Here is a 288,358-nt window from a genome sequence, read left to right as displayed (position 1 = left end):
TGTTGAAAAGAAAGTTTCCAAGTGCTAACAATGGACTACTGAGGTTAGATCTGGAAAAAGGAGTTAAAAACTTCATGCATGGAGTTGAATATAACTTAACGCGGAGTGCTGTGGAACCGGATTTTGGATGGGTGGATGTGTGCTTTGGCCGCCTTGGACATGCCTATTGAAAAATTAGAAGAAAATCTGAAATTTGCTTTAAACACAATTGAAAAGCATAAACCAGTTGGAACTGCACATTTGCTTTTTATACTGCGTACATTATTGTTTTGTGAGAAATCGAGAGACAGACTAAAAATTCCTCATTGGAAGTATTTATCACATTATCCAGAAAATGGTATTCTTCTTGAAGTAGATAGTGATGATGAAGAATTAGGGGTGAACTAATAAAATTTTAATCAATGATTTTAGCATTGTTATTGCACTATAGACCTTTGAAAGAGTTTCTCAGCATAAAATCCCCCCCACCCCCTGACTCGAATCTGATTCGAGTTTTATAGTTTTATTTTTCATCTGTTTTTTTTTCATGAACTTGATCATAAACTGGTGGAAATGTTTCTGAGTGATAATGTAAACGAGATATTAAGATAAATAAAATCATCTAATCAACTTTTTTTTTCATTTTATTTGTATATAATGCTAAATGTTACTTGTGCTCTAGATTTTTTCACTTGCGTAAATATCCTTTATTAAAAATTCTGAAATTTCCTTTGCCGTGCTAAGCACAGATGTGGTATCTGCACATTTTATCAAAATTGGGTTATTATCACCAGGTGGTTGTTAGTAATTTAATTTACCTAAATCTCAAGTTTTTTGGCGATTTGTAAACGTGGAATATTAAAAAAAGCTTTAAGAAAAAAATCGTAACTGCAAATTTGCTTATTTTGCTACAAGGCAACTTGAATGTAAGTGACAAATACTAAGCCTTTAAAGTGATATCTGCGCATTTACAATTTTTTTCCTTAGTAGTTTGTAGATACGACTTTTATACCTTAGTAAAGCAGCATATTTAATAGCGTAGCAGTTTATTGTAACAAAGTACTAAAATTAATTTATCGTTAAATAGTTGATATAGATCAAAAATAAAAACTAATACTAATTTAGGTGAATGTTCAAGTAAATGTTCAGCTTTTTCTACTCGAATTTTTATTTAAAATGCAAATTCTTAAAAATGAAATGCATTCCATTCAAAATATTCGTATCCAATTCTTTCATGAAAAAAAAAAACGCATTTCATTTCTACGGCCAAATGTATTTTTATTTAAGTATCGTCTGCTGTCAAAATCATCTTCATGCTGAGTAAAAATGAATCTAGAAAATAAAACATTATAAATGATAACATCAATGCATTCTTTAAATACTAAAAACAGAAAATTATTATGATTTATATACATTTTTAAATGTCCAAAATTTTGAAAAATGGTATTTTTCAGAAGGTAGATTCTGTTAGATTTGTATTATTAACGAAATAAAGCGGAAGCTAAATCCAAGTAAAGCAGAGCATAAGCATTTAAAGATACACTAAGATGCGCTTTACTAAGCTATTTTTGTCGTATCTGTGCAGATACCCCTAAAAATGCTTGTAATAGTCGCTTACGGTGAAATTAACCTAGCATATGAAAAGGCTTTGAAGAGAAAATTTATCGTAACTGCATTCATTAATTTTAAATTAAGACTTACAAAAATGGGCTCTTATGTAGGTTAGATAAGTTATTTGCTCGAACAACTACCTCGAGTTGAACGTTTAATTAAGTCACAAATCAAAGAAATGTGTTGTAAAACTTTAATCATGAATTTCTCATTTTGAGCTCCACTGCAGATACCACTTTTGCGCTTAGCACGGCAGTATTGGTTATTTCAGTATCATTGTGATAGAAGTTTAAACAAAATTCTATTTGAACCCTAAGAGTTCACTGATCTACTTTATGTCTCATCTTTCTATATTTTATCTATGTGATCATTCAAATTGTGGAACTACTTTGATATACCCCTCAAATCGAAAGTTTGGCGACTTTTTTTTTCTCACTCATGGTACAAAGTACAAGAAAATACTAAATTTGGAAACAGCAAAATCCTAAAAGCTGAAAAAACCTTAATTGGCAACACAAAAATAAGAAACAGCAACCCTAAAATGTCCGTAGGGAGTGCCAGATTTGGCGCGTAATTGTTTGGGGAGTATATCAAAGTTATACCCAAGTTGTCTATCACGTTAAAAAAGGATACATCAAATATTCAGTTGGGCTAAATACTTTAACATTCAGCAATCAAATAGGAAACTAATTTAAATATTTGAGTATTAGTAAAGGCACATATTTTTTCATTTTCATAATGCATGACAGTCATAGGCTATAGTTGGGGCAAACCTGACCTAACAGCGTTGTAATGCTGTGATGAGGATAAGTGCAACTTTCACATTGCTGCCAGGTTAGATCTACTGAAACTATAGTACCATACAGGGCTCTCAAAATAAGATTGCCTTTGGCAACCAATATATTTAAACAAAAAACAATTTGTTGTTTAAGAAAAAATCTCAAGGGTTGTTCTTTTCTCTATCTCCCGGTAAGTCTACGTCTTTATGAGGATCTATGCGGTAGCAATCTATACTAATAATATGAGGCTGTAGAGTTTGTGTAAACGCTCTAATCACAGAAAATACTGGTTCAAATTTAAAAATTCTTTTTGTGTTGAATAGTCCTTTTATTGAGGAAGGCTTATAGTCTATATAACGTCACCCTATGACTAATAGGAGTGGAGTAGCAATAAAAAAGGGAAAATTTATATATTCACGATCCAGTGGGCCTAGGTTCGAGTCAGCGTGGAGGCAAATCTCGAGGGTACTTTTCAGAGAAAATCCTAAACGATGCTAAAAATGATTTGCAAAAAAAAAATATATATATATATATACAGTAAAGCACCGTTTATACGTTTTGCTTTTATACGTTTTCCAAATTGGTCCCTGCAGATTCTAATACACATTAATGCATGCTCTACTGTACGGTTTTTCATTTATGCGCTCTTTTCATACAGTCCCTTCAAAAACGCATAAACGGTGCTTCACTGTATATACACAGACTTCGATAAAATGGAAAGCTTTCTGCGACCTAATTGGCAAATTTTCTGCAAATAATTATTTTGCCTAACTCACAGTTGAATAAAGAATTAAATTTATATTCAACTATAAAAGAGGCCAAAAAAAAAAAACTTTAAATCATTTAAATTTTTTTTTATAATAACATAGTTTGTGTTTATTTTTCACAAACTGAAGAAAACTGCCAAGACCATTATTTTTTTCACACATGTGCTTTAAAAGGCTTTAACGGAAATAAACTGGGATTTTTAAAAAAATTCCCTTTAAAAAAAATAATAAAATTTTTTTTTTTATTAACGTTAGCAGTTTGAAAAAAATTTCTGCAGAGCCAAAAATTTTCTGCGAACACTTTTCGCGCGTTTGTCTATATTAAAAATAACCAACTGTAAAGGGTTATGTAGGACAATTACTTTGTCACATATGTAACATTGACTTGAAAAACTAATATGTTAGCTTTTGAGGATTTTTGCAACAAGATCAAAACCAAAAAAGGACTTTCTAAAAAAAGTCCTTGTCAATGAAACTTATATATAAATATTGTCCAACACCTATTTTACTTCCTTTTACAACTATTGAATTCGCAAAAAAATTTTCACTCAAAAATCGACCTTAATTTCCATTTTACTCACCTCCGAATGAATGATGAGGGTTTTTTCAATTCGACCACACGTGGATGAGTGCCTAAGAACGTATAGACACACGAAACATCCATTTTGACGATCCCCGAGTTAATTACAACGAATTTTCTCGTGAAGTCTGTATGTACGTATGTATATACCTTTTATATGTTGCATAACTCAAGAATGGTATGTCCTAGAAAGTTGAAATTTGGTACGTAGACTCCTAGTGGGGTCTAGTTGTGCACCTCCCCTTTTGGTTGCAATCGGGTGTTTCTAAAGGGGTCTCTTGCCCCGTTTGGGGGAAAATCATTGTTAATTTCGATGTAAACTGAAGTGGTGTTATAATTTGGCGGACACTTGGCGATATATCGCCAGTCTTTTGGTCACTAAAAGTTTTGTCACCAACTTTGCGACAAATTTGGCGATTTTTTTTTGGTTTCAATTTGGCCACTGTTGGCGATATTTAGAGAGTAAACTATTGAATCACATTAAAATTGCCAGTAATGGTTAAATGACATTAAATTGGGGTAAAAGGAAGTCATGTGATGCACACATCAGTTTGTTTATTCTTCAAAGTATTTCTTCTTACTGAGGCTACTTGTCAGCATTAACATGCAAGAAGTAAAATTTTTAAAGTTATCTGCTTGCGTCATTTATTTTAGGCCTGATTATTAAATAGGCCAACTAGGCCGTAGGGGCGCCAAAATGGCTTTAAAGAATTTAGCCAATGGGAAAAATTGTAAAGTTTGACTACTGAGGGCCCTCGAAAAAGTGTTTGGCCTAGAGCCTAGATATCTTAATCGGCGAAGCATTTTACCCTTTTGAATATTCAGGACGCTGGGGAGGGGGAGGGGAATCCGACGTTCTGGTTGAACATTTCAGAAATCTGGCAAACCTAGTCAAGAGAAGAAAAACTGCACCAAAGCTGTAAAAGTTTGAAATGTAATTTATTTTTCTTCAGTTAAAAATTTTTCTGTCATGTTGCAGTTAGGTTAATTATTGCACATATTTTTACACCCCCATTTGCACATGTGCATAGATATGTAGGAAAATTTGGAAACTATTATAAAAATTCAAAAAACATAGTTACACTCATACATAGGGAAAAGGGGGGCACATGTGAACGTGGTATGCAGACCTGGATCTGTGTACCCACAGACCCTGCAGTGCACAGAGCCCAATAACCCAAGAAATCGAAAAGACTTTTTTAAAACTAATATACTTCAACTGTGTATTAGTGACAGGGTTGAGTTTAAGACGGGACAGCTGGTTTTTACTGTCTGAAAGTGTCTTAAACTGTCCAAAAGTATGCTAAAGCTAAAGGTATGTAATCTAATCAATTTGTATTTACTGCAGTATTGGTAATGCATAAATATAAAGAAGTTTTAGCAATGAGTATTTGATAATATTTTTCTCCAAACTGATCATTTAAAAAATATTTTACTTGAATAAATTGCCAATAACTACTACAAACAAATTTCCTTATTTAACAGTTGGTAGAGTTTTGAAAGGAAATTCACAACACTATCAAGACAACTAATTTGTTCCATTTGTAACTCAAAGAAATGCTAAATAAATGTGTAATATTTAGGTGTAAAAAAAAGTTTAATTTTTGAAATTGATTTTGCATATAAGTTTTACATGATGTTTTAACAAAAATTCTTTTTTAAATCATAGATTAAAAAATAACTAGCTGCGTCGCCCGGCTTTGCACAATCCGCCTCGATAATAAAAGTTATGTCAAGTGACACAAGTTCAACACTCAGGCTTGAACCAAAAAAAAAAGTCAGTGAAATTTTGCGGCAGTTTGCGGAAAACCCCCAAAAAGTAAACATTTTAAATCCCCTGATTACAGGAAAAGCCTCAAAACAAAAACAAGAATTTTACCTGTTCATATTCGAGAAAAAAAAATGGCAAAAGATCTTTCATCTCAATGATTTTCTTCACGCTATACATTTTAATAAAAGCATTGTTGCGGAAAGTTGAGATGAAGCACTGAATAATAATTTGAATGAAGAAAAGCCTTTGAAAAATAGGGATTTTATGTCAAAATCCAAGCTTCATAATTAATAGTATATCTCCGCTAATTATTATCGGAGGATTATGTTAAATAGCCAAACATGAAGACGGGAAGATAACGAATCCATCAATACCTGATTCGATGGTCAGTTCACTGTTGTTTGGGAGAAGAAGCTCGGACATACATAGATATGCTCAGTTTTTAATTATATAAGAGATAAATTGATGATTAAATATATACACTGAAATTTTTTAACTTGTGCAATTTCTCTTTTTAATTCATATTTTTACATCCTTTTACAAAAAAGGAAGTATTGTATTCGCAAAAAAAAATTCACTCAAAATTCGGCCTTAATTTCCATTTTGCTTATCCCCGAATTAATGTTAAGCTTTTTTCAACCCAACCAAGCGCGGATAACTGCTTAAGAACATATAGACACCTCAAATATCCATTTTGACATTCCCCGAGTTAATTAAATACTTTTCTCATGATGTTCGTATGTATGTATGTGCGTATGTATGTAGCATAATTCAAGAATGGTATGTCGTAGAAAGTTGAAATTTGGTACGTAGACTCCTAGTGGAGTCTAGTTGTGCACCTCCCTTTTTGATTGCATTTGGATGTTCCAAAGGGGGTCTTTTACACCTTTTTTGGGGGAAATCAATGTTAATTTCAATGCAAACTCAAGTGGTGTTATAATTTATGCAAACACTTGGCAATATATTGCCAAGCTTTTGGTCGCTAAGTTTTGTCGCCAACTTGGCGACAAATTTGGCGATTTTTTTTTTTTAAATCTGGTTTCAATTTGGCCATTGTTGGTGATATTTAGAGAGTTAACTATTGAATCACATTAAAATTGCCAATAATGGGGAAATAGCTTTAAATTGGTGTAAAAGGAAGTCATGTGATGCACACATCAGCTCGTTAATATATGTATCTACAAAAAATTTTCATTCATTGCATTTTAAGTCGATTATTGCACTATATTTTGAACACTTTCCTTTGAACACATGCATAAATGTTGAAAAATTTGGTCACTATTATGGAAAAAAAACCTCATGCATACAAATTGAAATTTTTAATGAACAATTCAACTTCTAGGTAACTAGATGAGAATCAGCTGTATAAATAGGTTACATATACAGTAAAACCCCTCTAATGCAGACACTAACGGGACACAAAAAAATTTCCACAATGCCGGATTAAAAACGTCATTTGCCTTGGAATTGGGGAACTAAAAATTGTCCGCTTAAGAAGGGTGTCCGTTAAGAGGAATTTTACTGTATATTTATACTTGAATGTTCAAATTGAATGAATATTGTATATAAAACATAACTTTGATATATTTTGTTCTGTTTTTGAAAGTTCTCACAAAATAGTTTCTCTAAAAATATAGTTTCGACACGAGGGTTTTGGAGAGGATGGTAAAAACCACGGTTTTTACTGTAGTGTCCAAAACCTTGCCAGCCCTGATTAGTGATGCTTTCGTAAAACTTAAGCTGAATCAGAAATTTAAAAATATTATTTGGGAACGTCAGCATTAAATGTTAAAATTATCTCATTAGGAGCTACCAAAATGTGCATTTCAGATAAATCTTTTAACCTGTCTTGAAACTCTGTCTTTAAAATTGTATTACCTGCCCCCCCCCCCTTTTTTACAGATTTTCCATGCTTCTTTGTATAAGTGACAGGAAAAAAAACACCTTTATCAAAAAAAGCGAACAACAATATTTAAAAGCTGCTGTTTTTAGCTTCAAGCATAATTTTAAGAATTTTTCAAAGATGAATCACTTTTTTTTTCACATGTTTCAAAGTAAAAACAAACTTAAAACCAAACAAACAAATTATTGCTTCCAAAATCATAATAATTTGAATTTCTGAAACTTCTTAAAGAAATAGACAAACATTTTTACCATCATGCAAAGTAAGAAAATTTGAAGAATTATTTTTAATTAGTTTGTACATTGTACCTTGGCGAGTTCTTGGCTAGTCCAGAATCTTAATTAGCATTCCCCCACCTCCAGCAGACCTTCCAAAGATGTGTATTTAATTTGATTCAATTGAGATTTCTTGAAGAAATGGTAGGTATTATTTATGTTACTTTAATTTGTTAATTTAGCTTTTTTTACTTTCTTCTATATCTAATATATAGAAGAAAGTATTGGATTCGTGCAAATTTTCGAATTTCGAATTTTGACGGATTCGAACGTTTTGAGGTGTGCTGAGTCCATTTCGACTATTTTTGGAAAATGTCTGTCTGTCTGTGTGTGTGTATGTATGTGTGTATGTGTGTGTGTCACGTCTGTGTGTGACCAGTTTTTTGTGGCCGCTCTACAGCAAAAACTACCGCATGAAATTGACCGAAATTTGGTACACATATGTGCCCCTATGTGAACTTGTGCCCATTAGTTTTTGGCGCGAATTCCTCCAAGGGGGGTGGAGCAATGGGACGTTTTTTGAGTTACGCGTGCTTGCTATTCCTCAGGAAGTAACTGGCGGAATCAAACAAAATTTGGTCCATATGTTGCCCCTAACAGGAGCAGGTGCTGATTCAATTTTGGTGTCAATAGCTCAAACGGGGGTTGAGTTATAGAACGTTTTTTATCGTCAATTGTGACTGCTGTATCTCAAGAAATAACGAACGGAATCAAACAAAATTTTTTTGACAAGTAGCCCTTAGTGGATATAAGAGCTGATTTTATTTTGGTGTCAACAGCTAAAAGGGGGGTAGCGCAATCGCTCGTTCTTTTTTTCCATTGTGAGTGCCCTATCTCAAGAAGTAATGCTACGTTCTGGTTGAAATTTGGAATATATGTGAATCCATACGTAAACAGGCTTTGGTTCAATTTTGACTCCAATCGCTCCAAGAGGTGTTGATTTTTTTTTTTTTGAATAAAAATAGTTTTATTAATGCAACAATAAGAAAGATAAATCGTAATAGATTGTCGTCTGCGTATTTCTCGTGATTTTAATTGTATGGAAATGATCGGAAATATTATCTCAATGATTTAAAATTTTTAACTGTTTCCATCTTATGTTTGTTAATAAATAAAATATTTGTAAATAATTGAAGTAAGGCTTTTAAAGTAACTTTCAATTTTCGCTCTTTGTTTTGTTATTACAAAAATTCAGACATTGGGATGGTCGTCAAGTTTTTGCATGTGTAATTTTGTTTTTGTTAGGAATATTGCTCCCTCGTCAAGCATGAGGAGGGATCAGAAAAAGGAAAAATATAGAAGAAAGTTTCGTGATGGCCACAACATACTAGTTTAAATTTTTCATTTTATAAGAAAAATTAAATTTTTATCTTGAAAAGGTAAACACACCAGTAGTGGCCAGTGCTTCAGTGTAGTGGCCACTTTAAGATTTATATTCCAGCAGCAGCCAAATGTTAGATGGGATTTTGTTGCATAAGAGAAAAATAGATTTAAAAGTCTAAATTCATTAAAAAGGTCAAAAAATTAAGTTAACCTGAGAGCGATGTCTTAAGCATGTCTGTTACTGGTTCCATTACCCTATAAGGATTATTTTTAATTTGATTTTTTGTGCCGAATAAATGTATTTTTTATATGAAAAATAATTGATTCATAATATTTTAGCTGCAGTAGAAGATGGATGTAATCATGCAGAATAAGGAAGAACAGTTAATTGAATACTTGAGAAATATTCTGAAGTATCAAGTTGCACCCAAAGGTATTACAGAGCTTAGAAATCTGGTCAAAGATGCACCCAAGAAGCTTAAGCTATGGAACTATATAGAGGAAAACTTGCCTACTGAAAAAGAATTCTCTGAACTGCTGGAGAAATTTCCCCAATACTTCAGTTTCAATCCTGATAGAACTATTACTATTACTGGTCCCAACTACTGTACTTTACCACACTCAAACTCTAGTGCTGTTTCTGAGAAACCATGTGATGATGTTGATGGGATAAGTCGTCAGTCCGACCTGGAGAGCGATTCTGATTCCTCTGAGGATTATTTTTCTTCTGAAATGGTATTAACAAGTGATTCTTTCCATAGTAGTTTGAGCTCTGACAGCTCCTCAGAAGCATAACCAATCTCTTATTATTATCTCATAGAGCACTGGATTGATGTTATTTGTTTGTTTTGCTGTAGAGGGGGGCTGTGGTTCGTCTTTCATTGTAACCAGGGTTCAGTTTTTGATATGACAAGATTATAGTATTAGTTTAAACTGTCACCCCCCCCCCCCAGTGTCAAAAACCCTAAGGGGAAAATGAGAGCTTGCTTAAGAAATGTCTGAAGTATGAACTAGTAATAGTTACACATAATGATAAAATTTAACTATTTTATGTAATTAGCAAGCATTTAAATTTATAAAAATTAAAGCAAATGATAAGATTTAAATCTCAAAGAGTTATGTTAAATGCAAATTCACAAGCATTTTGTGGTTTCTTTTCTCCCTTAATATTTAAAAACTCAAATAAGTTAGCCAGGCCCATCATTTGGATTAGCTGGGGCCCCCATAAATTTTAGAAACAAAAGGAAATTAGGCATTTTTGTTCATATTTTCTTGCTTTTTCCCCTATCAAATGTACGGAATGCAGATCCCCCCTCCCATCTCAGAAGCACGTAAGAGAAAATAATTGTTCAGCAGCTGAATCACAAAAAATTTTGTGATTTTACTGTTTTATCCAAAAATATCCCTCTGCATTTCTAGAATTCTTAGCAAGTTTTCGTGTAATTTACAAACCTATAAGTAAATTTTCTTTTACCAAACTGAAGGACCCAATCCAACCACTCGATCATTTGGGCATCTATCATATTAATTGCCAATGTAAAATTGGATACATTGGACAGACAAGGCGATCACTTAAGTTTTGTTTAAAGAAGCATGAAAACCACGTTGAAAAACAAACTGAACAAATCTTTGATTGCCAAACATTGTTTGGACACAGGGCAACATTTTGTTTTTTTGGAAGCCAAGATTATTTGCAGACCTACAAATGTAGGGGAATTAGATTTTCTGGAAGCCTTTTATGTTCACAAAAATTTAAATAATATTTGCAATGAGTCTTTTGCGGTTCCGCATATCTCTCCAATCTTAATCAATGGGTTCAAATCTACATATTCTGATACATCAAATCATGCCTCAACACTCGCTGAGATCTGATTGGTCCCCTTTTGTATTTAAACTCTCCCTTGACCGTGTTCCATCCGATTTGCTTGCTTTGCACTGAGGAAGGAGGCTATTGCTTCTGAAACATGTTTGCATTTTAAACTTTTCGATCTTAAACTTTTATTTGTGCTTTTAAACGTTGTTACCGACTTTTATCTATTTCTTGCACAAAGCTCATGCTTTTTAATTTAAATAGCTACGTATTTAAAGAATTTCGCTATGATCATAGTAAAAAGGTTTATTATGGCTCTTCTTTTGATTATTGAACTAAAGCACTTTGGACAAACAGTTTATTTTATTGGGCTTTATGTTCAGGTCCATTATTTGAGCGATCAAGAGGGGGGACTATTGCTTGCTCCTCCACTTTTTGAAAAATTGATACACATACAGTGAAGCACCATTTATACGTTTCTCTTTTATACGTTTTTATCAATCAAATATTTTTTAAATTGGTCCCTGCAGAGTCTAATGCACATTAACGTACACCTATTATACGTTTTTTCATATGGTCCCTTCAAAAAGTATAAACAGTGCTTCACTGTATGTATTTTGTTGTTTTCTCTCTAGTATTGAATGTCCTTTGTTCCCCTGACATTTTTTTACCCGCACAAAGCATGGAATACACCTCAACAAGTGCACAGAAATGGCAACATTACATTAATCAGTTTAACAAACCACTATCATGATTTATTTATTTGCATGACTGCTATGGTTGAAAGAAATGATTTGCCAGAAAGAGGGAAAAGTTTTTATTTATGTTGGGGTGAACAGTTTCAACATAACATTTGATCTTCCTAAGCTGATTGATAGAGATACACTTAAACTTCAATTTGTTGTATTTTCTTTTCTTTTTAAAAAAAAATTTCTTTATTTTAAGAGGCAATGTCTCTCATGTGTGTGCAATATCCAAACTTTGATCATTGTTATTTTTTAGTTAACAATTATTTTAGTTTGCCTTACTATAAAAAAATTGCTTATTTTTTCAAACAACTTTTAATTCAGTTTTTTTTTTTTTAAATTTTAATCTCATTTAACTTTAAGGCATTTTTTTAATGAACCAAAATAATTTTACTTTATTTCATTATATTTTCCCCCAATTTTATTTTGTTGGCTTCGATTTTCGTTACTTGAACCCCATTTTTTGTTGAACTAAATTTATTTACCATATTAGTTAATGATCTCTTGTTGTATTTTCTTATTTCATTTTATTATGATAGATTTCTTTTATATTTTATGTGTATGCACAAATTCACACATATTTATTTATGATTTACAAATAAAGTAGCTCATTTAAAACCTTGTACTCGAGTCTTGTATAAAAGTTAAATTCTGTTTATGTGTTTATTCAGTGTGCCTTTGGTATTTAGTTATCCTTCATTTTCTCACTCTGTTTTAATTAGTATTTGGGGTGGTTGAAAAAAGCCTATTTGTACATATGCATGTTTACATATATCTCTGTGTGTGTGTGTGTGTGATGACAGTGTCGGTTTATTTATAAAACCAAACATTTTCACTTTTATATTTTTATTTAAAAAAAAATAATTGTAATTTTATTTCCATGCTCAGTTTTAGATCTAATGCAAAAATTTTACCGCTCTCACTTGATAAAAAAATTTTTGAATTATTTTTGCTATGGCATTTTTCTTAAATATCATAATCTTCTAATTAAAGATTTGTCTTGAAATTCAAGTTTTATACAGAGAGTAATTCATTATACTGTTTAAATTTTTGTTGCAATGTCAATATTTTAAAAGTTTTTAGACAGTAGTGGAAATTATAATTCGTTATTATTGTTTGGAAATGTTACTTGATGTTTCATTAAATTACATTTTCTGAATGTGTTTTCAATTTAATTTAATAAGCTATATCTGGATGGTATAGTTTAGCAATCACAGTAACTTCATTAAAAATTAATTACATTTGTCATTTGAGGCTTTTACCAGGCCCGGATCTATAAAGGCCAACAGTGTATATTTCAATGTTAATTAGTCTTAGTGCTAGTTTTTTTTTTCTTTTTTCAATTTCTTGGGCTGTTGCCCCCCCCCCTCCCCCCGCTCTTCGGTGTCTGTGAGTACGTAAATCCAGGCCTGTTTATTACAAACTACTTACAATTAAAGCAAGGTTAACCTGGCAGCATATAAAATGATGTGATCTTGCTTTCTCTGCCCTGACAATGCTGCCAAGTTGGCTTTGGCAAAACTAGTTTGCATGTAGAACTTTTGCTAAATACAGTGAAGCACTTTTTGTAAGTTTTTAAAGGGACTGTATGAAAAAGCATATAAATGAAAAAACGTATAATAAGTACACAGTAGACTCCTGATTATCCATGGTTCAGATAATCCACAGATCTTTTCACATTTTTTTTATTGTTATGTACTAATATCATAGTCATTAAATTTTTTTTAAAACGAATGATTGTGCTGTTGTTCGCTTTTAGCTTTTACATATATTTTTTACATTCAAAGTTATCATTTTTAGCTATAATTTAAAGGTATGTGTGAGAGTTATTTATATTTCTTAGCTATTGTATACACTAGTATCATTTTACCAATTATTCGGATTATCCATGGTTTTCTCTTTTGGGGTTACCGTGCCACCCTATTCGGCGGATAATACAGAGTTTACTTTTAATATGTTTTAGACTCTGTATGGACCAATTTTTAAAAATGTATAATTGATGAAAAAAAATAAGAAACGTATAAACAGTGCTTCACTGTATTAGTATTTTTTTTATCTGAATGAAAATTGTATAAGCTAGTCTAAGTAAACAAAATGGATATCGAAAAGAAGTTTTAAAAATTGTAACTTCATCTGTGTTTTAACTAACATTTACTTTATTTATTTATTTTTTTTTAATGACTGATGAAGCTTGATATCCTTATTTACACATAATGCAAAACAATTTTTAATAAAGAAGATCAGTGTATCAAAAACCTTTAGAATTCTTTTTTTTTTTTTTTTTTCAAATATGTGTTCAACTTGTATATGCATGTATTTTCATTTCTTTCTAATAAACTCTGTTGCTATCTATTTCTTTGGCTTGTACTGTTAAATTTTCTAATGCTTATGTAATGCTTATTTTTCATCAATGAACATGAACAATTGTTTGAGTTTTAACTTGACAAATGTATTGCTTTGTTCAACTAACATTTCTTCATTTTAATCGATTCTTCACTTTCCTTTTTGCTATCTGTAACTTCTATGTTACTTTCTTGACTCGTATATTGTTGAATTTTCTAATGCCTATTTAATTGTAACACTTTACACTCTTCAATGGAAAAGACTATTGTAATAAAAATAAAAGGGAAATAAGGTTTTGTATTTCTGCTAACAAAAAAAGTGCTCAACTAACATTTTATTTCATTTAACTCACTAACAATGACTTTGTCTCCGTAAGTTATTTCTGTGTTTTTAAAGTTTTGTTGAATTTCAAATTCTTATGCAAGAATGATACAGTTATCCTTTTGCAATTGTGGGTTTTAGGTGAGAATCTTAAGCGTATGTGAATATATTTTTTTTTTCTTCCCCTCTTTAAGTTTAACTTCTTCTAGTATCAAACACTCGATCATGCTAGCCAATATTTTCTTCTCTTGACCAAATAATGTTTCTCCTTACAAGCAAAATTTTTATTAAATTGTACTTCCAGTGCTTTTTGGGGGTGGGGGGAGGAAGGGACTTGTTCCAAAAAATATATGCATATATATTTCTGTCTATTTTTAAAAATATGTGCTGAAAAATTGCAGACAAATTTGTAAACTGCAGCAATACCAAAACAATGAAGTAGGTAATGATTCTTTATCAGAAGGAAGTCTCAAGTTAAAATGTGAAATAGCACTTCTCCTTAGTTTGCGATTTTTAAAATGCAATTCTGCCGAGTAATCAAATTCAAAAGATGTTTTTAATTCAAGGACAGATATAAGGGAGGGGCGTTCGCCGGCAATTTTTCAAAATGGAAGTTCTAAAGCACAAGTGCATGCCATTTTTGATGACGTTTTGGAAAGGAATGGAGTTTGAATCTTCCTCTGGGAAACTTTTTTGAATCAAAGTTCAAAAAGGGCAATTTCAGACGATCTTTGAGGATGTTTGGAAGAGGATTTAGAGGCCTTCCCTCAATCATTTTGCAAAATTTGAGATTTAAAGACATTATTGTAAACATCTCGGGTAGCAGTATGGGAAGTAATGGGTTAGTGACTTTCTTCCAGTAATTTTTCAAATTCTTTGAAACCAAAAAAGCTCAGTTTTAGATGACCCTCGATCGTGTCGGGAGGTGGGTTTCGAAAGATTCTCCCGGAATCACTACGAAATTGAAGTTCTAAAACGCAAGTTTAGAGTACCTCTTTCAACGGGAAAGGAAAGGAATAGGCTCGGGAACCTCCTTGAGTAAATCTCTTTGTTTTATTTGTGATAGATGAAAATGATGTGGCAAGCCTCCCCCCCCCCTCTCTCCAAGCATGTGTGAGTCAGATATGAGGTAACTTAAAAAATCAACTGCCCCCTCTTGAACAATTTCTAGATTCGTCCTTGTTTTAATTTTATTTTAACTAGTAAATTTTTTTAATGTTTAATACATATTTTTGTATTTTTGCATATTATTATTATTTTTTTTTGGCACTGTTGATATATTTTAACTTTTCCGAATACTAACTCCTTTTTTTGCTATAAGAAAAAAAAATCTTAGCTCTGATGCAATTGACATTTGAGGCAGTGAGAAGCAAAGGAATGTAAGTGGCAAAATTAAAAATTTGGAGATAACTTGTACAAATGGTAGGTGAACCCCTCCTCTGTCTTGGGGCAAGAGGCAATACTAGTAGCCCTGGTAGGTGCTGCTATACAGCATGATTTAGAAAAACTTTTCAATTAAAGTCTACCTAGGAGCCAATCTTTAAGCGTATTTTACTCAAAACTTGAAAATGTCCACTTACATCCCTTTGCTTCTCACTTCCTCATTTGTACATTGAAATTATCCTCACAAATGTCAAAGGATTACTGTATTTAATCTTCTTCACTGTAAAAGACTCATGCAATAAAAGTTCTTAAATTGTAACTTCACATAATGTGTTCATCTAACATTCTACTTCTCTTCATTCCTTACTGGCTTTGGAAAAACATATTATTTTTACTTTATTTTTGTGTTGTTGAATTTTAAAATGCATGTTTAAACATAATTCTTAATGTTTTGTAGCACAAGTGCCAAATTGATGAAAAATCACTGGACTATGAAAAGCAGTTAATTGAGTATGTGCAAAACTTTTTGAAGTATCAATTTTCTCCGATGAATATTTCAATGCTTAGAATACTGGTGAAGGACACTCTAAAAAACAAGCCCCAACTTTCTCAATATTTTGAAACACATTGTCCTACTGATGACAAGTTTTGTGAATTTTTCAAGGAATATCCTTGTTTTAATTTTGATGTTCATGGAAACATGACAGTTGCTGGTTCTTGTTATAGCACTGTTTCGGAATCGAGCTCTGCTAATACTTTGCCGGAAACGTATGACGAAGTTGATAGTTTTAAAACTAGAGAGGAATATGAATCTGATCCAGAATCAGATTGTGAAATTGTATCAAGTTGATGAACTTGCTCAATTGTAGCTGTTGATGATTAGGTTTCTGTATTAGAGCTTTTTACTGCATGAGAGAAAAGTATTAAAATTAAGTAAAATTTAAGAATGTAGTCTTCACAAATGCTTATGGAACTTCTACAATCCTAACTCTTTTGGTGCTTTTTGAGAATCTGAAGACTAATTTTCTTCTAAAGCCCAACTGTTCATTAATATTCTTTCCTTAGAAAAAAAAGCATAAGACATGGTCAAAAAAGTTATTTTATTATTATTTTTTTTCGAGGAAAATTTTTATTTTATTGACATGTGTTATGTCTCATTGCCAAATTCTGAAAATCAAATTATAAAACTTACGTTTGCTGTGGATGTTTCTGCAATTTTTTTCATTCCTTTTTACTCCTTTATGCAAATGAATGAATTGTAAAACCTTTTTAGACACAGTGTCTCACCAAAAAAAAAAAAAAAAAAATTTTACTTCCTTAAATATTAAATTTATACTAATGACTTTGAATTACTATTATTGTTTGAGGCATTGTCTGGAAAAAAAATTGCATGATGTAATTTTAAGTGGTTTCATAATTGCAAACATATCTGAGATAAGATAAGTAAATACCTTTGCGCTGAATAGTAAAGTCAGACCAAACAACGTAAGTAGAAGCACAAATTTTTAAATTACAGCAGACACGTGTTTCGGCGTTACAGGGAACGCCTTTTTCAATGCAAAAAATAATGAGCTTATGGATGAAAAGACATCCGACAAAAGCTTTTGTCGGATGTCTTTTCATCCATAAGCTCATTATTTATCTGCTGTAATTTACAAATTTGTGCTTCTACTTACGTTGTTTGGTCTGACTTTAATATCTGAGATACTCTATCACATTTTTTTTTTCCTTTTTTTTTTTTTTTTTGCATTTTCAGGTATTTTTGTTTTATTTCTTGTTTGTTATTTTTATTATTTTGTTATAAAATTCTACAATTACTAAATTTTCATGAAATATTTTTATTTTATATGTATAAAATTTCAGTGAAAAAATGGCTTTTTATGGAAAAAGTTTGTTATTGTAACTACAACAGTATCATAGAAATTCATAACTATTTGCATTTTTATGGAATAGTTTCAATATTTTCAAAAAATGTTGAAATTATAAATTTTAGTTAATGGTTATTATAACTATTTTCATTAAATGTTCCCTTTAAAAATAATAATAATTCTAATTGATTAATTATCGGTAATTGTCTTATCTAATAAGCAATTGAAAACGTTTAAAACTACACATCTTTTCACAAGGTTGAAATCAGGATGACATTAATCAGGTGTATTTTAATACTTCTGCATTTTTTGGTTACTCCACTTGAAGTTGCAAAGCAATATTTCTCTTTTTTACTAATTTTGATGATGTTTAGTATTAAAATGTTATAGTTATTGGGATAAATTTTATTATTTATTTGTTATTAATATTATGTTGTTAAATTTATTATATATTTATATATCTTTGGTCTGCATCAATTTTAATTACAGACTAATTATGTTGTGCTTTATTCACAATGTTTTATAACTTGGTCTTGAGTCTATGCGTAGGCGAATTGATCACTGATCTAAATGTTGGTCCTCTATTTTGAAAGGTTTCTTATAAAAAGCATATTATGTATTGTTATGATATTTGTTTAAACTATGTTGGTCAGTATTTGCAACGTTTCTGTTCAAAGTATGAAAATAATTTCAATAGTCGTGTCCTATTGTTGATAAAAAAAGATATTGGATTTTTTGGTTCCAAAACTGCTGCTAAAGTAGATGAAGATGTCATCAGGTGTAAAATTATAAAGCAAGTAAATAAAATAAAAGTTAAAAGTTATGCATTTGTGAAAAAAATATTGCTATCTCATATGAATAATATGAATAAAGTTTCATTCGGTATTAATATTACCTTTCATTGTTTTAGATCACTTGTACTAAGCACTTATTGCAATACTATCACAGGGGGGGAGGGGGACTGAGATAGCAGATGTTACCGTCTTGTAACACATTTTTCAACTTTGTGAGCCGAATTATCTACACTATATTAAAGTTCATGAGGTTCTTGAAAGAAAAAGCTTGTATTTAAAAAACATTTATTTGAGACTATTTACATTATTTACATCCATCCAATTAAATTTCTATCAATAAAAAATGGCAAAATTCTTAACATGTCAACTTCATCTTAATATTCAAAAATCCTATTCTATTTTTACGCTGTTGCCACAAATAAACTTTTGTTGCATGAAATACACCACCAGCCAGCTCAGTCAAATCCAGCGGAGGACTGCAGTTTCATGCTTATTAGCACTCATCAGCCCGGCATAGGAAGTGACTGAGCTGGAGGTGGAAAACCTCTTAAGGAACCTAAGAGTGCCAAACAAACTGGTAGCTAATATAGAATAGAACTGGTAGCTAATAAATTTGTAAAAATATGTATCGAAAAAAATCAATTTTTTGAAGAAAATTATAAGTTTTAGATCAAGCGTGGGATACCTAAATGTTTTTTAATTTGAATAAATAGTCTTGTGGCGCATGTGAGGAATAAAGGAAAAATTAACAGAAATTTAGAGTTTCTAAAAACTAAAAAGTTATTTGGCCTATCGTTACAAGTGCTGGTTCGCACTTTCAGACAGATGTCGGCACTGGTTGCCCTTATTCAAATCATAAGAAACTTTTTTAATTTTACCATTGTTTTGGCGCAAAAGGAAAAATATAACAGGGCGTGCGACTTAAAAAATTAACTTTTGATTTTTTTGCGACCCCCCTCCCTAATACACACACACCACACACTGTAAGAGATTGAAGGAAAAAAGGTTTAGATTGAGAAATTAGCTCATCTGAACATGGAAAATTACAAAGAGTTATATTTTATTTATTTTTTCTTTTTTTCTCTCCAAAAATGTCCTTTTTCATACTCTTATATAAAATGCTCGTATTTATTGTAAACCGCCAATATCATCCTCTTCTATAACATTTACAGTAGTTTCTTAATTTGGTGAATAGTGTAAAAGCATTTATATTCCCGAGAGTTTAATTTTTGCGATATTTGCGTGCCCGTCGTAATCGCGAAAATTTAATCCTTGTAAAAAATTTTCGTTTTTCAACTCGCTAAATCACCGATATTTTCATTTTTGTGAAATTAATTGCTTTTACAGTAATCTCTTTGAAATATATATAACTTTCATCCACGGAACATTTTCGGCAGCCAGAAAAACCAACTGAGTCACTTAATTGGCGGTTATCGCTTATTCATATACTTTTCTTTTTAAGTCAAGCTCTATTCAATGCAAATATTGGCAAAAAATGAAAATTAAGATGGCAAACAAAGTAATGGCGTCAAACAGATAGAACGTATGGTGTCAAAATGATATGCCTGAGGTCAGCTCGTCTTTTTGTGAATCATATTTCTCATTGCATTCGATGGTGTACTTGAGTAAAATTTGCGCGAGTCATGCCAGTCAAATTCATTTGAACCTAGATTCTCTTTTTTTTTTAAATTAATTTTTTTTTTTGTTAATAAAAAAGTAGTTTCCAGAAATCGCTACAAACTTTTTTTTTGTATTGAACTACTCGCTACACTACTTTTTTAAAAAGTAATGTGCTACACTACAAACTACTAAAAAATGTAGCTACTACAGTAACGACGCTGCTTGTAGCGCTCTACTTCCAACCACTGATTTCAACCAATAACTAAGTCCACTATTTTATCGGGAACATGATATTCTTCCTCGGCAAAGTCTTTTTCAGCTCCATTTCTTTGCTGCTGTATACCTGGACCAAAAACTGACACTGTTTTCTTTATAACTATATAGTCCCATTATTTAATCTATTCGTGTTGTCTTCTAAAAGCGTTTTTTGAATCGGAAGTTACACCATTGCTGCCATTTCCTGTAGCATGCATCTTTGCGGCAAGCTCGTAATTTTGAAGTCCTTTTATTATCCCTTCTTGAATCCATTTGTCAGAAACTTCATTATATTTTTCTCAAAATCCTATTTTTTCTGATTTCCTACAAGCAGATTCAAGTTTTTTCAGCAATAAATTATAATTATCCCGTAGAATGGCATTATCCATCTTCCACATGGGACCTTTTAGTCTGATCCTTTCTAAATCCCACAACTTGAATACATTCCATTTTGTGACAGCATAGATGTAACACTCATAGTTAAATTTCTTCTACAATTACTTTGTGGAAATTTCCCTCACAAAGTCCATCCTAGTTAAGTGTGCAGAGCAACTAAACCGGAAGCCAATTCTTCATGTCTGGCTGTGATAAGTTTTCCTGCAACGTCTGCACCTAAAAGAACATGTTTACTTACATTCAAAGCACACCTTTGGAATTCATACTGAATTATGTCTTTCTTTATGCAAATAAAAGTAAAGAAAAATGTTTTAAAGATAAAAGGGGAACTTGAACAAACATAGAGCTACAAAAATGATAAGTTAGAGGCAGGGCCTGATCAGTGGCGCAGCCAGAAAATTTTTCTGGAAGGGGTTTTCAAAATCGAAAATTTTTGCTTTCTTTCCCATTCATTTACAGTGTGTAATTATTCAATATCAAAGAATTTCTATAGATTAATAATTATTCATTCAAAGTACTTGCCTAAAAATAATTAATAATTCGTATTGATATCACTATGAAACAAAGAAAGTGGGAAAAAGCACAGAATATTTATCATTAGTTTTACTTTAACCTTATTCATTGTTTGTGTTTTTTTTCTTTTTTGCGAGATCATTTAAAACCTCCTCCTCAAATACATTCATGTCTTTATGAATGTCAAATGGTAGCTAATAACAGTTTCCATCTTTCGATGAGAATTGGTAAAGAACCTCAGAAAATCCGGTGTGGTAGGCTGTAGGTTTCCTCTCTCTAGAGATCCCTTAAAACGATTTGTGCAGTGATGGAAGTGCTGAGGGACCATGATACCCTGTAGAGCTTTATTGACACCATTTTAGCTATCTTATACCAGTGGAGAGTGGGCAATATAGTGGATGAAATAGAACTTTAAAATTTAAGAATTGAAAAGTTATTTCTGACTGCTTTTCGATCATTAAAAGCAATAAGATATTTTGTTGAAACTATTCCGCTTGGAAAAGCTCAAATACTCTCTTTCTTAGTTTTAACAGAGAAAATGAATATGCTTGTGTTCTGGAAGGGGTTTTAACCCCAAAACCCATTCCGCGGCTGTGGAAAAAGTTTTGCGTGATCAGGCCCAGTGTCGCAGCCACTGGGCCTGACTACTGTTATCAGTGGCCACTACTGTTATCCTTACCAATTCAAGGTGGAAAAAAAACAAATAATAAGAGAAATAACAAAAAAGTGGAAGCATTAAAAAAATCGAGACAAGAAACATCTTCTATGTTAAATATTTTTGTGCATGTATGTATCTATGTAAAAATATATGTGTGTTAGGGCAATGTGCGAATCCGGGTCCCTCCTGAAAAAAATTTCTGGATTGGGCCTTGCTTACACCTTCTATTGTTTATACCCGAAAATTACATTTATGAAAACTGCCTTACCAGAAATGGCTCCCTCTCATTAGCGCAGCTAGAAAAACTTTCTGGAGGGGGTTTTTGAACAAAAATACCTCATGAAGGGTTTTTTTTAATCAAAAATAGTTTCTGGAGAGGGTTTTTTGGTCAAAAATATCTTTTGAAGACGTTTTTTGATCAAAGCAGCCCTTTCATATGCATAAACTACTGTATTAGAAGTTACATTTATGTTAAAACCAATACCTCTGGGGGGGTGTTTTCACCCCGGAAACCTCCCTTCCTGCACCACTGCTTCCTCCAAAACCAGATGCTAGATCCGCCCTAGCTCCCTATTGTATTCTGTAAGTAAGGAACTTGAATTTGATTGTACTTTGTGGCTGCGGTGCCCATTCCCCCCAAGAGCAAGGGCTCACCCCCTCAAATACCCCCCCCCCCCCCCGCCAAAAAAGAAAAAGAGAATGTGCTCATTAAAAATTTCAATGCCCAGGGCTCGGAGTTGTTCTGGAGTTGCCCCGGAGTTCCTGAGTTTTTATTTTATGTCCTAGAATTCCCGAAATTTCAAGGTTGTTTTTTTTTTGAAGGAATGAAAAAAAAGCTTTCTCTTGAAAAAAAAAAGGGGGGGGGGGAATTGGCAAGGGGAGTGTTCGTGTTTTCTCATGGCCACTCTCATTCATGCAACATGCAGTTAACCTGTCCAGAGGAGCCGATGACCAGTGTATTTTTCTGACATTTTTATGGGAAGAATTCAGTCTGTATTTAGTTAGATGCTGAAAGAAATATTGGAAATCACATCAGCAGTAATTCATTAATCTGTTAAATGCTAGTTACTCATATAAATTAAAGTTTTTCATAAATGAAAGAAAAAGGAGTGATAATTTAATCAAAAAAGAAAAAAAAGTTTTTTTCTTCTAAAATAACTAAATTTAATTGAAATAATTGGGATCAGTAATTTCAATTTCTATGGATTATATTTATAATATTTAAATCCTACCTGTAAAATAGATGGGATTTTTACTTTATTTTGATTTTTACATCTTTAATTTCTGTTCTATTTATAAATAATATTGTATGAGATAACTTTTTCTGTTTTTTAATCCCTGTTTGCAAATTATCAAAAAAAAAAAAAAAAAAAAAAATCTTTAGAACATTTACAAGAAATTTTATTGGAAACAAGTGTTTTGAGTGCTAAGCGTTAATGCACAAAAAATATGGGTGTATGGGAGGGGGAGGGGGGTTAGGTTTGCGGCACTACTAAAGCTGACTTTTTATGAAAGAATGAGCAATTGTCATTTAATTTGTTAATTGAAATTTAGCAATTGTCATTAATGTCATTTTAATTAAAGGAAATAATTTAAATCGTAGACCTAAATCATGATTTTTAAAAATTAAATTTTAAAAGTTTGAACATGGTCACTATCTTCTTGCTGTTTTGTTATAACCTGTTTCACTTATTTTTCTGAAACTAGATGGCGACACTACATTATTCCGACTTGTATCGAAATATGCATCCAGTGCTTGGAAAAACTACTTTTTTTTTTGTAGCAAACTATAACCATGGGCGTCGCTGCCGGAGGGGGGGGGGGGGGGTCCAAGGGGTCCGGACCCCCCCCCCCCCCCCCATTTTTGAGGACCGGAACCCCTCAATATTTGAAAATCGGATCCCCTCGATAATTGTCAAGATGAAATTCATTATTTTGGGGAAATTATTTTTGCTTTGAAATTTTAAACACTTGCATAATACATAATTTACCATGTTTAATTCACATCAAATAAAACGAAATGAACATCGAAAAAAAATGAACTAAAAAAAACAAAATAGGTGATGTGTATAGTGAACCAGGCTCGGACTGGCCCGCCTGCCAACCTGCCCGAGGGCAGGTGCGCCCTTCCTGCTCTTTAAGATGAAATGCAATACAAACGCCTTCACTGAAAAAAAAAATTGTCTTGCAAATTCAGAACGAAGTTTTCTAATTGATTCGAAAGCTCCCATACCTTCTCCTCATTTTGAAGTTTCGAAAATTTTCCTCCGAGCCCGGTTTCCCTAATGTTATCGTCTAAAATTTTCCGTCTTTTGAGTTTCAATTTCGAAAAATTGCCGGGAAAAGTTCCTTCTATCCCATCTCCCCTACCTTTCCGTAATTTTTCCAAAGATGACCAACAAGAGCATTTTTAAGACTCTTATTTCAAAAAAAAAGTAAAGGGAGAGATCTTCAATCAAAATGACTGCCTATTCTAGAACTTCGATTTCAAAAACGTTCTGGAAGAAAGTTTCGAATCGCATTTTTTCCCCTAATGTCATTAAAGATGGACGGCAATAGCGTTTTAAGATTGAAATTAAAAACAATTTCTGGAGATAAGGCCACTAGACATTCTCTCTTTATCTTCTAACATCATCGAAGTTAGTCTAAAACTGCATTTTTGAATTACATGAACAAGTTTATTATTGTTGGTAGAGTCGGTAGGGGTTGCCGTTTGAATGCAGTTGTCTAGGCGTTTGTCGGTGAGTTTTTCTACACTTAGTTTTAATGAATTTCATAGTGGAAAAGTTGACGTATAGATATATAGCAGTGCATTTTATAACATGACCACTTGACATCAATGTCGCCTAGTGAAAAAAAAATCTCTCTCAGAAGATGCGAAATCAAACCACTGGGCGACTTCAGAAATTCGGAATGTACTTATTCATTATTTTTTCTAAATTGCCGTTTTTGGCACATGATTGAAAAAAACTAGTGAAACGTGCTTTCCCCTAAAAGTTAACTACAATCAAGTTTTTACAATTTCAATGCGAAGTCCACAAAATCTCTCCTCTCCCAAATAAACAAAAATCGTCTAAAATTGTGCTGAAAAAATTCCGGAAAAAGGTCACCAATCTCTCTCTCTCTCTCCTCCCCCCAACACATCACAAAAAATCGTCTACAACTGTATTTTTATGACTTTAATTCCGAAAATTTTGCAGGGGAAAGTTCCTCACTCCCCTGTCTCCTATGCCATCAAAGATTGTCAAAACTTTTGAATTTTTGGATCTTAAATTTCGAAAAAATCGCCGGAATCGAAAACGTTTTCGAAAGTGTCGTTAATGAGGGCTTTCAATTACGTTTTTAGAACTTCAGTTCCGAAAACATTCCAGGGGAGAGCCCTCAATCCTTCTCCTAACGTCAATGAAGACCCACTAACTTATGTTTTTGAAGTTTCAATATTGAAAATTTGAGGGTTTACTCCGGACTCAATCCCTTCCCTTTACGCTACCAAAGATGGCTAACCATCGTATTTCAAAGCTCCAATTTCCAACAATTTCCGATGGAAAGTTCCAAACCCCGTTCCTTTCCCCTACGTCATAAAAATTGGCTTACAACTGCGTTTTTGAGACTTCAATTTCAAAACATTTCCAGAGAGGAGCCCCCATGTCTTTCTTTCCTCATCTTTCAACATCATTCAAAGATTGTGTAAAACAACGTTTTTGGAACTCCTAACATCAAAAAGTTTCTGTTGAAAAGTTCTGAACCCCATGTCTTCTGCTACGTCATCAAAAATGGTCTACAATTGCGTTTTTAGGAGTTCAATTACAAAAAAAATTTCCGGGGGTAAGCCCCCGAACCCCCTGGTTTTTAGCAACACTTAAATTGCGTTTTTGAAGACATCATAAAACAACTGGGGAGAACTCATGTCTCTCATCTTTTCCTTCAAGAACACAAAGATAACAAATAATTGTGTTTTCGAAAATATACTCGTAAATTAAAAACAAATTCCGGAACGGGACCCCCAAACTTCCCGTTTACTTGTTAATTTCCAAATAGTCTAAAAATGCGTTCTGAACAAAAATTTTCGGGAGAAAGCCTGCAAACACTCTTTCCTTTGCGCGAATATTAAACAAAACTCAATCAACAAACAAATCCAAAACTATCTTCAAATTTTATTTACAAATGCAATTTTAGTATTTCATTATGTTCGGTACGTAAACTGGTAAAAAGAGATGCCCTTTTGTTGCTGCAACCTTTCTTTTATAAGGAAAAAAAAAAACAATTGAGGACTTGAATAACAACTAAAAAAACTTCACGAGTTTTCAAACGAATCAAAAGTTAAAGGGTTTAATTTAGATAATAGATCCAGAATATTAGTAGAAACTCTTTTTTCAGTTTTTTTATTCTTGTGTGTGTGATACTCGAAACACTTATAACTTTCATTCAAACTCTTTGAACGAAGCACATTACACATTATTCGGGGGAAAAAAAACATGCTACAAATTTTTAACTTTTTAAAAAAATTTATTTTCATTAGTCCCCCCTCCCCCCTTAATGAATTAAGCAAACGCCCCTCTCAACAGGATCGTCTGGATCCGCCACTGATCGCTCCTCTAAAATGATCGTCTATATACTTTCCGCGATCCCCCCCCCCCCCCCATTGGCATGCGCCTTGAGAAAAAATGGGGTATGCGCCTTTTTGAGGACCCAGTCCGACCCTGTAGTGAACGGAAAGTCGGAAAGTGAACTCCAATGACAAACCATTGCTCTGCTCTCCGCGCACATTAGCCTCAGTGGAGCCTGGAGGATGCTAGAAAGGGCCCTAGTGCTAATAAGTCAACAGAAGTCAGACGGGGATCTAAATTTCTTCCCCTTTCTTTCTTATCTCGTTTCTCAGCGCTTCCAGGTTTCTGTTTCGAGTTTTGCAGTGTTTGTTTCTCCGATTCAATTTATAGCGACCCCGATGTTACCCAAACAAAATGAGACACCAGACCTCTTTGGCGGTTTTTTGCAGCTGGCAACAACACCCTGGCCAAAGGATGCACAAAAATTTAGAAGACCACTTAGCTGGTCAAAGGTTAAGTTTGGGGTAGAAAGGGAAAGGACGTGTCATGTGTTTGACATTATTCAACACGTGGCTTCCAAGTGCCTTACCGAAGCGCAATTTCTCAAATGTGTTTGCGGCATTTCAAATTTGACCAAAAAAGCGTTACGTTATAGAAAACAAAGAGGAGGAGTCTAAAAATTAACGTGCAATATCAAAAGCAAATCGTAAGCCGGCATAACGATGGATACTGTGATGTCACTTCCAATAGACCAACGAAAAAAGAAGCGCAAGATGACCAGAAAAAAAAAAAAAACACAAATAAAAGGAGCTTCCCTATTGGGAAACGTTCCGACAAAAATAAAGATAATTTCATGTGGTCTTTTGGTCTCCTTGAGAGTAGGTGACCTAAAGAACCAGGGGCGGACTGGCCATGTGGGAGGTGTGGAAAATTCCACATGGGCCGCACCTAACTTGGGCCGTTTTCTTTTTTTCAACGTGTACGTATTGTTTTCCTTAATTTTACTTCGAAATATATATATATATATATATATATATATATATATATATATATATATATATATATATATATATATATATATATATATATATATATATATATATATTAGCTGGGCCGGCCGTTCTAAGACCCTGGGCCGTTCTCGTGTTTCTAGAGTCAGTCATTACTGTAATTGGGGGAAGAGAATGTTGATAGATGGTTTTCCTCGTCCAGTGGTCACTCTTTTCTTGCCGAACTATTGCCGTATCTTGTTACAAAGGGAGGAAACAATGACTTTGTGGGGTGCAGGGGTGGACTGGCTATGTAGGCATTAGGGCAAATGCCAGATGGGCCGGTTCCCCCGAAAAGAAATCAGAGCAGCAGGAGCGAAATTTTCGGACTACGGCCCCAAAGGGATACCGATAGCTCAGGGGAAGGTTTTAAAGTATTGTGGTGTACCAAAAAACTTTTCATGGGGGTCGGGGTCAGTGCTGACGAGAGGCCATTTTAGCCTAGTCGGAAACAGGGCCGACGAGAGCCAAGGCGGGCTCCTTGACAGTCTGGTCACCGGGCCCACTCTCACAGAAAACTTATCAAACTTATGCTACTCCAATTCCGATCCAGGCCCGTTCAATTGCCGGGTGCCTAGTTTACAACTGCCTGGTAGGCTGGCTAACATGGCCTCTTGTTGGTCCAAGCAGTATACATTTTACGAATTCCGCATCAACTCTCGGCGGCCGTGGCCCCCTTATAAAACATCTTCATAATAAAATATGCGTGTGTCTGTGTTTGTATAACGTATAATAGTTTTGTGATTTTTTTAATGAGTGTTTTGACCCCCTCTCATTCTTTTTGCTGCACTGCGAATAAAGGTTGTGTATGGGGGGGAGGGGGGTGTATGTCATTTCCTCTGGGGCCTTTTTCAGGTAATTTTATTATTAAAGGCTATTTTTAATTTTACTTTCTTTGTCATAAATCCGGCGTTTTACTTCCAGTTTTTAATTGTTGTTAAGAACAATGAAAAATATTTATCATACTTCTGCTTTTTGATCTTTGCCAAAAAATAATGAATGAATGAAATATTAATAAATTTGTCAAATTAATATCAAAGCTGAACTTAAGAAACAATATATTTGTGGGTGTTTTTAAAAGCGCTTTTTTTCACTACTTGTTCAAAATGCTTTTAAATTCGAGCATACAAATCAACAATATTGAAAATATAGATGAATAGTAAATATTAGCTATTCTTACTTTATGAGCAATTCATTTATATTCAAACGGAAGTCAATACCGTTTTTTTTTTTTTTTTTTTTTTTTTCAAAGAATGATAGGTAACTATTAAATAGGTTTTTAATTTCAAAAAGGCACACCTCAAATAAATTTCAAAACGTAAAAATAAAATAAATATTTTTTTTTTCTTTTTTCTTTCGCACTAAAAAGTATGAAACAAAATAAGTGTGATTTCTTGATTAAAACACTAAAAAATTACAGGTGATCATAATAGTTTTTGTTTAAAGAAATCCTGAAGCGGTCAATGAAATTCAACTTGAAAATTTAAGAGAAAAAGAAATAGGCAGTACGCAGATTTTTATGAATAACTTTTATATAATACCGCCTCTATTTCTTCTTCTCTGAATTTTTAATTTAAATTTTATTGGATGCCTTATAGAATAACCCTAAACTAAAGATAGTAAGATAAACTGCAGATTTTCAGTGTTGCAATTAAGAAACCATATACTTATTTTATTTTATACCTTTTAGTACGAATCAAGCTTTTAGATATAGTCTTTGCAATTGAAAACGTTTTTTACATTTTATCACAGGTCTTAAACTTGAACATTTTTTCGGTATTTTTGATGCATATTTATAATTAAATGCAAATATAACCTGGGAAAAAGTGCTGCTTTTCTTTCAATTATTCATTTTTTAAAGTTTAACAACGAGTTTGGATATCAAGCAGATTATTGCATGTTTTCTAGTTGCATACAAAAGTAAAATAATGCAAAAAAGAATGTTATTTAACCAGAGGCGTCTGATGAGAGGGCAGAGGAGGTCGCTGTGACTGCCCAAAAAAATTGTTCAGCAAATTTTGTCTGAAAATTTCCGAAATTTCGAGATATAATTGCAGCTTGTAGTCCCGAAACGTGTTTTTTTCCCCTGCAAATACTGTTGTATGCTGAATACAAAAACCTTTTTTCTCATTATTATAAAAAGCAGGAATTAATATGTATAGAACTAAAAGCTTATAAGTGAGGTCTATCCATTTAAGCTTCTAATTAAAATTTTAAATTAATTTTATATTCGAGCCGATACAACATAATTCTCATACAGATAAACAGAAATTATTGATAGACATTTTTACTATTTAAATACACCATTTGCTTCATTATTCAAATTTGAGAGTGTTGTAGCGTAAATTTAAAAAACAAGTTTAATTTTCTGTTTGTTATTTCCATTGAAAAATTAAAATATTTATTTTAGAAAAATACGTGATGTAAAAATTCGAATTGAAAGGGTTAGAGTTGTTGAATCTTAATGTTTTATGTTGAAATTATCATTTTTGAGACCGAAAACAAAAATGATTAGACTTTTAAACAAAATTATTAGATCTCGTGACTTTCTGACCTTAGTCTAAAACTACACCACATAGAGTCTAGAATCCTTGAAAATAACTAGATAAGTCTTTGAAACTCCTAAGCAAAGTGTGCTGCATTTTATTTCTCATCAAGTGTTTGAATTATGAACAGTAAAAATGGGTAATATGTAACCCTCTCGTTCCCCATTTTTGAAATCTGTACAGTACACCATTTCTTTTAAAGCATTTTTCACTATTGATCGGTTTGTATTTAATTCATTGTTGTATTTGTTGGTGTATTTGAGGGGTGACCAAACACTTATTGTACCGTAACCCGTTGGAGCAAGTAACAGTGCGTTATCTTTTCTCCTTCCTCACTCTTTCTGACTGTCGACTGCTGTTACTGATTTGTCGAACAAAAAGCAAGTTTTATTATCTTAATTAGTGAAATAAACTTAAAAAAAAGTTTTGCTCTGCTCTTTTTGTCCTGCTATTTTTTCGTTCCAATTACCCCTTATAAGGCTTCAAAATGCAAAATTTTACACCTTTTTTCGAAATTTAATCCGGGGTAGAAACCCCCGGACCCCCTAAAATTGGGATATTCCATACCCAGGGGCAACACACATTAAAAACGAACAAAAAAGTAAAGCATGACTTTAAACAAACTAATATGGTCTTTTTTACCAGCCAGAGAAAAGTTGTCCATACTACAAGACGGGGGGGGGGGGGGTAAAAAGACATTTTGTCTTCGAAAAAACTTGTTATTTTCTTTTTAACCCCACTAGAAACTTTTTGGGTTCGGAAAAATACCACCAAAAATTTTTTTTTGGGGGGGGGGGGGGAGGCCGGCAAAAAGTATTTTTCCACATAAAATTTTTTGGGCCAGTCCGCCCCTGTGAAGAACGCTCCTATTTTGGTAAAAATATTTTTTTTACATATTCGATTACGGCTATGGAGAGATGGCTTGAAACGGTAAAATGTAGCAAACCTTCTACATCAAATGAACCTGAGCAATTTTTAACTACTGAATCATCATCAACATCCACGGAACCGTCTTCAAAAAGTCAAAAGACCGTGATAGGTAAGTACCATTCTGTTTAGTGTAATACATGCAGGGGCTCCCCGATTTTATACTATTCAGATGGGTTTACTTCTCGATTTTCCGAATGAAATTCCTAATTACCCACATCACTACATCTAATGAGGATATCTTTTTGATGCATCATTTCACAAAAAACTACTCGAAATTTGAAGACTCGTCAGACAAAATTTTCTGGGAAAGGAAAGTTTATGAAAGTTCAGTGACCTCTTATCGAGTAGCCCCTGAATGCCTGCTAATCAGGTATGCTTTACAGTCAATATTTTGACATTATGAGTCCTATCAGAGCTATTGCGTTCAACTTTCTCTTCTTTTTTTTTGAAATGTTTCATCTTTTATAAATTTTAATGGAATAAATAATACTCCTTTTAGTAATTAAAGCTTAACAGAAAATTATCCATTAATAATCCTGCTTTATTGAACAAATTTTATTGAGCAACCATTTTAAAACTTATTGTCACGTGTCAGAAAAAAACAGTTAATTTCTCTATCTCTTTCCCATTGTCCGCTGATCAGAATTCAATTATACACCAAATGCTGTTTGTTCTCATTGTAGGCCAGTACTTTTCAATCTGTGGGGTGTGCCTCTCAAGGCAGGCCTGTCACTTAAAGAGGATCAGGAGGGGCCGTTTCCCTGCTGACTTTGAGAAATAAGAAATTAATGTATTTACATGGGCATGGTTTTTGCTGTTTTTTGGTTTCATATGCATTGAGTGTATGGAGGATTCAACAAAAAAGCAAAATTTTGGTGCATTTGTTACAAAAACCTGAAGCATTAATTTTCCAAAGTCAGGGACGGGAGAAATAGACCCCACTGACCCCCATAAATGATGTGCTTGAAACAAAAATTAATGTTAAATGCTAAAAATACATAACATAATACAAACCCTTTAGTTTGCGTATTTCGTTATTTATTTAGTTTAATATAAATTTTATGTTCCATATTTAACAACAACTTTATTTTAATTCTGCATTTTCAGTTCTTTTTCCTTTTTTTTTTTTCTTTTTGAGCAATCACGATTGCTTATTGTTCTCACTTGACTGTTTTGATGTGCTATCATTTTATTTTCCCGCCAGCACCCTCTGCAGCATCACTTGTCGACCGGTTCCTCACGATGCTGCTCCTATAGCGAAAACTGTCTCCAGGTTGCGTCAATATCCTACACTTACACGCATACATACACGCACGTACACACACAAACACACACATACGCCAACACACACAAACACACACATACGCCTACACACACAAACATACAGACACATACACATACACACACACCTGCTCACAACTACCCACACACACACTCAAACACATACATACACACACACGCGTACATACAGACACCTACACATACATACAGACACCTACATATACACACACAACTACCCACACACTCATGCCTGCACACACAACTACCCACACACTCATGCCTGCACACAGACACAAACACATATGCCTACACACACATACACATTCCCTACCGCACACAAACACTCATACACACAACTACCCACGCACTCATCCTTGCACACAGACACAAAAACACATGCCTACACACACACACATACCCCTACACACAAACACACATACCCCCCCCCACACACACATAAACACACATGCCTACATACACACACACACTCGTGATGGCGAAAAACATAATTTGAATTCTAGAGGTCAAAATTCAAATTTTTTTCTATTTTTTTTCAAATTCAAACGTCTGCTCCTATTTATGCGAGAATTCATGTCAGCTGCTGATTATTTTTAACTAAAACTAATTTAATATTTGCTTTGCTTTTCGTATCATAGTTTATGACAACAGGAGCTGAAAGTGTTAGTATTTTGAAATGATAAATGAATGCTCTCGAAGGAATGTTTTCGTTTTTGACAAAACAAATCTTCAACAAAAATGGTTTTATTGCACAAAAATATGAGTTTTATTAAAATTATTATTATTATTGTTTTTTTTTCCTATCGCACTCTTTATCATTTTATTCTGTCACACTTAAAAATTTTATTACTGTGTTGTTGAAAGGTGTTTCTTTGGATTTTATTTTCATATTTTTGTAATTAATATCTTTGTTTCCACCAGTTTTTTTTTTTTTTTTTTCATACTGATGATTTTCTGCTTATTTCGTTTTGTTTTTGCAACTCTGTCTTTCATTAAATTCTTTTAATACTTCAAAAGTACTGTTGGTTTATTTTTGAGACAGTTTTAAATCAATAATACTGTTAGTTTATTTTACATTAAAAATAAAATTTACGCTGAATTTGTTTCCTCTTGACGTGAGTGTAGTCCTATCTCTTCCTATTTTTTCCTACTTTTTAAAGTGATTTTTTTCCTACTTTTCCTACGTTTTCAATTTTTGATTCCTTATTTCCTACTTTTCCCCCCCAAAAAACCACTTCGGGGTCTGAATGTATGTTTATATATATATATATATATATATATATATATATATATATATATATAGAGAGAGAGAGAGAGAGAGAGAGAGAGATATGCGCGTTGTGAAGAACTAAGGAATATTTTTTAATGAAATGTTTACTAAACATGTATAATGTTTTGTTTTTCCAAATAACCCACAATTTATGTGTAATTTCGTATCTGAAAAATAACGTAGGAGATAAAAAAGATGAAATTTTGACTATTTTTTGACGCTTTAATTTAAATTTCTATATGAAATAGAAATTACAGTTAAACGTAAAGAAATTATTGTTCAATTTCACTGACAGTTTGGATTATCTGGAGATCCGAAATATTCTGTTTTGACTAATATTGTTTCTGTAATCATGGGCGCAAGGTAACTTACCAAATTTCTATCAACAATTTATGCTTTCATTTATTGCTCACTCAAATAAATGCTTACCAATATTTGGAGTTTTAAAAAATACATGCAGTAAAAAAAAAGTTTTTTTTTCTAGAAAAAAAATAAGTAGTAACTCAAATGTATTCTTTCAGACATGTCGAATTCGACTGTTTTTTCCCCATTTCCGCAAGGTTAACGGTCGTATTTCACCTTCAATCCCGACTCAATAATGTTAGGAAGGCGGCTTGTTTTCTCTGCATTATCACTGTATTAGCAGCAAAACTACTTTTACAGAATTCCTTTGCTTTCACCGGGAATCAACATGCAAGGGATTTCGCGAGGGTGCGATATTAGGCGCAAAGCCTTAGTTCTTCTAGAGTTAAAGATGGATTAATCTAGAATTCTCCTAGCCCGAAATACAGCAGTGTAGTCTGAAATTCTTTCTAAGTTTTGATTTCAAGAGCGAAGTACGAGAGTTTTCTGGCACATCAGATGAGATAGAGAAACAATTAGCTAACGTTTGACTGCGGCACGCGTCCAGGATGGGGTGGGGAAAGGGGATATTTTACCAAGGGTGACTACGAAGGGGGGGGGGGGTTCTATGGCGCAGGTTGCGCTAGGTTTTTTTGTGGGGGGATTTGAGAGGATTTTTCATCTCAATGGGGGGTGGGGGGGAATGCCATCGCCCTTGAGAGTTACCCCTGATTTTATTGTGTTATTGTTTAGTACTGCACGCACCTGTGTGTAGATGACTCAGTCTCTTCATTATTGTTATTTTAAGGGTTGTGGTAAATAGTGTTTTTATAATTAATGGGGTTTTTTTTTTTTTTAATTGTTCAAGCTCTAACTGTGATCACAATTTTTGTGACAGCTTGTCCAAGGAATCGATCTTAGTACAAAGATAGACCCGTAGATAGGAAAGCTTCGGGAGATGGCCAATACCCGACTAACTAAAAGTGAGGCGCAGGGCCCACAATAATTTGAAGACCCCTGAAGGTTCTATAGCGGAATGCAGTGGTTGATTTGCAGGTTTTGGACACGTGGGAATGTATTTTGGGGGCTCCTTTGGCTATCACAGTACTATGTTACATCATTTATCATATGTAGTTATGAATCTTCTTCGGGGTCTCTCTTAATTATGACACGTCAAATTGATTAAAATTCTAGTTTAAGCGAGTTATTTTTTTCCAATTGACAAGTCAATATTTTTAACTATTATATTTTAAAAATGCGTGTATTTTTCGTATAATTGTAATATTATGCATAATTATTTGAGTAATTTGGGTCCCCTTAGGAAGAGGAGGCCCCAGGCCCAAGCCTAGCCGGCCTGTGCGGTAATCAGGCCCTGGGGATGGGATGGTCACCCCTGGTTTGTTGATTATGATCCTATGATTTACCATTTCTATAAGCTCAAGTTTCGTTTAATCGTGCTATTTAGAAAGATGCACATCACTCTCCTTCCTTTTTGCAACATCTTGGTTGCTATTTCGTTAACTACTAATGAAGAAATGGCAATTACAGTGTATCCGCGTTCTCTCGGCTCGCCACCACCACCAGTAGCAGAGGGATTTTGAAGCGTATCGATCTTTCGCGCTCTTCTGAATGTGGAGCAATCTGTTTCCCGCCGGCTTTTCCCTCGACCAATCGATCGTTGGGAAAGAGAAGAGAGGGTTCCGCGTGCTGGGTTATGAGTTGTCAGAGAAATTGGTTCGAATCTTTCAGATTTAGCGGGAATCCGAATGGAATGCGATTTCGAAAAATAAGCTGCGTCTGAACTTCTTTCGAGCAGGGTCTGATTACCGCATAGGCCGACTAGGTCTAGGCCTGGGGCCCATCTTTCTAAGAAGCCCCAAATTTCTTAAAGAATTAGGCATAGTATTGCAACTATGAAACACATGTATTTTTAAGATACATGTATTTTTAAAATAATAAAAAAATATGATTTATTAATTGGAAAAAAAAACTTCCTTAAAGGAAAATTTTTAATCAATCTGCCAGTAACGAATTTACTTTGTCACACTTATGAGGGGTCCCAAAGGGGATTCATAAATGCACATAATAAATGATTTATACCTTTTTTTCTGTGATTAGACAAAGAGGCCCCCAAAAGTGCATTCCGACGTGACCTAAACCTAAACCTGTAAATAAATGAACCACTGCATAGTCTTCAGAGGGCCTCCAAATTGATGTGGGCCTAGGTCCTCACTTTTAGTTACTCGGGCCCTGCTTTCGAGAGCTTTTTTTTTTTTTTTAACACGCTTTTATTAGCTTCAACTGTATGCATATATGTATCTTGTAACGGATTCTTGCAACTCAAATTTCGCCCACTTCCTGTGATCGGATTCTTTTGAAGTTTGGCATGTGACCTCAGATCGAATGACACATGACAAAGCAATATTCTACAGTCAAATTAGTTAATTAACTATTAATTATTAGTTTATTCGTATTTTAATCAATGTTGTGTCATAAATCCAGTTATGTGAAGAAGAAAAATTTCAAAAATATACATTGAAAAATGCTCACAAAAATTATTGAAAAATATCTATAAAAACATTGGATTTTTCTGCATCAGACAAAATTTGTTTCTTTTGAGCTCCAAACTTTACTTGAAATTCGAGAAAATTCGTCTTTTTAAAAAAATACTGTAATTATCGGAGCTTACAGTTTTTTTTTTTCCAGGATGAAAAAAGGGTTGGGGGGGGGGGGGGGTGATTTTCAAAAAATGCTTATTTTGTCACTCTCTCTCTCTCTTTGAATTTATTCCACATTATCAGGGACAGAATGAAGATTTAACTATAAGTCTCATATTTAGTTTAAATAGATGTTGAAAAACTTCAATCAGGGCTTAATTTCTAATGAAAGAAGAGTGGACGCTCAGTAGTCTGCAGTACTCATTTTAATGCAGTGGTTTCCAATCTGTGGGGCGCCTCGAACTCCTGTGTGTGGGTCACAGGAGATCACTGCGACCTCCCAAAAAGTTCCGTATTTGGCACATTTTGTCTGAGGATTCGGCAAATTGAAAAATGCTAGTCCAGAATTTTTTTTTCCCCCACGTCTATAATATATTTTTTCCTTAGATGCAGGCCTGCATGATTGTATTTTATCATTCGGTAAAATTTGAAGTTTTTCATTCGGTAAATTAGGAATTCTTTTCCTCTCAAAAATTCAAGTTCAGGGCGCACCTCTCTAGGGAGCCAAACAATTATTGTAAGGTGGACACGCAGCTGTTACCGAAATATTGAACGAAAAAAAAATCGGTGTTGGAAAAATAGAATCAGCAAAACGTTATTCGCAACTCCAATAAACTATAGGGTGCGCTGCAGTCAGTCTAATGGCGAATGCAAAAGGTAAAACAAACAAATGCGGTAACTTATAATTTGTTTTGACGCTCAGTGAATGACAATAATATTTCATCGTGTTTGTCGGAAGCTTTCTTTACTATTCTTCTGAAATTACACTATACCACAAACTGTCTGAAGCCTGTAATTTACCCCCCCCCCCCAAAAAAAAAAAACACGTGGAATGGAATGTTTATCCTTTTTCTGTAGTATTGTTAATCACCGCAAGGTAGCGTATTCGAGCTCTGGAGTTGCAAATCGCTATAACATTTTTGGGTTTGAGCGCCTAACACGGAAAATACCGATATAATTTCAATGACATTACGATTGGAGAAAATTTGCCTTCAAAAGCACGTCTATCATCGCATTAATATTATGTTAATACTCATAAATTGCAATATAATACTGACTAAGTATGTTTTGGTGCCTGAAAATTATATTAAAAATGATATTGTTTTTCTAACCCATTAAATAGTAAAACCAAGATAGCATTTTTGAAATCAGATTACTACGAAAATTGGAGGGAGGCAATATAATTTTTGCATTAAAAGAGAGGGGGGTGTAGGTATGAAAAGTTTGGAGACTTCTGTTTTGATGCGTAAATACCCTGAATTCCGCCGATAATAAGAAAATTTACTTAAATTTGAAAAGGAGTGCGGGATCTGATATGAACATACATTTCCCATAATATCAGCTAATTTTTCTCTCAATCGCTTTAGTTTGCAAATTATTTCTAATTCTGTCATCACCACTTACTTTCGAAAAGAATATAAAAAAAAAGGCAGAAAAATTCTTATTTGAAATTTATTTCTGAAAACAGAATGTGTCTATTAAAAAGACGTAGCCTAAAAACGAAATTAAATTTATTCTCTTAAAGTGTTAGGCGTTATGTTTCAACAAATAACTACTGTTAATGAACATTTTCAATTTTAGATAATATTATTTAAGCTTGCAAATTGCAAGTGAAACAAGTTGTTGAACTTTAGTCGCAAACTAAAATCTTGAAACTAATTTCTTGGCAATCTAAAAATTTCGAAACTGAGTAAGGAAAAGAATATACAAGATAAATAAACAAATAAGAAAACGTATAAATAAACAAATAAAGTAAGAAATATTTTTGTGCAATACTATACAAAAGCTCCTAATTTAAAGTTTTCTGTATGCTTTTTTTTTAACTTTTTATTTAGAAAAATTACAATACAAAGTACAATGGTTAAAACTTAGAATTAAAAAAATAAGATAAAAAAACTCTCAATAAATCATCTCAATCTCTATCTCTTCTCTACTAATAATAAAGCTGAAAGTCTGTCTGGATTTCTATCTGGATCACCGTGACACGCATAGCGCCTAGACCGTTAGGCCGATTTTCATGAAATTTGGTACAAAGTTAGTTTGTAGCTTGGGGGTGTGCACCTCGAAGCGATTTTTCGAAAATTCGATTTTGTTCTTTTTCTATTTCCATTTTAAGAACATTTTCCGGAGCAAAATTATCATAAGATGGACGAGTAAATTACGAAATTATCATGACGTGGAATCGTAACATGGGAAGAGCGAATGAACATAGCCAATTGGCGAGAGAGTCATCATCCATTATTTGTAAATATACAGGCGAACCAAGACCTTTTGATTTTCTACTACGGGCAAAGCCGTGCGGGTACCACTAGTTGAAAATAAAATTGTTTATCATTGTTTTCATTTTATGTAGATGTTGATTTTCATCGTACAAAAAAAAAAAAAAAAAAAGTGTAGCTGCGAGAAAATCGTTTGCAGCGTTCTTTAGAGTGAAAATGAAACGTTTCGAATGTCCGAATCCAATGACAGACCTTCAATTTTTCCGAGGCGAGAAACAATTTAAAATTGCCGTCATTTCCAATTTTCTTTCTAGTTTTTGTACTCCGTTTCAACGAAAATGATACAGTGGGTACAACAAGTACACAACAGTATACAAATGATACAGTGAGTGGCCACCTGGGGCAAGCTTCCCCAGATCCGTTACTGTCTGATTCATACTCAATCCATTCAGGGCCTGATTACTGAATAGGCCAACTAGGCCGTGGCCTAGGACCACCAAAAGGCCTTTTTTTTAACCAATAGCTAAAACTGTTTTCGCCAATGGCTAAAATTGTGAGAGTCAACTACGCAGGGGCCCCGAAAAAACATATGGCCTAGGGCCCTCTGATATCTTAATCAGGCCCTGATATCCATTCGCTCGGAAGTGACATTTTTACGCATATATTTACTTTATTCCCGGAATTTTAAAATTTGGCTTTTTATTGTGAAACTAGTGGTACCCGCACGGCTTTGCCCATAGCTGAAAATAAAAAGACATTTGGTCCGCCTGTACATTTACAAATAATGGATGATGAATTTCTCGCCAATTTGCTAGCTCCTGTTACCGTTCCACGTTATGATAATTTGGTAATTTACTCGTCCACGTTGTGAGAATTTGCTCGGAAAAATGTTCTTAAAATTGAAATTTAAAAAGAACAAAATCAAATTTTCGAAAAATCACTTTGAGGTGCACACTTCCATGCTACAAACTAATTCTGTGCCAAATTTCGTGAAAATCGGCCGAACGGTCTTGGCGCTATGTGCGTCACAGAGATCCTGACAGAGAGAGATTCAGACAGAGAGACTTTCAGCTTCATTATTAGTGAAGATACAGATAGTATTCGAATTTTATAAACCATAATGTAACAAATGAAAAGTTTGTTTCATTTTTTTTTTTTTTTTTGAAAAATAAGGATTATGTGTCGCGGTTGAATGCCAAATTGGAATTTGGTATCGTTTATTTGGCAGGACAAGTATTTTGTTCCTTTTCGAATTATTTCGTTTTGGCGAGGCAAAACTAGACCCAAACAATACAAAAACAAACCATTGATGATTGATCCGAGAATCAAATCAAATAAAATTAATAAATGAAGTACAATATTTTTTTTTTTCTTAAAATGTTACTGTGAAAACAAATAAATAAAGTAAAATAAATAAGTGAAATGATCGAAATTTTGTCTAACAAAAGGTAAAATTCTTTCGCTGTGTCATGGAGAGTAAGAATTCAATATTTTGGAAGTTGTTCTGCAACATTTCATTTCCCGGTTACCGTTTCCCGCCATGATTCTTCCCCCATGGAATGTTTTGACTTTTCCCGGCGGGAAAATTCGGACGCTTGGAGAAGAGCGTGCGTCCGAGGAGGGTGACGTCATGCCACGTGTGGGGTGTAGAGGGAGACCCCAAGCGTAGGAGGAGTAGAGAGACGGGTGGAAACGCCCTTCAGAGAGCCCCTTTTCGGGGTACTCCGCCCCCTCTCCTCGACACCCATAAGGGGGTGGGGGTTTGCCGTAAGGAATCTCAGTCGATAATCCCCGCACAGGCGTGTCTCCGCCAGAGGAAATTTTGCTTTTGCTTTTTTCTCTTCTTTCTCTTTCAGGGGAGAATAGATGACAAGACAACCCGATTGTTGACTTGCCTGTTTTGAAAAAGCTTGAATGCTATTTTTAGGACAGCGCGTATATTTTCTTCTAAACTATTTAGTGAAATAAATGCTGTTTGTCCAACACTAACGTACAAAACATTACGCATGATATGTGTAATATTGATAGAAAAAGCGTGCAGCAATAATGCACTATTACGATATAATATTTTTTACACAAGTTTGCATCAGGGGCGCCCCAATTGGAAGTCACCGTCAACTCCCAATAAATGTCTAAATTCGCAAATTTTATCAGATATTTCGGCATATTTTTAAACTGCATTGCAACACAGCAATTTTTATTTTTTTTTAGTTCCTTATTACTCTCATATAAGACCCCCCCCCCCCCCCGCCAGGCCTAATTTGCATGAAAGCTCCGATAGTCAGCTCCTGTTTTTTTTTTTTTTCTTTTTTACCTGAATTTTTACATATTAGGTGGAATTCCGAGTGCAGGCTTTTGTAACAGGATTTTGTCGAACACTACGCAAGTTAAGCCCTTATCTGGCCTGAATTTGCAAGGGTGCTTAGCTTCTGTACTTCTTTTCTTTGTCGGCGAAATTTTACGTCCTTGCTAAAAGTGTTTCATCTATGTACTTTTTATACATTTTGAATGATGTCTACTTTTTGCTTTCAACAAACATTCAGGCGATTTTTTTCTTGTTAGTAATTGTTCAATAAATAATTTTTGGTAGCCATCTTGTACACCAATGTTTGGCTAACAAATAATGGATCGCTAGGGTCGAATATCTTACACTGGAAAAAATATACATATCGAAACGTATCTGAATACTATATTTGACAGACGCAGGGCCGTCGAGAGAGGGGGGCAAGCCTATGCATTGCACAGGGGCCCGTGAGAGATTGAGGGGCCTGCGAAGCGGGCCTAAGATAAAGATAAGTCCCACCCCCTAAAAAAAAAACTTTTTAGTTTGATGGAAGTCTTTCTCCTAGAGTTAAGATTATTAGTTTTCAATCGAAGTGAATTCAGTGAAAGTGATCAGGCTCGAAGTGAGAAACTCTACTTGTCTCTATCTTCATAGCCCACTATCAACGCCTTGAACCAAAAATAAATGTGATTTTTTTTTGCGTGAATTCCAAGGCTAAAAAAAATTGCTTCCTTTAGAAAGCTAAACAGAATTTTAGTGAACTATTATCCCGTATAAAGCCTCAAAATGCAAAATTTTTTAGTGTATTTTTCAAAAATCTTCCCGGGGGGAAAACCCACCCGGACCCCCTAAAGTTGGAGATATTCTACCCTCAACCCAACGGGGATACCTGCATCACTCTCCTGGTATCCCGCCTCCTCTAAGGAGGTAAAAAAAGGCAGACAGCAGAAAGGTTTTTTATTTATTTATTTATTCATTTCTATTAAGTACACACACAAACATACGGTCGCGTAGGAAAAGACACATCGTGAGGAAAATAATATATAATGGCCTGTTTTGCTGTCGACATAAAGTTGTCCGAGCTACAAAAAGGGTCCCCCATACCTGAAATCGCAAATCAATTTTAAATATTTATGTGAAAACGGAGCATAGAAAGAGGAAGTTAAAGATTAAGTAAAAAGTTAGGGGCCCTGAAGAAAGTTGCATAGGGGCTCATAAATCCTGTCGACGGCCCTGGACAGACGGTGCGATTCAAGAATGGTTTTAAGTATTTTCTGAATTCCGAAATACTCCAGGGAATGCGCCCTCCTACCTATGCGTCCTCAAACGCCTTTTGCGCGCTTTCGGCTTTTTTTTTTTGCGGCCTCAAACCTGTGCGACTTTGTTGTTCTTTCTTTCTTTCTTTCTTTCTTTTTTTTTTTTTTTGGACCCTTGAACCTGTGCGCATCCCCTCCCGCCCTTGATCCTGAACGCCTTCGATTTTTACGCCCCTGTGCACCGGTTTTTTTCTTTCTTTGCGCCCTCGAACATTTTCATTTTTGTTTTATTTTATTTGCACCCTTGAACGTGTGCGCCTTAGTTTTTTTTCTTTTTTTTGCTCCTTCAAACTTGAGAGACTTCGTTTTTTTTTTTCTTTGTTTCTTTTTTATTTATTTATTTATTTATTATTATTTTTTTTCCCTCCCTTAAACCTGAGCTTTTTTTTTTTTTTTTTTTTTTTTTTTTTTTTTGTACCTGCACACACCTGTGCGATCCTTTTCTCTTTTGCACCTTAAAACCTGAGCTGCTTCGGTTTTTCTTTTGCGTCCTCGAGCATCGACAGTGTGCACCTTGTCCCCCCCCCCCCCCGCTTTCGATTATTTTTTAATTCCTATTTTATTTTACTTCGTAGCGTCCTCGAACGTGTACCTCTCCGTTTTTCTTATTATCCCTCAAACCTGTGTGCCTTCGTGTTTTTTTTTTTTTTTTTCGTTATGCGCTCTCAAACTTTTGCGCTATCTTTTTTTTTTGTGGTTTCGGTTTTTTTATTTCTTTATTTTATTTTATATATTTACTCTTTTTTTTGCGCTAAAAGCCCCCCCCCCCAAAAAAAAGGTTGGTGCCCTTTAGGGGGACCCAATCTGCCCCTGAAAGACTCGAAAACGTTTTTGGAAATTATGTGCACCGTAGCTGCCACTTTTAATCAGTATTTGTTTATTTTTTAGCGGAGAGACTGGCTACAGAAAGCTGGAGACCTCTGCGTTTAATATATATTTGCTTTTTATTCTCTGATGCTGAGCATTAAAAAACAGAAAAAAAAATGCGTATGAGAGAGAAAGATAGTTGTATTTGCAAAGGAAATTTATTGTTTTGGAAGCGAGAAGTGTTAAAATGTAAATTTAAACTTAAAAAAATTTCCGGGATTGGGTGGTACGAAAGTCAAAAAGGCGTAGTTGGAAATTTAATTTTGCTGAAGCTCGCTTGAACTGCTCTGACTGGTGTTTCTTCGGGATTTTCTATGGTTTTAATAACAAGCAAATATTTTTCCATTTGATTTAAGCCGTTAATATGCGATCTTGGTTGTTTTGTGTCTTCAGGTGCTTGGTTTATAAAATCGTTATGTACGTATGCTATGCTCAATATTTATTAAATTAAACTAAGAAATAACAACGTCAAATAACGCTAAATGCAAATTACTGCAGACACGTCTTTCGGCGTTGCAAGTACAAATTTTTTCAATACAGAAGAAAAGAGCTTATATGGATGAAAAGACACCTGACAATGTGACAATAGCCTAAGCTCTTTTCGAATGTCTTTTCATCCATTAGCTCATTTCTTTTGTATTGAAAAAGGCGTTCCCTGTAACGCCGAAACACGTCTCTGCAGTAATCTGCAATTTGTGCTATTTGACGTTCTTATTTCTTTTTTTTACTTTTTATGCAGAAAAGAATTAATTCAACTTACTTATTAAATTGTTTTTAAGTGTGTAAAAATATATTTTCAGTATTTTAGTTCGCATCCACGAATAATTAAAATCTTTAACAACAAAAATATAATACCTGTAGTCACCAAAACGCGCATTTTAACTAAATTTAAAAAAATAATAATAATTTGAATTTCGACATCTGGAATTTAAATTATGTTTTTCGCAATCACGTGTGTGTTTGTGCCTGTGTGTGTATGTGTGTATGTGTACGTATGAGCATGTGTGCAGGATATGGACGCAACCTGGAGACTTTTCGCTAGAGGAGCAGCATCGCGAGGCCGGTCGACGGTGGTGCTGCAGAGGGAGGCGGGGGGAAAATAAAATCAAAGGAATTCAAAACAGTTGAATGAGAACAATAAGCAATATGATTACTCAAAAAAAAAAAGTTCTAAACACATTACAGAAAGCTGTAGGGATCCCCAAAGCTTAAAAACAATAGCCATTAAATAAGTTCATACAATAGTTTCAAGTTTACCCCCTCTTTCGCCGACATTTCAAATTTCCTCCCCCCTTTCATATATCAAATGGTATGATTGAAACTGAAAAACAGGAGGGGGGGATGTTGGCGAAACTGGGACACTACACACTATAGTTTCATAAAGGCTGTCAAAAAATTGAAACATTATCATCACAAAAACCACTGCAATATTAAATGTAAAAATATATAATTAGCCGAAATTTAAATTCCTATTGAGGAACACCTAAGGGAAAGGATCTGGGCGACCCCCCCCCTTACTGCACCTCAAGCACAGTCCAGTCATTTTAGGTTGTCAGGGGTCAGTTGCCCCCTCTCTCTGGCTTTGAAAAGTTAATGTTTTACATGATATAAGTATAACAGCTACTTTTGGTGATCTGTTTGGTTACCTCTTACAACCATCATCAATTGATTACTTCTCTCATAAAACAGATGTGTTTTTTAAATTCTCAAACTATAGGTGAGTTTTGCTTTTTGAATTTAGTATACCTATACATACGAGGTAGGATCCAAAAACCGAGATAGGATCCCAAGGTAAAAAAAGTAATCATACGAGGTAGGATTCAAAAACTCTGGGACAACATTCACCAATGACAACCAAAGCACGAAATTAAAATTAATTGTTTTAAATGCATTGTACTGTTCTTCCCTTTGATGGTTTCCCCTGTCATGTAATTGAGTTGCGCGTTGTAATTGAAAGAGAAAAAAATGTGGTTGTTGCGATATATGAAAGTAACGGTGAATGAACAGCTTTGGAGACAAAATAAACTTATATTGAAACAAGAAAAAGGAAAACTTTTAGCTGTTACTTATAAAGTACATCATTATCGCAGCTATTAGGTATTAATACAATCAGAGTTTCAGTGACTGAAATTATTAGACATTTTTATTTTACATGCATGCCATGGGCGATAAGGTCACTTTCAAAAAATCATAAAACATTTTATAAGATAAAATACAGGATGCAGTGTATATCCACTCGTTAAGCATTAGATGGGGTTCAAACGAGCCAATTTTTAGATTTAAAAAAATGGGTTTTTTTCAGTAATCTCACTTCAAAAATCACTAAGTTTTGAAAATTTTCAAAATTTCAAAATTTTTTTCCCGAAGCTGTATGCATCTAAGCATTATAATAAAATATGTTATGAAACTACTATGTAAGGGCTTTAGATTTCCATCTCCGTTTAGTAAAAAAAAAAAATTTTTTTTCATAGAGGGAAAAAAAATCATAAAATCGGTAAAAGTGCAGTTTTTCGCCACAAAAATATTTTTTTTTCCTTTATCAAAAAACGTAACTAAATTTTCAACAACGATGAATAGAGGATATATGGGTTCTTATTTATTTTTAGAAAAAGGAATTATTAAAATAAGTTGAATACTTTTGAATTAGTGTCCATTTCAAATGGAGTGTTTTGCTGCTTTTTTCCAAAATGGCGGATTTTGTGCAAAATTTTAGTAGGCTGTAACTAAGGAATAAAAAAAATCTTGTAAAATCCTTTTGAGATACTTCATATGTCCCTTAATTTTAACGATTGCAATTTTTTCAAAAAAATCGGTGATGGTTATATGACAGGCCCTTCTTGATCTGAAATGGAATGGCTCTTATGTCAAGTTTTGGGAGCATGAAAAGAGCCCTCACGCGTTCCTTTCAATCCAGTGGTTTTCAACCGCTGGTCCGGCACCGGAAAAAAGACCGTTCCTCAGCCCGAGATTTTCGGCGGTCCGCATAAAAAAAGGGGGGAAAAAATCTTAGTAAAAATAAATGGATAATTAAATAATAAATTTGAAACAATAAATTCATAATTTAAACTTTAGACGATATATTTAGTCAATTTTATGACAAACTTTCAGGTACTTTCAATGATGTCTCTAAAAGGCTTATTTACTAATGCATAATTTTTAAAACTATTACTTGTCCACGAAAATACTTTTTGTAACAGTTCTTTAAACACACACAGAAAAAAAAAAAAAAAAGTCTGCTTTCTTTATTAATTAAAAAGTTCTCACTGGACTTTTTTCCTCTAGTTTCCTCTGACCAAATGCTTTTCCTGTTTTTTTTTTAATTATTATTATTATTTTTATTTTTTTATTTATTTTTTTTTAAAATTTACAAATAAAGGAAAAAATCCTCGCCGTTCTGTTTTTTTTTTTTTTTTTTTAAATTTTTTGCCAATCCGCTGGTCAAAAAAGGTTTTGATCATGGGCACCCATATAGGGGGTCAAGTCCGTGTAAGTGGGACCTCAAGTCCCCCTGCCCCTTAGAAATTAGAACTTCCTTGCCTTTAGTACTTTTTCTTTGCAAAAATGTAAAAACATTTCTTCTCCAGTCATTAAATAATAAGTTATTAAAAGTGGGAAACTTTAACAACTCCAATCTGAACTCAAACTGGTTTCCATGGGGAAAATATCTGAGCCCCCCCCCCCTCCCCTTAAGATTTTGCGCGCTTTGGTTGAGGACGCGCTTTGGTTGAGGTTGAGAAACGCTATTTATACGAACACCGGCCGCCCAGTGAGCATTTAACTAAAAAGGGAGGGAAACTTTCGATCCCGATAAACCGTCCGCTCCTACGTAATGAGTCCAAATTTAATAAGAGCGAGGCGGAAGTAAAAAATGATTCGAGGAGTGCAGCCGATTGCCGCCCACGTCTTTCGTATCTCCACGCGCACTCAACCAAGACGAGCGCGGCGCGCAGCTGATTTTCTGGTTGGAAAAGCGCGGCGGCCGCTGACCTTGGCAAGAAGAGGAAGTGCTTGACACAAAAATGGCGCGCTGAAAATACTGCTGGAGAGCCCGCCACTGGTTATTCGCTTGTGGCCTGGAATCTAAATACAGCTAGTTCCTGCCAGAGGGTAGAAAAGCCACGTTCGGCAAAGAGAGAACAAAAACCAATTAAGCTTGTTCAAATGATTTTAAAAAAAAAGAAAAAAAGAAAAATAATACATTTTATTAAAATAACAGTAAAATTAAATGAAATAATACTAAAATAAAATAAAACACCAATGAAATAAAATGATGTGTTATATCCTTGAGAAATGAATTTGTTTCTGATTAATTAAAGTTTTCGCAATCAAAATTTTCAGTTTAAAAACTTTTTTTTTTTTTTTTTTGAGTGATCACGAATTGCTTATTGTTTTCACTTGACTGTTGAGTGACTTCGTTCGCGTCCGTTGATTTTTGAACGCACTGTCCACCGGAATTCACTCCTCCTGGCGGTCACGTTTATAGTCTACACACACACACATGCCTACACAGGGGCGAACAGGATCCCCCAAGCGGGTGCCAACATTGTGCAAAAAAAAATAAATAAATAAATAAATAAAAATAAAAAATAATAATAATAAAATTAATTTAAATTGTGAAATCTTGAATTCAAATTATGTTTTTCGCAATCACGAGTGTGTGTATGTAGGCGTGTGTGTTTGTGTATGTGTGCAGGCATGAGTGTGTGGGTATGTGTATGTGTGTGCGTTTGTGTAGGATATGGACGCAACCTGGAGACGATTTTCGCTAGAGGAGCAGTATCGGGAAGTCGGTCGACGGTGGTGCTGCAGAGGGAGGCGGGGGGTAAATAAAATCACATAGGAATTCAAAACAGTCAAAGAAACAATAAGCAATGTGATTGCTCCAAAAAAAAAAAAAAAAAAAAAGGAGCTCATGTTAGAGAGCGCAAGAAACAAAAAGAAAACGAAATTGCTCAGGTTTAAATGCGCAAAGGAAAAGGAAAAAGAACTGAAGGCTTGAGGGAACAAAAAACAAAACCCCCGAAGGCCCAAATAAAATAAAACGGGGGGGGGGGGAATGGAGGGGAGAGGGCGAAAAAGAAAAGAAAAAAACCCCCCGAAGGCGTTTGAGGGTGTACAGGCGGGAGGGCGCTTTGGCCGGCGGGCCAGTCCGCCCCTGTGCCTACACACGAGCCTACACACACAGGGGCTGGGGATAATGCGCCCTACAACCTGTGCGCCTTCGTTTTTTTTTTGTTTTTTTTTTTGTGCCTTTGAACTTGCGTTCCATCGGTTTTTTAGGGGAGTGGGGGGCTGAAAATGTGCAACTTCAGTTTTTTTCGTCTCTTCTAACCCTGTGCTCCTTCGTTTTTTTTTCTTGCGCCATTTAACCTGTGCGATTTCGTTTTTTTTTTTTACCCTCGAACCTATGCGACTCTTTCTTTTTTTTTGCTCCTTTGAACCTGTACTCCTTCAAATCTGCGACTTCGTTTTTTTCCTTTATATTTATTTTTTTCGCCCTCAAGACTGCAATTTTGTATTTTCCCCCCGCCCTCGAACCTTTGCAACTTATTATTATTTTTTTTGGTGCCCTGAAACCTGTGTTCCTTCGTTACCCCCCTCTCCCCCCCCCCAGCCTTCAGACGCGTGTGACTTCGGGTTATTTTCCCCGCCCTTTAACCTAAGCGACATTTTTTTTTTTTTTTTTTTCCCGCCACTGAAGCTGTGTGCCTTCGGTTTTCTTTTCTGCGCCCTCGAACATGTGCGACTTTTCTTTCTTTCTTACTTTTTTAGAAAATGTAGAACAGAGGAGAGGGGATGCTAGCTGAGGCATTTATGGGCAACTATTGAATATTTTAATTTAAATATTTCTATTGAAAGATATTTTCTCAACTTTTTTTTAGATTAAATAAATTTTTTCGTTTTCATAAAACGGCTGCTACTCTCTCTCTCTCTCAGAACTCTTACACTCTTTTCTTACTGTTTTCAGAAAGAAAGAATGTCTTTGAATAAGTGTACATACATCCATAGATTCACATATTAGGTTAGGCAATGTGCATCGGCGCCGCAGAATTATATTTAGGGGGGGGGGGGGGGACCCGCATGCTAATCAAAAAAATAATTTTTTTACAAGTGTTTAAAAATTTATTTTAAAGAATTATTTTATTTTCATGAAAATCTTTTAATGTGTTTATAATTTAGTTACTTATTTATTTATAATTCATTTATTTATTTATAATTTATTATTTAATTATTTATAACTAGTGGTACCCTCACGGCTTTGCCCGTAGTAGAAAATTAAAAGATAATTTGGTTCGCCTGTATATTTACAAATAATGGATGATAAATTTCTCGCCAATTTGCTGTGTTCATTTGCTTGCCTATGTTACGGTTCCACGTTATGATAATTTGGTAATTTGCTTGTCCTCGTTGTGATAATTGCTCGGTAAAATTTTCTTAAAATTGGAAAAAAATAGAACAGAATCGAATTTTTGAAAAATTTCTTCGAGGTGCACACCCTCATGCTATGCACTAATTTTGTGCCAAATTTCATGAAAATCGGCCGAACGGTCTAGGCACTATGAGCGTTACAGACATCCAGACGGAGAGACTTTTAGCTTTATTATTAGTAAAGATTTAGTTTTTATTATTTAGCTCATCCTGTTTTAATTAATTAAATTTTATTTTAGAATGTCAGGGAGATGAAAGTGGTCCGGAGTTAAGAAATAACATTTATTAAATGCCAGCCTTCATGGATATAAAGATGAGATTAATACTTTTCCTGATATACCCTGCATTTCACGTATTTTGTCCTTTGTTTGAAATAAACTTAATTTTGTTAATGAAAAAAAAAAAAATAATAATAATAATTCTTTTAATTATTTCTTTTTTTCAAAAGCCGGGGGGGGGGAGGGGAGGGGGCGGCAAGTTCACCCTCTTGCCGACGCTCAATGGCAATATGGCTTTAATGTGAATTGAAACAATGGTTATAGGGTGAGGGGCTGACCCCTAATTTTTAAAGCAGCATAACATAAGTTTTTTTTTTAATTCTTGATTTCTTTGTGAGAGTATGTCTTTTTTTTTTGGTATAAAGTTCACTTTAATTAAAAATCAATGAAAACTGCAGCTCTATTTTTGAAAAGAGAAGTTCCGTTTTATTTATTATTTTATGCAATTTCTTAACCCGAAAAAAAAAAAAGCATACTTATAAAATTATTGTTATAAAAGGAACAAAAATTACAAGTCTTTTATTGTTTATAAATTCTAGAAAAAAGTTTCAATTCTTGTCTCTTAATATGGAAATATAATTAAAAAAAAACAAATAAAAATAAAACTATAGAAAGTTATAAAATATTCCATTTTTAATCGCGCGCATGACGTAAAATAAACGCGTACATTTAGTCGTGGACTAACTACAAATTATAAAGAAATGCCACTTCTCAAATACCCTCAGTCGCTCCAAGGCATGGAGAAAGCTCTTTTACATAGCTGTCCAACCGGTTCCACTAACACAGATAGCACTTAATCTTGCGAACAATACAAAACGTGCAATAAAAAGAACAAAATATAAAAATAATCATTTAGTTGTGGTACCTATGCGATCTAATGAAGAGCGAGAATGTTTCTCCCCCAGAAGAGAGAAACGCACATGTGTAATGAGATATACCCTGATAAACAAACAAATAAAATAAAAGTCGCCTACATCATCTCTCTACGAAAACACGCGCTGCAAACCATTTAAGCAGTTTGAAACAAATATGATAGGGAAGTAAAATACAACTCGAAAACTTGTAAAATTATCCGTGCATCCTATAAAATCAAATAATTTTAGAATTTTTATTACTTTTTTCATTATTTGGAATTTGGCTGGGCGGCGTTGTTTGTGTTAGAAATTCTTTGTGACCCGCCTGTACGTCCACGCCTACTGCATTGGCGGTCCCCGATATTGTACACGTACCTCCCTGAAAATTCCCACGTTCCCATTTTTTAAATAAGATAGATCTCTGTTCAAAAGACTCATATTTGAAATAATTGAAACGATTAATAGAAAATTGCAGACTTTAATTTGCTTTGAAAGGCTGAAATAAGAAAGAAATTCAAAATTTATCACAGAACTCTTTTTGATCGCGGACTCGTTTCCTCCCCAAGGGCAGAACTACTTGACACGTCTCTTTCGCTCATATCACTCCGCCGGTAGGTAGTCGTCGCCATTGCTGCTCGATGCCTGCCGATGCGAATCTCGAATTTCAGATGTTTTAAAGTGAAATGACAAGTTTGGCGTCGCGTAAGCAACAGCAAGAATACGTTGTGCCGACTAGCAATTCGCAGGTAAGTGATTTTCAAATTTAAAGTTGACCGTGTACGTTCCACTTATATGAATGCAAACCAAGATGGCGATTGTTATGCCATCCCATTTTCACACCCCTTTCTCTTTTTGACCCCGCCTATGTAGGACATCCAACCGTCCCCGTTGGCGCTCCTGGCCGCTACTTGCAGCAAGATCGGGTCACCAACGGACGAGGGAGTTTCCCAGGGTGCGTCCCCTGTCAAAGTAGTAGGTCCCAATCAAGTAATTCAGTCCGGAGAAATCATAGCCACGGCTTCCGGAGCCCAGCTTGTGCCCTTCCAGCCCCAGACTGTCGGAGTCCTGAATCCTGACGGAACTGTCACACAGGTCACGGGTGTCAACCAGCAAACTGCTGCAGCCAACAATGTCCATGTCTCGGGCAACGTGGGTTCTCTTAAAGGCCTTCCCTCCGTAGCCACCGCGCAAAATGTTGCCTCAGTCAATGGTCAAGTCTTCCCCCAAGGCGCCCAGATCGTGACCGGAGGTCCGGGCAACATCACCTACAATGTTATTCCTGCGCAGCAAATACAGAACATTCAGATTGATGGCCAGGATGCTATTTACATTCCTGCTGTCCCACAGACTTTCCAACTCGCAGGAAATCAAACAATTTTGACTCCTGGTGGTCAAACCTTCTTGCGAACTCAAGTGCCTACATCCGTCCAAAATGGGGCCCAAACCGTTCTCCATGGCATGGCAGGTGCTGTTGCCCAACTCGGAGGACAAAATGTCACCATTCGACAAGGCAATGTGGTTCAAGCTCTGCAATTACCCATGCCCATACAACAGACTATACCAGTTCAAGTGCCTATTTCAGCTGCTGGTGGACATACTGTTTTACAGACAATTCATGTACCCATTCAAACAGTTCAGGGTATTCCAGGAGGTAATGTCTTGCAATCACAAGGACAACCTATTACAGTCAATGTCCCTGCTCATATGTTGTCGCAGTTAACTTCACAGATGGGGCCAATTGCACAGGTGAGTGATCGTTTATATTATGCTCATTTGCTAAAATGACTTAACTTCTAGTTTGAATGTTATTGAGGTAATTTTTATCATTTGAAAGATTGTTTCATATTCATCATCAAGATTGGTTGGTAGAATTGCAGTTAGTCGTAGATCTAGGGGAGTGGTCCTGGGATTCATGCTCCCCCCCGCCACATTACTGCTACTTCAGATAGCCTAAAATAGACTTTCGAGGACATCAATTTCAAAATTTCCAGGGTGTGTCGGGTATTAAGCTTATAACATGCCTTCTGATTTGTTTGTTCATATTTAATAACGACCCTCAAAAACTGGAAGCTGGATCTGTCTGCATAATGTACATTTTTGGGGGCCACTTTGTCTGTTATAGAATTTGTGTTTATAGAAATTCATCATATGGGTTTTTGTATCCTTTTTGGACCCATTTATTGTAACTTCGACACTGAATTTCAAACTGTATTCTTGACCCAAATACAGTGATGACCATTTTTTTTTTCACCCGAAAAAAAACCCTGCCCCAGACAAAATATCATTTTGTCCACTTTCTTCGATTATTAACAAATTTTAGACTAAAAATGAATAACTCAATAATAACAAATATATTGATTCTTCTCATTGAAAGAAACTTTTTACATCTATCAGAATTAACGTTTGACGAGTTGAAAATACAATACTTTCAATTCAGCTTTTTTTTCCAACGTTTTTTCAATGCTACCCACAATTTATTTGCAAATAAGTTTTTTGCTGTAATTTTGCAGCAATCTATTTAGGAGAGAAGTAATGAATGAGCCAATTTTTGGTTTTTAATTTTTGTAATTTTTTCTAATACTTTTTAAACTCAGAATTGGCTCTTTAGTTACTTTACCTTTTAGGTTATTTAACAAAGTCATAAAAGTTGGATTAGAAAATGTCTATAATAAATGATAATATGAAATAAAAATATCAAAATTTGGCCCATTCATCCCCAACCTATGCGGCTGATAGGCCATTGAAGGTAATGAATCGGAATCACTAAATAGAATTCAATGAGAACATGTGGAATTTTGATCTTTTTAAACATTCATAAAAATACAAGCAAAAATGTTTATAATTTTCATTACAATTACTTTTAAATTATATATTTTTTAATAATTAAAAGTTTAATTGCTTTTAGTAAAATTCAATAATTATCATTGACAGTGTTAATAACAAATAAGAATTATGATTTAGATTTTCAAATAGACATGTAATTAAAAAAAAGTATCATTTAAATATACACCAGTCTACAAAAGCAAACAATAAGACATTTTCAAAAAATCATATAAACTCAATAAAGCAAAAGCACACTTTTCTACTACTCTAACCTATTTCTTAAATGCTGGATGGAATCACTTGTATCTAATCCAAATGGTGAAATGCTGATGGCTGTCGTTAATAACTGGAAATTTCATCTTAATCATTTATAGAATTTCATTTTTGATTCTAATAAAAAGCTAATATATCTTTGGATTAAAATGTGCAAATTTTAGAAATTACAATGAACCTATTCTAATAGGACAGTAATCTAAATCTATGACAGCCAGATTTGTTTAATGTTAAAGAGAAAGTGAGGAAAAGGGGAAGAAAAACCATATTTTGGTGGCCCATCCATAACCATGATATAGTGGCCCATTCAGCCCCACCTATACTTCAGGAATATATTCAGGCTTTTTTAATACATAAAATTCAAATAACATCAAAATGCATCTTAAAATTAGTTTACGGATGTGGAAAGACTTGCTAATACACATATATGCAGTGAAATAATAGATACTTTTTAGCTAGCATTAATTTTATTAAAAATGGAAAAAATTACTTTTCAATCAGATTCTGGACCGTCCTACTTTGGTGGGAAAATGACTTCTCTCAAACAGTTGAAAATTGGATGAGGAGTCTAGTAGAACAAACAGCTTCATCTGTTAGTGGTATCTAAAATAATTTTATGCAAATACTTTTTCATATTTTGTTAGGGGCCCATTCATTACCACTCTCCCCTACATCTACTTTCGGTTCACAATATATATTTTTTCTTCTCATAAGTATGCAATACAATGTCTATTGTATTGATTGGCACATTCCATAATATTAAAAAGCAACATTTGCCGACTTTACGCTGCTACAAACTATCTGAGACTGTTGTTTTAGGGTAATGCTGTACACTTACATCATATTTGAAACAAACATGGGTGAAAACAGGAAAAACTTTGCCGCAAGTCATGAGAGTTTTCACTATTTTTCGGGTCAATCCAAAATCCGGAAAGGTTGTAGTCCCGAGAATTTTGGATCTAATCATACTCTATTAAGATATGTGTTCCGAAGCATATATAATTTTTTTACTTGAAATGTTTATTTTATAAGCAATTTTAAGTTAAACACTTCATTACATGCAAAAACAGAAATCTTTATTTTTTGACAAAATGTATTGGATTGAGATTTGCTTCATGAAAAAAAAAAAAAAAAAAACTTGGCAGGCAAGGCAAGGCAAAAAAGGTGGCAGGCGAAAAGTGCTGCCCAAGAAAATTTTTACATGCAAATCTGAGGCTTAAAAGTGCCAGCTTAACTAAAAAGAAAAACTTTTTTAAACTGTTGACTGTGAGTTGCAACTTATGAAATTCAGAGAAGTGTTCAGCTTATTTTATCTTTTTTTAATGCAAAATATTGTTTACAATATTATTCAATTTACCCATGGGCGGATTTATGGGGGGAGGGGGGCAATGCCCCCCCCCCCAGTTTTGGGAAGACTTTATGTATTAACAACACATCTTCCAAAAGTTAGAAAAAAAAGAAAATATTATTTTTTCTTTTTTGAATAGTTCAGAAGGGCATGGGTGGATTTATGGGTGGGGCAATGCCCCCCCCCCCCAGTTTTTGGAGGACTTTATACAGTAACAACACATCTACCAAAATCTTAAAACAAAAAAATCATGACATTTTCTTTTTTGAATAGTTCACTGAAAATGAAAAGTAAAGCGAATGTCCTTTTCTGATAGAAGAAAAGAAAATGAAAAAAACGAACATTAAATACAAATAGTACATCTGTCACTGGGGTGCTGAAAATGTGTCTAAATTCACTATTTTGGATTGAAAACCATTTGGGCAAGTATATGAATGATTATATAGGCTAAACGAGCTATACATTAAGCTGCAACACTTAAAATAATTGATGATTATTTTAACAAATTAGAACCTAAAGCAAAGGGGAAAAAACTCCCCTCCTCCCCATTTGCGCTAACAGAACGATCTACTCTTTATGATTTGTGTCCACATTTCAAGTATATTTGTGCATAATATTTATGTTCTTGGTAGATTAATTGGCCTTTTGAGAAATTCTAAAAAACCTAGTTTTTTTTCCTTCTCTCTCTCTCTTTTAAGAGAGAGAGAGAAAATAAATACTATCACAAACTGAATAAATTTCAGTTATCTGAGTGTTCTGATTAAATGAATCTTTTTACTTAGAGGGAGAGTAAAATTTTACTTACTTTATAAATACTGTTTAAAAAGTAAGGTAAGTCATAATCATCTAAGTGAGTCAGTCCTTGTCATTATTGAAATCTAAATAATTGAGTCATCAAATGTTTTGAAAAAATTTGCTGCAATTTTATAAAAGTCTATAAAAACCTAACAGAGTTTGGTAAAATCATAAAAATCCTTTAACCATAAAAACTGACGAAATTTCGTAAAAATGACAAAAAATCAAGCAAAAATTTACAGGTAAGAGTGAATTACAAATAGGGCCGAATTGGCCTATAAGATAAACAAGCTATTGCTTAGGGCCCGGCTTTGAAGTGGGTCCCTAACTCTCAAAAAAAAATCATGATTCGTTCCTTAAAATATAGAAATTTGCTTGAAAAAACTAATTTCATTTTTAAGTGCTTGAAAACCTTGAATATTTGGAAACGTATGGCTACAAACCTTAAATTTAAAAATTTCTAACAAATGGTAGAGGGGGAGGAATGCCAAAATATGTCAAATTCAGCTCCTTGCCACATCCTGTATTAAAAATATAAAAATCATGGTTCTTACTGTAACATATTATTTGAAATAAATTTTTGTGACTCACATGTTTCATATCTTGCTATTTATTCAATACCGAATGCAGTATTTTGGAAATTCTTTTGTATTGATTCCTTTTATCTTACTTCTTCTGCATATTGTCTATCTGTTTATCACGGAAACAAATACACACTACTTCTATTTCTTTTCATTTTCTGCCCCACTTGCAACTGAAGAAAAGTTGTTGTCATGAGAAATCTATGGTTTCTTTTTTCTTTTAAATTTAAAATAGCTATTTCTCACAAAGTTAGAACAGGACTGTAAAAATTTACAATCAAGTACTAAAATATCAGACATTGGAAAGTACAAATGAATTGTGTTAAATAATTTTATTTATTCTAGAGTCCTTGAAAATAATTAGATAAGTCTTTGAAAATCCTAAGCAAAGTGAGCTCTACTTACTTCTACTGCATATTGTTAATCTGTAATCCAGAAAAAAAAATGATACACTACCTCTATTTCTTTTCGTTTTCTACACTACTTATAATTTAAAAAAAAGGTTGTTGTAATGAGAAATCTATAGTTTATTTTTTTTTTTCAAGCTTAAAATGGCTGTTTCTTACAAAATTTGTACAATACTGTACAATTGTATAATCTAGTTATCACTTTCTGTGTCTATCCAATTAACCTTTATAAGGCTTCAAAATGCAGAAGTTCATATCCACATTTTAAAAAATTTCCTCCGGGAGAGAAACCTCTGACCCCCTAAAATTGGAGATATTCTGTTTCCCACTTAAAAGAGAGCCCTGCGTCACTCTCCTAATACCAGCTCCCTCTCTTAAGGTCAATTCAAAAAGGACAGCATGAAAACACACATCAATGAAAACGACACACAAAAAGTAAAGCATGGACTTATGCATCACAGGAAACAGACAAAAACATGGGAGTGAAGGGGGGGGGGGGCAATAAAAATGTTGCTAAAAAAAAAAAAAAAATCCTGCCCCCCAGGAACTCAGTCCTAAATCCGCCTATGAATTTGCCTTCCTTCAATATTATAATGCAAATGATTTTCAACATCTGTATATCATTTTGTTAAATTTAATTAATTTAACAGTAAAAAATTGTTGCATGGAAGTACAAAAACTAGTCATAAGTAGAGATGCACTGGATACCATATTTTGCTAAATACCGAATATTTGTTTAAAACAGAAAATAATTTATTTTTGAAAAAGTAAATGCATTTCCATTTAACAAATAAATTTATCCAACATCAAGTATAATTATTAGTTTAAAATATAATCATTCCAAAAGCAAAAACAAATATTGTAAATAATGGGTAATTTGGTTAACATTTATCTGAAATTCTGCATAAATGGATTAATTCTTTCTTTCCTGAAAAAAAATTTGATAACTTTTAATCATGGCAACATGTTATTTCATAAGAATCTTGCATTTTTTTTAACATACAAATACAAACCCCAAGTTGCTAAAAATATCATTACAATTATGAATTACAATTTTTTCAAGTGATTTCTTGTTATGTTAATCTTTTTGGTGATAAATCGTATTATCATTAAAATAGAGGAATAAAATTAAAAAATTGCCGAATATTTTTATTTTGACTCTTTAAGTGCAAAGGATTAAACTTTGATTAGAATAATTAATTTTTATTAGGTTATTTTTAAACAATATTTAACATTTTATGATGTAACACTTTACAAAGTAAAGTATTGCAAACATTTAATGTCCAAGTGTTTCCCTTTTTTTAGCTGCATATTTTTTATAAAGATTCAGTAGAAAATTAAGTACAGAAGAGAACCAATTACCTGTGATGTTCAGGATCATCAATAATCCTGGATATCTGATTTTTCTGGATCTTTAAAAAATACTATTTGCTGATTGTTTACGAAACCCAAATTACTATATAATAAATAGTGATGTATCTTAAAATATAAATATGCAAATAGTTCAAAAATGCTTATAAATTTCAAAATATGAAAAAATATTTAATGAAAAACCATTTAGAAGACTAAAATGTTAAAACATTCACAAGACCCACAAAAAATGAATAAAAAAAAAGCAAATTAAACCATTGCAGGGTTCAATAGTATCTAAGAAAAAGGAAGAAAATGAAGGGTAGGAAGCAGGTTTATGAATTGCAATTTTTTGTAGTTTAGTGTATGAAAAGACTCGTGAATGTAAAGGCTTCTTTTTTGTGTGCTTATGATAGTTATTTGTTGCTTTTGCATTGCACTGATATTAATAGAATCTTGCTTTTTAAAGACTTGTAGCCTTATTAGTCTTTCTTTTAACGATCTCTTCACTCCGTAATATCTAAGTTCTGTAAAATTCGTGAGCCTGGAGTTCGGTGTTTCCTGCACTTTTTCCGTAATCGCTTTTGCGGCTTTAATTAATGACCATTCAAAAAGAAATTGCGTTACAATGTGTCAGTACTTATTTCTTTTTCAGTTCAAATAAAATAGGAAAAATATCGGCTTTTCGAGAGTCCTTTTTAAATTTTGTCTGGGAAAATATTTTGGAAAATTTGCCTCCGGTGTAGGATGGCTCTTTCTTTCAACATTGAAGTTTGTTTTCATACTAAATTTTACCAATTATAATATTGTATTTATGAAGAAACTGTTTATATTCTTTTAGGTATTTTGAAACAATGCTAACTTTTTAAAAAAATTGCCAAAAATGCATAGTTTTAAAAAATTGAGGGGAAAATCAAGTAAAAAGTTCTTGATTTTCTGGATCCCGGATAAGAGTTTCTGTACTGTATTAATGAATTAACTTAATATATTTTTTCTATTTAACATTTATTTTCTCACTTTCTACTATGTCACATTAAAATGAGTTTGAAATAATAATGAAAAGTGTCCTAAAATTAGAAGAAAAATTGGAAACCAACAAAATTTAAATTTAACATCTGAGTGTTTTCTCTTGCATTAAAATTACTTTGAATGTGTGATAAAACTAATAGTAACAATTTGAATTAATTTTGTACTGACACTATATTGTAACTTTTATTCAATCCTCCAACTGAAATTAAATAGGGAACAATTAATATTTGTTATACAGTCAACTCCTGATTATCTACAAGCATATTACTCGCAGGGCAAATTATCAACAAACCACGAGTCAATCAACAAAGCAAATACCAATGTCTTTTTTTGTCAAAAAATTTTAAATTTAAACTCGGTTGTTTTTTATATATTTTTATTGTGCTTTCTTCATCATACATAGTTATTCTTTATTGATGTTAAGTTCTGTTGTGCAAAATACGAAGCATTTTTACTGCACTGTATGTATTTTCACAGTTTAAAGAAAGTATTATGCATCAGTACAGCAAGTTTTTGAGGAAGGACAATTTTTACCTTATTTGTCCCTCATTTTAATCTTTTTGTGGTTTATCCGTGGCACTTGTGCCGCCCAATTTCAAAGATAATGGGGAGTTTACTAGGCTTAATAGAATTTTGTTACAGCAAAAAAAAAAATTCCATTATGCCTTGCAGTTTGTTAAAATGGGATTCCACCGGGGCGGACTGGGTCCCACAAGAGGGCGCCATCCTTGGCCTCCAAAGGGTGCAAAAAAAAAAAAAAAAAAAAAAAAAAAAGAAAAGTGCAGTAAAAAAAGAAAATAAAAGGAGAAAAAAAGGCCATTTACACAGGTTTAAAGTAAAGAAAAAAAAAGCGAAGCGAAATCTCACTCGCACAGGTTTGTTTGCGTTAAAAAAAATTAATAAATAAAAAAAAAGGAAGTTGCACCAAAATTAAAATAAATTATTATTATTTTAAGAATAAAATAAGGCGTTCAGACTTGAGGGCACATCGGTCCACGGGCCAGTCCGTTCCTAGATTCCACTCTACTTTTATTAAGATATGGTACTGTAAATAAGATACCATTCGAAGAAGGATGCAAAAAAAAAAGAAAAAAAAAAAAAAAAAATCCAGCAATTTTTTTCTCTACTTTGATGTTTTTACTGTTGAAGTAAAACAATATAAACTTTTAACAGCAGCCTTAAAATAGAAATAAGAAATCAAATTATAAAAATGTTTTTAGATTCTGTTTTTTTTTTCAAGGGCTTAATGTAGGACAATAGACACATGCTGTATCATTGTCTAGTTTTGATAATTTTTTCACTTCTAAAAAAATTATCCTACTACTATCGAAAAAAAAAAGTATTTGAATCATTATTATTTTTTTCTCTTTAACATGGAACCACATAAAAGGGCTCTTGATCTTTTTGAAATTAATGTTTCAGAATCTCTAAATTCTTTGGACAAAATTAAGACATATTTTTTCTTGTTTATTTTTATGGTATTAAAAAATGTTAAATTGTTGTTACTCTCTTTGTTTCATGTCTGTAGTTACTTGGTGTTCATGTTTTTTTTATTTATTTTTTTAAATAACTACTTCATATTAATTTAAAGATATATGTTTTTTACTTCTGAAAAATTAAAGTGAAACTTCCCTCTACTCACAGTATAGTAAAAAAAGTATAAAATTTATTATATAATTTATGGTTAAAGCTTAGTCCTAGCTGTATTGTTTTGCATTTTAATTTCATTTTGTAGAATTTCGTTGTTATATACTGTTGTAACCAAACATTTTAGTTCATATTATGAAAGCAATGTTAAATTTTAATGTTTGTAAATTTGATTTGCTGAAAAACTGTTACTGATAAACCAATGGACAAAAGTTACAGCAGCAATTTTTTATTTTGAGATATATTTTATTGGAGCAACAAAATGCATATGTTTGTGAAATTTAGAGAAAAAGAATTCTTGAATTTGATATCTTGTATTTAAAATTATTAAATTTAAGAAATTTTTCTAGCAAATATAAATACAAAAAAAAAAAAAAAAAAATAAATAATAATAAAAAAAAAACTGCTGTTTTTTCTTCTTAATTTGAATTTTGATCTGCTAAATGTAAAAATACTCTGTTTCTTAAAGATTTCTACATTATTAATTTTAATTATTTTATATGCTTTTACTTTACCTCATTTGTAAGTTTTGATATCTGTTTCAAATAAAAATTTTAAGCTCATTAAATTAATGACTTTTTATTTGCAAAATTTTCAGCTTTTAGGTTTTTCTTTTGAAAAATATTTTATTACTTTAAAATTCGGGCCCTCATTGTGCGCTAGAGCTGAACCCACCATAATGATCAGCATAACTATTTTACACAGGCATAGATGGAAATTCTTGGGCATTGGGCATGTAAGCACTTCAGAAAATTCTATTAAGAAGCATCTTTGAAAGAAAAAAAGAAATATCATTATAATTGAAAACAAATACCTTTGAAAATAGTCGGTTAACCATTGTTTAATCTGAATATCAAGTTTTAGTTGCGCAAAATGTGATCATTATCCAAATTGGATATTTCATGCATCTAACATGAAGAATTTCTATGCTTGAACATGAAAGGCAAAATTTGGCTACTATATATATATGCAATGAACTCTCATTCAATTTCCCAGCATAGATTAAAAGAACTGAACTGAGTTGTGGAAGTTTCACTTTAAGTTCATAGCTCAATGAATTGATATAATTAAGATAGGGTTGGCAAGTTTCTGCCGAGGCGGTTAAAACCACTGGTAGAAACCGGTTAAAACCGGCATGGCAAAAACCACTTTCTGCCACATTTGCGGCAGAAACTGGCAAAAACTCACAAAATGAAAAAAAAAATTAAATTGACATGAAATAGGAAGTGCATGGAAAAAAAAAATTAACCAAAGCACAATTTAATTATGATATTACCACAATTTAAAATCAAATGTTACATTGTTTGGAACCTGCAGTTGCTTCTTAGAAAAGGTGGTTTCTATAATCTAAACAGTTTCTCAATCTAATATGTTAAAATGATAAACTTTAGAATATCCCTGCAACAGAAGAGCTAGCAGGTAATGCATGAAGGAACAAGCAATGTTCGTGAAACTTTCATCTATTGTATTTTTTTTTAACTGGTCTACCATGTAGTAACTGGGGTAGTGGGAGAAATTCGACTGGAAAAATAAGTTTCGAGAAATAGGGCCAATTTGTTTTGCAAAGCTGTGACATTAGGTACAAAATCTAAGTTCATATTGGCAAGTGAAATTCTGGCACTTTCTTCTTGAAGCACGTGATAATTTCGATCAAAAACCATTTAGATGAAGCATATAAATGAGCAAATTAAAATCAGAAATGCCTTTTAAATCTGTATGTCACTCCTTTTTTCTGAGCACCTATATGATTTTTCTTTGTTAGATTTTAATCCAAATATTACGAGCATCTGCAATTGAAAAGTTCCCTTTTCGAACTAAATCAAGTGCAGGGATTTTATTTTTTAAAATGATGAAATGAAGTTTAGTATTTTAGTTTACTTAAACGAATATCATTTAGCAATCACTTCAGTAATTAAAGATGCTTTTAAGTTTTTGCCAGTTTCTGCTGGTTTTTACCGGTTATAACCAGTTTCTGCCACTGGTACGGAAAAAACTAGTTTCTGCCGGCAGAAAGCCAACCCCAAATTAAGAAAAAGTTAGTTTGTTTCGTGCTAAGATGCGCTACAGAAAGCTTTCCAAATCTTATGTTTAAAGTGAGAGTAATTGATTTTAATATTTTGCGACAGATGGATTCCACGCAAGAGCTTCGGCTATGTGATTCTACTATAGTAAAGACTGAAGCAGTTGAAAGTTCAGAAAATATAGTTCAAGATTATATTCCAGAATGTCAAACATCAAAATATGCTAAGCAAATCAAAACAGGCAAAAAAGAAAAGAAAATAGTTCGAACCAGCAGTAAACATTCAAATAAAGCTAAACCACAAAATGATTTATGTGGGTACAAGTCTCAAGAAGAATTGCAGGCAGCTGTTCTTGAACATGTAAATAAACTATTGGAAATAATGGCAAATCAAAATTTGGTAAATAATTTCATCTTAAATTCATTTCTACTTTGATTGAATGATTTTGTACGTTGAAAGAAATTTTAAGTGTCCACATTTTCTTACAACAATGAGTAAGCTTCTTAAATTTAATGGAAGGGAAAAAATATATAAAGTTTCTACAATGTTTGGTTACAACAATGGATAATAATTATGCAAACCAGGGTTCGTTTTTTTTAAGATATGTAATTTAATATAATAATTTAATTTTATGAAAGGGTATTTTTAATTGCAGTATACCTTAATAAGCTTAGCTTCTAATAATTTATAGCATTAAAAATTATTTATTTAATGGTGATAAATTTATTTAATTATTTATTATGATCTTAAATATAGGCTTGATCTTTTCTTTTGTATAATCATCAATTGACTAAATCTCTTGTAATATACTAATTTGTTTAAATTTTTTGTTCCTGAAATTCAGGTACTAATATATTATTATTTTTGTAATTTGCTAGTAGTTTAATAATTTTAGGTCACTAAACATTCTAAGAGATATAAATTTGTTAATATCTTTTTCCGTTTCAAACTACTTTTTCCTAAAAGTAGTTTGAATGTATTTCTGTGTACCCTCTTCTTTATGGGGTTAGAAAAAATGTTTATTTGTTTTATGATGATGACATAAAGATTCTAAATTTTAAACTTTTTTCATTTAGTTGTTTCATTATTATCAATATTTTAAAATAGATTGCTGGCCAAGCACAAGGGCAAGTTCAACAAATCCAAGTTGCAGCTCCTGTTCACATGTCCCAAGCAAATTCACAGCCAACAACTTCAACTACTTGGACAACTTCTAGCGGAACATCGGTTATTTCTTCTTCTGAAGTTTCTAACACAAATCAAGCTCAATCAGCTGCTGTCACCACTGCTGCATCTCAATCAAATGGAGCTCAACAACAACAACAACAGCAGCAGCAACAACAACAACAGCAGCAACAGCAGCAACAACAGCAGCAGATGGCACTAACAAACTTTCAATTGCCTAATGGGCAAGTTGTTCAAGGACAAGTTAGTCAAATTATAACTGGTGGAGGAGGTGCAGCATGGTGGCCTGCCTCACCAATAAGCGTTCAAAGTCTTGCTGGGCTCAGGCCTGCTAATGTAATTCAGGTACAAGGATTATCTGTAGCTGGATTACAAGGGGTCCAAGTGCAGGGAGGTCAAGCGCAACAAATAATTGCAAATGCCCAAACTCTTCAAAGCTTAGGTTTGGGACCAAATGTTATAACTGCTAATGCAGTATCTGCTACTGCAGCACACCAGCAACAAATTCCACCCTTGAGTCCTATACAAACTGTTCATCCGCAGATAATAAGTAAGCATCTTGTTTCATATTTTTTATGTTACATTTTCTGAAATTTTTGACCTGTTAATAGCTTCTTCAAAAATAATCCTCCTGTTAAAAAATTCCTTTCCTTTGGTTTTCGATGGCCTTCCTTTTGGCAGTGGCGCTCAACTTTTTTTCATTAGAGTGCCCCAACTCATACTAAAATGATTCCTGTTCGCCAGGACACAATAAAATTTCAAAATTAAAAATTTTCCTATACAACTGAGGAAAATGTAGAAATAAAAAGAGAATTAAAAACCAAGAATTGTTGTTATCATTACTTATTGCTTAATTCAGTAAATGTATGTTTTCCAAATGCCAATTTCTGATTATTTGGCTCCAAATTTGACATTGTATAATTTTTGTTTTCAATTTCCAACGTTGAGAAACACAACAGGCCACACTGGCTAGCTTTAAATCGCCCACGGGTCGTAGGTTGTGCAGCAGTGCATCATTAACCCCTTCACTGTAGCATATATTTCAGAAAAATGGACCAAAAGTGGGAAATTTTTTTGACTGTAATTTGGTTCTTTACATTATAAAAGTAGAAAATGGATTTTTATTAAAAAAAAATTCTAAACGGAATTACTACAGTCGGCTCCCGTTACAATGGAATTCGACTTGCTTAAAATGGTTATAACGCGAGTTTTTCCAGAGTAACGAATTTTAAAGCTAACGCTAATTCCTCACCCACAACGGAAAATTTTTGGCAGAATAATTTCGGCAGAAAGTAGAAAATTAATTCATCATTCTTTCTTGTTATTCCTGTTCTTCTGATGAGTTTCTTAAAGTCCATGTGGTGTCAATTACTATATCTATTGTACCGTACATTTTATAGTGCTGCATTTATTATTTACTACATGCTTTACATACCGTACTTTTTTTGTATTTTTTGTCTCTTCCTCCCACTAATCATTGGTTTTGTGCATCATAACAATATTTTAAGTTGAATAATTCATTTTTTTTAAATACAGGAAAACTTCTTTTCTTTATGTAATAAATGGTAATATATAGTTTAAAAATGATATATAGGAGTTTGTGAGGTGTTTACAAATGCCAAAAATAACTAGGTATGTTTACAAAAAGTTCGTATATATACCCTTTTCCACAACATGAAATTTCGACTTACGCGAGTGGTCTTGAAACTCATCCCACACATAATTCGAGACTCGACTGTATATTTAGTTTATACTTAGATAAAGGGTAATGGATTACACACATCTTATTCAATTAGAGCAATTTAAACAAAATTTTAAAGCTAAATATAACATAACTAGTAAATTATAATGTAAAAGCATAACTGAAAACAAGGTACTATAAAATTTGCACTCTTTGAAGTCATAATGGACGTAAAAACTAAATCATCTAATTGGAAAATAAAGAATTAAGTGTCCTGAAGTCAAAACAAACTCCACTCGAACTTCAAATAGAAAATCAGGCTTCACAAAAATGTCCGCTATTTGGGAGTGTTTGTTAAAGGAGGTTTTTTACTGTATTCAGCATCATTCTTCAAGTTCAGTGCGATGGTAATGAAGCAGAAATAGTAGCATTGAACATTTAAAAAATTGATAGTGAAAATATCTGTAGCTTATCTTTCAAAATATATGCGCCAAATTTTTCTTTATTTTCCATTCAGTTCTACAGTATATTTGCTGATGCATCGAAGTTTCTCCTACAGTCTCATTTTGTGCAAGATTTTAAAGGAGTATATACGTCGTGATAATGAAACAATATGTCTTTTAGTTTTTTTCTACAGCTAAACATTATTTAAATTAGAAAAAAAAAGCTTTTGTTAAAAAAAGAGGAAAATATCCTGATAATAAACCCAACATCAGATAAAGATCAAGTTACTTTCTTATAAAATCATTAAAGTTATGTCTTATAAAATCCTTGCAAATAGCATTCAATATTAATACCCCTGATCAGTACCTTAATATCTTTGAATTAAACTTATATTTCCTCAATGACAAGTACCTATATTTATTAATCATTTATTTCAAATTTCAAAAATTTCTTCTGTTACATTAATTATTCTTTATAGATTCTATTGCTGAATATTAAAGCTTTGAGATGAAAAATGAAACACATTGAAAAATTTTGAGTTAACATTTTGAACTTGGTTAAGTTCTAGCGCTTTACCCAAGTGTTTTTTTCCAATTTCAGCTTTTTTGCTAAAAAGCTCTTGATCTGAACTTATCTTAAACTTTTACAGCACAGAAAATGAAATTAATAATTCATAAAAAACTGTTGATATATCAGCAAGTGATTTAATTATTTATGTTAAGTTAAAGTTTACTTCACTGAATTTGTCCTAAGCATGATTTTCTTAGAAAAAAGACTACTCAATGGCTATGAAAATTTCGGTGAAACTCGTGGATAACTCGGGTGTTTGAGATCTGAAAATTCTGTACATTTTGGGTTGCCGTTTCCGAAAATTTTGGGCTGACACCACATGCTAAATCTGAAAAACAATTAAAAAAAAAAAAAATTTTGGATGTTTTTTTCAATGAGTTTTATATGCATATTTGAAGAGTTTTTACCAGAGAGGGTTTCTCATAGTTTCCAAAGATTTCACACTTTTCTTCAGAAAAGTTTACTCGAGTCCACTATCACCTCTGGGTTAACTAGTTGGGACAAACATAACCTGGCAGCGTCATGATGCTGCTACTAATGTTACCGAGTTATTGATACGAATTATTATTAAGCAAAAGCTAATAGTGTTACTGAGTTATTCATAAGAATTATCATTAAACAAACATAAAATCATTAAAATGAATTTTGTTACTTTTGCAGCACAACAACTTCAGCAAGATCCTAATGATCCAACAAAGTGGCAAGTTGTTGCAACAGCAACAAACCCTACTTTAAATACTGCTCAACAGCAGGCACAAAGTAGTGCATCAAACCCTGCTGCTACTTCCACCACTTCTACTTCAACTGAGTCACCATCATCTAATTCAGATATAGGTTCTGGTAGAAGAATGCGCAGGGTTGCATGTACATGTCCTAACTGTCGAGATTCTGATGGAAGGTAATTGGGAGTTTTTAACAAAATCATCACTCATCAGCAAATGTTGAATCTTTATTTCAATATATTATATTGTATAAATTCATAAAAATATGCTTTTATTTAGCAAGGAATCATATTTTTGTTTATGATCTTGTTTGAATCGATATTTTTTCGTTAAAAGTTAAACTTTTTTTTTTTTTTTGGTTTATGTTTTCATGCACAGCACCACCAGTGCTTAGACTTTTTATTGGAATTGATTATTTCTATAACTATTGTTACAACCATACTGTACATCCAGTTCAATATCACCATAAGTGCAAATTTTTGATTTTATGGCAAAATTGCAATGCTAACAAAATTAAGACTTTGAAATGAAATACAATTAAAGTTAATAATTATTTAAAAAAATTAATTAACCACGTGTGGCTGTATTGCATTTCAATGTCAAACATGTTGTCACTGCAATACCGCCTTAAAATAACAATGAAACATTTGCACACATGGCGGTATTGAGCTAAATTCACGAAATTTCCAATCAAGGGGAAAATAAACTATAATGGGACAGCAGCCAGTGCTGAAATAACATGCAGGTTGAAAGCGAAGGAAATTACATGACTGCTGAACAGGCCAGTTTCTTGACGTCCAGAATTGTAGGTATATTATAAATAATTTTTTGGAACAGTCAATTATGAATCAGTTGATAATAAGATTTCAAATTGCCTCAATGGGAATTTTTTGTAGTTTTGCACTTTGATGGAATAAGATGGTGAAGTCGGACACAACAGCTAAAATTCATTCCATATTTTTAGATGGAGGGGGGAGGATTTATCATTTGTTTCTTTTAAATATTTTAACAGTGTTGGGGGGAGGGGGAGGAGTATTTTTTTTGCAACTCAAATATAAACTTAAGGAATGTAAATAAAAAAAATGTATATATATATTTCAAATTCTTTTAAGTTCATGTCAGTGAAAATCTGCATTTTAAAAGCAAATAACTAGTCTATAAAAATATATAGTCTGTAGAACAGGAACTCTAATTATTATTTTTCATTTCCGTTACACATACATTAACATTAAAAATCTCTGCTTGAAATAACTTATGAAAATCGTGAAATTGTTTTTGATTTCAATAATGATATGTGTCCCCTCCCTCCCCTATAACCCACTAGATAACTGAATCGGCTTTAATTTCATGCTCCTAGAAGAGTCGGGTTTTTTCTTTAATTTCTGTGTGAAGTAAACAATGTTGTTACTAACTAGTTCCGCTCCCCCCCCCCCCCCAAAGATTTTGGAAAACAAGTACCATTCTCTAAATGTAACTGAGTTATTAAAGGGCAAAAATGTGATTTCAGAATGAAATTTTAATATAGGATGCAATTGGAAACTTTTGAGGTTAATTAAAAAGTAGACTCAAGTTTCACTTCAAAGTAGCACACGGTATTGAAAAAAATTATGCATCATATTTATATTTTGTATGTTTGAAAATAATTGTAGGCTTTTATAAATAGCATCAATACTTCACCACAATGATCTGCTCTGCCGTGGGCAGTTAAACAACAGTAACTGCAGAAATGAGTTTGAGATATTTCAAGAAACTCGTTTTGTATTCAGTACTACCATATAAAGAAATGTTGGAATTAGATGTTTTTTCCGCCCTTTTTTCTTTGCGGAAACCAAATAAACATAATAGTTTAATTTAAATTTATTTTTTAAATCATGTATACTTCAGTGATGATTTTTAAAGCATTGGATTCCAAGAAGCAGCTCTTTAAACAAAAGTGCAACCCAATTTTAAGGCTAGCATTTATTTGTCTGTATGTATGTATGTTAGTTTATTAGTATAATTAATGTAATGTTTAAAATTTATTTACCATTGTAACAGGAACAACGAGTCAAAGAAGAAACAACATATCTGTCATGTACCAGGATGCAACAAAGTTTACGGTAAAACATCCCACTTACGAGCCCATCTGAGGTGGCACACTGGCGAGAGACCTTTTGTTTGCAGTTGGATGTTTTGTGGCAAAAGATTTACTCGTTCAGATGAGCTTCAACGTCATAGAAGGACTCACACAGGTTAGAAACTTTACACTAAGGTTCACAAATGGCGACTGTGTCAATATTTAAAAAGTATGTATAAAAGACATACTTGCCAACTGTACTGTTTTTAACGGGAGACTCCCGTTTTTTGCTTCCATCTCCCAATTTCCCGTTTTTTATTATTGTCTCCTGTTTTTTCAGTCAATCATTAAAAAGTTTCACTTTCTTCTCAGTAGATGGCGCTCTTTTCTAGTCTACCAATGTCAGGGAAAAAGAACTTTTCCAATTAACTCATTTATAAAAAATTTTTTTTGGAAGCTTTCCACATTGCATGTTCAACAAAGCACGTGCTTGCCGAAAATCGCAGCAGGTTTCAATCTTTTTGCATCTTCAAAATATTTCAATTATTTTGAAAGTTTGAAGTTATTTTAACATGTGCTACCCTATACCTACTTATTTTATATTTTATTTTCATTATATATTGATTTTTTTTCCGGATTTTAGTAATTAAATTTTTTCTATCTACTTTTTTCGTAAAGACTGGAGAATGTACGAAATTTTAAGCAAATTCACTCATTATTTGGTTTCTCCTTTGCAGTATATTTTTCTTGCTGTTACCAATTAGCTTACATCTGCAAAAAATTGCCATTTCATTTTAAATTTAGTATTCATGTTATTTAAAAGCATAATTTAATAATTCTGTTGTGAATATGTGTCGATGGTGAATCACCTATCTACCTCTAGGGGAATCTCCTGTTTTTTGTTTCTTTGAAGGTTGGCAAGTATGAAAAGAGGATCTGTTTAAAGAGAAGTTGGGTCCCAGATTATTTTTTTTTTGTTAAAATGGACTCTCACAAACCGTTTTTATAAAAACAGACATGTCACAAACCATTTTTATAAAAACTAAATTGTATTTTTTGTTTTAGAATACTCTTCTCTAAACTCTCCTTCTGAAAACCTAACCTTTCCTCAACCTAAGGAAAGCATAACATGCCTGTAAAATTTTACATTGTAGCTGTATCTTATGAGCTATCCTGTTTTTACACTTCACAACTGATTACATCTGCTCCTCTAAAACTTGTTCATCTTGATTCACTATGTGATTTCACCACTTCAACATCAATAGTTTTATTATTAAACCTTTTTTTTTAAAAACCCTGCTGATAGTTTATCTCCTCTTATCATTTTAAACCGGTGCATTCCCAGAAATATAATCACACACATAATATTTTATGTATTTCTTAATAAGGTTTTTTAGGTATTAATAATGAGTTTCTTTTACCTTCTGTGCAAAACTAATTTGTTTACTTTAGACAATATAAACTAAAAAAACACTAATTTTGAAGTTTTAATTAAGCAGATTGATATTAAATACAAATCAGAGGTATATGAAAATAAAAATGAAAGAAGCTTGTTGAAATTTGAAAAAATATGATACTGAACAAAAGAATGATTAAATCATAGAAAATTGTCTCACCAGGAACATTTCATGAACTTAAATCTTGTACAGAAATTGCAATGGTTAACCTATAACAAAATTACAAAAAAAAAAAAAAAAAGTCAAATGTAGGTGGGCAAGTTTGAAACAACCCAGACTTGTACCAATTATATCATATCATGTCTGAGTATTGTGATGAACTTAACTGGAAGTGAATAAGTGATTGTCGTTTGATTGAAGCATAACTTGTAAAAGTTATTCCAGTATTTTAAAAAATAATTAATGAAATTTTTTCTTTAAATGTACCATGTTTTTAAAGTGAACTAAAACGTATAAAATAGTTTCTTTACGCTCCATGTAGATTTAAAGCCCCATACAGTTTCAGAATTCCTTACAGATTGTCTGGACAGTTTGTAGTTGTGAGTTTTTAATAGCTATAAAAATACTTGTGAGCTTTGAAGTGAAAAAATATTGGGCGCAGGCAATAAACAATTCATGCATTTATAATTTAACTAACAATTTTATTGCTCTGCAAATACTACAAACTAAGATGTAAGTTTTTTATTGATAGCTTTTCTTTATACTTATAGTTATGTAGTACATGCACCTCATGTTTTTCCTTTTGAAGCTCACAAGTATTTTGACAGTTATTAAAAACTCACAGTCACTAATTTTCCGGACACTCTGTAAGAAATTTTGAATCTATGTGGCTTTAAATCTGTATTAAGCTTAGAGAAATTATTTTATACTTTTTAGTTCATTTTAAAAACATGATACATCAAAACTCAGTTTAATTACTAGCTGTATCTGCACCAGTGGCGGATCCAGCCGATTGTTTTGGGAGGGGCCCTCCGAAATTTTTGAACAAACTTCGAACTCCCTAGAAATTTTATTAAAATGAAGTTTTAAAAACTCGACTTTCGGGGCACGGAGACACTAGGTTTGTGGTGGATTTAGGAATCTCTCTCAAAAATGCTTTCAAAATTTAAATTTCCGAATAATTTTTGAAAATTAGGAAATTAAAAACGCATTTTGTCTATTTTTGATGATGTACGGAGAAAGGTCAGGTTTCGGGCTCTGGCTCCAAAATACTTTTTGAAAATAAAGCTTAGAAATTAAAATATTCTGTCATTATACATTGAGAAGTTAGGAGAGGAGGGGTGCTCTTCTCTAGCTCTTCAGCTGTCCAGCCTAAAAATGCACCTTTAGGTAATGTTTGCTAACATTAAAGATGGTGTAAAGGTGCTTACAATCCTTCCTTCCTGGAAATATTTTGCCTTTGAGGCTCTAAAAACTCGATTTTTAACTATATTTATACATATTTTAGAAAGGGATGGAAGATTCGTGAGCTCCTCTAAAAACCTACTTTTAAAACTATCATCACGATATAAACTAGGGAGCTAGGGGGTCTTCTCAAAAATCGTTTGTAATTGAAGTCCCAAAAAATTTAATTTAAGTTGCTTTTAAGCAAGTTAAGTGATAAGGGCTGGATAAGCTAGTTTCCGTTGACATTTTTTCCAAATAAAAGACTTAAAATGCAACTTTTTGCTACATATCAAGGCATTTGTGAAAGGGCATGGAAAAAGGGGGTTCTCTCCCTAGTTTCGTAATTAAAGCCATAAAAACGAAAATTTAGACTCTCTTTGGTCTTGTGAACAATAGGTATACTCTGAGAACAGCAGCATTTAGAGATCGTCCAAGTGTCTGTAGTTGGAATCAAGAAAAGATGTAAAAGATGGATAAAAATATTGGAAATAAAAGTTTTGTTTTGAAGATAGGGATATCATTTATCTCCGAATTAAGGCCTATACTTCTTTTTTAGTAAAACACATGTGTTAAATTTTGTTATCTTCTCATAATATTTTTTTTCCTTAAAAAAAATTCCTACAACACAAGGCTTTGGGAGGGGCCATGGCCCCCCTCTAGATCCGCCCCTGATCCGCACCGCGATACCCATGCTAAGAATTTAAAATAAGTCTGTTGAATAAAAAAATCCACACCCCTCCTCCCTGTTTTTCCGCCAAGTTTGACGCCTACGGCGGCTGTTTAAATAAATTTGGTAACAGTATTAATTAATCAATGTCTATCTTTTTCACATTTTCTATACCTATTTCCAGTTGCTTTTTGTGCCGTTCACCTTTTTATGCCAATTAATTTAAGTACGCAAATATGTAACATAAAATAGATACAGCGAAATGTCCGGCGGAAGTTACCGCACTGCAGAAACCCACTCAATTAGCGAGCAAAACGAACTCTGGCCGATAAGCAATTGTGATTAAAAATCACGGTACATCTAGGACAGAAACGAAATCCTGTATCTCATACGAAAAAGGATTCAACTTCCCAGCAGAAAAACAACACAATTAAAAAACTCTGTACATCTAGGACAAAAAGGAAATCCCTCACCCCGTATAGAAAATTCAGCTATACAAAAGCTATTGTCAGAGAAAAAGGGAAACCCCCCCCCCTCTAGAATTAAAAAAAATACCTCCCTCCCCCCGTCCCTCTGATGTCAAATAATCAGTAATCATATTTTTTAACTAAAATGCGAGAACACCCTTTGCAAACCTAAATGCAATCTTTTGAAATCTAATATTTTGCGAAATAAACAAATAATCCGTAACTACATTGTTTATTGCCAAATTCGACAAACAACTTTCAAATTAGAAAGAAAATCAATTAACATTCGCACAATGAATTTAACAAAATTGACAACAGCGCAATAACCAAATCAAGAATTCACCGGTTCTACTATTTGAACGCAACCGTATACTGAAGATAACGTCACTGCAAGCACATTTAATCCGTATACCAAAGATGACTGCACTGTAGAAACAAAAATCAAGTTTAGCCTTGAAAATCGGCTCAATTAGGATCGCTTATATCTCTTCTTCTAATTAATCGAAAGAAATGGAACAAACATCATCTTGTTTGGAAAAGGAAGCTCTTTCCAACGACATATAATGTTATGAACAAACTAATTAGAAATTTAGAATTTGGGCTTCGAGGTGCAGACTCCCCGGGTTACGTTCGAATTTTGTGCCAAGTTTCAGGGCTGTAGGTGCTATGGGTCTTCTGGCCATCAGGTACAAAGAAACACTGTCACCTTTATGTATAGATTTTCTACTTTTTTCAGTACAGTGTGTCTGAAGATCAGATGGTTAAATTGATGATGACAGAGTTTAGTAAATTGATTCAGTCAATAAAATAAGATGAAACAATAAACATCACCATAAATAACATTGTAACCCTACAAAACATTTAACTTCATTTAAATTTATATGTAGTCATAGAAAAAAAAAACGAAACACTTTTACTTATTCGGCCATTATACAATATACATGCTAGAAAGGAAAGAAAGGTGTCATACAACTTGGTTTAAAGTCTTCTTTAAAATTGCGTTGGTAAAATTTTTGATAAAGGACCATATACGAAGCAAAATTAGCAAACTCTTGATTTTCAAATAGGAAACCCTATTATTTGCTATATAATTATGTTTAGACAGCAAAATGCAGCCAGGGTACGAAATTCCATTGCATTCCGTGCATCAGAACAGAAGTTATTAACAAAAACGTTTTAGGGACCGTCACCACATTGAAAATGCTTCTTTCAAGGTCACGGCTTATCAAGTAACGGGAATGTAAACAAAGAAAAGATGGAGGTTATCTAACTCAATTCATGATTTCTTAAAGGCCTCTTTTTTTCCGTAATTCGATACTTTTTGGCCAATAACGTTGCGCCACAAAGTGATTTACGGTCAAAAAAAATTTTTTTTTTGAAAAAAAATTCAAATATTTACTGATTTTTGTCTATCTGGATTAACCTAAAAAGGAGGTTCTTTTTCTAAAATATCCGTTCTGGTCGCTCCTCATAAAAAAAACAGATGTTCGCCCACGTTTAAATTCGTTGAAACAATATCTGTGGTCATAGATAGCCAAGTGTCACAGCATCCAACTCTGCTTTTATCTCCTCGCATTTTTCCCCCATCCAAAAACAAAAAGTGAATTATCGAAAGATACTGCTCTTTTTCCACTTTAGCGGAAATTACGAATGGTTGCTAAATCCAAACTAACCTATCCAGCAGTCTGCCTTTTGTTTTGCCATTGTTTGATAGATTGCAGCACACGATAACACCAACTTCCCTCAGGAATGCCCTCTGTCGTCAAAAATGGGTACTTATTGAACCGCCCTCGTATATAGCTGTAATAACCTAAGAATTATAATTTTTGGAGTTACGTTAGTCTGGCTCTGAGGTACCGATTTTAGATCGAAGTTGTAATGATTATTTCCAAAGAACTTGAACCTTTTTCACTCTATATTGAAATATTTTAAGTTAGTAGAGAAAGTGGCAGCTAATTACCTAGCATTCAGCTTAAAGAGCTCAATTTCTTTGCATTTACTTCTGCTTTATTGCTATTAGATTTCAGTCGGCTGAATTGCTTTAACGTCTTATTTCCTTTCTAGGGGAGAAGAGATTTCAGTGTGCTGAATGTCTAAAAAGATTCATGCGCAGTGATCATCTCTCTAAACATCTAAAAACTCATCAGACTAAGAAAAGTATGACGCCCAGTGAAATGATGGAAGGTGAAATGACAGACGACATGGCTCCAGATAGTTGCGATTTAAATATGACTGTAGATATTGAAGAACCAGATCTTTCCATAAATGAAAATGTTGTTGAAAGTTCACAGAGCATGAACTAAGATGTTTTTATACTAGGATTATGAGTATCAAGCTTTTAAAGCGTAAATGTGTAAAAAGAAATTGTTCAAGTATTTGGGCAACTCTCGAAAAAATGTCCTGTGTGTAATGCAAAGTTTATTTTATTCACAGGGGTCTGGCCAGAGGATTTTTGGGTCCGTTAACGGACCCTTCACAAAAATCCGATCAACCAAAACGGACCTTTCACAAAATCCCGATCAAACAAAACGGACCCTTCACAAAATTCTGATAAACAAGATCGGATCTTTCACAAATTGTTTATTGAAAGAGCAAATCTGAAAGCAAAATAACGCATATTTCTGTGTATAAACCGATAATTTTTGGAACCTTTTTCGAAGTCAAATTAGAGGGATCAGCTTATGTAAAATCGGCTAATTTTGAAAGAAAAAAAATCGGTACTCTTGCGATGCTCCTGCAAGCGATAAATAATTGCTACTGCCAAATAAATATAATGGTTGTTTGTTTGTTTTATCACAGCTAATTAGCAGCGGTGTGTTGTTGTAAACTTTTCTGAAAAGGCATTGGTAAGCACTTTTCTCCCCCCCCCCCCCCCGCTCATGATTTAATAAACAATAATAATATATATCTGCGAAATGAACTTAGAACTGCAAAAGGATAGTAAGGGTGGGGAAAAATATGATCGCTTCAGATAGGGTTATAAATTTCAAAATTATCACCACTTAGCGTCTGGTGTTGAACCTTTATAATGACTTGATTAGAAAATATTCTCATCATTTTACTAGCTTGTCAATATTTGCGTTTTTACGATGATGCGGTGCGATATTAAATTGTTATTTTGGGAGAAAATTATATGGGTTTTGATTTTTCGATGCTAACAAGGATGATTAACTTTAAATAAACTCTTTTAATTAACTTTTTTTTTTTTTTAGATGTCTACATTTTGAAAAATGCAATCTTTTAACATCCGATAGGAGAATCATATTTTGTTCTTTTTTCGAGCTAACTTCGCTTTATTAGGATGCAAATAAATGAAATTCTCTTTTTCTGTTAGAACTCTCATTTCAAGTTTTTAAAGCAAAATTCCATTTTCTGTTAATGGTCAAAAAATAAAATGCTGAATAGGTGGTTTATTTTATTTTATCTATTTATGTATTTTATTTATTTATTTATTTTTTTTGCTTCAACTGTGTCCACAGATGTTAATGAAATGTTTATCATAGGACTTAAAATGCAATTTTAAAATAATTTAATCAAAAATATTTCTTTTGCAAGTCGTTTTTATACTTTTGATGCCTTCACTTTGAGAATTGCGATCTCTTTGCATCCGCTATCGGAATCCGATTTTTCGAATTTTTGATGTTTATTACGCTTTGTTAAGAGGTAAACAATTAAAATATTTTCGTTAAAATCACGGAATTTATAAGTTTTAAACGAAATTCTGTGCTTTTTAAGAGTGTCTTGGGTCACAAAATTGAATGCTGAACCCTATTCTGAATTTTTTGTTATTTATTTATTTTTTTTGTTATAATTATTTTAAATACTGGACAGAAATATTTGTAGTATAATTTAACATAATGTACAATGGTAGATAAATATTGATACTTGAGAGAGCGATGCCCCCCCCCCCCCAAATATCAGAAAAACACTCCAAAATGATATTCTCGACATAGAAGAGGAAAGCACTCAAAATTAAGTTTAATTGATGCAGTTTGTGCCATCTCTAAATTATAAAATTTCGTTTTAACAAAAAAAAAAAAAAAAAAATTCGAAATTATTTGATTTTTCACAAAATTTATTCATTTTTCACAAAATTATTTAATTTTTCACAAAAAAAGGACCCTGTGAAAAATCCTGGACAGACCCCTGATTCAAGTAACTATTAATTAAGTATGGGATCAACTGTTGTGCTTTGATAATATATTAAAGCATGTATTATTCTTCAGCAACATTATTTTTTAAAGGCTTTGGTTAACTGAAAAAATAAAAAAACTTAGTGTTACGCACAAGACATTTTTTCAAGAATTGCCCATTTGGAGTTTAAGAATTGCTTTTTCAATGTAAGAAGTTGTGAGCTTGAAATAAGAGTAATCCAAATGAAATCAACTTGGATTATTTATAGCTGGAAGAGCTCGCAATAAATGTGTTCCCAATAGCTGCCTAAAATTCTTTTTGCACATTTGTGCTTTAAGACTGTATAATAATAATGTTTTCAGCACAAAGTGTAACATTTTCTACTTGCTTTTAATTGTTGAAACTCGCATCATTGAACTATTTGTTTCAAAATATTTACAACTTGTTTGCATGTCCCTTTTATAATAAGAATCATGCTATAATTAATCAAATTAAAGAAGCTAAAACAATAGAGCTTTCCGAACTGTGAATGGACATTTTGTTTTATGCTGTTTTCATCAGGGTATCATCTAAGAGGTGGGGGGGGGGGGGATCAGTTGATACTGAGTCTATGAAGGTCAGTCAAGAAAATAGCAAAACAGAGGCTATAAAACCGATTTTATTCGACATTCTTCAAAAATTCTCACCGAAATTGTTTAAACACTTTTCCCACTTGGAAATTAGTCCTATAATTCCATGCTCATAAAAGTCCTTTGGCTGCTGTTGGCACCAATTACGCATGCACTCCTTTACTTCATTGTCCACATGAAATCGTTGTCCTCAAAGTGCGTTCTAGCGTTCTACAAAGGTGTGAGATCACATGGGGATAGATCTGAACTATAATGGGGGAGGTTCAAGATTTCCCACTTAAATTTCCGTAAAAGTTCTTTATTTGCATTGACAGTGCATTTGCATTGTCCCAGTGAACTTTCACGTGCTGTCATTCTGTTGCACACCACAGACAGCCAATGTGAACCACCCCCGTTGTAGTTCAGATCTATCCCCGTGTGAACCCACATCTTTTGGGAACTCAAGAAGGCACTTAGGGAACAATGATTTCATTGGGAGGATGAAGTAAAGGAATGCGTGCATAATTGGTGCCAGCAGCAGCCAAAAGATTTTTATGAGCACATAATTATGTGACTAATTTCAGATAAGTGTTTAAACTATTTTGGCCAGTATTTTTGAAGAATGTTGAATAAAATCTTTTATAGCCTCTATCTCGTTATTTGACAGACCCTAATAAATCAGTGCTGTATTCAGACGCTCTTTATTTTGTCCCATTTTTAGAAGAATGACTTTTCAAATGACAGCTAAATGATAAATTTAGCTTTCATTAATCTTATTAACAGTAAAAAGGGGTTCCAAAATAAATAAATCAGATAACCTATAAGCATTTCTACAAAATCCAGTATCCTACATGTCATTTCAATGGATGTCTTACTACATTGCATGATTGTCATTTTTGATTTATGTATATTTATGTTAAAAAATACTTAGTTTTTATAAAATGAAAATTGATAGATGCTTTTATTTTTCAGAGCTGGTCTTTCTTTACTATAAATATACATGTTGATAAGATAAAATATTATTTGAAACAAATGATGTAATATAATGTAAAATTCTGTTATATTTTCTAGTAGAAAAATTTTCAAAATTAAAATACCATAATGATCATATCTTATTGAATCTTAGTAGATTTAATACTTGTTACTTTGCAGATTGTACAGAATAGATTTATATATATATATATATTCATTATGTAAATAAGTCATATGTCATATGTAAACATTGTCAATTATTGTATTGGGATGTTTAATGAACAAAACTGTTTCTATAAATTATATTTGCTTAATAAAGTCATAAAAGTTATTTTCTTATTAGTATGCTTTTTAAAAATTACCAGCAGTGGGCTAACAATGCTTTAATGAGTTCTGTATTTTGGTCATGGATGCATTAATACCATACTAAGAACTACAGAGATATATAAATAATTGGCTGCCAAAATACTATCATTCATGAAATAAACATTTATTATTATAAACACATTAAACTTATTATATATTTATCAATCACTAGAGAGAATTTTGTTTTTTTCATCTATGGAACTTAAGGCTTAATTTATGCAGCATTTTCGTGGAACGTAACCCCCTACATAAAACAAAGTTCTACTCTTTTATTTCTTCCGGGGGAGGGGGGGAGGGTATTTACCTGTTCACCTCCTTCCCACTTCACTACATGCCACTGCTTAAAGCACACACTAAAATAGAGTAATGTATTTTTTAAAATAAAGGTACAATGGGGACACCTTGAGTTTTGTTAGGCGGTAAGTTGCCTATTTTTCACAATCGTGCACAGATGGGTCATCCCGTGTCAACAAGCACTCGACCTAACCATCTCGTACTTTCATGAAACTTTTAGAATCCTTACTGTTTGTTAGCTTGAATTTACATATAATTTAAAAACATGAGTTTTAGAAAGTTAACACCTTAAAAAAAAAAAAACTTGCTGCCAATGCTTTAAAATGTTCAAATTCTAATTCTATGAGAGTAACAGAGTTATATGACTCATTTTAAAGACAATTTCATGCACTTTAATGAAATGTATGAGTTGACTAATTTGAGATTTTTTTTTCACTGAAAACATTTTTACAAACAAAAAATGTACAATTTATTTGGACAATTATGTTTTGAATAATACTTTAAAATTATACTCTAAGCACTCTTAGAATTAATTGATTTTCAAAGGAAATTAAATACTACGGTTAGAGCTGAAAAAATTAACCTATTTAAACTGATATTTCATCAGTGTCATTTGTGCAACACACATTTAGTTTTCTTCAACGTAAAAGGCTCTGCACATTGCACATGCTTTTTTTTTCAGTCCGTCCACCTTTGTGCGGCATCAAATTCGAACTATCCTAACAGCCAAAATTTGTAGATATTTTTGGAAGACTGGGAGAAAACAACAAATAGTATAGTACAAAAGATTGGCTCAGAAGGATTAATGTTGTCCAAAAAGTAACCATTTTAAAATAATGAAACAATGAATAAATAAGGGCATTTATTAAATGCAAATAACAGACATACATTATTTCTTTTTAGCTTGCAAACCTGCTCCTGCATTAAATTTAAAAAATATTATATCACCATCTTCAACAGTGTAATTCCTTCCTTGTTGCCTATATTTTCCAGCAGCCTATAGAAGAAAGATAAGAAAAAAGTAGAAATCTGATAATATAAACTACTTGCAATTTATGAAATAATGCTTAAGTTCTAACTTAGTGCATATTCGTGAAGAACAGGGATGTGCCAGCTGCGGCAATTGTGCCAAACTGCGCCAATCGCCGATCCTGCGCCAAACTGCTTCAAAAGACCGCCAAATGGACTTCTGCGCCATAACTGCAATTTTGCATTTAATGTTGCACTTCCTTTAGCATGTTTAGCAGTTTTGGATGAATATCATCAAGTTTATGCATTTGGAACTTGTTTTTACGATTTTTTGGCTTTGTCCCGATTTTTTGCGCATTTCAAGATCCGATTGCATCCACTTTTGAAAAATTCGATCGTATTAATTTTTTATGTGATTCTGTTCTTTTGACTAGAAAAATTTTGCACTGATCATTATTTTCAACCTCTTATCTTTTGTTTTCAGTATATGATGACCTGTAAATTTGTCTTCTTGCCACGCCCACTCGAAAATGTCAATCCAGTTGCATCCAGATTGATTTAAGCGAATGCCATCTGTAAAAATTAATACTGTTCACCAGTTTTTAACCTTGGGGTTTCTTACTATTTTACAGGGTTTCCACGGTCCTTAAAAGTCCTTAGAAACTTCTTACTTTTCATTTTCAAAAATAAGGGCCCGTAAAAGTACTTAGTTTTTGCTCAAGGTTCTTAAAACCATTTGAAAGTCCTTATTTTTCACTACTGCTGGCAACTTTCTAAACAGGGGCACTTTCTAAAGAAAAAATTCAAAAATGTCTGTAATTGTTCGAGAACGAGGTTGTGTAAATGTAATTACAGGCAATTTTTGAAGTTTGGAGAATTAAGAGTCCTTAGGAATGTTTGAACCCTTGGAATGTTTTGAAAGATACTGAAGTCGAAAAAAACTTTAGGCTGTCTTTAGTGACGTAAAAATATTGGAGAGAGTTTTTTTTTTTTTGAAAAAATTACAAAACTGGAGTCTTGAAAATGCTGAAGTATTAAAAGCTATGTTTTTTAGGCTATCTTTGGGTGAATTAGGGAGAGGGGATTCTGAGGCTCTCTCCTGAAAAACTTTTGCAACTGAAGTCTTAAAACTTTTAAGCTGTCTTTTGTCTTGAGTAATACCAAGGTAAAGGGCAGAGGCGTTCTTTGTAAAAAAAAAATGAAAATCAGGAGCCTTAAAAACTCATCTTTCATGAGTATAGAGGAGGGTTTCGGGGCTTGCCCCTCCTCCGACAAATTTTGAATGAATTGGATGGTCTTTGGTAGAGTAAAAATAGAGCGGGTGCTCTCTTCAGAAAAAAATCTGAAACTGAACCGTTAAAAAACGCAAATTTAAGCCATCTTCTGGTGAATTTATCACAAGGGTTTAGGGGGCTCTCTTTCAAAAAAATTTTGAAGCTAGTATATTTAGAACTCGGCACCAAGCTATCTTTAGTGATTCAAGGGTGAGGAAAGTTTTGGGCTCTCGTCCAAAAAACTTGAAATCTTAAAACTTTTAGGTTGTCTTTGGTGATGTAAGTATGGGAGGACTTGAAAGAAATTCTGAAACTGCAGTCTTAAAAACGCAAATTTAGGCCTTTGATAAATGTAGGGGTAGGTGTTTGGTGATTCTCTTCCAGTCTCTGGAAATGTTTCAGAATTGATGATTTATCCGCCCAATTTTAAGCTGCTGTCTTTTGTTGTTAAGTTAGGGGTTGGTGAGATTCTCCACGAAAAATTTCCAAAGCTGACCTATATGTAAAGAACACTACTTCAGGAAATTTTTAAGTGACTTATAGGGGGAGAATTAGAAGCCACTCTGCCAAAAATAGTTTTAGTATTGAAGTCTTAAAACTTTTAGGCTGTGTTTGGTGAGATAAAAGTAAGGTTCTCCTTTGAAAGTTTTTGAAACTGGAGTGGTAAAAACGCAAATTTAGACAATTTTTTGTGAAGTTTGGAGGGATCTCCCTCAAAAATTGTTTGTAGCTGAAGTTTTAAAAACACTATTTTAAGCCATCTTTAGATGATTTAAGGCTAAGGGGATTCAGGCGCTATTCTGTAATTTTTTTGAAATGGAAATCTTGAAAGCCCAACTTAAAGCTATCTTTTGTGAAGTTCAAGGAAGGGGAACTGTAGGGGATGTTCTTCAAAAGCTTTTAAAAACTGAAGTTTAAAAAACTAGTAGGATCTCTTTGGATATATAGGGAGAGTAGTAAACAAATTTTAAATGGAAAAAACATTCGTTTTGTTAATGAAGTTTTTACATTTTTATTAAATGTTTCCGAACAAATTAGCAGTCTCAATACATTTTGTGTTATTTTTGCTCATTTTGCATAGAAAAAATTAGTCCCTGAAATAGTATTATTGGCTAGATGCATTCAAATAACAAGGAGGAGTAGAAATATGATCTTATGAAAATGAAAAATTGGCTATACGAGAAATTGGACCAATTTAGTTGGACGGGGAGAAATCAGGGAACATGATTTTGTTCCTCCTGTGGTCACCTTGTGTATATCAAGGGCTAAAATTCAATTTCTTCAGTATGCCAATATTGTAAAAGTTTGTGCTTGGAGTGCTGTGCTTATCTCAAAAATTATACTAATTGTTAACAAGCAATTATTTTTAATATAAGATAATGAAACTTCTCTGGGCAGGAATTTCCTGTCCGGACTATTTTCGAGGAAGGGATTTGAGAAAGCTCTGTATGTGTCATCCTGTCCTGAATTTTAGCCCTTGAATAAATGAGTCGAGGTAGTGATTTATTAATTTCTGTGTAAATATTTAATCATGCTAAAAACTAAACTATTAAAATAAGTACTATTAAATTAGTTCTCCTTCTCGTGGACATCCATTTAAGAATGTTTTTTGGAAAAAATTAAGAATTGAGCCTTTTTTTTTCTTACATCCACTATTTTTAGTCTGACTTTGCAATGTTAAAAGTGTTATTTTTCTGAGGAAAAATGCTTAAAAACTAATGCATATTTGTATGATACATATATATGGATTTAATAATAAATAAGTTGATGAGTAGTTGATATTTTGAGGTCCCTAATTTATTTTAAAAAAAGCCTTAAAAGTCCTTACTTTTTGTTTTTGTAAAGGAGTGGGAACCCTGTTTTAGGACAGAAAATTGATCTCTAGTTTTTGTTTAGAGACACTTAAGATAGCAAAAATCTGAGAATTCTAATGCTCTAGTAATGAATATGCAGACATTTCAAGTTTCTCAGATTCAGGCATTTTTTTTTCCATATTCTTAGTCTGACTTAAAATTTTTATTTATTTATTTTTTTCATTTTCCGATTTTTCAAATTTTTGATGTCTAGTATGCTTTTTTAAGATTTAAACAAATAAAATATTTTTTTATTTTTGTAAAAATCACGGAGTTTATAAGTTTCCAACGAAATTCTGTGTTCTTTAACAGTGTCTTGGTTCAAAAAGTTAAATGCTGATTTCCTGCCTGAATTTCTTTGTTACAATAATTTTAAATACTTTACATATAACATTTCTAGTATAATTTAACATAATGTAGAATGGTAAATAAATATTGATACTTGAAGGGTACCCATCTCCCAGAGAACGATGCCGCCTCCCCCCCCCACCTGAATACTGGAAAAACACTCAAGAATGAACTTCTCAACTGAAAAGAAGGAAAACACTCAACTTTAAGTATCAATATGCAGTTTGCGCCAGCTCAAAATTCTAAAATTTCCTTTTTACAAAAAAAAAATGCAAAATTACTTGATTTTTCACAAAAAACGGACCATGTGAAAAATCCTGGACAGACCAGTTTTAAGCAATTTTTGGACATATTAGGGAGAAGAAGGTTTTTCGGGTTATCTCCCAGAATGTTTCCGAAATTGAGGTTTAAAAACACAATAGGCTATCTTTGGTGAAGCAATAGGAAACTGTTTAGTTTTAGGATCCCTTCTTTCTCACTTTCTTGGCTAAGTCCCTATTTTTTATTTGTTTTGGAAAAAAAAATATGTAAAAAAACTTAGTAGGTAAAAAATTAGCAATTGTTCCCCCTCCCCCCATGAAAAAAAAAGTTTCAATTAGCTGTTGCATTTCCTTTTTTTTTAATTGGGAGGTATGGACTTGGGGTCTATTCCCTTGCCTAAAGTCAGGGCCTGTTTACTGAATAGGCCGTGGCCTAGAGACCCTGCTATTTGGGGGTCCCCAAATGGCGAAAACTGTTTTAGTAAACAGCAAAAATTGTAATATTTGGCTACAAGAGGGCCCCGAAAAAGTGTTACAACCTACTACCTACGACCTCCTAGAGGCCTACGACCTCTGATATCTCAATCGGAGGCCCTAGAGAAAAAAACCCCACAGGGTTGCCACTCAATTTTGGGAAAAAAATTCTCTGTGTTTTCCCTGTATGAAAATAAAACATTAGAAACAAGCGAGCACTGATTATTTGGAAAAGAATATTAATATCTTGATAATTTCATCACGGTAAAAAAACGAAACACAAATTTCTAAATAAATAAGGGAAAATAAATACGAATTCATAATAACTGAAATAATAGCATGGTGGTTGAATATATTCAACTTTTTATTTAAAAAAAAAAACTTCTCTTAGCCATGGACCTAAAAGTGTATAAGTGACCCAGAACAATGATTATTGACGACTAATTTCACACTCTAAATTATCATGAAATTCAAGATTCTATTTTTATGATAAATATTTTAATATTTACTTAAAAAAAAAAACTTTCCAGAAAAATTACCATTTTTTATTTTACTTTATTTCTGAACTTTATTAATATTCTCATTATAATTATTACTATTTATTTAATTTTTGGTAGTTTATATATTTGGGAATTGATTTTTGTAACTTTAATTTAAGAAGGAAAAAAAATTCCCTGTATTTTCCAGGTTTTTGAGGAAATTTTCGAAATTCCCTGGATTTTCCCTCTTTTTTTGTTGATTTTTGAATTCCATGTGTTTTCCCTGTTTCTTCAGGTTTCCCTGTGGCGTGGCAACCCTGCTCCAGAATAAAAACAAACATTACGGAAAAATTAAATGAAAACAAAGCTAAAAAAATCTCGGGCTCCTTCCGATTTCTCCCCCTTCTCCCCCCTCCCCAATCCAGATCCTACTCAAAAACTTCTTTTGACTGTTTTTTTCCGGGCTCCGGTACGGTCAGGACTTTTTCCTTTTCTTTCAGGAATTTTCCCTTCTTTTCATGGAAGGTGGCCTACGCTGGGCAATATGATACCTTTTGCACCCAGCCAAGGTTTGGTTTCGCGTAGGAAAGTTGGGCTATGGGCCCCCTTCTCCCTACTCAGGGGCTGTTCACTGAATAGGCCAACTAGGTTGTGACCTAGAGCCCCTGCTATTTGGGGGCCCCAAATGGCTAAATCTGTTTTAGCAAATAGCAAAAATTGTAACGTTTGGCTACATGAAGGGACTGAAAAGGTGTTTGGCCTAGGGCCCCCGATTAGTTAATCAAGGGCCCTAGGTCAATCAGTTCTGCGGTTCTAGGGGGCCCCCAGAGCCAAAACACAAGCTTTTAAAATTAATTTGAATTTTGGAGAAATTTAATCAAATTGAATGAAAAAAGTTCAAAAAATTTCGGGCCCCTTCCTACTCTGGGCCCCCTCCCTCGCATTGCAGGGTCTTGCGGTATGTAGTTATGCCACTGAGTAATGCTAAAAAGCAGGGGTTTTGGGGGTTTCCCTCCAAAAATTTTTTTGGAACTGAAGTCTTAAAAATGCAATTGTAGGATATCTTTGATGATGTAGCAGAAGACAATTTGTTCAGAATTATTTTCCAGAAACTTTTCAATGTAAGAATTCCAAAAACGCTGTTTTACACAATCTTTGAATGATGTTGAAAGATGAGGAAAGAAGGACATGGGCTCTTCTCTCCGGCAAATTTTCAAAATTGAAGTCTGAAAAACACAGTTGTATGCTATCTTTTATGACGTAGGAGGAAGGAACGGGGTTTGGAATTCCCCATCAGAAATTGTTCGAAATTGGAGCCTTGAAATGCGATGGTTAACCATCATTGGCAGTGTTAAGGGAAGGGATGCAGTCAGGAGTTATCATCCCTCAACTTTTCAATGCTGAAACTTTAAGAACATAATGTAAGTGGGTCTTCATTGACGTTAGGGGAAGGACTCGAGATCGAGGGCTCTCCCCCGGAATTTTTTCGGAATTGAAGTTCTAAAAACGTAATTGAAGGCCCTCATTAACGACATTTTCTAAAAAAATTTCGATTCTGGCCATTTTTTCGAAATTGAATCTCCAATAATTCAAAAGTTTTGACCATCTTCCATGACATTGGAGAGAGGGGTTGAGGAACTCTCCTCTAAAATATTTTTGGAATTAAAGTCGTAAAAATACTTTTGTAGACGATTTTCGTGATGTGTTAGGGGAAGGGGGAGTGTGGTGACCTTTTCCCAGATTTTTTTTAAAACTTACAAACCTTTTTTTTAGGGGGGGGGGGGGCGATTCCCCCCCCCCCCCGTTGGATCCACCACTGCCCACAGGCTATCTGCTATGAAAGTGTAAAATTAATGATGCACCGATTATCTGCTTTTTTCCCCTCAAAGTTAAAACTATGGAACCTCAATTTACAGTTAAAAAAAGGACTGCTCCTGTGCCTGTAAGGTTGTTTTTTTTAACACAGATTTCCTTTTACTCTATTTATTGAAGCTATGTAAATGAAACAACTTTACAGATAAAAGAAAAATCTGTCTCAGTTTGCCCCACCCCCCAATAGTACAGTAAAACTAAGCGAAACAACTCAAAACACAAACATCCCCCCCTCAAAAAAAAAAGTAAAATATGTTGCAAATAACTTTTTACCCTTCAAACAAGGAGGTAAAAAGTTCCACCATTTTGTGCGTCGGGTTTGGGGGGAAAGGGGGGACAAAAAATTCCCCTCTTTTAAAAATTCTATTACTTAAAAAATTACTCAAAAACTGCAGAAACCACGCTATAATAGTAAAATAAGAAACTCTAACAAAAATACTAATTAACTGGAGTGCCCTGGCGGGGAAGGGGGGGGGGGAAGAGTTCTATGCTGCAAATTGCACCATGGGAATTTTTAAGGAAGATTTTTTTTATTTTTAGGGCTTTTATTCCGGAAGGATATTTCTGTTACGCTTGAGGGGTTCTCCATCGCTTTTTTTTTTGGGGGGGGCTGTAATTTGCATTCTAAAATCAATGATTACAGTGAAGTTCATGGACAAACTTCACTGAAACTTTTTCAAAACAGGTTTAAATGCCTCACAAGCCCAATAATATAGACAGTGACGTAGCTAGTTTCTGCCGGATGATTCCCCTGTTTGCCACCCTTTCATTAAGACATATCTAATACATTAAACTGTCAAAATTTATTGAACTGAAAATTGAAAACTTCATGTAAGGAAGTAAAGGGGAACTAATTTAATCCATATTCTTCCCCTACCAGAAAAAGGGGGGAGGGGGTGTCAGGTGTCAATCTTGAAGAAATATTCTAAATTTGCTTCAAAAATTGCAGTTAAGAGTAACATTTGGGGGGGATGGGGTTCTCTCCCAAATCTTCATCAAAACTGAAGTCGGTTTTAGCCTTTGGTGACATTAGGAAGTCAGGGTCTTTTCTTAAATATTTTCCGAAATTTAAGTTTTAAAAATAAAATTTAAGTCTGTCTTAGGGAACGAAAAGAGAATGAGAAAGGTTTAGAGGTTTATGAAAATATTTAAACTTTGAACACTGAAAAGTGCAATTGTATAGCCTTACCAAAACCTTACATTTCGAAGGGTTTTTTTTTTCTTTGCTTCCAATATAGATTTAAAGTATGATTCCCTTATTTAATTTTTTTTCACATTAAAGGTGCTGAATTGCCGACCCTCAAAAGTATGCCCCCTGGGGCGGACTGTCCCCTCCTAGCTACACCACTAGATATAGAAATGTCAGAAGGCTCATTCTAAAATGATCTAAGTAAACTCAGAAAACAATTTAGTTGCGACTGGAGTTATTTAACTGTTTAGAGTGTTGAAATGATATCAAAAACTAAATCCCTGTGAAGCCCCAAAAAAAGTTCAAATTGACTGAAATTTCCTTTGTCCTTCTTAACTAATTTACTTCAACCTTTGGATTGAACAAATTTGGATCTACTAGTTTTAACCCTTAATTCCCACATTACAATCTAAATCATAGCATTGTCTTATCATACCAGTATAGTATAGTGATGGAAGAAAAATTTAGAAAGACACTTACATATACAAATATAAAAATTATTGTAGTTTAGTAAAAGGAGGAAAGGGCGAGCTTGGGTGAAACTTAAAAAATAGGTAACATAGTCCATCCTTGACAGGGTTTCCGCTACGGTCGCATTTTTCGCATAATGCGAAAACACTATCTGAATTGCGAAAATAAAGCAATGCATTTTCGCTCTTTTGCTCAAATAAAAAATAAATTAATTTTTAAAAAAAGTAGAAATATTTGATCCTAGAGAGGAAACATGCATGGCGATAATCAACTTAACCTTTTTTAAATCTTAGCTAAGATGTTTAAACTATAATTAAGTTCAATAACTGTTAGTCTTATCCAGCATTATGTCCCCCCAATAACTGCTTTATTAGGAGGAGGGGACTGCAACGTTCTAAACAACAATCATGTTTTCTTTTTTTATTTTATGTTTTAAAAAAATCGCTGTTGTACTTATTTCTTCAAAGATATCACAGATGAAATGTGAATTTTATTTTCAACTTTAGATGAAACACACTGAGGCATATATAAATATATGAGAATGTGTAACATTTTAGCATTTTGCTAACATTTTTTCCTCAATTTTAGCTTTTATGCTAAAGAACTTTTGAACCCAGCTTAAACCCTGATCCTTGACTACACTACTATCAAAAACTAATTTAAATCAAAATTTATGGAATTTACTTGATTAAAATAGTAGCAATTGCAAGTAATTTCTTTAATTCCATATCATTGGTTTCAGAAAATAACGGTCACAGACACAATGAAGGTCACTTCGCCCCCACCGTCCCCTAGTAAATCCCCCACTGAAGCCTTTTGCTAATAGTTAGTTGAAATATATAAGTAAAATGTCTTTTAAGAAAAACAATTTCCTAGTATTTTTATCTTGAATAAAATTTCTAATTGTTTTCATTAATTGTGATATGTTTAATAAACATGGAACAGCTTTCTAGCTCTTTTTTCATAGTTAAATTTGTAATTATGATATTTTATCTGTATATATAGTTGCAATTTTCTTCCTTTTTTTAAAGCATAACTTTCCTATTTTTTCCTATTTATGAAATTTTTGCTCCTATTTCTCCTACTTTTTTTTCTTCAAAAAACTGTCTGCAGAGCCTGAACAACTTTACACTTTTGAATTTGTAAAAGCAATTCTTCAACCTGAACTTTTCAGGAAAAATTGTATTCGCTCAATAAATCTCTAAATTACAAAAACGTTTTTATTTCAAAAGTGTATTTTCAATTGATTTTAGAAAACAACATCTACATTTTTGATAACATTTCAAAATAGTTGAAGAAAAGTAGAAACATATGTTCTCAGCTTTTAAATGACGTAATGCTTGTCTATGTAGAAGTTTTTATTTATGCCCCCCCCCCTACCCTTAAACGCGCATTTTGCAAGTATTTCCAACTACGAACATGTTTCAGTCACAAGTATTGTAATCACTAGCTATAAGTAATAAAAATAAATAGTATTTATATATACACATACCTTAAGAGCTGCTTCAGATCCCTCTTCTTTAAAATCATCAAATTTCATCACTTCGGCCATAATGAACCCTTTTTCGAAATCAGTATGGATTCTCCCAGCAGCCTGAGGTGCCTTAGTTCCTTTCTGAAATACCAAATAGATATTGAAAAACGTAATGCAAAATTGGATCTCATTGGATTCTATTAAAAACAACACATCTGGGAAAAACTTGTATCCATTTTAAAACAAATTATTATCCAATAAAGCACATTACTTCTTCAGCAGTGTCCATCATACAAAGAATTTATACATTAAGTAATGTTATACATCGAGTAATGTTAATAGATAATAAGCTAATTCATAGAAAGATGTAATGTTAATTGTTTCCAATGTTACAGAAAAATAAGTCACCATGAGATGATTTTTTGTATAGTAATTATGTTTCAAAAATATCTTCTTAGTATATTTTGATTCATTTTTCACAAACATCAGCAGAAAGAAGTCTCAGACAGTTATGTTATAGAACATCAGCCATAAGAAAGATTCATCAAGTTTTACATACGAAAATGCTCTTCTTCAACCTGAAATTTGTAGAGACGATAAGTATCACAAAAAAGGGGGGAGGGGGGATATTTTACTTTTAAAATTTGGTATTAAATTGTTCACGCTAATCTTAATATATAAAAATCTTCTGTGCGGACGTTTGTCACCATAAGGCTTTTAAACGGCTGGACCGATTTTGATCAAATTTTTTGTGTGTAATTAAGTTGTGGCAAGCATGGTTTTGAAGCGCGATAGATCGAAACGGAAACCATTTTGTTAATTAATTAATTTAAAAATTGGATGGCTATATCTTCCAAATGATTAATATTTATTTTGACCTATTGTTGAGCGAGAACTGAAATAAATATTTAACCTGTTGCCAAAGGACAATAAGAAAGCCAGTTCTTTTGTAATGAAATTTCCTACTGTGATATGTCCATGGCCGAACTTGAGTGGGACCATGGATATGTCAATGGAGAATAGATAAAATGTAGAGAGAGAGAGTGAAGCCTTCATTTCTTGAAAGCAGCGATTTTAGGTCCTGAGATACATTTTAAAGTAAAGAACTGGTAAAGTAAAGTTCACGCAAAACGTGTGTTTTGTCGTCGTAGTTGAACATTGAACCATGTGACCGGATCGGTGCTTTAGGTTTTCCTAACCAAATGATCAGAAAGTACCGTCCCCAGCAACATTTGTTTCTCCGCTCAAATCCATCTGAGTTTTGGCACCAATGTTAAGAATATTTTATACTAAACTGATTAGTTTTAAAAACCTTAAAGGAAAATATGATGGGATTTAAAGACGAAACAAATTTTATTTTCGTCCAGATAAATTACAACAGGGTAGTTCTGTACACAAAAGAGTGCAGTGGAAGATCTTGATCTTTGGTGGTACAGGGTGGCGACAGGAACGGCGAAAAAAAGGTCCCTGACTTTTCCCTGATTACGTTCACTGAATTTCCCTGATTTATGTTATCATGGATAATAGTTTTCTTCCTTTACCCTACCTGAAAACCATTGCATATTAAATAAAATGCAGTGTTTAAAATGTTTTAAGCTGTTAATTAAAAAATATTTTGAAAATAAGCTTTTTTTTTAGTAAAAATAGCATATTAAAATATCTACGGAGAAATATTACAGGAAATCTAAAATAAATACTTTACTTCCAGTAACCTGTTAACATAAGAATTCTAAGAAATTATTGAAACCACTCTTAAAGACATATCTAATCATGATAAAACTAAAAAACTTTATTTGGAAATAATTTTGAACTGAATTTTCAAGCAGCATAATTATTGCTGCAAGAATAACAAGTGATTGTGAAAGTATAGAAGTAATGCAGTTTTACTTATGTAAACAATGGACATATTTATGTAAAACAAATTGAAACCTTTTAAACAACCAGTTATATTGAGCTATTCTCTAATCAAGAACTTAGGTTTTAATGACGGAATACAGCATTTTAACTATTAAAAAATAGTAAAAATATTCACTTATGTACACAACTCAACTGCAAACGATTTTATTATTAGTTGAAAAAATATCTTTTGTAACAAACAACATTAAAATGTAAAAAGCAATAATTAATTTCAAAATCTATAGTGTATAACTTGGTTTTAAAATAAAAGAATTTTAAAGTCTGAAAAAAAAAAAAAAAAAAATCCTTCGTATAATCTAAAGTGACATGGCAAAAAACAAAGTTGATTTTCATTTAACATTCAATTTTAGCAATTAAATCGAAAATGCCAAGTGAAGTACCTTTTAAGCTCTTAGCAGTATCAATTTAAAAAAAAAAAGTTTTTTTCTTGAAATTGTGATTACAGGACGCTAGCTACTTCAAGACAATGAGTAAAGGCAATGGAGCAAAGTCTTTAATTGCGGCTTCCTCTTTACATGTAGGGTTTTATTTTGCGTAGCATGGAACGCCTGGCAGAAAAATTCAAACTACGTAAAGTAAACAACTTTACAGACACAGAAGCTTAGGAAGTTTATCCTGTGGTTAATAACTCAAGATTCACTACTTTGACCTTAAGGGGAAAAAATGCGCAAACATGTGTCAGTGTATAATCGCACCTCAATAATTTTACTTTTTTTTAACAAATATTTGGTGGAAAATGCATAAGAAACAAAGGTATTTAATTTTGCAATGCAAAAAAAAAAATTGTCTTCATTTGATCAATTTTCCCTGAATTTCTATTATTTTTCCGAAATTCCCTGATATTTCCCTGATCAATAAAGTTCCCTGACTTTTCCCTGATTTCCCTGATCTGTCGCCACCCTGTGGAAAGAACAAATTAGGCAATATTTGAAGTTTTAAAAGTCTTCGTTCAAAAGATCGGACCGCCAATCGGTCGGAGTTAGCTTCGCTCACTGATCCGCTGGATTACAGTAACGTGGTGGTTTGGCGACTTTGGCTTTAAACAATAGAGTTGTGTGATCATTTGTTTACATTTTAAAGCTACTGTTAATGTAATTTATTTTATTTTTTGTTTATTTGGCGAAACATTTCGAATTGCAAAGAATTGTTTTTTGTTTTTAAATAGTGTTTCGTCACTTTGATTGAAGAATGTTAATTTTACATCGGGGGGGGGGGGGGGGTGATTTTCGCTTATTCAGAGAACTGTTTTTCCCTTTATCATTTTTTTTAAACGATATCCTTTAAATTGTTTTATTCTTTTTCATATGGGGGATGTTGCAGCGGGATTTTCCGTTTCTTCTAGATGGATAGTTAGTTTTTTACACTTAATATCTGAGGACGCTTCTTATCCTTTGAGCATGGCTAAGAGAACAAACCATCAAGTTCGGGAAAAAAAAATAGTTAATAAAACGCCCAGTGAGCATTAGATAAATCAATTTGTAATAAATGTAAGCATTCTGACACCAAGCAGCTTAAAACATTTTCTTTTTACTTATTTTTTTCAACAAAACGGTTCAAACACTTGATAGTTTATTGAAGTTTTTTAACTTTTCAATTTACAAAGTTTGTACGGAACAACGTCTGTCGGGTCCTCTAGTGTATTACTGAAAAGGAAAACTTGTCCCTCACATTTCTAATACTATTATTTTTTTTAATCATGCTCGTAATTAAGCATTTTTTTTTTTTGGATCATCATTAATGTGGACCCAGTCACAGGGAAATTGTTACCTGCATTTAATGTATTCCGAAACTGCATAAAACGTACATCCGAGAATCATTTAAAGTATGTTGGAAAAAAAAGAGTTTTTTAAAATATTAGGAAACTCAGCAAAGGTTAAGGCAGTGCATACATACAGATACATCTAGGTGTTTTTTTTTTTTTTCAAAGCATAAAAATATGCCTTAATATTTTCGAGGAGTAAGATTCATTTTTGAAGAGATCAATATATGAAAACTGAAAACCATAATAGTGATCAATTCTATGAACTTTCTAAGAATGAAATGGAAGCAGGCAAGAAAGGAAGAGATGTGTAATATTTCAAATTTTTAACATTTAGAATGTTTGTCACATTAAAATTTAAGAAAAAAAAAACATTCAAATGTAATAACTTGAAAAATTTCCATTGCTTTCCTCATTTATCATTGACAAATGAAAATAGTCTTGACTACATTTTAGAGATATTTCTGCAATTTTCATTGCATGAAACACACTTGTAGGGCTGCTAAGGTATAGTAAAGAAAAATGTCTTTGAATACAACATATACTCAAGTCCTCTACTCAAAGCATTATAATTCGAATATTTCTTGATCCTAAAATTTTCACTGGTCCTAACCTCTTGAGAAGGCTGTGGGAGCTTCCCATAGCTCGAACTACTAATAATTCAAAGGTTTTAAGTTAGAACATTGAGTTATCGTGAAATGACTGCATATTGGTTAGGGTAAAAGATATTAGTAAAATGGTGCCATAAAACACATTAAAAAATCCTCACTGAAAACAGACAAGTTACCACATTGTTGGTGGTGAGAGGACATTTTATAGGTTTTTTTTTTTTTAATTTTAGCCAGAATGCAGATTCAGGGGGTGTGTTAGGTGATCATGCCCCCTTTAAGGCATAAAAGATAACCTAAAACTGTTTTTCGCGGGGGTTTCTACTCAAAGAAATTACTGGGAGAGTCTAAAGTCTCCTATTTGTGTTTAATTAATTATTTTTTTTAAGTTGGCAGAATGCAACTTCAAAGGGTGTGCCAGGTGAGATAGACCTTTTTAAGAGACCAAAGAATACCTAAAACTGTTTTTGGGGGGTTTCTACCTCAAGGTGTTACAAAGAGAAAGTCTGCTATATGTGTTTATAGTTGGGGTGTAATCTGTCAGCATTGTGAAGGCTACACAGGTACTAATCACAGCATCCCAATACTGCTAGGTTAGGTTTGCCCCAACTATAAATACAAGGGCTGTTTTTAAAGTACGTATCGTTTTGAAATAAAAAAGGAAAAAGTACAGATACAGTAAAGAAATTTATTGCACAAAAATATACCAGCTTTGGGCTATTTTTTACCATTGCTCCCGTGATTTACAAGCATTTTTCACAGCGTGGTACAGGTTTTTGTATACCTATTTGTAGAAAGTTTCCACCAGTGTAGTCAACCATGGGGTAACATGTTCTCTGAGCTTATCATTGATGTTGTGCCATCGACCACCAAGGAAAGACTTTAGAGGCCAAAACAAATGAAAGTTGCTGCGAGCAAGGTTGGGACAGTTCAGAGAATGTTCAAAAATGTCCCAGTCCTCATGGTTGAGTACACAGGTGGAAACTTTTTACGAACGGGTATACGAAAACTTGTACCTTGCTATGACAAATGCTTGGAAAATCACGGGAGCAATGTCCAAAAATAGCGTAAGGGTGATAGATTTTTGTGCAATAAATTTCTTTGCTTTATCTGTACTTCTTTTTTTATTTCAAAACGGTTCATACTTTAAAAACAGCACTGATTTACAGAATTTTCTTTCTTTCTTTTTTTGGGGGGCTAACTTGTGTTTTTCTCTTCATTACATTTTGTTATTCATAAAAACCAGACACTTTTGTTATAGTAATAAATTCATCAAACCTGTATAGTCCAAGCCTTTACTTCATCTTTCCCTGCAGTGAAAAAATAGCTCAATTGAAGAGACTTATAACCAGTCACTATGATTTTTTCCAAATTACTGAAAAATAGAGAGAAGTATGAAAATATCTACAAAATAAAAATATGCCTTAAAAAAAAGAAAAATACTTATGGTTTTTTGACTATTTATTCCTTCTCCCTTTATCAGCCAGCCCCACTTAATTGGGTAATGGATACCCCCCCCCCCCGATTATAAGAATAAAACAATCTCAACCGCTTCTAATACACATAGATGAGTTAACTCAGGGATTCTCAAAGTGGGTGAAACAGAAAAAGTCGAGGGGGGGGGGGGGGCATAAGGTGTCACAGCATCAATATATATGAATAAAAAAAAGATGGACTAGGGGGAGGGGATAAAATCGGATCAAAGGAAGCCACAAATCGGAAAAGTTAGATCCTCTGAGTTAACTTTATATTGCCAGTTAATTTTTGAATTCTGCTAGAATGAATAAATTTTGGTAAATGTTATCAGTATGGACATTAAAATATACATACAGAAGAACCTCGATTAATCAAGCTTTGATTAACCAATGTTTCTGTTAACCGATCTGTTAAGTAAGTCTATTTTTCAAAGAAAATAACGTATATTTTATGAAATGATGAATTTTCTATTTGAATATAAAAATATTTTTTGGAAATTTGTGATTTTTTTTAATGCATCTTTTAATATCTAACTTGGCATTGTACAAAAATTCAATTTAAAAAAAAATCTTATTACAAGTTATTTTTCTATTTTAGATTTTTAACTGTAAAATATTACTTTTTATGTGTTCATTTTCATCTTTTAAAAATATTCTATTGTATTTTTAATTAATACATTTTAAAAGTTTGCTACTCTGACCAGATTTTCTACAAAGTTTCTATTAACCGAAATTTCCGACATCCGAGACACTAGCAGTTCCAATTAACTTGGATAATCGAGGTTCCTACCGTATATACATATATACATGTGAGCCAAAACAACTACCAATCGCTACATCTATTTCTTTTAAATTTTAATCATTAGCAACGCTGTGGAGAGAACTACTAGTTATGTAAGAGAAATGTATATATAAATAGGGTTTTAGCAGACACAGTAAGAATTAACTATTTGTAATAAAGATAAGTACAATACTTGTCAAAGTTAAACACAGGAGTAATGTTTTTTTTTTAATTAAAATTATGGGGGAAGGGGAGGGGAGAAGCAGATAAAAAGAAGTCCATTTTTCTTCAAATAGCAGTTAAACAAAATACAGTCTATTCGCGATAGCTTGAATATTGCTATAACTCACAGTTTTTATCAAGACCACATCCGTTTGTCTTTAATTCCATGCTAATTATTCTCAGTATCTCAAAGTTAACTTCCTTTAACTCAAAGTTGTCTCAAAGATGACTTGAAATTTATTTCGGAAGCATGGAAAAAAAAAAAGAAAGAAAGAAAGAAAGAAACAAGTGATAGAAAAATTCATTCACCTTCACTTGTAATTCCTGCATACTGGACCTCTAAAGCAAGGAGAACACCTGTTGAGCCAATGTGTGATAAATGAGAATAGCTTGTTTTCTTTTGTTGTACTATTTTGTTTACACTTAGACATGTTTGGACTATGAATCTGCTTTTAAGCTGTCAAGTTGTCACTCAACTGATTGTACCTTTATTTAAAAGCTGACCTAAGTTAGATGGGTTCCCCTTCATTCTTTAGTTCGATCATTTGCTCATAAGTTCCAGAGAGATGGACAGAGAAGGATTTGTCTTTACTATTAAACATGCCTGAGCAAAAGCTAAAAATCTTAGATTTAGAAAGAAAAGTAAATCTTATTTATGACATTGAAAGGAATCTAACAATCAAAAAGAAAGATTCTTCAAAAGTGGTATGGATCCATGAATCCGAATTTGAAACGAATAAAGATGTGCACCTTTCCAGAAGTAGATTCAGCTCTATTCAAGTGGTTCCAGCAGTATTGAATTTAAGACAATGCCATTCCTATAAGTGGATCTTTGCTGCAAGAGAAAGCAACAAATTTTGCTATATTACTGAACATTACAAACTTCCACGACAGTGTTGGATGTCTAGAGAAGTTCGAGGCCAGACACAACTTCCTCTTCTGAACTCTTCACGGAGAAACTACATACTGTGCGAAAAAACTTTTAATTTCTGTAGATTTATCAGTTATATGTTCATATTAATTAAAATATTTGATTGTTTTTGATATTAAAATGTAAAAAACCAAAACTAGCGATAAGTCAAACTTCCGATAAGTCGAAGTTTTTCGTTGGTCCCTTTAGATGAGAGTTATCGCAAATTGACTGTAATAATATAAAAATTTCAAAAAGGCATTCCATTTCATTTCAACTAACTACATATCAATCCCTTAAATCCGATCAAAGTTTAAGAATAATGCATTTTTGGTATTCCACGTTAAACAAAAGCAAAATCTATATTTATCAAATTAAAATACATACCTAGAAATATTGAAAATCTAAACTAAAGGAAATTATCTGCGTAGTTGCCAACACTGAAAGACGAAAATTCGGGAGACTTTGCATAAATAAAATTAAAATGACAAAAGTTTGAGCGAAAAAGGGATTTTTAAAATATAAGTAGGAATTTCTTAAATTAGAAAAACCTGAAAAGGACCTGAAATTTGGCATTCAGAAATCAAGCAAAATTCAGAAATTGGGATTACTATTATCGTTTTTAAAGTAAAAAACGAATCAATTTTTAGGTTAAAAAAGTATTTTAAAAGAGGTATTGTTTTCTCTTCCTCCCAGCAGGTAAAGATTTAGGAAATTCAGAGAAATATCAGGAACACCGCATTATTTAGGAAATACAAACTCAAAGAGAAGGAAAATGAAACAAACAAGCATAAAAAAGAAACTTTGTTTTTGCAATTGTAATAGCTTTACTGTAGGGATTTTTCCGTGATATTGCAATCACTAAAAAATCCCCTTTTTTTTAAAGAAAATTTTGTTGCTTTGAGGAAAATCCAGGACATAGTTTACTTCCTTAGATAGTTCAGGAAAAGGTATCAAAATTTGGAAGCCTTCCGAACGAATCAGGAGAGTTGGCAGCTATCTGTAATAAGAATTAAATCAAAATAAATAATACCTGTTGGCCCCAACTTCAGTTAAATATTTATTTTTTTCTTCTGCTTCCATTTCTGAGATTTTAAGCTCAAAAGCTCCACTAAATGGGATTATAGCTGCTCTAGGATCATTTTTATCTACCCACTCTTTAATTTTTGGCAACCTATAAACAAAACAGGTTATTAACTGCATGCTAAATTTTAATATAAAAGAGGAGAATAATATGAACAGAGCTGTAGAGTTGGAGGGAAAATGACTGACTCCGGCTCCGATTCTGGGAATTTTAGAACTTGGCCTGGACTCCTTTTACATCCAAAACAGTAAGACTCTGACTTTGACTCCTAGAATTTAAAAGTTTTTAACTCCCAACCCCCGACTCCTTTATCCTAAAATCAGCCTGACTCGGATTTTGCAGCCCCTGGATATAACTGCAGTTTTTTTTTTAATGTTAAGCAATTACTACTTGGCGGAAGCTTGTTAGCGAATTAAAACAGCTAGCATTCAACTAGAAACATGAAGAAAGACATTTCTTTCCCATTATTACATTTAGCATACCATACTACTGAGAACATCGACTTGCATTGAATGCATAATACAATTCCCATAAAGTTTAATCCATAGAAGCATTTTCTCAGTTAAGAGAGTTATTATTTAGCTAAAAATAAACTAATGAAACCTAATAACAGGGTTCACTCTATTTGGATGAAAAAATTCCATGCCTTTTCCAAGACTTTTTTCATGACTTCATAAAAATTTTCATGACCTTGTTACAAGAAGAGAACAGTACTATTTAATATCAAAATCGCCAATTTTTGGAAATATGCATTACTTCTATGTGAATGCTACCACCTCATCAAAGCACTTACTTGTGATTGAAAAATGTAATAATATCAGTGTACACCAAAAAAAAACTAAGCTATTCTTATTTGTCTTCATCATATGAATTTAAGTAAAAGTACAATGAAAGGAATATAATGTTAATATCTAATACTTTTTTTTATTAGCAGGCAGAATGATATTGAATTGAACAAAGTTTGAATGAGTCACAATAAGTTTCAATAAATTTGCTTCAAAAGTTGCCTTTTTGTATCAACAATGCATTTAATCATTCACATAACTTGATACAGTATTTTAGTTCTTTAAATCACATTCTGTAGTAAATTCATAATTCCAAACCAGATATTTATTTAAGAAAAACATTCAATAGTGAATGAATCTTCTGATTTAGATGTACTTGTTTTCTTATTTGCACACTTTCAAATGGAAAGAAACTTATAGATTCAGAAATTTCAGAGCATAGCGTTTGAATCCTGACATTGAGTTTTGCGGGCCATGTGTTGGGCACTACTGTTTTAGAGTATTAGAATTTCCCTATTTCTGTATATGCTATCGCCTAACTAAAGATTTTTATTTTCTAAAACCATCAAAAAATTAAGATAAACTCTGATAAATTTAATAATAAAGTTTTTATGAGTGATGGAAACAAATTTGGATGCAATTGAATAGTGTTTTTGAGTGTGCCTGGCAAAAGCAAGAACATACAAGTTCATTACTACAGAATATAAAAGTGTTGAAAATAATGGTAAATTCAAAATGAATGATATACAAGCAATAAAATCACATTACAAAAAAAGACGAGCGGCTGCAACAGAAGTGGATGCAACGAGATTTCAAAATTCAGATTTGTTTTTGGGATTGCTCTTTTTTCCAGTTTTAATAGCTTTTATGTGCAATACTGTTAAATCATTCAAGATTTCTAATGCTCTTTTAGCTACTGTTACTTTCTCATTGCCCAGGACATTTTCGCATGACTTCAAATAAATTTCCATGACTTTGAATGAAAATTTCAATTTTCCATGACTTTTCCAGGTTTGAAAGTTGCTTATTTTTTTCCCATGACTTTCCAGGATTTCCATAATCCGTACGAATCCTGTAATAATCAGCTCTAATTTATATAATTTTTGTACAGGAGTGAAATTGTGGGCGGCTACTTTACTTTTACTATATTTTTAATTATCATAATACTAAATATACCAAAGCAATTTTTTTTTTATTTTTATTTTATTTTTTTACTAGAATAAATTATTAACAAGTCCTTTACATAACCCACTACATTAACACATCTTGTTTAGCTTGTTGGTCATGAACACAAAAAGTAAAAAGTTCTGCTGAACACTTAGCAACAGAAAATTACTTTCATCTGTGCAGTAAGAATTGAACTGTAGGGGGTAGAACTTAAAATTTCTTTTTAAAGTAAAATATAAAATTAAAAATAAATAAACAAACAAAAATGAAATGCTCAATTCTAAACACAGTTATACTTAATGCTAAAAATTTCAGAAGCAAAACGTTTACTTTAGAAGAAAAGATTAAGCCTTACCACTTGTTTTTCTTTTTAATATAGTCTTTTTCAGACAGATTGATTAAATAAATCATGGGCTTCGATGTCAAAAATAAATGTTTGTTTAAAACTTCAACCTAAAATAAGAAATAGTTTAACATATTGCTACAATAATAATATAATGCATATAATTATGTAGTGACACTTTTTTAAAAGAAAAACAAAAGTTTTTCATTAAATTAACTAAAAAAGCTTTTTTTAGTATACAAATAAAAATAGGGGATCATAGATAGGAAGGATTAAAATGACAATAAAGACAACTTGCACTTTAAAATATAATTCACAATATTTAAAGCATATTTTAAAATTAATTTAAATAAAGCTTGTTTGAGAACCAACAATTTGGATTACTAAAGCAGATTCTATCACACATGAGCATGTCAATAAATGTTTGCTAATGGTAATTTTGTAAATAAAACAAAGTTATAGAAAAGAGAAAGAAATAATTATACTTCTGCAGCATTCCAGTCTGAAAATCTTATATGCTTCTTTTCTTCCACAACTAAATGTTTAATTTTGCAGAGAATGTCCTGCAATTAAAAAAAAAAAAAAAAAAAAAATAAATAATAATAAAAAAAAAAATAATAAAAAAAAAAAAAATTGAATAACTTTTCAAAATCAAAACAATGTATACAAAAACTTATATACAAGAATTATAGACAGTACATAATAAATAATTTTTAATGAAATGCTAACCACAAAACATTCAATATTAATTAAATTTTTTGAACCAATTAATAACCAATATGTGATCTACAGTAACATTAAATTTTAAAGTAGAAGATATATACTTTAGACATATCCATCACTGGTGATAGTAGTGGTACATCTCAAAAATTCGTAAAAACGTATTAGTTATTGCTTTTAAATCTTCAACTTCTTCTCCTTCTTGCCACAAAACTCATTGCATAAAGTAATTTGCATAACTGGTGTGTGGTAGCAAATAAAAAATATAATCAAAAGCGTCAAATCATTAAAATTTCATAATTTAGAAGAGACATTTGATTGTACACTATTAATTTATAATAGACTAGCTGCGTTGCCTGGCTTTGCCCGGTCTACCTTGAAAAAAAACCATTGCGTCAAGTGAAGTATCTTCAATAACCAGGATTAAATGAAAGAAAAAAAAAAATAATGCAAAATTTTCTCGCCAAACAATGACAACAGATACTAAAATATTTTTAAGAAATTAAAATAAAATGAGAAAAATGGACTTAAAAGGCATAACCATGGAAACACAAAATAAAATAAGTTTAAGAATTGAAAATGAGAAAGATGGAAATAAATAATGTATTCAAAAAGCGTTACGGTGGAAAAGCAAAATAAAATGGTTAAAAACTTGAATAGAGAACAGATTTTTAAACCTTCATTTAATTCGCTTGTAACTTTTTTTCTAATGGAGATAGAGGGTTAAACTTTCGACCTTAGGTCGAGTTAGATCTGGAGCAAAAAAAAGCAGCTCTTTTCAATGCTGTCAAAAAGAAAACTGTGGGATAATTCCTTCACTTTTTACTGATGGATTTAATGAAGAAAGTAGCGCCTAAATTTCAGCTAAGCCTAAAAAAATCAAGCTAAAAATGTGAAAAACTCCCATCGCAATTAAGTTAGAGCATTGGAACAAATTGCATAGAACGCGGAAAATTCTTCCTTTCCAACGATACATAAATATTATTATTTACGAATAATTTTTCACCCCCATATTCGGGAATTTAAGTGAAAATTGGGCCTAAATTGGAATAAAAAAAGAACTATTCATCAAATTGCTTTCGAACTGGTCTGCAAACCTTCTCAGGACTCAAAGGAACAAACTGTGAAAATTTCAGCAAAATCGGCCGGGTAGTTCTCGAGTTTTGCGAGTTCAAACTTACAGACGCTTTTTGGAGACTTCATTTTATACTATGTAGAGATGACAAAACCCTAACCAGTCATAATGATATTATAAATGTTTTGTGAAAATTGTAGCATTTAAAAGTGAATCAGTAAAAAGTGCTATTGCGTAAAACGTTAACTTTCTCTAAAGCAGTTTCTTTTTTCGAGATGTGCCACCATTGTCGCATGTAAACGATATAATCCTAAATACTAACCTTGTTACTTTTATAACTGTTATTGATTAATATATAATTTCTAAAGGGCTAATTAATTCTTTGTATAGTGTAGGTCATAAAGTTAACGGAGATCCCTTGGTGATATTTACTAGCAAAAGGTATTATTATTAACAATTTAAACTAATTAAAATAAAAAAAACCGACTAAATGAACTTATCACAACTATTACTAAGTTATGCAACAATGTAAAACTTACACTAAATAAGACATGAATCACTTATTGAAACACCGGTAAGAACCAGTAATTAAAGGACACCATTGATAGAATAGTCATGCAATAAATTAAAGGATATGAAGGGTATTTGCTTTATTGCAAAGGTACGGTACATTTAGAAATATTATACGATCAAGGTCAAACCAATTTATTAATTCTGCTGAGTTATATTTTTTTAACAAAACATACAATTAAAACATAAATTGGATACACACAGTTGTGGATAGCTTATTACAAGCACGAGATTGCCGAACAGGAAGAAAAGAGGAAAATCATACCTATCCAGGGTTCTGGCCAGAGGATATTTGGGTCCGTTAACGGACCCTTCACAAAAATCCGATCAACCAAAACGGACCTTTCACAAAATCCTGATCAAACAAAACGGACCTTTCACAAAATCCCGATCAAACAAAACGGACCCTTCACAAAATTCTGATAAACAAGGTCGGATCTGTCAAATTGTTTATTGAAAGAGCAAATCTGAAAGCAAAATAACGCATATTTCTGTGTATAAACCGATAATTTTTGAAACCTTTTTTTAAGTCAAATTAGAGGGATCAGCTTATACAAAATCGGCTAATTTTGAAGAAAAAAAAAAATCGGCAGCAGTGTTTTTGTAAATTTTTCTGAAAAGGCATTGGTAAGCACTTTTCTCCGCTCATGATTTAATAAACAATAATAATATATATCTGCGAAATGAACTTAGAACTACAAAGGGATAGTAAGGGTGAGGAAAAAATATAATCCCTTCGGATAGTGTTACCAACTTCAAAATTATCACCACTTAGCGTCTTGCGTTGAACCTTAATAATGACTTGATTAGAAAATATTCTCATCATTTTGCCAGCTTGTTAATAATTGCGTTTTTAAGGTGCGGTGCGGTGCGATGTTTAATTGTTCTTTTGGGAGAAAATTATAGGGATTTTGATTTTTTGATGCTAACAAGGATGATTAACTTTAAATAAACTCTTTTAATTACCGTTTTTTTTTTTTTCCTTTAGATGTCTACATTTTGAAAAATGCAATCTTTTAACATCCGATATGAGAATCATATTTTGTTCTTTTTTCAAGCTAACTTCGCTTTTTTAGGATTCAAATAAATGAAAAGTCTCTTTATTTCTGTTAGAACTCTCATTTCAAGTTTTTAGAGCAAAATTCCATTTTCTGTTATGAGTCAAAAATTAAAATGCTAAATAGATGGTTTATTTTATTTTATTTTTTGGGTTAACTGTTCCACAGATATTAATGATATGTTTATCATAGGACTCTAAAATACAATTTTAAAATAATTTTATCAAAAATATTTCTTTTACAAGCCGTTTTTATACTTTTGATGCCTTCACTTTGAGAATTGCGATCTCTTTGCATCCGCTATGGGAATCCGATTTTTCGAATTTTTAAAGATTATTACGCTTTGTTAAGAGGTAAACAATTGAAATATCTTTTTATTTTTGTTAAAATCACGGAATTTAAAAGGTTTAAATGAAATTCTGTGCTTTTTAAGAGTGTCTTGGGTCAAAAAGTTGAATGCTGAACCCTATTCTGAATTTTATTTTATTTATTTATATTTTTGTTACAATTATTTTAAGTACTGTACAGAAATATATCTAGTATAGTTTAACATAATGTAGAATGGTAGATAAATATTGATACTTGAAAGAGCGATGCCCCCCCCCCCCCGCCAAATATCAGAAAAAAAAAATCAGAATGATTTTCTCGACGTAGAAGAGAAAAGCACTCAACTTTAAGTTTAATTGATGCAGTTTGTGCCATCTCTAAATTCTAAAATTTCGTTTTAACAGAAAAAAAAATTGCGAAATTTTTTGATTTTTCACAAAATTAATTCATTTTTCACAAAATTATTTGTTTTTTCACAAAAAACGGACCCTGTGAAAAATCCTGGACAGACCCCTGCTATAAGAAAACAGGACATATTTAATAGAATTTACATAAAAAAAGGCGAAAGGCTTTAGATTTATATCAGCTTTACCTTTTTACAGGAGACTAAACTGGCAATAGAACTCCAACTGTTTTGGAATCAAAGAGTGTTTGAAGAAAATAAGTAGTTTTCTGTAATTCTGCCCTTTCTCCTACTTTTATTCCTAGTTCTTCCAAGAATATTCAACTATTTTCGTTTGCAATACGTATAGCAGCCGAAACTGCAGATTTTTAGAGAAAGAGAGAAAATTCTAGTGTTGAAAGCGTCATCTTTGGTGTAGTTTAGCTTTAAAGATATTTTTACTTTGGCATCAAGATGAAGCAAGAAGGTGCACAGAGAAGACAGATTTTTCACCACTGAATAATTTTTTAAATCCTATAAAACTTACTATACAAATGCTGTAAGATAAAATTAAAAAAAAAAAAAAACATAACTATAGTTGGAACAAACCAACCTGGCAGCATCGCTGCGGTTGAAATCTGCATAGCCTTCACAATGCTGCCAGGTTAGGTTTGCCCCAACCACAGAGATCTGAATCTTATTTTTAGCTGAGTGATATTAAAGTTGCAAGGATTCCTGGTTTATAAAGAAAAAGAGTTTAAGTACTATTTTTCCTTTAACAACAAAAACTGCTTGTTCCTCCTGCACACATGAAACACTAGAAAATTTAGAATTAAATAAAAATAATATTAAACATTGTTCTTCCACACTCAAAAGATCAAGGCAGAATGCTCTGAAAGTAAAAATTTAAATCCTCATTGTGGATGCAGAAAGATTGAATTTCAACACATCATTGCTGAAAATACAACAGAGATACTGAAACCCTCAAAAGTAAAAAACAAATGATAGAAAACTAGCAGAAAAAGAAATTACAAAAACTACAGACTAAACGAGACAAATAGAGAAAAAAATGGGGGGGGGGGGAGCAAAAAGTGATCAACTATAAAGACTGCAACATGTTTCTTTTTTTTTCTTTCTTGATCTTTATTTCTGTCTCAATAATTTTATGCATTGAAAATCCTCTTTCAACATCAGCCTGCTATAAAACAGGATAAGTAATTTCAGTCACACACACAAAAAAAGGGGTGGGGGAGGGGGGGGGAGACTTTTTTTTCATTTCTGTGCAAATTATTATTATTTTTTTTTTTAATTGCAATTAATACAAAATGTGCAAACACTACAAAATAAAATCATATATCTTGTGTTATTCAAGGGAAAATCATTCTTTAATGTCAATTAGCTATATTATGATCATACAGATGACTAAAAAGTTATAAATGTGCTACTAACAATTTTGCAAAGATTTATAAATGGTTAAAAATAGTGATGATTTCATTATGTCATTCAAATTCAAATAAAATAAGAATAACAATTCTATTCTAAAAATTTGAATTGTTGTAATGAAATTAAAAAGTTAATTAAATATTTCTCTTTAAACATTCTTACATATTCTGGTTTGGATTTTTTGTCTGAACCTCTTATAACAGTCCTTTCAAGTTTATCAACAATATTAACTAAGTATTCTTCATCTTTAAGTCTCAGTTCTTCATTGATAATATCAATATCACGAACAGGGTTGATATCACCTTCTACATGAGATACGTCCTCATCTTCAAAGCAACCTGAAATAAAAAATGTGCATAAAAGTTTGAACTAAAATAAGCCAATTTTGAGATAACTTAAAATACTATATGAATAAAATATACTACCCAATGATAATCCTTTTTCCAAATGTGATAATCGCAGGGGTCATAGCGCATTTTGACGGTCAAAAAGTAGGAAAAGTAGGATATTTTTGCAAAAAAGTAGGAAAAGTAGGACACTTTTACCAAAAAGTAGGAAAATGTAGGACCAGTATTTTAATGCAAAAATAGGAAATTTTCAAAACAATTAAAAAGTAATTGAACAATATTTTTCATGAAATACTTTTCATATTTTTAACTTGCGAGTACATATCTTACATGCAAAATATATAAATAAATGAACAAACAAACAAAATACAAACATAATTATACTTAACTGGAGTACGATATACACTTTTTTTTAGGTAAACTCAACTTTTTATTCGAGTTATTAAAAATTACATTTCTTTGATTTTTTTTTTCAAAATATCATTCGTAAGCATGAAATCAAGAAATGTGTACAATACTGATGTAGAAGCAATATTAGATTGTTGACTGCAAAAACTTCAAATTATAAGTAAAACGTACAACTTTTTAAGAGCTGTTGGTGCATAAAGCTTTGTTAATTTAATTTTACCATTTTTTAAAATTCTAATAAAACATCATTCATAAACATGGAATCAAAAGACATATACAATACGTATGTTGAACAATATTAGATTGTTGACCCCTGAACCTTGTAACGTTTTAGAACTGTTAGTACATAAGGCTTTGCTATTTTAATTTACTGTTTTTAAAGGCTACATCCTTAGTTAAATGCCTTATCCTAGAGCTCAGTTACATTTCCTCTAAAATTATTCTTTTAAGTAAAAATTTTATTAATTTTAAATTGTAAATTTTCTTTTTTAAATACTAATATGTAAATTTAACTAAATACTTCTAAAATGCTAGCTAAAAGTATGCAAGGAATTTATTTAAAAAAAAAGAAGAAGAAGAAACATAATGTTTGACCACTGTAATAGGAAATTTGAGTTAATTGTTTCAAAGCAGTTTATGTATCACCGGTAGAATTTGATATGAAAAGCATTATTATCCAGTATTGCAGGTTGACAGGCAGCATCTTGAACATAATACGAACAAATATGTAAAGTTATATCACTGAGCAAGAACAAATAAGACATGGGTGCCCCCATGCAAAATTAAGGGCGCGCCACCCTAAATATCACAAAAACCTACATAGGAAGCCCCCCCAAAACAAATACCCCTTAAAACACCCCCCCCCCCCCCCCCAAAAAAAAATCAACGGCACAATCTGCGCCATGACTCCTCTTGGTGGACACCCCTGATTAAGAATAAATACTTGAACCAAATGCTATTCTATTTCTCAGAACCCACTCCCTCCCCTTTTTTCTTTTCTTTCTTTCTTTTTCTTCTTTTTTTTTGAGACTTTGTTCAATACACTAGTAGCAACATTAAATCAAACATACAGTTTTTGCTGCACCACTTCTAGAAAAGTCTTTTAAGTCAACAAGAATTTTTTCACTCAAGAATTTGTGGGTCATTCGATATAAAATGAATACAATTTTCTACTAAAATTTATGTTGCCATTTAGGGTTTCAATGAAATTGGTGCAGGGGTGACATTCAAAGAAAGCTTTTTTTTTACATTTAAATATGAACCCCATTATGATCCATGCCATTTCAACACATATATTTTTTTTTTAAATTTCTGAAGAGTTGCATTTTGGAAAAAAAAAAAAAGACTTTATTTTAAATTTTAATTTGAAGAAAAGTTTGTATACTAAGCCTTCAAAGTCTATTGAATTTTTTGGATTTTTACATTGCTGTATTTTCAAAATGGATGAATACTTTGAGATGTTTTTAAAGACTTTTTACGCGTTATCGATATCATCCTCTATAATTAATTTAATCAAAAAATGCTATTGTGCAGCTAAGCCAAGAATGCCCCAGTGGGAGGTCACTGTGGTTTTCCAAAAATTTCTTTATCCAGCAAATTTGAGACATAACTGAAATTTTTTGATACTCAAATGTCTCTTTTTATTAACACACTTTTATTAACTTGATGTGTATGTATGTATCTTGTAACAGAATCTTGCAACTGAAATTTCGCCCACTTCTTGCGATCATATTCTTTTGAAATTCGGCATGCGACCTCAGACCCGATTACAATGCAATATTCTATAATCAAATTAATTAACTATTAATAGTTAGTTTATTCCAATTTTAATCAATATTTCGGCATAAATCCAACAATGTGAAGAAGAAAAATTAACCTCTTTACTGTGAGAACTTCTTCGCCAAAAAAGGTCATTTTATGCGTAAACATTCTGAAGAAAAATGTTCACTTCCCAGCAATGCATTTGGTTCCGGGACCTCCTGGGTTGCTACTCCTTTCGTTTTACAAAGGAGCTTCTGCTTGATCAATCTCGCCATTATGGGGATCCAGCGTACGATAGTTTCTAAAGAGTGGGAGGGAACGCAGTCCCTGAGGTGCAAGGGGTAGGTTGAGGATGACAGCTGGAATGTATTCATTTGGCTTTCTCTTTTCTTAGGTTTGTTCTGAAAACCATTTTGAAGTTCTCCTAGCTTCAAAAGGACCTCTAAGCATTTTACTACGAAATTTCGAAATATTTACTTATGTTCAGACAGACGTTATATTTTTTGTAAATGCTAGTCAACTAGTTTAGTTATTTAAATTTGCTGTTCAACTTTTAAAACTGCGCAATTAAATCAATTTAATTTAAAAATTAAAAAAATAAGATTTTAAAAAAGAAACAAAAATTGATGGAAGTTGAAATAACTTTCCCTTACCACAAACTTTAACATGAAGTTCTTTATAATCTATGGACAATTAGATTGCTTATTAAAAGTGCGAAGCTTAGTATTTGCTACATGATTATACTATGATAAGCAATGTTATTTTATTTTTTTACAAACTAACGGTTTGTAGTTTTGCTGCATAAATTTTAATATGGTAGCCAAAAGCTGGGGCATTAACTTTCATTACGAATGGCTTGAGTCAAACCCATTTACTTGGGTGTGCTAGTGTTTCCTTGGCTCCAACCAACTTAAAACCAAAGTTTTCTAGCAATGAAATTTAGACTGAAAAATTTATAATTTATCCGGTTCTATATTAATAATTTCAAGCCGGTAAAAAATTCAATAGCAATTTTATTTTTTTTAAACGATAAACTTGAATGCTTCGTATATGTTATATTGTCATTCGGAACCGACGTCTACAACAAACTTACAATTGAAGAAGAGTCTGTTTACAAAATGTAACTGTAGATGGGGCAAACCTAACCTGGCAGCATTTTGAAGGCTGAGCAGATCCTAATGTCATCACGACGCTGTCAGGTTAGGTTTACCTCAACTGTAACTGAAAGCAAAATCATATGCAGGATCCGACTAAAATATGGGGAGAGAAGCGTAGATAGACCTTGATGCTCTCCCCCCCCCCGCAAGATTTTTTAATAATTTCAACATAGAGCTTATTTTTCTGAACGTACTCCCTCATACCCCACCTCACCACGGGGTTGCGGGGGTGCCATGTGCGCCACTGGGTTTAGCCATTGGCTAAATCAAAATCGTAGCCACTTGGGAGCATTTCAAAAGCAGGAGCCGTAGGCTCCCCAGATTGTAATTCTGATTACACCAGTGACTACTATAATACCTAAGCACCAAATTGATTTTTCTTTCAACCTCTTTTGACCCGCGGGCCGGCAACATCTTTTTAAAAGAACTCCCGGGCCGGTCAGTTTTTTTTCTTCTCTTCTTTCTTTATTTTTTTTTAATATGAAAAAAAAAAGAAATTAACTCGCAGAACCTGAAAAATCTGCTAAAAAATCTTTCGGACCGGAGAATCCTCTCCCCCCCCCCCCCTTTCCCTCCTCCATCTTTTCTTCTTATTTTTTGTTTTTTTCTCAAAAAAAAGTGTAAATATTTGACTCGCGGATTGTTGTGGAAAAGTTAGTGGGCAGCTAAGTTTTTTTTTTTTACTACATATTAAAGATTTGTTGCAAAACATTTTATAGCAAAGGTTGTAGATCCCTAATTGTTGTAACAACTATCCATAAGTAAGTGAACATTTGAGAAAAATCAGGCAATTTTGAAAATAAATCACAAAATTCATGCAGAAACCGTTACATAGGATATTATTAGACTTTTATATTTATTTCTTTATTTGTTTTTGAATAAAGTATTTTTAATTTGTTTATTTCATAGCTGCGTCGCCCGGGCTTCACTCGGTCTACTTTGAAAATAAAAGTTATGTCAAACGATCAGGCTAAAAAATATAAAAAATCTGCAAAATTTCCTGATGAAGCGAGGAAAAGTTACCAAAATAGAATATTTTTTAAATCCCCCAATTATTGAAAAAGCCACAAAACAAAAGGCAGAATTTTATTTGTTCATATTCGAGAAAAAAAACGACAAGAGATATCTCTTCTCAATGATTTTCTTCACGCTACTAATTTTAATAAAATCATTGTTCAACAATGACCGTTAGCAGCAATGAATTTCAAATTGAAGGCTTACCTACATTTTAAGATTGAAATTAGTTAAAAACAGTTGTACGCTCACGTTCTAATCACCTTGGGACATTGGAACAAATGATGCAGAAAAATCAGAGGTTTCCATGGATATTTTATTCTAATTTTTGTGAGCATTATTTTGCCCTCATATTTTAGAAAAAAAGCCATTTTTGGATCTTATTATTAGGATTCAAACGGTTCGGTTCTTTTTTTGGCATTCGAAAACCACCTTACGTTCTTTCGTGGGTGCTCAAGTACCTCCCTGCCAAATTGTTCGATATCCGACGTAAACAGTGGATTTGTATAGGGAGCCATACACACACACACACACACATATATATATATATATATATATATATATATATATATATATATATTGAATGTTTTATTTATATAGATTTTAAATCGAGGACGAGCAAAAACCCCTGAGGACCGGCAAATTTTCCTTCGGGCGGGGCGGTACCGGTCTACACAACCACCAAGAGAGAATCGCTGTTCTAAACTTATAAACAATATAAGCAGGGGAGGGCCTCCAAATAAAGATGGTGACTAGCGACTCAAGTATCGTTGTTGGGTCGTGGTAGTACGTATTCTTTCGGCGGAGATGGGGGCGGGGGGGGGGGGGGGGGGGGGGGGGTTTGCTATTGCGATACAACCTATTACAAAAAAAAGGAGAAATCCCGTTGGGCATTAACTCTAAACCCTCTTGCTATCTCTCTAGGTACTGTCATGTTTTTTGATACACAACTTTTCTACAATGATACGATTTTTAAACTGTTAATAAAATGCTTGGAAATAATGATGATTAATAGCAAATCCGGGAACATAAATGTGCTTGATTTGTGACAGAGGACTTTGACCTGGGTTCCGTGGAGGGTTTCCACAAGTGAGAAAGAAATTGGAATGTCTAAAAATAGATTTTTGTTCCGTTCAAATGTGTTCATTTATCTTCATTCAGTTGATCATCGCTAAAGAAAAAATGTAATTAAATAACTTTTTTTTTTTTGTGAAAGGCCGCAGATAATCCACCCACGAATAATCGGAGTTTACTGTACTGAAACATATTGGGCTCGCAGTATTTATCAGGTTGCAGACTTGTGGATTTCAACTATTATTCCTGACGTAAAAAAATGCTTTGGAAAAACCAAAAAAAAAAAAAAAAACAGTTACAGGAGATCAGAAGATTCTTCGTCATCAGAATAAATACTATAATCAGAGCTGTCGTTGCTCGAATAATCTGCGTCTGACATTATGAAGCATATAAGTATTCTCTAGGAAGTAAATGTTCTAAATGCATCGAGAATGTTCAACAAAGAATGAAGTCCTTCTCGTTGTAGATACAACAATGTAGCTACTGTGAAGTGCGCATGCTCCGCCAGTATACACCTTATCACTCAGACATTGCACCCATGAAAAGCAAGAGCAAAGAATTATCCCCTTTCAAAAGAAAACCTGAACTATTGTAGAAGAATCAGCATAGGAATTCGTGCTTGAACGAGCATTAAAATCTAGTTTCTGTGGTTAGAATTAGTACTCGAAAAAGCTCTGGGTTGTGTTTGTATATGTTTAAACTAATGCATATATAATATACGTGTATATATAAGCAGAGCCCGATCATTCTGATATTGGACATGGGGCACATTTCTATTTCAGGGTCCCCCTAGAGCTCGACTAAGATTTTTGAAGACACTGGGCATGAAAGTCATTTCGGGCCCCCTCCCCCTATTTCCGCTTATTCTGAAGCTACTAAATATTTCAATACTTGCATATTAACACAAGCATGATAAATTTGGTGGTACCTCATATCACAACATTTAAAAAGTAAAAGAGATATAGTATACGATAATTAGATAAGATGTGGTTAAACTTTGCCTGTTACAGTTTACCGTAAATATCAAAGTTATATATGATATAACTTTTACTAGTTAATACAGATCAAGCTGGGAGTGGTTTTGGGATTTGTAAAGAGATCAAAATTTTAAGAGGAATTTTTATAAGATATTTTTTCTTTGTCTTGGCATTTGCAAAAATATCGATGATGTACTCTAGATTCTTAGTGAAATCATTATCTGCTTTTAATTTAGCGTAATAAATTAAGGGGATTTTGGGCCCCCTGAAATCTAAGAGGAGGGGCCTGTGCCCCGCATGCCCCTGTGGTAATCAGGCTCTGTATATAAGTAAGAGGGGAAAGCATACATTTTAGTAATTTTATCCTTTCTTCTTTCAAACTATTGAAATTTGTTCTTATTTCTTAATTTTTCATATTCATGGCTGATCATGATAAAAACTAAATTGCTTGGAATCGGTTGAAGTCTTTTATTCGCATCGCATTCTAAGCCTTTCTGAATAAATATCTTTTTGGGGTGCAAACAGCTGGCACACGCGTGTTGTATTTTCTACCTTGTCACTCTATAATGGTAAAAGTGACGCGATGTGATAACTTACTTTTTAAACCTTATTTTTTTCTAAGGAAAAACACGAAGAACATATTGATTAGAAGGAAAACTACTAGCCTCAACGTGGGTTTTGGGACCACAAAAAACAACAGCATAAGTAAAGGTGGTTTTGAACGAGTTTACATTACAATATGCATTATTTTTGCAATAGAAATCCAAATACTTCGGGGGGGGGGGGGGGGGGAGGCAGCATCCCTTTCCCTTCGTTCCCCTAAACTACATCATTGCAAATTGATACATTTAATTAATTCACGTTTCACCGCGATTTTTTATTTTATTTTATTTTATTTTTTGCACTACGTTTAGTTTACACAAACTAAAACGCCGCACAAATTTAGATTCAGGTGACTCTTTGTAATAAAATAAAAACGTCCTACTAGATTCTTTCTCTGTTTAAATATTTTTATAATCGACTAGTATGGGGGACAACTGCCCCCTTTTCTTTCAAAAGAAAAGTTTCTTATTATTTTATAAAAATTAAAAAATGTAGCATCGAATTGAAAGAAGTACCATATGACCCGGACATTTTAAGAGAAGGTCAGTTAGTCAATAATGACGTTAAAATTAAATTTTAGAAAAGGTCCAGCTGTGAGGCACCACCTACCTACCCCCCCCCCCCACCTCATGTAACTCCAACTTTGTGCACCAGCTGCTTATGTTCTCTCTAATTATATCTTTATCTCTTGCACTCCTGCAAGGAAAGTGACACAACTCAAAATTGGAGAAAAACGTACTAGATATTTATTTTACATCTAAATTTATTGCTCTTTTTTTGCCAACAAAACTCGCACAATACTTCTGGCATATGTCGAATTTCTCGGGTAGAGAAATAATTTTCGACCCCTCAATGCGATATAATTTCAAGTCGTCAGGATGCATCTCACCCCTCCTAGGAGCTCTGAAACATTTAACTGAGACACCCTGCATATATAATAATTCATCATGTTTCTCTGCAGTTTTTTCCGGTCGAGCTTTACCTAGGTGTATGAGAAGCGTTTCGCAATTTCACCTTAAAATAATTAATATTTTCCTTTGAAAACATTTGCATAAAAGGTGCAATATGTATTTTTTTTTTTTTTTGAATAAAAACTTGAAGCACTTGGTGATTTAACAACGTCTTGGTGTCTAACAACGTTTAAAACAGCACTAATTTGCAAAAAAAGCGGTAGACAGAAGTGGATTGCAGTTAAGAGGAGGAGTGCAATAAGAAACTTGTAATATAAGAAGATGTGAGCTTTGAATGTTATGAGGTAATTAGGACATCCAATAAAGTCCATACCTAAGTTTAAAAAATTTTTGCTATGAAAAAGGTCTTTCTTGCCCCCCCCCCCCTTTCCCGAAACGTGTGACTGAAGTTTTTGGTAAACTTGTGCTGTTTCCAAAGTTGTTGATTTTTTCCCCATTTACTTTTTATTCAGATATTTATTTATTTCATACTAGGAAATTTATCAAAAACTTGACGGAAAGGCATTCTGTAGAGAAAAGAAAAGTGCAAAACAGATATCCGTATAACAAGTTAGAATTTTATATTGAGAGGGGTTTGTCGTAACAGTTCGTAAATAAATATATTTCAGAAGACTTGAATTGCAAAAATTAGTCCAAGTTCAGGATTAATTTTAAGTGATAAGTATTGTAGATACCTCGAATGTTTAAGGGAGTACTCTGAACACATTGAATTTGTTCTAAAAAACCCTTCATTCTTCGTTTTCAAGAGTTGATAAAGCGTAAGGTTTTCGTGATGGTATTACATACTTCATAAAAAATAATTTAATTAATGGAAAAGTATGCATTTTATACCAATAAGCTCGTACCTTTTTGCTTTGAAAAACGGGCTTGTAACTCCAAAACAGATGTCAGCATTTTTTTTTTTTTTTGGGGGGGGGGGGGACTTTGGATTTTTTTAAAACCAAAATGGTGCTTATATTTCATTATTTTAAACCGCTTCTAAACATGTTCTTTTTTTTTGCAAATATTAAAATTTCATTTTACGGAACTGTGTTGTGTGACAAGAAATTTTTCGTGTCAATTCCGGATTTAGCGCAAAAAATCGAAAAGAACTAATCATCAAAAAATAAGATACATGACATAACCCACATTATTAGATAAAGTTCTTATTCATCGGACAATAGTGTCACTTAGAGTTCCTATAGGGACGCTAGTGCCATGAACTTTTATTTTATAAGAGAGATTAAATTTATGATATTTTTGATAAAGTATCATTGACAGGTTATTTATATTTGAACAGATTAATTAAGATTTTATGCTGGCACGCTAGTTATACTTTTATACTTATTTCAGACTAAGATTTCTAATCAAGATCTTTTTGTATTTGATAATTAATTATAATGAAAACTTCATTTTCAGCATTTTGCGAGAACATTCATTTTTAGTATGTAATTTTAATCTAAAAATACACAATTAATTTCTGAGTACACATCCATTTCAAGCAGCGTTAGGATGAACTTACTCATAGCTCTCGTACACGTGCGCCTGTCCAGTGAGCGGAAATAAATTAGATCGACAACTGACTCTACACCTACTCGCGGTTGCTCCTTTTTCGGAATTTATCTTAAGACACCCGCGGTTAGTTGCTTCGAGTACTGCAGGAAAGTCCACTGCCCCTACTCAAGGGGCTCGGGCTACACAGTTAAAGGCACATAAACCTCACCCCGAGCTCAGCTCGGGCTACGCAGTTAAGAGGTTAAAAATATATATATTTGAAAATATCTATAAAAACCTTGGATTTTTCTGCATCAGAAAATGTTTGTTCCAATGTTCTAAGGTAATTAGAACCTGAGTTATAATTGTTCTTAAGTAATTTCATGCCAAAATTTAGACGAGCCTCCAATTGGCATTTCATTTTTAAACAAGCCATTGTCGAACAATACTTTTATTAAAATATGTCTCAAATTTTCAAAGTAATATAAATATGATTTCCGCACACATACATTGATGACTGAGATGGATTAGCTGGATTAGACAATTACTCCAGAGGCAATTTATCAGCACAACTGAATGTTTTTAGAGCTCGACTATTACGCTTTAAGGAGTATAATTATTCTTTTTGGAGTTTAAGAGACTGCGTTTCGAATGCTGCCCGAGACTATAGGCACTTTTTTTGGGCATATTTCATGAATATAAAAGGTTTTGAAAAATGTTGACATAAATAATTTTTTGTTAAACAAGTTAAACTAAAAAAAAGAAAAAAAAAAAAAGAAGAAGAAACAGAAAGAAAAAGAAAATAATACTTTGAAAAACTTTAAAAAAAAAAAGCAAGTCTAGCAAAATAGACTGAAAAGTAAAAAATAAACTTTAGACGATAAGGTTCATTTTGCTACAAAAGCGTGTTTTTTTGAAGTTTTTTAAACTACTATTTTACTATAAGTTATATTTATATGTTGATACCTGTAATTTATCATTCATCAAATTCAGAATTTCTGCCATTCAAAAATTAAAACTCGAGGTGCCCCTGAGCCAAGCTATTGTCAGCGGCAAGAGCGTTTAAAGAAATTATGATACAATTTTGATAAAATTTCAGAACATTTTTAGGACAATCAAAATAAAGTTCAAACAATATTGAATAATAAACATTGCAGAATTATTATCTTATTACAAAGCGCCAGCTTCAAAATCAATGTTGATTGAGGAAAGAGGAATTTTTTTTTTGGTTTCTGGCAAGAGAGGTACTGGGTACATGATAACCATTTAGCAGCATTTTATTGTGCTTTAAATGTTACTATATCTAAAGACCTATCTATTTAAAGAAAGCAAAAAGTTTGAGCTAATTGTGCTCAGTACTTTGTATGCAACAAAATATTTTAAGTCAGAAATAACATGAAATTTCTAATTTAAAACTTTTTGACATAAAAAGAAAGTTTTTTTTTCTCTGATTTAACTGAACTTCATTCTTCCATACAGAAAATTATATCTATTTTACAAAACTCTTGAATTTTACAAAAATGAGACAGAAAAAAAAAAGGTGGGGGAGGATTCAGTTTTTTTGACTATAGTTCAAACTGAAATTCAAATATAATAACTAAACATTACATGCCAGCAAAAAAAAAAAAAAAAAAAAAAAAGAATAACATACATAATCAAGTATAATTATCAAAAGTTTGTACTTATATAGATGGATTTTCTTTACTATATACTTCTTAAAAACTAAAGTTTTTTCTTAACATAAGCAGTAGAATTCAGAAGAAATTGAAAGCATGTATAACTTTGTGAAATAAATTCAATATTATATATAAACAATTTACAATTAACAAATTTTCATTTTCTGAGTGCAAATTTTTTGAAATCACATCAATTTCAAAGTCTTTTGAAGGAATTTCAAGTTAAATTCTAAAGGAAAATCATGCTAAAGTATAGGAGAAGTAAGAATTCTTTGCTGAAAAGTAGGAATTTTTGCTGAAAAGTAGGACAATTCCTACTTAAGTAGGAATAGTAGGAAAAGTAGGAGGAAAGTGAGCCCTGTAATCGTTTTTGATAAAGTTTACAATCTTGTTTAAGAATTTTTCTACACCATTATGCAGCGGGGGGGGGGGGGGGGGGGGCACTAAACCCCCACTTAGAAATTAGAACTTTCTTGCTTTTAGCGCTTTTTCTTTGCAGAAATGAAAAAACATTTTTTCTCCAGCCATTAATGAATAAGTTACTTAAAGTTATTCAAAATATTAAATTTTAATAACTCTAATCTGCACTGAAATCGGTTTCCATGGGGGGAAATATTCCCATGGAAAATTTTAAGGAAGAACTCAGCATGCAGAAGCCGAATGTGAATAATTTTGGACATTGAAAAAAGAAAAGCCCTAGCTATTGAAAATGAAAGAAACGCCAAGTGTTTTCAAAATGGCGCCGATTGTTAGTTTTTGTTTCCTTATGGTGGTGGTAAGTTCAAGAACAATTATTACGTTTGGATTTAAAAGCTTTTAAGTAAGAACTGAAAAAATTAGTTCTAATTACAAAGTTAATTGTAAATTTTCGATTGTCTAATGAAGTAGTTCATTAGTTATTTTAGATTTTACTGTTGTTATTTTTCCAATTAAAAAAAAAAGCCCCATAAAAGTTGACTTCCGGTAAAAGCAAATAAATTCTGTAAAACAAGTTTCTCTGTCGATACAGTGTTAATTCAGAGAAAACAAAATGCTTGCAAAACATTAATCGATTCGGGAGACAAATTAACCGTAAATGTCAAGTGAAGTTGAAGTTGTTGTTGTTGTCGCCGTGTGTCAGCGTATATTTACACACATTAATGAGTTGATTTTTAAAATTCCAAGATTTGATAAAACACTTAACGGTGAGGAAGAAACAAAATGCGCAAATACATAAATATTTTTTTTTTTTTTTTTTTTTGAATTCTGATAAAAGACAATTTTTGCAATCAAAAGGATTGACGTACGTTTTGAAGCATAATTTTGTTGTATTTTTTTTGAAGTATCCTCTTCTTGAATTTCTACGCTGTATAGTTAGACTATATTCATTAAATTTTGCACTGGTAAAGAAAATTTATTCAAAACAAAACTTCAAGATTTATACATAATTCTTTTAAGTTTTTATCTTTATTTCATCAAGCTTTTTTTTTTTTTTTTGCCCATTGATACAATATTAGATAAAAGCATGTAGGTGGCGCTAACATCAAAAACTGAAAATGTAAGAAATTCTCAGGGGCACCTCAAGGATCGTTTTGAGCTCCCCCCTTCCCGGAATCCTTGGTTTGACAACAATTATCGATTATGAAATGATAGTTTATTTCCATAAAGACTGTAATGATGAAACTTTCATACCCCCCCCCCCCATCCGAACGTAAATTCTATCTGCGCTAGTGCCTGTCGCGACGCACGAAGTTGAAATTCTTCTCAGAACTGGGAAAGGTGCTGACGTAGAAGTGTATTAACATTGTAAAAAAACTTTTTGAGGCAAGGATCAAAATTAAAAGAATAATAATTATGTTTAAACCAGAAGAAATTTTTTTAAATAAATAATAGATCGGGCAACTTTAAAAGTAATGCAACAATACAACACTTTAATTGAAAATTCAAACAAAAATTTTCAATAAAAACCAAACGTCCCCACCCCCCATTTGCAGTTACCTATAGTCACTTAACTGATAATGTAATAATAATGAATTATTAATGTTTTAATTAAGTAACAAAAAATTATAAATAACCTGTACCATTCCACGGAAAACAGTAATTATGTCCCGCACGTGACGCTTCATTTTTTTCATAAAAAATGATTATTTAAAAGGATGATGAACAAAATTTTGTTGCTTAAGATATCACAAACGCATGTTTGACTTCTTAAGCAAAAACTTTCTTCAAAAATTATTTCTTTTTTATGAACTATAGGAATCGTCAAGTGCGGGACAAAATAACCATTTCCAATGGAATGAGCATATACATATTTTTTTTTCTATGGTTTAAATAATTATTTCTGAACTAATGATGTTTCCTTTACGTTGATAACTTTCAATATCTACAATTTGTTTCGTCTTGGCTGTATTAATAGAGTAAAAATTTTAGCTTATTCATAAGCAAGTTACAAGATGTTTACTTTGGCTAACCCGCACGTGACGAATGTAAATAATTTTTTTTTAGACAACAAAACTGTTTAGTAAAAATATAATTGTGTCAAGAGTATCTTTGCATCAAATGTAAAGATTAAAAAAATTGCTTACCCTTGTTTCAATAAAATATTTAGAGATATGACGAAATGTTAATGAAATTTAAGCGTATTTTTGTCCTGCACATGACGGTGGAATGGCCCACCTATTTATCCCTTTGAACTATAGTCGTCGTTTCATCCAGAAATTTTATTTTTTATGAAAACAAGAATCTAGTCTTTCGATTTGCCGGCCGAAAACCTTTCTCTGCACGTCGCCTTTCAGCGCAGTGACAAAAGCTTCGTTTAGCGTAATGCCTTCTTGTTTCCACAAAAATAAAAATCCTGGAAATTAAGAATTAAAATGTGAATATATAACTAAGCTAAAAGTGTCTACTGGCCACTTGTTGCTAAACAAAATTTTGAATTTTCAAGTTTACCTCTGCATATAGAGTTGCAGAAAAACCCTCAATTTTTTCTAATGCTTCTATAGAACCTGTTTAATTCAAAATGGAAGCTCTCTTTTTCAGGGTATGTAGTACTCAATAATGCTGATAAACAGTGATTTTTTTTTAATTGGCGATTTTGAAAAAAACAAAAAAACAAAAATTGATTTTCAAATATTTCTTTTCAAAACACTGTTGCACGAAATATTAAACACATATTTCCAAGCGATGCAAGTCGTCTCTGAGGGAAATAACTATCTTTTAAATAATAATTATAAAAAAAAAAAAATTAAAAATTCGAGAACCATTTCGGAGATGAAGCAGTTCGAAGTTTTTGTCGAAAATCGCAAGTGAGAAATGGCGACCTGGTTGCCATTTTGGCGGGCTGTATCCCGGGTCAGGATTATTTTTTTTGGGGGGGGGGGAGAATACCTGTAACTTGCTTTTTTTTCTGTATTTTTTATAAGTTAAATTCAAAAACTTCCGATCCTAGGAAGGTAGCCCATGGTTTGATTGACACGGACTATATCTATTGTGATTTGAAATACGTGCTAATGAGTAACGACAGTGTGGTACATATTTAAAGTAAAATTATAATTTGAGAATTTAAACCATATTGGGGGAAAACTAAAACATAAGCTCCCATACTGTACCTAGGAGGCAAAAGCACTGTATCCGCTAGCTTTTTTCTTTAAACTGATATATATAACTTAAATAATAATAATAATATTAAAAACTTTTGTCATAAAATATTAAAAGTGAAAGTCCTAAGATAAAATAAACAATTTTTAATTTTACAACTTCATGAATGACAATCCAGTGTAACGAAAATAAATCTTTCCCCAAAGACTTGCTTTTGAGACTCTTTACTTCAAAGGTACAGATAGATATTTAGAAAAAATGTTAGTACCGCTTAATATTCGAGTTAACAGTGGGCTGGCAAAAAGGATTGCTAACTTTTCTCTCATATAATGAAGTAGTCATCAAAACACAGAATTGTATTTTTATAAAAATAATTTTTGACCATACTCCCTTTTTTATGATATTTTGGTTCAATTGTAAAAACATCGACACTGAACAAAACACGATGCTAGAAAAACATCTGACCTTAAAACGTCGATGGTTATATTAAAACATCAACATCGATGCTGCACCCCAACAACAAGTCCGAAAAATTGTGGGGTTTTAAAGGGGATTGAATATTTTGTTGCTCAAATTATTGCTTCAACTCCATGACAGCGCTGCTAATGACAACTAATGATCGAATGTAATGAATTACGCTGTTTCATGTGCTTCTTACGTTATTAAGAGATGGTTTTCCCTCTTAATTGCATAAGATCTATAACAGAACTCCCCCCCCCCCCTCGCCAGAAATACGTCAAATTTGTAATTCAATTATACAGTGCAGTAATAATTCAAAGAGGGGGGGGGGGGATACTAGGAATTATACTGTAATTAATACAATAAGTCATCGCATATGTTAGGCGAGGCGAAACATGGCATGAAAAATCCCGAATGGGCTACGACTTTACATTGAAAGAGGAGTCTAAAGCGCTCGTAACGAGCACGAAGGGACCGCGAAAACCGAGACCCAAGTGCTTGTAAAAAACGAGTTTGTGAAAAACATCATACAAATTCAATACTTGTTTCGCTTTCAAATATCTGTACAATACCAAAGAAATTAGTTAATTCGCTTTGAACTGTCTTGTATTAGTTCAGAATGTTAAAGGAATTTTTCCAAAAAAGAATAGGCTGAGCTTTAAGTCAAAATAAAGTTTATGAATGTTGCTTGCTTTACGCTGGGTTTGCTCGGTAAAAGTTAAAAGCAAGTTATGCCCCCATAGACTTAGCTTTGAGCGTGGCGACCTCCTGATTTTGTAGCTAAATTTGAGTTCTCATGAAATCAAAGCTCGTTATAAGCAAGTTGAACTGTACATAACTGGATTAAAACAACGTCCTCCTAGATTTTTAAGAATGTTGTCTCTTCAAACAAAAGCATTTCTGAACAACTCTTAATGCCAAACAAAATCACATACACCCCAATGAAACTGCACTGCTTAGGGAACATAAAACTATTTATTCTCTGATCATTGTCTTTTTTTTTTATTCGATCGCAGCGCTGGTTTACAAGAACACTCATTTTGAAAACACGATCCATTCTTCTACGCATTAATACACGCACGCACTTGACACCTCTGCTCAGAACGTGAGCTGCACCTAAAGGAGGGTTCTCAGAGCAATTAAATCCTGCCCAATATCTATCATGGGCTGTTCAGCTGTCACCCGAACAACACAAACCCTATAATCAAAGCCCTGACAGGTAACTACGTAGGGATAGCATATCCCAAGAAGACAGATAGCATAGTTTGTTGTTAATCAGCTAGTCCATAAACAAAGATGGCAAGACCTCATAAGCCACTGGTGTAAAAAAGTAAGCTGACACTTTAAATAGGTGGTTGCAAACCTAGTTATTATAGTTTTAGAAACTGCTATAATATTCAGTAAGTATTTTTTGCCCCCGCTTTATGTTCTTTTTGGAAGCTTCTTCACTGCTTATTACAAGTAGGCGGTCTGAGCGCCCATCCAAAGTTTGCGTTTCTAATTTGGAAATTACTACACTTTGATGATATGCACGCTTACCAATAACGATTTTTAGATTATATGTTTTAAAAAAGGATACATCGGTTAATAGGTTTTTATGCTAAGATGAGTCATTACTTAACACATAAATGTATTCTTAACTGCCAAGAGGGCAATTAACATTTAGTTGAGAATGAAAAATTCACATTTGCATAAATGAGCGCAAGAAAAAGACATTTAATTACAGCGGAATATTTATTTGTGTGAACATTTCAAAGGATAAAGAAATAAATAGAAATGATAAATTAAACATATATATATAACTGCTACCATCCCAAGAAAAATTTCACGATAAAACTATCATTACTAGTACCATTACTTTCACTTATTTACAACGTAGTAATTTTGTTTTTTGATGCTTAATCAAAAATCTTACTATTATTAATGAGCCCAGGGTGAGAAGAGAGTCTATGTGCCATCCCCAATCTATACTAAGGTAATTTCTGCAGTTATGAAAACTAACGAAAGTAAATTACAAAGCTTAATTTTGATGAATAAAAGGGGAAAAAATCTTTCGTTTTAGACACAGAATATAATTTAAGAAACGGAGCACGTTTTCTCTAACAGATTGACATACGAAGTTCTTAAATAGCTACTAATAGAATTTTTAACCTCACAGTCTACACAGCGTGTAGAACAGTAGAATTAAAAAAAACTAAACAGAAAATTACACTACTTGGGGCCCAGATGTAGTTTTTCTTTATAACTCAATGGAGTTTCTTCCCAAACTTGCAATTTTTTTTTCAATCAGTATTTAAAATTTTAATTTACATTTCAGTAAAATATTGTCGTTACTATTAATATATTTTTGAGAATAAAATACATGTTTCAGATTTTTAATTTTTTCAATTTTTTTTGAATCGCTTTAGTTCTAGTGCTTGGTAATTATTACAAACGTTAGAAAATACATTAAAAACATAAGGTTTCAGTTGGGACTGAGACTATTTAAAACATTTGCCACAACCGGTGGATAGTAACATCCAGGGTTCGGCTACAGCAGCATTTGATTGTATAAATTATTAAAATTAAAGGTAAAAGTATGAGGTGGATGAGAGATAAAATAAACAATAAAAGGGGAGACATTTTCTATTTTTTTTAAAAGTTCAAGCATTTTTTTTTTATGATGAGTGATCATTTTGTTTCTTACTTCTGGTACATATATATAAGCAGATTTGGGGGGGGGGGGGGGACTCTTTTACTGCAAATCCATCATCTATTTTTTTTTTACACTTATAAGATGATAAAAACTAAGTTTTCAACAATGATTTCACCTCGGAAAATCTGTAGTTGGGCTTTTAAACGTACACAATACCATTCTGTAGAGTTATTTTTGGTGCTTTTAAAAATTGTTGGTTTTAATTGTTTTGCTACAATGGGGTCGTTTCCAAAATTTCAAAAGTATTTTTTTTCTGAAAGAGCATGCTTAAAAACATAGGATCTGACCATTTTTTAAATAATTTGTTTAAGTTTAATATTTTTAAAAAATTTCTTAAATCGGTGAGCTTTTATTATTTAACGCTTCTGCCGGATGACATCACAAATGATGAAATGCCATTCAGTGTTGCCAAACACAGACCTAAATATTTAATTCTCATCTTTACTCACGTGTATTGGCAACGATATGGTTGATAGTAAGCGTAGAGTGCAATTTTAATTCGCTGCTTGATTATCGTAACGTGGAAACGTAGTAGAAAGATGCGCCACAAAAAGCATCATTTGTGACGTCATAAAGACCACGCCTTGTTTGAAAAATCGGACATTTAAAAAAAAAACTGCTGGGAAAACAAAAGTATTTTCTAGGCTCATGTATTTTTTTGGCTCATTCTATCCATTTCAATGACTAAAAGTAGTACTTTTGACTGAAGGAAACCATCCCATTGACCCTTTTCCGCACAGGAAATATGACACACAAAGTTTTTAAAAATATGAAAATTACATTTTTAGCGTACATTTCGACTTTTAAAATGGTGATTTAAATCAAGCGATTTTTAAAAAAAAATCATTGATTAAAATCAGTTGATTTCATTTTTATAAATTAATCTCGCATTTTTAGAAAGTGTTGCCCTAAATTTAACTACACTGCATTATACCATCTTAACTTTAACTGGTAAAATCACAAAGATCTCTCTTTCTGTGTGTAACAGATTTTCAGGCTCTTGCAATACTGTTTTTACTCCAAAATTACTATTCAGAACAAAATAAAAATTTGTAGTTTTTCTTATACACTGTGACTAATATCGTTAAGAATAGTAATTGTTCAACATATTATTTTGCACAAAAAACGTACATGAACATGGAAACCTTATCTTTTAGCAAAGCATAAAACAAAATCACATGCTATCTAAAAATGATTACATATTTATAAATCTTAAACAATTATTGAATATTTAGAGAACTTATCCTAATACTGAGAGTAAGCTGAATGGATCCATCCATCATATGAAATATATTATGTTTATAAATGTAAGGCAGTACCGGATTAAGCCAGCACGGAGCCCATAGCAAATGCTACCAAGGGGCCCATATTTTTGTATGATAATAAACAATAACGGACTTTTATTGAGACGGAATTTTCACGTACAATACATTCACGCATGTGGATATAATTTTAGAGCTTTTATGATTGTTATGAACAAACTCAATTCTTCCCCCCCCCCCCTCCCCTCCCTACGCATTTTTCGAGCTTTTCAATCCCAACACGCGATTTTCGACGATCTACGAGGAACGTAGTAATTCTAAAAGAAATGTTTAACAAGACGGGAAAAATGGTTCTAGTCGATATCTTAGTCACGGAAATTGTTTCCAAAGGTGGTTCAAGCTTCTTGTTTCCGATGCCCAAATGTTTTACAATGACAATAAGATCAATGCTCCCACCGAAAGATCGATTCTCCCAAATGTTTCTATATTAAAAATAAATTTTTTTAATTGAACCTGAATCTTTAAGTTTTCTGATAAAAGCTAGATCTGAAAAAGAGAAAGAGCAAGAAAAGAGTGTGAAACGTTAAGACGGTATTTTATTTTTCTGATTTTTTTTAAAATCAGGACACGGGGCCTCCAGAAGCGCGGGGCCCATACCATATGCTACTTCTGCTCTATGGCTAATCCAGCCCTGAGGAAAGGTAAATATTTTTTGGGGATTTACCCAAGGCCTGAGTAAATACCCAAAAACGGGGTATATTACAAAAAAAAAAAAAAAAAAAGAAATGCAAAACTGATACATACATATGTATTACACAGTTTATAATATTTTTTTATTGAAAGACTTGATGAAATTATGAAAGAAACATATCGTAAACCAAAGAATCTTTCTTTTCAATGTCATAATTGGAGAAGTATAAGCAATTCAATGATGAACTTCAGGATTTCAAAATTGCAATCTAGGTTAGTCAAGTCCAAAAAAAAAAAAAGGAAGCATGAAGGATGTTTGCAAGAATAAAGTGAGAAGTTATTAAGAGTATGATATTATTTATTTTATTGCTGTTTAAGTGATAACGTGGCAAATACAAAAACAGTTTTCACATTAATAAGCAAAAAAAAAAAAAAAAAAAATCAAAATATTGTTTTCTGTTGCCTTGCTCATTTGCATTTGCTCCCCAGTACCTCATGATGAAATTTTATTCAAACTATCTTTAAGGGTGCTCTTCACTGAGAGTCTGAAAGCTTCGGATCCAATGCTAACCTACGGGGAAAGTTGAATGTTATTTTACAAAATTCCTTTGAAGTTTTCGGGTCAATTTTTTTTCTGAGTATTTTTCAAGCCTATGTCTGTGTATTTTAGTTTTTACTTTTTTGATACGTCCATTCTTCGATTTTTTAAAATTCGAGAAAAAATGAATTTCTTCGAAAACGAGGTACTGTTGGACCTTTCGCTCTGTAAAAAAGCTGCAAATCGTGCTATCGAAATTTTAAGAACGCCCCAACACGCAAAATATTTCCAGCTCTCTTTTAAGACTAAGTTTGAAATGATGCGACCATTTCTAAAAAAATATCGGAGTTCCAATTATCTGAAATATTTTCGAAAAAACTCAATTTCTCTACTAAGCCACGCCTACCACCGATCCCTCCTTTCTTGAGGGGAAAAACCGGATGAGGTGTATAAGATTTACAATCATTAGCGCAAACGACCGTTTCCATTTACTACTCCCCTCTTTTCCGGAGGCATTTTTCAATGAAGGAATGAATGAGTGCTTTTGAAAGTGAATCCACATGCTTGGAAACATCTTCACGATTTCATTTGTGTTTAGAAAGGATATAGTTTTTAAAGAGTGCTTCTGAGATAATTCTTGTGAATTCTTGTGCTAAATGACCTCCTGAATCCAAATATGACCACCTTTTTCCATTCACACGTCCCGCTTTTTTGGAAATGTCGCCTGCAATTTTTTTTCAGTTTTTGACAGTTTCATAGCCTTTATTTTTATTTGGAGGGGAAGGGATCGTTATATTATACATTAATACTTTTCTGAAGGGCTAGAGAGGTGCTAAGTTTGTACGCAAGAACATATGGAGGAAATTGGTTAACTCATGGGGGGTATTATCACTTATTATATTTTTAAAATCATCAAAACCCATCCTTTTTTCTAGGGGTTTGTTTTACAATTTTTCCCTTATTTTTTGGCATGAAACCAGAGTATAGGACTCACGCCTATAAACCCTATATCCGAACAAAAAAAAAATTCACGTTGTAAATTTAAAAAAAAAGGAAGTATCGCATTTTGCGTAAAGTTGCATCGCAGACCTTCAGTGAAGAACCTTTCCGAGTTATTCAAATTAATTCACGGATATAATTAAGATTAAAATGATCTTAAGTATGCTTATAATATAGCATTAATGAATATTTCTATTTCTGGGGATGCACTACCCCCATTACTTTTCACTACATCAAGAAGGCATAAACAATGGAGCTGGTGCATCCAAAGAAAGATAAATATGTATATTAATGCTACTTTATAAGCAAATTTAAGGATGCTTTTCACTGAAAGTCTAAAAGCCGACGGATCCAATGTTAACCTGCGGGGAAAGTTGGATGAAGGTTTTACAAATTCCTTTGAAGTTTTCATGTAAATTTTTTTCCGAGTATTTTTCAAGCCTCTATCTGTGTCGTGTACTTTTTGCTTTTTTGAAATATCCATTCTTTGATTGTTTAAAATTCGAGAAAAAATGAATTTCGTTGAAAAAGGTGGTAGATACTGTTTGACATTTTGCTCCATAAAAAATCTGACAAAATATTTCCAGCACTCTTTTGAGACTTTGTTCGAAATAATGCGACCATTTCTAAAAAAAAAAACCCGGGGTCTAAAACCGTATTCCTCTATTTTTGTCTATATTATACTATGTTATTACAAATGTAAACGCATAAAATGCTTTCCACAGCTCAACAAACATTTTTGAAAATAATTTCTCGAGCCAAACTCGTAAAAAATTCTTTACAAGGTATGTACACATTGATCATGTAATTCATAATGCAGTGAAATTCAGTAACAATGAACTTCAAAATCGGGACTGAAAACTTATTTGGTTGAAACGGGTATTTGGTTATACTGATATACGTTGTAACAGGATTTCACTGAATTTTTCTTTTGAAAACTTTCTAAGGAGAAAAATGATACATACCTGCATTTCTTTAAAGCATGAATGAGTATAAAAAAATTGTTTTAAAGCAGGGGTGGGTTCCCAGGGTCGTGACCCCAAATGGGGTCGTGTAGCGTTTCTTATTCGGTCGAAACATTATTCCTACCACAGCATAGTTGGGAGTGGATCGAATCTAACATAGCAGTTTTGTAATGTAGGATCTAACGTAGCTTTCACAATGTTGCCAGGTTAGGTCCACACCTAGCGATACTTTACTGACATGTAGGCTACGGGATCACAGGTCCTTTACTTGGTCAAAAAAGGGTCGCAACGTGCAAAAGATTGGGAACCACTGGTTTAAATTTACAGATAATTAGGGAACTGATGGGGGAAGGGGGAGAACACTGACCATTTTGTTTTTAACTGGATGAATACACAATGTTCGAAGAATCTTTCGGTAGTCGTGTTACACTGAAATTTTCATAAGCTCAGACAAATAATTTGTCTGACGTCTAAAACATTTCCCTGAAACCTAAGGTTTTCCAATTTTAGCCGGTCTTTATCAATATATATTTGTGTGTATGCACTGTGCAGTCGCGCCTGTTCATAGTGAAGTCTAAGGAACCGAATAACAATTTCGTTTACAGCTTCAATTTCGCTATAAAAAGGTAAACAACAAGAAGGGAACTGAACCATAAATACAATATATTGGGCTTGAATATTAGTACGAAAAACCAAAATTTCTAGTTGAATTTTAATTCAAAGTGTCAAATGTCAAAGTTTTTTAATATCCTGGATTCAAAAACAAATACATAGCCACAAGTTTTCAATCAAGCAATGCATTTTCTACACTTATAATTTACATCTTTTACTTGTGCTTTTAAGACGTTGTTTTTGACTTTTATCTATTCCTTGCACAAAGCTCATGCTTTTTAAAGTGCATATTTTATTTACAATTTACACATTTAAAAATTGAAGATATTTTGGAACACCCGATTTAAAATGGTGTTAAAGCTTCATTGAAACATTATCATTACTTAATATTATTCATAAATTGGGGGGAAAAATTCAAAAAAAAAAAATTAATACCAAACAGAAAAGAAAGAAACATTTAGCATCTAGCCCATAAGCTTTCATTTGAATTTTGACGTCTTGAATTTACATTATGTTTTCCACAATCACGAATTGTGGTAGAACCCTACTCGTTGGATTTCTTATTTCTACAAATGGTTCCTATCCGAATTATATTTGTAAAAGTCATGATTTGAATACAAGACGTCTACATTCAAATGAATTCCAGGGGCTGGATGCTGGACGTTGTTGACTGAATGCTGTTTTTGTCTGAAAAGTATTGTGTAAAATCGAGAGGGTCGGGAATAAGTAAAGTCGATGCCGGGGGAAATGAACTTCACCACCCAGGAGGAGGGACATGCTCGCGAAAACACGTGGAACAGACGAGTTTGCATTAAAAGCATAGAAAAATAAAGTCGAAAGAACATCAAGAACATCTTTATCAATAGAGATAGATACATGTGTTTCTGTCTTTTACATCATTCAAAAAGTTTTTATTGGGCCTGACAGATTTCTCTTCCACGTTCTAGAGTTATTTGAGTGACCCTAATTTTGCTAACAGTTTAAAATTTCCCCGGGAAGTCGAGAAGATATCAAAAAAAGAAAAATTAGAAAAATTAAAGCAATAAATGTTAGTACACTCAACAATTTATAAATTCTGCTTCATGAATACTTTTATACAAAAAAAGAAAAATTGAAATATTTTTTAAATTTTAAGGATAGTATACTAATGTGTGTGATTTGCAAATGTCGGATTATATTTTCAATTCTGTTTTTTTTTCTGAATATAAATTACGTATGTAAGACATTGTTCACGTTCTTACGAGCAAACAATTGACGTAAGTAGGGAATATTCTACGTAATTGTTTGATTACGATTGTTTGATTGATTGCAATAATTTGCATCAATGAAAGCTTGATTGAGTGCAGCTATCAAGTTTAGGACTTCGTTTGCACGAAGCTGTCAACATTGTGTGGTAATAAAGAGGTTTCATTTAATTTCGAAATGCGAGCATGAATGAATTTTCTGAAAATTGTGCTTTTAGCCGTTGCTTTTCTCACCATAGTATCCGCAGAAAGAAAAGCATTTCTGATTATTGTTATTGTTATTATCACTATTTTGAATCGCAGAAAGCAATGCATAACTAATGTAACCAAAAATTGAAAACCATTAGAAAAAAAAAGACCTGAGAAGAGAAAAAAAAAAGTTTTAAAAAGTTATTCTATTCCTCCTAACATTTTGCATTTGAATAAGTCGAAGTACATTGTTCCAAGTGTACTGCAAGTAAACTGCAGCTTGTATTTTTAATTTAAGTACATTATTGCAAGTAATTCCCTGTTTCTCGTGTAATTCCACCCACGAAATGTATTTTCAAATGTTCTCAAACAGGGGCGGCATTTCAGCATTTCATTTGGGGGTCGAGTTTCTTAAATATGTATTATCACAGTGCGGTAACCAACACACATTAGCTAACAAGAAGTGGTCATAAAATCGGTTTAATATGAATAAAAATTAGTGCTTAGACGCAATTAAAATTCTGATTCATTTTCTAATAAGTTATCATACAAAACATCTCGATACTGAAGTTTTTATACCTTTTGGAAAAGTTTTAATGCATGTTTTTTGGAATTCGGAAGAGCAGGGAATCGTCTTACTATCAGTACCCAGTGTCGTGCTGTTTTGCCAGAACACAGCTAAATAGAAAAGGTTTTTTCTTTCTTTTTTTTTCTTTTGCTCATTGTGCTTCGAAAATATTTCTCTAACCTAACAAAAAAATTTCTCTACCAGCTGAGCTGATTGGAATAGTTAAAAAAATAATTGAAGTAACAAAGTTATGTATGAAAACACTTTTTATGTCTTGCACTTCAAAATCACACAGGCAACTTAAAAAATTGCAAGGAGCTTAATTTTCATCATTGAATAATCTAGTCTCGTGGGCACTCTCAGCTTCAATGAGATGTCATCTACCACCAGCTCTGTTATTCACTATTCCAGGCTGAAGAGTCCACAACAAGGACGGAACTGCAGTCTCTGGATGTGATAACTGGTCTGTCGGTATATTGCCTGTAATTTTTCTTGCCTAGTGCTAAAAATTTTACTCATAATTGAAACATTTTATTTTTCGTTTTCAAAAAATCCAATCCAGATAATATAGAGCCAACCATGCAGAAAAATAATTATCATCAAATCTTGTGTTAATTTTATTCGAAAAACAATCTATTACTTCATACAAAATATTAAAAAATCAGTGTTTGACTTCACATCATCATGTGGATTTTTCTTTTTTTAGCGCCTTTTTCAAATTGGCTCGGAGGAAGAATTTTTTTGAAAACGTTTCACCATTGATTGAAATATGCATCTATGTAAAATCTATTTTCAATTTCAATTGCAGATTTAACTATGGTAGTATGAACGCACAGATCAATTGTAGATTGAACTGTGGCTTGAATAGTCCGAAAATTAAGTGTGGCGGATTGAAGATGTTTTGATAGAGTAAAGCATTTTTAAAACACTTTCCGCAATAGAAACAAATTGAATAAAAATTCAAACGAAGTCATACATGCTTTGAAGGGCATGAGCTTTTGAAAGAATCGTTTTGCAATAATTCTCACAGTCCTCAAATCACTGCTTTGAAGTTATAGAGAAAGGTTTTTATGATTTTAACTCTTGAAGACCATCTTGTGTCACTTCGAGATTGCATAACTATAGAGTCCCATAAAAGGTATTTGTTGATATGTTTTTTTTTTTTTTTTAAATTCAATAAGCACATGCATTTTTAAGAAGTTTCTATGAAAGCAGATAATGCATTGAGCAGCTAAAACGTGTTTCTAGCAAAAGAAAGCGATGAACACTCATTAAATAAATATACACTTAAAAAATGAGCGTAAAAGTGAATGTAAAATATCAAGGAATTTTCTTGAGAAAACCATGCAGCCACACCACTTTGCACGAGCCTCTCATATTGGACATACCATCGTTACACTGGGCACACAAGTATGAAATATTTAGCCGAGAAAAGGCCGAAAAATACTTCTTGAATTTCTAAGTTATCATCCAAATAACGAAAAACACTTTTTCTAGTCTGGGAATGTGTCGAGCTTCATCAAATAGTTACTGAGAACCAGCGTGATTTTTTTTAATGAACATTGATTTCCGACTTACATAAATTGAATTCACCCATTTTCTATCATTCTGCTTAAAAAAATTTGGGGGTGCGACCGCCCCCTCTTGACCCCCCTATTTGCCGCCCCTGTTCTCAAACATCATGTAACTGCGTGCTTCGAAAATACACTTCAATAAAAGACTTACCAACTACTTATTATTATAGCCTGTTGCACTTTTCGTCTGATGCGTAAAATATTAATATTATTAATATTATCATTATTATTATTATTTTTGAAAAAGAGTTTCAATTTTAAGAAGTATATTAATCATTTAGTCTTGTGTATGCTGCTCTAGTCACCATGCTGATTATCTATGTTTTTGCGGGATGATTTGTTTACTGATAGTAAACAAATGCAGCCCAGCGCATGATGAATCACCGGAAAAATATAAATAAATATCTAAAATATTAATTGATTAATTAACAAAAATGTCAGTTCAGCGTTGCATATCCTCCATCGAATTGCAGAAGTATTCCTTTTTCGACCACACACACATATATATATATATATATATATATATATATATATATATATATATATATATATATATACACACTAAAAATAGCGGGATCCCCCCCCCCTCTTTGAAATGTAACCATATACTGATCAGAAATTGTTTTCTGATTACGCCATTTCTGCCGTCCTCCCAATAATTAAAAATAAAATCAGCATCGTTCCACCTCTTGACTGTAAATATCCGATAACCAATATGTAATCATCCCTCCTCACCCCTCACCCTTTTTTTCCGGGGACTACACCACAGTTTTACACTAAGCTTATACATCTTATGTTTTCCCTTATATATATATATATATATATATATATATATATATATATATATATATATATATATATATAATCCTATCCTAACGCAAAAAATTGCATTCTTTAATTAAACTTCAGACAAGAAACGAATTAGCTTTATGAACGAAATAAGATTCGGACGTGGTAATTGAGAACATCGTTTTAAAAAAAAAATAAGACAATCGTTTTTCCTGTTCAATTTATGATAAATTTTCATTTCATTCATCAATTTTTCATGAATATAAAATCTGGGAACGCATATCCAAAAAAAAAGAAACTTTGTTTCAAAAATTACCGCAGACCCTTTGGTACTGACTTTATTTTCTGTTCTGTTCAACCTTCGCGTCGGTACTGTTCAAGTGAGGTTTTGGCCGCCAGCTAATTTCCCTGATTGCTCTTGACGACGGGGGTCATTTAGGGGTTCCTTTCCCTCCAGAACAATGACAGCTGTGACAGGTCACGTGTTCCTGCCTTACATCGGTTACCGTCCACTCCATTGGCTGTTGAAGTGTCAATCACTTGATTCAGGTTCACTCCCGTCGTTCAAGGAAGAAAGTCATTTACACCCTAACTTCAATGTTTTCCCTCACTGAAGAGCAGTCTTAATACACGCAATTAGTGATGTAGGGTGGGAAGGTAAATATTTTTTTTTTTTTTTTGGGGGGGGGGGGTATTTTTACGAAGGCAAGGGTAAATCCCCTAGTAATTGCGCATTTTGCAAAAAAAAAAAAAAAAATGGTGGTATCAAAAGGTGATGATTTTCTTTTAAAAACATTTGAGACAATATCAAAATTCCTTCCTTGCCCGGGTAAAAACCCGTTTTGGTTTTGACCGTTTTGACCCGGGTTTACCCGGGTATATGCCCTGGGTATTTACCCCTAAAAATAAATTCTCGGGTAATTTACATCACTAGTCACATGTTATCCCATGATTCTATTTCGCTGTCTTCAGCAGAAGGCATATACGAATAATAGTATTTTGTCCTAAAAGCAGCAGTTTTTAAAATGTAAGAATAGCGAAAGTAGCAACAGACAAGTGAAGCAAGTGGTGTAAAGGACACTAAGACTTTTTTTTGCACATTAAAATGCATGCCTAAGTTAGGGTTGTCTAGTTGTCCCATTTAAAACACAAGGATATGTTTACCGATCACCCCCGCATAAAATTAAACTCAGCGTTTGAGAAGGAGGGTCGAAGTGCCCTCTCGCGAGGAAAACAGACAATAATATCTACAAACTTTGGAAAAATTTTAAAAAATCAAAAAATCTGATTAAAATTTAAAAAAAAAATCTGATTTAAATTTTAAAAAATCCGATTTTTTGAGTTAAAAAAAAATTACAAACCTTGCCAAATTTTGGGCATTTTGATAACCTGGGAACTTTGGGCACATGGGTAAAAAGGGAATCCAAGCTTTGCATTTCAAAAACAAAATGGTTAATATAGTGACTCAATCGTATACATTTTCTAAACTTTTTTTTTTTTTGAGAAAAATCGATTTTCATAATATTTAATGACTAACTAAAGCAGTCAAGTCAACCTAGCTTTTAACTATTTTGAAGGCTCCACGCTCTTTCTTATTTTAAAATCCACGTGACATTGTATACAAGATTGATTTAAGAAATGGCAAATGGAATTAGATGCTGCAACAAACTAAAATCACTTTACCTGCATGATGTAAGAACTGTTACACAATTAAATTGTTCCACACACGCTAATGAAACTTGCTTTACAATATTAGTAAGAAAAGGGGTTTTTTTTTTTTTGCCCTGAGCAGGTAAACTGCAGCAAATGCAAATTTTTCATTTGCTTGCATTTTTGTCATCTACTGTACATTAGCTTTATTGTACAAGTTTGCTTTCTTGGTTTCCGCTGAAAAAAAAATGCATCCTAACATTTCCCTATACTGTCAGTATTGAATTAAAAACGCGTTTCGTCAAACACATGTATTTTTGAAAACTCGTTTTTACAGATAATGTCGTTTATCTGCCCACGGCAGAATATTGCTCAAAAGTTAGATATGGCATTTAAATGATAAAAGCCTCAAATGTAGTAGTGTGATTTCTGGGCTGCTCACATCAGTGCAGGCTTTATACGACCACCTTCCAAATATTGTGCAGTGAAACCATGTTTGGCTATCTCTCTTCAATTCTCTGGAAAAGTAGCAGCTTTCTGTCTCCAGATCATTTCTAATTACGGGCAAATCATCACACAGCTGGGACTCATTACTGTCCGAGCTGGTGTCTTACACTTAACACTCTTTTTGAAACCTTACGTTTCACTTCAAGTTTTTTTGTAAGCACAATTACCTTTTGCAATGCTTGATTTTAATGCATAATAGTTGGAATAATAAAGCACTTCAAAAATAAATAAAAGCACGATCATACAGCTAAACAGATTTTTTATAAGTGTAACGAGTAAATTTCAATTTAAGAATATAAGTACTTACCTTCGTAAAAATAGTACTTAAGCACAACGTAAAAATAAAAATAGTACTTACCTTCTACTTAGATGTCATAGAGTTTTACAATGAAACAACTGCAAACTAATAATGTGAGGATGCTAAAACACTTTCTTTCTAACAATGACTGTATCCTTAACTGGTAACCAGTACCAAAGATAATTTTCAATTCCATTCTGCAAACAGATATCTGAGCATGTGGAATTGCCTTTTGAATGCCATTACTCCACTTTCCCCTACCAGAAGGTAAGTACCCTGTTAGGTATGATGTTAAGTGTTATTTTGCACTAAAAAGCTGTAAATTAATGCTTCCTAGTCACTTTTGCGAGACATACAAGCAAACACAAAAAATTTCATTATGGCTATCAGAGACAGCAGTTTCAGCGTTGTTAAGGATCATTAGTCTGAAACAGCCATTAAAGCACTAGAGGTAGTGAAGCTCTCATAGAAGACTGTCTGCTTTCTTTGACTGATACTTTTCATAGTAACTCATTTTAACTTTTATATATATTGACTATTTCATTTCCACAGTGATTCGCCATGATACTGAGTCATTTCCAAACAGATGATCCACAACAAGGATGAAATTTCAGGCTTTGTACACCATGACAAGCTGTTAGGTATTTCTTTGTAGTTCTGCCTAAGCTCAAACAAAGGAGTGAAGTTAGAGATTATTACTCACACAGAGAATGTTTTACTTATATATTCGAACTAACTACTAATAAAAGGTTCCAGTAGGGGATTTACTAGGGGGCGGTGGGGGCGAAGTGACCTTCATTGCATCCGTGACTAGTGTAGTCGAGGATGGATTATGTTACCTACTTTTTAAGTTTTACCCAAGCTCGCACTTCCCCCTTTTACTAAACTACAATATTTTTTATATTTGTATATGTAAGTGTCTTTCTAACTTTTTCTTCCATCACTATACTATACTGGTATGATAAGATGATGCTATGATTTAGATTGTAATGTGGAAATTCCTGGTTAAAACTAGTAGATCCAAATTCGTCCAATCAAAAAGTTGAAGTAAATTAATTAAGAAGGACAAATGAAATTTCAGTCAATTTGAACTTTTTTTGGGGCTTCACAGGGATTTAGTTTTTGATATCATTTCAACGCTTTTAACAGTTAAATAACTCCAGTCACAACTAAATTGGTTTCTGAGCTCACTTAGATCATTTTAGGATGAGCCTTCTGACATTTCTATATCTAGTGGCGTAGCTAGGGTGGGGCGGAGGGGGTGGTCGGCCCTGGGAGGCATACTTTTGGGGGGTCGGCAACTCAGCACCTTTAATGTAAAAAATTTAAATAAGGGAATCATACTTTAAATCTATTATTGAAAGCAAAGAAAAAAAACCCCTTCAAAATGTAAGGTTTTGGTAAGACTGTACAATTGCACTTTTCAGTGTTCAAAGCAGGGCCGGATTTAGGGGAGGGCAGGCGGGGCTACTGCCCCGGGGCCTCAACAATAAAGGGGCCCCCACAATAGAATTTTTACAAAATATCCTAACTTTCACGGGTCGAAAATATCAGATATATGCATATATATATCAAAATATTCGGATATATATCAAAGTGAATAAAATATGACAACGTATATAAAGTACAAATTCACAATGAAAAAAGGTTAAAAAACCAGCAAACAGCTGTTTCGGCACTCTAAAATACAAGTGCCATCATCAGTGCAATTAAAAACGAAGACAGGTTCAACCCGACTAAAACACAGTCGAGGCGAACAATGGAATGAGAGACGAGTTGTAAAAGATATGAGAGCAGTACCGAAAACGATGACGTCAAGGTTACGTCAGAACTACAGAGGACAGTTGCACTCAGGAGAAAACGTGGGCTGGACGGAAAAATGCTAATTTAATCGTCAATGATTTGTCTAGCACTCCCCCTTTTCCTAATGTTTGGAAGTCTGTTATTTGATTTATTTTTTGTTTGTGACGTTTGACTGGTTTTTTAACCTTTTTTCATTCTGAATTTGTACTTTATATACGTTGTCATATTTTATTCACTATGCAGTACAAAGTTTTCGACTACTTTTTATATATATCAAAGTATCGGATATTTTTCGAAATATGATGATCTTTTCGAACCCTGATTAGGGGCCTCCACTCCTTTGTTACCCCGGGGCCTCCACACTTCCAAATCCGGCCCGGGTTCAAAGTTTAAATATTTCCATAGTGAACCTTTAAAACTTTCTCACTCTCTTTTCTTTCCTCTAAGACAGACTTAAATTTTTTTTAAAAACTAAAATTTCGGAAATTATTTAAGAAAAGACCCTGACTTCCTAATGTCACCAAAGGCTAAAACTGACGTCAGTTTCGATGAAGATTCGGGAGAGAACCCCACCCCCCCAAACGTTACTTTTAACTGCAATTTTTGAAGCAAATTAGAGTATTTCTCCAAGATTGGCATCTGACAAGCCCCTCCCCCTGCCCTCACACCCACCTAGGGATTGCAATACCGGACCAAAAATTCAATACCGGTATTCGGTATTTTTGAAACGTGATACCGGAATACCGGTATTTGAAATTTTAAAAAAATTGCTTAAAAACATTGTTTCGTTGCCACATTTCTTAATTTTGTACCAAAATTGTATTATTATGAAAACGTATTGTGAACAAATATAAAATGAAGGAACAAATGTCAAAATAAAAAATCAATACTAGAAAAAAACAAAATGCATCTATTGAATTGTCTCTAAGCCATTTAAGTGCTCAACTTTCCTTCAGTTGAAACTACTCTTTCTGAATTCATGCAGGTTGGTGGTACTGTTAACAACGGTCTCGTATGCCCCTTGGTCTGACGAGATCGTGGTAGGCCCAGGAAGCGGTGGGGCGATCAAGAAGCCGGAACAGGCTATATGCCTAATCCTTGAGGAAGAAGAAGAAGATAAAATACTTTTACGCAATTAAATTAGTATCACGCATTGTTAACAGTACCACCAACCTGCATGAATTCAGAAAGAGTAGTTTCAACTATAGGAAAGTAGAGCACTTAAATGGCTTAGAAACAATTCAATAGACGTATTTTGTTCTTTTCTAGTATTGATTTTTTTATTATGACATTTGTTCCTTCATTATTTTATCTTCAAAAAAAAAAAAAAAAAAATCGGTCTGTTGCATTGCATTTTGCATAAACCCTTTTGTGTGTTTCTTTCGTATGTGTGTATTTCTACTATTTTTTAAATTTAAAGCTAGTTGAAATTTCTTTCCTGAGAAACGATACTTTTCCAATATTAACATCATTTTCTCTAGAACAGGAAGGGGGACAGGAGGGAATTTACTTTTTATTAGTGCTTTGGTTAGAAATTTACGATAAACTTGACTAAATTTGACCTTGTTGGTTTTTCTTATTCATTTTAGCTTTCTTTCAAAATTCTTTGCAATTATAATTATGTAAATATCTGAAAATATCTTTGAATTCGTGGAACATATTTATGCTTTTCCTCTATGCAAATTTTCTGGTCAATGTTTGATTTCTAAATATTATCTTACCAAGTATGAAGCCAAATAGCGAGACGACACAACAAACCAATACTGGTGCGAAAAAATTGCCAATTGTAATGCTAACAAAAAAAGTTTTTGTCAAAATTTAGTACAGTTGAGACAAATATTTAAGAAGAAAAAAATCCTAAAGCATTCCTGCAATTGATGGTTTTAATAAATTGTTCATTGGACAGGGGGGGGGAGCATTCAAAATTACACTTGAAATTAAATTTCCCAAAAGGGAAAATGAGCGATCAGGGAAATGGAAAAAATAAATACATGGTGCACAAAATACTTTTGTTTAATGATATTCTATTAGTTCACGCTTTTAAAGTTAAATTTTTACATCAATAGATTGATTTCAGTTCTGTATCATGGGAAAATAAATGTGCATTTAAAATATAAGTAGGTATTTAGTAAGTTAAACTGAAAATTTTTGAATTAAAATTATTTATTATTTTTAGCTAATACCGAAAATACCTGTATTACGAAATTGCTCAAAATACCGGTATTGCAATCCCTACCCCCATCCTTTTTCTGGTAGGAAGAATATGGATTAAATTAGTTCCCCTTTACTTCCTTAAATGCCATTGTCTATATAATTGGGCTTGTAAGGCATTTTAACCTGTTTCGGAAAAGTTAAAAATCAGTGAAGATTGTCCATGAACTTCACTGTAATTGTTGATTTTAGAATGAAAATTACACCCCCCCCCCCAAAAAAAGCGATGCATTTTTGTTTATTATTTTACTATTATAGAGTGTGGTTTCTGTGATTTGAGTATTTTTTTAAGTAACAAAAATTTTAAAAAGGGAGGATTTTTTTGTCCCCCCCCTTCCCCCAAAACCCGACGCACAAAATGGTGGGACTTTTTACCCACTTCTTGTTGGAAGGGTAAGAAGTTATTTGCAACACATTTAACATTTTTTTTGAGGGAGGGATTTTCGTGTTTTGCGTTTTTTTCACTAAGTTTTACTGTTCAATTGGGGGGGGGGGGGTCAAACAGAGACAGCTTTTTCTTTATCTGTAAGTTTGTTTAACTTACATAGCTACAATCAATAGAGTAAAAGGAAATGTGTGTAAAAAAACCTTATGGCACAGGAGCAATCCTTTTTTTTAACTGTACATTGAGGTTAAATATTTTTAACTTTGAGGGAAAAAAAAGCACAGATAATCGGTGCATCATTGATACTGCAACTCTGCCAATGTTTGCGGAGTAGGAGTCAGACTTGTTTTGGGATAAAGGAGTCAGAGTTGGAGTCGAATATCCAAGAATTGGAGTCAGTCATTTTTCCTCTGTGTATAAATTTTTGCCGAAATTACGAAGTCAGAGTCCAAGTCAGGGAGTCAGAGTCCGACTAATTTTCGGGCACAAGAGTCAGAGTCAGGTGCCCCAAAATTCTCGGAGTCAGAGTCAGGAGTTTGTCGTCAAGAGCTATTTCCAACAAAATTTGTTTAAAGTAAATCCACCTTCAAGTGCAGAATCTACATTGACTTTCAGTTTTCTTGTAGGCGCTTATGTTAAGGAATTTGAATAGTTCAAAATTGAAAGGAAAATTGTTTTGCAAATCAAAAATATATTTTATATACATGTTTTTCATCAAAAGCTTTTTCCTACAAGTTTGTTTGAAGGAAATTCGCCTCTAAATTCAGAATTGCCTTGACTTTCCCCATAGGCACCAATGTTAAGTTTTCTTGAACTGTTCAAAATTGAACGAAAAATTGTTCAAATCAAAAAGTGAAATATAGGAATGAGATGCCATCGGCGAGATCTTTGAAACAAAAAAAAATTAGTTCGAATCGGACTATTCACTGTAACATTATTGGGGGGGGGGACAGACTGACCAACAGACATTTTCCCCCATCTCAATATCTTACTTTCCAATTTTTAATTTTTCGATATTTAATTTTTTTTATTTTTGACCTTTTTTTTTATTTTTCGTGATATTTTCAAGATACATTAAGCCTTCTTTCATGCTTCTTTCTTCTTTCTTTGACTTATACTGGGAAAGAAGGCTGAAAAGCAGTTTTTGGACTATCTTTGGCAATGCTAATAAGAGGAGAGGTTTGAGGGCATTACCCTGGCAACTTTTTCAGACTGAAATTCCATAATCGCAACACTGTAGATGATCTTTGATGTTATAGGAGGACGGGATTTGGAATTTCTCCTTCCGAATTCCACCTCCCCCCCCAAAGGATTGAAGCCCAAAAAATGAAATTTTTGACTATCTTTGGTGATATTAAGGGTGGGAGAGGTTCGGGGAATGTCTGGAACTTTTATGACACTGAAGTTTAAAAGACGAAGTTCCTTATGATCTTTAATGATGGGAGGGGACATTTCTGGGTGGGTTATGGCGGTAACAATCTCATGGAAGTCCCAACTACGCAACTGCAGACCATCTTTAATGATATATAACGTCATTAAAGATCAGGGCCGCCGTTTGGAAGGGGACCTTAGACCTATAGTACTGGGGCCCAGAGCTTTGGGGGCCCTGTACGGTCATAAAACCGTTTTACCAATAGTAATGTTAATAATTTCATTGAAAAAATTAAGCTATTTCAGGAGAGATTTATTGAGTTTCGGAATTTCTCAGAAAAATCGGGAGTTGATAGTACTCCAGAATTGATGAATCTCCCTTAAAAGACACAAATTCCATTAGAAGATTGCAGAGGACAAGTGCTTGACAGTGGGTCAAACATGAAGGATATTGTGAAAAGTGTCAAATGCCGGATAAACGAAAATCCACTTGATCCATTTCCACCTTATGGGGCCCATTGATTCTATTTAATTGGACTTAATGCTTCAAAAAATTTTCTCTTATGGTATTACCAAAAACATGCTGGAGTTAATATATCACTTATCTCAAACATGACAAACTATACAATTTTTGCTGTATAAAGATACTGTATTTGAAAACATATTTTTGTGAAAACCTCAAATTAGTTTTTAAATTTACATTAAAATTTAAAAATTTAGTTATAAGCAACGAAACAATGCATCATCACATTCATTTTGAAGTTAGTAAGTGTATGAGTGAGAGGAAATGAAGTGATGGTATAAATATATGCAGTGCGGGGGTGGGAGGGGGGTCATGGGGAAGTGCCCAGAGTTAAAATCGGTACCGGGCCTCATTGCTGGTGGCGTTGGCGCTGTTAAAGATGCCCTACAGCAGCAAAAGAAATATGCAACTTAAAGAATTACGGTAATTTTTTAAAAAGAAAATTTTCAAAAATGCACTTCTTTGACAGCTTTGGTGACGTAAAAGGAAGGAATAAGCTTTGGAGATCCCCATCCATTCCTTCTTTTTGGCTATGTCCCTACCTTCTTTTATTAATTTTAATAATTGATTTAAAAAAATGTGGAAATACCTCCAACAGTTTGAGCTTAGAACTATTTGAGCTCAGCCTTTCCATAGAAAATTTTTCAATGTTCTACCCAATATTTTTATTTGCTTGAAATACAAGCCATCTATGGCCTCAGTAAAAGAACTTTTAACATTTTGAGCTGATATCACAGCTTTGCCATCTTCCCACTTTATTTTAATGTAACCATTATGTCTTCTGCATCTCTTGATAAACTTTTGTTTAATTTCGATCTTTACATTCAATTACTGTTATACTGGTTTGAATATTTATCTGGCTCAACAATCGTAAATTTTGAAATTAAATATATCAGCGCCTATAGCAGCTACACAATAAAAATAAAAACAAACATTTGAAAAACAAACATTCTGAACAGCACAAACTAAGTATTAACGACATATTTTATTCTGCATTGTTAAGAGCAAGGGCGCCCATATAGGGGGGCAAGGGGGGGGCTCAAGCCCCCCCCCTTTGAAATTAGAACTTCCTTGATTTTAGTACTTTTTCTTTGCAAAAATGTAAAAATATTTCTTCTCCAGCCATTAATGAATAAGTTATTAAAAATGTCAAATTTTAATGACTCTAATCTGTCCTGAAATTGGCTTTCATGGGGAAAATATCGTGCTAAACCATGGTTAAAATATCTGAGCCCTCTCTTACAATTTTGCATATGGGCGCCCATGGCTAAGAGTCTTAAATTCTATCTTTAATGTTAGCTATTGAAATCAGGGAAGGCTATTTCTTTGCTGAAGTCATCTCTATTTAGTAGGCAAGAGCAACAGAGATTAGCAGGCTAATCAGTGGTCACTTTAGATACCTTTCTTATCCCAACGGCAACAAGACCTTCCCAACTGGCACCAAGTTTGCGATGAGCAGGTAAAGATAGTATCTGGAGAAATGAGTTTTCGAGATATTTGAAGAAGCGTGTTTTGGATTCAATCCTAATAATAACAGGGAAATGTTGAATTTAGACGTATTTTCACACTTTTTCAGAGGAGACCAAATAAACAAGCTTGTACAATAAAGCTTATGTACAATAGACGAAAAAATGCAAAAAAAAGAAAAGAAAATTGTAAAGTTATTGTCCTTTACATGCTTACCACAGAAGTGTTGTACATACTTAGCTAGGCATCTCCTGGTCATATTCTTGATTATTTGGAACTCTCGAGACAAGTTTTTTGTTTTGGGTTATTGCCATGAATTTTATATAATATGTTAATATGCAGTTGAACTCTGTTAATACGACCACAGTTAATACGAAATTACGGCTAAAACGAAGATTTTGATAATTAAGTTTGGTTTACTATTGAACTTGAACTACAAGAAAAATGCCATGGATATTACGTAGAATAAAGTGAAAGTTTTGGTTAAGACAAACAAAACTTCTGACCTCTTCACGGAAAAATTTCCTGATTGAATAAATTTTTTTTCCTGATACTTGGTGTCATTGCAGAAAGCTCACCATATATTCCTAATCCTTTGAGTAACTTATCCATCTTTTAGTTATCAAGTGGTGACAGCTATTCTATGTTTTTCGCATGGCACAGAAAATTGTAACTGACAAAGAAAGTGCAGTCAATGCTAAACATTCTTTTTTCATTGTTCCTAAGTTCAAGCTTCTTAGCTCTCAAGGGGGTGGGAGAAGTGCTGGACTAAATTGAGCTGGGTTATTGTGAGAACCAAGGCATTTCTCCGCTTTTTGCTATTCTGAGAATGAAAGGGTTGAAGCTTGTTGCTTACCTTTGCATAGGTAGGTCTACTTGGGTCTACTTTGGAATAAAACCTACTATCTCTTAATTTGAGTATTATCACCTGTCCCTTTTCCTGCCCCATTATCACTTTTCTTTGAATAGGTTCTACAGCTATAACTAATGCAATTTAACACAATAAAAAATGCCTGCTCCACATATTTCATTCTCCCCTAGAACATTGATAAGGCAGGTTACTTCATGTTGTTACAGGTTATCTTTTCTGGTTCATAAAGGAAGAAAAATCTGTAGTATTTGTCCCGGCAGTCAATGTTTCTTATTAAATACATACAGCTTTTTCAGATAATCCTTAAAAACCAATGGTGGGTAGCATAAAAAGAAAAGCAATATCAGCTCATGAAAAATTAGTCTAATAAATGACTTGCAATGTATTAAGTTATGCAACAAATACATACATAATATATTATAAAAAGGCATTTTTTTTTATCTTCCTCATTTCACATATTCACGGTTGTTACGAATATCGGGTTATATGACCAAATTAGTGGATTTTTGACATTTTGTATCAACAGAGTTCAACTGCATTTGTAAAGATCATGGACAGGGGCGCCGACTTGCAAAAATTATTGAGGGGGCTAGACGTCACCGGTGATCCAAGGGTTATGTGATCCCACAGCGCCCCCCCCCCCTCCCCACTTTTCCAAAAAAAAAAAAGTTCAGATTTTTTTAACCTTGAAAATGCCAATTTACATATTTTCTGGTGTATATGATTTATACAAACAAACATGTGGCATGGCGTTTTGAAAGTCAATCGAAGAATTTGTATACAAATTTTCTGGTTCAATTAGATCATGTCACTTGTCTTCAGTGTGGGACATTTTTGGGGAAAGTCGTACAGTTCCGTGGCTAGGCATTGATATAAGGTAGGGCACTTGACTTGCATGGAAGGTCACTCCCAGTGCGTCTAAATACAAAAAATATTGGGAGGGTGGTGGGTATACCGCGGGTTTAACCCTGGGACATTTTTAAAATTGGAGAAGGAAAAAGTAAGTTTTACAGTTTTTTAATCATTTTAGAGTAATATATTACCAACATTAGAACCCCGAAAACTCGATTCTCGCTAACTCAACATGTTTTGGCTTTGAAAAACGGGAAAAAAAAAAAAAAAAACCCCACACGGTATTTTTAAAAAAAGTTAATTTAATTTATAGTATAATAATTTTGTTTTTAGACTATTACAGAATAGTGAATATATGTATAAAAAAATTGAAATTATATTTAAATAAATCTTAAACTATCATTAAAAAATAAAGCATAAGATATTGCTGTCGCACTTTGATTAATAAGAGAAATCGCTAATTTAAACTTGCTTTGAATAAGGCTCAGAGTTCATTAAACAAAAATAATATCCCACAGTTATTTTGTTTAATAAAGATAATATAGTAAATAGCGGGTTTTTATGGGGTCTTATACCCTAAAAATAGTTAAGTATTTGAAAATAACTAATGCAGTACTCTATAGTAATACGGTAATAAAACAGTACCAATATTTCAAAATTTTAAATCTAACATTCTGTATGTAGTTAATTCTCTATTTTACAGATATTTTTAAGATTGATTTATATACCAATATTAGGGCTGTCTTTAGAAAGGTGCAAATGTCGACCGCCTGACTAGATTACTGAATTTGAAGTCGTTGACGACTGGTCGAATATCCAATTCATCCAAAATATCTCGGTGGTTATGAAGAACAGCCAAGTTGTTCAATCGCTTCTGCCCCAACTATCTTCAAACAAAGAAAATAAAAAATACTGAGACAAATTTGTGAGTTTAGAAAGCATTAAATAACTAATAATTTTCTTCAATTATTGGGGGGGCTCGGGCCCCCTCAGGCCCCATGGAGTCGGCGCCACTGATCATGGATTTAATCTAGCTCTGTTGGTACATTAAAGATTTGCAACTACATCAACATTAATTCACACTTCACAATCTTTTATGACTGTTTCTTCTGTCATGGATTGCTTCTAATTTTCTGACTCAAGGGAATTTAAGTTGTAAGTAGCATGCATTTTATGTCGCATCCGCTGCAATTGAAGGAAACCAAAGGAGTTTAACCTCTTTGAGAACCTTTATCATTTCTTCATCTCGAAAACTAAACACTTAGTGCTAAGGGGAGATTTTACAACGTATTTATGCCATGGAATGTTCCTCACAGAAAGGTCATTTGATGATTTGTACAACTCAGTTTTTTTTTCTTAGCAAAAGACATTAGGGACGACTATGAGCTATGTTGGTTAACTTTATGCCACTTTAAGTATTTTTGTATAGCTGACTTTAAAAAAGAGAACTAGAAAGCCCTGTGCTGCAAAAGTATAATACAGTAAAACCTGTCTACAACAATACTGTTGGTACCTAAAAAAATATTGTAATAGACAGGTTATCGTTATAGACAGTTTGATTATTCATTTTGAACAAAAGCTTTTAAAACTTCATATATGGCCTAATTTGTTCTTTCCACCAAAGATAAAGATCTTCCACTGCACTGATCTTTTGTGTACAGAACTACCCTGTTGTAATTTATCTGGACGAAAATAAAATTTGTTTTGTCTTTAAATTCTATCATCTTTTCCTTTAATAATGTACTGATTAGTTTGATAATCCTTAAAGTATTCTTGACATTGGTGTCAAAACTCAGATGGATCTGAGCCAAGAAACAAATGTTGCTAGGTACAGTACTTTTTGATCATTTGGTTAGGAAAACCTAAAGCACCGATTTGGTCACATGGTTCAACTACGACGACAGAACACACATTTTGCGTGAACCTTCCAGTACTTTAAAATATATCTCGGGACTTAAAATTGTTGCTTTTAAGAAATTAAGGCTTCACTCTCTCTCTTTACGTTTTATCTATTCTCAATTGACATATCACAGTAGGAAATTTCATTACAAAAAGCAGAGCTCGCTTTCTTATTGTCCTTTGGCAACAGGTTAAATATTTATAATTAAGGATATATAACCATCCAATGTTTAAATTAATTAACTAATTAAAAAAAATTTCCGATTCGATCCATCTCGCTTCTAAACCATGCTCGCCACAACTTAATTACACACAAAAATTTGATCAAAATCGGTCCAGCCGTTTAGAAGACTTATGGTGACAAACGTCCGCACAGAAGATTTTTATATATCAAGACAAAACAGGAAAAATATTTGCGTTTAATATTATTTAATACTTGAAGAATATTGCAACAATTAATACTTTAAAGTCGTATGAAAAATTTCAAAGCACGGATCAATGCGCATTGCGCATTTTACACTCATATGTAGTTTTATGTCTTTTATTTTGCTTTGAGCAAACTACACATCTCTGTCTAAGTTCTTTGTCTTCTCTTTCAACTTTTGATTTTAGAAAGTAACTACTGTATGAAAAACTCCAATAAACATAATAACTTACTGAAAATACTATGCCTTGCCTTCAATCCTAGAGTTGAACCGAACCATTGCTTTGGTCACTCGTCTGATCAGTGGTAATTCTATATTAGCTACCAGTTTGTTTGTCACTGTTGGCTTCCTTAAGAGGTTTTCCACCCTCAGCTCAGTCACTTCCTATGCCTGGCTGATGAGTGCTAATAAGCACGAAACGGCAGTCCTTGGCTGGAATGAATGAGCTGGCGGTGTATTTCTGCCCTAGCCCTGGATATTGGGCGGTAACTTACTGAAAATTTACAGTTGTTTCAATGTCGCCCGAAAGATCCATAGATGGATCCGTCATAAATTAAGATATTTCCTCCTCAAAAAGGTAACGTGTTCAACATGGCTACACAAATGAATATAAAAGTAAAACCCCTTGCTAGAATATCTCCCATTAAATTCCATTATAAATGGAATCAAAACAAGAAACAGCCACTTCAAAATGAGTATACATTTCCCTTTTCACTTGCTATCACGTTTTATTTTCTTTCATGTAATCCAATAAATCACAGACATTTGACGGATCTCATTCTCACTTCACTAATGTTTGATACCAATTGAACAAAACATGGATAAGCAACGCCATCTGATAATAAACATTTCGTTCCAAAACTGAGACTGAAACTAGCATCGTTCAGACGGCTGCGTAGTAATCGCCGTAACGCAGGGAAGCGGCTTTTGTCTCTGAAGAGCATCTAGCACTAACACAGAATTGCGTCGTTCATCCCGAACGGGTTAAAGTGGTAGAATAGAGAGGGGGCCTCCAAATTATAGTCGGCCTTGGGCCTCACTTTTAGTTAGTCGGGACCTGCTTCCTACATTGCAATGTAAAAAAGGACGTGTGTGTTGTGAAGTACAAAGGAGGAGTTTTTAAACATTTAGAAACTTTATTTTGCTGTATTAAACTTGCACTACTTTTATTAAAGTAATTTATTTTACATCCCAAGTCACCTTAAATGGCAAGATAAAACAAATCAGGGCAATAATCAATTTCAAATGGATTTAATAAGTATTACATCTTAATTTTTCACTGATAGTGGTACCATGTGAAAGAGTGGTTGCTATTCTGTGGGATACACAAGGTCTGCAAAAGGCAGTGCCTCTACTACAGCTCCATTAGAATTAAATAAAAAACATCTTAATTTTGGATAACTACACAATAACAAATACAGTAAAAGTAATAAAATATAAGTGAGAGAGTTTAAAATAGAGAAATTGTGGCTCAGTTATCCTAAATGACAGCATGTCAAATGAGTAGAAATTGGAAGAAAATCTTTCAGTTGATTGATCAAAATAAAAAAAAAAGTTTGCCGGTGTTTGACAACAGAAAAAAAAAGTGATAGAATGCAAGTGAATTATTTATTGAACAAGCAAAACAAATTGAATAAAAATAGTTTTGTGGTAGAAATTTCAATCTGCAAAAAAAAAAAAAAAAAAAAAATCTTAGATATTAGTAATCAAAGTGGTTGCTGTGGGCAAAAAGTTTCCAATCACTGGTTCAAAGATAGAAACCAGTGCTTTGGAAACCACTGAAAATGCTATTAAAGACAACAATCAATGTATTTAATTCAAACTTTCAAGCTCAAAGTAAAATATCAGGAATTTAAAGCTATTTCTTAAAATATACAGCATGTGTTTGTGGAGAGGACTGCACAAAGCTTAATCATTTATTTCAAGTAATAATTACTTTGACATGAAGCAGATTTAATTATTTTTGTGAATTTTCAAACCTGCCATTTTCAAATTATTGGTCACCAATTACTGATCCCATTGGTAGACATAATTTGAAAGTTTCACAGCAAATGAAAATTTCTGAAAATATTGAGTCAAGGTAAAGTACAAAAATTCATGGAAAAATAAAACTGTAGGCATTGTAAAGTTAGCAAAACAAATGCATAATGAGGGAAAAAATCTAGAAAAGAGATATTTTCAATTTGTTTTCATTGATAGATGTGTGCATTAAAATTAGTGTTGAGCATAGTCACACCTTAATCATTTCTAATAAATATTTAAGTGCAACTAGCTCGTTCATTGATGACAAAATGTTTTTACTTTAAAAGCAGAAAATAATGTCTTTTTCATCTCCTTTTCTGCACTAGATATACGTTACATGCATTATACTTCATAACTGAGAAAATAACAAAAATAACCTGAGTTGCTCCAAACGAAAGCTTTAGGTATTCTGACATTGCAAAAGTTTGATATTTGAAATGATCAATAAACACAGAAAAATAAGTATAACACAGCAGCTTTTTTAAGCAGAAATGAGGATGAAATTTATAATGTTAAATAGTTTAAAGGTACTTGGAAAAAAAAATATATGAAAGCAAATGGAGAAAAGATAATTTTTTGCATTTGATAGAATACATTCTGGGTGCTTTTTTTTTTTTTTCAAATTATGGTATTTTTGGTGAAGGGAACATCAGTTATTTGTGATCGATAAGTAGAAAATTAACTAATTAGCCAAAAACTTGAAAATTTTGTATGTAGTTGTTTGAGTAACGTAAAAGAGTACAATTATAAAAAGAAATTTTATGTGCTTGAACCACATTACCTGACACGTTTAGAGACCATGATTTTGCCCTTGACATATTTTTATGATACAGGGTAGTTACAGTTGAACTGACAGTACTCAGAGTCTTATAATTCTTGTTCTACTGGATGGATCTGAATGAAACTTCAAAATAGGTTGTGTAGATCATGCGAATGAGATTTGGGCAAGAAAATGTAATCTGAAGTTTCCCCATTAGGTGGGGATTTAATGACATAAAACAAAAAGATAATGTTTGGGAAATAAAAGAATAACAAATTTTATTTCTAACATACTTTAGTGCTCTATGTGCACACTTTGCCCGTCAACCAGTTTAAATCTAAATACAGAAGTAGCAAAACAAAAATATAGTTATACAAGATACTAGTAAAACCAATTGTTTTTGTGGCAGCAAATACTAGACAATTAACAAAGAATATGAAGTGAAACTGATCATTTTCGACAGAAAAAGCTTGAGAAAGATCTTTGGTGCAGTGAAAACGAACAGAAGCTTTAGAATGATATAACTATGAATTTCAATCAAAATACAGAGAACCCATAATAGTCAAAGTGATCAAGGTTCTTCAAATTACATAGTTGATACATGTATCTTGACATAACAATGAAAATATAGTCAAGAAAATAACTTTTTGAACTCTAAAGAGGAAAAGAAAAATCCCAGATGAAAATAAACCAAATTAAAATTTAAAATTCCTTGTAAGGTAAGTTTCACTTTCTTTTGGAAATATTTGAATTTGGTGGAGAGGACAATGGGTCATTGTCATACATGGTTCATACACAAAATTGCAAATTTTTTCAAAGTAGTATTCAAGGATTTCTCGAGGATAAATGATGACTTGTAAAGGACTAGTGACAATTATTTGAAAACGGGAACATTTTACAGTAATAAAAGTGATGATTTGGTTCCAGCTCATATAAAAGTTTCAGCATTAGATGAAACCTTTTACACCATACCATAAAAGCTTCAAAATTAATCTTTAATAGTGGGCAGTAAGGATTAGATTGCCATTGACCTAAATTAACAGTAAAAGTGTAATACTTAAAAAAAAATGAGAGACTAATGTAGTACAATATAATTTTAAAAAAATCAAAAGTAATGTCAAAATTCATTTAAAAATTTTCCTGGGATGGTGCTATCAGAGGAAAAAAAACAATTAAATAGATTATAAATGTTTGTTTGCTTTATGCAAGTGACTTTAAGACTTTAATATCCACAAAATTTTGGCACCTAATACATTGTTTATAGTCACATGTGATTCAAGCCAATATTTGAAGTTGCAGATTGGGAAAATAACGGCGCTAATTGATGTTGTCAATTATTTAGTGACTAATATCCAACTATAAATTGTTAAAATAAAATAATAATTAAGTAGATTTACGGTAGTACATGTAAAAATAGCTTTCAATCTTTGAAATAATTAAAAAATATACCAGCTGTGAATCTCAAACACTGCATGCGATTTCCAGCAAAGTACAAGCTCAAAGTTGCCAAGTTTCCAAAAGTAAGATTTTTATTGAATAGTTATTAACTATGAAAATCCATTTAAGTAGAAGTCTTAAATGAGCCAATTACTTCAATTCAGTAAATTTGACCGTTTTTCAAAACAAATCGGAATTTAAGGGAAAACAAATAAAATCGGAGTAACACCGCAAGAAAAGTTTTCGATGCAGGTTTTATTCATTACATTTTTCAAAATGAATTCCAAACTTCATGGACTAAAAATACATTTCAACGTTTATAAAAGTTTTTTTTTTTTAAGAGTAAGAACCATGTCATAACAGGCACTTGAATGTCATTCATATGAAGAAAACTAAAATGTTTATCATATTTGTGGGGCCCAGACTAGGGCCCCCTTTCAACAAGGGTCGTGGGAGAGCGCGATCAGCTCCATCCCTGGAAAGAACATGTCTCATGAGTCCTGGCGGCGAGAGAGGAACGGTGCAAAAAAAGAGAATGGATGCAGGAAGAAGTTGGTGGGAGGGTTTTAACAAGAAATGCCTGACAGTAATATGTAGAAGTTGATTGAGAACTTCATTAATGTAAATAGTTTTGTATGTACGTTTTAATTTCAATTAAAAATAAAGTAATGAGTATTAAGTGGAGTTATATATTGAGGGACAAAGCTTTGTAGTGTGCTTCCAGAATGTCCTTTAAAAGTCTTGTACTATGCACTTTCAAGGTATCCAGAATTCCATGGTGATATATGTCCTTTTAGTGATGTTTTCATCTTCGAGAATAAAAAAGAAGTCTGCTGTGGCTAAATAGGGGCTGTACGTGGGCTGGGGAAGAATAGGAATACCATTCTTGGCCAGGAAGGCTTGGACGGTGAAGCAGGTATTTCCAGCATTTCCAAGTTTTCAGTGATGATGCTGTGAACTGTCATTTCATCAAGTCCAACTTAGTCTTCAATCATTCCCACACTTAACCAGTTCAAATTTAGCACAACACACACACGTTCCACATTTGCATCAATTCTGTTGGTTGACAGACGCCTTGCTCGAGACTCATCCTCCACGCCCTACTGGCAATCTGTAAAATTCTTGTGGCATCAAAAAACTTGCGCCTTTGACAGACTCCTATCTCCAAACACTTGCTTACACATCTCTAAAGTCTCTAACGCTGGTTTACCAAGTTTTACACAAAACTTAATTACGTAATGCGGCTTAGCTGCTCTCTGCATTTTGGAGCTGGAACCGACGTTAACAACATAAGTACACCATAAGGACGATGCTGTCTGAACAGAGATTTGCAAGCAACTGCGAACTGGAATGAGTCTTTCCAGTAACTCCCACCACCGACCTAACCAGTTTGTGCATGGCTGGGAAGTACAGCTGCATCAGGATAGAATGAGTGTCATTACTTATTATACAGACCCTGTATATTGCATCGACATTGAATGTAAAAAATATACGTAAAAGCTAAAAGCAAACAATAACACAGTCATAAGTTCAAAATATATTTAATGACCGGTTTGAAATAAAAAATAATAGGGCTCGACCGATGGCATTTTTTGGCCGATGGGCCGATGCCGATTGTTGGCCGATTGTTCAAAGATGGCCGATGGCCGATTGTTTTCCTCCAAATGGCCGATTGCCAATGGCCGATGTCGTTGGCCGATGGCAAAAAAAAAAAAAAAGATCAAACAGAAATCAATTGATAAAATTGTCAGAGATTTAAAGGATGATTGATTCATTTCACTTTACTTCCTTTCTACGAATAAGGAATTGCAATCACAAAAAATAAAAAAAAAGAATCAGATTTTCACCTAAATTTTTATTTTACGATCACCCAATTTAAACTTCACAAGTCTTTTCGGCACATCTGTACATGCATATGTACCTCAGAACATGTAGATGACCGAAATATCCATTTTGAACGCTTCCTCAGTTAATTATCGCAAATTCTCTTGTGATGTCTTCATGCGCGTAAACTTACGTCACTCAAAAACGTTATGAAATAGTAAGTTGAAAACTCATACGTATGTAGTATGATCTAAAGGTTAGAGGACAAGTTGTATAAAACCTTACCCTGAATAGTTCACATTACCGAAGAAAATCTATCTACAAAATAGTCACCTTGAACGACTATGCACTTCTGCCAATGTTCGTATAGCTTTTAGAAGCGCTCCTGGAAGACATTTTCGCAACCTCCTGTAAGGCCTCTTGCGCTGCTGCTTTAACTTCATCGTAGGGAAGAAGGCGACTTTCATGTTGAGGATGCACGGTTCGATTGGTCAATACTCTTATATGACAAACAAATAACATAACGTTTCGTCGGACTTAGCTCCGTGTGACTTTTACCTGTTCCCAGCAAAAAAACATTTGCATGGACGATGCTTTCCTCCGTCAGGAGAAGATAAAGCTGCATCATAGAAGGTAGCGAAAAATGGCTTTCAGAAGTGTTTCCAAAAGTTATATGAACACTGGCAGAAGTACATAGTCCCTCAAGGTAAACTTTTGAAGGTGGATGTGCCTCTGTAATGTGAACTATTCTGGGTAAGGTTTTATACAGCTTGTCCCGAACTTTTGGATCGTACTACGTACAATCTATATAGGGTGTAGTTATGCTTCTCCTTTTTTGACTGCTGTACAATGAAAGATAAAGAACAACAGCCAAAAAAAGAAAGAAAGAAAGAAAAAAGGAAGAAAAACAAAAAGGCTGTTTAATAAACAATTGATTTTTTTTAAAATTGAACATATAACTAAGATTTCAGTAATATTGTAATGATGTATGGATTTAAGTTCACTAAACATAGTTAAAAAACAGTAAATTATGTTGTTAAATCATTCAAAAAAAATTAAGAATAAAACTATGAAACCGTCAACAAATTACGCAATTAAATTGGAAAGATTGCACGTAGACATTTTTTAGTCATCAAATTAAAAAAAAAAGATAACAGATAAATTACAATACTAAATAAAAGAAATATTTTTTCTTATTTAAAATTTATGAATAGAAAATTTTGCATTTTTCAAAAAACTAAAACAGTGACATAAATTTTGCTGGAAAAAAAAATTACCATGAAAAGAGCGAGGTTCTTAAAACGCAGCTATAAACAAAATCAATATTTACACAAAGTTAATAACTGAATACATATGACTACTTGATCTGATGTTTGCATACATAATATTGAACAATTAGATTGTTTAATCTTTTATGAAGCTTTACAAACAAGTTCAAATTAAATTGTTCAATTTAACAGTAATTTTCTGAAATTAAAAAAATTGCATAATAGAAAATCCTTGAAACTTTTCTATAAAAAACGAAAATAACTTATTTATCGATTTTATATAAATACATAAAAATAGTTACTTACAACAGAAAAAAAAATCGATCGCTATTAATGATACAAAAAAGATGGCGCATTACGAAATGGAGGGGGGGGGGGTCACCCTCTGATTTTGCAGTAACTCAGACTTCGGCCCCAACCTCTGCCTAATATTTGTAGTACAGAACCGCTAAAACCAACATCTCGGAAGAGTTTCTGAATCTATTTCAGCACTTCCGAAGAAAAAATTCAAAAGTCCTTTCGATTTCCGAATTGTGTCACCATTCAAAACGTCTTTCTTTAATCAATTTCTTAAATTAATGCTCTAAATTCTTTCTAAACAATAGATAAAGTTTGAAAAAAAAAATCTCTAATTTTATGAATGGTGTTAGTTTTAAACAACTCAGGAGTATAACTAGAGTTTAATTTCAGAAATTGAGGGAGTGGGAGGAGGGGCACACAAGTGTTCTCGGAAATTCAAAATAGTCGTAAAAAATAGAGTTCAAAATAATCATAAACATTGAGCAAAAAAACCCTTCCGAAACTTACACCCGAGTTTGTATTGACTTGCAGTGGCGGATTTAAAATACAGAGTGTTTTAAAATGAATAGCGGGGTTTTGCCATCTCATATTTGTTTCCATAGTCTCCAATTCGGCAATATATCACCAAAAGTCTGAGACGCTATCTTAGTTTTGCATTGAAATAAGTAATTAATAGCCACAAAAAATGAGTAAACAGGCTTTTCAGAACACCCGATAGAAAACAAAAAGGGAAGTGCACAACTGGAACATACGCACACCCCCCACGCGAAAACTTATCCTTCTACAGTTTACCATTTTGGAGTTTTGGAGTTATGACTTATGAGAGATACTACATACATCCAGCAGCAAGAAACAACGCAATAATTAACTTGTTTAGTACCTGAATGCAGTATTAAAAACTCTTTCAGGGGTGACTCAAATAAAAATTCATACTGAAATTTAGTAAACAATTTTATATGAAAACAACTTTTACTTTGTATTAAAAGGTAAAACATCAAAGGTCTTTTTTTTTTTTCAAAACATCGGCCGATTCCATCAGCTTTTCGAAGATTTTAAGGCCGATGGGCCGATGTTTCTTGCAATTTAGCATCGGCCGCCAATGCCGATGCCGATGGCTAGCTTGTTGAACCATCGGCGCCGATGCATCGGCCAGGCTGATGCATCGGTCGAGTCCTAAAAAATAATAATAGTGAAAGACCCTCGGATAATTCTATCCCCAATAGTCAAGAGTTTACTGTATATAAGTTTCAGGGCCATGTCCAAGGGGAGGGTTTTAGGGGTTAAACCCCTCCCATTGGGGGAGAATAATGATAAAAGCAATATGAAGAAAATGATATTTAACTTAGTTGTAGTGTTAATGTTTGTCAGTGCTCTTTTTTTAAGTCATTTTCTTTGATTTTTTTTCAGCAATTTACGAGTGCCCACTCTTCACCAACTGAAATTATATTTTAGAAAACCAGTTGCAAAAGAACCACTGAATAGACTGACAATACAAAACATCCAATGGGAATATTTTTTGGTATACAGCATGTAAAAAAAAAATATTTGTGCGAAATTTTTAATACCTTTTGCAATATGCAGTGTAGTTAACAGATAAAAAGGCTTGTTTCTGAAGAAGCTGTAAAACAACATTCTATCCACTAGCGCAGCCGGAATTTGGGGAAATAGGGGAGGGGTCACAAACATCCCTACATGTATATAATACTATACTTGTTATCTCTTCCTAGGAATAGTAATGCGCTTTAAAATCAATGGCTCTGGCCCCTAAAGTACTCCATTGCTTGATTATAACCATAAAACAGGAATGAATTATAGGTACAAGAGGTGTTTTCATGCCACTGCGAGAAATGATTTTTAAAAGATCTTTGAAACCCCTCCCTTTGTGAAATCCTGGACACGGGCCAGATAAGTTTCATGAATACTTGCTATTCTATTTACTAACACATATCTTGAGTCAGTTAATTTATTACATCCTATTGTATATCCCATTTTACATTTCATATCATTTTTCATCAAAATTTGCATAAAAAGGATGCTCCAAGACAATCCTTTATCAGGGCTGAGGCATTTCATGACTATCCTGATTATTCGGGAGTCTTCTGTAACAGTATATATAAAAAATGAATACAGTTATCTGGATATCTCTTGCATTACATTTCTGACATAATCATGTATTACAGTAACCGCCACTTATAAAACCAACCACTTTTTAAAATCAAATCTAGAAGAATAGAATCATTGCAATATCAAAACATGCTAAAACTTTCTTTTAGTAAAATCATTATCACTGTTTTATAAAATCAAGCTTTCAAAGAGAATGTGTTAAAATTTCGAAAGAGATATTTGTAATATGTTGAAAATCGAAACAGACATAATACATTTGAAGCTTCTGTTGTACATGGAACTGGAGGAAACGGTCTTGGAAAACGAGAAAATATGAGTGCCAAATTATGAATCTTTTGAATCAACACAGATGCAAATGACTTACAATTTTCGAATCAAATGAGAACGCCAAAATTAGAAGTCCACAAGCCCTCAACTATACAATTAGAGATATAAGAAGGGTCAAAAATAATGCTAAAGCCATAATAATAAATCTCCAAATTGCAAAATCACACAGTAAAGAAAAACGAGGGAGTATAATAGAAGCAGATGCAATCGGATTTCCAAATGTGTGAAAAATCGGGACTGCTGCATAAAAGCATAGGAAACTACTAAGAAGCGTAAATTTTGCACCAAATCTGCTCAATTCGATAAAATATGTATGTTTTTAAACTCAAAATCCATGACCAGCAGTTAGTTTCCATGATTTTCGAGCATTTTTTGCTGAAATTCGTGATTTTCCATGATCATTTTCGATCATATTCAAAATTTACGATTTTCTAGAAGCGCTTACACCCTGATTTTACCATTATTTGCATCAACAGACTGGTTGTAATTAAATTTAATTCAACGTATAATTGCTCTAGTTTTAATATAAAAGTGCCATTGTAGCCATGAGCAATGAATTGATGTCTCACCCTTCCCTCATAGTAAAATCAGGCAAAAAAAAATTAACAACATCCTTTTACAGCTAACAAGGAGACCTTACGGTTTCAGAAATTTAGCAGATTAGTAGAACCCCATGAGAGTATCCACACAGTAAAGTAATAAAGCACACCAGCTAAAATATTCCGAGAAAACTGCCTCTAAAGTTCTTCTTTACCTGTCTATAAAAATAGACGTCGCAAGGTTAAACAAGTGAGGTACATTTTGGTGTAAAAAAGAATTCTTCAAGAGGTATCGAACCAGAGATGGATTGCATGGGAATTATATGCTGACCACATAGTCACCGAGCTGCTTCAGGCAAAAAATCTCTACTAGTATTTAACAGGGTTCATACACTTTTGGTTAAAAAAAGTTCCCTGACTTTTATAGGTTTTCCAGGTTGTTTTTTTAGAAAATTCCAGGTTACTCACTTCATTCAAAATTTAAGTTTAAATAGTAATATTTTCAAAATAATTAAAATTATTTAAAGTAGCAATGCAGAAGAACTGAAACTTCTCCCCTTAGATTTAAAAAAAAAAAAAAAAAAAAAAAAAAACTTGGAATTTTTTTTTTCCTTTGTTTTCTTTGTCAAAATTTTAAGTTTTTTTAAACATTTTGTTCAAAATTGTTTTAATTTGTTTACTATTTGTTGAAAACAGAGTACTTTCAACTTATTTTAGCATTTCTTTGATGTCACACATCATGCGTAATATTATAGCGTTTTGCTGTGGTCCTGCAGCAACCTTTTAGCATCTGCTTTTGGTTTTCAATACTTCTTTTTATTTTCTTATTAGTAAGTTACACAAAACATATTGAGCAAAATGCAAAGCTAAATTTCAGTATAAAAATGATTAACTTGTTGCATCAATCGGCATACCATGTAATGCATAGTAACAAAAATCAACATCCGCCGATCATAGGCCAATGCCAATAATCTTTTTTTTTTTTTTTTCACATATTAAAGGACGCTTACATTAAAATTTTAAATTTTCCTTTCCAGAAAGTAATAATTAATTTTCAAAAATTCATAACTTTTTGCACATTTAATGTTGTTTTCAATAGTACACATTGATATAAACATCCAATTCTGTTTCTGGAAGTTTAAGTCTACTACTTCCATTGTGCAAACGATCAAATATGGCGACAAAGTGAAAAATTTAAAACAATAAGTAGATTTTTGGATTTGTAGTATAAAAGTAGTAATAAATAATTAATAATCCCTAAAAAACTACAATAAAAGCAAAATAGTCAATATTTAGCACATAAGGGTCTAAATCAATTAAAACAAAAAAATGTTATGAAGATTAAATTTTGCGTATTTCCAGAAAATAATTACAAATTATCCGGAAAAAAAAGGCACAATTTGTGTTGTTTTCAATAGTTTGCATTGCAATTAACATCCAATGCCATTTTCGGGAACTTAGGCACTTAAAAAGTCTTTGCACTTCCACCTTGGGAATGACCAAATATGGCGGCTATGCCCAAAAATAAGAAATAACTTTTTTAATTTGTCGCATGAAGACAATTAAAAAATAATAAATCTTCATGAAACTACAATTCATTGAAAAGTTTTTATCACATTTGCGTCCAAGGCAGTGAGGATAAGATTAAGTTTTAAGAACAAATTTTTCATTTCTCAAGAAAATTATTTTAAATAATAATAATAATAGGAAAAACAATTTGCAGACCATTTTTTGTTATTTTTATCAGTTTTCAATTAAAGAAAACATCCAATTCTGCTTTGTTTTTAGAAACTTAAGGCATTTTAGGATCGTATCTACTTCCATTTTGTGAATGACCAAAGATGGCGACTACGTTTCACACGTAGCTGAAAGGGATTTTCCGATCAAAAAAAAAAAAAAAAAAAATAAATAAATAAATAAAAACGATTTTCCTCGATCGGCCCTTCCATCTACAGGTTGTGCTTCCGAAGCAGTAAATTGTCTTCTCTCCTGTTGAGTTTGTGCATAATTCCTGTTCACCTGATTTTTTTTTTCCTTGGGAACTACTGAGAGCCAAAAATGGCGGCTGTTGAAGATTTTTTGGGTCGCCACTTTTTTTTATTGCTTTAAAATTGTTACATTTTTTTTTAAATACATCGATAAAAATGAATATTAGATCTCATAAAACAAAATTCCCTGGGAAAAAATTGGAAAAAGAAAATTTTTGGGCACACATTTGGAAAATTCCCTGACATTTTTGACTATGTCATTCTCCCTGATAATTCCAGGTTTTCCCGGAGCGTACAACCCTGAAACGAACAGAATATTGTGGCAACCCATCTAAAACTTTAGGCAGTAGAAAGAAATGCGTTCCCCTCACTGACTCCATGTAAGAAAATCTTCGCTCTTTTGGCGCATTTTTCGTTGTGAAAAAAAACGTTCATTTTTCGATTGCAGTTTTTAAGTGCCAGCGTCGGTTTAGATAAAAATTTACAGTTTTTTTTGTGAAATCACAATGAAAAGGAAGACTAGATCTCATGGTACTTAATTCCTTGGGAAAAAAATGGAAAAAAAATTTTTGGAGGACAAAATTTGAAAACTCCCTGACTTTTCCCTGACATTTTTGACAGTGTCATTTTCCCTGACAATTCCTGGTTTTCCCGGAATTCCCGGAGCGTACGAACCTTGTTTAAGCTGTGCGTAAAACTTTAGAGGCTGTTTTCTCAGAATGTTCTGGCTAGTGCGCTTTATTACTTTACTGTGTGGATACTCTCAAACAGTACTACTAATCTGCTGAATTTCATCCCGATCTGAATTTCCGAGACCCTAAGGTCTCCTCGTAAAATAAACATTTGTTAATAGGCTAATGTAAGATTAATAACACCAGTCTCAAAAGTTTATCAAACAGTTTAGAAACAGTGCAACAAACAATGGGGATATTTTACTCTAATGGGTTCAAACTATGACAACATAGTTATTTTTCTTACTTGATACTTGGAACCAACCTTTTTTCTACAATATTGTTCACAGTATGTCGACTTGACTTTTCAAAAGTTTTACAAGATTAGAAATATCCGAACAGAGAAAAAAATAGCTGTTGTCTCACTATTCTCAAAGTCTCACTGTACCCACTTCTCCCCTTTATTTAATGATATATGTAAAATAATATACTTTATTTCATCTTCATGTGGTTTTTATACAGTATCTCAAAAGTTGTTTATCAGATATAGTGTAACAGGTTTTTTTTTCTCAATTAGTTAACTTTTGCGACCTAATGCTATAATTTTTAACTGAATATTTGTTTTCAGCATTAAATGACTCTATTTTATTTGAAATACTCACGTAGCGTATTAACAATGTCTATCGGCCATATTTAATCTCTAAATTTAGTTCTAAAAAAATAAAAGGTAGGTGAAACATTATTTCTGTCCCCTACCCTCAACACAGAAACATTGAGAAAATTTACTTTATTTTAAAAATTAATACAAATGCATTACAATATAGTACAATTGTGTCTATTTGAAATGTCATATCAATATTCTTCACATTATTTATACATTTTGTTATCCAAATGTTTTTGTATGTGTCCCCAATTTTTGTGTAAAAATTGCCTCAAGTAGAATAAAGGGTAATAAAGTTCTATAGATGGTGCAAATTGGCTAAAAAATAACTTTCAGTGTATACACAACATTATTTTCTGCAGAAAAGTAACATTTAAATGAAGTAATACATCTACCAGAGTGCCTTGAGCCTTGTTTTATTTGAAAAAATCTATGTGTGACTTTATTAAAGGTCATTTCTGTTCACCTAGTTATTTTCCAAGAAATTGAAAGACAGTTAAAAAAAAAAGTTAACAGAAAGGGTAGTAACATAAGGTAAACAAACCAGTAGTGGCCACTTCAAAGTTACTTATATACCTTTGGAAAAAAAAATAAATGAACAACAATAATGTGATTAATATATTGGTACTTAAAGTAACTATCATATTGAATCAATTTTATTCATCAGCTATTTTAACGTAAAGTAAGTAACGTAAATTCTTTGGATGGGAAAATAGATGAATACAGCTGAAATTTTCAGATCTTGGAGTGGCCACTACTGGATCAAACTTGAGGTTTGGGAAAAAATGGATAAAAATTGAACAAATTAAAATTCTGGCATTTTTAGAAAATGGGACGATTCAGGAAAAGCTGGGCTATAATACGATCATTGAGTTTCAAGAGAGGTAATCAATATTGTAGACCCACAGTTTAAAAATATACTTTACTGTGGCTACTACTAGTGCGTTTTAAACCTAGAAGTGGCCACTACTGGTGTGTTTACCTTATTTTTATAAAATATGAATAGTAAAATTAAAGAACTGAAAAAGCTTTCCATTTGTTGGGCAAAAACTATTGTTTTTTAATTTCTGCCCCTTATTTTAAAGGTACAGTAGACCCTCGTTTTACGTGAGGGTTACGTTCCGTGGAAATGCCGCAGAAATCGAAACCGCATAAATTGAGACCTAATGCTAGTGTTAAAATAGGGGTTTGGTTCTGTAGATAATAAAATATTTCATTCTTGTGATGACTAACTGTATAATAAGTTTAATGTGTACTTATATCGACTTTTATGCACAACATGCATAAAAAAAACAAATTAATTGTGTGTTCTGTTTATAAAGAGAAGCTGGCCATGATAGTCTCTTGGCAGTCATTAACAATTTTTCTCTGTAATTCTTTGCAGAGCATTAACGCATCCATGATCATTTGCATCATTTCCATGATAGAATATTCACTAACAAATCAGAAAGATCATTTCTATTGTCTAGGAATGGCTCAAAATTTTCAATGTGAACGTTTTTGGTTGTGCGTCACCGACGTCGGTATCCTAGTTGGTTTCTGTCACTCCTAAAAGCTCTTCTTCCAGTGAGTTCTGAACTACGTGAGTTTAATAACTTTACTTTTGGAAAGAGCTCTGGAACCAATCACATAAAATGTCTCAAGTGGCCCAAGATCGATTATTAGCACGCTAAAATGCAGTTGATTACCCATAACCAGCAATCTTTAGGAGTCTGGATTTTGAAACAAGGGAAAATTTTGTCTGTCTGCATTGCCCGATCCGCATAAAGCCGAAACTCATCCTCGTAAAATAAAATAAAGGTGTCAAATCTTAAACCACGTATAATCGAAACTGCGTAAAATAAACCCGTGTAAAATGAGGGTCCACTGTAGTTTCAGGTGAAAGTCAATGCCTAACAATTTAGAGTATTTTTAGTGCCGTTTATTGATTTGTTTATGTTTTTTTTTTTTTAAATTCTTTTGTCACATTTTAAATTGTAATAAAATAAGAATATTGATAAGTCTTTAATAAGATAAAACTTTCCTGAAATTCGGAATTGTGAGTCACATAAATATGCCACCTAGGCCAAATTCTTCATTTTCTTATACCATACACAATTTAGATAAATTAAACAAGATGCAAATATGAATGTGATGTGTAAAATATTAAAGAATATTATGTCTTGAAAGAAAGGAAAATGATAACACATGAAAAGGCAAACCTGGAAAAGTGAAAGCAAACCTAGAAAGTGAATCTGTAGAATTTGTCAAAGTATAAGTTTGAGCAAAATCCTTTTTATAATAGTTGGCTGGCTACCTTTAAAAGGAAAAGGTTGACACGAGAACCCAGTTTTTCACTTTCAGCATTCACAACATTAAAAATACAACTGCAAAATGATGAATGCAGAAAACATTAATGCCTATGCACTCCTGAAGTTTACCATTTTGCCAAAACGTGTTCATGTTTGTTGAAGTTCATTTTAACTAATAAGTGCATTATTTCATGTCACATCAAAGTTGAGAAATGGCTAGAGGTAACAGTAATTTTGATATTGAAATGGAATATTTTAATCACATTTTATCATTTTAAAAAAACTTTCATACATTCTATAAAAAAACTTGTGTGTGAAGAAATTCACAAAAAAATATTTTAAGTATATTATTTTTGATTCTGGTACAGTTAAACGAAATTTTGTTATACTGATACTATGAATGTTGATATTATTCCTATGTAATTTGGGAAGAGGATTAATTAAGTCTTTGCTAAAACTAACCGTATTTGATTGTACTGCCTATTGCATAATAAAACTTTCATAGGCAGTGTTTTGCTAAATTTTAGTATCTGAAAAATCAAGCATTGAAAAACTTTAAAGATTACATTCAATGTATTACAATGACGCATGTAAACAAGTCTTCAATATACGAGGGTCAATCCAAAAGTAAGGTACCCATCAATTTTACAAATATATAGCACTGTCTATTCTCATTTAAATTTACATAGTTGGAAAGAAATAACGTTTCTCTATAGTTATACATAATCGCCATCTTTTTCTGTGCATTATTGTTGATCGACAGTGCCTTAACTTCTGTATCAAGTGTCACAGAACTCCACCACCAGAGTGGGAAATGACAGTCAACAAACCACTCTGTTCTTGATTGCAGTTGGAAGCTCAATCTTGTGGATTACCACTTATTACCAAAGTTTAAGGAACAATTTGAAGGCCAACTTTTCTGGAGCTACAACAAAGTCAAAAAAGGGGTGAAATGCTTCTTAAACAAGTTGACGGTGGACTTCTGTGACACTCGATACAGAAGTTAGAGCACCGTCGACAATAATGTACAGAAAAAGATTTCAGTTATGTATTAAAATAGAGAAGCATTTTTTCTTTCCAATGACGTAAATTTCAATGAGAATAGACAGTGCTGTATATTTGTAAAATTGATGGGGACCTAACTTTTGGATCGACCCTCTTATATTGTTTAAACTTAAATGTTTTAGTTAATAGATCTTTTAACAAAAGAAAGTAAGAGGGATTTTTTCCCTTTTTTTGAAATCAATTTTAACAACCATTGTAATAAAAAACAAAATATCTTTTACTCACGGCACAAATGGAAAATGGCATCACACGCTCGAATATGAGATAAAAAGGCATTGCCAAGACCTTGACCTTCATTTGCACCTTTAACCAATCCAGCAATATCAACAACATTTAAAAAGGCAGGAACCTTGCTGAAAAAACATCCATCTAATTCATTATCAAGCACATTTCATTACAAAATCATGCACCGTACTTATAACATCTCAAGCAAAAATATCATCATAGAAAGCATCTTTAAAGATATTGAAGAAGTTTTAAACTTCAAAACAAATTTACATGCTGATGAAAAAAAGCTGCAAATACAGTGGAAACTCCGATTTTACATTTTCTGTTGAACCAGTGATAAAAAACGTTCCAAGCAGGAAAACGTAAATTTGGGGTTGAGTTAAAAATCTAAGCACATCCTTTAAAAATTGGCTCTTATATAATGAAATAGTCAGGAAAATGTGTAATTTTTACTTAAATGAATGAATTATCAATGTTTTAACGAACAAAAACTGCAAATTCCTGCAGAAACTTGTTTCAGAGTAAAAAGGAATCCCTTTTTCAAAGCAAAAATTGTGAGCTTTTGGATGAAAAGTAACCTCAGGAAACTGTTACTTGTTTCTAAATACAATTTTATTTGTACTATGAGTTGCACCAAAATAGTTTTTCGCAAAGCCCTAGCCGGATTTCTATGTCAAATCTGCCCTTGCGGCTTTTTCGACTCGCACTTGGGGGATCATTTTGGTGTTGAATAAAAATAATTTAGCCAAATTTCCAGCTCTTTATCTCAACCAACCCTCGAGTTTTTCAGAAAAACCTGTTTTTTTTAAATTTTAATTCTTTTTCAAAGTAAAATTCAAAATTAATGAATGGTAATTCCCCCCCCCCCCTTATTCTTAGGAATAAAATACATGAAAAATTATTATAGTCATAATTTTTAAATAAAAAGCCGATTTTTGGCGATGGGTATAAAATTTAAGAATTTTTTTCAATGCCTTTCTGAAAAGTGTCACTCACCAAATTTTGTCAGAAAATGTCTTTTATACTCTTCTACACTGCTGGAACAATACCAAAAAAATTAAAAACTGATTTTTTTTCATCATTTTGCATTTAAACAAATTTAAATACCGTAGACCATCCTTTTACGTGGGTTTATTTTACGCGGTTTTGATTATAAGCAGTTTAAGATTTGACACCTTTATTTCATTTTACGCGAGGAGTTTCGGTTTTACGCGGATGCGGCATTGCAAACAGATAACATTTTCCTCTCTTTCAAAATCCAAACTCCTAAAGATTGCAGATTACACGTAATAAACTGCATTTTGGCGTGCTAATAACCGAACTTGGGCCCCTGGAGACATTTTATGCGATTGGTTCCAGAGTTCTTTCCAGAAGTGAAGTTATTAAACTCACACAGTTCAGAACTCACTGGAAGAAGAGCTTTTAGGAGTGACAAAGGAGGTCAAAACTAACAAGGATACCGACTTCGGTGACACATTGAAAATTTTGAGCCATTCCTAGACAATAGAAATGATCTTTCTGATTTGTTGGTGAAGGAAGATTCTATCATGGAAATGACGCAAGTGATTATGAATACGTTAATGCTCAGCAAAGAATTACAGAGAAAAATTCTTAATGACTGCCAAAAGACTATGATAGCCAGCTCTTCTTCATAAACAGAACACAAAATCAGTTTATGTTTTCTATATGCATGTTGTGCATAAAAATTGATTAAGCACACATTAAACTAATTATACAATTAGTTATCATTAGAATGAAGTATTTTTTATTTACGGAACCTAACCCTTATTTTAACACTACTATTAGGTCCCAATTTATGCGGACTTTCTGTGGAAAATAACCTCCCGTGTAAAACAAGGGTCTACTGTATTTTTGATTGCCGAAAGAATTCATTTGAAATCTTACCAAAGAAAAAACCTCATAAAAACTAATACATATCCTTCATAAAGTTATTAGGATTGTAAAAAGATGCTAAATTGTTCATAAAGAAGATTATATAATTTGTCCATGCTATTTTGAATAATTTTTCAATCTGTTTCTAATAAAGACAAAAATTTTGAATACTAAAGTAACTTTTTTACACCATTTAACAGCTTTTAAAAAATAACCGACATTAGCAGGGTTGCCAACTGCTCCTCATTTTTCGGAGTTGCTCCACAAATATAGCAAAACTCCGCAGCTCCACAAAAAACTATTTTGCTCCGCATTCCCCAGCCGTGTGTTTTCAAGCATGACAACAAAGTAACTAAAGCTGTTTTTTTTATTTTTATGCTAGTGTTTAAAATGATTATCAAAGCTCAAAAAACAATTTCAGATAAGCGGTTTAAAATTATTTTATTGAATTTATGCAAAATACCGAGCTGCTCTGTAAAATTTCAAAATGCTCCTCAAAATTACCACAGATGCTCCTCAAACTATTTCTCCATGGTTGGCAACCCTGCATTAGATAATAATAATTTTCAACAATTTATGATGATTTTTTAAGTAAGGTTAGTCTTCGTCACTGTTTTCATTCACAAACACGGTGACTTTTTCATCAATGAACAGACCACTCAATATTTCAGGAGGCTTTACTACATATTTTTTCCAAACATTGAGCATGAGACAGAAAGTATGTGTCAAAATCAAATGTCTCAAGCTATATCCTACTTAGCTGAGATGATGAAGGAAGATGATGGCTCCATTATGTCAAATTCACATCAAATACTATAAAACTTGAAGTGAGATTGCGAAATATTAAGTCAAAAACAAATAGTTGATTTCTTGATTATCAGTCAGATCAGAATGACATCACTGGGATTACATGACATTGTTGTGACTGTGCTAATGGTAGGTGCACTGTCACTGCTCACACATTGCTGCGATCATATGTTTTCTGCTTCATGCTCAATATTTGGCAAAAATAGTAAAGTCTGCTGAAATATTGAGTCGTCTGTTCATTGATGAAAGTGTGAATGAAGACAGTGACACAAAGACTAACCTTACTTAAAAAATCATCATAAATTGTTGAAAATAATTATATTTGATGTCAGTTGTTTAAAAAAAAAATATGTTAAATGGTGTAAAAAAGTTGCTTTAATATTTGAAATTTTTGTCTTTATGGGATCCAGACGGAAAAATTATTCAAAAAAGCGTAGCCTAATTATATAATTGTCTCTATGTACAATGTAGCATTGAATAATATTTATTTAAAAACTCTTTAATCATTTTTTTTTTACATTCCTAATAACTTCATGAAGGATATGTCTTAGTTTTTTATGGTTTTTTTCCCCTGGTATGATAGTATTTTCGAAGTTAAAAAAAAATTTTTTTAAACATTTTTTTCACTTGGCATACGATTTTTTACTGACTTAGTTCAAATTAATGTTTTGGCAATCAAAAATATTTAAATTTGTTTAAACACAAAATGGTGGAAAAAAATATCACTTTTTAATTTTTTTCGTATTGTTCCGCCACTTCAAAAAATTCCTGAGTGTAGAGGAGTATAAAAGACATTTTCTGACAAAATTTGTTAAGTGACTTTTCAGAAAGGAATTGAAAAAAAAAAATTTATTTTATTTCCGTCGCCAAAAATCGGCTTTTTGTTAAAAAATTATGAATATAATAATTTTTCATGTATTTTATTCCTAAGAATAAGGGGGAAAATTACCATTCATTAATTTTGAATTTTTACTATGAAAAAAAAATTAAAATAAAAAAAACAGGTTTTTCTGCGAAACTCAAGGGTTGATTGAGATAAAGAGCTGAAAATTTGGCTAAATTATTTTTATTCAACACCAAAATGATCTCCCAAGTGCAAGCCAAAAAAGCCACAAGGGCAAATTTAACATAGAAATCTGGCTACGGCCTTTGCTCCTTAGTTGGTGTTGATAAATAGTTCCAGCAAAATTAAGGATTTTGAGCACTAGAAGTTTATAACTAAGAAATATTTTCAGAATCAGTTCCTCATAGCAGGTAGAATAAATCCGGAAGTCACTTAAGTTTGTATGTGAGCTTCCATCCAAGATTGCGGATCAAAGATGGCAGTCTAGTATTTTTTGACTTCCTCATATCTTGGTCGAAAATGAAGATTTTTCAGTTCTAAAAGAACCTGTATGCTCTAAAAGTAATGCTGTTTTGATATATACCCAAAAATAACCAATAAAAAAGTTCAAACAATTGTTTTAACATCAAAAGCTAAAATTTCTATTTTCTATGTAATGTGCAGTAGAACAAATAAGCTAAGAAAATAAAGAATTTTTTATGGTATTCTTTTTAAAATGTGAACTGCAAAATGATTGATATACTCCATTTATTGAATAACCAAGTAGCTTTTATTCCATTTCTGAAAGAAATCTTGCTATTTCTAGCTTGTGAATGAGAATATGATAAGGGGAGGGGGGAAGAGACCTTATAAAGAATTTTTTTAAAAATCGCAGAATATCATTCATTTAGTACTTTTAAGACTGACATGTATCTTATTGAAAAACTTGTAAAATATACAGGTGTTTATCAAAATAATGGAAACACTCTGTGACAAGTGTGTTGGGAATCGATACTCTGTCGTAAATGTTCTGTTAATAAAGGTGCCTTCTGACTGTAATCACTCTCACCGGTGAATCCAGATAGTGATCGAGTTCTAAGGTCATTTTTGCTGATATTCTTTGCTTTTTAGGCATTGCAGTCCTCTTCAATAACCATCTGTTTCTTTCACCGAGCTTATCTTTCTACCCACTATTTTGCTTTGCTGGAGCTTGTCTTACCGCGCTGTGTGTAGTATACTGTCACGGTTTTAGACACTGTAATTCTACAAACAACAAAAAGTTGAGATATTTCAGTTACACTTGCTACAGCTAGACGAGCTCCAACAATTTGGCCTCTTTTAAAATTTGAGAGGTTCAACATTTCACGCGTTTGAAAAAAATTTGAGCCTTCCAGAACTTTAATTAAGCCACCATATGCTATTAGAATGTGTACATTGCTATTTATAAAAAAAAAAAAAAAAAAACATATCTAGTTTATTCTTTATTACTTGCGAAGCACATTCAAAAATGTCACTTTTATTCACAAGTGTTTCCATTATTTTGATAACTACCTGTATAAACAAAAAGATTGTAATGTCAGTAAAAATCTAAAAAATAAAATATTTCTTTAATCACATATGAGTCAGTGAGAAGCAATGGGATAAAAGTGGACTTTTTAAAAGTTTCGAGTAAAACGCGATTAAAATGCAGATCCTAGGAAGGATTTCATTGCATTTTTTTTCTAAATCATGCTGCATAAAAGCACCCACCAGAGTTACTGGTACCAACTCTTGCCCTAAAACATAGTAGAAGTTTTCCTACCATTTGTACTGATTATCTCCATTATTTTTAAATTTTAGCTCTCACATCGCTTTGCTTCTCACTGTCTCATATTTTCTATTTGATTTTTAAAAACATTTTTAACAGATGAATGAGTTAATAAAAGAAAGAATGAATAATTAATTTGAATTCTGAAATTTTGAATTCAAATTATGTGTTTTGCAATCACGAGTTGCTACAGGACCCTACTCATTGGAGTTATTGTTTCTAGAAACTGCTCTTGTCCATCCAAACCTGCCCCTTATCCAAAGCGGTTACGTGTGTATAGTTGTGTGTGTGGCGGCGCGTGTGCATGTGTAGGCTTGTGTGTGCATAGACTTGTGTATGCACGTAGACGTGTGTGTGTGTGTGTAGGACATGGACGCCACCGACCAGAGGAAGTGGATTTCAGAGGACATTGCTCAGGACCGGAGGAGCCGTGCTTGCAGAGGACGGCGGGCGGGAGTGCTGCAGAGGGAGGCGGGGGGAAAATAAAATCAGCGTAATGCCAAGGATCATCAAATGAGAACAATAAGCAATCATGATTGCTCAAAAAAAAAAGCATCATCATTCAATATCATCATTCTCATCTTCGAAACTGTGCACAGAAATTGAATTTTTACATGTTTCATCTAAACAATGCATGCAAAACTTGGGACATTGAAGGTCATCGTTTTCATTGGCAATTGAAATCAGTCTCAAATAATTACTGTTATTTTGTAGTCTCAAAACATTAATTTCAGAATTCCTTCAGAAACTTCGGGAAGTGACGAAAGCATTGTGTACAGTCCACCCTCTTTCATAACACATCCCATTCAATTGGATTCATGTTTCTCTTCAGCCACCGTTGTACTTGAGGATAAACACAAAGTTTATTGCTATGAAGCTGCTGCACTTGTGGGTGGAAGAATTGCCAGGTTTTAAATTTTGAAGAGAGAATATTGATTACTTAAGTTAATTATTATTGTGTTTGTATCGTAAGACGTCTAGAGAATTAAGTGTTACCAGGATTGCCATTCAATTTTGAAAAAAAAATTCCCTGTGTTTTCCCTGTATGAAAATAAAACATTACAAACAAGCGAGCACTGATTATTTGGAAAAGAACATTAATATCTTGATAATTTCACCACAGGGTAAAAAAACGAAACACAAATTTCTAAATGAATAAGGGAAAATAAATAAGAATTCATAATAACTGAAATAATAGCATGGTGGTTGAATATATTCAACTTTTTATTCAAAAAAAAAAACTTCTCTTAGCCATGGACCTAAAAGTGTATAAGTGACCCAGAACAATGATTATTGACGACTAATTTCATACACTCTAAATTATCATGAAATTCAAGATTCTATTTTTATGATAAATATTTTAATATTTACTTCAAAAAAAACTTTCAAGCAAAATTACCATTTTTTATTTTACTTTATTTCTGAACTTTATTAATATTCTCATTATAATTATTACTATTTATTTAATTTTTGGTAGTTTATATATTTCGAAATTGATTTTTGTAACTTTAATTTAAGAAGGAAAAAAATTCCCTGTATTTTCCAGGTTTTTTTGTTGATTTTTGAATTCCCTGTGTTTTCCCTGTTTCTTCAGGTTTCCCTGTGGCGTGGCAACCCTGGTTACTTCCACCTAAAAAATGTTTTAGCAACACTTCTGCAATTTGGGCGACCTTTTCTGGATGGATCAAGCTGAAAACTACTGAGCTGTGAGATCAGAGAAAGCAGTTTGAGATTTTGCTGTAGCAACTTGTAAGCTCAAGATTTACCCTTTCTGAATATAGCTGACATGGAGTCGCATCCTGTGGCTAAATGGAGAGAAAGAAAAGAATCCTTCAAGAGACCTAAGGCTTCTTGAACCTTAAATATAGTGAAACATTTTTCTTTGTACTCTATGGTTTGAGGGTAAAAAGTACAGTGATGTGTCAGACATTCCTCTTTCAATTACAATCAAGAGCATATCTGGAACGTTTTGATTGCAATTGAGCAAACTAATACATAGGCGTCCCTATTCAGTTGTACAACAGTGATTCCTTCTAATAGGAAGTATTCCATCATAGTTTGAATTAATCTTGATTTTATTTATAGAATTCCACAAAAAATTAGTGTATTTAGTCACTGCCACTACATTTTCTTCAAAAAGCAATAGTCTCAGACATTTTCGGCATTACCATACTTTGTTTCTTTACAATGTCACTTGCTAATGCACCAGTGTATCCATTAAAAAGAAAAGCCTCTTATAAAGAAAAGTTTTTCCTGAAGAAACCTGACGCATGCCAACACGTGCATACCAAATCCTTCTTCTATAATGCACAAATAGTTTTTTTGCAGCTTAACAGAAGGCTGCACTGATTTCACGACAGCTGCCACACTTGATTTTTTATCTTTCTCAGAGAAACCCGATCAAAAAGCGAGGGAAGTTGAGGGGCAAATTCATATTTCAGATGATTTTGTAAATTATTGTTTTATTTGAGAACAGCTGCAACCCTGGCGAAAAGCTGTGGAAGACTGAGCAGAACACTCATTTCTTAATAATAACCTTTTTTTTCCCGAAGTTTAATTTCCAATCTCCCCCCCCCCAAAAAAAAACTTTCTAAAGTTGAAGGCAGTAATTTTTCACCAACTTTTTTTCCATTATTACATAATTATATGGAAACATATTTAAAAAAAATCATTTTTAAATAACTATTTGCTACCTAAAACGCACAAAAAAAAATACGATTTTAAGGTAACAATGATCTTTTTGTTAAAAATAAAAAATTTGAACCACTTTTGACAAAAAAAGGAATTTGGATCCTTTTTGGGGTTTTTGGTAGTTTTGAGGAGCTAAGCAGATCAGCAATGCATTTTTTAAAAGGAAAATTTTGCATTTCAGACAAAAAACACAATTTGCAGATCATATAAGTTTAAAGCTTTTTGTGGGGAAATGTGGGTAAATTACAAGTATCAATTCAAACAGAATACATAGAATTTTTCAAAATCGAAGAATATAAACTAATGACTAAGATATGAGTGAAATTATTTTTAAAAAATACCACAAAAAATGTATTTATTTTAGTAGCTCATGTGTTCTGCAGCATATTACGTAGAACACAGAAATTTCAGCTTTTGGTGTCCAAATATATGTTTGAATTTTTTTATTGGTTATTTTAGGTTATGTACGGAAACGTTACTTCTAGAACCTACAGGTTATGTCAGAACTGAAAAATCTTCATTTTTGACTTGGATATAAAGGAAACAAAATATAACAGGTGGCCGTCGTTAATCCGCCATTTTGGATAGAGGCTCACATGGGAACTTAGGTGACTTTTCAGGATTTGACATCAGGATCTTATCCTGAAAAATTCAGCTAATTATAAATTTGGTGCATCAACCTTATTTTTGGTCTAAATTTACTGGGCCTGAGTTTTTAAGCTTAGAACTGCTCCATCAGCTGCAAGGGTGCCCTCGATTATTCCTTTTTTGAGTCTTCATCATTATCATCAAAAGCCGGTAGTAAATCTGATATTGAAGGAATTCGGGATCTAATGAGACGTACATGCTTCACCAACAGCTGGAAATTTTTCCATAAGTGTCAGCTGCTCAATCGTCATGAAGGAAGATTAGACGATCAGAGGAAACCCCTCTCGCAGACAAAGGACAGTTAGACAAAACAAAAAGAATATCAGAGTGGCATCAAACAGCCATAAAACAAATTTATCTTGAAAAAATAGAACTCTAAAAAAGAAAAAAAAATTGTGAACCATGTAAAGGAAAAATTATTTAGATCTATTTATAAAAAAAACCTATCAAGCGGACTTTCTGAAAAAAAGTAAAGTAAAATCCGGAATATTTTAACATCAACAGTTCAGCCTTTTTTAGGGATCAGCAGAAAATGATGTCGGAAGCAGGATAGTATACAAAACAGGAAACGTAAAATCAGGGTTTCACTGCATTAAGTAATCTCCTAAGAAGAAAATGAGGTATTTACCTCCCATTTAACTATATTTTTTTTAAACATCCACGAGATAAGAAAAATCTAACAGTCTTTCACCTTTGTTAGCAGAAAATTTATTACAGTATTACCAGTTCCAATTTCAGCTCGCACTAAACTTGGTATGAACTTCACCAACAAGCTTTGAAAAAAAAAAAATATGCATCCCTGAGGAGCTACAGTAATTCCTAACTTTGTGAGAGATGATAGTCATATTTTCGTATTGGGAAAGGAAGTTTGATAACTCACATAACTGCCATAAAAATGAAAAATCATTACCTAAGAGGCTGGAAATATTCACACAAGAAATCGTAACGTTTATCTGGAACAGGTACACGACGTATCTAAAAACAAAATGAAATCAATTAGATAACATTGTTTTCATATTTTTATATAATATGATTCTTTTACTCAGATATCAAAAATATTTCTTTGTCCAAGATTAGGACAGCAAACATATAGGTTAGCCTTGCGAAAATGAAAGCAAAATGTTCTATCATTTGACATTATTGTGACATTGCAAAAAATATTTCACGTCGAAAGCACAGTTCAAAAACTCTTACTAAAAGAAAAAATGCTTTATATGAGTTAATAATTATCAAAATTAATTATTATTCAATAAACTGACTAAGAAAAGAATTGGGATGTTTGAAAATGTTATAGTAAAGCAAATTTTTAATTAAAAAATGGCATGACATAGCATAAAACTTTAATAAGCTTGTGTAGAAAAGCAAGTAGTTACAACAAACACATATTTATTTGTTAAATTTAATATTTCCTGTGTAAATTCTGTTTCAGATAAGCAATAAATTTGTATCTCAACATTATTTTTATGGGAAGGGGGCTGAGACTCAGGAAAAAGTAACTTGATACTTTGAATTAATATACTTTGTACTGTATAGTTTTAATAAAATAATAACAAATGCGGCTAACCAAAGGAAGATGCTAAAGGATTGATGTTCAATTCCTATGCTTGTTATGTATTTCGGAAATTAGGCATGGCAATAAAACTTACGAATGAAATTTTTTTAAAACTTTCTTTTTGGAGCAATATGGTGCAAGATTCTATATGGGTTGCAATTGGTGCAGCACTTACACCACTGTGTTTTGAAAATGGATATATATATATATATATATATATATATATATATATATATATTTTCTTTTTTTTGAAAAGTTACTTTGTTTTCTGGAAGTGAACTTATAGCCCAGTAAGAAATGCCAGGTTTCAAACTCAAATGACACAAAAAAAAACTTATCATATGATGAGCAATGTTAAAAATAAGAAATCAAACGTATGGCAAGGGCTACAGAGTAGAAGCTGAACTGATTTTGTGCCAAAGGAGCCAGAGTTGAGAGTCAAAAACTTTGAAATTCCAAGACTCAGAGTCAAAGTTGGTCGTTTCCCCTCCAAGTCCTTAACTCTGCCAGGTCTGAGGAGTAAGAGTCACAGATTTTAGAGCAGAGGAGTCAGAGTCGAACCTTAAAAAATTTCAGGAGCCAGAGTCTGTTTTTTCCCTTTAACTCCACAGCCCTGGTTGTGATGATGCCTTAAATAAGTTTTCCAGGTGCCAAAATGTAAAATCCAGGTGCTATTTTTGAAAAATTGAACATTGAAGAGAAATAAAAACAAATAAACAGTTGAAAATTGTTGAAAATAAAGAAATATTCCTTTTATTTCCTTTATGTTAATTGGACGTTGTGAGCATGATAAGAGAAGAAAGGTTTGATGAAACCCAAAATTTTAGATGTTAAAATGTGCACCAATGGATGATTTGCTTAATTTTCAACAAAGCAAAGGTTTTGTTGCTTCCAAAAATAATTTTCATATGTAGCCTGAATTCCAGCCGGTATGAAATAAATCACATGTCGTTAAAATGTACAGATGCAAAGCACTTGTGAGCACCCATGTAAATTAAGCTGAAAATCCAACCACAAAGCAGGACTAACAGTTAGAAAAAATATTTGGAAATATACAATTGGAACAAAGTGATGGTTGGTGGGTTGGTTTTTTTTTTTTTAATGGCGCAAGAGCCCTTGAGGGCTATACTGCACCAAACAATTTTTCAGTTTAAATTATTTAATTAATTACAAAGTGATGGAATTACAAATAGATTTTAAACACTGCAACATTAAGTTCACAACAGCCTATTATACAAAATGTATAAGCAACAAAATGCTAAACTGAAAATAACTTATTTGAAATGCATTCATTCATGGGAGTTCGGAAGAGAAACATGGGAATTGAAATAAGAAAACAACTGTTTGTATATTACATTTAACAGAACAACATTTTTCAATTAAAAAAAAAAGAAAGAAAGAAAGAGAGAAAAAGAAAAACAAGCCTTTTTAAGATAAAATGAAAAAATAGCCAATGGATAGTTTAAATCAAAAAGTTCTTATTTATTTATTTCAACATTGATTCAGTATAAACAACTAAAGCTTGATGTTATTTGTTACATGTGAGCACAATTCAGTTAAACTGTGAAATTAGTATCAAAACTAATTTGAAACTAAGAAAAGAAAATAATCAAAACGGCAATGTTAAAATTATTTGGTACCTCAATTCTGTGAAACATGCATAAAAGTGTTAATAAGAATAAAAAAATATTTATATACTACCAAATCAATAACAAATTATACAATAAACCATAATGAAACTAATGATGTCAAATTATGTATTAATTTATAAAATGATCAAAACCTCAGATTTCAAGCAAAAGGTTAAAATTATACTTAAGGAAAAATATGTATCCAAATAAAATACTTATTTTCATTAGGGTCAATGGTACAAAATGGAAAATTTTCTGCGGCCACTTGACTAGATGTGAGGATGTTGAATAATGTAGATTTCCTAGATAAATTAAAAATTAAGTTTTAAAAACTATGTCCAAAACAGAAATAAAACATTTTATTATGCAATTAATTTTACAGATAACTAGAAATTTACTCTCAGTTGTGCTTAACTTCACACAAAAAATCTTACCACCTCTCTCACACAAACAATACACACAATAATACATCGAACAAAAATTGGATTTCCAATTAATTGTTCATATTTGCCAGTTTATTTAACATTTTTAAATCAACTGAGTTCAATCACATCACAGAAATAATTTTTGGAGGGAGCCTCAGAAATTGAAAAGTGCATCCCTCTCCATACTATGTTTCATAACAAAGTTTACCTAAATATTTTTCACAGTGACGACAGGAACTGTGAAAAAAAGTTCCCTGACTTTTCCCTGATTAGGTTCATCAAAGTTCCCTGATTTACGTTACCAATGACAATGGTTTACTTTCTTTGCTCTACTTGAAATCCATTGTATGTTTGTATAAAATGCAGTATTTTAAACGTTTTAAGTTGTGTAAAGTTGTTGAACTAAGGATATAATTTTTAAAAAATACTGTTTTTTTAATAAAATGGTTAAAAAAACATTAAATCAATTTTTTTGAAAAAAAAAAAAAAAAAAAACTATAAAACAGTGTATTAAATTTTTCTATATGGAAAGTTGTATAAAATTTAAAAAAATACTTTACTTCCAGTAACCACTTAGCATAAGAATTTTAAGAAACTATTAAAATCACTCTTAAAAACATATATGTATTTATGATAGAACTAAAAATTAATTCAAATTATTTTGAACTAAATTTTCAAACAGTATAATAATTATTGCAAGAATAACAAGTAATAGTGAAAGAATAGAAGTAATGTAGTTATTCTTATATAACTAATTGACATATTTATGCAAAACAGATGAAACCTTTTGACATCCATTCATAGGGAGCTTTTCTCTAATCAAGAACATAGGTTTTAATGAATGATTACAGCATTTTAACAATAAAAAAATAAAGATATTTACTTAGGTGCACAAGTTAACTCTATTTCAAATGATTTCAGTATGAATCGAAAAAATCTTAGGTTGCTTTGGTAACAACAGCTTTGAAATGCAAGGGGGAAAAAAGCAATTGGTTAATTTCAAAATATATAAAAGAAGAACACAACTTGGTTTTAAAATAAAAGAATCATTTAAGCCTGAAGAAAAGAAAACCTTTATAATCTGCAGTGACAGCAAATAGCATAACGGCAAAAAACAAAGTTTTTTTGATTGAAAGTTTAATTTTATCAATTAAATTGAAAACAAGAAGAATTAATAACTTTTAAGCTTTTATTAGTATTAATTCAAAAAACAAAGATTTCTTCTTGAAATCTTGATTACAATACGCTTATTACTTTAAGACAATGGAATCAAGGCAAAGGAGCTAAGGCATTGATGACGGTTTCCTCTTTGCCTGTAGGGTTGTTTATTTTACATAATATTGAAAGCATGAAAGCAAACTTCAAGCTAGGTAAAATAAACAACTTTACAGACACAGAAGCAATCTTAGGAAGTTCATTCTGTGGTTAATAAGTAAGATGCAATACTTTGATGTTGAGGAAAAAAGATGCACAAATATGCAGCAGTGTCATACCTCATTAATTTTTTTTTTTTTTGAACAGATAATTGGCAGAAAATGTGTAGAGAATTAAGGTACTTAATTTTGCAAAGCAAAAAAAAAAAAAAAAAAAAACCTTCATAAAATCAATTTTCCGATTTTTTTTATTTTTTCGAAATTCCCTGATATTTCCCTGATTAATAAAGTTCCCTGACTTTTCCCTGATCTCCCTGATCTGTCGCCACCCTGTTTTCTAATGCGTTAAGGCTCCCTTAATTTCAATTAATCTACTTTTAATATAAATATTACGCACTAATATACTTTGAATGTGGACATAAAATATCTTTAACATTTCAAGTCAATTAAACACTAAACCCTATATAATTTCACCAAGATGCTGTAAAATGAGCGTTTTAATGAGGAACATTGACACAACTATTATAACACAAAGGCAAGGTTATTAAATAAACTCAAACATTATTGGACTTTTTATAAATGAATTTATATTTTAACTGTAAAATAATATGTAATTAAGAAAATTGCAGCTTCATAACACATAACTTTATGGCAGAGTTCAGGAAAATTTCTTTGCAAATTTCAAAGCAGTTCCTGGTTTGTTCTTAAACTATGATAAAGTAAGGATAATATTTTCACACTATGCCGTTTTCTTTAATATTGTGGTTTTGCCAAGAAACTACCACATGATTTCCTTCAGTTTGCATTTTTGTAAGCTAAAAAATAAACCTATTATTTCACAAATAGCTTCCTGGATCAAATGAATTTCTATGTACGTGTACACTTTTTAAAATTTTTTAACTATGGATTAAATCAAAGAAGAATTATTGTACAAAGCTCGATATTGGATTTCCTTGAATTTGAAATCAGTGAGTTAAATGTATTCTGCCACTATGGCCTCTGACTACAGTATTACTTCTTTAGCAAACAAAAATGCTTGTATTCAAATATGTGTTTTGCGCTTCAAACAATAATTGTAAAAAGTGTATCAATGTTATAGAGAAGTTGATTAAAAAATAATAAATTAAATAGTTAAATTAATTATCCTTTTGGGAAGGGCCTGGGTTCCTTAGTCCCCCTCCCCCCTAAAAACCTAAAAATCTGCTGCTGGGAGAACTGCATGCAATTTTGATGATGAAACTAGGCAACATTGATGTCTCTTGCTTAAAAATGCCGAAAAAAGAAGCAGCAATATGAAAGACAAAGTGAATGTCAAGAAGATAAAAGGGCTTTTCTTTTGTTCAAGTAAAATTTCATTGTTGACGTTAACAGATAAAAATATTATACAACATTTTTCTAAAAAATAGTCATTTTTCCATTACATTGAACATACAAAATTTAAAAATTTTACAGTGGTTTCTTTGAATGATTTTAGAAGACACATATTTTTTCTTTTCTGAGAAAAATTTTTTATTGTGACCCACAAAAATTCTGAAAGTTGGTCTGGACTGAGGGTTTTTCTCAAATCAACATTTTTTAATATTCAATTATCTTTGCACACTGAGCATCAGCAAAAGTAATCTTTCTGATTACAACATGATACTTAGTGCCTCAAATGAAATATATCATAAATTTTATGGCTGACCTTCAGTGGACCCCTGCAGGGGTGGTCAAACAGTGCCGAAGAAAGTGAAAATGTGTCATGTTTGAGGCCTCCTGGTTCCATGCACTGAGGGTCAACCAGTTTTTGCGAGCACTTTGTGTAATAATACATATAAATTATTAAATAAGCTCATTACTCACTGCTGTGAAAAAATAACAGTTTTGTCATCAAAATATGATAAAATGTGTACTTTTAGGAGGACTGTATCTCAGTGCACTGAAGGTCATTATAGAACTGGATACCTACATTTCAAACTAGAGTATGTGTATTTTCAAACAAGTGACAGAACTATGGGTAATGGTTCTGCAGGCTTATAAAATGCACTTCAAGATGAGGAAATTGCATACAAGTTAATGACGCATTCAGTAAGTTGTACTCAAGTTATATGCTTTGTCTTGCATTTTTTTATGGTCCCACTGGTCAGTTAGGCAATTGAACCCTTATTTTATAATATCATAATATTGCTTTTATCGTAAGTCATAAAATATGACTTAGTAATTGTTTGATACCATGGTAGTTTAGTGCAGAGAAAATAATTTTTGTCACTATAATGTACAGCCTAAAATGGAAGAAAATAAGTCATTATCAAACGAAAAAAGCTATCTTAATTAAAATATTTAAAAATATACCCAAAATACCTTCAAAAAAGTGTCACAAATAACTTACGTTTTTTCCGCAATAATAACCGTTTTTTTCTCTTTGCTTCTAGTTATAATATTATAAATTATGTGAGTAAGCATAATCAGTCTACTTGCAAGTCCATAACTCTTTTATGGTAAGTTTTTGATCATATTAGTTTTTTAAAAACCTTTTATAACACATTTCCAAACAAACAAATTAAATCCTGATTGTTCTATTAACACATTTGACCCTCTTCTAAATTTTGAACATGACAGACAACAAAAGGAATAGATATTTTAGCACTTATGGAAATTATACATTGTTATTTGTATCTTTGTAAGAGTTCATCTTGTAGTTATTTTTAATTTGCAGTCAAAAATAATCTGCTTTGCAAACATTTGTCACAGTGGGGTGAAACTTTGATTCAAATAACTGTATTTTAAACATAGTTCTAAAACATTTTTAATTTAAAACTGAACAGAGCATTGAAAGTTCAGAAATATGTGGTAAAAAAAGAACTATATTATGTAGTCAGTAAGAAATAAACAGCTCACTATGACTAGAAAGTAGTGCAACTGGAACAGTTTATCAGAGAAACTTTCTATTTCAAGCGTTCCCATAAATAAAAGATAAATTTTCTTTCTATAATTTTTCCTTGCCCGACCAGTGAATGTGCAGTTGCCCAGCTCTGAAATACCTCATAGAGTCCCATTTTCACTATAGGTCCTTGAATAAGGCACTTAGGGGAAGATTACAGGGTTATACTTCCTGTAACAGGAAATCGATGGAACTACTATATCAATGTTAAAAATATGTAACTAGCTAACAAGTACAAACTTTTTAATTAACAAGGCATATTTTACTAATGTGGGAGAGATAACAAGCAAACTTAGCATTTCATAATTAAATACAACATTCCAAAATTATTGGTGATCCGCTGGTCTAAGACCAGTGAAACTTGTTTTGCAGCACCCCCCCCCCCCCCATAAAATATAACTTGGTAAACAACAGGACTAGCAATCAATAGCCCTCAAATTAAGCTACTTACATTTTTAACGATTTTTTCATTTGCAGTAGTTTTGTTTATTTATTTACATTTAGTTAAATTTTTCTTCTCTGCACAGTCATTTTAACGTTTAAATTTTGAGTTAAAGCCAATCAGCTACATGATGTATATTAGATGAAAACATTACGTGTAAATAAAATGTTTATGAAGTTGCACAGAATCATATTTCATGTTATATACATTTCGTGTTAAGTAGACTAGTCATACTGTAAGTGAATCAGTATATCTTTCTGTTTACTGCTTTGTAGGACCGGATATTGTTTTTAAGGATTTCTACCTGTGAAATGAAAAGGGAATATAAAAGTATATCTTTGATTTACGAATGCATTGATAGGTGTAAGTAGCAGACTTTTTACAAGTTCTGATAAATGATTCACACAACAATACACATTGTAATTTTCATCCGAGCTACTTTTGCTGAAAAAAACGTATTATTCAGGTTAAATAAATATATTCAAACAAAAAATTAATCAGCTTCATTTAAATTAATTGTTAATTTATAATTAGCAACAGAAAATTCAAGAAAAAATAGACAAACTAGAAGATTGTTAAAAAAGCATTTTTAAAAACTTCTTAACTAATGTCTATGTAGTTGCAAATTAAAAATAACAATAGAAGATCAAGCAGCTTTACATGTTTAGAATACATCAAAGTTTTTCTTACCCTACATTTGGTAAACCCACTAGGCCAACTTTCAAATTTGTCCCAATACGCCCCAACAGAGCAGGGCGCTCTGGTTCTTCCTTTTTCTTTGGAGGCATGACGAGTATAAAGCACCTTCTAGAAACAAAATACACTATTATTTTCATGTATGAAACAATTCTTTGTTGAAATAATATGAATTTTAAGAATTATTTTTGTAAAAATATGAATACAAAGAATTGTTTGAAAAGCATTAGTAAAAAGAGTTAAATCATTAAAAAAGAGGTAAACAAGAGAGAATTATTGTAACAGTTAGAGACGTACCGAGTAGCACTTTGGCCGAGTAGCCGAGTACCGAGTACTCGGCCGAGTACCGAGTACTCGGCATTTCACTACTCGGCCAAGTTAACAAGTACCAATTATGTTTTAAGAAGAACCACTGACACACACATGATCAATTTTGAACTTATTGGAATAGTAGTATAGACCTCTTTGTCCATATAAAAGTTTTTAAAACTAAATTCCTGCTGAAATTTAATTTCGTATTATTTAAAAAATTTTGCTTACGTCAAAAATTTTACAAAAGAATTATTTTTAAAATTAAAAATAAATAAATAAAAGGTATGATTGATCAAGTTGGAATTAAGACAAACTATACCAATCTATTTTAGTTCTAGTCCGCCAAACATAAATAATTTTTAAAAGCAAATGTGCAGGAACACTGCACACACGTGTTTCTGTGTTACAAGGAACGTCTTTATCAGTGCATAAAATGTGAGCTAAAGAATGTTAAGACATTCGACAAAAAAATCCGACTTTCGTCGGATGCCTTTAAATCTACAAACTAACATTTTGTGCATTGAAAAAGGAATTTCCTGTACCGCCAAAACACGTGTCTGCAGTGTTCTTGCACTACGCTTTTAACGTTGTTTTATTTCCCTTTTTTTTAAGCAAAGGAATTTTTATATTTCTTATAACTAATTTTTGTTTGTAGCAAAAATTTATTTTTTATGTAAAAATTCCATATTTTCTATACTTACCTTTTTTTGCACAATTTTTAATAAATAAGTTTTATTAACTTTGGGGACATAAAAAATAAAGATTTATTCTATTAAAGCATTAAAAACTTCATTCTTCTCAAAATTTAAAATTGACTTGTAAATGATTGCAGAATATTAAAAATGCTTGCGCTTTTTTATAAATTTTAATATCTGTCTTGGACAATATTCAATTTTTTGCAACTACTCGGTATTGGCCGAGTATCTGATCAAAATTTGGCCGAGTACCGAGTACTCGGCAAATTGGCCGAGTATGCCGAGTACCGAGCAGTTACCGAGTACTCGGTACGTCTCTAGTAACAGTTTTAGAATTATTTTTCAACAAGTAAAATGAAAGAGAAAAGTGGGTGAATCAAGAAATGTAAAACGTAACTTTTATTTACATGACTTTTCTTGGAAAAGGATGAATGAAATGAAGCTTTACAATGTCTCAATTATCTTTATTGGGAAAATATTTATTAAACATCAATAGATAATTGTTTGATGTAAGTTTTATTTAATTGACTTAAAAGAGAACAAATGGGATAAGGTAAAACCACCAGCAGACAACACTTAAAAGAATAAGTTGAAGGGTAAACAATACTAATTTAAACAGTTTTATAATTTCAATTTCTTAATCATATAAAATGAAGAACTAAATACTTTTTTAATCATCATTGATTAAAATATTAGGCAGATGTAAAAAGATTGAAATCCCAAATAGTCATGGGAGTAGTCGGGGAGGGGGCGGGAGGGGCAACTCTCCCCCTCAAAAGAGAATCTCTGATGCTTACACACTTTTTCTGAATGTCATCATAAATAATTTGAAATTACAATTTTAGAACTTCAATCTCAAAAAATTTCTGAGAAAGGACCACATAACCTTATTTTCTGCCTTCATTTAACGCAAAATAGCATAAAATGTTTTTTTTAGGAGAAGAGGAGGACTATAACTTCAAGCAATATCTAAGACTCGCCGTGTAACAAAGTCATTTGAAAAATGTTACCTTATTGTGTTTAATTATTATACTAATAACAAACCAACCAAATGTGATCAGCAAAATTTTAGGAAAGGCTACATATGATTAGTGAAAACATGTTCAAATTTGAGTAATTTACAAATTTGTAAATGTCCTTAACATTTTAGTCTACAATTTTTTCTACAACCTTAAATCAAACACTGATGAAACTGAATGATAGTTTTTACTAGTGGCATGGACTTTAATCGACTCAAATGCAAATGGATTATTACTGAAGAGTGGGCGTGACAAAATGAGTGAGCAAGTATTCCCCTACACAATGTGAAAGGTAAGAAAGTTTAAAAATGATGGTAAAAACAAAATTAATAATGTCCAAGTGATTGAATCATACTGTAAACAAAAAGAATAGAATTCCACAGAAGTGGATGCAACCAGATTTTGAAATGCATAAAAAATAGGGGCTGAAATGTAATACAGTAGACCCTCGTTTTACGCGGGAGTTATGTTCCACGGAAATGCCGCGTAAACTGAGACCTAATACTAGTGTTTAAGGGGTTTGGTTTGTGCATTAAAATTGCACTTTTATGCACAACATGCATAAAGAAAGACATAAACTAATTTTGTATCCTATTTATAAAGAGGTGCTGGCTATGATGAGTCTTTTGGCAGTCATTAAGAATCTTTCTCTGTACTTCTTTGCAGAGCATTAATGCATCCATGACCACTTGTGTCATTTCCATGATAGAATCTTCCTTCACTAACAAATCAGAAATATCATTTCTGTTGTCTAGAAATGGCTCAAAATTTTCAATGTGAGCGTTTTTGGTTGTGCGTCACCGACGGTGGTATCCTCGTTGGTTTTGACCTCCTTTGTCACTCTTAAAAGCTCTTCCAGTGAGTTCTGAACTGTGAGTTTAATAACCTTAATTTTGGAAAGAGCTCTGGAACCAATCACGTAAAATGTCTCAAGTGGCCCAAGCTCGATTATTAGCACGCCAAAATGCAGTTGATTACCTGTTTGCTTTAATGCTTTACAATATTAAAAAGCTTGATCATTTAAAATGGGAGGGGTATAGCCATTTCTGTTTGATGAGCGTTTATTGACACATACCAAACAGTTTTGAGAAAAAACAATCAATCACGCATGGTGCACTTTCAATCACTGCTATTTATGGAAAAGGATTATAAAACTAACTTGCAAATTTTAAAACCAAATTAATGAACAGTAAAATCAGTTGAAGACAATAAAAGCAGCGCGATTTGACTCAAAACAAAGTGAAATGCATAATATTTAAAATTGCATCATCCACTCATATAAACTAGGTAGTTTGAATTGCAATAGTTGATCACTACTGAAACATAAGATTTTTTTCAAAAATATGGCATAATGTTCCATATTAATTAATAATATTTCAATAAACAAATAACGAAAAGTTTTTTATTTATCGTTGCTACATAAGATACCTACAGTGGGAAGGTAAGTTGAAAGAGTAAAATATATATTAACACACAATAAAATGAACATTCAATGTATCCTTTGAAAGTAGCTGTTTTATTATTTGCTTCCTCATTCTATATTGTATAGTTAAAAAGTGTATTCTTTCAGAATTTAATCATTTAAAAACTTTATTTACTTACCAACACAACGTGAAAACTGAAACAGTTACGGTTATGGTTAAATCTAATTGCGGTTTACAGTTAAATAACTGCTTAAGAAAGGAAAGGAGATCCCACTTCTTGAATTTCCTGGAATAATTAAATTTTTTGAATGTCATATCTGCTAAAAACTGAGAATGTAAAAAGTCTCCAAATTTAAGAATTCAGCATTTTCTGTTCCCATATTTGTAGATCTTTACCTAAGGGCCAGGGGAGACCTGAACTTTAATTTTTTTTCAATTTACCAAATGAGACTCCAAATTTGACTAAGAAGTAAAATATACGAACATGTTCACATACTTGCATCTTATAAACAAATACAAATAAGCGCATACAGTCCGTAGGAGAGACTGATTGAAACCAAAAAGATTGGGGCAAAGGCAGTACCAGACCCAAGGCCGACTAGGTTAGAGTCCCTAAATGGAAACTTAGTTTTCAGAGTTTGGAAAACCAGCGTCGTTTTTGCTGAAGTCTGGTCCGTCTTGACCAGACGTTTTCAAGGGTCAAGGACGGATCTATTCTCTAGTTCTGAAACGGGTCAAGGTCATTACCGGAAAACGATGCTAAAGTCAATTTTCAGGGCTGAAATAGGGGGTCCAGGCAGATGTTTCGACGTATATGTCCCCCAGATAGTTTTAGGCTATATTTGGCAGTTTCGTGGATCATATTACCTCCTCTGGATTCGTGCCTTGGTATTTTACAGGTTCTGCACACAATATTTCAATTTTCTACAGGTGACCGTTTCTGAGCTATGCGAGATAGCAGAAACTCATCAAATGCACATAAGAATATCGTAATCCTTGATAAACCTCTTTGAAATGAACTCTAAGAAGGTCAAAAAAAATTTTTAGTTACCCATCAAAGACATAGCCAGTGTGTGTGGGGGGGGGGGGGGGTCAGACACTGCAAATTTTCAAAGTGAAACTTTGAAATGGTATTAAAATGCTGTCGAAATTTTCGCTTTTTGAACTTCCTCATTTCTGTTGGACCTCCCCCAAAAATTACTGAAGAACCTCCAAATATCTCCTTCCGCTAACATTACTGAAGATCTTCTAAAACCTGCAATTTAAAAGTTAACTTCAAAAAATTTTCAAGGGGATATCTCTCCGCCTTTCTCCCTCTATCTCGCCAAAACATCATTAAAGATTATCTTAAATTTACTTTTCAGAGCTTGAATTTCGAAAATTTTCCGGAGGAGAGATTTCGAAAACTCCTCCCCCTAACATCATCAAAACTCAACCAAAATTACGTTTTTAAAGCTTCAATTGGGAGAGATTTCCGGTCCCCTTAACAGTACAAAAGATGGTCTTAAAATCGTGTTTTGAAGATTTCAATTTCAAAAATTTTTCAGAGATTAGCTCCGAATCTCTCTTCTCCATAGTATCAACAAAGATCGTCTAATACTGCGTTTTTGAAACTATAATACAGAAAAATTTCGAGGGAGAGTCCTACGCCCCCCCCCCTCCCCCATCTCATAGCATAATAGGTGATTATCACACACATCAATTGTATTTTAAAAGATTCAATTTCAAAAAAGCACCGGCGCACAGTGGGGCGAAAACGGCAGAAAGGGGTTAAAAATGTTTTTTAAACCTCTCCCGCTTGTTTGTTCACTCAGGGATGCATGTATTAGGGAGTTTTTTCGATTTGTTTGGGCTCTGGGTCCATATTTTGTAGGTTTACGCAGCTAATTCCTTTTCAGGGTGTTTTGACAGACCATTGATGACTAATTAATATTAATTTCAAAGATTCAAAGAGAACATAAGAGGACATTTTTTGTGGAGTGTTTTGAAAAAAGTATCTTCGAATTCCCAAGTTTTCGGTGCTGATCAAAACAGATTTTCGGTTTGAGAATTCAATTATTCATTTTTTTTCGTCCTATTACTATCGTTGGACATAAAAGAAATTAAATATACCCACCTTTAATAAGAAAAAAAAAAAAAAATAACTGCTTGTAAACAGATGTTTTTAAATTCCCGCGCTCATCTTTTTTCAACTTTCTAAAGGCTTCCTTTACCTTTGTAGTGGACGAAGAGCTCTAAAATTCCAGTTCTGAATGCCTAAGAGATAGGCCTGTGCAAATTTATTAATCCTCAATTGGTTGAATATAGGACCCCCCCCCCCATTTATAAGCGCTTTTTGGCCTTTTCGCCTCACTGTACGGGGGAGCGCCCATGAACCTCTCCCGCCCCCGCCCTCCCCCCTTTCTCATTACTCAAAGCTGTCTAGAATACATTTTTAAAACTACAAATTAAGAAAAAATTTAGGGTCGTCCCGTTAAATCTCCATTTCTTTTAAGATAACCAAAAATCTTCTAAAACTGAGTTTTTAGAGCTGCAATTTAAAAAAAATTTGTTGGTGAGCTGCCGAACCGTCCTTTTATCAACATAAATACAGGGTGTTTCAATTAACTTTTTCCGAAATGCTAACAGGGGTAAATGCATTGTGACGCCTCGAAATCATATAGCAATGCGGGGTCGGAAATGCTTTCCTGAAACACAGAATGTACACAGAAGCACCACTAATGAAAGGAACCGCAAGTGAAAATTTTTTTATAATACACGTAAAAAAGCAAAAGGCATGTGTGTCAAAGTAAGTGTTCCAAGTATTTCCCTCCAGCAACAATACACTCCGAACAGTCTGGAATACTATTGGCATATCACGAATTGGTGATATGCCAGGTTTTGGGAAAGCATTTTCGACCACTCATTGCTATATGAGGCAGTGGACCATTTTAAGTTTCGAGTAAAACGCGTTTAAAGATCAGATCCTAGGTAGGCTTTCATTGATTTTTTTTTCTAAATCATGTTATACAGCAGCACCTACCAGGGCTACTAGTACAATCTATTGCCCTGAGACAGAGGAGGGGTTCACCTACCATGTGTACTGGTTATCTTCAAATTTTTAATTTTGCCACTTCCATCCCTTTGCTTCTCACAGCCTCATATGATTTCGAGTCGTCTTGATGCACCCTACACCTCTTAGGAGTTCTGAAATAGTTAACTGAAACACTCTGTAGATATAACAATTGCGGTTTTACAATTGCAGCATCGAAAAATGAAGGAGGAGCACGCTCAAACCTCTTTTTTTTTTAACATTACTGAGATAGAGCAACCATTTTCTCCTCAAACATGTGTCAAAATGTATCCCAAAATTGTGTTTTTAATACTTAAATAACAAAATTTTCCAGGGACAATCTCCCACGTGCATTTTTAAGGCTTAGAAACTTTTCAGGGGAGCGCCACGCAAATCAAACTCCTTTCCCTGCTAGACCGAAGCTGGACTGATGCTTAAAAACTTGTGAGGATATTTGCCAGACAGCAGCATCAATCTAAGACTGTTGGCTTTCCCGTTATTCGTTTTGAAAAAAGGGCACTGCGTAAACGTGCTCCGGTCTACCCTATTTTATATTAAAACTTGTGTTGAAACAGTGTTTTTAATTTTTGGTAGTAAATTTGAATCTTTTAAAAAAAAAAAAAAAAGTGGAAAATTTTAACCTTTTTTTTTTCATGGAGCAAAGTGAAAAATAAAATATTTTTTTAACGAAATATTTTCTATTCGATTATAAAGTATATTTTTGATCAAAAGAAGCAGTAAATAAAAGGTTGAATGAATAAATGAAAATATAATGAAACAATAAACGAGTGTAATTAAATGAATAAATCAATAATATACGCGTAGAAAAAAAAGAGCGAGTAAAAGAGTGAAGGAATAAGAAAATAATTGAATCTTCTTTATCTTTATTATTATTATGTACTAGCATTCCCTTACCCGGCATTGCTCGGGTAATGGAATTAGCAGGGGTTAACAGTGCTTGGTGCACCTAGTTTCGAAAATCCCCTATAATAATTACGTATTACCTATAACTTTTTCTAATTTGGGGAGGATCCCGGGGCCCCTGGACTCTTTACATATATGCCTTTGTCCTTAACCGATCTTTAACTGTTATTAACGATCCTTTTAAAGTATTGCTTATCTTTGCAAACACAGGCTATCCACATTTTATTGATACAACCTATGTTTAAGCAAGAACTTACTTGTATACAACATTTTTAGTTTTCTTTTCTGGTGCTAAAATTATTAAGCTGCTTGATGAACTGACTTTGGAGCAAGCTACATAACATTGGCCGTGTGAAAAAGAGTTTTCTCTTAAATAGGTCCCTGCTACTTTTAATGTCTGTCCTTGTGACTTATTAATGGTTATTGCAAAGCAAACTTTAACAGGAAACTGCACTCTTCTGAATTCAAAAGGATAGTCCGCCTGTGATGATGTTCTTAAAAACTTCGTTTCTAGTTTTGAAAAAATAAAAACAAAAGACAGAAACATTATGATTTGACTTGAGAAAAGCCTCGAAGAATCACGTGAGAAACAAAATCAATATCAAATTTATAATTCGCTATCGACCAAAAGTTGAGATGAAGTACTGAATAATGATTTGAATGGAGGAAAGCCTTCGAAAATATGGGATTTGAATTCAATGACAGGTTTTAATTTCGCAGAAATTAAGAGGTTTTAATTAATTTCTCCCGAACTAATTGAGATTTCGAAAAATCCTTTCTTAGTGGTTACTTTCGTAATCATGCGGACATGCCTGCCAAATTTCAAGTCTGAAGCTTCAGTGGTTCGGCTGTGCGTTGATATATATATATATATATATATATATATATATATATATATATATATATATAATCTCAGGACATTGATTTTTATAGATTAAGATTATTATATTAATAACAAAGCTGAAAGTCCGGATGATGTCTGGATCTCTGACGCGCACAGCGCCTAGACCGTTCGGCCGATTTTCATGAAATTTGGCACTAAGTTAGTTTGCAGCATGGAGGTGTGCACCTCGAAGCGATTTTTCAAAAATTCGATGTGGTTCTTTTTCTATTCCAATTTTAAGAACAAAAATATCATAAGATGGACGAGTAAATTACGAAATTATCATAACGTGGAACCGTAACATGGGTACAAACCAATTGGCGAGAAAATTCACCATACATTATTTGTGAATATACAGGCGAACCAAAAGGCCTTTTGATTTTTCTATTACGGGCAAAGCCGTGCGGGAACCACTAGTGAATGAATAAATAAATATAAGTGAATTACTAAATGAATGAATGTAAATGAACTACTTAATAAACGAGAACGTAAGTGATTTACATTAAATGATTGAGTTAATAAATTAAACAAACTATTTCACTTTGCCCCATCCACTTTGCCCCTTATGTACTTCACTAATTATACAATTTATTTAAAATACAAAAAAATGTTAATATTAAGAAACTAAATTAACACTGCATTGAATATTTGGAGGCCCCAATTTATATTTAAAATGTTAATAACAAGAACGTTATCATTTTATAGTAACAAAAATAATTTTTAACTTACAACAACATATTAGAATACTACCTGCGTTGCCCGGCTTTGCCCGGTCTACTTTGAAAATAAAAATTGTGTCAAGTGACGTATATTCAACAATCAGGCTTAAATAAAAGAAAAAAAAAACATCACGCAAAATTTCCCCTCCAAACAATGATGACATATTAAAATACTTTTAAGAAATTTAAACGAGAAAGATGGATTTAAAAAACGTAACCATGGAAACACAAAGTAAAATAAGTTTAAGAATTGTAAATGAGAAAGATGGAAATAAACAATGGATTCAAAAAGCGTTACCGTGGAAACGGAAAATAAAGTGGTTAAAAACTTGTATAGAGAACAGATTTTTGAACTTCATTTAATTCGCTTGTATCTTTCTTTCTAATGGAAATAGAGGGTTAAACTTTCTGGACAAAGGTCCAGTTAGATCTGGAGTAAGAAAAGCAGCTCTATCTAATGGTGTCAAAAAGAAAAGTGTGGGATATTCCCTTCACTTTTTATTAATGGATTTAATGAAGAAAGTAGTGCCTAAATTTCAGCTAAGACTAAACAAATTCGATCTAAAAACGCAAATTACTCTCGTCGTAATTAAGTTAGATCATTGAAACAAATTGCGTAGAACGCAGAAAATTTTACTCTTTCCAAAGATATATAATATTAATATGTGTAAGTAATTTTTTACCCCCATAATCGGGAATTTATGAGAAAATTGGGCCTAAATTGGAATAAAAAAAAGAACTATTCATCGATTTTTTTTTTCGAACTGGTCTGCAAACCTTTTCAGGACTTAAAGGAACAAACTGTGAAAATTTCAGCGAAATCGGCCGGGTTGTTCTCGAGTTTTGCGAGTTCAAACACACAGACGCTTTTTGGGGACTTCATTTTATACTATATAGAGATGAGTATCAATTTTTTAAAAATTACCTGTATAACGAAATGTTTTAATCTTCAGCGGGATTTTTTTCCTGACTGGAATAGACTACATATGGTACTACGTAGTTAAAATAATACCAGCTAGGTGGAGCTAAAAGCAGAGTAAATATTTTACCATTTCACTTTGCCTAATGTTTCCCCTACAAGAGATTCATTTTGAACCTTTTTACTTTTTGCTTTGTTCATCATTTTTCTTTAACTGTTGCAATTCATTTGCAATTTTCCAATGTATCCATTAGTAATGTTTGTGTTACTTGTTTAGACTACTAACAAAATGTTTAGACTTTCTCCTTCCTGTCCCACGTACCCTCTAAAATCCTTCTCACGCTTTCTGTTGCCAAAATAATAATTTCTAAAAATAACTTTTATCAGTTTTCTGGGGATCCTTTTGTCTCCGATAGCATTCCTATCAACTACTATCTCAGTTTCGGTAACTTTTTGCTTTATTTTCACCTGCGACCATACTACACTTGGAGATATGATATTTCTATTTAGAATTAAGCAATATTTCGCGTAAGTTCAATTTTGCAAATTTTCTGAAGTCACAAACAATTTATTTATTTTTGTATAGAGTAAAATTGAAAAGCTTAATTTTGTGACATGCTGAAATGGAACCTGCGATTTTCGGAATGGAAAACCTGTCTTACCATTTGGCAACTGAGAAATATCTTACAAAAGGGATCATAATTTTTCTGCACACACATCTAAACCTGAATAATTTTTTTTAAACTCAGTTTTCCTTTAATGAATATTACTGATCTAACGAAGCATTTTGAATGTACGCGAGTATGTCGAGCAGCGAGTTTACCTGCAACTTTTCAAAATGAACGAAGTCGTTCAAATGAATGAACGGATCAAAAGAATGAATGATCCTCTGATGAACGAATCATTGAAAAGAACGACATTGCCCACCTCTAATTTGTAACAGAAAAAATCTATATATGTTTCATTGTCTTATTATTTTTTTTATTAATCTATACTAATAATATCAATCTGAAGAGTTTGCTTGTTTGATCGATCGCGCTAATCTCAGAAACAACTGGTTCGAATTGAAAATGTATTTTTGTGTTGAATAGTCCATTTATTGAGGAAGGCTATAAGCTATTACTTACATAGATATTTTAATTAGATAAAAGTTATTCAATGTTTTATGTGATTTTTAGCAGTTTTTAGTATTTTTTACCGCACAGACCCCGAACCAATTGCGTCAAAATATTTTATGTACTAAAATGTAGGAAATTTATAATTAAGTATGATGAAAAAAGAAGTTTTTGCAGGTAGAGCAATTTTTGTACTTTTTATGCATCTTTGAAAAAAAACCTTTATTTCGCATTTTTTCCTGGATTTAATTTTTTCTAAACTCATCCCACAAAAGTATAAAGACCTCTTTTCTGAGCTCTAACTATGTAATAGCAAAGCCATTTCACCTTCTCCAGAAAAAAAAAGTTTAAGAAAATACGTAATACTTATTTTTTTACATTTTTTTTTAATGCGGAGCACGACATGACTTCCAAGAATAGCCAAAGTTCTGTCAATCTTCAATTTACGATGGTCATTACGTCATGGAAATGACGTCATGGCCACGTGATCCAAGATCCAACTGCAGAGTTTGCTATTACTTTTTTGTAAATTTCCATTTAGGAATTTTATTCATTTCTCTCCCCAGCCCCCCTCGTTTTACTGTTGTTTTTTAACGTGACATATTTCAGTGCATTTGATTCAATAAAAGCAGTGAGGTTTTTTTAATCTTTTGCACACTACGGGGAACAGAGCCTTTTTTAAAAAATCTATTTTAATTAAATAAATAAAGCGCGTGGTTTTTTGCATGATCTTTATATCATATACTTAGAAAAAGATTGTAAATTATCATCACATGTAGATATGCATAGATCGTATCGATAGATCGATAGATAAATATAGGTCGATATAAGGTCGTAAATGGTCAGTAAGAGATAGATAGGCCCGCATTTACGGAACTTCAACGGGTGATCAATGCCCTGCCCCCCTTCCCCGCCCCGACTTTGAAAAAATAAAGCATGCACATAAAGTGGACGTGCTTTTTGTTATTTTTCGACAACATGGGCATTGGGATTACAACAACCCCCGCTCTTTTGGGGGCTGCTTGCATAGAAAGGCAAACTAGCAAGTCGCCGCAGGCGGCTATCCTTTTATGTGTTTTGGCGAATGTAGTTTTAAATTCCAAAGAGACTTTAATAGGTTTTTTTTTTTTTTGAAAAGGTGTGTAAAAAATTATCATTTCACGACAGAAGGGGGCAGGGGGAATGGATTTTTTTATTCAACGGACTTCCTTTAAATTCTTATCACGAGCAACGCCGTGCGGGTATTGCTAGTTCTGAATATGCTAGGTTTCTCATTACAAAAGATGTAATGTTTTCAGTTTCTTTGGGAGCCCAGAGGAGGTGGCGGGGGGGGGGGGGGTTGTAATTTCTGAAAATGAGATTATTTGATTATTGTTTAAGAGCCTTAGTTCTTTGTTTTTCACGATATTAGTAAGCTTTTATTTGTTTCGTTTTAATCAGTTACACTGTTTACAAGAAAATGAAAGCACTCAATCTTAAAGATGAACTATCAAATCTGACAATTTGCTTATTAAAACATTCAACTCCTACTTATTGACGCATAAATGTTCATTTAAGTATGTTTTTATGAATTTCTAACGGTAAGCAAGTATTAACACAAAAGACATATGTATACGCAATAGGACTCGACCGATGCATCGGCCTGGCCGATGTGAAGTGAAATGAATGAATGATCCTTTAAATCCCTGACAATCTTAGCAATTTATTTCCTTCTTTTCTTTTTTTTGCTATCGGTATCGGCTGTTTGGAGAAAAAACAATCGGCCATCGGCCATCTTTGAACAATCGACCAACAATCGGTAGAGGCCCATCAGCCAAAAAAGGCCATTGATCGAGCCCTAATACACAATGACACTTGTTTTGGATTTATTATGTTCTCCATTTCGAAAACTTAAAAGAATAAAAACCAGACACACTTGCACTTAAAATATGTGGATGTATAACGCAAAACAATTATTTTAAATCTTAAGAGTTGATAACACAAAAATGATATAGAACTAAAAATGTGCAAAGAGACTTACTTACTCATTCTGTAAAAACCTTTCGTTATTGTTAAACACCAGAAGAGCCATTCTTATGACAGAATAAAATCTTATCAGTAAAAATGACCCATCTAGTTCGAAAATCCAAAGACAAACAGTAAATTACACAAGTTAATGCGATGGGACGAGGATTATTAGTTTTCATGGCGTCTTTTCGACATTTAGTTCGGGTTCAAGTTTTAGCTTAGTTATGCTTCGCGCTGGGTCAAGGATGTTGCTCTTCTCATTTTAAAGATAAGGAAAAGGTTTTGCTTAGCTTCAGCTTTAATCTGATGAAGATAAATTAGCCTAATGTAGTAAAAGACTCAATAATTATCTTACTGTATTCCTGCGACCAAACGAAAATTCTTCGCATGGCATTAGTGCGGCACTGTTTTGTGCTTCAGTTTTTCTTGCCGAGTTGATTTGCGCTTGTGTCAACACTTCTGCAACTTTCTTTTTTGGACATAAGGAAAGGTTTTCTGAATAGAAAACCTATTGAAGGTTTTTTATTCAGAAAAATAGCAAAATATCAATCAATATAATAACCGATAAAATCAATAACCAATACAATCAATAGCAAAATATTTTGCTATTGAAGGTTGGAGTATGACTATTTCGTAAACCTTTCATTATATCAAAGAAGGATTCTGATTTTTTTTACAGCGTAGTTTCAGAATAGCCAAACATGTCCTCTTGTCGGCCCTGTATAGGCAGAAAACAGCAGGCGCAAGTATGCACCATATAGTTTTCATTGGGTTTAATCCATTCTGCAGGATGACCAAACAAGCAGCCGAACCTCATTTGCTTCAAACAAAGTCTATATTGAGCGAGCAGCATGGATGCTGGCATTATCGTGTTGAAATTTCCAATTTCTTTATCTAAATCGTTATCGTCCAGCATATCTTGACACTTTTCTGCATTCATTTCAGTATTAATTACGACTATTAATAACGTGCTATTAGCAATAAACGTCTCTCACAACATTATTGGTCCATCTCCATATTTTCGCTTGGAAAAGAAAGATTATATTTTTTTCAATATTATGCCAGTGTTTTTTAAAAGTCGCCGAGCACAGTGGCTCCCAACCTTTTCGCTATTGAGGACCACTTGATACGCTTCCCGATCCTAAGTGAACTACATACACTAGAAAAAATATTTTCACAACAATTGTATTCGGTGAAATGAGAGGAATCCAAAAGTTTTCTTAAATTTCATTACAATTGTTAAATGATATACTAGATCAATTTTCACCAGTTGTTCGCGGACCACATGAAAATTGCTCCACTAGTGGTCCTCAGACCCCAGTACGCCTGGATCTATGTACCCACCGCTGACCCTGCAGTTCGGGGGGGAGGGGGGCACAGCATTGAGGGACCTACGCCATAAGTAAACAAATTTTTTTTTTTAAATAAATTAAAAAATACTGTACTCAACTTTTAAAAATTGAATATATGTGTGATGTTTTAGTAAAAGCTTGAAGAAAAATAAACTCTGAACACATTACTTAGGAATAACAGCGAGTGTAAATCAATAGAAATAACTTACTAAGAAGCCGCCAAACAATGAACTTCAAACAAATATATTTAATACAAAAAACAAAAAAAAAAAAAAGGTTTAATTTACAGAAAGCATTGAGAACCCTCTAAGTTTAGAAATATCGTAATGAGGGTTACACCACATCTGAAAGGTGAAAACAAAAATATCATTTGATCAAATGATTGAAGTTCATGCATTGTACTTCTATACGTATATTAAATGCTCTGTACGTCTGTATCTGGGTATCGGCATGAGTCCGTTGTCCAGATGAGCAATGTCGGATGAATGTATAGAATATATGTTGAATGTATAGAATTTACAGTCTGGAACTTTGGCAAACGGGTAGTTTGGTAGTAAGAAAACTGAAAGGTGAGCAATTCAGTAGGCGGTTAGGGGCCCTGCTGATGTTTTACAGGGGGAGGCATAAAATTTATATATCCGGGCTTGTACTACATGTTGAAAATCACTGTGGCCTAGCACATCAAAATTAAACTTTTTCTCATCCGGAAAAAAAACCTTCCTTTACCTGTACGCGAAACATATTTTTTCCCAAATCCAAACAAAACCATCTAATATATGCTTCTTTCTCCCGTGTGGTTGAGGTTGCAGTTTTACGGACCCCTCCCTCGGACTGGAACTTAGAGCCTTGTGGACAGTACATGGCCATGGCTGGACATGTGCTGGTACATGGTCAACTTAAGCACGTATCATTCTAGAAGCCATTCTTTGTTGCAGATACATCTGAAAAGGGTCGTTCTTTGGCACTTTGAAATTGCGCTCGATCTTCTAGGGTGCTGGCATTTACCATACTTAGTAGGATTTTTAAATCACTTATTAACTAAAGTTACCTACCGATAGACCCGGAAATAGCTGCAGCAATCATTCCGTTAACTTTCATACCAATTATTTTCCTCTGCTCTACCTTGGACAATCATTTCTGTGCTGTCATTAGCACAAAGAAAGATTAAAGTAACTTAGTAACTTTATATGAACTGAAAGGTTGACCTGGCCTATATTTAGTCCTTTCTCAGACCGCAGAAAATTTGCATATTCCCCCAAAGAAGTCGACGACCTTATATCTTTTTCTATCAACAAAATCAATTTGCAATATGTCGAACAGTTTGATTAGTTAAAATTAGATTTTAATTTAAGTGTCATGTAATTGACAAATCATTTGCACACTTTAAGTTTTATTGGCTTTTCCACCGATAATTTGCATAAATCCTAGTTTAACTGGCTATTTATTCAACCTTATAATTTTTTCCATGACCTCAGTTAACAGTCTCCAAGATACCATCGCTTTCGGATTAATCCTGTTTCAGATCAACTCTACATAATCGCACTCGATCTCATAAGTCGTACATCACGAAATAATTTTCGTTAGCAATTCCTGTGGTCGCGTGATGGCGTGAAACCGCGGCCGGATGTGTTAAAGAGGGTGGCAGAATTTTGCCGAATGAATAAACACCTCGCCACATTAGGCGCTTTCGAGGGCCCTTAAACCCACACATAAAGCAGAGGGGAGTTTCAACAATGACCTGACAAATGAGCTATCATCGCGAAAATTTATTCACATTTGCATTTGGGGGAGTTGGACCCCCTGTTTTAGATACTTGATACACTTTCATTTTCCTCTTTTAGGTTAGCCAATCGCGCGTAAAAGATGGGGGGAGAATGATGTGGAGTTCGTTAACTGACCATAATTTTTTGTTCGCTAAAATATTCCTGATATCGTTTAAAATAGTACATAGCAAAACAGTTTAACGAAGAGTTTATTCAAATAAAATAGAACGTGTGTGTTTATTGTTGGTCATATCTTCGTCACATAGAAAGGTCCAAAGTATGAAATTCTGGTTACAAGTTGGTAACTTTGGTTCAAGTCTTATGCATTCAAAGCGGTTTTTTTTTTTCAAAATTCGAATTTGTTTTTTATTTTTTCCAATGTAAATCAAAAATTATAATTTTTAACAAAGGCTCAGATTGAGTTTTTTTCCATCGCCTGTTTGAGTTTTACAATTAATATGAAAATAAAAAATTCGCATTTCAAGTAAACATTGGGGGCTGGGGGGCGCTGCAGTCTCTGGCTAATGACTGCTGAAAGATTTAATATAATAGATCATGTAAAATCCAGAAAAGATTTCCATCATCCAGTTTTGTCAAGAGTTTACGTGATTACAAGACATACGTGCTGCATAAAAATTTATGCGCTTAAGTTCAAAAAATTGTAAAATATATTAACAACGAAAAGTACTCGAAGCTTCTAAAATTTAAGGTCTCCAATGTAATAAAAAAATCTGCAAGTTTAGCTTTAGTAAATGCAATTCGTTACGAAGACAGAATTTCAAACTCACTTTTCATAATTATCTGGAAAAATATTATCTAAAAAAAAAAAAAAAAGCATTTTCTGCGTCTGATGGAATTTAATTGGAACTTCCGATTTTTATACTCCAATTGGTAACGAAAGAAACCCAAAGGATTTGAATTGTCTATCTGTTACCAATTTCTATTTGTTAAAAAATAAATAAATAAAAAAATTAAAAGAAAAAAACCCTTCATTTTTTAACATATAAAAAAGTCTTTTAAAATTATTTTCAATATCCTTCTGTTTTTACAACTCGCGCATTCTTCCCATGTCACCTAGAAAAAAAATTGAAATGTACAGTCGACGTCCGCTACAACGCGATTCGACTTACGCGAAGTGGCTATAACGCGATTTTTTCACCAGTAAATAATTTTTGACCTAACGCGAACTCCTCGTCCGCAACACGAAAATTTTCAGAAGGGCATCGTGATGTGAAAATATCGGCTTTGTTATTAGCAACTAAATATTTTTTTTTTTTTTTCGTGAATGGATCTTCATCCATTTAGCATCACTTACAGCGGAAGTTCCCACACCGTACTAGTCTGAACATAGCTTTGTTTGTGTATACAAATAACTACTCCGCATTTACCTTTTTTTTTTTCATTCTAAATGCAAAAGTAGATGAAATATAATGACACCTAAAAGCACTGTTACATCTATCATCTAAGGCAGCGTTTCTTAATTTCTTTTATTAGTGGAACCCTTTTTAATACCTAATAGAATCCTTTAAGGGTTCTGTTAGTGAAACCCTTTTTATTAGTGGAACTAATTTTCCCAGGCTTTATCAGAGCAGAATTGATGAAATTGACGACCAAAACGTAATTTTTGGTGTGCACTTTTCCAACAATTTTTTAATATTGAAATCACTTTTAAAATATCTTTGTGATACAAGGGGATCAGACGTTTCTTTCTTCCGGATATTTTTCGAAATAGAAGTTTTTGAAACGCAATTTTAGGCTATCTTTGGAGACATTTGGTGAGAAGGAGGTGTTTTGGGATTGATCTAGGAAAAATTATGAAGTTGAGATCTTGAAAGCACAATTTCAGGCTGTTTTTGATAGTCCAAAATTTGCATTATTTTAGGCAACAAATAAAATTATTCCCACTGTGACTAACCCTGATGGGTAATAACGCTCATATTAGTATACGATATTATTAAGCTAAAGTAATTAGTAATTAGTACTAATAGCATTAAAGTAATTAGTAAACTAAAAGTAAATTCATTTTTAATTTTGAAAAAGCGTTAGTTGCATCGATTTTTTAAAGAACACACTTGAAAGGTGTGAAAAGAAAACATGGAAGTCTCATGGAATCTCTGCGAGAACTCCGTGGAACCCTGGGGTTCCATGGAGCAGATACATATTCAGTAAAAAAGGTCACATTACTGATCGGACCAATCGAAAAGACAATAGAAATCGTTTACGTAATTACGTTTGTTGAAAATGAAGTGAAATCAATAACCAATCTTCTTCACTGCTCAATAAATAAAAACTAGCTAAGGATTTTTTCTGGAAATGTTTTTTTAATTGCTAGTTCCCTGAACTGAAATTTCTGGGAGGGCGAAAATTCTCAATTTGTCAAACGGCACCCCAAATTTTGCAGAACGATGATAATTTTGCCAAAAAGAACACCAAATTTCGCCGAATAATGATAATTTTGCCGAATTGATAATTTTAAAAATTTTGCCGAATTGATAATTTTGAATAATGATAATTTTGCCGAATTAATGATAATTTTGCGCTCCAAAATTAATCGAATGATGATAATTTTGCCGAATTGTCAGACGAAATTCTGCCAAATAAGGAAATATTTGGGAAGTGACCTCCCTTCGGGGTGCCCCTGGTTCCCCGGGCAGCAACATATAGATCTCTCCATAAGCGGCTGGTGCATCAAAAAAGTTGGGGTCAAAGGAGATGCGGGGGAGGGGGGGGGGGTAGGTTGGGTGGAAGGTGTTCCTACAGCAGACCTTTTTTTATGAATTGAAGTCTAACATTATTAGTGATTAAATGACCTTTAAAAAATTAGGGACGCGACCTAAAAAATTGGAATAGGTGGCCACAGTAAACACTTTTTTTTCCAATTTAAAGCTACATTTTACTTTTTATAAAATAATTACTTAAGAAAAATACAAAACCCTCACGTATTAAATCAGTTCGTCTCTCTTTAAACACGTGACTTGATTAATTTTATGATTTTTTGATCGATTTTAAATTATTAACTAAGAAAAACAGAGGGGTAAAGCCCCTGTACTTTTAAAAATGAGAGCGCAGTTGCCTCCCCCCCCCCCCCGTACGAGCCGCCTATGCATCTCTCTTGCATACAAAATTTCTCCATCAATCAAACGTCCACGGATGACTTGATATGTTGCGTTGTTGTCTTGTGTACGTTTAAACTCGCCTGTGATATTTCCTAAGCAAACAAACATCACCAAGAGAGCGAAGAGCTAAAGTGGCGTGGGATCTCCTACAATGGCAGATGGCGGAGTGTCTGTGGCAGTCACCAATTACGCATGGCCAATCGCAGCACAATTACCTTAGTCATGTGTCCGACGCACCGGCACCGTACACACGATGCCTATCCGAACTGAATTATCGGTTCTATCATTTTCATTCGCCTTGCTAGTGAATATAGGATTAATGCAATTTCATTTCTGCGAACTTGGAACCGTTTTCGAGATTTCAGTTTTGCAAGCGTTTTTAGTTTTGCAAAATTTCAGTAGTATCAACGCTTTTTATATGAACAAAAAAAAAAATGTGTGTTGTAAATACACGCGATAGAAGTGAAACTTTTATCTTTTCTTTTTTACATTCTGAACAGTTACTTCAACCGCACGTTTTCTGTCACGCCACGTTCTTGTTGTTTCTGCTCCTGACTTAAGCATGTTCACAAGAAAATTTAACATGTTAATGAAGGAAATTGATTATAAACAACGAGAACACTAAACAATACTCGAAATTTGCTTTTTAGTTACTGCCAAAAACAATGAAAAATAATAGTAATTATAGACTTAATTTTGTTTATAAATGTCTACAAGCTAAATTCAAGGCTTGACTTGACTTGAATTATATTCTTAAATGATCTATTCTGTACGTTCTTTTTCCTGCTAAGTTATCTTGTTGATCTGAGATGGTTTCTTTGCGATTTGTGACTGTTTGACAAAAAATCTATATAAAGTGGACTGTAATTCTTTAATTCAAACTAGTTACATTCAGTTCACACAGCCGCCCTGTACTTGCACTACTCAATCCTTTTACTGCGGGTTTTTAAATAAGCATTGGTGGCGCTTCCACTATTAGACTGAGTATTCGTAATTTTTGAAAACCTTTCCTCTAGTCTTTACTACGTAGTTGGAATTAAAATAAGTTGATCCTTTTTTAGGCAGTTTTCCCAGTAGAATCATCAAACGTAAACGCCTAGTAGACTAGGCAACATATGCCAATGTTTTGACAGATGTGCAATTTAAAAAATACCCTGAGCACTATAACAATAGTGGCAAGGTCTTTGTCATGAACAAATTAAAAATGCAACCCCGCAAATCAACAACAGAAAATTTGAAAGCTAACCTAAACGAATGTATCCACGTCTGTGCATTGTTCAATACTTCTTCTTCATTTTCAGTTCTACCACAACGACCATCGGGGGTCCCCCTATGTTTCATTGTCCTTTGATTCTATTATGTCGCCACCACCAAGGCCCATCCGCATGTCTCCAACGAATGGCTAAGTGGTACATGTTCCGCATCCCCTTCCTATTGATACCGTGATGAGAGGGAGGTCATTTTCAGGAATGAGGTTCCCTAACCCCTGCTCCCTCAATCTCCGGATGTTGTTCAAGTGCCGTCAAAAAGGCCCATCAGACGATTCGATTTACTTAGGCCTCAAAGTGGGGAATAACAATTCAGGCTTTGATGAATGTGCTATTTGAAAGACGATATGATTTAAGCAGGAATCGATTCGCACTAAATTTTTACCCTGAGTAAAATCTGTGAGAAATTAGTGGAATTAATTTTAAGGGTTATTTTTAAGGGAAATTTAAGGTATCATTGATCAATATTATGTGCCCATTCTTGTTAATCAAACTGAAACTTTTCAATCCTTTCATGCAGTCAGGCTCTTCAGCCATTTTAGACTCATTGGTATAGTTGTGTCATAGATAGATGGCGAATGAACTGCAAATGGAAACAGAACAATCCATTATTAGCCAGAACGCGTAAGCAAAAAAAAAAAAAAAATACTGCTCGCGAGTTCTCGTTTATTCTCCTTACTGCAAAATGTATTGTTCTGTTTTCGCTTCCAGTTCACCCGCTATGTCTCCGTAGCACAATAATACCAAGACTTTCGAAATGAAACGCACATAGTCGAATAAACTTACTGAGCAGTTGGACAGTTACTATTTTCTTTGTAGATCATCAGCTGCGAAAATAATAAGAATAATTGTTGCAATCCATCGAGAAACATCTTAAAGTGATTGTAAAATACCAAGGTGATGGTCGAGCATTTATAACTTCCCAACTCGTTATTTTTCAACATGAAACCTTAGGAGCATCATTCGTTGCTGCATTGCGCGGATGAAGGGATTAAATACTTCGAATGCCTGGGCTTCGAGCACGAGAGGTGTGGGTGACAAATATTAATTATACAGACTTCGTCTTCCATTGTACGCAAGATAGAAAGATCCGTTTTATTGGCGGTGCAAAAAAAAGGAAGTATACTAGAGGTATCCCTGAACTTAATTTTTTGGAGGGGTAATTCAATTTACCGAATGATAAAATGCGAGCAAACACACATAACTACATCCAATGAGAGGCGACATTAAAGGAACATTTAAAAAAAAAAGAAGAAAAATTTGATAGCAATATTGCAATAATGTCTCCAAATTTACCCAATCGTCAGACAAAATTTACTGAATCAGGAAAACTTTTGGGAGCCTGGTTGAACTTCCGTGACCTGACCGCCCATCGTGGCTTCCCTGAAATATGCGGCACTCATTTTTCTAGGTGGAGAAATTAAACTGCTACTGAGTATACTAAATGAATGGAGAGGAACACGATTTCTGCAAAAACACTTACAGGCTAACGGTCAGCTCGAGAATCTTTAGCTTTATATATTAAAAAAATTTTTTTGTCAAAGAAATTGTCTGTGGCTGTCCTGAGGACCCCATAACGCCTAAGCCCTGAAATTTGGTACAAAATTACTTTGGACGACCAGAGACGTCATTCGAAAGTGCTTTTTTTCCTGCATAAAATGAAAGTTGTTTCAATTTTCCCTATTTACTGGGGACTACGAATTTAAAAACGACTTTTCAAGCGGTCGTTTTGATATGTCTAGGAGTAGAGTCGCTATAAAGACTGTAGAGCCGTGTGCATAGTAGATTCGATCAGGAGAATTGAAGTTCGGTAGATGTGGTGAACAAGCTTTGCGATCTCGGAAAATGAAGCGATACTGCTGCTGTTAAACAGTTCACCTTACAATTGTTGGCATTCTTCTCTGAACGATTCTACTAAAAAACAGATTTAAAGCAATAAAAGAATGGACAGGGTGCATCGTTTCGGTGGCACGAAGATGGGTTTTTTGGATTAAACCCCTCAGAGCCCTAGGTATAAATATTATTACCAATCCTAATAATGCAGTTTACATACATATGAGGTCGGTTATAAAAACCCCCTCAAGGGGGGGGGGGCTGCATTAGTGCATCATTCCCATTACTTAATTCCAAACTAGTTCCTAAAACACTCAAAAGTTTGAGGAGCATCGCTGAAGACGATACATGGCGCCAGAACATCCTGTTAATCTGCCACCATTTCTTCCATCCCTGGACAGCAGCCGATACTGGACCCTTCAAACAATGCAGTGGACGTTCCAAGACCCTTCTCATGCAAATCAGTGTGATTAGCATGTCGCCGGGAAACGATCAAACTCATCACCCGCCTTTGTCTCCCCCCCCCCTTTTCTACTCGAGTTACTCTCGTCCCCAATGCCGGCCCAGGGGTTATCCGGCGGATAATTATCCGCCATCAGCGCTATCAATTATCCGCATTTGGTGAATTTCTCTCCCCCTTGTGTTGGTGGGCGGCAGTCAAAGAGGATGCGTTGTGGGGCAGTGGGGGGGGGGGACGGTTTAAGTTCGCGCTTTAGTGGTTGGAGGAAGAGGGGGGGGAGGTCGATAAACGGAGAGTGGGTGGCGTGGGGGTGGATTGTGATGTGTCGCCGTGATTGAGGAGCGTGGTGGATGGTGTTATGCAGATTATAGAGAACTTAGTGGGGTAGGGGAGCATATAGAAGCTTTTACATATATTTATCTACAGAGGAGTAATATTTCCTACTTGTGAGAGCTAAGTCGAATAAATTATAAGAAATGTTTGACAACGAAGTCCTGGAGATCGTTCCTGTAAATGAATCCTAAAGAGTTATTTTAATTTCTGTACTATTTGAATGTAAACTTTTATCAAAGGGGGCATAGTGAATAGATGGACACTGAGTTGAGTGTAACTAGATAAGCATTTGGAATTTCAGTAAGAAGTTCAATACTTAAAACAGCTCATAAATCGTCCCTCCCCAAATAATAACTTTCAGAAACCATGGATCATCAACTAAATTATGAGCCTTTACTTTCGGGTGTAAAATTGCCTTCCGGTTCTCCAAACGAGTTTATTTTAATGCAACTCAACTCGATTATGTTACGCGCGTACACACACAGACACACGCCTACACACACAACAAAATAACTAGAGGCTGATGGTAATACGTCACTGCTTAAAGAGTCTCTGAGAAGAAATTTTCGATTTTTTTTTTACTTTTGGAAATTTAGTTGTTTATTTAAAAAAAAAATGAACGGAGGGGAGAAGGTGATTGTAGGAAAATAAATATTTAAAGTAGTTAAAGTAGTAGATGAAAATGTGTCATAAAATACTATTATGACATTTACTGATGCAACTGCAAACAAAATGTCTATGTATTTCCTCTTTATTTGGTTCAGATTTCCATTCATACTACTTACGATTATATTTTTGTTGACATGAAAGAATTTTTTATCAGTTAATTATGTAGACGAATTTCAGATAGCATAAAGATTTTTATCTGATTTATACTTATTCAGCGAAAACTAAGGAGAGAGGGAAGGGTAGAAATATTCAATTCTAATTATTTTTCTCCTGAGCAGGAAGGGAAGATACCTTGACTTTTGACTACTTCTCGCCTGAGCAGGAAGAGAAGAACTCAATGACTACTTTTCTCCTGAACAGGAAGGGAAGAAATCTTCACTCTCGGCTTTCTTTTTTCCTGAGCAGGGAAGCAAGAAATCTGTAAGTCTACTTTTTGCCTGAGCAGTTTTATTACATTATCTTTTTCATTTGAATTTAATTATTTAGCTGGTGATAATAATCATCCAACTATTATTTCCACTCCAAAAACGTTATTCCACATTTTATGTCTATTATTACCATATCCTAAAGATAAAAGCTAATTAATGTACTAATGCTGTAATTAAGGCGAACGATTTTTGCTGGTAATTTTTTGTTTTCATAAAGGTATACATGAACAATCGCATTAGAATTAAAAAAAAATTAATTGAAGTAATTGTATATATATATATATATATATATATATATATATATAATTGAACAAGAAAGAACGAAAATTTGAAAAAAATCCCAAAATACTTTGGGGCCTCATCAGGGGGTTACTCCCCAAGGGTAGGGAAAAAACCATGAGATGTTTCGTGAGTGCTGCTGGCGAAATTGCCTAAAAAAGCAGCACTAGTACCCGACACCTCACAAGTAAAGCAATAGGGGGTTACCGAAAGTACAAAATATAAGCATGACAAGAAGTAATTAAATTGAACATTTACAAACCAAAAATACAAGCTTTACAGAAAATTAATTAGAACAATTTCATAACTAATTTAAACTACAAAAGATAAAATCACAATTGAACTCAATAGCAAGGGAAATAACACGTATCAAACAAACCCATGGAACAAACAAAATGACCTACAGTTTCTCTTTCATAAGCTTTCAAATGAAATTTTCCGTAAGATGCCCCGGATATTGGTTCTCATTTAAGGTTGCAGTTAAATTTAGAATCGCTGTCTTCAGGTTTGTTTTATTATTGCAGATTTTTTTTATATCTAGTAATTTGTGAGATAATTATATTTCTGAACACTTTTTTTAGTAACACAACTGGGAAAATGAATTGAAGAATATACTTTAAAATCAAAATCGTTACGTTTATCATACAAAGTTACATTGGGATCTTTTTTTATTTAGCTGAATGTTGAGATCTAGGAAATTAACTTACTCATCCTTATTTGTCTGTTTCAGCAGTAGTTCATTTGGGTAAATTTCTTTACATAAATTGTGAAAATCATTATTGTTAAGAATGATGATGTCATCTATATATCTAAAAGCTTCTATATTGTTGTTTATTAAAAAAAAATAGATTCGTAATAATGCAAAAAGATACAGTAAAACCTGTAAAGTTGACCACCCTTGTAAGTTGACCACCTGTCTATGTTGACCGCTTTTGTCAGGAACGGAATCAGTCCTATATCATATAATGAAGGAAAACCTCTGTAACTTGACCACCTCTCTATCTTGACCACCTGTCTATCTTGACCACTAATGTTCGCCAAATTTGGTTTGGAGTATTGTAAAAAACCCTTTGTAAGTTGACCACTTGGTTTATTTTTTTTAAAAACTTTCTTCAGCAGATTTTTTTATTTTATTATTTATTAATTTATTATTATTTTCATAGCTTTCCAAGAATGTTTTTAATGCTTTGATGACCGGAACAGCGTTTTATAAACTAAACCAGCACCATAGAACTTAATGCTGCTCCTTATTCTCCAAACTTGTTTTTCATTTGTTGTTCTATTTGAGATAACTTTTTGTACTCTGTTCAATGAAAATAGGTGTCAGTAGAAAAGTTCAAAGTCTTTCCTTTCAGTTGCAATATGTCGTGACAACACAGGAATTGTGCTAAAAAGAGCAGGGCCGGATCTATACATTTTGATTCCCCTGCAACAAAATATGTAGGGCCCCTCCCTAGTGCAGTGGCGTAGCTAGACCCGACTTTCGGGGGGGGTTACTTCTTTTATATATATATATATATATATATATATATATATATATATATATAATATATAATATATATATATATATATATATATATATATATATATATATATATATATATATATATATATATATATATATATAAATGTATAATCGCTTGGAATTTTTTCCTTTTCTTCTTTTTTTTTTCTTTCACTTCTCTCTTCTTTTTCTCTTTTTTTTGAGACTAACTTTTCGGGGGGGGTTTTGTCCCCAAAACCCCCCCCTTAGCTACGCCCCTGCCCTAGTGGCCAGCAGTGTCTATTAGTAAAGTGAATAAGTCTTAGTGCTAGTTTTTTTACTATTTTTTCTTCAATTTCTAGGGCTTTTAGCAGGGGCGGATACAGACTACGATTTTAGGGGGGCTCATGCTGAAGAATGACTTTTCCCACCGAACGAACTTATAGTTTTGGCAATAAAAATTTCTGAAACTGCCTAGGGTACCATATGAATAACCAAATCGGCCAGGAATAAGTTACTTTGTACAGCATAAACGTTACACTACTTAATTTCATAAGCAATGAAAATAAGCAATATTTCAAATATTTACTTTAAAAAGAAATGAATTGAAAAATTACTGAAACGGTTTACATTTTATTAATTAAGTGCTTGAACTCAATGTGGACTCGTAATATTGTCGACGGTTTAGGGGGGGGGGTGGCATGACCCCTCTGACCCTCCCCTTGTATCCGCCACTGGCCGTTAGCCCCTTTAAGGACGCGGGCCTCTCGCACTGCGGGTACGCAGATCTGGGCTTGCTAATGAGTAAAATTACCTGTTTCTGGTGCAAGGATTAAGAGAGAGGACATTTTGATTTTGCCTTTATGAACTGGGAGAGTCGAGCTTGTTGCTCTTTGTGCTATAAGTTTTACATAAAAAGGCTTCAAAAAGAAAGTTAGCTGAACTTGAGATTAATAAAAAGTTTGAAATATTAAAATTAACTGAAAATTGAAAAAGCCAGAGAATATTAGCTGGCACATATGGAATTTCTAAAACTAAAGTGTCTAATATAGTTAAAAACAAGGCAAAACTAACAAAATTATTTGAATAGTATTTTTAATTATTGTTTTACTTTCAAGAATGTTAAACAATGAAAGTGAGTTGAACAGAAAAAGTTAGGGTGAATTCCTCAAAAAATGAATTCATGGTGCAAGAAATGACAAAAAAAAAAAAAAAAAATATTACCGCCCTTCATAAGTTGACCACCTGTCTAAGTTGACCGCCAAAGAACTGCACCGCGAGTGGTCAACTTACACAGGTTTCACTATATTGGCAAATGCACTAGCAAAAGATGTACCCATTGGGATCCCGTTGATCTGTCTGTAGAAATTTGAACCATTGTACAAGTAATTCTCAAAAATACAAAATTTAACTAGGTTTATGAAAGAGTGTTTATCTAGATTGACGTATTTTTCATATATGTCAAAAATCCTAACTGAAACGTCGATTATAAGATTGTGGGAATGTTAATGAAAAGATTTTCAAAATCAAAAGTATTAATACAAGAAATCCAGAACTTTCTGATTGTTCAAAATTATGAAACTTTTTTCTTCTGCAATTTTGGCTAAGATATTCTTAAGTTTTTTGAAAAAAAAAATATATATATATATAACCAGTTTGATTACTGTAGGAGTATGTTCCAATAGTAACGAATCTGAATTTTATAGGGCTTTTACGAAACTTAACAGTTATAAAAAGGAAAGGAAAATTGAAATTGAGATGTCGTGTATTTAAAATTTTGTCGAAGGCGAGTATTCTTTTTTTTAAAACTGGATTCAGCTTCTGTGACTTTTATGTATATGTTAATATTTGTATATTCCTTCTGTAGCATAAATTTATAAAAAAAATTTGCACATGATGGAAAAATTGTTAGTCGCTTTATCAACCGTAGTTATAATAAAGCTGTTTTGTAAGTCCCATATACTTAAAAAAAATTTTTTTTTTTAAATCAATCATGGTGTTTCTTTGAATCTCCTGAAGATTATAACAATAACTAAATTCATCCAAAACATTTTTCTTCCATTCTATAAAGCCTTCAGTGGGCCAATTGTATAAGCAAGTTTTAATATAAAAATATTCAATTCTTTGCAAAATAATTTTTTGATCATTCTTTTATTTATGTGGATCTGCAGTCGAAATTTCGAAACCTTTTCCATCAAGTTTTTTAATGATTCATCTTGAACTATTCTCAAATCCCCTGTAATAATATGCTTATGATCTTTATCAATATAGTTTTCAAATATATTTTCATTGCAGATTCAGGCAGATTCAGTCCGTTCCCTTTATTTGATCGATATTCTTTACATTTACGTATATTTCAGTGGGGAACATCCCTTACACTTTTCAAAGATCTTCGAGAAATTAATATAGTCGAATCTTCTGTTTTTAAAAGACATTACAAAATTTTCCACTGGCAAATTAGTCGGTTTTTTAAATTGACAAAGATTATCTGCATTTAATTTATACTTGATTAGGTCTATTATGGTATCATTTACAGTCTTATTCTCAAAGTTAAACTCATCCAAATAATTTTTTATGAAGTATTTCACTGCTCTGTTTTCTGAGGACAGCATCACATTTTTAATTAGTTTTAGATTCTTTATATTAAACTCTTTATAATTAACAGCTTTTATGGTTTCAAGTATTTGGATGTTCTGCTTATTATTGCCTCTCCCCCTACAACCCCTTTTTCTTGTTCTGTTGAATATGAATTTCTTGTATACACATTGTGAATTGGAAGTAGTATTGTTACTGTAAAAAGAACTTTTAAGCCCGTATGGTTAAACACTATTAAACCTGCCTATGTGCCAACTTTCCAAGTTTAGTCTTCTTTTTAAGTCACTCTCTATTTCAAGCACTGATATTTTGATATTATTAAAGTTTGTGTTCCTGGAAATGCTCTAATTCAACATCTTTTTATTTTGTTTTCTATTATTCTTAATATCTGATCTATGTCCATTGATCCTCATATTTAATTTATTTCCCGTTTGTCCACTATGATGTAAGTTACAAGTCAAACATTCGATTGCATAAATAATGTTGTAACTTTTACAAAAGCTTACCTCAGCTTCGTCGTTAATCTGAAGCCTATTTGCGTGGATGCATGTCTTGCATCTTTTATCTCTGCAAGGTCTGTACATTTTTAAAGGCAAAATACAAGTGTTGTCAAAGTTTTGTCGAGAATGCCGTGTAACATTCGTATCTGGATTTAAATCTAAGTCTGAGTCTGAATTCATATTCCTATGTGGTAACTTTTTAACCGAAATCGATCCCACATTTAATTCGACTGCAGGGCCCCTTGTTTACCAACGTGACGGACCATGTGTTTTGTTTAAATTTGTATGACTTCCCATAATATTTTTTAAAACTATATTCTTTATATATAACCGTTTTCTGAGAATGACACAGAAAAGTTCACAGATTATATTTTTATCGGTAAAATTGCTTCTAGATTTAAAAAAAAAATAATAAGAGAGATTTCCCGTATTAATTCCGACACAATACACAGCAGGAAAGTTTCATCTCTTCTCTTTTTTCTTTTCTTTTTTTTTTAAATTTTAGACAGCAAAGTGTGATTTCACATTTTCAATTGATGACACATTATTTTATGTCGTACTGCATCTAAATTTTCTTCGTATACAACTTGAAGCATAACTTGACATTAATACTTATATGTCTACCTCAATCTCCATTATTTTTAAGCATGAAGAGTAAAAAGGAGGGGAAAAAAAAAATTCTCGCCTGCTTTTTGAATGCTGCTGTATGCCAAAAAGTTTTCTTTTTTCCGTATTAGAACACTTTACGCGACTCGGCAAAGTGCACACACCTACGTACACATATGTTCGCTCGACTGAAAAAGTTGAAAAGAAAAATAGCTCAAATTCTTAAGCCCCACCATTTGCTGGGTTTGCCGTTACTGACTTGACACCATCCACTTGAAGATATTTCTTTTATTTTCCTTTTTCTCCATCTTTGTTCGAGCTGCGCTATTGATTGAGCCACAGCTTCAGATTGCGTGGTGAAAAAGAACGCCGAAGAAGAACAATGTGGAAGAAGAGGCGCACCGCCGTTTCCTACGTCACATCTATCTTCGCTGCCGCGCGTAATGGTAGGTTTCGATGTCTTCGCAGAAGACATTTTCGCTCGCCTGCGCTCTTTTGTTAAGTTTATATATATATATATTTTTACTTTATTTCCATTTATTTATTTTTTCTTCCAAAAATTCCCTTTTCAGACATTTTATTTCTTTTTTTCCCTTTATCTTCGTAGCCGAAGATAACGACCTTCATTTTTCCACTCGGAAGAAGCAAACTTAGCAGACGATAGACTACGCCTAAAAAAGACAGAACAGCAAAGCCGTAGAATTTAGCTGTTATGATAAGAAAGTCTTATTTCGACAAGTTAACTGCGTCCTCAACGCTTTCATTCCCCCCTCTCCAAATACAGAAGCATTTCTTTATTGTTAGAGTTTATCTGGGCCTAATGAAATACACCGTGAATTGCTTTGACTACTGGTGGTGAAAAGGAAAAAGCACTGTACATGCGACAGAGGCACAGCGAGAAATTTTTCATGAGCCGGGGGGGGGGGGGGGGGAGGCAAACAAGTAGAAAAGCTCAATTTTAGGCCTTTGCATGTGTGTTCATGCATATACACTGCTTGACAATTGCTAAGGAACAATTACGTTTTTTGGAATAACCCCCCCCCCCCCCCGTAATTGTTCCTTAGGAACAATTACGTTTCTGACGTGGCTTGGTTGAATTCCACGTCAATTCAACCAAGCCATGACACCCTCCGACTCGAATTTTGATGAAACTTGGTGAGTTTAGTCCTTTAACGTTAAAAAGTATCCACATCAATTTTTTCTTCTGAATCTGCTTTAGTTTTCGTTTTACAGCCAGTCGAAATTTTGAATTTTTCGTATTTTCCAAACTATGACGATTCTGCTCGTTGATTGAAAATAATTTGTATTTCATTTATTTTTCAGCCAATTTTTATGAAAATTTACAGTAATATTAATAAAAATATGAGGATTTCAGAAAAAAATATAAAAAATTCTAAGTAATATTTAAAAAGTAGAAAAAAATAGTTTTCGTAATTTTTTTTTCTAAAAGTATGAAATACGTTAAAGTCAATATCAACCAAAGGGAATAAGATAATCAAAAATATTCTTTTATCCTGATGATCTTAGATGTGTGTTCTGCCATTACAAAAAATAAAATTGATGGCTTTTTCAGTTCTTTATATTTTTAGCTTAAAAATATATCTGCTTCATTGTTTTTTTTTAATTTTATTTTTTTATTTATTTATTTTCCCACACTATTATCAAAAAATGAGTGTATTTAAAAATATAAATATCTCAGTAATTTGCACATAAAATACTCTTAATTTTTATTTTATTCACAAAAATGCAATATTTTTACAAATTTCATCACACAGTACACTAGAGCAGTCAGAAATACCTTCTGGAGGAGGTTTTTGAGCAAAAATACCTACTGGAAGGGGTTTTTGGATCAGTAATACCTTCTATAGGGTTTTTTTGATCAACAATACCTTCTGAAGGGGATTTCATGATCAAAAATATCTTCTAAAAGGAGATTTTTTTCATCAAAACAGTCCTTTCATATGCAGAAACTACTGTATTAGAATACGCATATATGTTAAAACCAATGCCTTTGGGAGAATCTTAAAAGTGTTTTCTGCCATTTAAAAAAATAAAATTAATGGCTATTCCATTTCTTTTTATGTATGTATATATTTAAAACAAAATATTTAAAAAAAATTTTCATTACCCAATTTGTTTACATAGCTGTATTATTTGCTAGAATAAAGAGCCTACAAACACAATTTTTAATGTATTATTTTATTAAACATTCAGCATCTATCAAATCAGCCTGTTATTCCTATTATTTACAAGATAATTTTTTATTTACTTTTTCTCTGAAATATTGATTCCACTTAAATGTTTTTCCAACTTCTTTATGTAGTATGATGATTAATATTTTATTACCTTTTGCAGAAATTCAAACTTTTTCAGAAATATTTTGTGATGCTGACAAATAGTTTGAATTCTTGTTCTGATTCAGTTCGTAGCTTTAGGAAAATTTGTTCATTTTCAGACAAATCACTAACATTTTCTATAACTTGTGTGCTCCATGACTAAATTTGTGACAACGAGTTAATGTCAACTCTCCTACACTACTCTTATCTTCCATTTTTCTTACTAAAACAGGTAAACTGTTAACCAGTAGTAGTTAACAGTAAACTGTTAAGCTAACTGCAGCTCTAAGCACACAGAACATCTAAATGCAACTTAACTGCAATAGTTGTGGAATTAAAGTATCTCAAAGTTTGACTCAAATATATGACAGTTTCAGTCTTACTTTATGTTCAGCATTTAATTTGCTTCTCTGTGTGTGGGAAAATCCTTTTGAAACTTGAAACATTGATCAAAAGGGGATATCAAATTAAAAAAAAAAGTTTTTTTCTGACTCAACAGCATATTTATTTGTAACATTGAATCAGATGGCAAAAAAGGAATAGTTTTAGAAAATACCCTTTAGAAACTCTCAGTTTAACTATATGATCCTTTTTCTTGCAATAAAACTGGAACAGTCTTTAACTTTATAACTTATACAGGACTATGAGTCTAGTTGTTTGGTAGGAATATACGGCGCATAATTATCATATGATTGCAATTTCGAGTTTGAGTGCTTAAGAATTTTCTTTTATTTTTGAAAAACAATAGAACTGCTTTAATAATCAGATATTTAAAAAAAGGGTATTTTTTTTATCACCAAACATATTTGTATGCCCACTTGTCAAGAGAAACTCCGTCTGAACAAATTTCATGAACTCCTTTTTTACATACACCACAAAGCAAGTTGCATAGTTTATTCCATTGATTTTTTTTTAAACTGTGTAATTCACACTGTAGCAAGTTTCACACAGAAAATTTTTCTTAAGTAAAAATATTTTTTCCCATCCCTGATGTATTTTTGGGTTGCCAATCATTCCTTCTCTTTTTCATCACTAAAAGCTCATAGGAAATTGTTGCTAACAAACACGGCAACTCCTTGTCCCACTTTAATAGTGAAGCAGGCGTTCGCATATGCTCTATGTACTGTTTCCATTAAGTTTAATCGAATTTTCCGATCAAAAGGTACTGAGAAAACGAAAGTATTTATATACTTTCAACTTCATATACCCTGTATCCATAAGTGTAACTTCTTCAGCACTCTATGGAACCCCGCGCCTTGCAAGAGACAAATGAATAAATGATGAGTAAACGGCACATGAATTATAAACTTCCGCCATTACAATAGTATTTTTGAGAACCCCCTTTCTACCCCTCAGCCCTCACGAACCCCTAGGGGTTCGCAAAGCACTGGTTAGGAAACGTGTAGATGAAGAAAGACTTGTGTTTCACTTTTGCAGTAGGATAACATTTCACAGGCTGGAAGAAAGTTGAGAAGAGAACACTTTTGAATAGGCTACTATGTCAAGGTGGCGCAGCGAAGGGGGGGGGGGAACCCCCCCGCCCAAAGGCATTGGTTTTAACATACATGCGTATTCTAATACAATAGTTTCTGTATATGAAAAGACTGTTTTGATGGAAAAATCTCCTTTTAGAAGATATTTTTGATCATAAAATCCCCTTCAGAAGGTATTGTTGATCAAAAAACCCCTCCAGAAGGTATTACTGATCCAAAAAATCTTTCCAGTATGGATTTTTGGTCCAAAAATGCCCTCCAGAACGTATTTCTGGCTGCACTAGTGTACAATGTAATGGAATTTGTAAAAAAACAGCACTTTCGTGATCAAAATAAAAATTAAGAGTATTTCATGTGCAAATTAATGAGACATTTATATTTTTAAATACATTCATTTTTCGATAATAGTGTGGGAAAATAAATAAATAAATAAAAAAAAAATGAAGCAGACACATTTTTAAGCTAAAAATAAAAAGAATTGAAAAAGCCATTAATTTTATTTTTTTTAATGGCAGAACACACATCTAAAATAATCAGGATAAAAGAATTTTTTTGATTATCATATTCCCTTTGGTCGATATTGACTTAAAAGTATTTCATACTTTTAGAAAAAAAATTACGAAAATAATTTTTTTTCTACTTTTAAAATATTACTTAGAATTTTTTTATATTTTTTTCTGAAATCCTCATACTTTCATTAATGTTAGTGTAAATTTTCATAAAAATTGGCTAAAAAATGAATGAAATATAAATTATTTTCAATCAACGAGCAGAATCGTCATAGTTTGGAAAATACTAATCATTCAAAATTTCGACTGGCTGTAAAATGAAAACTAAACCAGATTGAGAAGAAAAAATTGATGTGGATACGTTTCTACATTAAAGGACTAAACTCACCAAGTTTTATCAAAATCCGTGTCGGTGGGTGTCAAAATGCCATTTTTTTGGTTGAATTGACATGGAATGACCCAATAGTTAAGAATAGATAATGATTAAAGAAACAGAACGAAATATATAGTTAGTAGGGAGGATGTGCCTTTATTATAAGTACAAAATAATACAGACATTACTGCATCAATGAAGTAAAAACTTAAAAATAAAAAAATAATCCCACTTGGATGATTTTCATTCAACCACAAAAAAGTGATCTAGGTCAGAATGATGGAGACATGAGTACCTTAATTTGATGTATGATTACCAGGGACACTGGTGCACAATTTACATCTGTTTTTCATAATCCCCACTAGTTATTGAGGAGTGCTTGGGGGATGTTTTTCCATTCCTCTCTCAATTCGGATTTGAGTTCTTGTACTGTTCTGAAAAGGACGGTTCTTCGCGCAACACGTCTATCAAGAGCCTCCCAGGCAAGTTCAATTGGATTTAAGTCGGGAAAGTAAGCAGGCCACTGCATACGGAAAATGTTTTCACTTTGCAGTGTGTCTGACACTTCAATGATCCAGTGTGGCAGTGTATCGTCGTCCGTAAAGAGAAAGTCTGGACTTACAACCCCCTAAAAGACGAACATGGTCCAGAATAACATCTCTGCAACACATTTGCGACGTATCGCTTTCTTATTCAAAAATGTGAAGCGGTGTTCTGCCATTGTGCATGATGCCTGCCCACACCATGACGGATGGGCCGTACCGACCACGTTCGCAAACAAATTTTTGTGCATAACGTGTTCCACGCTCTCCCCACAGTAGTTGGTGACCAGAATCACTTGTCACACTGAAACGAGATTCGTCAGAGAACATCACTCTGGACCAATTTTGATGATCCCACCAACATGTTCCTTACACCAGCGTAATCTCTCTCGACGATGGCGTGCTTGAACTTGGATGCAACGTACGGGCTTCCTTGCATACACACCGACATTATTTACTCGCCGTGAGATGGTTCTTGCAGAAACATGCGTACCGGTAGCAGTTGTTAGATTTGCAGCTATCTGTCCAAGAGTGAAATTTCTGTTCCTTTTTGCCACGAGGGCTACATAGCGATCCTCTGAAGGTGTGGTGCTCTTACCACGACCCCCGGCATGCTTTTGCAAAACATTTCCACCTTCAGCGCCCGTCTTTAATCGGGAGATGACACTTTTTTATACACCCATTGCAGCAGCCACAGTGGTGACCTTTTGACCTGCTTCCAGTCATCCAACCGCTTGTCCACGATCGTAGATACTCAAATGATATCTTGCTGACATTTTACTCTTAAGTATTTCAAGAAACAAACAGAATTTCAGAGAAAAATCTTTTTTAACATCCAGCACTATTTTTGTTAAAAACCAAACAGCGTGAATTTTCGTACGAATCTTGAGCGTGCATGCACTTTCTTTTATACAGATAACGAGTCTTGGTCTACCACGTCATCTGAACTTGAATTTATTTCTATTGGCCAGGTGGTTGAGATACAAATTTGCATAAATCACTTGTTCCTTAGCAATTGTCAAGCAGTGTACTTATATTGCCTCATGGAGGGGGGCATGACCGCTATCCGTCCCTTTGGCTACGCCACTGGTTCACGAAAAAACAGATTTATAGTGCAATTAGCTGCTTTAAATATATGTAATTTCTGGGGTTTCCTTTTTTTTCCTGTAGATTGAGTAATAATTATAAAAGCAACAGAAATTTTATGCTATGGAACAATTAGTGGCCTTAATGTAGAGATGATCAAATGATTTAATTAGTTATTTACTTCAGAAATAGTTCTAATAAAGTGATTTCAAACAAACAAGGAGTTTCACATGTGCTATTTGTTAAGCAAGTGACTAACTACACTGTAAAAAATCTCGGAAAACTCTCTGAATATACAAAAAAGCTTTCCCTAATAAACAGATTCGTACGCCCTCAGCAGTTTTCTGCTCGTATCAAATACCTTTCCCGTTTAACAAGAAAGTAAGAGTCGACGCCTGCGCAGCTCACACGGTAATTTTATAGTCCAGCACCAAATCCAAACTGAAACTCGTGAAAGCACGCAATGAAAACAAAGAATCTTATTGCGCAAGAAAAAAAATCGATAATTTTTTATTTTTTTTTGTCTTAGAGAAAAATTCTTTGGAATAAACAAAATCCTCCTGTCAAATGCATTTTTCTGATCTAAAGCAATAAGTTGTTCTTCTCTCTAGAAAAGTAAGAGGAAGTGATGACTCATGTGCGAAGTAACACTCATCAAGGCCATTAGTAGAAGTTTTGTTCCTCGCATGAATTCACTGAAGATAACTTTAAAGTCTTATATTTTCTTGCTAATGTATCGTCATGAGATTGAATTTGAAGCTATGTCACTTATTTTTAAGTACGAAGTGCAACTTCTCAACGCATGCTCGCGGAAGGAATACAAACTGAAATTAAAAACCAAATAACTGCCAAGAGGACGCCACGTAAATTCGTTGCGTCGCATAACTTGTGTAGGTAATTTACTTTTTTCTTGGATACTTTTCTTCTTTCTACCAAATGGGTAATTTTTGTAGACAGAATTTTATTCTGTCATAAAAATCACCTTTTTGGTGACCAAAGCCTGCAAAAGACCACCACCGACGAATAGGTAAGTCGCTTTGCAACTCTATTACTTTAAAGTGATTTAGTTCATATAAATCTCGTTAAAAAAAACTATTTTCCTCAGTATCATTTTTTCGTTGTGAACTATTGCAATTTGAAAATATTTTACATTACATAGAACACATATTTAAAGTGCAAGTGTGTCTAGTTTTATTCTGTAAAATTTATGAATTGAAAATTATAAAAAACTTTAAATAAGTGTTATTGTGTACTTTGTTTTTATGTGTCAATCTTAGTTAATATTTGGCTGAACATTTATGTATCAAGCATTATGAATTAAATGTTATAATATGCAAATTGTCAGGTTTGATAGTTCGTCTTTAAGGTTGCATGTTTTCATTCTCTTGTAAACAGTGTAGCTAGATTGTATGAAGTAAAAAAAAACTATCTCTTGTAATTAGGAACATAGTGCTTCAGTATTATCTAAATGACGATATCTCTTTAAATATTTGCATTAGCGAAACGCTTTAAATTAGTTAAATGTGTATTAATTTCTTTAACAAATAGATTCATATATGTATTTAAAAGTGTCTTCATTTTTTTCGTTTTACGAGCCTCAATTTTACCAAAAGCAAAAAAAAAAAAAAAAAGACAATAAAATAAATAATCTTGTATTTTTACACCATATTAAAGTATTTGACTTATAATTTATATGATACTTTGATTTATATAATGTATATGATACTTTGATTTATAATTTATATTATACATGAAATATTATTTATCTCAGCAGAGCTTCATTAGTACGATTTATTTTAGTTGCAATGTACCTGCCCATAAGCGAAAGAAGCTGCAAATATAACAATCAAGAATTAATTCTCAATAATATATTTTTGTATATATATGAAATACACAAGCAATGAATAGCAATGAGAAAAAGAAAATTAAAGTAACAATTATTAGAATAAAGTTGAAAGGTTGAATTCGGAGCTCATCAGCTGTGGAAGATTCGATAAATATGGTCAAAAGATCAAAAGATATTAAACTACTTACTAAATAGAGAGTGTTTAATCTCTAATATATGCATTACATTGGGCCAAACGCACCATATGCTAAACTAAATGCAATAAACAAGAGCTTAAACCTAAAGTTAAAAGTAGGGTTTTTTTTACCTCGGCTAAATTAAGAAACAAGTCCCTATAATTTGTCTTCCTCAAGACAGTACCTACTGCATGCATACTAGTTTAATGTAGGACAGTCAGGAGGAATGAGTCAGTGGCAAAAAATGGAACAGCTGCATTTACATGCCAAAATAAAAAGTAATATTATTTCATGTCATTGTTTTAAAAGTGATCATTTTAAAAAAACTATGTTATTAATATACAATGTACATATGGGGAGAAGACGAGGGGCGTTCACCACGCAGACTGTGCCATTGACATTTTCAGGGGGTTGCTTTTTTAAAGGGGGGGGGGGCGCTTTATAGCATTTTATGGGTGCATCATCACTCTTATGGTGGGGGGGGGGGATTCTCGTATATATGAAATGGAATAATCATATAATAGAGTTCAATGTTTTAATAAATAAAATATATATTGCATTTTGCGCACACTGTAAAAATAAAATCAGTAACCTATTTTGAATAAGTATTTATATTTGTGATGAGCTGGAAAAGGGCAAGAAGAGAAGAATCAACCCGAATGGTTCCAGCAGGGGGACTTGGTGTCATATTTAAATTCATCAATTTCTCTGTTGGTACTTTTCGGTACACTTTGTTCGTCAGAGAAATTGACTTGAGGTGAACGGATTCCGGAACGCGAAGGGTAGGTAAGTCCTGTCAAATTTTATCCGAAGATAAAAGCTATCAAGTTTGATACAAGATATGTTTTTAAATTCTGCATTAAAAATACAATTCTTCATCGATTTCTTTGATTTACATCTCAGTTTAAAGCTTATCGTGCTGGCTAATGACGAAAAATAGACCCGGTGTCTAATAATTGTTTCTTTTGTAAAAAAAAAAAAAAAACTAAAAAACCTGTTTTAAAGCACCGGACTGAGATTTTCGGTTAAATTTATAAATTTAACTTGCGCTGAGACCGATAGAGCTGAATAGCTCGATCGGCAGAGCGTTCGAATGGCAACCAGAAGTGTTAAAAATGTGTAAATATTCATAATTATTATTTTCCTATAATCATTTTGTAAATTTATTCCTAATTGTCAGAAATATTATTAAATATTTACTTATTTATGTTTACTATTTTTTACATTTTTTTGTTACTAAATAGTTGATTAATAATTTTGTGTTATATAATACTTACAGGAAATAAAAAGACACAAAATATTTTCGATTAGCTAAAAACTAAAGTGCAAAATCATTTTAAAATACATTATCATACAATCTATGAAGCTTAAAAGTAAAATATACATGGAATAACCCTTACATAATAAAAAAATTCTTTGCATGATGTAGTCATATCATTTTTTTTCCTAGTCTATTAGTAATCAGAGCAAACTACGAGACTTTAGAGTTTGACAGTTGGCCGTTATATATTGAGAAAAAAATATTTTCTTAGTGAAACAATTAATGCATATACAATTGAAACTTATGCAGTATACGTTACAAAGTCTTCAAAGTATTTGTTATTTAGGTATATGTTTGATACTGATTTTCCTTTAAAATATGATGCATTTCCTGCATTTTTCACCCGTTTTCATATGTGCCCCAGGCTTGTTCACGTGTGCCCCCTCTAGGGGCACATGTGAACAGCTGCAGATGTTTTTCAAAAATACCATAAAGTAAAAAACAATTTTTAAAAAAATCCCCCTCAAAAAAAAAAAAAAAATTAATTAATTAATTAATAAATAAAATAAATAAATAAATAAATAAATAAAATCCATGACACAAAGAAAAGTTCATTCAATCATGGGGACACCTTTGCGTTGAGAAATTGATAATGTTTTCTGAAAAATGAAAAAATTTAAAAAAATTGTTCACATGTGCTCCCTTTTCCCCTATTAGTTTGACTATTTGGGTTGGTGATCTTAGGAATGCTTCTCTTCTGCAGCTAAAGGTTAAAGCTCTTTTTTGATTGAGAACATTATGTGCAGTTCATTAGGGAGGGCAAAATATTATTGAGTAACACAAAAGCAAAGACATAAACTCGAAGCTTGAATTGAAATTAAAAGATTAGTTGGATCTCGAACAACGCAAAGTTATGGGAGACTTTTTTCCTTGCTGAGTAACCTTAATGTGAAGATATTAAGATTAACTGCAATTTTTGAGTGTTGTAATCAAGAAATCATATACATATTTATATTTATGAAATAAAATGCAAAAACCTTTTTTTTTTAACGTAAAGACTTTCTATGCGCTTGTTCGTCACTAAAAAGTATGAAATAAAATAAGAATATGATTTCTTGATTGCAATACTCAAAATCTTCTTAGTATCTTCATTTAATGGTTAATTCTAAAGCCTAGTCCAGGCTAGTGTCCATTGAAATGTCATAAAACCTCTTTTTTGTATATATATAAGGTTTTTCGGTGTTTTCTATAAGTATTCGACTTGCTGATTTCAAATCCGATGAGTTCCAGACGTTAAACCTTGAGCATTTTTACCAAAATGGTAAAATTCAAGATGTCTTCCAAAAAAATTGTATGGTTCGATTTCTAGGTGTTAATTTTTTTAAAAACAATATAGGGCATTGAAATATAATGTTTTGTCAAAGATAATCATTACAATGATATATAGGGAGCATAAGAGTTTTGATTTAGCGTAAAAATAAACTCTAAAGTAGGAAAAGGGCTTAAAACATACCCGAAAACTTAAGTATTACCTATATGCACTATGGTTATGAGTCATCAGGTATTATTAGTGAAACACTAAATAAAACGACAACTGCTACTTTGGCATTATTACTGGAAATATTTAGTAGATTGAAAAACAATTTGGAAACAATAAAGAACCGTGAGGTACAAAATGCAGTCATTTTTCATGCCAAAGAGCGTCATACTCGTATTGCTTCAGACACAAATGGCAGACAAATAATTCATTGAAAAACTTGCCACTGGCATTGATGCATTAAACAGCTCTGATCACCCAGGAATGGGAGTGGTTAGCATTTACTCTGGTAGGTTTATCAATGATAATGTGACAATTTTAAATGTAGTAAACTTTAAAAATTGGTAAGTCACAGTGGCATGCATATAAGAAACGGTAGTCACAAAAATTCCACCAGACATTAAGAAATACGGTTGAAACAGTTTCTATATTCACCACAAAGAAGAGTAAAATCGAGGATTAATAGTACACGCTGGATACAGGATTTATATATGCTAAAATAATTCGATTAAAGGCACCTTCAAGGGAACGGTCTCTTTGCAGAAATTATTTTGTCATGATCTGGTTACTCATCGTACTGCTTAGTGTGATAATGATGGAAGTATGAGAAATTCCAATAAATCTGCATTGAAGTCAAAACTGAAAGTAGATTACAGGTAGGACGTAGGAGTCCTCCAGAAGAGTTCATTCTTGACGCAGAGGCAGTTTCTTGGCCCGCAACGCTAGCAGTGGTGGGTAATTGTATTAATGCTGTAGAAAACCATATTAAGCACCGTATACAAAGTATTTCTAGGCACACTTTGTGTTTGACAAAGGCAATTTAGCATCAAGTCACAATATCGAGAATTTTTTTTAGCTTTCAACCTTAGGTTAGAGTAATTGTTACTAGTACCAATCTTTTAACCACTGAAATTGATGTGAGATCGCAAGCAGACTCCTGTTTACCTGAAAAAGCTGATGTGATTAAATCAAACCGTAAAATTTGCGAATAAGCAGAAGGAAAGTCACATTTAATTGTCATTTCTGATGACATAGGTTCTTTGCGTCTTAGCTCAACATCTTTACATAAGAACGGGAGTAATGCTTTAAGGAACAGAGTTGTTTATGAAGAGAAGCTCACCGGAAACTAGAAAAAAATCATGCCAAACCTCCTAGCAGCGCATGCTTTCACTGACTGTAATTCACTGGTTTTTCACCTCCATAATCAATAGGATTGAGAGCCAAGAGAAAGGTGAACCAGCTGATTTCTATAAAAAATTTTGGTAGTGTGCAAGTAGGCAGTGTGGATAAAAACCAGCTTCAGTAGAAGGCAAGCCACTTTTGGACGCATAAATGCCTTTTTCCGCTCATATGTCCCTTAGAAACATAATTTACCACACACTTTCTAGAGGCAGTCCATCCTGTTTGTGGTCATATATATGGGAAATAAATTTTTAATCTGAATGTATCACAGAATCTATTGTCACCAGTGGAACACCTAGATGAATCATGTCCATAACATTTGTCAGCTCCAAGCGAAATGCTCAACTTAAGCAGTTGCAGGTACACTGGATGCAGAGTATACTATGCTCCATCCACAAACTCTCTATGCCATGCTCGGGATTCTATTTTTGTTATGGATTTGACTGTAAGGATCCTTCAAAACCATCAAATGACAACAGTGATAGCGATAATGATAGTTACAATTAAAAAATTACTTTCAAGAAAAATGAAAACACAATTTGTGCAAAGTCATCTAAATATATCATTTTTCTTTTGCAAACTATTCTTCGTTTCAGAAACAAATTGCTCTATTACAGTCTGTATGTGGGCGGACTGATTTTATTCGTATCCCTTTTATAAATATTTCCTTCCATTAACAGTAGAACCTCATTCATCCAGATGTATGATCCAAGTGGTCCGAATTAATGAAAGAAAGAATCAAACAAAATAACCTATAAATTGAGCTAAGGACTACAAACAAACTACTGTATGCAGTAAAAATTCTCTAGAGCACCCCAGCTTGCTGCTATTGACCCATTCGACGTCACTGGCACGACGGTAACTTCTATCGCCGTGCCAGGAGCATTCACAGGCCTACAAAAAATATTAGTGCGCCGACTCGTCTTCTATTTATACAATCTGTACATCTAAATGGATGCCCGGATAAAGCGAAGTCCGGTTTAAAAGGGTTCGGATGAATGAGGGTTTACTACATATTTTTTCCTGGCTAAATATTTCTATAATTTTTTAATTTATAATATATTTCATCGCACCTATGTCTTCTATTTTTGCTTTTTACCTTTTATAGCCGCCTTCTTGAATTTTGCCATTTAGACAAAAACGCCCAAGGTTTAGCGTCTGGCACTCAACGGATTTGGAACCAGCAGGTTACAATAGTTTTGAAAAAGTCGAAAAACATTATAATATGTTCGAAAAAGAGGTATACGGCCTTCTAGCTTGGACTAATCCAATAAAACAGTCAGAGGAAAAAATATAGGTGGTTTTGCAAAAGCTATTCGTACAAAGCTGTATTACCGCATATTTATTCTCTAAAATTTTTCATTCAAATTTTATTGGCTACTTTAGAATTAAACTTCATATAAAGATTTTAAGATTAACCACAATTTTTGAGTGTCATAATCAAGAAATCACATACTTATTTCATTTTATACTTTTTACTAACCAAGCTTATAGAAAAAATGTTTTATATATTTATTTTAAAGTTTCTTCGTTTTAAAATTTATTTAAGGTAAAACTTTTTGAAATTTAAAACACATTTTCCTGTTATCTATCCTCATTTAAAAACAATTTAAAAAAAATATATTGACAATAACAACACTGGTCTACAAAAAAAAAAAAAAAAAAAACCGCTTTATTTTTGTTACATCGTGAAAAGTACCTGATTTTAGTGTAAAATAATGCGCTGAATTCAAATATGTAAGCAGATTTTCTCCATCTCTCATCTGAAGAAATAGAAGCATAAAAAATAAATAAACGAACAAATAAAATATATAGCAGCACTTTTGAAGCAAAGCAAATAATATATACTTTTTTTTTCATTAAAAAAAAATCTTTAGTCGCTTTTAAAAAGGAAAAAAAAAGAATAAAAACAATAAGATCATTAAAATAAGTACATTATGTCAAAAAAAAGTTTGTTCTTCCCCTGTTGCCAAAAAATAATTTAAAAATTAAAAATTTACTTTCAAAGTGAATAAAAAAACAACAAATAGTCAACTTAAAAAAAAAACACTTTTTATTATAAAAAAAAAAAAAAAAATGTCTGCGCAAGCGCATATTTTTATACAGAAACATATAGGACTCCGAATTTCACCACCAAACATTGAATACATAACTTAAAACTTAAGAGTGAAAATAAAATAAATCATATCAAAAATAATTAATTTAAAGTAAAACCATGGCTGCGGAGTAGGAGTCAATCTCATTTTGGGCTAAAAGAGTCACATTCGGGAGTCGAAGGTTTTTAATTCTGAAAGACTCGGAGTAAAAATCGATCATTTTCCCTTCAAGTCCGCAATTCTGCCAAAATTTGTGGAGTTGGAGTCGGATTTATTTTGTGATAAAGGAGTAGGAGTTGGAGCCGAAAACTTTAAGCTTGCAAGAGTCGGTGTTAGTTATTTCCTCTCCGTATCTAAATGTTTGCCAAAGCAACAGAGTTAGAGTCAGAGTACGACTAATTTTCGAGTGAAGGAGTCAGATTCGGAGTCAACTGTAATAACATTCTTGGATTTGGATTCGGGAGTTGGTCATCAAGAGCTACTTCCTACAAAATTTGTTTAAAGTAAATCCGCCTTTAAGTTCGGGATATTATGTTGACTTTTAGTTTCACCGTTCGTTGGAGCTATGTTAAGGGACTTGAACTAGACCGATAAGTAAATTGGTCGATTACCTGGCTCTGACCGATTAATGATCATAATGATTATTTTTGATGCTACCGATTTCTACGTCCCTTCTTCTTCGAATTCAGAAATAGTTAGCAGTTTATTTCTGAGAGATTTTTTTTTTCTCCTTTTTCCTAATTTTCCAAACATAATTTCAAAATTTTGTGCAATTTCTTTCGATCAATTTTCCAATTAATGTTAATAAAATCACATAATGTTAATTAGATTGAAAAGTTTTAAAAAATTAGGAGGCATCCTGTGTGGTTATCAGGCCAATTTAGGTGCATTTTTAATAAAAATTTATTTTTAAATTTTTATTAATCCAATTTTATTTATTATAAAAAATATATAAGGTCATCTAAAAGCATTATTCTAAAGGGGAAAAGTATCGACTCATGAAACATTATGCAACATTGTATATATGTGCATATTTATTCAAAATAAAAAAAATAATAAATGAAAAAAAATAATGTTACTTCAACTATCAGTTTGTAAAAATAAGAAAAATGTATATTTTTTTACATCAAATGGTATGAAAAAAATTTTTTTTGTTGGATCAAAAATTGATAAATTAAATAGTAAGTTGTAAACCGTATGATGTAATCATATGTATAGTTAAGAGCAAGAAAATAGCTGAAAAAAATTTTTTTGTCACCAAAAGCTGGGGTTGAGGGTATCATCGTACACTTTAGAAAATGATCCTGATTTTCCTTAGGAAGAAAAAAAAAGCATTTTGAAGCTTTTTCTTTTTTATTGGAGACAGTCAAGGGAAGGTTCCACTGGAACCTCTTCTTCATATATACACATATCTTCACATATACACATTTTTTTTTTCTGTAACATTTCTGTCCTTCAAAAGATAAATACAAATAACATTAATAACATAAATATAAAAACAGCTGCAAGGCAGGTGATATAAAAAGCGTAAGGGAGGGATGGGGGGGGGGGAGCTCAAAGAGATAAATATTTTTTTGGATTCCAATTTATCGGTTTCCAATTTAAACGTCTTGGAATTTAATTATTCTTAGTAATTTGATGTGAGTATAAGATGTGAGAATTATTCTTTAATATTTAATTCAGTTTTAAGGACTTTCTAAACTATTTGTTTTTACTCTGTACACTTTCATACTGCAGTTCTATCGGTATAATGTTTGCAGCAAATTTCATTCATTTATTGTTCATAAATATATTCATCATAGTTTCTTGTTGAAGATATGAGGAAAAAAAAATATTTTGAAAAATATTTTTTCTTTTACCGATTAACCGCAAAATTTGGCCGATTATAAATAATGGGCAAAGTGGCCGATTAATCGGTGCATCCCTAATTTGAACTGATCAAAATTTAACGGAGAATTGTTCAAATCAAACAGATCGTTTAACACTGTTTGAAGCAAATACGTATCTAAGAGTTCCCCGGATTTATATTTGCCTTGAATTTCCCCGGAGACGCTATTGTTATTTTTTTTGAACTGCTCAAAATTGAATAAAAAATTACTCAAATAAAAAAATGATTCGGATGTTCGAATCGGACTATATTCTCAAGAGTTTAGGGAGGGCAGACAGACAGACCGACAGACATTTTCCCCCATCTCAATACCCTACTTTCCCAATTTTTAATTTTTTGATATTCAGTTAATTATTTTATTTATTTTTGACTTTTTTTGTTTTTGTTTTTCACGATATTTTTAAGATGCAACCTTCTTTCATGCTTTATTCTTCCTTCTCTGATTTTTACTGGGAAAGTAGGCTAAAAAGGTTTAACATAATTTGCTGTATTAGCTAATTTAGAAAACATTGATTAGATATTAGAAAGTCGATATTGGTATACGGGAAAGTACACTGATATGAATGAAAGCCTTGCCCTCCCCTTCCCCTGACCCCCTCCCAACAAAAAGAGAAGTACTACCAAATCTCTTCGACTTCTCCCAGTGAGAGTAAGATGTTACATATTATGTACTCGAAACTTAGCAAAAAGATAACTATTTTGGATGCAGAAATTTAATTTTATTCTTTTGAAAATGCTTTTAGAAAAAAAAGGGGATGGTTCAACTTTGAAAATGTTTAAACAATACATCAGACAGACCAGATGTAAATAAAAAGCAGGGCATTTGGTGGCGTCAACTACGTGTTTGGCTGGGACAAAGACAAATCGGTGTTAAGCAGACAGCGAGTATGATTGGATTAACTTCTTTTTGGCAGATAAACTCCTAAAAGAAAATATGAAAAGCCTTCTCGCAACATATTTGTTTTCTTTCAATTTCTCATTTCGGTGAGCAGAGTGCACACAAGAACATGGGTGCAGCGAGTGGGTGTTTGAAGATTAACTATTAGAAGAATTCTTGATTTTATGACAAACTGCCAATGCTTATACGTACAAGGACCGTGTGACCTTGTACCTATAAAATGGGTATTAAAGCCCCACCCTCTCCACCAAGAGACATTTCCCAGTTTTTATAATCAAACCCCCATCAGGAGAACTACTCCCCCCCCCCCCCGCCCAGAAGAAAATTTTAGGTGCGCTAGTAAACGAGAGGTTTACTACTATTTTGAAATGAGCTCATTAAAAACTGTTTCAAAATCAGATTTCAAGAAAACAAGCCAACAGCAGACTACTTCCTTGAATCTCTGCAAAATAAGGTTGAAGAAAAAAGCTGAAGATCACATTTCAAAGTTTAGGCAAGCCTAACCTGGTACTGGATCAAATACAAGGGGGGGGGGGGAGGAATCATGGGGGCCATGATCTCCCTCCCCAAACCGTCAACAATATTATGCGTCCACATTGTGTACAAACACTTTATGATTAAAATGCGAATGATTTTAGCAATTTTTTAATTCATTAACTATTTTTAAATGTAAATAATTTGAAATGCTACTTCTTTCCATTGATTTTGAAAACAAACGTTTATGCCCTATTAAGTGCCTAATTCCTAGCTGATTTGGTGCTTTTTATTGACACCCAAGCAGTTTCAGATATTTTTTGAATCCAAAACCGTAGGTTCGTTCATAGGACGGAGGAGGAGGATCATTCTTCAGCATGAACCCCCTCCCCTTAAATGGTAGTCTGTATCTGTTTCTGCCTGGTAGAGTCATAATGGTGTCAAAGGTCACGGTTAGGTTTCCTCCAAGTCCAACTATATTTACACCTAAACATGTGTATGGCAAAGAGAGGCCTCAAGGGCTTCTCAATGCTTTTTTCAGCAAAATAAAAAGTTTTTGGAGCTTATATGCTGAAGTTTTTAGTCAGCGCTGTCAGCACCTATAGGGAAGATTTATTCTCGAGTTCAACCCACATGGTCTAGAGAAAACGGTCAGCAATGAATACATTCTTGTGTCAGTGATATAGTTCTCATCTACGTCTTTGGCAATCTTCTTGTTGATAATATGCATTTCCCTTAGAATTAACAGATTTAATTCAACAACATGACGCATTTCTCCCATACAAGCGAATCGTGAGAAGCCTAGATATAATATATCCCTCACTTATCATCGGCAGCTCATCTCGAAAGCCCCCCCCCCCCCCTCCTCGCTCCAGAAGCAAAGGTTACACCCTGCTTCGGGGTCTATAAATCAAAAGAGGCTAAGTTGTCTCATTATCATCTTAAGACTAGCGGCTAGCAGATGGGCCATTCCGCGAACACCTTCGCTTATCTCCCCATCTCGGCGAAGAAGCTTCCTTACTGCTCAACTCGGTTCGTTTTGGCGGACTTGATAGCATCTAGTACCGAGGCTTCGCCGCAGCAAAATGGCGAAGGAAGGGAAAGAAAAAAGAAAAAAGAAAAAGAGAGAGAATGGATGGTAAATTAAAGCGCTTTCATTTCGGACTTTGAGGAAGGAGATAGTATTGGGATTGGTTTAATTTCTTAGCTCCCGACTAAATGTAGAACAGGGGAAAAGTTATGATTTATTTTTTTTCCTTTAAACAAAACGGCTTCAGTTTATTTTTAATTTCGTGACTGCATTTGTGCAGAATCATCGTGGTCATTTATCAAAAGGTAATGTCAAGATCCAGTGCCCTTTTTCCTTTGCTTACAGGATACGTTAGAGTTTACTTTATTAACGGAACAATAATTAGAACCCCTACGAAAACCAAGGAATCGTTAGTCGGGAAGATTCAGTCACTTAGGAGAGATTTAAAAAAAAAAAGAAAGAAAGAAAGAAAGCTGCTATGTATTTTAGAGCTCTATTCTGCCATGTTATAGAAATTTCTGTGAAAATCTTTCGTATCATCAATAGGTAAAGAACAAATCGCCAAATGTTCAGCCGTCTTTGCAGCAAGCTGAATTTTGCAAAAAGTTATTGATAGTTTTCCACGCAAAATTATACTCTGAAACATGCCTCAATAAGCCACAATTAGTGACTACCTGCGTCGTCCACCCTAAATGCCTGAATCGTAGAATAAGTAACGACACACGTGCCATCTTGGGGCTAAACGATGCTTTCTTCCTATGTCTCCTATAATGAAGTAGCGTGTTTTGCTCCTTAACTGTGGTTTCTTATTAACTCCATGTTAATTCAAAATCGAGAAGCACCACAATCAAGAAGCAAAACACGCTACTTCATTATAGCAGACTTAGGAAGGAAAGTGGTGTTTAGCCCCAAGAAGGCGGACATGTCGTTACTTACGCTACGGTTTAGCTCCTTAGTCCACCCGTGCTTCCTCAGTAGGAAGTAACTGCAGAATAAATTCTTGTAACTATCAATACAATACTGTGTTATCAATATATCAATATGACTATATTAAGGGTAATTCTAGAGGAAGCTCATTTACATCAATACATTTTTGGTCAGATGAAGAAAGCGCACTTTATGGGTAATGGCTCAAAGGACTAGGCAAGCTATTGCCGTGTCGATTCTTTTGCATAAACATTGACTACCCTGTCAATAAGTTATGCAAAACCTTAATATGACATGTTTCTCAGAAGGGTTGCTGCAAGTGATTAAGAACATGCCTATCGAACAGGGGACAAATGAAGCGATTTTACATATATTATGTATGTCCCGAAACCTGAGTATCTTTTAAGCTACCCCCCCCCCCTTCACTGACGAACACTTAAAACTACAGGTTGCGTTTGGCACCTTTCAGGGGTAAAACGCTTGTTCACCAGCGGCACCCGATAGAGAGCCGAAATTGCACCCTTAGCAAGGGTGAAAAACTGGCTCCCTTCACCCAACGTGCACCGCAGGTGAAAATTGGTACCCTAGGTGAGAATAATGGCACCTGTATTGCTTCCTACAGAGATCCCCCCCCCCGCCGTGTTGTGTGCGTTTTTGAATACAATTGTGTTTTATTTATTTTGATTTATATATACGAAGGCATTTGATCATATTTCAACTTTCGAACATAGTTTAGAAGTGTTCATGACTTTAATTTGTCTGTTCGTGCACTAACTTTCTTATATTCACACTTGGATTGCTCGGTAATTAATATGTTGTTGACAACTTTTACTGTATGATCCGTACTGAAAATGAACAGGGGAGGTATTTATCAATCATTTGCCGGGACAACCAGAAATATTAGGTAACATTAGATTAGAATCATGGAAAAATTAAAAGCGTTTCAAAAACGTTTAAAATTTTAATCGAGCGTAACATATCAATACTTATTATAAGATTCGATATTTGAGTATCATTATGCGTACAAGATAAATACTAATTTAAAAGCCCTTCTTTCCAATGTCAAGTTTTCCGTCAGATTAAAAATAAAAACGAGTAGATAACTACATTCGCTTCATGCAATAACGCCTAAGAAAGATACCTTAACCAAAACACGATGTGAAACTCATGTGTCGAACACTGAGTGAGAGAGGTCTTTTTTCAGGCGGTTCCCCCCCCCCCCCGCGTTTGGTGCTCTTTTCGTTTCCACTACGTAGTTATTTCATTGAGAAGAAATAGATATTGGTATACCGGCTGCTAAGGTCGATGCATTTTTATTCCGGAATTAGCTATTCAATTATCAGCTGATTTAAACGTTTTTATTTTTAATGTTGTTGTTGTTCAAGATAGTACTGATAGATAGTTTTAGGTAACAGTTTTGCAGGATATAAATAGCAAGATATAAATTACTTACTAAGGTATACGGAACAATAAGCAGTTGTCAACATACTTTAATCACTTTAAATATGTTCGAAAGCTGTAAGAGTTACAATGTGATCAAATGCCTTTACTTACGCGAGATTTCGAAGATTAATCCACGAAATTTTCAGTTTTGTTCTTCATTCAATGTGAAAGTAAATTTCGTTGCTACTTCCTTCGTTCGCCATTCAAACTGAAGTTGTCGTTGGACGATAAGTCAGAGCGCATGCGCAAGGAGTCGCTCTCCTATTGAATGGTCTTTTAACACTTTTGTTGACGTCGTTCACCCACTGAGGAACCAAAAGCACCTTAACGACACTTCCTAGCCTCTGTTTCACCCTGAGGCACCGTTTTTTCACCCTTGGGTGAAATTCTTTACCCCTGTGGCACTCCTGGTTTTAACAGTGAAGAAGCAGCTTCTTTTGATTATAATTTATGACTATTTGTGTTTTTTCTCTGTTTGCATACCCACTAGGGTGTCCAAAAAAAAAAAAAAAAAATCGATTTTTCAAGTCTCACATCTACTTATATTTTTCTTTTTAGGTCAAAACAATTGTAAAAAGAAAAAGTTTCATTTAATTTGAACTACGGCAACCCGTGCGACTTGTGCCTTAAAAAAAATAAAATAAATAAAAAAAAAAGAAAGTTCGAAACTTCATGTTAATAGAAACGTTGCCCCAATAACAGCACATGAACCACAAAAATATTTATTCAAATTAAAAAATATTTAGGCATCCAGTAGGAGGTCTAAAATTTATAATTTTCTTCAAAAAATTGATTTTTTCGATTTATCTTTTGAAAAATTAAATGTGCATTTAAATGGGATATCAAGTTCAAAAATTATTAGCGAACACATTTGGAAGCTTCACTTGCCAAATCGATTAACTCCATAAAACAAAAAGTCGAGAAAAGTGATGAAGAAGATGGTGTTATCCATGTGTCTTCGCATTACATTTTCTGCCACCGCAGGATTAAGAATGTACTGAACCAAAGGTTTAATATAAATTCACATTCTAAGCATTGATTAAGCACTATTAAAGCAGAAATGAGGATTTTCTTAAAAAGTGGAGTTAATCGATTTGGCAACTGAGGCATCCATTTTCAAATCAACATTTCCAAATGAATAATAAAAAAATAATATATTTAAAATGAAGAATTTAACTTAAAATTTAAAAAATATTTTGAGTACCATGTTGGAGACTTAAATATTGCAAGAGAGCAAAAATTTCTATTTAACGCTAGTTATCGACTATACTGTTTATTTTTTTCAGTTTGACAACTTCTTAAAAATTTAACTGACATTAAAAAATATATATATATTTAAAAAAATCAACGTTTAGATAAAAATTACAAATTTTAGGCCTCCTGCTGAACACTTTAATATTTTTTGGTTTGGACAAATATTTTTGTGGAATATGTAGGGCTATAGGCGCAGCGTTTTAGCAACATAAAGTTTCGAACTTCGAAAAATTTTTTTGTTTTTTGATTCGGCCTAGTACGTAGCGCTGGTTCACACTTTCAGGCGCAAGTCGGCATGGGTCGGTCGTTGTTAAAATTATATGAAACTTTTTTTTATAATTGTTTTGACTCAAAAGGAAAAATATAAGAGGATGTGCGACTTGAAAAATCGACTTTCGTGTTTTTTTTTGGGGGGGGGGGGACACGCTAATACATATGTAAGCTTTCAATATGTACTGTCCAGCATAAAAGGCTGTCTTTCGCTTTCTTTCTTCCTTAGTTGCACGAAGCATGAGTTGGAATTGCAAGTATAAAATTCTTATCAAAAAATAAATAACATAGGGATGCATCATAAATATGAAAGAGATTTTCTTTCATTTCTTCATTAACCATTTCCATCATACACAGCATAGACAAACACAAAATTAATTTCCAATGTGTTTTGGTCAACGGCCTCAACAAAGGAACCAAATCGGACAGCGGGCAGGGAAGAGAGCAAAAAAGGAACTTATTCGCACGTGAAAGACAGCACGTGGCGATGAATGGCCGATCCGGGGGTGCCACACTACACTATCATTTTGTGAGTCAGGGCTCTGATGAGGACGGTATTCCGCCCATCGTTAATGGAGGACAGGGAGTGCCACGCCCTTGGACCATCCCATCTCCGTCCCTCACGCCACTGGATGCGCTCGAATCCGACCCTTTCTTGCTTATGACATTTTGCTTATAAATTTATACGTACCGTGCGGATGAGGGTGGAAAAGTGATGAAGGAAAGAGCGTGAAGCAGAGCCTGCTGAGAAACAGGTTTCGTTTTCGGAGAAACTGACGCTTGAGTTCTGAGTTTTAAACAATGTTTCAAGATTCTGTAACGGGAGCAGTATCGGATCTAGACAAATAAGAGTGCAAAATCTTATATAAGATCACCTGTTTTTCAAGTAGGTAGAAAAAATAGAAGTAAACATCTCTATATCAAGCAGCTTCGTGTAGATTTAAAGCCTTCATACAGTTTTAGAATTTCTTACAGATTGTCAGGAAAAGTTATGATTGTGAGTTTTTAATAGCTATCAAAATACTTGTAAGCTTTAAAAGTAACTTTAAAAGTTTTGTAAGCTTGGGGCGCATGTACTAAATAACTATAAAAAATCTATAAATGAAAAAATTTACAACTCAGTTTATACTATTTGCAGAGCGATAAAATTTTTAACTTATAAGCACATCAATTATCTGTTACTGGTGCCCCATGTGTTTCCTTTTAAAGCTTACAAGTATTTTAATAGCTTTTGAAAACTCAAAATCACCAATTTTCCAGACAATCTGTATGAAATTCTGAAACTGTACTGGGCTTTAAATCCACACAAAGTTAAGTTTTGAGAAATCATTTTATACTTTTTAGTTCATTTTAAAAAATTGGTACATTAAAACTTTTTTGTTTCATTGTTTATTTCGAACCTCTACTGATCACGTTTCAGTGTAACAATAAGAACGACTCGCTTAAAATAATAATAATATATACATTTAAAAAAAAAATGAAATAAAAAAATAAATAAACGAGCCCTATCGAAGCACCCAATTTGTTAAGTTAACCATGCCTCATCATATTATTCTATAAACTCACTCTCCATCAGCTTGTTATCTCATAGATCCGATAGACCGATACCGCGGGGAGGCAAAAAAGCTTCGATCCGTTATCCGCTATCAGTCAGTATCAGCCAAATTTCTAAGCAATTAACTAAAAAGGTTCAGGAAAAATAATCGAAATAACACCCTTTTGCGGCTATTTCTACAAAAGTAGAACGTTGTTGTGATGCTTCGTAAAAAGGACCAAAGCTCAATCATTTTCTCTTAAGAAAAAATTTTAATTACCAGAAAGTCATTCTCCTGGCCTGTCCAAGTCCTTAGAGAATTTTTTTTTTTTTTTTTTGATTGTTTTAAAATTTTACATATTAACATTTCATGAATTAATTGAGTGCAAGTAAAACATGTTATAATTAAAGGGACAAAAAAAACCATCCGTTTTATATTGTATTTCATTATTTAACTCATCAAGTACACCCTTTTGAAGTTTATCCCAATATTTTCATGTCGCGCTCTCCCATACTGAAAATGTATTCAATAATTGGATGCCTCAATGGGGTGGTTTCCTTCAGTCAAAAGTAATACTTTTAGTCATATAAATGGATAGAATGAGAAAAAAAAATACATGGACCCAGAAAACACTTTCATTTTCCCAACAGTTTCTTTTTAATTAATTTTTTTAAGTGTCCGATTTTTCAAACAAGCCGTGGTCTTTATGACGTCACAAATGATGCATTTTGGCGCGTCTTTCTACTACGTTTCCAGGTTATGATAATCAAGCAGCGAATTAAAATTGGGCTCTACGCTTGCTATCAACCACATCGTTGCCAATACACGTGAGTAAAGATGCGAATTAAATATTTTGTTCTGTGAATGGCAACATTGAATGGCATTTCATCATTTGTGATGTCACACGACGGAAATGTAAACAATGAAAGCGCACCGATTTAAGTATTTTTTTTAAAAAATATTAAACTTAAATAAATTATTTTAAAAATGGTCAGATCCTATGTTTTTATGCATGCTCTTTCAGAAAAAAATACTTTTAAAATTTTGGAAACGACCTCATTGCCAAATCTATTAACTCCACTTTTGAAAAAAATCCTCATTTCTGTTTTAATAGGGCTTTATCAGTGTTTAGCATGTGAATTTATATTAAAGTTTTGGTTCAGTATATTTCTGACCATGTGATGGCAGAAAATGTAACACTACGGCCTATTTACTCCTATGGATAACACCATCTTCTTCATAACTTTTCTTTAATTTTTGTTTTATGGAGTTAGTCGATTTGGCAAGTGAGGCATCCAATTATAGGTCAAAGCCGGCTGTTGGCGTGATGGTAAGGCGCTGGCCTTCTACGCCTAGGACCGGGATCTGGGCCTGCTTGAAGTGGCCAGTCGGTGGATTTTCGAGATGCAGAAAATCATCAGCGCCCATGTCGTATAATTATGCGGCATGTAAAAGATCCCTTGGGTATTCGTTTGGCTTAGAATTCTCTCTGCAAAATTAAATTCCTTGCATAATTTCGCATCAACGGGAGCCCATGTGCCTCCATCTGGTGGAAACTGGGTATCAAAAACGACTTGTGTCCATGCATCAGCGTCTTAATGGTGGCACATGAATGACTGATGTCTTGTCGATTGCCGGGGAGTGCACTAGGTCTGGTTATGGCCAAATGGCCACTTACACTACAGCCCCACTGGAAACAAAACAAAAAATATATACAGTAGAAGACCGTTATAACGCACACATTGGGACCAGAGTTTTTGCGTTATACAGGTTTTTGCGTTTTACAGATCATTTCACAAATTTTGAAACTTATACAGAATATATCTATATATTAGCACTTCAGAATGAGTTTTATCTGCAATGATTATTAAAGCACTAATATTACAATTAGTCATTCACAAATAAATATGTTTCACAATCAAAAGAAAGTGCATTATCCTGCACTTCTGCTAGCTTCTTGGTTTGCATAACAGCTGCATTTTCAGGAGCCATCTGGTATTTTCTGTTGACTATGAGTACTCATTTTCAATTTAAAAGCTTTGAATTAAGATGGAAACATGAAAAAATGTCTCAAAATTTAATTTGCTTAACAATTTTTATGTTTGCAAAGCAAAACAGAAGGATTTCTTAGATTTCAAAACCTATTGTTTACTCGTGAAATGTTGTGCGGTTTATAGAGAATTGCGTTATATAGGTCGACGTTATAACGGTCTTCTACTGTATATGGGTCAAAAAGAAAAAAAAAGAAAAGATTTTTGAATTTACTACATCGTCGCCTCAGAGCAATTAGTAAGATATCCAAATCTTAAAATAATGTTAAAATATCTTACTGTTACTCTGAGGCGACAATATAATAAATATTTTTTATTTCCACCGAATTATGTACACAAAATGATGACTTTGATGGTGTTACTGTATTTTGTGTTGTAAAAGTTTCAATCAAGTCAGCTGTTGTTCAGGGTTTCTTTGTTGGAATGTTACGGTGTACGGCGATGGAAAATGACTCCACATCTCCCACCAAAACCTAGAAGGTCTTGTTACCATTCGGGGGAGAAGTGGAGCAGTTGTCTTTATTTCCACCGTTTTGTTGGATTCTTCAAGCATTTTATGCATCTGATTTACATGGTGTTCTTATTACACTTTTAGTTTGAAATTGAGGTGAGTAGCATTTTTAAGGCCTCTCTCCTGGGACACCATTTCTGTTTTATATTAAAAATTTATTTATTTTTATTATATCTGTTTATGTGAAATTTAATTGATGCGGGTAAGAATAAAAAAATAACATTTCAATCCTTCCATGTGATTCAGGACTGAGTAACAGACTTTGGTAAGAAAAATGCCACTCTTTTGGCAAACAAAAATGACTCTCTCCTAGCATTTTCTATACTAGGAAAGCATACTTAAAATATAGTTTATGTGAGTTCCTATTATTTTCCACTTATTAAGCACTTCATAAAGACACAGTATAATTCTTAAAAAATTCGAAGCATTTATTTTTATAGAACTTATGATTATAAAAAAAACCACGTAGATATTTGGAGAATCCCCCAAATAGGGTGATTCGCCAGTAGTTGACCATTTAAGTGGAAGTTTCTACAAGTTTCACTAATTTCACCGGAAAAAAATTGATAATTTTTCTACATGTCAATAAAAATATAAAGATTAACGATTGCTTATCATTTTTCTGTTTTAGTGACTATTTTTCAAATTATTTTCAATGGTAGTTAAAAAAGGACATTTCACCAGTAGTTGAAAATTTTTTAAAAACAGTAAAAACTAAAATACATCTATTAAATCCCGACTGTGTGTATGTCTGTATATAATGTTCACTTAAAAGTCACATCTAATTCTCTGTTGTGTGGATGACGCCATCACTGACGTCACGTGACCTTGATCATGATGTTTGCATGCAGTAATGACCCATGAACCTCAAAACGTCGCAAGACTTGGCGACGTTCAACAATTTCTGACCAATTTGGGTGCCAAAATAAGTTGCCTAAGGTGCCAACTTACCGATATTGCTTTAATTTCTCGCCAAGCCCATAGACTCCAAACAGTTACGACGTTATTATTATGTGAGCCGCCGCAGGACCCGAATCTAGAGACCAAAGGTGCGAGAATAATGACTAAATACTGAAACATCATTATTAAATACGAACTATAAATATGATATATTTGATAATATAATCAAGGGAGACAATAAATAACTTTCTTCTTGTACATACGTAGCCTTAGCGGTTTAAACGTTGAAGCAACTAAGCTAAAAATTTTCATATGGTATTTGAAGGAATGTGCTAGAGATAATGATTTGAAACAGTGATCAAATTTAAGGTTATAATGAACGAATATCATCATTTTCAAAATACAACACCCTCTTTTTAGCCTACTTTCCCAGTAAAAATCAGAGAAAGAAGAAAAAAGCATGAAAGAAGGCTTAATACATCTTAAAAATATCCCGAAAAACAAAAAAAAGTCAAAAATAAATAAAATAGTTAGATAAATATTGAAAAATTAAAAATTGGAAAGTAGGGTATTGAAATGGGGAAAAATGTCTGTCGGTCTGTCTGTCGGTCTGTCTGTCTGTCGGTCTGTCTGTCTGTCTGTCTGTCGGTCTGTCTGTCTGTCCCCCCCTAATAACTTTTGAATGAATAGTCCGATTCGAACAAATTTTTTTTTGTTAGAAAGATCTCGGCAAGGACATCTCATTCCCATAATTCATTTTTTGATTTGAACAATTTTTCGTTCAATTTTGAACAGTTCAAAAAAACTTAACATTAGCGCCTACGGGGAAATTCAAATCAAAAATAAATCTTGAACTTAGAAGCGAAGTGGCTTCAAACAAACTTTGTAGGGAAAAACTTTTGATAAAAAACATGTATCGAAAATATCTTTTTGATTTGAACAAGTTTTCGTTCAATTTTGAACAGTTCAAATCTCTTAACATTAGCGCCTAAGGGGAAACTGAAAGTCAATATAGATTCCGAACTTAAAGGCGGATTTACTTCAAACCAACTTTGTTGGAAATAGCTCTTGACGACCTACTCCCGACTCCGACTCCGAGAATTTAGGGGCACCTTACACCGACTCTGACTCCTGTTCCCGACAATTAATCGGACTCCGACTCCCCGACTTCGACTCTGACTTCGTAGCTTTGGCAAACATTTATACACGGAGGACAAATGACTGACTCCGAGTCTTGGATATTCGACTCCGACTCTTTTATCCCAAAATGAGATTGACTCCGACTCCGACTCCGCTGCTGTGGTTTTAACTGTGAAATAATTATTGTTGATATGATTTGTTTTTATTTTCACGCTAAAGTTTTAATTTAGGTATTTAGTTTTCGGTGAATAAACTCGAAGAATATGCGCAGACGATTTTTTTTTTTACAATGAAAATTATTTCTTTAAGTTGACATTTTATTGTTTTTTTTTATTTTGGTAAGTGCATTAATTCGTTTAAAAAATTATTTTTGGCAACAGGGGAAAAAGAAACGATTTTTTTTAATATGATGTATTTATTTTAATGAACTTATTATTATTATTTTTTCGTTTTGAAAGCTGTAAAAAATTTTTTTTAATGGAAAGAAGTGTATTCGGAACTCCAGCGCTCGAATACGCTACCTTGCGGTGATTTACAAAACTGCAAATGAAGCGTTCCACGTGTGTCTGTTGACGTAAACACAGGCAGTTTGTTCTGAGTATTTATTAACGCAATCGATGTGTCTTAGTTTGCTTTCAGCTACAGAAATTAATTCGTCACTTAGTAGTATTCTCGAGCTTCTCAAAATAATGTTAGTTTTCATTATTTCCTTAATAATTGGTAAAAGCGAAAATACTGGATTAACAAACTTGGATAACGTTATACAAGGTAAAATTTTTTATTGTTTTGTATGAATTTGTAAGAATATGCGTTTTTTTTAAATCTTAAATTAATTAAACTTACCATATTTTACAGCAGCATTTAGTTGGAATGGACAGTATGCAAAATATTTTCTTGAATATATTATCATAGAACAAAATGAAAAATGTTTAACCGAGAAAGAATTTACTTTATTCCTTTTATTCTCAGCTGAAAGGTATCGCCAAATTTGTTTAGGGTTATAGTTGTGGTATTGTGCGAGCAAAGTAGCCTTGGCGAGATTTCGCGTTTTTAGTTAAACCATTTTCAACTTTTATCATGAGTGGAATAAAATGGTAGTAAGATTACAGAATTTGATAAGTAAAAAGAAATAATTGTCAATCAACTGAAAAGAAAACTACCACCATATATCCGTGAGAATTTCGTTGATGATTTGCATAACATGACACAATTAAATCGTAACTCAGAAATTAGAAAAATCGAAACAGAAAATTTTTAAATTAACCGATTCGGGAATTCAAGAGAAATAACTCAGCTACAAATGGAAAACAAGTGCTAGCCAAAGCAAAGCAAAGAAGTATCATCTTCTTTTGGTAATAATTTGTAATGTCACATTAAATTTTCTAGCATTAATTGTTATTCTTGTCAGGCCACAATTATTATTTAGTTTTATCAAGAATTGATAAATATCGAATTCAACATCGTGAAAATGGCTGCTTAGAACTATGAACTACGTGTACTTTGCATTAATGTTTGACGTTTAGTAATGCTTCTTGAATTCTCATTTCTTTCTACGTGGGTCAGAATATCAAGAAGACTTTGAAAATTAATTTAAAAAGAATAAAGCGAAAAAAATCATACGTACGAACAAAAATCACAGCACTTTTAGCATTTTCTTCGTTACCATGTGCGTTTGTTTTAGTTTTCAATTCCGCCATTAGACAGTGACTTCAGTGCCCCCTATAGTTCGTTGGAGTTGCGAATTAGCTGCTTTGTTTAAAAGGTGCTGCTATTTTATTTGTTCGTTTTTTTGAAGAAAAGTAAGGAATATTTTATTCCTAGAAATCAGCTTAAAATATTAAAAAAAATATGTTGAAAAAATTTGCGATTTTAGCTATTTTTGAGAATATTGATCAGGTACTAGAAAGTAGTATGGGTATACGGGAAAGTAGGCTCGTCTAGTTCTAGACGGAACTTCTTGTTTAACGCTGACTAGCGTATTGTAAAACCACAAATAAATGGTAGTGGAACGATCGGCGTGTGACGAAATTTGCTCGTTGGCAAATTCGAGCACCGACTGAAGAAACTCGTTTAATTCTGTATTTTTAAAGCTTTTTAGCCTACTTTCCCAGTAAAAGTCAGAAAAAGAAGAAAAAAGCATGAAAGAAGGCTTAATGCATCTTAAAAATGTCGCGAAAAAAAAAAAAAAATCAAAAATCAAAAATAAATAAAATAATTAAATAAATATCGAAAAATTAAAAATTGGAAAGTAGGGTATTGAGATGGGGAAAAATGTCTGTCGGTCTGTCTGTCTGTCGGTCCGTCGGTCTGTCTATCTGTCTGTCTGTCTGTCCCCCCCTAATAACTTTTGAATGAATAGTCCGATTCGAACAAACTTTTTTTTTGTTCGAAAGATCTCGGCGAGGACATCTCATTCCCATATTTCACTTTTTGATTTGAACAATTTTTTGTTCAATTTTGAACAATTCAAAAAAACTTAACATTAGCGCCTACGGGGAAACTGAAATCAATGTAGATTCCGTACATGAAGGCGGATTTATTTCAAACAAATTTTGTTGGAAATAGCTCTTGACGCCAAACTCCAGACTCCGACTCCGAGAATTTAGAGGCACCTGACTCCGACTCCGACTCCTGTGCCCGACAATTAATCGGACTCCGACTCCCCGACTTCGACTCTGACTTCGTAGCTTTGGCAAAAATTTATACACGGAGGAGAAATTAATGACTCCGATTCTTAGATATTCGACTCCGACTCCTTTACCCCAAAATGAGATTGACTCCGACTCCGCAGCTATGGTTTTGACTGTGAAATAATTATTGTTGATTTGACTTGTTTTTATTTTTACGCTAAAGTTTATATATAGGTATTCAGTTTTCGGCGAATAAACTCGAAGTCATTTATGTTTCTACATAAAGATATGCGCAGACGATTTTTTTTTTTTTTTTGACAATGAAAATCATTTCTTTAAGTTGACATTTTATTATTATTTTTTTTATTTTGGTAAGTGCATTAATTCATTTAAAAAAGGTTTTTGGCAACAGGGGAAAAAGAAACGATTTTTTTATATGATGTATTTATTTTAATGAGCTTATTAATTTTAATTATTGTTTTTTCGTTTTGAAAGCTGTTAAAGATTTTTTTAATGGAAAAAAGTGTATTAGCTGCTTTGTTTAAAAGTTGCTGCTATTTTATTTGTTCTTTTTTTATTACGCATCTAATTTTTTTTAGATGAATGAGGAATATTTTATTTCTAGAAATAAAAGTATTTTGAAAATATGTTTGAAAACATTTGCGATTTTAGCTATTTTTGAGAATATTGGTCAGGTACTAGAAAGTAGTATGGGTATACGGGAAAGTAGGCTCGTCTAGTTCTAGACTGAACTTCTTGTTCCTTAAGCAATGATTTGCACGTGGTGCTTAGAGATCGGTTTTGTTTCTACTGCTGTCTAACTCAGTGAGTTATGAAAATTACGTCGAAAATCTTCCTTTTTTACATTTGCAAATGCTTTAAGTGGCATTAGTATTGACTTAGTAGACATTGACAGTCCGAAGGAGATTGGGTTAATGTTACAGACGCGTACAGGTTTTATCAGTATACATTATTTTTTCTTTTCTATTTCTTTTTTCCCTTCTCTATGACAAAACTTCTTGAATCTTATGGATTCGGGTTTTTTTCATTTGATTTAGTTATGTATCTATTGCTTTATTGTTTTGTGACGTTAAATCTTTTCGTATCTAATTCTTTTTTTTTGGGGGGGGGAGGGGGTCGCAAACGTTTTTTATAGACGTTTTGTCGAAGTTTGTGGACGATTGAAAATGGCGCTATTGTTTAAACTACTCATTAATGATTTCAGTCATTATTTTTTTTTTTTGGAACAAGAATATATTTTTGACTGTATATTTTGTTCAATGTAACGATTGTGCACATTTTATACAGCATGTACATCATTTATTTTTGGATCATGGCTTCATATTTTACGGTATTACTTTTCAAAATGTTCCGATTTATTTTTTCACAAGTGCTGCTAACAGTCTTGCACGCTTGTTCTAGCGGTTCGTTTCTGCGTGTCGCCGAGGGGTCGGCGGCCAGCTGCCGATAGCAAAGCAAGTGAGGCATATCCTCCGCCGCTGCAAGTGTGTATTTAGTTGTCATAAGGGAGAGCGCCCCGGCTCCAAACGCAGACGAGAAGATGAGCGCCGATTATTTCTTGTAATTATTGGGAGGGCGAATGACTCAGGAACGTTCGAACGGGGGAATTGAACAAAGAGAATGCGGGGGTGGGGCTGCTCGGAATTCACTTGGTTACGAAGTGTTGGAAAAAAATGATATCGCAATTTTGAGATCGGTTGGCATGCACCGATTCTAAGATTTCAAAAATTATATCGGTCTTAAAATGTTCCAATGAAATCTTCTTCCTACGCTTTTGTTTATAACACAATTGTCTCATGGTTAAAACCCAAAATTAGAATCATTTAAATTATATTTTTTAAAACTAAGCCTACATAATTTATTTTTATTTTATTTATTTAGAGTTTTATTTATTTTTTGAATTGTGGCTGAAGTAACAACTGGTTGCTAAAGTTAATTTAGTTCAACACCAGTTTGTTGGCACTGTCTACTTCAATAAGATAACATCTGCTGCCGCCATCTCGGTTAATCACTATTCCAAACGAATGAGCTCATAACAGGGACGAAACTGCAGTCTTTGGATGCCATAACCGAACTGTCGGTAAATTGCATGCACAAGGGTTGTTCGAAAAGTAAGTTCCAGTTTGAAAAAAAAAAAAGAAGTACAGACAGAGCAAAGAAATTTATTGCACAAAAATCTACCACTTTCACAGTATTTTCCGACATAGCTCCCGTGATTTTCCTTGTATTAGCCATAGCTTGGTACAAGCTTTTGTGAACAAACACTCTTTGCAGAATGTTACCTCCTGTGTAGTCAACGATGAGGTAACAATGTTCTTTGAGCTTATCATCGCTTTTGTACCGCCTACCGCCACGGAAAGTTTAGATGCCGAAACAAATGAAAGTTGCCTGGAACGGCGTCTGGGCTATCCGAAGGATGGTCAAAAACGTCCCAATCAAAGTCCTGTAAACCTCCATGATTGGCTACGCAGGCGGTAACATTCTGCGAATAGGTTTTCAAAAACGCTGCGGCAAACTCTTGGAAAATCATGGGATCAACATCGAAAAATAACGTAAGTGTGGCAGATTTTGGGCAATAAATTTCTTGGCTCTATCTGTACTTATTCTTTTTAAATTTCAAAATGGAACTTACTTTCCGAACGATCCTCGTAGTCCCACCTTTGCCCTGGTTTAAAGGCGAAAACTTACTGCTTGATCTCTGTTTGTTATTTTCAGTGTATTTTGTCGTTAAAAGCATTATTTTAATGTATAAATTTATGGCAGTATTTATAATTTTGAAGCTACAATCATTTATTATTCTGCTAGTTCCCTGATTCTATTTTAAATTGAAGCAAAACTTATAAAAGATAAAGAAAGATGATTTAAATAATATATGATTTAAAAAAAAAACATGCAATTTCCTGTTTATTTGCGACACAGCTTCTAGTTCTGTCAGGACGTTACCAGTTATTGTTTCATAACATAATATTATTAATTTAAGACATTACCTTCTTTTCGACATTGTAATACACAATTATCAGAAGACAAATCTGCCGTGTGCAGGTAAAGAGCAGTAACTGCAAATTTTTCATTTTTCTTTTCTTTTCTTTTTTTTTTCTTTTTGCATTTTTGTCATCTATTGTACGTTATCTTTATTGCACAAGATCGCTTATTTGACTTCCGTTGAAAAAAGTCTTAATTCCAACATTTTCCTAGTATTAGTATTGAATCCACCACATATTTTTTCAAATATCGCGAACACTAATTTAACTTTTAAAACCACTGTTTCAGACTCCCAATGTAGCAGTCAATTAACAGGCAAAAAATTTTTAAAATCAAAAATAGTGAGCAACATGGCCTATATGATTTCACATGGATTGACCTGGTGTTCACTTACCAAATCACAAACCAAAGCTCCAAAACGAGTCTGTAAAGTAGTTTTTCTTGACACATTTCACTTAGCGCAGTGAAGGAAACTTTACGCGTGAAGCAAAACTGGTTCGGTTACTTCAGCTAAAGGATTGCGGTTCGTAAACTTTTTTTTTTTTTTTACTAATCTTGTGAGAGAAAAAAAACACCCTCCCCCCTTAAACCCCTTATGCATTTAATACAATAACTATTCCACATAATTTAGTAAATTGCCGTTTTTGAAAATGACGTAATAATTGCTTTAGTGCATGTGGATTAACTCGGATATTGGTTATTTAATTATTTCTGGACATGAAACGTTTAAGCTATGTATTGAGTTATTTAACGAAGTGTTTAAAAGGTTGCGCTAAAATACTAAGAAATGTAAAGAAAAAGTAATAAATAAATAAATAAATAAAATCATCTGTTCAGGTTTTTCGTTGGACTCTGAGCCAATACTCTTCATAGGAAATTTAGCTTAGGTACATATATATGGACACATTCGTTCATTCTAGTGTTTTTACAACACCAACATAGTATAGTGTAAGAAAGCATTTGAATTATTTTGATATGATTGCACATAGGTTTATTATTTGAAATAATCAATGGATAGTCCAATAATTTTATGTTTTTAAACCTAGCTCAAAAGATGTCAGTAATTTTTTTTTTCGCTCATAAGCATCAAAATATTCTGCGCGCTTTTATGATTTTACTGCTGATAAATATAAAAATAAAGCTAAAAAAAGTTTCGGGGACAGATCACATCAAAGAGCTCAACTATTTTTGTTTCATTAATAAAAATTATTTTTGAGTGGATTTAAAACATTTTTACCAAATGCTTTTGTAAACAACTTGTTTTTATAATTTTCTTAAGTTTACACTTTTTGTTTACATAGATCTGCGTAGAATAGAACTTTTTCTATGGATTGAATTAATTGTACCACTCCAGTATCAACCGCCCCTAAGCCAGGGCGGTAACTTACTGCTTAATACCTAACATTTCCTTTCAATTTACGAGTTTAACAGCTCCATGTCTGCGGACTCTCCCTGGTGAGATAAATTTACTTCATTTACTAGTTTGTTGGCAGTCTCAGCTTCATTGAGATGAAATCTACCTTCAACCCGGTTATTCCCTATTCCAGATTCATGAGTCCATAATTAGGATGAACTGCAGTCTCTGGATGGGATAAACTGGGCTTATATTGCATGAAGCTTTGTTTTAGCTTAGGCTATGGGTAGTAACTTACTGCTTGTGCTTAATGTGAAAACTTTTTTTTTTAAACATGAAATGCGCCCAATATTTTTGGCCTACCTTGTACTATAAATATGCAACAAAATAATATTCTCTACTTAATATAAAAGGAAATGCTAATGTGTTTGCGATGTCCAGAGGATCTTTTAAAACCTTTAGTCATAAAGCTTTCAGATAGGTATGTACTTCTGGGGATGGTTAAAAGCAATCAAAAACTGAATATTAAAATTTAATAGAAAAAATTGCAGTTTAATTTTAGTTTCGGATTTTTCGCTGTTTGTTTCTTGTCCGCATATTAGCCATTCTACCGTCACGTGTGGACCAATCAGATTCCGTAATTTCCCCAACATTTTTTAAATATAGATCCTAATATTTTTACTAAGTATGAGTGAGCATAATTTTTTATCATTACATTTGATACAATGATACTGCTGATTTAGCTACAATTTCACTAAATATATTTTTTTTTTTGCTTGAAAAGTAATTTTTTTGCATGCGACTCTCTTGGAATTTTCTGTATGATTATTTAATATTTTTGCAGTATTAATACAGAATAACGAAACAAATTATAGGTTTTGAAAGATAAGTTTCAACGTAAGGGAAACATATCTCATTTGTTGAGAAACAATAATTTAAACCGTTGAAAAACAATCTATAGGGCCATTCCATGAAAAAACTATCATTTTTTCCCGCGCGTGACAGCTTATATTTCACAAAAAAGTAATAATATTCAAGGGTAATGAATACGTTTTCATTAAGAAATTACACATATGTTAGTGATTTCTTAATTAACAAAATTTAATTCATTACCTGTTAAAATTATGATTTTTAATAGAATATATGAGGTGCCACGCGAAAGGATAAAATGATCGTTTTCCGTGGATTAGACCTGAAGATGAAAGGTCTCATTCTTCTTGCACAGAGAATATTTCTGAATGTACTAGGTGCATATATCAAAAACGTGACTAAAGAAAAAAAATCACAAGAAATCCTCATCATAAATAAACGAAGTGACTTTTTTTTCCTCTTACTTAAAACAAAATTTCGCCCCCCCCCTTTTTTTAAGTTTTTGTTTAAACAGCTGCGAACAAATTCAAGACTCGTCCTGAAAATTCTGAACGAAATACATTCATCCCACTACTCAAAGAATCATTTTGGGGACAATACTTACTGACTTGAAGAACATCAAGATTGAGAAATGAAAGAAATTGTTCCAACTAAAAATATTAAGCTACAAAAAACGTACATCATTGCCATCATCATTACTAACCCCCTCCACTATAGGAGAGACTGGGAATTTCCCAATCTGGTGCCCTCTGAAAAAAAAAGAGCAACAACACAACCCAACTCACATCACAGAAGAAGAGACCCTCCAAGAACTCTTCCATCCATTTCCAAGTGTATTATCGGGCTTATTCTCAACCCCCTCTAGGTCTTGCGCCCTTGGCTGCCGCCATGTTTGGTGGAGGGCGTGGCTCTCCCTCCCCTATCAGAGCAGAGGGATGGACGGGGGAGCCATTTCGGCAGCCAGTGGTGGGAGTTGGAAACCTCTCGTCTGTCTGTCTTCCTACTCCCTCGCTCTAATTGTGCGTCCCCCCTCTTGATGTACCACCCGTCACTTCATCCTCCCCTTGCTCCCGTCTTTATCTTATAAGGTTCGTGTGCGGCTATTTCTAATAAGATCGATCCGAGGATGCTTTCTCTCTCTCCACTTTTCTTTTGACCTTTTTTAGGGGCTGCTTCTCTCCTCTCTCTCCCCATCTCTTTTCCTTCCATTTCCGATTTTCGTTTGCTTCTTCCTTTCATGCTTACGATGAAAGGGCAACATTTTTGCCTCAAGAAAATAAATCTGGGATTTATTTTGTCGTCTTTTGTTTCGGGAGAGCTACGTAGGAATAAAAAAGCAGCGCCTATTTTTATGCGAATTGCCTATTTTATATGTTATTTATTTAGCCTGTTTTTCTGTTGGTACGCGAGATCTTCCTTATTCCTTTATTAAATTCCATGACTTACCCCTCATTTTGAAGCTTATCGAGCCGGTTAATGACGAAAAATAGATCCATGGCCTGAAAATGTACCGCTTTACTTAAATTTGAAATCATCAAAGAGCGAAGAAAAGGTTCTTTAATAAATTACAGATTTCTGTTAGGATTGTCGGAATGGAGGGCCACGTAGCTCTTTCGGTAAAGCATTCAGTTTTCAACCGAATGGTCACAGGATGGAGCATCTGTTTTAGTAGCCTGTCGGTATGGCATTTTCAAAACATTTATTTTGCCTACAAGATCTTTGGCGTCAAAATTAGAGCAGAGGGAATGCTCTTCGCTTTTTTGACTCCTTGAAGCAGCCTTCAATAAGCGTACTGAACTATGACAGATTATGCATTTTAAATTTATTATCGCTATATAATTCGTGAGTAATCGAGTCTGGTAACTTTCTAGCGAATACCGGAATTTTGACTTAGGATGTTTTTGCATGATATTTTTACAGCAGGGCTATAAATTTCGAGCATGAGTGTTTTGCACGGTTCAGCTAAGTACATACAAATATCCATGTGGCTGGAGAAAATGTTCAATGTTACAAACCGAAAGCCATGATTAGTCACAATGTCCGAAATTTGGAGTCAAAGAGAGTTTTTTTTTTTAAATGTTTTAAATGGAAGAGAACTTGACAAATTGATAACAAAGAAGAAAATAATTTAAAACGAAGGATAGGAAAAAAGAAAAGTCATTGTTTCATGGGGCGAAAAAGTCGCATGTCAAAAAGTTATAGATTTCTTTGTGTCGTATAATACGTTGCTCAGTGCACACCACGTGGAGCTAGAGCTATAGTCATGCCCCGGAGTTAAATAGTCGAAATTGGTTTCCAAAAAAGTAGATGGAGACTTCGTATTACAAAATAAGCATGTAGCAACGATAACAACAATTTTTCGCGGTTAGTAATTTTCCTTTCCGTGTTTTCCAATGTTGACTAGAATTTTTTTTTAAAGTAATTCTATTAAGCGAGACTCATCTTAACATAACGTGCCACTCACGGTTTTTTTTTTTTTTTTTTGAAAAAAAAAAACCACATTGCTATGGAAGAATGGGTACGTATCTTTGTAACAAAGTGGATCTTTTTTCCTGAGAAATTCAGAATGTTAGACTGAAGAAAACTTAAAGGGAGCTCAATTAAAGCCAGTATAAACGTATAGCCGTTAGGGGATACCTGCTTAGAATAAAGGGGAAATTATATTCTTCAAAACCACATGAGACATTAAGTGGACTGAATGTTTTCGTTGCGAGAAAGCGTATGCACTTGTACTGTTATAGATGAAATGAGCTACTTATAAAAACAAGACATTATAAAAGTATAAATATATATCTTTATTTTATATTGCACCTTCAAAGTTTAAATATCGATTATAATTCAATTTTTATGCTAGTTTCAAAGTTTAAACATCTGAGGCAATTTTGATGCTTTTTTGCTTTCTATAGTTTAAATATATATATTTGTTTTTAGTGTTCTTTTTGAAGTTTAAAAATGTCCGATATTTTTAATATTCTGTTCCGTTAATAAAGGCGTATAATTTTTCGTTGTTTGCTATTCTACGTAATTTACTTTCGAAATTCATCTCAAACTCCTCATTGGAGCAACGCATTTCCATTATCTTGAAACTTCAATTTTTCTTTTACCACCATTAGAATTTCAGATTCAAATGCAGTTGTCAGATGCGAAATCTTAAACCAGCCCAACAGGAAGCCTCTTTTCATTTTAATGATCCAGAAGCGTAAAAATTTATCTAACTAGGTTAAGGTTAAGTAATGGTAACGGTATGAGATATAAGGATTCCTCCTCAGAAAACAAGAACATATAGAATCCACTCACATTGACCAAAAAAGCCGGCTCAATGCAGGGACTTAAAAACCACGGCAAGAAAATTTCCAAAGAAAGGAAAAACCAGCAGATCATTAGAAATATAACTTTAGGACTTCTCCTTATCAGGTGTGAAAAGAGGTATGCTCGGAGGATGTATTGACCTACTGCAGGTTGCAAAGATAAGCAGATATCTATTGAAAATCTTTACTCCCGGTAATAAGCAGATCCATTGTGTGTGCACCCATAAGCAAACACTACAAAAACTACTCTGAAGCTTAGCTTTTACATCAAAGCACATTTTCGAGCACCCACTTTTTACCTTAAATATAAGATTTGGTACGCTGCGGTTTGAGGACTGCCACCACTGGACACCAAAGGCGACAGCTGAAATTAACCGCGCCTTTGACTGCATTTAAGATTTTCCTCTTCTCTTTTCTTGCACACTTGCACTGTCAATGGACAAGACAACAACAGCAACAAATTCGTTTGTCAGGTGAGGACTAAATGTGAGAAGTCGAAATAATTCTGATTCTGATCAAAAGAGCACTTTTCAACTGTCAAGCACTTGCAAATTGAGCTAGAGGAATTTAAGTAATGTAGCAAAACATTTTTTTGATAGGTTTTCGGTTAATATGGCTCGGACTTCGCGATTTGGCAACCACCTACTTTCATGCTGGAGCAACTATCCTCGACCAAAATCTGGTTAATTCTGGATGCACTAGTCTATAATTGCGAATAGTTTTTTTGCGAGATAGCGTTTATTCATTTTATTTATTTTAAGATAAATGTTGAACCGTTGTTAAAGATAGAATTTGGTTGGATCGTAAAATAGAGCTGGAGTCCCTCTTTTGATTTCGGTCAGAAGCCAGTATCAGTTCTTCAGTTCTCTCTCTGAAGCAATCCAAAGAAATAGCCCAACAGTTTAAAAGTCTACATTAGATATTTCCAGTTTCGAAGCTGTTTTGAATGAATTAAAACTTGGAACGAAAAATATTTGGCATAATGAATTACACTGCGTTCTATTCACTCTTGCCTCTAGTGTTCCCAAACACACGACATCTCCTCCCACCATCCAAGGATGCTATTCACTGAGATCATTCCTCCGTGCTTCTGACCATTATTCTGTGAGAGCATCTATTGATTCCAACCTCCCCCCCCCTCCTCCACCAATGTCATTTCTTCCATAACAATCACTTGGTTCGGACACATCAGTGGCATGGTGATGCTAATGCACAAAGGACAGATATTCTTCCGAGTGAAGGGCGTGGCTCGGATTGAAAGACTCTGGGTGACTCTTCCCCGAGAGAGAAAAATGGGAACATTTTAAACTTTGAGCTGAAATCAGAGGCAAGATGGCTTCTCGAGGAACATCTATCTTATTTGCAAATGGAATTCAAACCCTTTGAAATTTTTGTCAAGGTCAGGCTCCGGGTTGATTACAATGGACAGTTAGTGAATGAAACTTTATTTTCCTTTAGAGAAGAGAGATAAAGTCATAGCACAGTGACAAAGCACTCTGCGAAAGAGATGTCAAGTTCATGATTTTAATTTTAAAATCAATATGAAATTTTAATGTCGCTACCAGTAAAGAATACAAACATCCCAGTGTGGTGTGAATTAGGGATGTGTCGTTCATGAACGAACGGGTCAAAAAGAACGAATCCTTAAAATGAACGGATCCGTTCGTTCATTTAAATGAACGACCTTTCTTTTGAACGGTGAGCATTTTGGAACATTGTATTGATGCACTAGTGATAAAATCGAATTTTTAAAAATAAAAATTATATTCATCTTCAAATTTTTAACTCGCAATCAATCTCAAATTTCCTTTTTCTCAGTGCAATACAATATATTCATTTGAATCTTTTTACTATTTGCTTTATTCATCCTTTTTTCTTTGATCGTTACAGTTTAATTGTAATTTTCCAATGTATCCATAAGTAATGTCTTGTGTAACTTGTTTGGGCTACTAACAAAATGTTAGGACATTCCATTTCCAATCCCATGCACCTACTGAAATCCTTCTCATGCTTTCTGTTTCCAAAATTATTTCAAAAAATACCTTTCATCAATTTTCTGGCGATCCTTTTGTCTTCTATAACATCCCTATCAACTACCATCTGTATTGATTTGGCTTTATTTTTTACTCGCTTGCCGACTTCAATATCCAGAGATTTTTAATAAGGATTATTACTGTCTAATTTTTTCCCCATTTAAAAAATTTGCATTTTTTTTTCTGTTCTCATCGGTACTGTGGCATGACTTTGAGCTCCTTATTTTTTTAAAGTAAGTTTTTTTTTTAAATTAACTTATCTGGTACTCCGGCTGAGCTACCGATATATTTGTTGTTACTTTTTTCGTTATACATAGGCTTGTCAGCCAGACGTTCTGGTTAGAGCGGGACAATCCCGGTTTTCAGACAAAAGCCCGGTGTCCCGGTTTACTCCATGCCCCGGTAAAAGATAAATTTGATTACAGATGACCAAAAAAGTTTAAAAATAATTATCTGCGAAAAACTACATAGAAAAAGTATTTTTTCATTTGAAATATTGACTTAAAAAATTAATATCGGGATAGCTTATGAGTATTTAAAAAAAAAAAAAGCCAAAATATTGTTAAAATTTTTATTCCTCATTCAAAGTGCTTCTTTTCTACTAAAGTAGCTTATAAATATTAACATGTAAGAAATAAAAGGCTTAAACTTATCTGCTTGCTTCCTATTTTATTTATTACCCCTGTTTTAGGTTTATAATTAGTAACCATTTATTCATAACAATGAGAATGAATGAACTACTGTCTAAAAACCAGCTAGGGATGTGTATCCTTTTGATACTCACGACGCTGGGGCGGGAGGAGAGGAGACATTCCGGTGTCCCGGTTGAACGATTCAGAAATCTGGCATGCCTATTTATGCATATTATACTGATCTATTGGTAATATTGTCTATATACAGTGCTGTAGTTGGAAAAAATTTAATAACTTAACTTTTTGACATGCTGAAATGGATCCTGCGAATTTTGGAATGGAAATTATGTTTTACCATTCAGCAACGGAGAAATATCTTACACTGTCATGCCAGTTTTCCTGTGTTTCATTCTCAAGTTTATGTCGTCTCTTTTAGAGACGTGCCGAATATACAGGTAACAGTACAGCGTTTACAGACTTTCAGGACAGATAGAGTACACCTAGACGATGGGAAATCACATAGCAATGCATAATCGGAAACGCTTTCCTGACGCGATAGTGACGGCCCAAAGCACAAGAAAGACAGGACACGAATAAGAGGAGAAAACAATGCTTATTATTTTTAATACATCAGCAAAAATGCTGGTAAGTTTTTGTCTGCTGTACACGATAGATGTTGCTACGTAAACCGAAGCATCAGATGACGGTGCATGCGCAGACGCGATTTTTGTTGCCGCGCTCGCTTTGACGTTAGATCTTCAATGCGCCGGAGAAGTGAGGCATGCATCACGGCCCGGGATCGTAATTTCGAAAACCTACTTTGATGATGATCGTTGGCTCCTTCATGTTTCCTTTTTTTTAGTTTTTTGCTGTACTAAGGATAATAAACATGTTTTCTTCTCTTATTCGTGTCTTGTCTTTTTGGTGATTTGTGTAGTCACTACAGCGCCAGGAAAGCGTTTCCGATCATGCATTGCTTTGTGGTTTCCCATTGTCTAGGCGTACTCTATCTGCCCTGAAAGTGTAAACGCTGTACTGTCTGACCATCGATTACATGGAAAGGCTGATATCCGGTTTATAGGCGGAAATGGACGTATCTATTAGTTTATAGGGATGTTGGTTTGTTTCAGATGTGCACTTTTGCCTCTCTATTATTTACCCTTAGTTTTGTAAAAATGAAAATTTGCTCATAGCAACATTTTTTAAATCTAAAGTATATTCGATCTATATTCTCACGGCAAAAATTAATTGATTTATTAATTCACAGCAAAGTTTTTGACCTTACCATTTTGCTTTTACGTTCCTGAACGAAATGAAAATATTTTCTTTTCCTTTTTGTTGTTTCCATGGTAACTATTTTTATTTCCCCTTATTTTATTTTTGAGAATGCAATAAATGAATAAGGCACTACACTGTAAAAAAAATCCGGAAACGTTTCTGAGTATATCGTGCAGCTGTGGTTCATGAAAGTTTCAAAAACGTTTCTGAGTATTTCGGAATCCTCTTTCTGTAATGTCCAGAAACGTGTCTGAGTATTTCGGAATCCTCTTTCTGTAATTTTCAGAAACGTTTCTGAGTATTTCGGAATCCTCTTTCTGTAATGTCCAGAACGTGTCTGAGTATTTCGGAATCCTCTTTCTGTAATTTTCAGAAACGTTTCTGAGTATTTCGGAATCCTCTTTCCGTAATTTCCAGAAATGTTTCTGAGTATTCTGTGCAGCTGTGGTTCATGAAAGTTTCGAAAACGTTTCCGAGTATTTCGGAATTCTCCAAACAATTTTCAAAAACGTTTCCGAGAATTTCGGAATCCTTTTTCCGTTATTTTTTCTAAAATATAATTCTTTATTATAGTATTGCATACCATATCAGTTTCAATTCTTTCATATCTAAGAGCAATAATACAAGCAATTTTAGAATCATTCGTGGATTTTTTTTTTTTGGAATTTCTAATGACAAATAGCATGGTTAACAGCATAACATATGCACAGTTATAAATTTTTGAAAAATTATGAAATAATCTAGTAGTTTCATTCCTAATCACAAAATCGTCGGGGAATTGGAGTGGGGGTACCTTCTGAAAAGTGGGGATTGTTTGTTAAACAATCTTAAACTTCAGTTTTTCTCTGAATATTTTCAAGACAAAACTATCAACATATTGTATTTTTAATGCAGAACTTAAAAACATATCTTGTATCAAACTTGATAGCTTTTATCTTCGGATAAAATTTGACAGGACTTACCTACCCTTCGCGTTCCTAAATTCGTTCACCTCAAGTCAATTTCTCTGACGAACAAAGTGTACCGAAAAGTACCAACAGAGAAATTGATGAATTTAAATATGACACCAAGTCCCCCTGCTGGAACCATTCGGGTTGATTCTTCTGTTCTTGCCCTTTTCCATCTCATCACAAATATAAATACTTATTCAAAATAGGTTACTGATTTTATTTTTACAGTGTGCGCAAAATGCATTATATATTTTATTTATTAAAACATTGAACTCTATTACATGATTATTCCATTTCATATATACAAGAATACCCCCCCCCCCCACCATAAGAGTGATGGTGCACCCATAAAATGCTATGAAGCGCCCACCCCCCCTTGAAAAAGCAACATCATATACATTATAAATCAAAGTATCATATACATTATAAATCAAAGTATCATATAAATTATAAGTCAAATACTTTAATATGGTGTAAAAATACAAAATTATTTTATTAAGTCTTTTTTTTTTTTTTTTTTTTTGCTTTTGGTAAAATTGAGGCTCGTAAAACGAAAAAAATGAAGACACTTTTAAATACATATATGTATCTATTTGTTAAATAAATTAATACACATTTAACTAATTTAAAGCGTTTCGCTAATGCAAATATTTAAAGAGATATCGTCATTTAGATAATACTGAAGCACTATGTTCCTAATTACAAGAGATAGTTTTTTTTTTTTTTTTACTTCATGGGGCATTCCAAGGTATTTTTGACATTTATATAGAGTCCGTAACGTGACCTTTTTTGCCATAACTTTTTAATTTACTGTTTGATTAGCATATTATTTTATTTTGATCTTTTCCTACCAACACACCAGCTCAAATTAAAATAATTTGCAAACCTAACGGTAAATTAAAAAGTTATGGCAAAAAAAGGTCACGTTACGGACTCTACATAATGTCCAAAATACCGTGGAATGCCCCTCATACAATCTAGCTACACTGTTTACAAGAGAATGAAAACATGCAACCTTAAAGGCGAACTATCAAACCTGACAATTTGCATATTATAACATTTAATTCATAATGCTTGATACATAAATGTTCAGCCAAATATTAACTGAGATTGACACATAAAAACAAAGTACACAATAACACTTATTTAAATTTTTTTATAATCTTCAATTCATAAATTTTACAGAATAAAACTAGACACACTTGCACTTTAAATATGTGTTCTATATAATGTAAAATATTTTCAAATTGCAATAGTTCACAACAAAAAAATAATACTGAAGAAAATAGTTTTTTTTTTTAACGAGATTTATATGAACTAAATCTCTTTAAAGTAATAGAGTTGCAAAGCGACTTACATATTCGTCGGTGGTGGTCTTTTGCAGGCTTTGGTCACCAAAAAGGTGATTTTTATGACAGAATAAAATTCTGCCAACAAAAATTACCCATTTGGTGTAGAAAGAAGAAAAGTATCCAAGAAAAAAGTGAATTACCTACACAAGTTATGCGACGCAATGAATTTAGATGGCGTCCTCTCGGCAGTTATTTGGTTTTTAATTTCAGTTTGTATTCCTTCCGCGAGCATGCGTCGAGAATTTGCACTTCGTACTTAAAAATAAGTGACATAGCTTCAAATTCAATCTCATGACGATACATATGCAAGAAAATATAAGACTTTAAAATTATCTTCAGTGAATTCATGCGAGGAACAAAACTTCTACTAATCCCCTTGATGAGTGTTACTTCGCATACATGAGTCAGCACTTGTTTTCATTGCGTGCTTTCGAAAGTTTCAGTTTAGTTTTGCTGCTGGACTATAAAATTGCTGTGAGAGCTGCGCATGCGTCGACTCTTACTTTCTTGCTAAACGGGAAACGTTTTTGATTATAGCAGAAAACTGCGGAGGGCGTACGAATCTGTGTATTACGGAAAACTTTTTTGTATATTCAGAGAGTTTTCTGAGATTTTTTACAGTGTAGTGACATTATAAAACGCGTGCATCAAAAAATCCCATCGTTATTTTCCCTTCTCCCCTGCTAGATTAACTCAGATGGAATCGTCTTTACTTGGCAGGTTATCAAATTGCATACAATTCGTGGTCAAACAGTACTGATACATCCTGTATATCGAAACCTGAATGAAATTTTTTTAAATCCTTTCTATAGGCATATTTCTTACGTTTAGATCATTTTCGTTATTTTCCCTTCAAAGAAAATGACTGATCTTATGAAACATTTCAAATATACTTGAGTTTGTTTTGCAGAGATCACCAGCAACTTTTTTAAAATGAACGAAGTCGTTCAAATAAATGAGTTAAATAAACGGATCAAAAGAATGAACGATCCTCTGATGAACGGATCATTAAAAAGAACTACATTGCCCACCTCTAGTGTAAATGAATAACAAATTGAGAAATTTAAGGCTTGTGATTTATCGATTTAAAATTGTTATTTAAGAAGTTTTTGTCTGTGCATCTGGATTCTGATAAAATCATTTAACTTCTAATTTGTTTGTTATGCAATGTTGGCAGAGGCACCCTCAAATTTTTAGGAGGGCAGAAATTCTAAATTTGCCGAATGATGCTCCAAATTTTGCCGAATGGAGCTCCAAATTTCGCCGACTCATAATTAACTTTGTCGAATAGAGCTTCAAATGTCTCCGAATGATGTTAATTTAGCCAAACAGAACTCCTAATTTTTTCGAATGACAATAATTTTGCTGAATCGTCAATCAAAAATTTCCGGATAAGGAAATTTTACGGCGGTCATCGTGACCACCATCGAAGCACCCTTGATAGTAGGGAAGTAGATAAGATGTTCTTTGTTCATTTAATTTGATAATAAGCTCCAAAGTTTGAGAATGGAATTTAAACAATACTTCGAAATTGAAAAAAAATGTATCGAAGAAATACCAATCGTGTTATAACTTGACGAGTAAGCATTTAACTTGTTCACTAGTGTAGCCAGCAGACATACCTTCTGGAAGGTTTTTGTTTTGATGAAGAATACCTTTTGAAGAGGATTTTTTGATCAAAAATACCTTCTGAAGGTTTTTTTTTTTTTTTAAATCAAAACTGCCCTTTCATATGCATAAACTACTGTATTATAATTTGCATTTATGTTTAAACCAATGGCTCTGGGGGGTATTTTCACCCCACCCCCCTTAGCCGCGCCTCTGAACTTGTTGAAAAGTTATAATTTTTGAAGCAGAACCTTTCTCCCCGTACAACTAATGGTGCATCTGTTTCTACCTAGAAACCGATATTTTCCTTTTAATATACTCTAGTAATACAGCACTACTACAAAGGCGTAGTGGTAAAGCTTTGACTTATTACGACCAAATTCGCGGGTTCAAATCCGGCCCCAGTCGTTGAATTTTCAAAGGTCGAAAAATCGTCAGCATTCATGTCGAGTAACTATGCGGCACGTTAAAGATCCCTCGAGTATACACTGTTAAAACTACAGGTTGCGTTTGGCACCTGTCAGGGGTGAAACGCTTGTTCACCAGCGATACCCGAAAGAGAGCCGAAATTGCACCCATAGCAAGGGTGAAAAACTGGCTCCCTTCACCCAACGCGCACCGTAGGTGAAAAGATGGTACCCTAGGTGAGAAAAAAGGCACCTTTATTGCTTCCTATAGGGATTCCCCCTCCCCCCGTGTTGTGTGCGTTTTTGAATACAATTGTGTTTTATTTATTTTGATTTATATATACGAAGGCATTTGATCACATTTCAACTTTCGAACATAGTTTAGAAGTGTTCATGACTTTAATTTGTCTGTTCGTGCACTAACTTTCTTATATTCACACTTGAATTGCTCAGTAATTAATATGTTGTTGACAATTTTTACTATAATCCGTACCGAAAATGAACAGGGAAGGTATTTATCCATCATTTGTCGGAACAACCAGAAATATTAGGTAACATTAGATTAGAATCATAGAAAAACAAAAGCGTTTCATAAACGTTTAAAATTTTAATCGAGCGTAACTTATCAATACTCATTATAAGATTCGATATTTGAGTATCCTTATGCGTACAAGATAAATACTAATTTAAAAGCTATTCTTTCCAATGTCAAGTTTTCCGTCAGATTAAAAATGAAAACGAGCAGATAACTACATTAGCTTCATGCAATAACGCCTGAGAAAGATACGTTAACCAAAACACGATGTGAAACATGAGTCAAACGCTGAGTGAGAGATTTCTTTTCACGCAGTTTTTTTTTCTCTGCCTTTTTGCTACTCCATTCGTTTCCATTACGTAGTTATTTCATTGAGAAGAAATAGACATTGGTATATAGGCTGTTTACGTCGATGCATTTTTATTCCGGAATTAGCAATTCAATTATCAGCTGATTTAAACGTTTTTATTTTTAATGTTGTTGTTGTTCAAAATAGTACTGATAGATAGTTTTAGGTAACAGTTTTGCAGGATATAAATAACAAGACATTAAATGTTTAATAAGGTAAACGGAACAATAAGAGTTGTCAACATACTTTAAACACTTTAAATATGTTCGAAAGCTCTAAGAACTACAATATGATCAAATGCCTTTACTTACGCGAGATTTCGAAGATTAATCCACGAAATTTTCAGTTTTGTACTTCATTCAATGTGAAAGTAAATTTCGTTGCAACTTCCTTCGTTCGCCATTCAAACTGAAGTTTCGTTGGACGATAAGTCAGAGCGCATGCGCAAGGAGTCGCTCTCCTATTGAATGGTCTTTTAGCACTTTTGTTGACGTCGTTCACCCACTGAGGAACCAAAAGCACCTTAACGACACTTCCTAGCCTCTGTTTCACCCAGAGGCACCGTTTTTTCACCCTTGGGTGAAATTCTTTACCCCTGTGGAACTCTTGGTTTTAACAGTGTATATTTGGCTTGGATAGAATGCTCGCGGCTAAATTATTCTCCTAATTCAATTTTGCGTCGTAAGGTGCCTTCGTCTGATGGGAAACTTATATATCAAAACGCTCAAGTGGTTAGGATTTTTCCTGATAACGTGAGAAATTCATTGACATTTATTTTGTTGCGTACTCATATTTTTTTGCAATTTCGCGCAACGAATCAATAAACATTTGTAAGCACTTTTTTTTCAACTTTGCGTTATCAAAACATATTTCTTTGCTATTGATCTTTCAGATGGAGATTTAAAAATAAAAAAAAAAAAAAAACATTTTTTTTTGCTAAGTAATTATTGTCTAATTCCCCCCCCCCCGCCCTTAGCTATTCAAAAGTTGCTTTAAAACAATCGAATCAAAAAATTATGAAGATATATATATTTCCAATAAAGTTTGTTCTAAGTAAATCCCTGTGAGAACAGGATTTATTTTGAATTCAAAATTCCTTGTAATGGATATTAATAGATTTACTTAAACCTTCACAGTTGAATAAAATACTTCCAATAAAAAAAAAGAGGTATTATGTGACTGTGTCATTCTGGAGAGCATATCTTTTAAACATTACATGTTTTACTCGTTCCCCTCAAAAAAAAAAAAAAAAAAAAAAAAAAAAGAAAAAAGAAAATGTAAATAATTAATTGAGTAAGTTAAACGGGTTGGGGGGGGGGGGGAGGGGGCAGATAACCATTGATATGTTTCGCTCACCTCAAACTCCTGCATTGTTTTTTCCCCATTTTTTTTTTAAATTAGCTTATTTTTGTCATTTTTATTTTAACCCTTTTTTTATCACAAGATATCTTCCTTCTCTCGTGTCCATTCCTTTACACATTTTTTTCTCTTTTTTTTTAAACAAGAAAGCATGCTTAAAATGAAGAAAACAAAACACTTCTAATTATCTGTGCTTCGAATATTTACTTCTAAGTTGCGAAAGACGACACTTTCTTCATTTTTCTTCAAGATAAAGGCGTGGCAAAAATGGCGTGATTATCCACAATTTGTTTCGATTATGACGATTGCGGTTTCAGCCGAGCCTATCTACAGAGAAGGGATCTGTGACAAGAAACCAACCGAAACTATAGTGATTCTTTTGTGAAATAAACTGAACTCTTTCATCATTTAATCAAAAGTCACAATAATAATAGCAATTTATACTAGGGGAAGCAATCTGACCTTGAACTTCTTCAGTTTCAACAAGTTAGATTGGGTGATCTTAATTAGAGTGAAAGATTAACCTATTCCTCTGAAAAAATATACTCATTTGCAATGGGGTTGTTTCCTTCGGTCAAAAGTACTACTTTTAGTCACTGAAATTGAAAGAATGAGTAAAAAAAAAAAAAAATAATAACATGAACCCAGAAAATACTTTTATTTTCCCAACAGTTATTTTTTAAATCTTCTTTACTAATAATAAAGCAGAAAGTCTCTCTGTCCGGAGGATGTCTGTAGGATGTCTGTGACGCGCATAGCGCCTAAACCGTTCGGCCGATTTTCATGAAATTTGGCACAAAGTTAGTATGTAGCATGGGGGTGTGCACCTCGAAGCGATTTTTCGAAAATTCGATGTGGTTCTTTTTTTATTCCAATTTTAAGAAAAAAACTATCATAAATTACGAAATTATCATAACGTGGAACCGTAACATGGGCACAAGCCAATTGGCGAGAAAATTCACCATACATTATTTGTAAATATTCAAGCGAACCAAAAGACCTTTAATTTTTCTATTACGGGCGAAGCCGTGCGGGTGCCACTAGTAATTTTATAAAATGTCCGATTTTGAAAACAAGGCGTGGTCTTTATGACGTCACAAATGATGTCCTTTGGCGCATTTTTCACTGCGTTTCCACGTTATGATAATCAAGAAGAGAATTAAAATTGCGCTGTAAGCTTGCTATCAACCATATCGTTGCCAATACACGCGAGTAAAGATGCGAATTAAATATTTTGAGTTGTGAGTGGCAACACTGAATGGCATTTCATCATTTGTGATGTCACACGACAGAAGTGTAAACAATGAAAGCGCGTCGAATTAAGTAATTTTTTAAAAATATTAAACTCAAGCAAATTATTTAAAAAATGGTCAGATCCTATGTTTTTAAGCATGCTCTTTCAGAAAAAAAATAATAATTTTTAAAAATTTTGGCAACAACCCCATTGAAACTACAGGAAAATATCAACTCTTTTCATTTGCAATCATCCAGTTTATAATTTAATTGATTAGAAAGAACGATTTTAATTGAAGGGCTCGGGGCGGAAATGTGACAAGCCACAAGGAGCGACTTTTCGATCAAAATTTTTGTTTCTCGTAACTTAAATTAAAAAAAAAAAATAAATAAATAAATAAAAAATCTAATTTGAATTCTGAATCTTCGAATTCAAATTATGTTTTTCGCAATCACGAGTTGCGACAAGACCCTACTCATTAGAGTTATTGTTTCTAGAAATGGCTCCCCCCCCAAGCATGTCCCTCCTCCTGGGTGGTTATGTGTGTATAGTTGTGTGTGTGCAGGCTTAAGTGTGTGCACGTAGGCCTGTGTATGTGTGTAAAGGCGCTCACGCGTTGGCAAGTGTGTATGAGCATGCGTGTGAAGGACATGGACGCCACCACCCAGCAGAAGTGGATTCCGGGGGACAGTGCTCAGGAACAGAGCAGCCGTGCCGCCGCCGCGCCGGTGGTGCTGCTGGTCCAAGCTGAAAAATAATCCCAACGTCAAGGACTGTCAAATGAGAACAATAAACAATCGTGATTGCTCAAAAAAAAAAAAAAAAAAAAAAAAACACATGACAATGGATTATGACATTTGGAGAAAAACATATCTGGTCTTAGTATTGCAGATTATAAAACGTATAAATCTCGTTGTAACTAACTCGGGAATCGTTAAGATGGATATTAAGCGTGTCTATACGTTCTTAGGCACTCAACATTCATTCGGGGGTGAGCAAAATGGAAATTAAGGTCGATTTTTGAGTGAAAATTTTTTCGCGAATACAATACTTCCTTTTTTGTAAAAGGAAGTAAAAAGAGCATACGTTGTTTTCTGTAGCCAGTGTGTCTTTTTATTAGCGCTTTGATAAAAATCCATAGATGTTAGATGGTTGGGTGTCTGTAATTCTACTTCCTGTATACGAGAGTCGTGGTATTATAAATCAGCGGTCTTTCAACTGTCTACTTGCAAAAGCAAGATTTTTTTTCGACTCAAATCAATGGATACAAATAAGAAAATTTTAAAACATTTTTTTAACATGAAACGAAAGTACAAGTACAAGCAGTAGCGTAACTAGGGGTTGGCAGGAGTGGCTCTCGCCAGGGGGGCGGCATTTCAGCTGATTAAAGGAAAAAAAAAAAGAGTTTTTTTTTTTTTTTTTTTTGATCATAAAACTTGAAAAATGCTTTAAAAAATGAAGGGGAAAAAAAAACTTACAAGAAAAAGAGCTAGAGACACATACATAACATCTACTGAGAAGAAAGACAGGGCATCATTGAAAACAATTCTAAAAAAGAAAATAAGAAAAAAAAATTACAACGATGCTTCCTGTTTGTCGAATCAACTAATCAAAATGTTCCAGATTTTTTCTTTTTTGTTGGAAGTCACAATGACCTCCGGTGCTTTCCCCATGTGGGCAGCCCTGGGGGGGGGGCGCAATTTCTTTGTTCGCCAGGGGCGCTAGATTCCATAGTTACGCTACTGAGTACAGGGAAAGCGAAACATAGAATCGAACTGCAAAACCCCATTCAACCCTTAGAAAATATTATACATATTACAATTCTCAAAGGTGTTGTTGTTTTTTTCTTTTGTGACAACGCCTTAACTTTGTCAATAATTCATCAAACTTCATAAGGCCTCATTTTAAAGAGTTTTTTCACCGATTTCGGTAAAACATAAATAGTAAACACACATTGTTATAGGTTTTTCGAAAGAATCGGTTTATTCTGTCTTTTATGAAGCATTTCTTTAATGTATAGCGCCTCATGAGTGATGTCGTGTTTAGAGGTAGGTAGAACGTCGTACTAGAAACGCGAGGGGGTTCGATCGTGGGTGTTGCCGTTTTTGAATGGCTTTTTTCCCTCGAGTTGATCTTGATCCTAATTTCCGATAATTTATAATCTAAACTCACTGCAGGATTCTGAACAACAGTCGTGCTGTTGCACTGAAATCAGGAAAGAAAACTCTTATTTTAGCTCGGTAGATCGCAGTATCATGCATAATATTTCATAGGAGTTTTTTTCTTTTTTTGTGCTTCCTTAATCCTTACTAATATTATAAATGTGAAAGTGACTTTGTTTCTGATTTGTTTGTTTGCTTGTTATCTTTTCAAGCCTTAACTACTCAATCGATTATCATGAAATTTCGTATACACGTTGTCAGGGGTATTGCGGGGAACAAAGGGTACCTTTTGTTTAGAAAAAAAAAGTATTCCATGATATTTATTCTAATTTTAAAGAAAATCATAAATTTGAGAGTATCTCATCGAAAAAACATCATATGTTTTTCGTATTTTGCAACATGTTACTGCCTTCAAAATGCTACACAAGACGTCCTTTACCCGAAGTTTAAGAGATAATTAGAAAGCGTCCTAATTTGCCATATTAAGTTGTTTTCACATTCAAAAAGGAGGTTTATCTTGCTTTTTAAAGACTTATATCCCCAGTTTACGTCAAATCTTAGCCAAATTTGGCAAGGAGGTACTTTTGCACCCGGAAAAGATCATGTGTGTGGGGGGGGGGGGTCGGAATGCCAGAAATTAGTGAACCGTTCTAATTTTAATTTTAGGACCCAAAAATGGTTTAAAATGGAACTTTCTACCGGAAACAATTATTCGGTCGTTCTGGCTCACTCGAAAGCCCGTGAAAAATACCCATTTTTTTTCTTTAATGTGAAAAATTAATCTTGCTTATACTTTGAGGCTTTTCCTGTTATCAGGAAGCATAATTTTTCTCCCCTTTTGGTTATTTTCCCGCGATTTATTATTATTATTATTATTATTATTATTATTATTATTATTATTATTATTGTACTGCCGGCAGAAGATAATCAAAGATTTCAGTAAAATTAAGAATGGACACTTTTACAATTCACTTTAATGTAATCGGGCCTTATTTACCGTTAATGTTGCTTTAGAATTATTGATGCTGATATGGATGTTGAGGCAGTGGCGCCGTTATTCTAATTCGCAACTCCAACGAACTATAGGGGGCACTGCAGTCACTGTCTAATGGCCGACTTAAAAACTAAAACAAACGCATGTGGTACACTGTTAAAACTACAGGTTGCGATTGGCACCTTTCAGTGGTGAAACGCTTGTTCACCAGCGACACCCGATAGAGAGCCGAAATTGCACCCTTAGCAAGGGTGAAAAACTGGCTCCCTTCACCCAACGTGCACTGTAGGTGAAAGATGGTACTCTAGGTGAGAAAAATGGCACCTTTATTGCTTCCTATAGGGATTCCCCCCCCCCCCCCCCGTGTTTGCGTTTTTTAATACAATTGTGTTTTATTTATTTTGATTTATATATACGAAGGCATTTGATCACATTTCAACTTTCGAACATAGTTTAGAAGTGTTCATGACTTTAATTTGTCTGTTCGTGCACTAACTTTCTTATATTCACACTTGGATTGCTCAGTAATGAATATGTTGTTGACAACTTTTACTGCATGATCCGTACTGGAAATGAATAGGGAAGGTAGTTATCAATCATTTGTCGGAACAACCAGAAATATTAGGTAACATTAGATTAGAATCATGGGAAAATAAAAGCGTTCATAAACGTTTAAAATTTTAATCGAGCGTAACATATCAATACTTAGTATAAGATTCGATATTTGAGTATCCTTATGCGTGCAAGATAAATACTGATATAAAAGCCCTTCTTTCCAATGTCAAGTTTTCCGTCAGATTAAAAATAAAATCGAGTAGATAACTACATTCGCTTCATGCAATAACGCCTAAGAAAGATACGTTAACCAAAACACGATGTGAAACTCATGAGTCAAACGCTGAGTGAGAAAGATTTCTTTTCAGGCGGTTTTTTTTTTTTCCCTCCGCCTTTGCTGCTTTGTTCGTGGTATTTCATTTGAGAAGAAATAGATATTGGTATATTGGCTGCTCACGTCGATGCATTTTTATTCCGGAATTAGCAATTCAATTATCAGCTGATTTAAACGTTTTTATTTTTAATGTTGTTGTTGTTCAAGATAGTACTGATAAATAGTTTTAGATAACAGTTTTGCAGGATATAAATAGCAAGATATTAAATATTTAATAAGGTAAACGGAACAATAAGCAGTTATCAACATACTTTAAACACTTTAAATATGTTCGAAAGCTCTAAGTGCTACAATATGATCAAATGCCTTTACTTACGTGATATTTCGAAGATTAATCCACGAAATTTTCCGTTTTGTACTTCATTCAATGTGAAAGCAAACTTCGTTGCAACTTCCTTCGTTCGCCATTCAAACTGAAGTCGTCGTTGGACGATAAGTCAGAGCGCATGCGCAATGAGTCGCTCTCCTATTGAATCACTTTTGTTAACGTCGTTCACCCACTGAGGAACCAAAAGCACCTTGACGACACTTCCTAGCCTCCGTTTCACCCCGCGGCACTGTTTTTTCACCCTAGGGTGAAATTCTTTACCCCTGTGGCACTCCTGGTTTTAACAGTGTAACGAAGAAAATGCTAAAAGTGTTGTGATTTTTGTTCGTATGTATGATTTTTTCGCTTTATTCATTTGAAAAGATTTTTCAAAGTCTTTTGGTTATTCTGACCCATATAGAAAGAGATTAGAAACCAAAAAGGTTTCTAATCTAAATTGTTTACGAAAGTAAACAATTAATGCAGAACACACAGTAAGTTGTTCTGAAGCAGCCATTTTCACGATGTTGAATTCGGAATTCATAAATTTTTGGTTCGCTTCGAACGGCATTTTCATTTTGTACCGTTTTTTCTATACATTAGTACATATTAAGTTCAGTTTCGTGACATTTCCGGCATACAGACACACGTGGAACGCAACGTGGCAATGTTTTAGTTTCATCGGCAGTTTTGTAAATCACCGCAAGGTATCGTATTCGAGCGCTGGAGTTCCGAATTAGTGGAGACTTTTGTAGAATTTATTCAAGTGGGAAATTTTCTTTCAGCTATTTTTCCAATTCTGATGGCGATTAAAGGAGAGAATGTTGATGTCATTTTGAATTTTTATTCTCACTCTGAAAGGAATTTTTCAAGTTGTTATCTTTCCCCAAATATTTTTGATGGGACTGATAATGCTATTTGAAAACTTACCCCATAGACTAATAATAAGAGTATACCGAGCTTTCCCAGACTTGCTGATGAAAAAATTGGTTCATGGATACATCATGTGACTGATGGAAGGCTTGGCGAAAACTTTGGCAGCATGGTTGCTAGATGGCAACATTATCTATAGCTTGGCACTCGACTAATATTTTAAGACGTAATGTGTTTTCATTATAATTTTTTTCCAGGTGCAGAGATTGAACTGTTTTTCTTTTAGTTATAAATTATTTTGACATTAGTAATTAGTTTTTCATCACAGTTTTCAGTAACATTTATTTCATTTGGAACTGCTACGTCAGCGTTGGTGTGAACGTAATGGCGTAAACGTTTTGCGTTAACGCAAAAATGTACTAATCGGTATCTTAAATTGAAATTGTAGGTAAAAATCTTACCGTTTGCCGGTTCTTTTTGGGCGCTTGCATCTTTAATTGCTTAGAAAGTTATTGAAACTGATTAAAGAAAATGCACAGTACTATCTAAACGAAAAACTCACTATATTAACAAAATATTTACAACTTAGAATAACAAATTTACAAATCGGACTCGATAAAAGATCATTCTTTCGTGTTCCATCAATTCTATTTATTTTATTTCTCGTGGACGTTGATCGTCTGCCACGATCAACGCCCGCTGTTTCTAGGATATCCACCAGTCACATGGTTTGGTTTATGAGCAGCAAAAGGGTTGCCATAGCTCGGTCTATTCTTATTATTAGTCTATGACTTAGCCTTATTCTGACTCGTATTTTTAGAAACAGATGCCCTTGTCACAATAGAGAATTTTAAGAAATGTTTTTTTTTTCCAATGGAGATGGGTTTTTCGGGAGGAGGGGGAGGGGCTAATGAGAACTTTTAGGGACTGTTGTTTATACTCTGACAAGGATCTTTAAGGACTATTGTCCTCAGTCAATTAAGGAGTTTTAGTGATTAAAGTCGAGATTGTACTAGTAATTTTGGGGGACTATTTTCTCATTCAAATGGGAATTTTTAGCGACTAAGGTTCAAATTTTAATGGGGATTTTTAAAAACTGTTGCCACTATTCCATCTTATGACAACATTCCATTCTTTATTTTCTTTTATTTACCACATTATGTTGAACACGAGCCATTTGGCATAATTTTTATTTTCCGAACAGACCGCGCAACTCTGGACAACGCAGCTAATAAAAACTAATTAAAAAATTCAATGCACAGTCATTGTGTTCTTTAAAGTTCATTTATAGCACTTAACACTCTCAACCTCTTCTGTCGGAATTACGGAATACTTGATTAAAAATGTTTATATTTAATACACTGTGTATTATAATAAACGGTATCTCATAGACAAACTTTCAAGTTTGTAGGAGAAAAATTAATAGAGTTATGGAACGTCCAATATTTTGAACTTATATTTTTCAAATTAAAAAAACGATAAAGTACCAAACATATTTCATTATAAAAAAAAAACATTTCAAACAGTAATAAAGCATAATATAAGCGTTTGAAACGATTAATTAAGGATTATATATTTGTAAAAAATCAGGGGGGAAAATCGCTTTTCAGACCTGAATTAGAAAAATGAGCTAACCTATATCTCCCAATCCTTATATATTAGTGTTGTCAATCCCAAAATGAAAAATTATTTCACAGGCAGAATGTAAAGAGTCAACTACAAAAAAAAAAAAAAAAAAGTAATTTAATCAATTATTAAACGATTAGCAACTGTTTAAAGTGTATGTCCGGTATACCGGACGCGAGGTCTGAAGGTGTTAAAAATCCGTTTGTTTCTTTTCATGCTACCAAATCCATGGAAGGTTGAAAACAATACAACATTCAAATGCGGTAAGTATTGTTTTCTTTTTCAGCAACACACTTTCGCTCTGTTTGTAAAAGAAAACTCCCGAAAGTGGAAATATTTGCTTTGCTCATCGCTTCTCAGTTAACGATCTTCCCGGATTCTTTCTCACACCTACGTCGGCGAGGCTCTAACCAAAGGAAAGAGAAAAGGAAAGAAAAAAGAAACTCTCTCTACTGACCTTGCCCAAACTGTCTCCCATTCCTCTCTCCGCAAAGAGGTTAAATCTAACTTTAGGCAATGTAAATTTTTCGACCTCGCGCGGCGAAGAAAATCGCTAGAAAAACCGGCCGAAACACATGATTAATTACGACAGCGTAATTATGTGACTACAACACCTGCATAACGTCGAACTTATCTTCTGTTTAACCGCCGTAAAGCGTACCCCTCCCCTGCCACCCCTCTTCTAGTGCATTTTTTTTTCTTTTCGCTTCACATTACTTTTGTTTTTATTTTTAGTTTTTAGATTTTTCACTCATGCCTCATGTGTTCCCGTTCGGCAAAAATTTCTTTAGCAATATAATCTTTCACGAACATGACCAGTTTAATAAGTTTGTTCGCCTTTTCGCGAGATGCGTACCGAGATTTCTTCGCCCATCGGTTCTTTGGCCCCATATCCCAGCCTAGTCTTCCATTTAATTTTATTTGCCGTTTTTGTGAAAATTTATTTTGTTACAATAAGTTTGGCTAGGTTGATACAGTGTTTCCAAATCTGTCGGAATTCAGAAACCTCAGTACTTTTATAAGTTTTTGAGTAAAACTACTCTTTCTCTGACCTCTCTCATACGCATGCATACATTTTCAGTCGAACCTCGCTAAAACGAACTCAAAGGGACCTTTAAAAAATGAATTCGTCTAAACCGTAGTTCGTCTTATGTGAGACATACAGCTCAGTGAGTCACAACTGAGCTCTATACTTGTACACAGAATATGCAATGAAATGGATGAACTTTAATGACTAAGATATATATATCAAAAATCAATCAAGGTAAAATAACTGGTAAATCTCAATTTTTTGTTATAATAATATTTTCAAGGTCACTTTAAGATTCAGGTTTAGCTCACTAGTAGAGTAAGTCACGCATGGAACTAGCCAAAAGCGTTTTCAACTGTTAAATATCATCGATTCAATAAACACATTTCTTTTTCAATCCTCTTTGTTTACTAAGTAAATGCAGACTATTACATGCATTTCAGAGCTTGTTCAAGTGCGAAGAGAAGAACTGGAAAAAAAACTTTGGACATTCAAAAACGATATTGTGACTGTGACTAAAATTAATTGCATCGGATGAGAAGTTTTGGAACATGATTGACAAAAATAAATTTCATCCTCAAAAATTGCAGCACATATACATGACCTGCGGAAGACCGTGTCAGCCTAGTCTGAAACTAATGGTCCGGCCCTTGAGAGGGCCATGCTCGAAATCATAGTATAAATTTAATTGGCTCTCGAAATCCCTGGGAAACCGTTTCACACACTTGTGTAAATTATTGTTTTCGACGACCACAGATAACAACTTATAAATAAGCACACAGGCATATAAACAGGAATATCATCATAATTTTTAACTTCGAAGCAATGGCCAATGAAATGCAATAACAAAAATCGTACTGATTTTGACATTTATAGAATTTTTAGTTTGGTAGATTTTGTATGCATTGTTTAGTAATTATTTATTTCACGCACGAATATTAACAATAATTTTTATATGTTGAATTATATTGTCCAACTACTAATTCACGTTGGAAAAAATTTGTGCCGGCCTCTCGACTGGCAGTCTAAAATGCATTCTACGGCGCGAAAGGGAATGGGACTTTAGCCCTATAGCATTATTCCTCAATGATATCCCCAAATTACTGTGCCACAAAAATATATTTTTTTAAATTAGAAACTTCAAAAAAAAAAAAAAATCTAGAAATAATGACAAGGGTTTTTACACCTCCTTTCTTCCTCGGGTCAAAGGAGAAAAAAAGGAAAAATATCAAACATTTAATTTACTGTTCCAATTAAAATTCAATGCAAGAAGTTTCTCCTCTGCTACTCAGTGCTAAAGCAGCAACCTGCCGCCACAGAATAAAAAGTGGCAGAAGAGTTTTGATAGTTTTAGGCATAAAAGAACTTATTATATATATATATATATATATATATATATATATATATATATATATATATATATATAGTAATAATTTCATCTTTGAAAGAGAAATTTTTTTCTGCAAAAGTAGATCCTAAAACGAACGGCCGAAATTTTTTAAGCATCTGATGACACGACAGAGAAATTATATAATACAAGTTTTCAAGTGGATAATGAAAAAAAAACAAGCTTTTAAATTGAGGAGTTTAATCAATTAAGGCCTGGAAAACCTATATTGTTTTCAAATTTTATAAAGTTTCAAAAGTCCATTATGCACAACTGTATACAGTCGAGTCCCGACTTTCGCGAGGGATGCGTTCCGAGACCCCTCGCGTAAGTCGAAATTTCGCGTTGTGAAAAAATATATGTATACAAATTTCTTAGAAGCATACAAAATTCTTTTAGACACTTAAAAACAGCCCTCAAACTGCTTTAAAGCATTATACACTACAAGCTCAACTATACACTACAGCTTCTTACATAAAGAACTGAACTTTTACTGTATTTAAATAATAAAAAAATGTTTTATTCAACACGAAATACTTTAAGATGCACAAAAGCAATGAATGACCAATGGCATCAGGGAAAGACATAAATTAAAACAAGACGGTAGGCACAGTATGTACTAGTAATAAAATGTTGTACTATGATAGTACTGTACAATAGATACAGTAATAGTATTCATGAGTTAAAAAATGAAGTTAGTTGCTTTATGCTCCGTGATCAGATTGTTATTCTTATCTGATACATTTTTAAATATGGTTGCTCGCCTTATCTTTTATAACGTTTCAATTTATGGCAACAGCCCCTCTTTCTGATCTCTTTAGCTTTAACCCACAATACAAGAGCAGTGCCATTTTCATAATATTTTCTTTGCTAGACAAGCTTCAATATTGAAACTAAGTTCTGAACTTTTACGGTTAGCTTTTTGCTTTGACTTTTAATTGTACGCATGGAAGATTTACTTATACTTATTGTTGCGCTACTGTCGACGTTTTGTAGTTGTTCAAGCATGTCGAAAATTTTAGTCTTTTTTTTTTAATCAGAAACTTTTTTTCTCTTCCCATCTTCACAAACTCTAAATGAAGGTGCCACTAAGGTGCCATTATATTTCATCAACTTTAATATTTAAAATGAAAAAAGTAAATAAATGAAAGATGCTGAGTGGTTATTCGATGCACTAACAACGCGATGCGTAGACTAGTTTGGTGTGGGAACTTTTGCTGTCAGTGATGCTTAAAACGATGTAATAACATTCTCGAAATCAATATTTAATAGCCAATAACGAAGTCGAGACTTCCTTCTAAAAAATTCGTGTTGTGGACAAAAAATGTTCTAAAATTTGTAACTCCTGGAAAATTTGCGTAAGTCGAATCGCGTTGTAGCGGGAGTCGACTGTATACTTACTTAAAATTAGCCTTGAATTTCTTAAAAAACTTTATTAAGAATCAACTTTCTCATTTCTATTATTCGTTCATGTAATGTGGAATCGATTAAAAAGTTTATCGCACCAACCTACCCATACCAGAGCAAGAAAGATAAAAGCTTTTTAAAAATCGTTTACAATCCATAGATGTTACAATAGCTTATATCGATGCACGCTTAAACGATAGGATATTTTCCTATCATTTGCATCGATACCCATCATTTTTCAGAAAAGGTTATTCAAAGATGTTCTTCTTTCCCGTTACTGTTTATGAAGATGAAAAGTATCCTAAAACAAAAATTAAAAAGAAAAAAAAAAAAACTCTCTTAACAAGTTATGTTTGACTACCAATCGTTTTCTCTTCTTACGACAGAATACAGAGGAGAAATTAATTTCCTACCACCTAATTGCAGGGTTTTTAAGTTAGAGCAGGCCTAACCATAGTCTTCATGGCGAAGCCTACTCATTCATTATGGACAGGCTGCAGGTTTGAAGCTTGAAGCTTTTTCTCATTTTTTTCTTGACGCCAAAATAAACAATAAATCATCGGCTTCAAAAAGGTATTTCCTCTGTGTTTGCTATCGAGAATGCTTTGAGGGGCCGACTGCTTATTGCATAAAAACAGTTGTAGATAGAAATCTGCTTGTTATGAAGCAGGTGCGCTTAACAGGTGACCTAAGTGCACGATGTAGCATGATATCATCGATGATTGGAGACAAAGTTTTGTTTCTTTTGACTTCATCACTTCATGACAGCGTTTCTTAAAATCTTTTCACTAATGGTTCCTTTTTACTGTCGCCATTTTTTTTCAGAATCTAAGCATTTTATAAAGATTTAGTAGAATCTTGTTTATCCGGCATTTGTTTATTCGACAGTGCGTATTATCCGTTGTATTGTCATGACTGCAAAATTCTTTAAAATATCACAAGATTCTGCTTTCAAAGTGTATTTAAATCCTTACAAGTTTATAACTCGATTTAAATTTCAAAAAAAAAAAAAAAATGCCGTTTTGGGCAGTAAAATATGATTATTAGCTTCGCAAAGATTTAATCGTTTGATGTTCACTAGGCTTTCTCAGTACACCTCCGCATTATTCGGCGTTTCAGTTCTGCAGGAATCTTGATTCCACTCAAATAAAAAATATTTTCTGATGAGGTTTCTTTTTTGCAAAACTGTACTCATGAAAATTACATTTCGATTTGTTGCATGTGTATAAACACAGTGAAACAAAATTAGGGTAACGGCACCAGTAACAGACATGTTTAAGACATGGCTCTCAGGTTTTAACTCAATTTTCTGAGCTTTTTAGTGTATTTAGACTTTTTAAGCTATTTTTCCCTTATGCAATTACTTCTCATCTAACGTTTGGCTTGTTCTGGATCCTCTGAATTAGTTAATTCTATTTTTATCTGCTCAATTTCGGAAAAAAGTCCAACCCCCAGTAACAGACACCGAAAAATCTGATGATACCCAGTAACTGATGGGATGAGGGAAGGATGAGTAATGGATAGAATTCCCATCTTCTCTTCAGAATGTGAAAAAGGTCTTTATTTTTGGAAATAAAGTCTTATTAAATTCAAATGAACATGAAACACCAGAAGACCTCGTTCTGGTGGTGGAAGGTAAATAACCTTCCACCACTGCCTTGTAAATACCAACTAGCTCATGAAATTCACTCTGATAAAACTAGATGGTTGTACCGCATTCATGGACCACAACAACATCAGTTCTACCCGCCTAAAATTGTTATTATTTAAATCCAAACTTACGACTGTCGGTTGCTAGACCCTTGTCTCTTACTGGTGCCGTTATCCTACTTTTATTTAGTAGACAGAAAAGGTTGTTTTTTGCTGAATAATCTATAATAATTCGGTACAAAATTTGACACTTTTGAGCAAAAGCAACTTCAACAATTTTACGCGACATTTAGCTATTGTTTTATAATCCCGCAGGAGGAAGAGGAGAAAAGAAGAAGAAAGAAATATTTTGCGTTTAAATTAATGAAAAAGTACCAAATCATCTTTCGGCTGCTGCAATAGCGTCATTCGATTTTTATAAATAAGGGGCTGTCCACAAATGATGTCACGCTTTGAGGAAGGAAGGGGCGGTCGTGAAATTGAGACAGTTTGCGACAAAGGGGAGGGAGGGGGTAGCAAGAAGTGTGACATTATGCATTTTTATAAGAATATGTTTATGAAAAATAGCATGACATGTAGCAAAGGCCAGGGGAGGGGGGGTCAAAAAGCTTTTCAAAAAAGTGTGACATAATTTATGGACGGTCACAAAGAAAAGTAAAAATTAAAAATAAATTCTTAAAAGTATCAAAATATGAAACACGTTGTCTTAATTTCGCACTTAAAAGCGGGTAATAAATCTCATTAATGATAATCAAATTAGTTTGACGGTTTAAAAATTTCCCAATTATTAATAGAACTCGAAAACCATTATCGAGATTTTTCTATGAGCAAAAATGTATATCGCTTTTAATTAGGCTAAGTGGCATTTTTGAAGCTCATCAAAAGCTGAAAAAAGGGGATAAAGATAAAATATTTTAATCAGGGCTTGAATTTCAAATGCGTTAATTAATGATGAAACTTATTTTTAAAATTCCATAAGGGATTACTTATTACTTAAAGAAGCAAAATTATTTTTTAATGTGTAAAAATTTAATAGGATTTATTTTCGAACACAATACATAAATATTTTACCAAGAATGAGAAAAAAGTTAATACATGAAACTTAAATTATTACTAAAATTAAATCTTTGTCAAAAAAATTGAATAATAACGACATATAAAAGTTACGAGATGAATTGGAATAGAATTGCTGAGAGAACTTCTTTAAAACGTTAAACAATAATTGCTGATCGTTATATAAGGAAGAAATATTTTTTGAAAACATTTAACACTCAATATAATTTGTCGTTCAGTGCACAAAACACTTTTCTTAAAAATTATGACAACGCATGAAAAACATTCATTTAGGCTTAAGTGATTTGGCAACATAATGCTCCCGTCAAAAAGAAAATCGCCCTTGAAAGATAAATTAATGCGTTAACAATAAAAATATAATCTATAGGTAACCAACAACGTTAAAAATTAACAAACTTGCAAACAATTGCAGACACGTATTTTGGGATTGCAAGAAACTCCCTTTTCAATAGAAAAAGGTTATGAATGTAAAGTAAAGCCATGTGGCAAAAGCTGTTTTCCGACAAAATCTTTTTTGGATGACTTTACATATGAGGCAGTGAGAAGCAAAGGGATGTAAGTGGCAAAATTAAAAATTTGAAGATAACCATTACAAATGGTAGGTGAACCCCTCCTCTGTTTAGGGGCAAGAGATGGTACTAGCAGCGGTACTAGTAGGCCTGGTAGGTGCTGCTGTACAGCATGATTTAGGAAAGAAAATCAATGAAAGCCTACCCCTAGGACGTTATCTTTATAGTCGTTTTACTCAAAAGTTGAAAATGTGCACTTACATCCCTTTGCTTCTCACTGCCTCATATATAGGCTGATACTTTTCTGCATTGTTTGTAACCCCAAACAAGTGTCTGAATTTTATTAATTAATTAATTTATTTATTTATTTATTTATTTTATTTATTTATTTATTTTTTGAAAATTTTGTGGGTTTTTTAACGTTGATTATATTTTTAGGTTCAAAACTATTTGTTTGTTTCAAATTAGTGTATTGTAAAGAAAGTATTTCAGAACGCATAAACAATTAAATAACGACTATATGCAATTAATTAAAAGCACTTACATGGAATTTTCCTGCAAACTCAACAAGGCTGTTCATCTTTAGTTTACATCAATTTATTATTTTAAACAATGCCTTACATCAGTGAAGCCCTACCTTACCCGAAGGTTGCACCTCATATTCAGATGAATCACGCTGAACAGAACACATATGAAATTTAAATATAGCGGAATGTGAGGCAGAATGAAATAGTTAAGATGACTGAGCTTTTTCAAAATGAACAAATTGCAAAATTGTTTTGAAAATTAACAGTACATAAAGAAGAAACATTGTATTTTATAATGAAACTAGCACTGAAGCGTTATTTTTTATTTTTGACAGTAAATTTGTACTTTCAAAAAAAGGTGGAAATTCCCCCCCCCCCCTCCTTTTTTTTTTCATGGGACAAAGTGAAAAATGAAGTATTTTTCGAATTATTTTTTTTTTCTTTTTCGATTGTAAAAAATATTTTTGAACAAATAAAAGAGTAATTGAGTATTTGAAACGATAGTGAAGCAATAAACTAATAAATAATTAAATAAGTTAATTAATTCATGAGGAAATATAAATTAGTGAATAAAATAGTGAATGAATGAGAAAATAAGACAAAGAATGAACTAATAAGAGAATTATTAAATAAAGAAATGTAAATAAATTAGTTAATGAATGAATAAGTAAGTGATTTAATAAATGATTGAATGAAAAACGAAATGAAGTACAGTGAAGCACCGTTTATACGTTTTTGAAGGGACTCTATGAAAAAAGCGTACAAACGAAAAAACGTATAATAGGTATAGGTTAATGTGTATTAGACTTTGCAGGGACTAATTTTAAAAAACGTATAATTGATAAAAACGTATAAAAGAGGAACGTATTAATCGGTGCTTCACGTAATTTCATTTTGCCCCATCCACTTTGCCCCGCATGCAATTGACTAATTGCAAAAAATATTTAAAATACAAATGAACTAAATATTAACTAAATAAATACTGCACCGAATGTTAGAAGGTCCCAATTAATATTTAAAATGTTAATAACAAGAACTTTATCATTCGGTAACATCAAAATAATTTTTTGACTTACAACAAAATATTACAATCTGAGTGTCAGTTTTTGAAAATTGCTTGTATTATCATATGCTTTGATTTTCAGAGGTAACTTTTTCTTGACTGGAATAACCTACATGTGTTACTACATAGTTAAAATATTACTAGGAGAGTGGCGCTAAAAGCAGAGTAAATATTATCCCATTTCACTTTGCCCCACGTTCCCCTACTTATAGTTTGTCTAGATAACACAGAAAAACACAAAAAAGGAAAGAAAATGGAAAACTAAGAACTGTTATCAATTTCCGTACATACTTATTTTATTAATAAAAAGTTCCCATCGGATTTTTGGAAACTAATTATTTAACTTTATGGCTCCAAATTTTCAACAATCATTCGCAATACCCCGAATGAAATAAACATTTCGAAAGGTTTGAGAACATGATTTTCGATTTGAAACATTGAACATGAAAACGGGCCACAAAAATCAGCTACGCGTGCCTCCATATGGCCCGTGGGTAGTAAATTGGGTATCACTGCAACGCATGAATGCTTTACATATTCTAATGCCTAGCAAATGAAAACATATGGAGGATAATTGCAAATTCTTAGAAGCCAGGAAACAATATTTGGCACCATCACTAGCGCAGCCAGAAATACCTTTTGGAGGGGGTTTTTTCATCAAAAATATCCTCTGGTGGGGGGGGGGGTTGATGAAAAAGACATTCTGGAGGGGAGTTTTGATCAAAAAAACTTCTGGAGGCTTTTTTTTTTTAAATCAAAAATACCTTCTGAAGGGAATGTTTTGATCAAAAATACCTCCAGAGATTTTTTTTTTCCAATCAAAACAGCCCTTTCATATGATAAACTACTGTATTAGAATTTGCATTTATGTTAAAACCAATTGCTCTGGGATGGGTTTTCCCATCCGACCCCCCCCCCCCCCCCCCCCCCGTTTGCTGCACCACTCGACTCCATACAAATTAGTTCTCATAGTTGATAGAAAAATTCAATGCCACATGCCCCTGTAAGACTCTTGTTCTTAAAGTCGCCTCGCAAAAGTTTTTTTTTTAGTCGTTTGCAACCTGGTGCCCACGATTTGTCGGACTCTGCTCATAAAGCTTAAGTTATTATTTTAATTCATTGATTTAAATGTAGTATGTTTTAGTTAAAAAAACTGAACAATAAATGACAGTTCAAAACACATTGATGATGACTTTTAGAGAAAATATTTCAGAAATGTTGAAGGGAAAATAACTGTACTGATTTTTATGTAAAGAAGAAAATCATCACATCCCTCTCATGCGGAATTTTCTGTTATGTGCTCATAAGAGAGAAGGGTGGAGCAGTTTGGCTGTTACATTTTTTTTTTTGACCCCCTTACCCCTGGTAAAGGAGTATAATTACACCTCTCGTTTAAACACGAATAGCAAGGTTATAAATTAAAAACCGAAAATAGGAGTGCTTAGCTAAAGGCAGTGGCTGTTTTCGTAAATAATTTGCGGAAATTTAGGCTTAGCAATGCTAGGGGGATAAAGTTAAATTAGTGATTTGGAGTTTTAACTACTACTACAGGCTATGATTAAGTGTTGGTACGGGTATAGTGGTGGTAGCTATGAATCATAAAACCACATGATAACGAAAAAATAATGTGTCGTGTTTAGAGCTGTAAAAAATGCAGGAAAGCACAAGAATAATACTACAGTTTAAATTGCAGCTTTGGATTTTTATTCCACTAAAATAGACTTATTTTAAATTCAGTTTTCTTGTTAAAATGACATTTGATAGGTAGTTTTTCTTCGATTGTTTTTAATAAGAATGTCGTTCCAATATAAGTATACTGTAAAAGCATTTATTTTCGTGAACCGCAATTTTCGCGAAAGTGAAAAATATTGGTTGATTTCACTTTCAACTAATATTTCACTTTCAACCAATAAATATCGGTTGATTTCGCGAAGTGAAATTTTCGCGAATTTTTTATGAACCGAACTAAAGAACCTCGCGAAATATTTTTTTCGCGAGGGTTAAATTTTCGCGATTACAACATTCTCGCGAAATTTTCGACAGTTAAAGCCCCTCGGAAATAAGTGATTTTACAGTAACTTAGTTTTTTTTTTGTATAGTTGTACCTATTCTTTACTTGTTCAATAGCTGAATCGCTATTCGGATCTTGACTAGATCGCGTTTTGCACTTTAAAAGTTGGACAAACAAACTTAAATCCACAAATTTAAAATCAAATGCAAACACGATTTTTTTTATAGTTTCAAAAAACCACTTTTCACAGCGAAAAGAGCTGATGGATTAAAAAATGTCCGGTAGAATCATTTGACTTTTTACGCATACGTCTATCAATTCATATCTTTGCACTGAAAAATGGATCCTTTGAACCATCAAAGCAATCAGCATTTAATATATTTCATAAATTTGTGTATTTAATGTTTTTAACTTTAACTTTAATAAAAGTTTATTTATTACGCATGTCGCGCTTTTTTTTTTTTTTTTAAACTAGAGATGAAAACAGTCCGAAAAAAACGGAAAATTTTGGGGGGAGAAAAAGGAAAAAAAAACGTTTTTTTTTCGAAGAAATTTATTTTCGATTCGGAAAAATTGAATTTTTTCAACTTTTCAGGAAGTTTTAACTGAAATTTTCAGCAAAAAGTGATAAAATTAGTAAATCTCATTGATGCTATTTCCTTCTCCTCCCACCTCCTTGTATGTTAAAATACTGTCATACTTTGATAATGTAAGTTGTATGATAATAAAATTTGCATGAATAGATTAAAAAACATTTAATACTTTTTGACCCGAAAAAATTAAATGTTTTCCACAAAACTGTCTCAAAAATATCAATTATTTATTTATTTATTTATTAGAGTGTCTTCAAAAAATGAAAGTCGGTTTTTCAAGTCACACATCCTTTTATATTTTCCCTTTTAGATCAAAATAACTTTAAAAAACGTTTCATATAATTTAAACAACGACTACCCGTGCCTATTTGGGCCTGGAAATGTAAACCAGCCTTGTGTACTAGGCCAAATATTCTTTTCTTTTATTTGGAAGTCCGAAATTTTATTTTGATAAAAAACGTTGCCTCTATATCACCACATGTACCACGAAAACAGTTATAAAAATTAAAAAATGTTTAGGTGTCCGTCAGGAGGCCTAAAATTTATAATTTTCTTCAAAAATTTGGATTTTTTCGATTTACCTTTTAAAAAATTACACATATATAAAAAAAAATAAAATATCAAGTTCAAAATTTATTAGCGAACACGTTTTCAAATCAACATTTGCAAATGAATAATAATAAAAAAATAATGTATTTAAAATGAAAAATTTAACTTAAAATTGAAAAGATCCATATTTTGAGTACCAAGTGGGAGACTTAAATATCGCAAGAGAGCAAAAATTGCGATTTAACGCTGTTATCGACTCTATTGTTTATATTTTTCATCTTGATAACTTCTTAAAATTTACCTTACAATTTTAAAAATAGATAGAGAAATTAAATGATTTTTTCGAAGAAAATTACAAATTTTAGGCCTGCTCGAGACCTAAATACTTTTTGATTTGGATAAATAGTTTTGTAGTGCGGCTAGAGGCAACGTGTTCTAAACATGAAGTTCCAAATTTCCAAAAAAAAAAATTTTTTTTCGATCCAGTCTAGTATGCAGAGTTGGTTCACATTTTCAGACGCATGCCGGTGCGGGTTGGGCCATTGTTCAAATTGTATGAAACTTTTTTTTCTTTCTTTTTTTTTTTTTGACCTAAAAGGAAAAACATAAGTATGTGAGCGACTTGAAAAATCGACTTTCGTCGTTTTTTTTTTTTTTTGGAAAGGGGGACTTTTACTTAACACAGAACTTTTTTAACTTTTACGTAACACAGAACAAAATTTAAACTCAGATAAAAAGTTTTGAAAAAATACAGAATTTAATTTTTATAAATTCAGTAAATTAAATACCACTTTAAAAAAATTCTGCATTCTCTTCCGTGCTAAGAACAGAAGTGGAATCTTCAGTTGAGCTCAAACTGAGATTTTTAAAGTTTGGCTCTTCATTACGTGCGTTTTAAAGATTGTCTCTTCCATATATTTGATTCAGATGTCTTTTTTTTTTTTTTTTTCAAAATTTTTCTAAAAAATAGTTTCCGATAAAATGATCCAAAACATTTCATTTATTAAGCAAAATGCGAAACAAAGAACAACTTGGTTACAATAACTCAATTTTATTCAAAAGTGAAGGTATGCCTACTTTTACAACTGTGCTTACCACGGCCGTATAGCTAACTGAAACTCCAGCGTGAGTTTTGGTTCAGCTTTAGAAACCTTTACGCAGTTTTGGTTTGGGGTTTCTGTTGGAAAGATAAAGAAAAACCAATTTAGTTTTGATTTGGACTTAGACTGGATTGGAAAAAATCAAAACTCTAAAGCTTTCATTTTCAGACAGTAAAGTTACATTGCAAGGGAGGAAAATCATACTTATTTTTCTTTCAAACAATATCAATCATGTTTGAATGTCAATGAATGCTATTATTATTTCAAGTGCCAAAGGCAATCTAAAATAGAAAACCTAATTGTTATGAGTAGACACACCTTACCCAATATTATGGTTGAACTACGCTTTGACTTATTTCTTGTGTTTGACCAAGAAAGCTTTCCGTTATAAAAGGAAAAGGTTTTTTTTTCTAGTTAAACTTACCTTTATGTGTATTTCTGTCAAGCAGAAAAAGAAGATGCCTGGATTGCATATGTTTTTTAATGCTTAACCCTCTATATGTTCCAAGAGAAATTAAGAAACCCTATTTTTATTGATAAAAAATCAACTTTCCCATTTTTCCAGAAAAAAACCGTTTTTTTTCCCACCACTTCAAAATTTCCGGAAATTTTACATCTCTAGTCCCAACAAAAGACGATACAATGAGAGGCTGCAAATACGTCTAAATCATGGGCGCCTATATGCAAAATTGTAAGGGGGGCTCAGATATTTTAACTATGATTTAGCAGAATATTTTCCCCATGGAAACCGATTTCTGGACAGATTAGAGTCATTATAATTTGACATTTTTAATAACTTATTCATTAATGGCTGGAGAAGAAATGTTTTTACATTTTTGCAAAGAAAAAAGTACTAAAAACAAGGAAGTTCTAATTTCAAGGGGGGGGGGGCTTAAGCCCCCCCCTTGCCTCCGTATATGGGCGCCCTTGTTCTAAATGATTATGTGATTGAGAGTGATGCGACTTTTATAGATAGGGAGACATAATTCAAATCTGCTGGCATCAAAATGTAGCTTGTATCACACTTTTAAGCAATGTTTAATAATTGATTGCATTATTCCACTTCGAGATTCAGCGGTAACATTGTGACTCGGAACCAGAAGGTTCAGGGTTCTGATCCCCGTGCTGCAGCAGTTTCTTTGAGAAACGATGAAGTGGATGTGTGACATTGTGTGTTTCCCAGCAGACAGCATTCGTTTCGCAGAACATGCTTGTTAAGCTATATTATGATTTTCTTGAAATTTTTCAAATATATTTTGCTTGAAGCGTACCTTGCAATATTGGTTTATCACAGCAAATTTTTAAAATTACACTTTGATTTTTGAGAAAACTTTGAAGCTTTGTTTTATTAGGTTACAACATTGGTTTCTCACAACACAACAAGTCTATTAAATTAACTTTGATTTTCAGGAAAACTTTCAAACTTCATTTTGTTAAATTGCGGCATTTGTTTCTCAGAACAAATTTGTTACATTACGCTTTGATTTTCATGCAGACTGCAATGCATTATTTGCTTGTTGAGCAAACTTTACCAGGTTGCAACATTGTGGTTTCTCAAAATATGTTTGTTAACTCATTCTTTGATTTTCACGAAAATATTTCTTTGCTTACAACAAACTTTTCCTAGATTGCAATATTAGTTTCTCACAACAAGTTCGTTAGATTTATTCTTTTGTTTTTTACTAGATTTTTCACACATTCTTTTCTTAAAGCAAACCTTACTTAGGTTGCAACATTAGTTTCTCGCAACAAGTTTGTTAAATTATTTTGTTGTTTTTCACTAGATTTTTCAAGCATTCTTTTCTTAAAGCAGACCTTACTTAGGCTGTAACATTGGTATCTTTCTCAATACAAGTTTGCTATGTTATACTTGGGTTTTCACTCAAATTTTCAAGTGTATTACTTTGGTTCCGTATGAGACTCTGGGGACTCTGGTTTTGAAAACCACAGAAAATATTTACTTGACATTGAGCTTCAGCCCGCATTTTTGTTTACTCGTGACTTGCACCGCACCCTGGTATGGGTGTGTCAGGATCTGTGATATCCTATTTTTCTCACAAGGTTCGAATTGGTTCGAACCCCGAAGGGGATCGGAAATTCCCCGCTGTGGTAGGAGAGCCCCCTGCTTTTCTCATTTGCAGCAACTCCTCGTCAATTGCGGGAAAGTGAGAAACAAAATTAATGATGAAACAAATGACTCGCACAAACCGTCACTCAAAACTAAAAACAAGCTTGCTTTCCCTGCCACTCTTGTAGCCCTTGATTTATTGATGGTCTCTGGGTTGTATACTAAGTTAAACTAAGGTCTTAAGCCTGTGAAATGTGTGATTTTCCACCGGGTGTAAATATTTATGTCTGCATTGAAGGCTTAGAAATCATCCATTTAAAGTGCGGATCTGATAAGTTGAAGCTTGACCTTGAAAATGGATCGTTTTTGTGGGAAGGGTGCTTAACACTGAGTTTAGTTGGATTGCTTTCGTAGTAGTTTTGGGAAGGTAGTCCAATTCAAACTCGCGGTTGTAACGCTTCCCTTTTTCACTAAACTCCTCAAAAAGAGGTAAACATTGTCAAGGTCAAGCCTCAAATTACCAGAGCCGGGCATATAGGTATGGTGAAATACATGTTAGCTATGTATTTACAGTACAACCACTTCTAGTGAGATAATTTCTTTCATAACTTTTCTGCAGATTGGAAACACAGAGTAGTATTGATTGAGTCATTGATAAACTACTTCGCATGGCAAAAAAAAAAAAAAAGTCTTGGTACAATTTTAAATAAACGAAACATGAAGGGTTTATGTTTTAAAGTGTCTTCCTCTTTCTA

The 288,358-nt window shown here is 33.1% G+C and overlaps 4 protein-coding genes across 5 annotated transcripts in view; 3 read left to right on the top strand and 1 right to left on the bottom strand.

Moving 5' to 3' along the window:
• The window catches only part of LOC129220483 (39S ribosomal protein L1, mitochondrial-like), a 1,372-nt gene extending 817 nt beyond the window's left edge, over positions 1 to 555 (top strand). The window contains 2 exon segments of the mRNA XM_054854902.1: positions 1 to 152; positions 154 to 555. The exon segment at positions 1 to 152 is cut by the window's left edge and continues 817 nt beyond it. Coding sequence (XP_054710877.1) covers positions 1 to 152; positions 154 to 387 — 386 coding nt within the window. The 3' untranslated portion in view covers positions 388 to 555.
• Positions 556 to 9,339: 8,784 nt separating this feature from the next.
• LOC129220749 (uncharacterized) lies at positions 9,340 to 17,084 on the top strand. Its single transcript, XM_054855178.1, has 2 exons — positions 9,340 to 9,723; positions 16,049 to 17,084. The coding sequence occupies exons 1-2, from the start codon at positions 9,340 to 9,342 to the stop codon at positions 16,439 to 16,441; spliced, it is 777 nt and encodes a 258-aa protein (XP_054711153.1). The 3' UTR covers positions 16,442 to 17,084.
• A 34,164-nt stretch (positions 17,085 to 51,248) lies between these two features.
• Positions 51,249 to 76,350, top strand: LOC129219724 (specificity protein transcription factor 3-like). Its single transcript, XM_054854012.1, has 6 exons — positions 51,249 to 51,388; positions 51,513 to 52,388; positions 64,024 to 64,651; positions 67,457 to 67,694; positions 69,556 to 69,749; positions 75,616 to 76,350. Exons 1-6 carry the CDS (start codon positions 51,326 to 51,328, stop codon positions 75,852 to 75,854), a joined length of 2,238 nt encoding a protein of 745 aa, XP_054709987.1. The 5' UTR covers positions 51,249 to 51,325; the 3' UTR covers positions 75,855 to 76,350.
• Positions 76,351 to 80,780: 4,430 nt separating this feature from the next.
• Positions 80,781 to 187,974, bottom strand: LOC129219688 (obg-like ATPase 1). Of its 2 annotated transcripts, none has more exons than XM_054853966.1 (12): positions 187,939 to 187,974; positions 184,305 to 184,421; positions 178,674 to 178,756; positions 176,182 to 176,242; positions 166,600 to 166,727; positions 107,377 to 107,552; positions 102,125 to 102,202; positions 101,652 to 101,749; positions 99,294 to 99,434; positions 96,151 to 96,247; positions 90,607 to 90,729; positions 80,781 to 80,922 (listed from the first exon to the last, which is right to left on the bottom strand). In XM_054853966.1, the coding sequence occupies exons 2-12, from the start codon at positions 184,400 to 184,402 to the stop codon at positions 80,815 to 80,817; spliced, it is 1,191 nt and encodes a 396-aa protein (XP_054709941.1). In that variant the 5' UTR covers positions 184,403 to 184,421; positions 187,939 to 187,974; the 3' UTR covers positions 80,781 to 80,814. The 2 variants fall into 2 exon arrangements, with proteins under 2 accessions (XP_054709941.1, XP_054709942.1); XM_054853967.1 differs by lacking the exon at positions 187,939 to 187,974 and adding an exon at positions 187,769 to 187,895.
• Positions 187,975 to 288,358: the final 100,384 nt, after the last annotated feature.

The sequence above is a fragment of the Uloborus diversus genome, chromosome 4 (assembly GCF_026930045.1).
Source record: "Uloborus diversus isolate 005 chromosome 4, Udiv.v.3.1, whole genome shotgun sequence".
Taxonomy (NCBI): domain Eukaryota; kingdom Metazoa; phylum Arthropoda; class Arachnida; order Araneae; family Uloboridae; genus Uloborus; species Uloborus diversus.
This window is presented reverse-complemented; position numbering and strand designations above follow the sequence as displayed.

What these genes read in the sequence shown, in the direction of transcription:
- LOC129220749 (XM_054855178.1), top strand. Translation starts at nt 9,340, where the DNA reads ATGGATGTAATCATGCAGAATAAGGAAGAACAGTTAATTGAATACTTG. An exon ending in ATTATTTTTCTTCTGAAATG is followed by an intron (nt 9,724 to 16,048) that starts GTATTAACAAGT and finishes AATGTTTTGTAG; the next exon opens with CACAAGTGCCAAATTGATGA.
- LOC129219724 (XM_054854012.1), top strand. Translation starts at nt 51,326, where the DNA reads ATGACAAGTTTGGCGTCGCGTAAGCAACAGCAAGAATACGTTGTGCCG. An exon ending in TGCCGACTAGCAATTCGCAG is followed by an intron (nt 51,389 to 51,512) that starts GTAAGTGATTTT and finishes CCGCCTATGTAG; the next exon opens with GACATCCAACCGTCCCCGTT. An exon ending in TCATAGAAGGACTCACACAG is followed by an intron (nt 69,750 to 75,615) that starts GTTAGAAACTTT and finishes TTTCCTTTCTAG; the next exon opens with GGGAGAAGAGATTTCAGTGT.
- LOC129219688 (XM_054853966.1), bottom strand. Translation starts at nt 184,402, where the DNA reads ATGCCTCCAAAGAAAAAGGAAGAACCAGAGCGCCCTGCTCTGTTGGGG. An exon ending in AAAAATCCAAACCAGAATAT is followed by an intron (nt 102,203 to 107,376) that starts GTAAGAATGTTT and finishes TTTTAATTGCAG; the next exon opens with GACATTCTCTGCAAAATTAA. An exon ending in CAGACTGGAATGCTGCAGAA is followed by an intron (nt 101,750 to 102,124) that starts GTATAATTATTT and finishes TTCTTATTTTAG; the next exon opens with GTTGAAGTTTTAAACAAACA.